The following is a 271579-nucleotide window of genomic DNA, read 5'->3' on the forward strand; positions in this document are numbered from 1 at the left end:
TCTAGACACAACATTACAGTATTTGCCATGTACGTACTTGCTCAGAGCACGTGTTTCCCCCGAATGGGCCGCAATTCGGAACAGGTGTAATCAACTGTCAGCAAGCAGACCAAACCATACCAGTTAATAGATTCGTTCGTCCTGTTTGTGTGTGTGTATGTGTGTATGTGTGTGTGTGTGTGTATGTGTGTGCAAGCTGTTGAATGGTGCAATCCCAGCACAAGCTGCTATGGCTTCTGCTGTAGCATCGCTATCATCCAGGGAGTCGTAAAATACCGGGAGGCGACACGCCATACATTTCACGATCCGAGGATTGCTGCACTCGACCCGCGAAATTTGATGCGTGATTGAAACGTCGTCGTCATCTTCTTTTTCTCAATTGTTTTTGCTATGCTTCGAGGCCTATACTGGATCTCCAGAGCGAAAGCTGGTTGTTTCTGATACGTACCACGCATTATCTTAGGTGGAGCCGTGGCTTTTAATTTTTTGGGGAAGTTCACTGCTTTGGAGACGACGGAATGTCAAGGTAAGTTATTCACGGAATGTACTCAAATTTGAATTGAAAAGTGCGAATGACGCCCTGTTTTCGGAATAGTTCTCCACTAAACACACCATGCCCATGGCCCCTTCATGGTGTCCAAGTTCCATTCTCGGTTTGTGTGAAGTTTCGAGATGAAGATCGATGATACACTCACCTTTCCATGGAAGAGAAAAAAATGTAGTATATCAAATAGAATCCATGCAGCATTTGATGCCACTATCCACATTCTTCTGCATTCAAAGTGTTTCGCATTATGGTCCATGAACTGCACACAATATTTGTCATTTCTTAACTGTTCATACATGTAGCTGTTCATACTTGAAGTAACTGTGTTCTGAACACATTGCCTTCAGGAAACGTAATGCCGAGTCGCCTGACCGACTGAGCAAAGTTCTCTGCGACGAAAGTCACACTATCGGCAAATGCACTCAAGGCGAATACCCGTGAATACCCTGTATACTGCTTGATCCACTTATCAAAGAAGCATACACACACACGTACGCACACACATACCATGCATACGCCCGTCGCAAGAGAAGAACGCAAGTCTGCAAATGCACTGGATGTGCACCCACAGATTTTCTCTTATAGCAACGATAGCGAACAAGATCTGAATGAAACAGATCAAGATTTGCACCAGATAACTGTATAATCCACACAACTGGCAAAGCCATGTGAATCGACCACCAATGCACAACACACATACACCTTTGGACCTTTGGATGCCCATTGCTCCGTGCAATGATAGCATCAGGAGTTGCAGTACTATTTCCTGTGGCGAGTTAGATCATTGGGCCAACGGAAGTCCCTGCCACAGCCGCAAATGAACACTCTAGGCTTTGGCACAGCCGCACACATATACACACACACACACACACACACACACACACATACACACACACGCATGCTCGTGCAACATTCACATGTCACTGCTTCAGTTGTTTTTAGCTGTGTCATATTGTGTCTTGTACAGAGCTTAGCTTTGGGAAAAGCTGTTGAGATGCTGGAGAGCACTTGTTGCCATGCTTGCGAAATGCCAGCACCATTGCATGCCTTCAGCTGGCACACTTCCTGGCGTAGCAGATTTCCAAAAACCTGATGCCTTGTGTAACTGTGTCCTGATAACATGCAGGAATGACTCCATCGCATCAGTAACACTCGCCTGTCTCATTGTCAGCAGTTCGCAAATTCCATGGATTATTTCACTTTCCATAGGCCTGTACACCATGGTGGCACTGCCACACTTACATGTATCTGCACATAGGCAAAGCAAGGATTGAGGGCGGAGGTTTACATATGATGTCAACAATTTACATACTAGGTACACACGTAATTTTCAGGACATGAATAAATAATCTCTTTTTTCCTAATATTTTCTTCCTTTTAAGAATTGCACCCTATTTTACACGCATTTTACACGTATATTTATTCTCGGAGACCCCCTTGATTTAGGCTTCGGCCTTTGGGGAATCCCTCAAATAAAAATAATAATAATAATAATGCTCTAACCACTGAGCTATGGGACCAGGCTGAACCAAGAAGGCGCTGACAAGTTCCTCACTCCAAAGGCAGCTCACAACACGTGCCACACATACTGATGGCACTTGGGTCTCTTTCCCTCCCCCAGGGGACCAACCACGGTCAGTTTCTGGAAACTACCAGAGGTGAAAGAAAGTGATTAAATTTGGAAAGGATTGGGAGAACTTCAAATTCAAAGGATCAGTCGGGGAAGTGAACTGCCTGAAAAGAGAAAAACAAACGCCAGACCCACCAGGATCCTTTGAATTTGAAGTTCTCCCAATCCTTTCCAAATTTAATCACTTTCTTTCACCTCTGGTAGTTTCCAGAAACTGACCGTGGTTGGTCCCCTGGGGGAGGGAAAGAGACCCAAGTGCCATCAGTATGTGTGGCACGTGTTGTGAGCTGCCTTTGGAGTGAGGAACTTGTCAGCGCCTTCTTGGTTCAGCCTGGTCCCATAGCTCAGTGGTTAGAGCATTGCTCATGGCAAGCAGGGTCCTGGTGGGTCTGGCGTTTTTTTCTCTTTTCAGGCAGTTCACTTCCCCGACTGATCCTTTGAATTTGAAGTTCTCCCAATCCTTTCCAAATAATAATAATAATAATAATAATAATAATAAAGGTTTGCTCCCCACACCGGAGCTCGCGCTATTCCACCGACTTTACTTGACACTTGACTCACGACTGCCATCCAGAGCACACGAGAAGTCCATCGAACCTTCGACTCGGCAAACCTGCAAGAAAGCACCACTCATTGCTCAATACACAGTGTTTCGGGGAATTCACCCCTCATCAGTCGAGCTTGAGTAGGCTGAGGAAGATTGTGCCTGAAGGGCACCACTTATATAGTGCTCTCCAGGCACACACATCACCAGGGATACAAACTTACAGAGACGCTCCGCTTCCAGCGCGACAAACACCTCATGAACACCAGATAGCAGCGTGAGTCAGTGTCGCTCCTGGACATAAGTGGTGCTCTTCAGGCACAATCTTCCTCAGCCTACTCAAGCTCAACTGATGAGGGGTGAATATCGTTGATTGATGTCATGTTTCTTTCAGCTCTCATTTTCTCGCGCTAGTTAGGGTCTAAATTATTACTTGCATTGTGCGTATATATATTGAGTTTAGAGCTAATTTTGATTTGCCAGTAATCCTCTGATGAGATGGCGACGAAAACGTTTAGGAACAAGCTTAGTTATTTACATGAAAACAAGTTTTGCTAATGGTGTTTGTACTGAGTGCGCAGCTTACTCTATTTATTGCGTTGAATAATAATAATAATAATAATAATAAACATTGCTCATGACAAGCAGGGTCCCAGGTTCGAGTCCTGGTGGGTCTGGCGTTTTTTTTTCTCTTTTCAGGCAGTTCACTTCCCCGACTGATCCTTTGAATTTGAAGTTCTCCCAATCCTTTCCAAATTTAATCACTTTCTTTCACCTCTGGTAGTTTCCAGAAACTGACCGTGGTTGGTCCCCTGGGGGAGGGAAAAAGACCCAAGTGCCATCAGTATGTGTGGCACGTGTTGTGAGCTGCCTTTGGAGTGAAAAACTTGTCAGCGCCTTCTAGGTTCAGCCTGGTCCCATAGCTCAGGGGTTAGAGCATTGCTCATGACAAGCAGGGTCCCAGGTTCGAGTCCTGGTGGGTCTGGCGTTTTTTTTTCTCTTTTCAGGCAGTTCACTTCCCCGACTGATCCTTTGAATTTGAAGTTCTCCCAATCCTTTCCAAATAATAATAATAATAATAATTATGAAGTCTGAAGAAAACGTTGAACGGTCTCTGCTTGGATGACGACTACACCATAGCTCAGTGGTTAGAGCATCGCTGGCTACAAGCGAGGGTCCCTGGTTCGAGTCCTGGTGGTGACAGTCGATTTTTTCTTCAGACTTTTCCCGTTTGTCTCTTTCCCTCAAAACCAGTTAATAATAATAATAATAATAATAATATCCTGTCACAGTTTCAACACTGTCACCTGTCATAGTGAACAGACAATGGACCGTGGGCAGACTCCCATTTTTCGGGTGAGTTTGGGGCGCTTAGTATGCTACAGATTATACATTCGTGTTGACAAGGACAAGACGAGACCAAAAGATGCAGACGAGAGAATCTCACCAGTAGTCCACAGCTGAACATCTCTACAACTCAGGTCACCAAGTGGATACGTGGAGTCATCTACAGCTTCCACGGTGGACTCATCACTTTGGCAGGCATCTCTGTCAAGCTCCATCATCCTTTACCCCGTCAAGGCACAACCTTAGAATCACCAAATCAACTGCTGACACTCGCATGGGAGCAGGATTATTTTTTGATTTTTGGGACCAAACAGCGAACGCGTCCTTTGTGCATGACCTGCGCCGCCTTGACCTCATGGGAATTCAATATTTTCCCTCAGCACTCTTGCCCGAGCTGAATCAATCATCCGACGTGGTTGTGCATCTCGTGTCGCCTCCCGGTATTTTACGACTCCGTGCTATCATCGCTATCCAATGGTGTGGTGGTGTTTGTATGTGTGTGTGTGTGTGTGTGTGTGTGTGTGTGTGTGTGTGTGTGTGTGTGTGTGTGTGTGCATGTGTGCTTCAAACAGCTGTGTGGTGGATACCAGGCTAAAAATAGTGGCGGTCAATTCATCAGCCTTGCAAGCTGTTGAACGGTGTAATCCCAGCACAAGTTGCTATGTCTAACATAGCTGTTCGCTATCATCGCTCCCGCGATGGGCATGTCTGAGGTCTGAGGTCTAAGGTGTGTGTGAGCGTGTATTTATGTGCGTGTGTGTATTTGTGCGAGTATGTGTGCGTGAGTGTGCGCGTCTATGTGTGTGTTTGCCACGGAGTAAGCGAGCGAGTATGTCGGAATGTTCATGTTCGATTACGCGTGTACGTGAGCGAGTTTGTGTGTGTATGTGCGTGTGTGTGTATTTAGTCCGGTAGTGGGTTGCAATTTCTAGTTTTACGCTCTCATACGTTAACGGATAGTTGTCATCAGCCAGCATGTTTCGAAATTCCTAGTGTCGATGTTAGAGAGCTCTAGCAAGTGGTATTGAGCATTTTTTGAACAGCCGGAGTGGAAATTGAGCACGAATGTATATGTCCACACCGTCATAATATGGTGGTAAACTTTGTTTTGTTGTTCCCCTGAGTTTCATGGCAGTAGAGCCAATCACCATAAGAAAGTGGACGCTGATTAGACCGTGCTCAGGAACATACATGTAAATGGAAAGGCGTGTTAGAAACTGCAATGGTAGAAATGCAAACACAGAAATGAAACATACCCATCACAAATACGCAACACGGAAAGAAGAATGATGTATGTACGTGTATGTTTATTGTTTGCACAATAAGCATCAAGAGAGGAAATTATTCTCGGCGATTGGATGGAGTTTGAAGTTATCGGTAGACAGTCGCAGGATCAGATTGGATGGGACATTTCCTGTGAAAGATTAGTGGGGAGCAAAAAGGTGATCACTGCTGCAAGAAGAAAACAATTCTCATTGCTTTCATATGAATACCCTCGGCCCAGATTCATGTAAAACAATCATTCATGAAAATACCATTACACAAGCGGTGAAGCCTTAAAGTCGCAATGCTATCGCAAGGGGTAAAGCCTGAAGGTCGAAATCTGTTAGGCTACCTTTCCATCGTCATCATTACTGTCATGAAACCACAAGTTCTCAAGTGTGAAAGGTCTTCTCGCTTGTGACATTATGTTCGTTTCGATGCAGTTCTATCTCGACTCCCCCGTACCGCTGATGTTTACGACGTGGCATACGCTACATGCGCTATGTGCGATTTGCTGCGCGCGCTGTAGTTGTATGTTGTACGTGTATGCTTTTCTTATAATATTATAGGCTGTCTTTTTCACGCTATAACTACCTGGTGGTTTTAGTGTTTATTTATTAGTTGATCAAAGTGAAATATACTGTGACGAGTAAATAGTTGTCCTCGTGCCGTGTGGTCGTTCGTTCCTGACATTTAAGAGAATCTCAGAGGGTTCACAGCTATAACAGTGGGCATTGTCGCCTGTTTGACTTGGGATGTAAAGCAAAAGCAAAATAGAAAGTTACTAAAAACAATGCTCTAATCATGATATTGAACGCCTCAGCTATACGAATTTTTCGAATTATGGTTTCAAATTGATGTGAATAGTGAATGGCACGAGAATTCGAACATTGTACATTGCGCAAGATTCCAAAATTGATTATGATAATGATCGTGGCAAAATAATCGTAGCAGCGATGGAGGCACACACAATACAAAAATTAAAATACCAAAAAGTTAAATTCTCCAATATAAAACTCGACATGTAAACTGGTGGTATGTGCTCGATAACAAAAAAATCGATAACAGTCATATTTTCACATTTGGATCAAAATTCTGCGAAAGTTCTGATTACCGGTATGCCAAATTTACAAATCCGTTGATGTGCGAAAAAGAAAATAAATATATCTACCGGTATTCGTTGCAGAGCCAATCTGCGGACTGACCTGTTTCGTCTTTTGTGGACTTATTACATTGCTCTAAGAGCACTCCTCAATCTCTGAAGCCGCTAATCTGCAACAGCTGCAGAACGATCTGGCCAGATGCCAAACGTGGGCAAAGTTTATGAAAGGCCAATTTGAGGCTACGAAAACGTGGGTCACCTCCAACTATGACCTGCAAGAAACCCCAGTCATCACAATGGACAGTACACCTGTAGTCTCTGCACCTTCTGCAGTTCACTTGGGCATTACGTTGACACCAGATTTCACATTTCGAACTCAATTTGAAAGGATTCTCAAGACTGACCAGTCTCTAGTGAACCTTCTGTGTCATATGGGCCGCAACTTGAGTCCTGCCTACATTTCCCTATTGTATAAACCCTACGTTCGACCAGCTGTTGAATATGCTACTCCTGTTTGTTGCTTTCGAATAACCTCAGCTAGTCTCAGGACACCGGACAAACTGCAGGCGAAGATATGTCGTGGTATCCTCAAGGCCGCTCACGTCTCTTTTGATTGATGTGAATGAAAAGAAAACCTGTATAAGCTATGTTCTATTGAATGCCTTTCCTATAGTCGTTAGTACATTCACGTTGTTGTTCTCTTCGGAATGATTCACGAACACTCGGATTACTTTGCCACGCTCAATATAACTATAATATAGTTATAACGCAGTGCTCGACGCCCCAATAAACTTGGTTTTTAATTTAGAAAATGTCAGCTTTTCTATTATTGTTGTCACAATGTGAGACGTAACGACATCGCTATTGACACATTGTCTACGTAAGATTCTATGTAAGATGCTCGGTACCTAACCAGGGATTCGGTTGAAGCCAGCAATGCCATGGTCACCCTGCCATCCAAGCAGAGACCGTGCAATATTTTCCGACTTGCAAAAGGAAGGACCAAAATTGGACAAGTTTTGGCTAACACATTACCGAATCGCAAGCCAACAACCTTCCAGCTTGGAAGGCTCAGATGCTGAAAGTTCCAATGGGAAGTGAAGCGTCAGGAAGATGTGCACGAGCTATGTCCCTTGGTGACCACGAATTTGTAATGTTACAGGATAATGAGGAGACAAGTAAGACCATTGGACAAACCGGTCTAGAAACTACAACTAACTGCACAACGCAAAGCAACACACCACGCAACGCGGGTCACCTCGAACGTACTAGTACGTAAAATACAAATATAGGGGAAGCTGAGCGAAGACAAGTTGTGACAAACCGAAATGTCAATATCCAACTAGTCTCCATGGTGATGTAAAGATGGTGCACACGTTAGATGTGTTGGAGCTAGGTGTTAGGTCGTTGAATTTCTCAGTACCCTTATTAGTGTTGTGCCTTATGGTCGCACTATCTGACTGACTGTATAATTATCATCTCGTTCCCTTGGTGGACTGTTGGTCAAAACTCACAAAATTGTGGTCCTGCCCCTTTTTTCCCCTAGTCTTTACGAAGAAAATTGTGGAAATCAAGCAACTTCGTTGGGATTTATGAAAAAGGGTGTGTGTCAACTGACGACCGCTCTATTCAGTTGCCATTGACAATCTGCGCATTCGCTGCATTACAGTCATCAGTGTATTTACAGTTGTGTCATCTCTTTTTGGCGACTCTCCCCTGGTCACTGCAGTTCTCTCATCTCCTGTTTGGCGCAAGTCACCATTGTGATTTTAAAGACATCACAATAACATATACATGTATCCAAGATGTGCTAGAGCTGTTAGCCATTTAGTTGTAGAACGTCAGTACCGTCGGTCAGTGTCGTGCAATGTTATCGCATAAGCTGATTGTGTACTTAGTAGTATTAGGTGGTGTTAGTGAACATTATAGCGTAATGTGTACAAGTATTTCCTTTGTCCTTTTTGTTCTTCGATAAAATAACATAATAATTATTCGCTGCCTTGTCTTTGAGCATTTGGGCTCGTTTGGATTTGCGAATTCAAACAAAGTGTACAAACAAAGTTTACAAACGAAGAAAACTAGCCATTCATGGTCCTACCAACGGCATGAGTCGCACGAGCCACCTAAGATGAAAACAGACCGTGCAGTGGATATTCAACACTCGTATCGCTTATCTCTTGTTGGTGGTTCATCTCAATAAAAAATTATAACGATATTTCCAGTCTATTCGAAGCAGAAAGAAACTGAGATATCAATAGTGTGCTGATGCAAACTGAATGAACCATAATAATGGCGCATTAGCCAGTGGCTAGCGCGTGTTAGCGCCGCATGAACACCTGCCAGCTGGCAGCTTGATTACACTAATCAACCACGCAGATTCACAGCGCTAATCTACAGCGCAGCTCCGGAACCGCGCCAAGAGAGGTTGCAGCTCACACCTCGTATTTCTTCTGCTCCAAACTTTTCCCACGTGCCTTGCTTTGAGTGTTGCCTTTGTGAAAGTAGAGTTCGCTGCTGTTGCCTGGCTTTCACCGTTTGCTCCTAGCTTTTTCTTCCCCACCAACACCCACCCTATAGCTGTTGCTCTATGTTAACATGTTGCTATATTCTCTGCAGCCTATGTGGTCTGCACTTGCATCCGCTGTAACTTGCCATACATGTATTCAATTCTAAAAAACAAAAAACATACAAGTAAAATAAAACATTGGGGAGTGCGAATTTCCACTCACAACTGGTTTGCCCTGTTTGCTTGCTTGCGACTCAGTTGCAGAGTCATTGCCTGTTCGCGACTCAGCAGAGTCTTTTCGCGTTGCGACTCATTTGCCGAGTCACGTGACATGCACCAGTTGTTCTAATCAAGCACTCCACCTATTCAATTTAACTCAACCAGACTATTCTGTGTGTGCTCGTTCATGCGTGTGGGTTCGCATGCACGCGCATGTACACGTCCGGCTGTGTGAAGCACGGGCTAATGTTTAAATATGTACACATAGTGAGCAAGGTAATGATGCCTTCTCATCAGGCAAAGGCTAGTTTTCAAAGAAAGGTGAAAGTTATAATTCATCATTGGAATGAGTGAGTAAGAAATGCAAGAAGTACTATAAAGCCTCTTTTTGGGGCGAATAGAACACAATAATACAACATAATTCAATGAAGCGAGAAATAATAAAAAGGATACTTGAAGCAGTATGTGGTGGTGTGGTGTATTGGAATAGAAGACAATGACGTGGTGGTGTGGTGTATTGGTATAGAAGACTACACACATGTTTAAACTAGTGGGATCGTAATCGTTTTAACAATAACTATTACGAAGGTATTCTAAAATTTCACATTATCACCCTCCGCTCATCAGTAGAGGTACAATACTGAATGCAGAAACCATTACGATGCTACGTGAATCAACATTTTTATCATTCAATCGTAAAAAGGACAATTTGAAACCGTATGACATTTGCCCAGTATTGGAGTTGAACTACTTGAGGAATAAGGTGCGGCAACGCTATTTAACTCGCGCGGTAATGGGACTTTGGAAATTATCTTGCTCACGTGTAGGAAGAATGCGGGCAAAAAGAGCACACTCAGTTTGGGTCACAGCCCTTCATGATCATGGTGTAAACGGAATCAATCTCCGTGGCCAATACACGAGACTTTCCTTCAGAGTTCAATGAGACCCTTGATGGCGATGTATCGATGGACAACAAATTATTCTGCCCTGTTGATGTGGCTATGGAATGTGATACACAAGGTGCTGCTGCATGAACTTGCAGTTCAGGAATCGGTGCGGTCGCCAGTACATATATTTCCTCATTGTTGTTTGCTCGAATGTTACTGTTGATCGCTCCCTCACTTTCTTCATTACTCTCAATAGCTTTTCGATCTTTTGTGACAGGGGAGTATAGCAGTCCTTGGCTAAAGCAGCACGCTGGTGGTATTTGTTTATACTCTCCGGCCCCAGGTTGATCTTCACTGCAAACATCGCTTGCTTGGAGTGGCATGGTGGGCAGTTGATTTTTCACGACAGGAGAATATCGCATTGCTTGGCTACTACAGAGCACTGGAGGTACTTGCTCATGCACTCCGGCCCCAGGTTGATCCTCACTGTAAACATGGCTTTCGTGGAGTGGCATAGTGAGTGGGTGATGTTTCGTGACGGGGGAGTACCGCAGTGCTTGGCTACTACCGAGCACTGGAGGTACTTGCTCATGCACTCCGGCCCCAGGTTGACCCTCACTGTAAACATGGCTTCCGTGGAGTAGCATAGTGAGTGGGTGATGTTTCGTGACAGGGGAGTACAGCAGTGCTGGGCTAGTACAGGAACCAACTGGTCCTTGTTCACTCTCTCCAGTGCCACGTTGATCCTCACTCTTAACGTCATTCCCCTGGCTTGGCGTAGTAGGTGGTTGATGATTTTGGTCCTCACGCATTCCCGTGCCTTCTGAGTCATTAACTGGCATACGAGGTATATCCTTGCTTCCTGTCTGTCGCTTTCTCACCACTACCGCCATAATCAGAGTGGCCAGCAACAGGCCGGAAACGAGCAGACCCACTGATAGGGTGAATTTTATTGAAATTTTGCTACTGGCCAGCTTCCGTCCTGTGGCAGGAGACAAAAACAAGTGGGATACGTGTGTAAGTCATTTTCTATACGGGAAACATCACACTTTATCATAACAAGGTAAGCTGCAAGGGATATGTGCTTACTACACCGGTGGCAGGGAGATCTCAATTTGCATGTAGATTGCAAACTCCACTGGGTAGTGCCATGGATAGTCAGTCTCAACCACTACTTCATGCACGGCCAATGTCTACGATATATAAAAAAAAGTATGATAATTAGACCCACATGTCTACTACGAAACCTACACATAAACAGTCTGTGCAGCTGTAAATTCAGGTTTCACGCATTTCAGCAGTCATCAGACAGAATGTCGTTTGCTTTCATTGTTTGCACTAGGAAACCTGCATCCTACACCGTTGCATGATAAATTCACCAGTCTCGTAATTTGAGACATACATATAATAATTTTTTCATCATTTGTTCCATATCAAATTTGCTTCTCCTTCCCTGTTCTTCACAACCTTCGTATCCATTAGTTTCGAACACTATAAAAAAGCCTTTGTGTGATGACTGTTCAGCTCGTTCTGTTTATCGCAATTCTGAAACATATAATTAAATAATACTTAAAAACTGTACATGTATGCATATCGTAAGTACCTGCACAGTGCTCATCGAGGCTTCTGTTTCCAGTAGATGCACACGGACACCGGTATGAACCGTTGGTGTTCTCACAAATACGATTCCCGCCATTCACTCTCGCGGTGCAGTTGTGCGCCCCGTCTTGACTGCATTCATCAATATCTAGCAACATAATGTAATTACTCGGATGTTGAGCGAATGTAATCATGGATAAATTTAAAAAGAACACGTTATGAGTTAGCACCAACTGTCCACCAAAGGAAAGAAAAAGGACCAAGGAACTACAAGTTACGCTATACTGTCCACTAGCACTACCAGTTACTTGACGGTCAGCTCATGCGATAACATTTCACGACACTGAACAACGGTACTGACGTTCTACAACTAACTGCCACAGGTAATACCTTTGTGCTTTTTCTTTCCTAAAATTTTCCTTGGCTATCCATCCCAATGTAGGAACCATGATTAAACACTATACATGATCTAGATCAGTAGGGTACATGTAATCCATTTTCCCTGACACGTTTCCATGACATAATTATGCTATGGTATTCTCCCCAGGTCAACGATGGAGTAAAAAGGGTTAAAAGACTACCCCCAGGGAGCGCAGGGAATGCCGATGTCGACCGTACCAGCACACATGAGCTCTGCACCCATAAAGGGCCCCATGCACTTTATGGTCGAGCGTATACCCGGACGCAAGCTGAAATGACCTCACCATCCTGCCGAACTCAGCGCTTTTCCCAGACAAGCACACTACATGCTGTTTTATGCGATAGCGGTGTGCGTGAAAAGATATAAATAAATATAAAGATGGGCAAGGTGAAAACAAGATGACAGGCACCAACCACTTACATCGCAGGAAATTTCACTACCTCGTCATCGCGTTTTAAGCAGACGCTTTAGTCTCTGGCATTGATCGTTGTGGAAAATAGAGGAGTAAAGGAGAGAGATATGAATGCCTCCGGCCAGAATATGGAAACCACCTTGGTCCAAAAGTATAGGAGATCCCTTGAAAGTGAAGGCGAATTGAGAGGAAAACTCAAAAGCTGAGATGACTACGAACAAATAATACTTTGGATGAATTTAGAAGCACAGGTTCCACCTTCGTGTGGTGTTGCACTTTTAAAATAACTTCATCTTCAGATCTTGAGTCTGCACTCATCTGATCTGTGTTGGAGTGTTGGTTGTTCATCTCATTTCAAACCATTATATTAATGTCTACACCATAGTTACCTTGTTCTATTCTGGTGAGAAGGGAAAGAAAACGTTTGGTAAACTGAAGGAAGTGCTTTCTGAGTTCCCAAATACCCGCAGCCCTGTTGAAAGATATGTCCGCTTCCAGGCAGGACTTACTTGATCCTGGAACTCTTTGTATCTGGTCTAAGACCACTCTAATATATCTGCCTGCCTGTCCACGAACTCAATTACATCTGGACATACATGCTAACTCGATGTCAATCGAATCCCCGTATTTGTGGCCGTTAAAATAACATATTCACTCTTCTTCAAAAGACGTGTCAGCACCGACGCAATCCACACAGTCAAGTAAAGCCAATTTAGTAACCGAATGTTTTCGTTCCCTTCTCATCATGGGTGAGTACAGAGAACGATGGAAAACGAAATCACAATACAGCAGTTTATAGAGCTAAAGCAAAAGCATAGATCGAGAACCCCACGCTATACGTGTGGTGTGGTCACGTTACCTTGGCAAAATTTCCCCGTGTATCCTTGCCTGCATATGCATTGGTACGATCCATTGGTGTTATTACAGTTGCTGTGTATGATGGCGTTACACACTCCCGGGCTTGCATCACATTCGTTGATATCTGAAAGGAAAATGTAAGACATGTACTGGGGTGAAGAATTCATGACAATCCTTATATCTGTATTTGTATTTATGGATTCTCCACAGGCCTTAGCCTAAATGGAGGGAGTCTCCGTCAATAACTTACCGTATGTCAGCGCCTTTAAAACCATGGCCTTATATTCAAAACACAGCTGCTTTCCTAGCTATTCCATATGTAAAATGACTCACCCACTACGGCATGCCATAAAAGTCCACAGGGAAATTTCAATCTAAATCCACTTGTTCACCATTTCCGTTTATTAGTATAGTACTTATTCCTTCATTTTCACAAAACGTACTTCAAATGTCATTTCGTTCATGAAGCTTGTGGCTTTAAAACTGAGACTGGCTTTATAATCGAGTATACTTCCATATCTCTAAACGTGCGGACATACGGTATGAAGAAGAAGCTGAGGAGGAAAATAAAAATAGAAGATAGAATGAAGCGGGGTGGTAGTACTTTAACACAGTGCTCTATGACATCGTTACTCTACGTGGAACGAATCATGAGGGCTCATATCGGGTGATAGCAGAGTGGGTGCGGGCAAGAGAGATATAACATTTTGGGCCGGATACAGTACGAATGGCAATCAAGATAATTATTATGTTTCATGGAGCATGGGGTGATCTGCCAAGTTTGAACCAGGGCCTTGTGGCTATCAGATGTCATATTCTATTACTTCAAGCTTAACCCTTTACCGTTTTAGGTATTTGTACAGCAAAAACCGACCGTCACTGTTCATGCCGTAACTTTTTTATTTTTCACTTTTATTATGTACAAAATGGGGTGATTCTGAAAGTAAAAACCCTCAGGAATGCGATGCAACAACTTTCAAGTCCAGAAAACGAACACAGATTTCACTATTTAGCACTAATAATTATTTGGATGTATTGCCGATCGGGCAAACTGTTGCAATATGCAATAAATCAGATCCTTGCACTGGAGTGGCTCTCTCAGGTAAGTGGATACCAGGTTCGTTCTCTGGGTGGAATGCAGGAGTGTTACCAGTCACAGCGGTGTCAGCATTGTCCCAAGTATTGCAAATATCGACTAGTGCAGATTGCACCGCTGGCTATACTGTATACATAGTACCTGTACACCACGACCTCTACCGTGACGACGGCCTATTCCAAGGCCGAATCCTCTCTCTCTGCCACGTCCCCTTCCACCATTAGTGGCACTCATCTCAGCGACACTGTCGTCGTCTGTGACATCCATGGCACTCTTACTGGCGCTGCTTTCACTCGCCATGTCATCGTCGCGGTCGTTGTCAGAATAAATATTTTCAACAGGATTGTCTGGCTCCACAAACTCATCTTCGCTGGATGAGGCAGCGACAGAGTCGTCAGGAAGGGTCTCCAGAAGCGAAAGAGCTTGCTCCGCGTCCATGGCTTGCACAGCAGGGCAGACAGTCGTGAGGCCAGCTCAAGCAAAGTCGAAATAATCTGCAGGCAGTACCAAAAGTCGCAGGGTACGCACTTTTCCCCAAGCGCATTTTTCAAGTCGCGATTTTCGCGATTTTTTATATTGCATCACACAAAAAAATTGTCGGCACCCTCTGCGCGTACATCTTGGCTACCAGTAGGGAAAATCCCAGCTCTCTGCGGTGAACCAGTCCAGCGCTGTGCGCATAGAAGTCATCGACCGCGAGCGGTCGAAATTTGTACGTACAAACGGTAAAGGGTTAAATGTTCATTCTTGTTCTTGCACTGACATAGGCATCAGACCCGTCCATATTCCATAGGTTAGATACTTTTAACTTTAGGTTAGTGCATGGCAGGGAGGGCCTTATGGCTTGTTAGTTCCCGACAGTTTAGCCTGAGGGCCGTAGGCACTCGGCCCTCGGTCGTGCACCGTAGCCCGCGGGCCTGCTGCCTTTGGGCTAGAGTGCACGACCTCAGGCTATGCACTAGGGCATAAATCAGCCATAATGCCCTCCGTACCATGTGTTATTATATACTTCATTATCTGCACTGTACTATAATGTGTACATGAAGTTGTATGCACCGGCTTAGAGTACATTCAGCGGGCTTTAAACTAACCTAAGGCCCTCGACGCGTCATCAAAAAGTAGAATAATTACGATTGAGCGGGCTTTAAACTCTGAAAAGGCCGTTGGCGGGAATGTCCCGGATTGGTGGTTTCCTGGACAGCGAGACAGACCTCGTTCTACTATACCTTATAATTCATCAGCCGAAGGGTACTAGCAGCCCCGTGCAAGACGTATCGTGAATGATGTTCAGAGCACGATCTTAAATCACAAAAACTGTGACACTAATAATGATTTATGTTGTTAACTAATTGGGAGAGCTACAAGCACATGCATCGGAGCTGGACTATACCTTCGCATTGTGCACCAGAGTAGCCGTCGAGGCAGACACATTGATATGATCCATTAGTGTTGTGACAGTGGCTGTTGTCCACACTCCTGCAGTAGTCCTTCTTACATTCATTGATATCTGAATGAAGAACAATCACACACACAGACACACTCGTACAATTTATATGGCCCAACGCAAACAGACACACACAGACACAGATGCACATACTGTACATGTACTGTACTTGCTCACTACCATGCCTGGTCACGCGAGTCTCCCCCAAAGAGGGTAGGGAGATTCAAAAGGAATCCTGAAAAGATGACTCAATTGGCTATTGAACTGCCCAACAGCTGACACCCCCTGAAATCTCCGAACAAACAAACGCACACACACGCAAGACGACAGAGCTATCTCGGGGTGTTTCGTTCTAACTTTACTTTCCTTACTGTTTTGGCCGGCTTCCAGCCTCTTTCCCCATCGGCCATGTTGTGTGGATGCAGCCATTACCAGTGATGTTAACGACAAAGGAAGGAGAGCATAGAAAGTCTTTAAAAAGATGTGGGGTTGTCGCCTTCTTGTTCAACTGGATTGTACCTGATCTTTCTTTCTTTCTCAACACAAAGTTCTACACTATGGCATCTCTCTCTCTCTCTCTCTAACTCTCTCTCTCTCTCCCTCTCTCTCTCTCTCTCTCTCTCTCTCTCTCTCTAACTCTCTCTCTCTCATTTTCTCTCTATCTCTCTCTGTCTCATTTTCTCTCTATCTCTCTGTGGCTCATTTTCTCTCTATCTCTCTCTCTCATTTTCTCTCTCTCTCTCATTTTCTCTCTCTCTCATTTTCTCTCTCTCTCTCTCTCTCTCTGCATTCCGTGCATGGTGTCTTGAATGGCGTAAGCTAGAGTGGCAATTCCGACACACTTATGGTAATGCACTTTAAAAAGAGAAGAAATCACATGAGTTAAATCACATGAGAACGGGTTATGCAGCAACTATCTACAACTGTAACAATATGATACACAGTCAGAACGTGCGATAATAGGGCACAAAACAGACAAGCTACTGAGACATTCAGCGACCTGAGAACTAGCTCTAACACACCTTCAGTGCGCAAACCAACAGCCTTCCAACTTGGAAGGTTCATGGTTACGTAGGACCGAAGAGGGGAAGGTGAGCGCAGCGTAAATGTGCCCAAGGTAAGTCCCACGGCAACAAATATTGCCGACTGTTACAGGACAATGACGAGACTAGTTCATAACATGACAATGCAGTCTACCCACCATTCAAAGCAGCAAAGCAACACACCACCCAACTTGGGTGGTGTGCAAAATCAGAGATAAAGGAAGGGGGAAGCTTTCCGAAAACGATCATTTTCGCTGCGCAACTCATTCTTTTTTACTCTCTTTCTCACTCCTGCGTGCGGCCACACCATACATGCTCCCACCCCTAACACACCTCACTCACATGCACACCCACATACACACGCACACAGCAAGAACAAACAGCCTCTGCAGCAGCAACAGCTACACTACATTTGTGAAGCAAGAAAAAGAATGCCGCAGCCAGACCGCATGCTCCTACTATCTCGCAAATGTTACGCAATGCAAAAAAAGAAAGACAAAAAATAATTATATTTTGAAACTCGGATGTTGAGCCATAAAGTTGTGTGTGTCAAGTTGGAAGGCTGTCGGTTAGCGCTACGGAGATGTGTTGAAGCTAGGTGTCAGGACGTCGAATGTCTCAGTACTCTTGCCAGTGTTGTGCCTAGTTATTGCACTTTCTGACTGTATATAGTATCCAGTTACAGTGATGGAGAGTTACTCTAACTCGTGTCCTTTTGTCCTTTTCCTTTCTACATATAATTACATTTCTTGTTTCTTTCTTACGCCAGCCAACGAGAAATGAGGCATTTCTCATGTAATTTCTTCTCTTTTTTACATTAAATTATTACTAGGTCAGTATCCGAGTTGAAATATAGGAGAATTCCAACGCATATTTCTGGAACCTCTCCTTCAGTATCAATATGATCAGCTCCAGCAAAATAGTCGAGGTGGGTGTATGTGTTTGTGTGTGCATGTGTCGGGGGTTGCGTGCGCGTGCATGCGTGATTGTGTTTGCACGTATGTGTTTGTGGACTGGCATGCATTATAGTTTGGAGAGGCCGGGTTTGCTGCGAATAGCGTGCTAGTGTCTTACCTGTGCAAGGTGTTCCTGAATATCCAGGCTTGCAAGAGCACTGATATGATCCAGGCATATTGTTGCATTGACCGTTGCTATTGGGATAATTGCTGCAAATACCCTGATCTTGTGCACACTCATTGACATCTAACATTTGAATTCAGAAACAGCAATAGTTCCTGTTAACACAAAGCATAGGATCTGAAATTGTACTTCGTTCCCAAAGTATCCAAGGTAGAGAGGAAAAGTCAACTCAACCTCACCATTACTATCATTATCATTAAGATATCTATGAACAAAACTAAACTGGTGCTCATGTCAAACAACAAAGCAGCAAAAGTTTAGTTCCAGAACGTTTTCTTGTCACATTCATCTATGGAATCTCGTGACTGACAGAAAAGACATAAACAGCAGTAGGATATATGCCGTATTTCCCCGAATATAATTAGCAAGTATTTACAGTAAAATTCCCTTAAAAAAAAAGGGAGTGTGACTTACAATCGAGTGTGACTTACTACTGAAGTCAATATAATTAAATCAGTGTTGCTCAAACCTGAAAATGGATGTGCAAGGTGACAACTAGGATGGCACTTGTAACATCCCTCGCACTCCCCTGATAACCTTTTACGAATGGTTGTCACGCATTTGTTATCACTATTTTTCACGTGTATGATATCCTAATGCTGTTTATGTCTTTTTTCTCAGTCACGAGATTCCATTGATGAGTGTGACAAACGTTCTGGAACTATACTGCTTTGTTGTTTGACATGAGCGCCAGCTTATCATATCTATTTTACGGTTATTATCTCCACATTGACTATTATGATATTTGTCTGGTATATCATGAAACTCCAGTGCACGTTCTTGTTGTGGCTTCTGTAGCATCCTTATTATAGCCGCCTTCTCCAAAATGTCTCTTTTCTCTAAGTTTAATAGCTATCTGTGTGCCTGTCTCCCTGTCTCCCTTTCCAGTTGCCCAATCTCACTCATTCTCGTTCTGGTCTCTGATCCACTACTCCGTGATTGCGAAGACTCGCTACTGTTTAAACCACTCATTGTGTCCCTGACTGTTTATCTCGCACCCAGCTTCTGCTTCCTGCCCACTAATTTCCTCTCCTCATATATCCAACGATTACATGCATGGTGGATACTCGACACAAAGTTTTTTATTACAATCAGCAAGATGTGAGAACAACAACGGACAAAGAACTCAACAGATTTAAATGTAATTAGAGCTTGTTGTTATGACCAGGCGCATGGCCTGGATGGGTTCCTGGGTGCCCGGAACCCCCTTTTTTTGCTCAAAATGCAGGATTTTGCTTCATTTTTTGAAAAATTTCCCGGGAGGCCCCCAACACCCCCCCCCCTTGAACGGCACCAGCGCACGCGCCTGATTACACTGACTACCACTGCCAACCATTGAAACGTATAGTGTATGATGAATAATAGTATTATGATTTTTGTCGTCCTCAAGTTCACCCGCGCTCTCCGTAGCAGCATCTTTCTTTTATTTCCTTTTCCTTTCCGTCCCTTTCTCATCTGCTCTCTTGTCTTCGTTTTTTCTGCTCCTGCGGGTACATATATCCAGCAGTGATGACGAGACCAGTGTGTTTTCCAGAGCTTGGTATGTGCTAACTCCACCGTCTCCCTTGGAGTTGGCAGCTGCTTGTTATGCTGAAAGGCCATCATTGATCTCTCTCGTGTGCTTTGCTGCAAGTGCTTTTCGTAGAAAGAATGTTGCCGTGTTGGTGGATGCGTGAGTTCGTGTGCATTTCCGTATTTGCGTGTGCTTACACTGGGTTATGTATGCCAGCGATGGTGCTTTGGATACACTGTGTTCATTGGATTTATACTTCATAGTTTAATTTGGTTTAAACATCTCTTTAAATCTTGCATTTATCCCACTAATCCCTTACATATCTTGACTTTTTATTTATACATCCACTCTCCTCTACTTTGTTACCGGCCCTCTTATGAGGTGTGTTCATCACTGTTGAGGCTTCTGGTGGAAAATAAAAGAATACTTCTACTTGACACAAAGTTTGTATTACCATCAGCAAAATGTGAGAACAACAATGGGCAAAGAATTCATTGCATTCGAATGTAATCAGGGCTAGTCTACTACTGCTGTACTTGCTGCAAAGACTGTGCTAGCATCTTACCTGCGCAAGGTGTCCCTGCAAAGCCAGGCTTGCAGACACATTGATATGATCCCGGGGTATTATTGCATTGGATGTTAACGCCATTCTTGCAGATACCTTTGTCCAGTGTACACTCATCGATATCTATGATGTGAACACAGAAACAGGAGAGACTTTATTTCACTTGATAGCAAGCGCGTGATTCGAAATTGCATCCAGTATCCCAGCAAAAAACGAAACCAATCCGGACCCGGAGTTCTACTAGAGACTGGGCTTCTACTAGAGACTGGGCTTATAGTTTTTCAACCACCTGGTACATGTACATAATACAATACATCGCATATTATTTTTCATTACATCAGTAGCACAAACTTTCCCACCAGGTACCGGGACTGCAGTTTTGTGCTTCCTGGTACACTGAGTCTGAAATTTAGATTTCGGGGATCACAGACGACTGCCACAGTATGTGTTTATGTGATACTGTGTGACGTCAAACGTGCATGGACATGATCCATACAGTTCTCTGCGCTTATATTGGAGACTGCGCTTGTATATCTTCGAAGCACTCTCGGAGTGCGCTTATAATAGAGACTGGGCTTTTACAAGAGACTGCACTTGTAGTAGAGATAACACGGTAATGACTTTCCTCAAACAGATAACCTCAAAACCAAAAGCCCAGGTTGTTTTTCTGTATACTTTTTACATGTATGCTGTCCTGTAAAGCGATAAACTTTTGCGGAGTGCAAATTTCGCCTTTTCAAGAATTGCCGTCGTTCAGGACGAGAACCTTTTCCGATTTTATCTCTTGATTTGGATCTTGCACTGTGTAGGCAACACTCAATCAAATTACTGTACTGGCAGAAAACTTCGTCGGTCAATATTTTCGTCCCGCTCCAAAGAAAGGGAGTTCGTCCGGTTGTAAATTTCATCCATGGATCATAAAAGTGTATTGAAAAGCTGGGCAAATCGACATCAGTCCGGCATTTAATTTAGTCCCAAAGCTCCTTAGACGAAAGAGACGAAATTAAATTCCAGACGAATATATCTGCGTATACAGTAACTAGTTTCTATAGTGGGAATGTCTGGAAATGAAGCCGGGACGGTCTGTTGGTTGAGCTTGGTTTGCCCCACTGTCATCGGTACATTGCCTGGCCCCTACCATTAATTGTCCCGGCTTGTCTGTTCTGTTTCATCTCGATTTCTTTTTCCTTCATAACTGATAGGCAGGGTTGGGTTTCACGTAAAACAATCCTCGGTGACAATTCCGTTGAATGCAAATCTACGCACGGAAGTCACACGCTAGCACATCTCTAACGCTGATCCTTCAGATGCTTAATTTTACATGGCCCTTGTACTGAAGTTAATTTACTAAGAAACCCCATTGCTATGCGGCACAAATGTCCATTCAAATTTAGCATTATATCACTATCCGTAGCAGGACCTGGTGTTATTCTCACATCTTTCACGGTTGCAACCCCGCGGAAATATAGTAGATAGTGTTTGTCACAGCATTGCCTCACTCCATATTCTCTCTCTCTCTCTCTCTCTCTCTCTCTCTCTCCATAAAGTAGGTCATTATACTACTTCAAGTACTATAGTGTCAGTAAACATCTGCTGCGCAACACGAGATATGAAAACATAAAGACCCAATGTCGGCACGATGCCAATACTGTGCATATACACCCACTGTTTAAGTTTGATTTCACCATGGTTATGCTCTACTCGCAAAATTAGCAAACATTAATACGTCGCAAACATTAGGATGGTCACAGTATCCTTCATCCTTTCACCTCAGCAGATATTTGAATTACTATTTCTGCTTGTTCTGCATTCAAATACTCCGGCTTTTCTTTTTCGTTGCGCCTGCACTCGAGTACTCCGCACTGCACGCGGACTTTGGCAGTCGCCACATACTGATTTATTTCCTTGGTAACCCTCGATGACTCATGCATGTCCTGTGCTGCACCACGTTTCGTTTTCGCTTTTGCCATGTGCAAACTGTAGTACATGTACATGCTGATTTGGTGCGCACAACGCAAGCCATATGCATGCATGCATGCTGCGGCCCTCTGGCCATGGTGTGGCCCTCTGCCCATGGTGTGGCCCTCTGCCCATGGTGTGGCCCTCTGGCCATGGTGGACAAAATTTCCTTCGATCCATTACTTGTTCTTACAAAGTGGAATAAAATGAATTTCGCAGAGATCTGAAAAACGAAGAGTTACATGTAGCTTCAAGGAGAAAAGCTCGCAATGCAAAAGGAAACATGCATCCAAAAAAAGATGCCTAGCTCTGGCATACATCGTAGAGGTCACTGCGCATCCAGTACACTGCACCCAAAAAAGTGCAGGCCTGGCGCTCCATGGAGTGACGACATCCATAAACTGCATCACGTCATGCAGATAGAGCGATAGCATACCGAACTAGTTCAAAGTACAAACTAAACAAAAATAACTGAGACAAGTCAAGATAAATAAATCGGAGAGAAGAAGAGAGCAGAGAACTAGGGTGGCGAATCTGGATTTAGTGTGAGCAGGTGGTGTGGTCCGAGCAACGCTAGCCCAATAGAACAAAGCAAGGGTGTAGTCCGCAAAAAAATGTACGCAAATCGTACAAAGATTCTGTTACAGCTGGCAAAAAAACGCTTAAGTCCATTTCCACCGCAGCCACTTCCGGTATGGGGGGCTGTGTGGTCGGATTCCACTCCAAGTGCACCTAATCCGGATTTGGCCAAACGATCAGGCTCACTCAGAGCTCACTTGCTCGGGATTCGCCCAATTGATCATGCCCCTAGAGCGGAATTTAATTCTATTTATTGCATGTCACTTGACTGTTTCCTTGGATCGGGCCAATCGCGGATCTGTGTGAGCGGGCAATAAATCAGTCCAGCGCCCGCCTCCAAAGCCCGTCGCCCGTGACAACCCTGACAGTGACACTGGATACGTGAAATCTGAACACGGTGACTGTGTACAGTGCAGTGTGCATGTTAACGCGTGTTCGAAAGTGGCGATCTCAGCTTTTCTTTTTCTTTCCTATCAAGTGTTGCTGCACACGGGGTCGACTTTCTCCTTTAGTTTTGATTCTTTCAGGTTAGTGTATTCAGTAATGGTTAAGCTGAAAGTTATGAATCCATTATGGCATGGTTGGTCGGGCAATAATGGATTTCCAAGTGAACCCTCGGGCTCACTTGTCGGGTACTGAAAATCCATTATTACCCTCCTAACCATGCCATAATATACATGTATTTAGAGATGGACAGATAGTGTCGAGGAGACATGCAGATATGCAATAGAAACGACTCGCCTGCATGTAGAGTAGCTGCCTCTAACTGCAGCAGAGTGGAGCATGCAGGTAAGTGATAAACTCGGAAAAGTGAAATGCGGGAGAAACAAAATACAAACAGATTCGAACAAGCAAATGCAATAACAATTATTGCGAATTCGTGTGCAAAGTGTTCGTAACACTGTAAGTCAGTTTTTGTCTTTGTTTTACTAGTGGAGAGATCCTTATTACCGCCAGAAGTGTACTTATTACCGCCAGAAGTGTACTTATTACCGCCAGGAGTGTACTTATTACCACCAGGAGTGTACTTATTACCTCCAGGAGTGTGCCAGAGTCAGTTGATTTGCTTGCCACTCGGCCACATACCACACTAGTAGTTCACTAGTCGACACCCGTATAAAGACCTCGGGATGAACCGCATTGTTCAGTTCAGCATTCTCTAGACAATGCATACCAAATCATAAGATCCCCTCCACATTATACTTGCATCCAGGTCAGACCACTAATGATTACTCGCGAATTGCGTGTACAGTCGGCTCATGAGATATAGCGAACACCACTGCGCAGGAGAATTAGTTCTTCATAGTCGAAGTTTGTTATAACAGAAATGCATTCACACTATACAAGCAGCAAATCATAACTAATATGGCATATGCCCCATGACAGTATGACTGACATGTGCCCCATGACAGTGAGACTGCACTTGGTTTTTATGCAGCCCTACACGATTTGGTTCGCTATAAAGGGTATTCTTGTATGGGTTTGATGTAAAATGATGAGTTGTTTTCCTGTGTGTTGACATTGATTTAAATATTATTTCCTCCGCGTCATCGAAATTGTCGCAGTTTGACTTTTGATATAAAACGGGGTATTTACTCACCAGCTCTCGTACCAGAGGCAAGGAATCGGACATAGGCGATAGTCATCAGTATGGGGTGACGGCAAAGTTCTATTTTCTGTTATTGGAAGCTGGAATTTTTGAACTAGACGCAATTTCTTCGCTGATGTCGCTGCGATGGTAATTTCGACTCGCTGAGATCAGTCAGGCGTTGCAGCCTGCACATTTCTCGTGCTTATGGCCATTCACTCAAGCCTCATCACTGTTTTACCTTAGCTGGGGTGAGAATGACTTCGTCGAACAAGTGGCAGCGCTTGGAGAAACATCGAGGGGTCAGCAAACTAAATGCCTGCAACAGCGATAAAATTTGTCGCTCTGGCTTAGACACTCAGTACATGATTGTACCTGCAAGAGCCGTGTAGACTCTACACGTAGTGCTAGCTAGTGATGCACGCGCAGGTGCCGTACCATGGTATACCAGTGATGCTGAAAAAGAGGGCGCGCTGGACGTGATAGTACACTTACCTGCATGAGCTGTGACCACACAGCTAAAATATATGGGCATGCCACGGCTAAAAAATGTTCATTTCAAGATCGAGGTGATTCCGCCGACGGTAATCAACCGACCTCGCAACGATCGTGTTTTCTTACTAGGCTTCGTTGGTGGTGAAGTAGAAATCATCCAGAGCTAGCAGACGACAAGCATAGCAGCTCTTGTCCTGTGGAGAAAGTCAAAGCGTTTGAGATGAGGCGCGACGAACTTTCAACCTTCCTTGAAGTATTTCGGAACGATATTTTTTGCGTCCAATGACATCAGCGACGACGAGGACTTCATCTCTGTATGAAAACTCTCAGTCTAACTATCCTGGAACGTTACTCTAGTCTTCAGACTATCATACTGTGTAATAGGTTTTGATTGGCTTAACTTATGGAGTTGTCAGTAACAAGTGACAAGTCACTAGTCAAACTGCGACAATTTCGATGACGCGGAGGAAGTATTATTATTATTTCCCCAAACTGTCTCGTCTAGTCGCGTATATGTGTGATATGAGCATGCGCGATTTTGTAGCCGAGGGTCCTTTTGCCCGTCTTCTTGTTCGTCTCTTTGAGTGCAGTCTGTGTTTCCGACATGTCAAGAATATAAATAATGTAACAAACCGGTCTTGTCCTTTCTGTGCTGCGTCCCGGGGAACGGAATGGTTGTGATTCCGTAACAGGTTCAAACAGGGACATGGACAGTGGTTTGCTATATCACGAAATTCACTATATGCGAGTTCGTTATAAGTGAAATTCATTATGCGAGTTCATTATAAGTGAAATTGACTATACTTCTATTTTCGGTACTTTCGGTGAATCTCTTTCATACCCAACATTTCGATGATCGCCAAACACTGACACACATCATCCAGCAGGGACAGCTAACTTGTACTTAAAATGTCTGTTAACATTATACTCTTTTCTCGCATACTTAAAAATTAATGTCTAAATTGAATTAAGAGCACATCGTAGCCATCATAATGTGTCGGATTGCTCACGGCGAGTGCTGAATGCACAACACTCCAAAGCTGTCCCACATTCAAGATTTAGTGGAAACATCTGCTCATCTCTACTCTACTGACTTTCAATACTGTAAAGTGACAAACTTTCGCGGTGGCAAAATTTAGAGTTTAGGCAAACTGACGGGACCAGTTAGCGGCGATCAAATTTAGCGATTTTACTTTCCACCGGAAAACCTTCAAGAATTTTATTTTACCAAGCCTGGGAGTGCTGGGACGCACAGTGCATGAATAATGAGAGAAGAAATCAAAGAGCGTAAGAAGGAATCAAGGACTCAAAGTGAACCATAAGGTAAGTACTAGTACTGGGAGAAAGGATGGCGTGTTCGAAGAGGGATCATCAGATGACTTTCTCTTCAAACTGCTAGCACACTGGGTGATACTCATGGCGATAAATTTCAGAAGACTTGCAGTACAACACTAAAATGTACGCAACAGCAAGCTGGCCAAACACTCCAACAATACTCTCCACAACACTGAGACATTCTCCAGTTGATCTTTTTATTCTCTTCCATTGATCAGCGCTATGAATGAAGCCAGTGCAGTGTATGTACAGTGGAGTGTATGTACAGTGGAGTGTATGAACAGTGGAGTGAGTGATACATGCACGCATACTGTTTGTACAAATCTGTGGCAAAGCGATCAACCATCGTGTCCTGGTACATGCATGAAGTTTCATGTTCGGCTGTCAAACTTTCGCGATTCGACCCTGCTCGCGAAAGTTTGTCGTTTTACAATAGGCATGGCACTGTTTGTGGAGGCGCACAGATTGTTTGTTTCCGTTGAACTTGGTTTGTGCACTGAGGCTGAGTTTACATGAGAATTTTCAACCCGGGTCGAGTTCAGCCCTGGTTGAAAGTCTGTAGGATAGACAAAATAGGCGAGTGTTTACATGAGGACAGTTGACAAGGGGCAAATGCTGATATGCCGCCAAAAGTTCACTTCTAGAATCCTGTAGGGTCACGTGAATAATTGCGCGTGAAATTTGCCTGTGCAGAGGTGTTCAAACCTGGTGCGAGATATGCACAGAAATACGATGGTATGAGTTTCTCGATTTCAAATCAACATCAATTTTTTTAATCAACCCAGGGCGGAATTTCAACCCGGGTCAAGCGCAATGCGTCATGTGAATGCGCCAGTCAATCTGTGTTCACAGGCCCGTAGCAGCCCCATTTTGGTTGGTCCAGCAAGATCCGACCTCGATGCCTCCCCCCCCCCCCCTCCCCCCCCCCCCCCCCCCCCCCCGAGCCCACACGCCTACATATGCCGGTACATGTACATTGTACAGGTACAAAATGTACATGATTGTACGTGTACCGGTATGTACATGACTGTATGTAATTGTGACCATGCAGAGTGACATAGGGCGAGAAACGGAAGAAGGATGTTCTGCATGAGTTAGGAAAAAAAGGGCATCAGCATGTTGTGTCCGTCCAAACTGAACTTGTTGAAGCCTATGAAGGCATAGCAACAGTATCTAAACGCATGTGATAAAAGAACCAAAAATGGACCTTTGGTCCCTTGGAGGAGGAGAAAGGACATTTCAATGAAGGAATGGCAGGAGGTCATAAAGTAGAGAACAACACCCACATAGATCTATGTGCATGGCATTCGCAACAACATGTACATGACATGTACTTGAGTACAACTAGAGTTCAAACTTCAAAGTAATCACTCGATGTTGTAGTGTCCTCTTGCTATTACCATGTAGAATCAACTACAGTCAACTTCGCTAATAACGACTGCGGATATAATGACAATTCGCGAATAACGACAGAATTTCCATGCCCAGAGCAAAGTTCCATCCAACTGTAATTATATAATGAGACTTCGGGTATAACGACGCTTTGTGAATAACGACACTTTTCTGATGCCCCGCCGAGTGTCGTTATAAGCGAAGTTGACTGAACCTCTACTTACTCGCTTTAATTAATATACCTCACTACCTCTATTTATTGCATACATCATGGGTGGACATCCTGAGCTGCTTACATTGTGAGCTGCTTTTTTTTTTTTTTTTTTTTTTTTTTGGCCGAATATTGGTCCGGCAGCTGCCGGACTTGCCGGACCGCCTGCTACGGCCCTGGTTCATGGCGGGCTGAAACTGGACCCGGGTCGAACTCAACCCGGGTTGAAACGACTCATGTAACCACACCCTGACTACAATAGTTTCCATTTCACCACAGAGATGGCACAAACCTGATAGTCATGAAACAAGTAGGAGACCTACCTGCACACGTTATTCCGTTATATCCCGGAAGACAAGAGCATTGGTGTTTTCCGAATGTATTCGTACAGTTACCTCTGTTACCAGGATCGCAGAATGCCTTTGCCTTACATTCATCAACATCTGCATGGAATTTTAACATCAGTCGAAACACACAAAAAGAATAATATTAAGTAGAACTGCACTGATGAAAAGCCCTGACTTTTCTGTTTGGAGATACTTGTACTTGTGTGCCACTGTGATAAAGGATACCCAGAGCCGCATACACTACAGGTCCGATGTAGGACAATCACCACTCTCCCTGCCATGGAGGAACTTCTTTCTTTTTCAAGCCAAATCGTACATAATCCTAGCCATGCTCGGCTATAAAAGCCCTGCAATCGCCACGCAAGGTGGTCATTGGCTACCCCAGCCATGTATTGCTCGGAATAAAATAGAATAGAAATAAATACGAAATGATGGTTGCGACTTCGGCGATGATTTGAAACAAGTGTCGGGAGCTAACCCTTTCTCAAAAACAAATCAACAAAAATAATAGCGTAAATCACGGTATAAACACTTGCTTGTAATCAGGTCGACTATTACACGTGATTAGTGTAACACCTTGCTTGCCCCCAACAATTTCTTGAACCAGAATTATTGATGCTGCGACGTATCACTAATACCTAAGTAGTTTTAACTACAAGAACTGAGATGGTGAGCCAAGGAAAAAAACACATCTGACTGATCAAAATTTGGTTTAGTTGGTGGACTCGATCGCATAACTTGGGCCCACAATTTCCATGTTACACAACCTAAGCTGTTGTTCGCATCGTTCTACCCTGCACTTTGGCTACTTCATACTCCTTTAGAATCACAGTCAGGAAAATAAGTCAATTTTCGTTTCCGTTCCCCTGGGCAAAATAGTATGGACACTACTAACACTGCACGTGACCTGGAATACCGCAGTGGTGGTAAACACGGCCTTTTAAGATAATGCAGTACATGTACTGTTAATGTGCAGGTTCACAAACCTTCATAAACCACGGATATATATGGTTCATTGTCTGCACAGAGCGGCACTTTGCAGGAGAAGCCACTAGTACGAAAGCGAAGGTTGAACTGGCTTTGCTGGATCGTGACCGCGATTGTAAACACATTTATCCTCACATTACTCTCAACTGGATGGGGTTGCTGCTGGTAAGAATAGGAGACTGGGCTCCATTGTATCCATTTCGATTCGGAACCATCCCATTCCCTAGTGTGCAGCTCGAAATTACAGGTACCCTCGGAATGGAGTTGGACCTCGTTGACTTGCAGATGACAATGCGCTGGGTAATCGAAAATCACCTCATAATCACCACCAGTAAGTAGATCTGTTCGCGAAATTGGCTCCATTCCAGTGAATGCCGTGTACTGCTCTGTTCCACTAGCAAAAGAGCTTTGATTGGTGTGGAGGCGATTTATTGCAGCGCATTGCAAAGTCGGTGTGAGGCCTTTCACGACATTCCAGGCACTCAACATCAGAATAATATGGACTGTTATTATTAACATCTCCGGATGCACTCGAGCCAAAATATTCTGTTAGAAAGGGGCCCCGCGTTCCACTAGCAATGCTTATTAAACAGCGGCTCAGTCTCGTTAGTCGTAGCCGAGTAGAGTATACGAAGATCAACCATAACGTTCCATGTATCGCCCTAGGCAAATTGACTCTCTACATTGACAAGACAAATTTCGGAAATGGACAACTATTTGAGATGCCTGTCGCGACAATCTGACAGAACAAACAAAGAGATTGCACTCAAAGTAGCTGACAAATATATTCCTTGCCGGTAGCTAAGGTATTAAAAGACTTCGTAAAGATATTCCTACTCATGTAGGCAGGCAATATCCAGTGTTTCACTTCGTGTACGGGAAAACCTTTGCAATGCTTATGCCAACGGTCACACGCGTACGAGGGATAAAGCTGAACATGATTTCCACAACTACTCGTCTTGCAGCTTGGCGCGAAACGATTCCAATTAATTATTTTATGTACAACGAAGCGCTGTAAGGAGTGGCGTGATGCATAAAAGGCAGAACACCGAAGAACTATGCTGGGGGCATGCAGCTGGGCATAAGGCCATACATGCAGTCAATACAGTCAACTCGGGTAATACCACGAGCCAGGCCAGCCGGCCATATCCTTAAATGGCAAGTCGGAAGGGAGTACCGTACAGCACCTCGCGGTCCCGATTTTGGGTACGGCGAAGATCTGATACAACCCAGGACGGTTACCGTATGTGTGCGAGTGTGTGTGTGTGTGTGTGTGTGTGTGTGTGTGGGAGTAAATGTGTGTGTGTGTGTGTGTGTATGTGTGTTTGTGTGCGTGTGTGTGTGTGAGTGAGTATGTGTGTGTGTGTGTGTTCTGTGTGTGTGTGTGTGTGTATGTGTGTGTGTGTGTGTGTGTGTGTGTGTGTGTGTGTGTGTGTGTGTGTGTGTGTGTGTGTGTGTGTGTGTGTGTGTGCACGTGTATGTGTGTGTGTGTGTGTGCGAGTGTGTGAGAGAGAGAGAGAGTTCTACGTATAGAGAGGCTCTGTCTGTATGCGCCAGCGCGTGTGGGTACATGTGTGTGTGTGTGTGTGTGTGTGTGTGTGTGTGTGTGTGTGTGTGTGTGTGTGTGTGTGTGTGTGTATGTGTGTGCGAAGAGCGAAGACCACAAGATGACATCAGGAGTAGTCTCCTAACCCCCGAGCATAACGAGGGTCAGAACCGGGTGCGATACCCATTATGGTTCAAATGGTCCGCAGGGACCAGGGCTCTGCCAACCGCGGAAGGTTGTAGTAAGGTCACTACTGTTTTCGAACACAGTGTCCTCCTCCTTGTTTCATGTTGTCAATCTAACAATTGCATGTACAGTCATGTACATGATTGTATTGAATACATCATGTTGAGTGTTGCCCTAGGCTCTGCGCTCAGGAAACGAGGTAAACTGTACAACGGATTAATGATATACATAATTATAGTGTCATGTACAAGACAATGATACTAGAATCTTCCAAATTTGGAACAGGAACATTACATTCCACCTACATGTACATGACAATTGAATTATGTAGCTAGGTAGGTGCAGTGCAATTTTCCTGTTCCAAATTTGGCAGTTTCTGACCCCTGCTTCCGCGGATCCGACGGATTGCATGCATGCAGTCAATGCAGTGGCAACAATGCCATGCCCAGGGAGGTCCGGAGCCGGTGTAACATACATGTACCGGTACGCGGTAGTACAGTTCCCCCCAGAATTTGTCCCCCGGGCAATCTGCTAGTCTAGTAATTAGTAATTGACCCCCTGGGGAAGAGTACTATAGCGAGGTATATTATGTATCAGATTGCAACGACCAGGAGGCTCTTAGTAGTGGCTGCAAATGACCGATATCCGTCACTTGCAGCTCTGCATCAGAGACCTGTAGCTGGCCTGAAGAGTTGTAAAATTACTCCTTCGTAGCCGGGGGAGTCAGAGCGAGGGCGATTCACGGCTTGGTCAAAAAACTGTCGGCCTGCCTGGAACGTAAACGTGGATCTGCCGACACAGTTCACCTGGTTCACACGCCTGACCTGGCATGCTGCCTTGCGTGAAAGGAACATTTTTCCGAAAGCAAGCTTCTTCTCCAAAATTCGAAATTTCTTTCCAAAAATGCCGTCGTCCTTGACCTCGAAGCTGAATGTTGTTAGGATAGAAAATTAGCGAAGATGTAGCCGACCCATTCTGGCAAGCCGTGTGCCCTCTGGATATGCAGTTGTTCGCAATGGTCAACAATCTTCTTCTCCTTCGTTCGTACTTTCACTTTCCTGACCACGAATACAAGCGGTACCCATGCTCAGGTTAGTGTTTATTTGTCTGTCTATGCACATACATGTAATACAATGTACTGTTCGTGCTGCAGGCGCTGGCCGATCATGGAAATAGAGGAAGCAGCCAGCTTTCTTTGAATTCTCGTGCTTTCAACAAAAATATGTACACACTTTCCTTGGCTCCTCTTTCCCACCGCCACCATGCATGCACAATCGAGCTTGCTTTAATGCCCTGCAGTGCAGAATGCTCCCACCACCGCAACTACCACCGCCGCCACCACTACCAGCAGCAGCAGCACCACCACCACCACCGCTGTCGCGAACCAGGGACATACCTTTTACATAAACCACTCGAAGCAGACCATTTTTTCCTTAGTGCCCAATTTTCTTGTGAATCAAGACTGAACTGAATATTTACAAGGGGAGAGCGATAATATAGGTGAGTCGGAGTGTATGCCTGTAGCAGTAGTGTGCCGTGAAAGTGTCTTGCGTACAGCGTCAGCAGAAATATACAAGCGATAAATATACAAACGCATCGAAATTAGCTCCCAAGGAGTAGCGAAGAATCAAAGAGAAGCAAGAAGAGCACCAAGTTGTGGAACTAAAACAGCTCCACGTGCATGTAGCTGAAAAGGTGACACATAAAGATACGCACGGTGCAACGAGTCCAACTGTGAGCATGAAAATGGATAGTGAAGGCCATCAAAGATGCCGATAGTCGTACACACAGTCCGTGTTGGATGTCGGTGCGTGTGCAAGCCAAGGTGCATGGGTTCAAACTGAATCAAAGGGTGCCCGGAACGGAAACATTAGAAATGCAACGAAGTGCAAGGTGAGAAAAAGGGTGCCCAGAATTGAACCTTAGATATACAAACGAGTGCAAGATGAGAAAAAGGGTGTCACAAAGGGATGCGAGTGATTGAACGTACAGATCATGCACTGAACAAGGATACATGTATACGTAGACCTACGTAGCTGTGAATTCTTGGATATACATGCATTGTGCTCGTGACTACGAATAAATCCGATCGCATTCGCGACACTCCCGCCCGCTGAAAGTGACTACCATAGTTATGAAATAGCATACACATGAGTGAACAATTACAACTGTGAAATGAAGTGTTGAAAGAGAAAAATTGAGTGGAAACAGTTATTTGTATTCAGACTGAATTCGTAATTATCATGGTTTGCATTTCATCGAGCCTTCGTTTGATTTAAAACTCAATAGGTCCAACGTAATCTATGCCTGTGAATTCATACAGTAGCAACTCCATTATTCTTTCCTTGGGCAAAAGCCGGAGGGGGTTTCGGAAGTTGAAACGGGCCACCATCGTGCTGTTTACATGACAAACAGTGTTGTGGTTGTGTAAATTCTATCCATTTCGATTCCGCTCGTTGGTATTCGTCACGTGAGATGGTATTACCAACCGATTTTTTTTTGATTTTATCAATAAATTTCTGTACGTACGCTGTGACTCTGACTAGTTTCCCGAAAGACGTGAATTGTTCCGGGTCCATGCCTGCTGGTGATCCGTCAGGACCCTCCCCCTGCACGAGAATAGCAGTGACAGGAGTATCCTCCATTGGATCGTGGCTTGTCGTTGGCAACGTAGTGAGTACATGTACTGCATCATCCGTAATTCCATGATACTCCGTACTTCCTGATGGTAAATACCCGAACGTTGATTTTACCATGCACATGCCATTCTGCAGTGCAATACTGCCGTCCATTATGAATCTGTGATAGTGATCTACACCAATCAGTATGTCCACGTCACACTTCTCTGGTTCCTGTACAGGTGGTTCCGCAAGAGGCATGCCATGCAACTTCATATCATTTGGAAGCGGGAATCGTTGAATTGGGTGACACAGGATTGATGTGACATTTGCGCAGACCTCCGTGCAAGATTTGTCTGGTTGTTCAATTCGTAGATTGACTCTTGGCATGGTTTCGATTTTCCGTTTTTCGTTACCAAAGCTTGACACTGAGATTGTGTCCTCTCCAATCTTGTTACAGTGCAGTTTGTGGCATAGGGATTCAGTGATGAAGGATCTAGTTGCCCCAGTGTCGAATAAAATCCGAGCATAGCATTCCTGGGTTCCGCTTTCATTTGACACCATTGTAACTGCTGTTTGCAAAACCGTGTTTTTGCAATCTGCGATTGCCACTCCCATTGTGGATTGAATTTGGGATGACACTTTTCCTGCGCCAAATTTCTCCGGACAGATACTACAATGGTGTGTTGTGCGTTTACAGTAGTAGCATGGTTTAGTGCGCTCACATGCCCTTGCACTGTGACCAGATTTCAGGCAAATGAAACACCGTCCATTCAATTGATCTTTTCTGGTTTCTGCATCTGTGTACCTGGTACACTCATCAGCGAAATGCGATTGTCCGCAGTAGATGCATTTACGCTCCATTTTTACCGTGTTTGCTGCCATTGAGTGAGCTACGTGTGTCGTTGGGTTGGATGGTCGGTCCCTTTGTCGTTCGTTTCCGCCGGTAGTTGCAGCTTCCGCTGCTTCCATTGCATCTACGTAGTGGTTCATTGCCTCACGTAGACTTCGCACTGTCCATTTTGTGGTAGTGCCTTTCTTTAATTCTAATTGAGACATAACCGATTTCGGTAATTTGGAGGTAATCAGTGGAATGAATAGTGCCTGTGACATGTCCTCATGTAGCGCACCTAGACTTCTGATGTTTGCCTCGACGTCATTCAAGAATTTCCGCAATGATTCAGGTCGGCTAGACGGTTTCTCCAAATCGACTAATGCCAAGTACCGAGCATTGATTACAACATGGTCTTTCCCAAATCGATCCATTAGCAAATCCCATGCAACCTTGTAATTTGAATTTGACAGGGCCAAACCAGAGATACATTCCAGCGCTTTTCCTTTCACGTGTGTTTTCAGGTAAGATAGCTTCTCCACATCAGACAAAGATTTATTTGTGTGAACAGTGGCAGTAAACATATCTTGAAATTCCTTAAATTTCATTACATCACCATCAAAAGTGAACAATTCCAGTTTAGGCAATTTGACCGTGTTACCAGTTTTATTGCTAGCATTACTCTGAGAATTCGTCAAATTTGTCATGATGCTCTGATTGCTTTGATTCATTGATACCATTTCCGACAGCAGTCTGTCGAGTTTGTCGTCATCCATTATAGTTGCTGTAGTTCCTGCCGCCATTGCCGTGGCTGCAGGTTGCGGATCCTTTTTTTGACATTCCATTTGTAAGAATTTTAGTGACACCAAATTAATGTTAGTTACACGTATAAATTCATCCATTTGTTCGATCCATTCCGTTTGATTTTCCTTGAATTCCTGGTCGTCAGACCCTTTTATTTCGTACCTGTTAATTAAATCAGTATACTTTTCCAGCGATATTTCGAGTGCCTCGAGATGCGAGTCCAATTGGAAATTGTGTTGACATAGCTCTCTGACTGCTGCTGGATCCGATTCAATGTCCGTTGAGATTGCCGAGAGGAAACTACCCGTTGTCGTTTCCATATCTTTGATTGTCTTGTGGTGACGAGCAGCCTTTTGGCGCTTGCCCCTCACCGCCGCTTGGTTTTCCATGGTTCGTCGGTCGTTCAAATTCCTGTACTAGGAGAGTCGCCGCTCGACTCTCCCGGGTTTCGGCACCAAAATGTCGCGAACCAGGGACATACCTTTTACATAAACCACTCGAAGCAGACCATTTTTTCCTTAGTGCCCAATTTTCTTGTGAATCAAGACTGAACTGAATATTTACAAGGGGAGAGCGATAATATAGGTGAGTCGGAGTGTATGCCTGTAGCAGTAGTGTGCCGTGAAAGTGTCTTGCGTACAGCGTCAGCAGAAATATACAAGCGATAAATATACAAACGCATCGAAATTAGCTCCCAAGGAGTAGCGAAGAATCAAAGAGAAGCAAGAAGAGCACCAAGTTGTGGAACTAAAACAGCTCCACGTGCATGTAGCTGAAAAGGTGACACATAAAGATACGCACGGTGCAACGAGTCCAACTGTGAGCATGAAAATGGATAGTGAAGGCCATCAAAGATGCCGATAGTCGTACACACAGTCCGTGTTGGATGTCGGTGCGTGTGCAAGCCAAGGTGCATGGGTTCAAACTGAATCAAAGGGTGCCCGGAACGGAAACATTAGAAATGCAACGAAGTGCAAGGTGAGAAAAAGGGTGCCCAGAATTGAACCTTAGATATACAAACGAGTGCAAGATGAGAAAAAGGGTGTCACAAAGGGATGCGAGTGATTGAACGTACAGATCATGCACTGAACAAGGATACATGTATACGTAGACCTACGTAGCTGTGAATTCTTGGATATACATGCATTGTGCTCGTGACTACGAATAAATCCGATCGCATTCGCGACAACCGCCACCACCACCGCCACCGCCACCACCACCACACCGCCACCACTACCATCACCGTGACCACCACTATAGAAGCATTGTCGTGCACGGCACAAGAGAAAATAATAGTCTGCAAGAGAAAATAATAGTATGCCAGTGCTGTAATGCCCTGCAGTGCAGTATGCTCCCGCCACCACCACCACCACTAACGTTATGGAAGCATTGTCACGCACTGTACATCGATCCACAAGAGAAAATAATGCCAGTGACTTACTAGCACCTCCATGCTGCATGCGGACCTGGACACAGCACTGTTCCCTCTGCAGGAAAGGGGCGGGGGGGGGGGGGGGAGGTGTATTTCATTGTCCCTGCCTGAAGTAATAATGACTACATGACATGATATCCAGCTAACTTTGCCAGTAACGGACGACCCTTGATCGGGCATGAGAAAAGTGTTGGTATTTGGGAGTTGTCGTCATTCACGGGGTTGAAAATATACGGCTATATTGTTACTAGGTCTGAAGATAGTCTCACTATCCGTGGGTTGTTATACCCGTGGTTGACTGCAGATACGTTTGGATTATTCTATGAGTATATGAAGGGTATACGTTAAATATTTTCCTGAGGACATAGCACGAGGAAATTATGGGGAATGCAGTACATGTATAGAGTGGTGCAATCCATTTCTCCCAGGGCACTTTCCCAAGACTCCTTCCAATATTCACTCTTGGCGCGACCCTTGTGAACTGAGCGGGGTGTATCGTTGAATATACCCCTCTCAGAACGTCTACTGATTGGCTGAAATCGCCCAATTCATACCGTTCCATGGATGTCAGGGAGTCGTAGCACCCAAGGAAACAACACGAGATCATGATACCCAAAATGATGTACTGTAAAAGCGGAAATTTTCAGTGGTGTTTTATTTTCGGTAACTTCGGTGCCGACAATTTTTACCGAAAAAATGCACCGAACTTTTTCGGTACTACTTAGTGGTACTAGCACCCTTACCTGGAAAGCGGGTATTACCGAAAATTTCCCTCCACCGAATCGCCGATTTTGGAGAATTCCGAAAATATTACACCACCGAAAATTTCTGCTTTTACAGTACACAGATTGGATCCATGGAGATTCTACATGATCTGTGGTTTATGCAACTCATGATTGCGGACTTGACTCACTGGCCCCAAGCATGGGTCAGTCAAGCGATGCTATATGCGAGCATGTATGTATCGCACTTGCCCCTAAGGCAGTTAGGGCAACTGTCACTGGCAGCCCAGGGTTGAACCCACATTATTAATTTTTGAAATTTTCTAGGGTGACACGAAAAGCTTCATGCACTGGGTAGTCACTCTCTATTCATGTATACCACTCTGCCAATAGTGCATAGAGCTCTCTTTTGAGCTGCCCAGCTGGCCCTCGTTATGATTTAGGCTGAAAGTCTACCGTGCCGTCTCCCTTATGCTATGACTCCATAATGCATATGTACAGAAGAAAAAATCCCGGGACTCCGTTGATGAAATTCTGTTTTGTCAAGTGGGCATTTTTGATTATTGTGAATGGCGTGTAGTGCCATAGTACAGTTCCTTTTGCTACATAACGTTTGCACAAGTCACCTTTCAGCAATTGAACTAGGAAGATCTATGTCTCTGATCTTGTCATTTGGCCCGCCTGGTGCTGTGCACTAACAACCATTGTCAGGCACCCTCGAAAGACCAACAGCGATGAGTTCATGACCCAAGCATTATTTGGGCCGTTAAGTTGACTAAACGGGAGTGTAGCAAGCTTTGATCGGCGTGCTTGTGAATTGTTGTCCGAGCTGAATAGAGTCTATCTCCTGCGGTTTAGTACAACAGTTTCACACCTAATACTGTAGATTCGACGTCTCCAAGAAAAACCTCCATGGAGACTGGAAACTATAGCAGATCATAAATGATGCAGCAGCTCAGCTGATTCCTCAGCTCGTGTCTAGGTTCATGTACTTTGGTAAACGTGTTGTGGCAGACTCCATGTGCAAAGCTGCATACTCTTGGGGTTATTGATTCTTGCTGATAATTCCATTAACGTTATTGCATAGATATGAACATCATAATAATTGAATGTTGGCAAGACCCAACAAGGTGTCCCTAATGACTTACATCAGATCTTCACAAAATGCACATACTGTAAGACATGATTTTATAATATACAATCATGTCTTACAGTATATATTATATAACGAGGAAGCAAATCTAACGTTTTAACGGATGACATTTCTTCGTTATAATAGATCCGTTGAGGCCGTACTGCTTCATATATGCTGTGTGTGGATATGGCAGAATACTGCAAGATTGTTAACATATCTTCTCGTTAACCTATGAATTTTGGACAATCGTTAAATTTGCGACTCGTTATAACAGCATGTCTTACAGTACATCTTGAAAAGCCATATTTTGGTTTCACATACACGTCTCATTTCTATCACAGAGGTCAGTAGCCATGGGCCATTGGTGGCAATACTGGTAGGAGTCGCCCGAGGCTTAGCCAATAATTTCCGTTCTATACCCAATGTACATACCCGAACTGGGCACAAATCTATCCCATTCCTTGGTGCTGACCCCTTTGATGCGCCCCCGAATCCCTTAGCATTATTAGTACCTCCAATTCATTTCATCATCAGCTCACCGCATGCTCAGTACTGTGTTGTAAAGTATGCAAATTTTCGACGCTTTTAAATTGCAGTTTCCCCAGGGCAAAAACACATCTCGGCCACATTGAAATTTCAGCCTGTACTGCTGATGCCTGTATACACTGTCACATTGAACCTTGCGAAACAAATTTTAGGCTACAAATGCCCAGTACATAAAAGGGGAGAAGGCACTGAACGAAGTGTCAACCTACGAATACAACCTACGAATACAACCTCAGTGCAACAACATGCTCTTTCTCTTTCTGCTTGTGTAAGCAGAAAGAGCACGTTGTTGCACTGAGGTTGTATTCGTAGGTTGACAGTTCGTTCAGTGCCTTCTCACCTTTGGTTACGTAATCTTGTTACATTTTGCGTTTCCTCTAGTAAATAAATGACAACCGCTCTATTCAGTTGCTATTCACTCCTGGCGCATGCGCTGGATGCAAAATTCTTTTATTAGTGATGTCGAAAAAGTATGCGGTTGTCAGTTGACAAACCTCCTTTTATTTACAATTCAGTTGCGTGATGTCCACCACTTTCCGAATTAAAAATGCACAGGCCGATATTAGCCGAAAATAAAATATGCGCCGAATATGCAGTACCTTGCGCACTCTGTTAGAAGACATTAGGGCTACTGGGAATGAATGCTCAAGTAAAATGATGAAGTACAGTAATACAATACTATAGGGAGTTCATTTGGCATGAATGCACCAAGCCAACTCTCCTATACAAACAGTATAGTGTTGCTGCCAAAAATATGATTAGCTAAAGTTGCCTTTTTGCATTATTATGGTTGAACTTTTTTCTTGTAGCTTCGTTCCCATGCTGTGGATTTAATCACGAAATTTGTTAGCAAGACGAAGAGGTTTTATGTGAGCTTACTATTATTCTACCTGCACTTGCTTTTATCTTTTTTGTGCAGGACTCTGAGAAGCTGGAGGGACCCCACAAACCTCAAGCATTGAGGATACAACTTTTAACCAAGAACCAGGCAACATGATGTGCATGTATCACGTTCGCTGTGATTGCATCGTTTCAGGGTACACTGACAACATACTAGTACTAGGAACTAGTCCTTGATTAGCAGCAGTGGTCTGAATTATTGCCTGGCCGCTATTCATATAATCCTTTGGTGCTTACTCATCGCCTTGTTCTGTCTCTAAAATGGCATATGGGTGTTCTGAGGCTTGTAATATTTGCTCAAGCCGCGCATTGGCATTGGTGCATGTCGGTAAATGCCAGCCACTGCTGCCTAGCTCAACATGTTTTGTATGATGTAGAATGCGCTCTGTGTATCTACAATCGAGTGACCTGCTTGTGTGGGCTAACTGTAACTACACCAACAGTTGCACTAGTATGTGCACTGTGCTGGCACAGTGTATCATACTCAGTCTTGTCACTTCTTCTCCCACGTTTACTGTATTGTTTAATTCACTGTACACATCTTGCACAGCTCCTCTAAGGCCACACAGAATTAGTTTGTTGTTTTGGGCCACTACACTCAGCTGGTGTAAGGTTGGTCTGCTTCTCTCTTCCTTCTCTTCGACGTGTCCAGCCAATCATTCATGTCAAGCTTTGCATAACTTAGATCACTGTATATACAGTCACCTGGCTGGAAACGTCCATGGCTGCAAAATCCCATCTTTCTTGAGGGACCCCATTTTATAGAGTGGACGACATTCACTTTCCTGATAGACTCACCTCAGATGTTGGTACACTGTATTGTACCCATCCCTGATTTGTACATGCACCACTTTTTTGGCAACTCCGAACAGTGAGAATGTCTGCTGTGGATAGTTCTCATGCTTTTAAACTCATTCGTAAACAAGTACGGTTTTATACCACCAAAATGTAGTTCATTACAAGTCGTCGATTATGATCCTTTGTTGAGACGAAAGCTTCGGGACCTGGGAGTACTTGTGACATACCTATATCATACTCTGTCAGGTTCTGAAGCTGTGTGCTGTGTGCCAGGGGTTATGGCGATCAAGTGCATGTATATTCGGATAAGGGCGTGGGAAAACACTCATCTAAAACATACTCATTTCCTCATGCATACTTTCATTTCTCATTCTTTTTGGCACACACTCCAGCTCCTCGAAATTATCATGGGATGCATGTTGATGACAGCCTGCTGCCATGCAGCCTGAGCAGTTCGGACAATCAATCATTCGGATAATCAGCACTCTATATTACTACAGTTGTAGCAGCTGTATTTCATGTACAGTACTACAGTAGAGTCAGGCGCCGAAGAACGTGTTGCCCAAGAATGTCCAGCCTGAAATGCTAAGAACACCACCGCCTTAAGTTTGAAAGAATGGCGGTGTTGGTTTTCCGGTAGCTTTCGGGATACATAATTATGATCCTAACATGATTGTTTCTAAGAACATGCTACAAGAGCGCAGCCGGATGGCTGAAAAATAAGAACACCCAAGGCTAACCTCTTGGACACAACGTTCTTGGACGCTCGACTCTACTGTAGTATGGAAGAACACTCTTCGGCAGGGATGTTACATGTTAGAAATCATGCGTACAAGATGCCTATTTAAGTCTGCTCTTCTTTTATGACAAGCTTTGGCATGCATGCAGCTCTTAATAAATCCCAAAGGTGGAGTGCAATGACATGTTTAATAAGTCCCAAAGGTGGAGTGCAATGACATGCATTTGGAACCGTGATCACTAAAATCCTGCGCTTACCGGTAATTCTAAGATTTAGAACTATAAGTGATGTTGCACACCAAAGAACGTCGTTCCGAGGGCCTAGGTCGGGGGCGTTCTTGGAAGAACATCATGCTGGATTGTAGTTAAACTATATAACCCGCATGTGTGTGATAACAAAAGCTGCGGTACAGTGCGGAGAAACTAGTATAACATACTAATATCACCAGTAGGTTTTCTAAACTTCTTGTTCTATACTGGAGAATATTCCAGCGAGTGAATCCAGAGCAAGTGCTATGGAAATGGACTAGCGAGAGCTCACAATAGCCAGACAGACCCACGAGTCCTTTCTTGAACCGAACAATAATCATCTATGGCATTCAACATGCAGTTTGGGAAGCCATGCAGTCCTGGGACAAATATCCAAATGCATTCTTGTCTCCAGACCAAACAACGATTGTTATCATACTTGACAATTTCCAACTCTACGACCACCATGCCAGCTCAAGCAAAAAGAAGCAAAGGAAGACGGAGATTTCTACTTGTGCAGCCATTCAGGGAGGAGCACGAAGGCTGTTTTAACATTACATGATTCGACTGTGCACGCACTTTCCAAAAGTGTACTTATCACACACCACGTGAACTCTTAGGCTGTTTGCAGTATATAACGATATACTTACATGTGCATGCCCTTGCCGCACATTCACACTCCAGTACAAAACATAATTATGCAAATATGTAATGCACATAATGTAACATTCTACGCTTGAAAGCAGATCAGCATTCGAACTTTTTCATTGCCTTCAGGCTGCAACAGCATATTGCAAGAGGGCACAATGGTCCAACCCAACATCTTCCAGTGAACACCATCGGCCATGGCAGTACAGACCATCTGACATTCACTCACACCACCCACATAGAAGATAAGCTATGTTGATACTTCATAGTTAACACGTTACAAATACTACTGAGGGTGCATATAGGCAGTACACCAGGTTCAGGATGCATTGATCCATTCTTCTGATTCAACTACCTCAGCTGCTCATTTGATCTATGGCTATGCATGCTGTCGTCAGCGAGCCACATCATTGCGAAAGACTGATGACGGAGAGATCATTGCGCGTGTGTAGTCACAATACTATCAGAGAAATACGTTTGGCAAATATAGGAATACTGTGGACAAAATTGTACACAATAACCTGCCTTGAAGCAAATCTCAGAAAGAAAGCGCTGTGCAGATGCATGTCAGCCGCTTCAGATTCAGTCACTTCGTGAGATCCAATATTCTTCCAACTGTACTGTTCAGCCTTCGGTGATCCACAGAGACAGACAAACAATCTGTTCCGTCCTTCCACATGAGAAACAGAGAGTGAACATGTTCCAGTTCATTCCAGTATGAAGGTGGCGGATACAGGCAATGAAAGTCATCGTTGGGCCAACATGACCAGCCTTCAGACATGAGTTCTCAGAGACCTTCGCTCATGATAATGGTATTCACCCTTGGCTACAATCCTGCAAAACACGTGAAAAGATTGCAGCAAAACAAACTGGATGTTATAAAGAAGCAATTTAGGAAAACTAAGCCTATCGTTTTTGTAGTACAGTGAAGCTAAGATACAACACCCAGCAGGCAGGCAAACTTGCTAATATCCGATGAACTAGCATGCCTGGTCATGGCACACCGGGTACAAAATATGCAACCAGCATAACGTTTCCACCAGTATTGATAATCTATCGTAACGTTATTATCAAACTACATAACTGCCAAGAATGTGCAACTACTAACATAATGTACGATCGGCTTCGAAATCCAATGATTATGAGCAAGCGTGCATATATTTCTACATGTGCCATGTAGATAGAGTGTTTCATCAGGTTCAGTAGGCATGGATCCACAGTTCATTGTTCTGCTTCAACTACCGTAGCTGTGATGTACAAGTTTTGATCTCTGGCTACGCATGATGGTATTAATGAGCCCAATGGCCCACAAAAACCGAAGTGATGAAACTTTCTGCCGTGGGCAGAGGGATCATCGAGTTGCCCACTCTTGGTTATGTACTCATGCCATTACCAACTATCAGTGCACAAGTACTGCTACGCCCTCACTATGATCCATTGCAACAATATCACCAGGCACATGCATGCTACTGCACCCATTAAACCAAGAGTCGCAAATAGGAAAATCTTTGCTGTGAACCACAGCTAGCTATAAGGTGCTTTGAGTCCAGTTTTGTGGGAAAGTTGCACTGCATGATGCACAATACCACATTGAGCGAAATTCTTTTTTTCACATAGCGTGAAGTGTCTCTCGAGAAATGCAATGCACAATGCATAGCACATCGCAGAAAAATCTTGTATTGCACCTGCAGTCTAAAACTGCTTGCCAGCCAGAGCTCTTGAGTCACATGCACCAGCATGCAGGAAGTGATGCCCATCACGTGTCACCCAACCTAGAAGTGGAGCTGGACTCAATTTCCCATGATACGACCTGTGATGGAGCTGCAACAACCAGCGATGCAAGTTTGCAGTCCAATTATTTGAAACTGGCCCGCTATGTTGCTGAGAACGTACTCAAGGCAACATTTGAGAAATTACCTTTCGAAAAAATGTTCGGTACAAACATGGCCGGATATTGTTTAAACTTTACGGTACTGTGTGAAGAAAACAACTATTTTATTGCATAGACTAAAGGAGCTATCCAGCATTATCCATAATTTTCACGAAATGAAAGAAGGACCCTCCTCCACCCCCCCCCCCCCCCCCGATTGATGTCTGTAAGATCAATATTTTTTCGAAACGAAACTCCCCTTGACCCACCCACAAACGAAACTTTTTCTCTTCGTGTAAAAGATCGACAATTATGGACCCGGCATTATCGATAATTTTCACGAAATGAAAAGTTTAGTTATGAGTAACTTGTGACCGTCCCCCACCCCCACCTACTCACCCCTCAACGAAAAATAGCTGGAATGGACTAGTGTGTCAGCTATCAATATTTTTCATTACGAAACCCTTCTTGACCCACCCGCCCATGAACGATTTTTTTTCTCGTTTCAAAGATACTCAATCTGTTAAAGATAGATAATTATGGACGGCCCCTAACGTGCCAGGTTAAACATGAATGGACCGTAGAAGATTGTTTGTGATATCACACGATCAGAACAGGTGACAACCAACACTACATGGCTGTATACTTGATGTGCTGCATTTACTGGGTGCAACGCAGGGAGTTGTAGCATCTAGGTAGACGGCACAGGCGACTGTAAAGCTAAATGACATGGGGTTCGACCCAGGGGTTCCTGTTTCAGCCACCCTTGGGGCACCATTGGGCAGATCTATACACGCTCGTACATGGTATTGCTAACCTGGGCCGTTCTCAGGGTCAGTAGGTCAAGGCCGTGATCGCGGGGTGCACAGATCACGGAGAACCTCCAAATCCTGACCCAAAATTCTATAAAGTATTGTGTAGTCTCCCTACAGTGTAGGTGCTATGACTCCCTGGTGCGATGTACCTGCTGGTAAATAGACAAATTGCAACCAGGCCATAATTCGGATAGAGCAGACGATCCTGTCCTGGACCCTGTTCCACATTCAAAGTATCTAGACTCATATAGTGAGGGAGGAATATTGTGGTACTGACTCCGATTTTCATGCGCTAAGAAATTATCAAGTATATGTAACTGTAAGTGATAATCACTCAAAGTACGAAGCTAACAGTAATATTCACTGGTTAGAGGGAAAGGCAAAAACGGGAAAGGTCTGAAGAAAAAATTGACTGTCACCACCAGGATTCGAACCAGGGACCTTCGCTTGAGGCCAGCGATGCTCTAATCACTGAGCTAAGGTGTAGCCGTCATCCCAGCCGAGATCATTCAACATTTTCTTCAGACTTCATAACGCACACTAACAACATCAGCTGATGGTATATGTACTCTTTTTCGATTGTACATGCAAGCTCTACCTTGTGATGTTGAGCTCTCTTCGTTTGGTGGGGGTACACCGATCGTCTAATGGGAACCACAGTCCACCTACAATTCTACATTTACAACTACCAAGCAAGGCTTCTGTATATACCAATTCTACATTTGCAACGTTGTCCAATGTGCATCGGCACTCATTGTACATAACTGTTACAGCAGAGTGTAGATTATCCGCACCCCTCGGGGGCACGCTTTCTCCAGGGGGTTCGGATGGGGAAAAATTCGGATAACGGAGCAGTCACACATCCATCTAAGACTTGCACATTCCTTCACGTTTCCATCAGTTCTCACATTCTCTTCACAGGAACTAGACACACTCCAGCTCCTCAATATGAAAACTGGCATTTCGAATAAGTGATTGTTCGGAATGTCGGCATTCTACTGTACCGTAAAGTCGCGGATAAAAGCCGGGCTTACATGTATAAGCACATAAGCCGCTTTCTCCATCAGGTTTTAATGCAAACCATGCTTATTATGCACCACTGATATTTTTGCCAGACTTGTATGCCAGGCTTCTACGTGCGACACGCGTAGATCTACCACTGACTACCGGTATGGCGGCAGTTTTACTATGCACCATACATAGCGCATGCACTCTTGACCCACCCGATGCGCGCTTGCATAGAGCAAGGCTTCTACGCGCGACGGGCTTATATGCATTCGACCCGTTTGATTTTCAGGCTTCTATCTGCGATGTGCTTGTATGCAAACCCGGCTTTTATCCGCGACTTTACGGTATTCATATTCACGCTCTGGAACAGGAGATCCTAGTTCGACTCAGACTGCCCTTTCCATAATACGTTTCCCATGTACTCGCAGTTCTTTTATCGGAACATCTTTTCTTCCCAACCTCAAATCCTGTGCAACACCGGTTGGCTTTCCTCAGTGTCCTGAGTGGTGTTACCTCTCAATAGACGCACGAGTGGCCATTCAATATACCGGTATAGTAAAACATGTCCATAATTATCAGAGAAAGGATCGGATGTGGCTAAATAATTTGAAAGTGTTCACCTCTCCTCACTGCGCTCTTGGCCCACATTTACCACACCATAGCGAGGAAGTTCGTTCTTGGATAGATGCTCTACATCCTTCAGACATCTATCCAAGAACAAACTTCCTCGCTATGGTGTGGTGAATGTGAGCCAAGAGTGCAGTGGTGGGCAGTTGCAAATAATTTTACTACAATGTGCTAAGCAGAACAGAGGTACTAGCACCTGGGCGGAAACTAGTCTGAATTTTGAATGCCAGGGAAGGCTGAAGGATACCCATGAAACCACTGCCAAAGCAAACACGAATTTGAAAAGCAGTGCATGCATGGTGGCGGTGGGAAAAAGCAGCCAAGGAAAGTGTGTACATATTTTTGTTGAAAGGATGAGAATTCAAAGAAAGCTGGCTGCTTCCTCTATTTCCATGATCGGCCAGTGCCTGCAGCACGAACAGTACATTGTATTACATGTATGTGCATAGACAGACAAATAAACACTAACCTGAGCATGGGTACCGCTTGTATTCGTGGTCAGGAAAGTGAAAGTACGAACGAAGGAGAAGAAGATTGTTGACCATGGCGAATAACTGCATATCCAGAGGGCACACGGCTTGCCAGAATGGGTCGGCTACATCTTCGCTAATTTTCTATCCTAACAACATTCAGCTTCGAGGTCAAGGACGACGGCATTTTTGGAAAGAAATTTCGAATTTTGGAGAAGAAGCTTGCTTTCGGAAAAATGTTCCTTTCACGCAAGGCAGCATGCCAGGTCAGGCGTGTGAACCAGGTGAACTGTGTCGGCAGATCCACGTTTACGTTCCAGGCAGGCCGACAGTTTTTTGACCAAGCCGTGAATCGCCCTCGCTCTGATTCCCCCGGCTACGAAGGAGTAATTTTACAACTCTTCAGGCCAGCTACAGGTCTCTGATGCAGAGCTGCAAGTGACGGATATCGGTCATTTGCAGCCACTACTAAGAGCCTCCTGGTCGTTGCAATCTGATACATAATATACCTCCTATAGCAGGTTGACTCCCCGGGAAGAGTACGTCGCACTTTTTCCCCGGGAAAATGGCTACAGTACCGTACATGTATGCACGTAGTGGATGTCCCCCTCGCCAGTCAACATGGTCATAGAGAAGACTCAGTGAGGGCTGAGCTATTTGTGGGAGGGTGTAGTAAACTACCGGCATTTTACTACTCATTCACACGTGCATTTGAATTTTTCAAGAAAAGTTCCTTCCAGATTTCCTTGTCCTTTGTGGCTTTCGTTTTCAGATCATTTTAGTTCGAGTGACGTTTACTTTCAGGCTCAGCTCGTTCCTTCCTTCTCTGCATTGTAGTTCTGCCATGGATCTAGAAACGTATGAGGCAATAAGCCATTCCAAAAATACTGGCGCCTACCCCAGATCCATTGCCGATATGGACGACAAGGTAGAACGTAGAAGCAAAAAACTTGAAGCAGAACTTCAGGAAGAAGTTTGACACTGTCTTAGTTCAGGATGGGGTGCTGTTTCACTCACCTACGAAGCGGCGTCCAAACTCAATGCGAGAGGTCCCAAAGGAACGAGACAAAGACCGTATTGTGCGTGCTGCTCGTGGTTATAATCTAGCAGGAGGCTGCCACTTTCAATAAGATCTTGGAGCGTTACTGGTGGAAAGAAATGTATGATGCTGTGCTGTGAGAAGGTTTCTACATGTACATGCGAAGCTTGGGGTATGGATCTTGCTGGCATACTGAAGTTGACACCAGATGGCCAACAGTACATCGTGGTATTCACCAAGTATTTGTGTTGGAGGACCGAAACCAAGAAAATCCCAGATAGTCGTACATCAACCGTGTCTGCAATGCGCTCATTCAGTGGGTTGTTTCGAGGTTTGGCTGTCATTCAGTGCGTTGTTTCGAGGTTTGGCTGTCGCGACACCACTACAGTATCAATGAGCAAGGCCGAGAGTTTGTGAGCAACGAGAACGAGCTGCTGTGCAAGGACATGGAGGTAGAACAAAAATCTGCAGTGCTTATTATCCACTGTCGAATGGTCTCACGGAGCGATTCACCCGAACCCTTCTTTGCCCACTTCGACAGATGGTGATAGAATCCCAGAATGAGTGGAATAGTATCACAGCAGCAACAAGCAATTGTCCACAAAGCTGTCTCCCTACTCTATTGTATACATTCAGCTGATGCGTTCACCTGTTGAGCTTCACTCTGCCGCTAGTGCCCAGTCAGATATCTATCATCCTGACAAAGAAGCCAAGAAGAGGTTTTTGAAACATGCTCCCAAGCACGAAAGCGCTTCAGCTAGCTTCCATTATCTGATTGACTGTGGGGATAATCCCAATACAGCAGCAGAGTGCCTTGTAGCAACAATGATGCACCACTCGGGAGTGTGGGGTACCACTGATGAGATTTCGGCCATGGCTGACTGGCTTAACCTTCCAGTAGTTGTAAGATGCCAGGTTGGTGCCAGACTCTAGTGGCACAGGTATTCACCCAAGAAAGTACTCCTACTGCTAAGGTTGTAGCAATTTTGCCACCTACTTAGTCAACTCGTCTGGTGTGCTTTGGAAGAGTCACAAATCAAGTGATGCTTACCAGTACTTCAGTAGCCAGATGCTGAACATCACTTGCTGTCATTATATGAACCTGTTTCTGCTTTTGGTTTTCCCAACTTGCACTTCTCCCAGCTCTGCACTTCCCTTTTTGACCCTGTTTACCCTGAAAGAACATAACCATGCACTGCTTGAACTTTACAATTTCTTGGTTTCCTCAGCTGATGCCTTTTCATGCTCTGGTCCCATCGTGTGTCTCAGTCTCTTTGTGTGTGTATGTGTGTGTGTGTGTGTGTGTGTGTGTGTGTGTGTGTGTGTGTGTGTGTGTGTGTGTGTGTGTGTGTGTGGTATGTGTGTCTCTCTCTCTCTGTCTCCCTGTGTCTCTGTCTCAGTCTCTCTGTCTCTGTCTGACTCTCTCTGTCTCTCTATGTCTCTGTGAGACTCTCTCTCTTTCTGTCTCTCTCTCTCACTCACTCACTCTCTCTCTCTCTCTTTCTCTCTCTCTCTCTCTCTATCTCTCTCTCTCTCTCTCTCTCTCTCTCTTTCTCTCTCTTCGTCACTGTCTGTCACTCTTTCCCTCTCTTCGTCACTGTCTGTCACAGCCCAAAACGGGTGCATGTGCTAATGGCCTGCTGAAGTGCATTACTAGCATGATTCCCTTGTAGCAAGCAAGCTGCTGTGCGCGCGTGTGTGTGTGTGCGTGTGTGCATGCTTGTATGTGTGTGTGTGCATGCGTGTGTGTCTGTGGTTGTACTAATGCTCTGCTCGCCAGGATAATGTTCATGTCCACAGCCAGTGTTTGCTGGCAACAAAGGCTTCCTTTATGTACAAATAAATGCATGCTCATACAATTTGGGATGCTTTACTGTGCCACGGAAAACAGTAAAGCATCCCAAATAGTATGAGCGTGACTTGTACATAAAGGAAGCAATTTCATGTCTTTCTGCTTGTCAATTTGTCACTCATCTCGATGGTGTTATAATTACGAGTACTGAGTATACATGATGTACTCATAAGTTGAGGGAATGGAAAGGGGCAAGTCTAAAGAAAAATTGACTGTCACCACCAAAATTATACATGTACATGTAGCATATTATCCTAAGAAAGTATGCTCATTGCGAAGTTGTCCTTCTTTTGACTCGAACCATTGCTCGTGTAGATGTACTTCAAAATATATCAGTGGGTTCAATTGGTGGCGAGAGCTAGAGGTCGGCGTAAATTGTTTGGGGTGGAATTCGGCACGAACTCTACGCTGAGTACTTTTTGGCGACGAATTGTGTTGTGTTGGTCTTGAGAACTCTGGCAAGAAAGCGAAGAAAAGGATTATCGCTTGGAGCTTTTCTCGAAACTGAGGGCAGTCAATGCCCACACACGCCGAAACATCGTCTCGGATCAAGACTATATCGCCAGGGAAGCCCTTGTGGGCGAGAAATAAAGCAGTTTTTGGCGAAACCGTATTGAGCTAAGTAATAGTTTCAAATTTCCCAGGTGTGTACTGTAGTACCAAGAGTACAAAACCGGGGGTTATGTACTCGTTGTACCACATGTCAATGTGGTCTAGAGTACAAACCTATTGTACGGGCAAGAACAAAGTAATATACCTAGCGTGTGTTGAAGAAGAAAATAAACGGAAACGTACTATGCTGTGAAACACGCATGAGGCACGATCAGGGCAAATGACAGCTGAAAAGGTTGAAAAGAAAAGGAAAGAAAACAAACACACACGCACACACACACACACAACAACAACAAGTTGTGCCATACCCATGGATGTTAACGGCCAACGCCAAGGCCGACACCATCGCAAATTGCCAGCCCGCCGAGACGACGACGTGAACCCCCAGCTCGAACAGCGTAAACGGCGGCTGCACAGCCGTTGGCGGAAGGATAGGACAAACGGCACACTGTATGCAGAGTTTAAACAAGCACGTAGCACTGCTCGGAACGCGTATCGGCGCAAGCGAAACGAGTACTTCTCCCGTCAGTGCGAAGAAAATGTGGCCAACCCTAGGAAGTCTTGGGCCATTCTAAATGCAGTCACTGGGCGTTCACGTCGCCGCCAAGATCCTAGTTGCAGCATCAGCGAGGTGGCCGACACGTTCCACTCCATTGTCACCGATCCCAACCGTCCTGAACAACTCTGTATCCCGCACGGTCCCGCTGGACCCGTCTCCTTGACCGAACTTGATCCTGTGACTCCTGCTGACGTCCGACGTCTCCTTGAGAAGTTGGATGCGCGGAAAGCCACAGGTAGTGACGGCATACCGGGCTCTCTGCTACAGCAGTGTGCTGACTTGCTTTCATATTCTCTTGCTGTGCTGTTCTGCACCTCGCTGAGGACTGGAACCATTCCATCCGCATTTAAATTGGCGTCTGTCGTGCCACTGTACAAGGCCGGTGACCCATCAGTCCCCACCAACTATAGACCTGTATCCCTTCTCCCAATAGTGTCCAAGTTGCTGGAGAGGGTAGTGCAACACCAGTTAGTTCGTCATTTGGACTTGACCCAGGCATTACCCGAAACACAATTTGCCTTCCGCAAGAAATGTTCCACGGAAGACGCCCTCTGTGTGCTGACTGATAATCTGCAGAAGGCGAGAGACAGTGGCAAGACCACAGGGCTGTGCCTATTAGACATGTCGAAGGCTTTTGATAAAGTGCACCACGACAAGTTAATTCAAGACCTCCTTGCGGTTGGAATTTCTGGAAAAGCCCTTAGTTGGTTCGTCGACTACTTGTCCGGCCGCAAGCAGCAGATCCTCATCTCGCCTTCAACCAGCCCTGCTCTGGCTTGCACCTGCGGAGTGCCCCAAGGCTCTGTTCTCGGCCCCGTCCTTTTCAGTATATACACACGCGATGTCCCTTTGGTTTCCTCGCCTGTGCCAAGTGTACAATTTGCAGATGACATAGCCCTGTACGACTCCCAGGCCTCAGCGGCGGAAGCGTCCAGAACCCTCACCACAGCGGCAACTGCTCTGGCCGGTTGGCTGAAGTCCCGAGGCCTAATCTTGAACGCCACCAAGAGCCAGGTTCTGACTATCTCTCCCCAGCAGCATGTACAGGAAGTAACAGTCAAAAGCGGCGACTGTCTCCTCCCTTCAGCGTCTTCTGCGCGCTACCTCGGCGTTCACCTTGACAATCGCCTAGATTGGGACACCCATGTAAACTATGTGGTCACCAAGGTTGCCAAGAAAATTGGCGCCTTGTGGCGGGCACGCCGAAGCCTATCAAGACGCTCTCGTCAGGTGTATGTGAAGGCGGTCATAATGCCCGACCTGCTTTATGGCTCCTGCTGTTTTTCAACCGCAATGCGAGAGGGTCAACTGAAACGACTGCAAACCACGCAAAACAGAGCCATCCGCTGTATCGATGGCAACCCGCCCCGGACAGCCATGCAGCCGCTGCTCACTGCTCACTCCCTGTACCGTGTCAGCGAGCTCTACAGGCAGAAAATATTGATCACCATCTGGCGGTGCATCAACGCCCGCACCAGCCCTGTGCTCGCCCAGCTTCTGACCCCGGCACAAGGCACCCCTACCCGCCATCAGCAGTCAAATGGCCTACTAAGCCAGGCAAACCGTAGCCGCCGCGGTCAGCGGAGATTTTCTGTTGCTGGTGCTCTGCTGTGGAACGCTCTCCCTGGTGAGGTCCGCACAATTACCCGGCTACCTGAGTTTAACCCTTTAAGAGCCGCCCCATACTTGAATGCGTCGTAAACGACGCATTCAAATGCAAACCTTCAAAAGATCGTAACTCGGTCCAATCTCGCTCAAATCCATCGATCGAAATATCCAGGGTGAAGAGAAAGCTCTCACCTGTCGGGAGAAACAATCCACAAAGCGCTGCGAGCAACGGTTCCTGAGATAAATCACTCGTAAGTTGAGCTGCGATCGCGGCAATTTCAAAAGCGCGCAGTGCAAATTTAGTATTGAGAATTTTGAGACTTTTCGTCACGCTGGTTTACTCGAATTTTCACGGGTTTCACTGTTGATATTGTCAAGAGTACACAGCAAAAAAAATGGAACTCCACGATCGAGTAAAATGAAATATCTGGAGCGGGACGCAATTGGACGCATTTGGGCCATTTTTCGTACTGTCGCTGCGATCTAGCGCTGGATAGACGGTGTGCTGGCTATCATGATCGACCTCATTCTCTTCCTCTCGCGGAGACCGTTCCAGGAAGCCCTAGATTGCGAGGATTGAGTGAGTAGAACTGAAGCTATGATCCGAGGAACACGAAAAAATGCAGAATTTTGAAAATTTCCTGTGGCTCTTAAAGGGTTAAGCATGCATGTGTATCATACGCCTGTAGGGAGTAGTTCGAGTTGCTGCTGATTGCTCTGCTCTCCCTCCCCGTGCAGTTCAGTAACCCGCACGTAGTATCACAGATACATCGTATTCTCTCTCTCCCCCCGTTTACCCGCAGTTATTAGTATCCTATTCTCTTACTATGTGCTTCCATAGCTTTTACTATGTTCTTCCATAGCCACTTCTAGGCTAAGCCTTCGCCGTCATTTTATTGGGTCGTCATCCCGTTTGAATGTGCGAAGTGAAATAAAAACCAACCAACCAACCAACCGGAGACGAAAATCGACAGCGCGGAAAGCAGCAAACTGATGGTGGATCCGCACCCAGGACATGACGTTGCTGTAGGACTTGTCCCACCTGGAGGCAAGGCGCATAGCAAGTCGCCGTTGATACGCACGGTACTCTGTGTGCAATGCACCATCAGTTGAGCAGACCAGCGGGGTGAAGGATGCTCGCAGCTCCTCTGCGGCCGCCTTGTACTTTCTCTTCTTGGAAGAGGCAGCACTGTTGGATACGGCGTTCCAAGAGAGGTTCGAGCGGACGTAGCTGGGTGCGTCGGCATCCACGATGCGCTCGTCAAAGTACGCCACCCTGTCTCCTTCCCAAACTCCCCGGACCAGCCAATCCGCCTGCAGTGTGGGACGGTTGTTGCCATCCTGCACAGGTACCATCACCGGCTCGACAGCCACACCTCCCCATGCAACGTCTGCCAGCCGGGCATCGAAGTCGCGGACATCGTTGTGCCCGCGCTTGATGAGCCCACCCTTCATGCAATCCAGACCATGCTGTAGGGAGAAAGCATGTGGTCTTGTTTTCTTCTCTACTACATGTACCGTAAAGTACCGCCAGACCGCCCCGTCTCGCGAGAGCGCCCCACCTTGATTTTACAGCCAGAGAAAGGAAAATCGAATGGCAGAGTTCAACGAAGTGTGTACGATGTGAGAATCTTAGTGTACTAAGGTCACACTTGGCAGGTTTTGGTGTGGAGCTTGTGTCCGTACCACTCGAAGGTACGGATTGACTGCAAACCGTGCAATATGTACACAAGGTTCATGTCGTATGACCTACAGACAGCAGACCACCTCCACGCTACGACCACGAAAGGATGAGATGGTGGGGCGCTCTGGCGGTACTTTACGGTACATGTACCTGGTTCAGTCATGTGTGTGTGTGTGGCCGGCCGTGAGGCCATGGGTGGGGGGGGGGCATTCTGCTGCATAGTAAAGTTCCGAGGGGTACAAACACTGCATAGTAAAGTTCCCCGGGGGTCCAATCACTATGATCCGGGGCATAGTACTAATTATTATTATTATTATAAAGACAACACCTCATGGCATGAAAAGAAAATCAGCCAGTACGGGAGATGTGGGTGTTAACCAACCATGGTGAATAAAAGAAGAAAAGAAGAAAAGTAATGGTCTAGACGGAAAAGCATGAGAGGGACTTTTTCCCCAAGGGCCAAGCGCTAGGGGGGGGGGGGGAGTAGTACCAAGAGTACATAACCCCGGTACTCTTGGTAGTACTATGTGACACCGGCCCTACAGGCCTACACTAGGCATTTTGCGCACTCGCAAGTGACCAAGAGTGCAACCAAATACATGAGTGTCCCCATAACAAGGTGTCCATGCATGCTAGATATCAACATGGCAAAGAGAAAACATTACTTCTTCTATTCATTAGTTGACTTCTTTTGTACTTGTAAAAAGATTTTTTCATTTGCCAAATTAGTTTGAGTTACATGTACCTTTGAAAATTATCATGTTCAACTGTCTTCCAAACGATGTCAACCTCACCCTGCGAATAATCAGCTCATCTCTCCCGCAGCTCCACTTCTCATTCCATCATGATCGAACATTAACTATACTCTATAGTATCTTTTTTTTTTAATTATTAGAGCAATATCCATAGCCGGCTCTAGCGCCTGCACAGTCACGGCTGCTAACATCCAGAGTCAGTTTGCGGCCTACCCATTACTATCTCGTCCACCCCGGGATACCTCATAAAGGCTGGATCACTCCCATCTTCTGCTACCTGTACTGTATCAGTGTGAGAAAGAACTTTGAAGAAGACGAGTTCGAGCATACGCTAATATATTGCCACGATTCCCTTCTTTCACTGAAAACACTATTTGCATTATAGCAATAAAAACTGCTTTATCGCAGTTTTCTAAAAAAGTTATTGTGTTCTAGTCCATGGACCTCGTCTAAAAAGTAAGAAATTAAAGAAATGTGAAAGACGTGTATTTCTCCACTTTGCGTACAATGTTTCATAAAAATCGCAGGGTCGGTTTCTCAACACGGGTTTTCACACACGTCTCCCTCGGTTCTTCCAACATCATGTCGATGCTCAATGAATCCCAGCGATATTTCGGTGACATGATCTACTGGGCAATGTGTAATGCTGAACGAGTAAGAATACTAAGAAACAAGGAAATTCAAGTACAGCATCAGGTATCGATTTTACTGAACATCTCGACATGATGCCCCTGTTTTGCCGGCAATTTCCGCTTTTTCAATTCTTCGATATTTTGGGAATTGTGTGTTGCTCCCTACATGGGAGCTCGCGCTCTTCCTGCCGATTAAAATTTTGCTTTATCACAACTCGTGAACACCAGATGGCATCGTGAGTCAGTGTCGCCCTTGGAGGTGCGGAACAATCGCTGAGGACCGTTGGCTATTCGCAACGTTGTTGCCTCCAAACCATCTAATTCGCAAGAACGCGCTGGGGACAGCAATGTGAAGAAGAGGTTGGTACGACTTCGGCTATACTTGGGGAATTGTGTTTTGCTCCCTACATGAGAGCGTCAGAAATGAAAGGTTAGAAAGAGGTCTGTCTCGTAGTCAAGGAGACAACCAATAAGCGGTTAACGTGTTTAAAGCACGGCGGAGCGTTATGTATGTTGAAGTCTCTAGCTCTTATCGATCCAGAAAACGCAAGGAGATCACTCAAAACAACTACTAGTATTATCAAGCTGGCAAACTTGGGCTCGCATTGGTGGTGCCAAGCACACCACCTTCAAGTGGTCTGCTCGCTGCCATATCTCAATCAAATTTTAAAATTTGTTGAGATAGCGAAGAGACCACTTGAAGATGGTGTGTTTAAGGTTTTCATATAATGAAGTGGATGCAGTGGAGCTTGTTAACAAGATAATAATTATTATAATAATGAAAAGTAATTCACGTTTCGAGTCAGACTCGGCTAGAGGCTGAGTTTTCCGCATCCGCAGGAACGCCGACACCCATCAATGATCAATGCGCACATGCAGCTGCTAAAGCAAGCAAGATAGCATGTACGTAATGTCACCTAATGTGTCCCACGACAGTGCACTGCAACTCAGGTTGCGGTATGTACGTGGAAATGCTGTTCAGCTTCTCTGGTGACATGTCCTTTTAAAAGGAGACTCAACAACTACCGGTAAAAATCACCAGTGTACTAATTGTTTTAAGCAGAGGGAAATCTAAGCAGACAACACTTTCTCACTCTTTAGAGCAGTATCAAACTGGTAAGAATGACAAGTACAAATTATAAACAGGCGATAAGGCTGTTTAAAACCTACACAGAGTTTTACACGTGGTACGCGGATATTGGTAGCACTAGATTTGGTGACGCCGAAGAAACCAATACAAATGTAAATGGAACGGAATGATGCCTATAATTATTGGAAAGCTGTAAATAAACGGTGATAATCGGAATGATGCAAATATTGGAAAGCTGTAAATAAACGGTGATAGTCGGCTTGAAAAAGCAGAAATATTGCTGTTTCATCAGATACATTGAAGAGATTCTAGTTGTTCACCGACAGGACATACTACTTATCCCCTGTATCCTTTGCTTATTTTTCTTTGCATTATACTATTCCCAGTCTGTACAAAGCAGAAAGCTACATAGTCAACTGCGTGTGCCGTACAAAGACAATGAGAAATACCTGTAACTGCTCGGTGCCCAGAACCGCTTGAACATGGGAAAGGGTTACATAACTACACTATGTGATAGAGGTTCGCCAAAGATTCAAAAATGGTGGCCACTAGGACATTACGAAAGACAATGTTTTGCTCCACTGGTAATGCGCTGGTGGTTTTCAGTGTGAATTATTCACGTATTGGCATTTGGCGTGGCAAAGGAGATCAACTGGTGATTGTGGAGATATGGTATTGCGCTTACAGTTCATGGCTGGAACGTGTGCAATCATGTTACTGTGTTTTCTTCTGATTCTTGGCGTTTTGATCATTTTTTTGTATTGAGATATTGCGTCATATGTAAGCACATTAAAAATTTGCTTTGTCCATACAAGAGGCTTTGCTGTGAGAGTGTTTGTGATGATTAATAGAAAGGCTGCCAGTAGTGACTATTGTGACTGGGACTGGATACAGGATGCACGTTGGCTCTGTTTGATCATGTCATACACAATCTCACTCTCCTTAAGCAATTCCAGGTCATCTTCAGTCTGCCTGCCACAGTGTGCTGAAGCCGTAACGGGTGATCCTGTGATGGACGATCCACTCTTCTGCTCTGTTGATGTAGCCATGGGAGGTGACGTTGAAGGTGATACTGTATCAACATGGAGGTCGTGAATCGGGGCGGTCGCCAGATGGTACAATCCAATCGGGGCGGTCGCCAGATGGTACAATCCACATGTTCCGTCGTTGTTGGTTGCCCGATTGTTTCTGATGATGCTGCCCTCCTCACTTTCTCCATTGCTCGTACCAGGTTTTTTCGGCTTCTTGGGCAGAGAGTAGACGTTTTCCTTAGTAGGGCTCTCATGCGTTGCTACCTGCTCACGCCTTTCAACCCCATCTTGAACGTTTATAACGTCCCTTTCATTGCGTGGCATGACAGAAAATTGATTATTCTCGTAAGCTCGCATTTCCCTGGTTTTCGTGTCCTGACCTACGACGTTCAGGGATGCTTTCCGTCGCCTGCGGACAATCACCCATATCAGTAGAGCAGTCAGCGCCAGCCCGAGCACAGGCACACCCACAGCTATAGGGAGTGTAGCTGAACCGGTGCTAGCGAGGTCCTGCTTTTCTGTGGCATAAAACAAAACAAGGACAGATGTGTGAGTACTAATAATGTATACCCACACACCTGAATAGAACACTTAATGTTTGCAAACGCTCCTGTAAAGTATGATCGTATACACCCCGGAATTCATTGCGGAACTCAAGTTTGATTTTAGATTTCTATATCGGGCGGCAGGATGAAGGCAGTAATAACATTACTTATCCATGGCCCAGTCATTCCACTCAAGTGAATACAAGTAATACTGAAAGTACGACCATAGTATGCTGCATTTGTCTAACCATGACATGTGTTGCATGGAACACGTGTAACTATAACTTTATGACCTGTACATACCAGAGGAGCTTGCTAACTTCGACTAATGGCTGTTTTGCATTACTGTGTCTGCCGGTGAGAGTGGTGGAATTTCCAACTGCCCTCCGAGAAATCGCTCTCTCAGATGCTGTTTCTCTTCCTATCTCACCAACGCATTCTGCCATCATCTCAACTTTTATACTGACTCTGAAGCTGCGCCGAACTAGGCTATTTGAAAATATCCACCTCTCCGCACTGCAAGTGGGCAGTGTGGAGAGCCGGAGAGTTTCAAATTATTTCAACTTTTTAATTTAATACTATTAGTTCTTGCTTGTTTCAAAGCTCGAACGTGAAATAGGTTTCCCCGGGAGTGATATGGCTTGCGTCTATAATGTATATGAAGTGCTCTTGATACGATCATTTTCTGATGAAAATACTTGTTCTATTGTGAGTAGCGCATCTGACTGGGCGAGTCTGAAATTTACAACTAAGTTTCATTTCGTAATGACACAATGAATTATCATAAGTACCTGCACAGTGCTCATCTAGGATTGTGTTTTCAGTAGATGCACACGGACACTGGTACGAACCGTCGGTGTTCTCACAAGTGCGATTCTCGCCATTCAGTCTCGCAGTGCAGTTGTGCGTTCCATGTTGACTGCATTCATCAATATCTTGGAAAACACGTGCATTGGTTAAATACAGGTAAGTACGAAGTTTAGTTCACTTATACCTGAATTCAACTTCCTTATTGATAAAGAGGCCAAAAGCTGCTGCTTACCTACATGTCGTTTATACGGTAGATTAATTATATTTTCAATTATCTATCAAGAAGGGCTGCAAAACTGATTTCATGGTTTGAGGGAAAGACGCAAACGAGAAAAGTCTGAAGAAAAATTGACTATCACCACCAGTACTCAAACCAGGGACCCTCGCTCGTAGCCAGCGACGCTCTAACCACTGAGCTATGTTCTAGTCGTCATCCCAGCAGAGACCGTTCAACGCTTTCTTCACATTTCGTAACTCACACGTCCTCTGAATCCATACAGGCGGGTGAGACGCAGCCCTCCCTGTAACATACACACTTCACGTGCAAACTAGTACACGGGGGAGGGCGGGGAGCTCCAAGTCATTAAATATTCACGGTTTGAGTGAAATACTGAGTTCATGCACACGAGCCCTGGCTACGTACACTCATTTTACAACCATGTTAAGACGCTCAATACGAGTTCATAGCGGAAGAGTAATTATGAAGATAATGTATACTTCAGAGTAGATAAATGCCGGAAACACATTATCAAGGTATGTTGTACATGTATCATTCCCATAGAATGTCATCAGTGTTTGGCCTATACCTTGACACGTTACTCCTGTGTAACCTGGACTGCACTGACAACGATGCGCACTCCAACAGACTTCCAACTTGGAAGGTTCTAAGTTATAGAAATAACATAAGGAGGGGAAGGTGAGCGCAACCAAGATAAGCACGAGCTGAAAGTCTCAGCTGTGAAGGACGTTGGCGGATGTTCATGCATATCGATGACGACACTGGCAAGATCATTGGACAATACGGTCAAACCACGATTCAAGAACGCAAAGCAACATTCCACAAAACTTGTGTGGCTCAAAAAATGCGAAGATCAATGACCTGATAGTTTAGTAACTGGTGGTGTTAGTGGCCAGTATAGCGTAACTTGTAGTTCCTTGGTCTTTCTCTTTTCTATAAAACAAATAATAGGGCTGTATTTTTAAAAGAGCGATGATATCCCTCCCTAAAAAAGAAAGGACTTTCGCTACACAAGATGACTTGACATGTTTGAGCCTGGACTAAACCCTGGTTTGTAGACTTTCATATTTCGAATTCTTTCCCGTGTCAGTTTGCATTCTCGGCGCTGCTATGGCGAGTGTACAGGCCATGAAACAGTACATTTCCGAACTCAGGTGCATGTATGTTGTGAATGTACTGATGTCTGCACACAGCACTCTTGTAGCAGGCGGATGGTCTTGACTCTTGAAGGAATTTCAAACTCCGAAGTAAACCTAAAACGCAAGAAGCCATGATTATGGCACTGCATACATTTAGCTTGAAGTTTAACATGTACATACACATTGCAAATCCGAGCAAGACTATACCTTGACATGATGATCCAGAGTATCCTTTCTTGCACACACATTCATACGATCCAATGGTGTTGTTACATTCACTGTTGATCGTACTCTTGCAGTTCTCTCGGTGGACCTTACATTCGTTGATATCTGTATAGAATGGTGCGAAGGTTAGACCCAAGCTAAATGAATGCACGAAACTTTCGACTTCTTTCGTCACCATTTCGCTCTGTGCATAATGTATTTCCACATTCCTGGTATTTGGGACCAGACAAGCACGTATTTTTTTCTTGTGCTCTTTTCGTTTTCTTACCGTGATTACAGGCCCTTGCCCAGTAATTGGCCATCGGAGATTGTTTTAGTACTACAGTATAACTGATTTCACCTCTTCAGCCTTGCCACCTGCTGAATGGCACAATTACATGACAGGTTTTATGGCGTCTGTTGGCGTTTGACTATCCTGTCCTTCGGCGTTATAGTTTTATCTCTAAGGTGTAAGGCGTGTGTGTATGTATGTATGTATGTGTGCGGGTATGTGTGTGTGTACGTGTATATGTGTGTATGTATGTATGCATGTATGTATGTATGTATGTATGTATGTATGTATGTGTGTTTGCGGGCGTGTGTGTGTGTGTGTGTGTGTGTGTGTGTGTGTGTGTGTGTGTGTGTGTGTGTGTGTGTGTGTGTGCGTGCGTGTGAGTTTACATGTACGGGTGCTTGCCTGGACATTTGTGCCCATGTGCCGATGCTTCTTAAAATGCTTTTGGGGTTCAAGGGTGCTTTGGCTAGATTGGACGTTTCCTATCAACCATATGAAAATGATATGCTAGCATCTTACCTTGGCAAGGTGTTCCTGTAAAGCCAGACTTGCAAACACATTGATATGATCCAGGTGTATTGTTGCATTGACTGTTAGCAATATTGTTGCAAACACCCGTATCATGTGTGCACTCATCGATATCTGTCATGTGAATACAGAAACAGCATTGATGTCATCTTCAATCTCACAAACACATGCGAACGTATGCCTTTTTGTACAGCAGCCTCGAGAGAGACTACATGCCCAAGCAAGCTACCAATATTAAAACCTCCCACAAATCGTCCTTAGTCGCGCTCGTAGGACACTTGGAAGTAGAGAATCGCCAAAGTTAGCCTACCCTGCTGCTTCAACTACAGTCAAACCTCTTTAGGACGAACACCAAGGGACCGGTGATATTTGCTTGCAATAACGGGAGTTCTTCTTATCCGTATTTTATACCCAGTGAATACACAGTGATTTATCCAACAGAGCTAAACTTCTATACCGAAAGTTTGTCCTATCAGTGTTCTTCTTAACGAGGTTTCACTGTAACACAGTTGCATACGGCCTGCCACGCCACCTGGTGATTTCTACATCAATTAAACTCAATCAGCTATCTCTGAGGAGAATGTTCTTTCCACCAACCACCAAGCAAAAGTAAACATTGAGACACCAGTACGCACATCGGTCCTCTGAAAATACCTATTCCTCTGAATGTGATTGGAAGAAATTCTCCCCTCGACTTCCGGCGCTCTCTGTGCCAATTCTAGGAGCGGAAAACGAAGAATGGATGCACAATGGGTGTTGAGAATGCTCACGAAGTCACCAAAGCAGCGTGTAGTACACAGTACAACAGGGAATTATAGCTAGTTCAGAGTATTATACATGTAGCAGACTCAGCCTCAGCTCAGGGATCAACGGATTTGCTGGTTCAGAGTATTGTAGATCTGAAAGTAACAGTGTCCTACGAGCATGTCAACAGATTGTTCCCGTTGCGATACACACAATCCCTCCCCCTCCCACCCCGTTGGCATGCAATCAAGATCAATACTATACAGATAGCCTGTACCTTGACATGTTGAACCTGTATATCCAGTCCTGCAAAGACATTGATATGAGCCAGGAATGTTGTTGCAGTGGCTGTTAGCTGTGCTCTTGCAGATACCCGTGTCTGGTACACACTCGTTTATATCTGGGGGTTGAGATTATCACATGAAACATAGTGGTGGAAATGGTTTTCAATACAGTACAGGCACATTGTATTTGTTGCGCAACGTGTTTGTTATACAGTAGTGACAGACTTTCCATGGCCTCTTTCTGTTGTGATTCTTCGGTTTCTTGTGTTCTGGCTGCACATGCAGTGTTCTGGGCAACATGCGCTGGTCGTGAACGGTTACGTCATTGTCACGTGTGTCACAATGCATTGAGAAAATGTGCGAGTGCATAAAAGTATTATTGAAAGGGCGAGTGGTACCACTCAGAAATTGTCAGCAGAAAAGTTCAGTATCAGTACCCTTTTAAAACAATTATTCGTCATTGGAATTGTTGGTTTCATGTAATGGCTACTGATGGTAGCAGCTAGTCAGCTGAAGAGCACATGGAGAGGAGGACTAGAGGGATCTGTTATTGATAAATAATCACACAAAGAAATGAACTCAGATGGTGAACCAAGGAAAAAATTGTAACATTGAAATTGCGGGCACGAGTTATGCGATCGAATCCACTAACTAAACCAGATTTTAACAGTCAGACGTGCACAATCTAGCACAAAATTGACAAGGAGTACTGAGATTTGCCTCGGCTCGACGGCGCTTGCCTTCCCCTCTTTGGAATTAGCACTAATGTCCAAGAACCTTCCAAGTTGGTAGGCCGTTGGTTAGCGCTATCGATCAGTGCTCAAGCTGCCTTTCCTGGCGTGGAATGTCTCAGTACTCCTTGTCAGTTTTGTGCTAGATTGTGCACGTCTGTCTGTTTAAAATCTGGTTTAGTTGGTGGACTCAATCACCTAACGTGTGCCCACAATTTTAATGTTACAAACAAAGAAATGACCCCATATAATCCTAAAAGATGATAACATTCTTTTTGTAGTACTATGCGGGGTCATTTTTTGAAATCTTTCTGTATACAAGTCATCATGTACGAAGGCTCTATTAAGAGTGAAATGTGTTTGTCATCCAGGAGAAGACCAGTCAGTGAGCCTTCATACCCATTCTACCATGCACTAACCTATAATTGTTATAAATCAGTGTTGCATTCACCAGTGAGGAGTGTTCGCTTTCGTGTGTGATTCTTCATCAGGCTTCATAGCAGAGAAAATTGGGAAAATAAATACCGAGAGCCTGATAAAACTACAATAATGCGATAATAACAAGTCAAATCTTAAACAAGCACTATCAATAAAGTATCCATACTTGACCTGTACCTTGACATGTTACTCCAGTGTACCCTGAATTGCACTGACAACGATAAGAACCGGGTGAATTCTTGCAGATACTATCTGTGATATGTTGACAGACGCCAGGGGTAATTGAGCATTCGTCAAGATCTAAAAAATAGAGGCAAGAGGGAAATGGCGAACCTGAGAACGAATGTATCCACTAACCACTCATCAGCGTGATGTTGATCAATATTCTCTAGGTTCATTTTTCACCTCTGGCCTTTTAGAACCGATTTTGGCCGCATTTTAAAAAGGCGCCAAACCCACTTAGAAAAGTAAATTATCGTGTCCGTTCCCGAAGGGAACTCACGACGGCCGCTAACACCCGGTAAATCCTAGCGGCAGATGCAGCGCCTAACGGTGGGGGTGAGTGGATAAATCTCAAAAACCACTGGCACAAGTGCCGAGAAACCCCATTAGCCACATCCATGTATCCCTTGTGCCTGGTCACAAGTTTCCAGGAAAGACTTGAACGAGGTATCTCTCGTGTCTCGATCATGATCTTTGACCAACCCACTGTGCCTGCCTGGTTATAAAACGTCGACGCGTTTGGGGCTTGTGCTTGCTTCTCCATATATTTTATCATTGTACTTTACACCTGTTTGCAAAGCTAGCCGAATTGCTGATCTCATACCCCTTCACTATGTTGCCCTCAAATATGCAAAGGAAGAATAGCACTCTGGTCACACAAGGTTCAGTGTACATATAAATGCTACTTCGAAGTACTTTTAATAATAATATGTGCATGACCCTAAATTGGGGTGGGGAGGTTGGATGAATGAAATGAAGTCAGCGTTCATATTGCAACACAATTACTTTAAGCAAACATTCGAAAAATACGGATAAGTCCTTGTAAAAGATATTGTGGAGTCTTTGCCACCACGATTCTGCGAGGGTTAGCCTTACAACAACAAAATGTTACTCTGCGTGTGTCCGATGCAAACTTGGTAACAAGAAGGCCAAGTTGACCATCCCATCTGTAGGCTGTCTATAATCAGACACCTTTGACAATGTGATTAGACTTTGATAATTCAATTTTGGATATGCTAGCTTAGTGCATGGCTACGTCGCCTGGTGATGGCTCAGTGTGAAGCTCTGTGTTTCAACTGACAATCCTGACTTTTATATGCACACTAGTGCAAGTCCATCCAGGTGTATTCTTGAAGAAAACATGAGTACTTCGAGTAGGTAAAACATTCAGCAGTTCCACATTCACAAGATTTCGCTAGATGGCAAATTTTTGAACTAGTTTTCAACTTCGCGAGTCAGAAGTCAGCGCGATTTTCAGTACCACACACTCCGACTAATGATAATATACTGCAAAGTACCGTCAGTCAGTGTCGTGCAATGTTATCGCATGAGCTGATTGTTTAGTAACTGGCGGTGTTTTATTTTTTTATTTTTTTTATTTATTGCAACATCTCAAGACTCGGCGGAAACACCGGCTAATATTACGAGAGTGGGTGATTGCCAACCACGGCGATAAATAGAAAGAAGGGGAGGGAAAAAGAAAGAGTAGCAAAACGAACAGCAACAACAACTCCGTAAAGAAAGATAATGTCAAATAAAAACAGTGAAAAACACAGAGACGCAAAGGACATGTGGATAATGAGCTATGCATGTCGTAGTAAATAAGGGGCGGCACGGATCTTAAACAGGCGGAGTGAGGTCACGTCCTTAACTTCTCTGGGTAGAGTGAGCCAAACAGAATAAGCAATAAAGAGAGGGGAGCGCAAAAGAGTGGATGAGTTACACTTAGGGAGTAAGAGTGAGTTTCTAGTTCTTAGAGAAGAGAACCAATTAAAACACATGAGATGAGGTGGGCACAACTCAAGCTTAATAGAATGGACAAGAGAAGCCAGGTGTGCACTGCGTCCATGTGATAACGGGGTTGTGTGAGCGATTTTATAAAGGGCGGATGATGAGAGCATGCGGGGTTGACGGAGGAGAATTTTAAGGATTTTCTTGTGATGTATTTCAAGCTTTGCAGCAGCGGAAGAGGATAACCCAACCCAAGACGTATCTGCATAATGAAATATTGGGCGAAGGTAGGCGAAATAAAAAAGAAGCTTGCAAGAAAGTGGGAGGTAGGAGCAGTGGGGGGAGAGAATTCCTAAGGATTTACTTGATTTTTTACAGATATATTCGATGTGAGGTACCCAAGAGAGTGCAGAGTCAATCACAATGCCAAGGTGTTTGTGAGAAGACACTATGTCAATTGGATTTGGAAAGTTGGCATGGATGAGGGTTGTGAACTCCGGCTGGGGCGGGAAGAGCATGATCTTTGTTTTTGATAGATTTGGGGACAACCTCCAGGACGACATCCAGGAAAGAACTTCCTGAATGCCAGCACGCAAGTTGTTTTTCAGGCCAGTGAGGGAAGCTGATGAGGTGAGAAGGGTCGTGTCGTCAGCAAACAGAGACGTTCCAGGGAAGACTGCAGGTAAGTCGTTTACGTAAATTATAAATAGTAGGGGACAAAGAATTGATCCTTGAGGAACGCCCGACAATACTGGCTCTGCAGCCGAGGATGTGCCAAGCACAGTTACGTACTGATAACGCCCAGAGAGATAAGATTTCAGCCAGGAGAGTGGCTGTTTGCGTACCCTGAATGCATGCTCGAGCTTTGCCAAAAGTCCTCGATGCCAGACGGTATCAAAAGCCTTGGCCAAGTCAAAGAAGCAAATGCCAGCAAGCGCTCTGTTATCCCTATGCTGGCACACCTGCTGCACGATGCGGGTCAGTTGAAGAGAGGTGGAGTCGCCTTTACGAAACCCAGATTGTGCGGGACTCAGAAACGGCGAAACATGTCTGTATAAGTGGTCATAAAAAAATGCGTTCACATACTTTGGACACGCAGGGAAGAAGAGAGATAGGGCGGTAGTTTGCAGGTTCGTGGCGGGAACCTTTCTTGAATACAGGTATGACTTTCGCTGTTTTCCATGCGGAAGGGAATATGCCCGTGGTAAATGACATGTTGAAAATATGGCACAAAGGGAATGCTATGGATGGTGCCAGGGCCTTGAGGACCCGGTTGGGGATGCCGTCAGGACCAGACGCCTTGCACGTCGGAAGCTTCTTCAGATGACGCCGGACAGTGGCAGTTGTGGTGATGACGGACGTGAAACAAGCTGAGGGCTCCGAGGGGGTGAGAATAGGGGGAATAGAGAGCAACGGGTCATCTGGCCGAGTCACAGAGGCAAACTGGGCGTTTAATGCCGTAGCTTTGGCCAAAGGGTCAGCCGCCTGCTGAGTCCCTGTTGTGAGTGACGGAATTTCCCGTGATACGTTTCGAATTCTTGCTTGTCTCACAAACCGGTGAAGCGATGGACGGTGTCTACCCTGCAAAGTAGTTTTCATTGAGCGGATATAAGCTCTGTACTTTGTCCGCGTCAGGGTTTTCACTATATTTCGCTGCTGTTGGTATGCTTGTTTGTTTTGTTGTGTTAGTGGACAGTATGGCGTAACTTGTAGTTTGTTGGTCCTTTTTTTCTTTTTTATAATGTATCCTTGGCTCCCCATCCGAGTCCATACTCCAAAGTGGTTAAAGAAAATGGTGCTGATCGTGGAATCAGGTTACTTGCCTTGACACGTTGATCCATTAGTGTATCCTGCATTACAAGAGCATTTGTAACTGCCGAATGTGTTAGTGCAGGTACCTCTGGGACTAGGACTGCAGGTTGTTATATTCTTGCATTCATCGATATCTGCATCAAGTAAAAAAAAACAGCACCACAAGTAGAAACGGTACCCTTTCCTACGGCCAAAGTTAGAAATCCTTTTTCTTTCTTGGTAACTTGAACATTTGGGCGAGATTTTGCAAAAATGTTTGCTTCAGCAAAATGCTGTGCATGAACGCATTAATTCATTGCATTCCCAACTCATCACAACCACGCGCACTTCAGCCGAACCATACAGACACCAGCAAGGACACTTCCGTTGAGAGATAATATTGCTCCACGCCTCTAGACAGCTGTTTCGCTCCCTGTCGGAGCTCAGCAGTAGAGGATGATAATGGTGATATTGGAGGAATGATTATTCTTATACACCAGAAATGGCGCAAGTGCGCGCTTTCCACATACATCAAGCTGCTAAAATGGTAAAGTGTAAGAACAGCGATAAACGAGAGAGCTTGGAAGCTCAGGGCCCTACGCTATGCTTTTTATGCTTTTTTGCCCAGCTCATCGTACATGTTATAAGAACTGATGGAATTGCCTTTTTCCGTTGATTGGCCACATCACTGTATTGCAAAAACGTTTCAATCGGTTTGAATATTATGAGTCAAGCGGGATTCACAGAAGCTTTTTTGCGATGCGACACGGGATGCGACAGGCGCGAAACCGGGAAAACCCCAAATCGCAGCCATGCCGCACCCCACGCAACTGACGCAACTGGGCCATCGCATGCCATCGCAGAAGTTGAGCTTGGCTCAACTTTTGCGATGCGATGCGATGCGACAAGCGATTTGGTGTACGATTTTGACCTTTTCTACAGCAAAGTTGTACAAAGGTGCAAGAGTTGCCTATACATTTTTACAAGTTGTGTCAAACCGCGCGAATATCATGGTGACGTACCCAAATCAGCAAAACTTTGTCGCATCGCTGACTTCTTCTGTGAATGGTATTTCGCGAGTTCGCATCGCACGCATCCATCGCAGATCGCGTCGCATCGCGTGTCGCATCGCAAAAAAGCTTCTGTGAATCCCGCTTAAAGCGGGATTCACAGAAGCTTTTTTGCGATGCGACACGCGATGCGACGCGATCTGCGATGGATGCGTGCGATGCGAACTCGCGAAATACCATTCACAGAAGAAGTCAACGATGCGACAAAGTTTTGCTGATTTGGGTACGTCACCATGATATTCGCGCGGTTTGACACAACTTGTAAAAAATTATAGGCAACTCTTGCACCTTTGTACAACTTTGCTGTAGAAAAGGTCAAAATCGTACACCAAATCGCTTGTCGCATCGCATCGCATCGCAAAAGTTGAGCCAAGCTCAACTTCTGCGATGGCCCAGTTGCGGCAGTTGCGTGGGCCGCGACATGGCTGCGATTTGGGGTTTTCCCGGTTTCGCGCCTGTCGCATCGCGTGTCGCATCACAAAAAAGCTTCTGTGAATCCCGCTTAAGGCAAAAGTATTTGCAGAATTTATTGCGGATTGTTATTTCTCTAATAATCATCTACTTTTGTTTTGCTCCTTCTTTAATTTTTATCTCCTTATATTGTAAATCAACAAATTTTGGCCCATGAGAAATAGAAACCTCTCGATTAGAGAGGTTAAGATGCACGTTATTTCCGACGTGACGCGCAGTTTCACGTCAAATTTGAAATCGATCGGTATTTTTGCTCTCACATGCATCCATTGCTCAATCATGCATCATTTGCCTATATGACAAACGTTGCCCTGTGATTTACTTTGGCCGGTTGGTACCAAGCTGCGAAATCAGCGAAATTAAATCGCCAGCGAACATTAGTTGATTTTAATACAGGAATCGGATTTTCTGGCCTTTTTGTAGTAATACATGTACATAATCATTGACCTGTTGAGCCAATGACGACGCCGAATGCATGGTTGCCTGTGGAGCACATTACATTACTTTACAGTCTCCTAAAATACGTATCCTGTCCGACGGCAAAAGAGGCTGCAGATTTAGTTTTTTCTGCGCGTCGACGGGATGTCTGCGATGCGAAAGTTCCGCTCGCGTTATTTGGCTCGCACGTCGAAAAAATCAACGCGAGTGACCTGCTGCTCACGTCGAAATTTGGACATTACATAACTTTACAGTCTCCTATATAAATACGTATCCTGTTCGACGGCAAAAGAGGCTGCAGATTTAGTTTTTCTGCGCGTCGAAGGGATGTCTGTCCTGACGTTCACTGGGATCGGCGCTGACTCTGCCGATCACGGGCGTTCTGGACTCGACAGGATGTCTGTCCTGACGTTTCCTGGGACCGGCTTAGACTCTGCCGATCACGGGCGTTCTGGACTCAACGGGATGTCTGTCCTGACGTTGCCTGGGACCGGCAGACTCTGCCGATTACGGGCGTTCTGGAGTCGACGGGATCTCTCTTCCGACGTTTCCTGTGACCGGCGCTGAATCCCTCGTTCACGCTTATTTTGGAGACGACGCGATCTCTCTTCCAAAGTACATGTATGGTTATGCTGACGCTGTTTATGCTGACGCATCCTATCACCTATTCGGCGTCTATTCTAATTTAATTTCCTCCTCGTCTCCCTATTTCATTCCAAATCTCCCTCTACATCAGGGAGTCGTATACATAATACGACGAATATTGGTACGGTACGGGACAGATACAGGAGCCCGCAAATATTGTGGACAGCTGTTATGTACAATCCTGTAGAGCCTTTGTAGTCACAGATACGGGACAGATACGGGACAGATACGGGATAGGGCCAGGCGTGACACAAACAAACAAACAAACACACAAACAAACAAATACCAAATTAAAGCTGTGTGGACCCTGGCTAGCGCCAGACGTTACTGAAGTAACGTCTTCTGGATAGCTACGGGAATAATCATAGTACGCGCTCATTGGTGGAGAAACACACCACACAGGCGACGAAAATCTTACGCGGAATACTGATGCCAATGGAAAGTACATGTATGTTGTTTATTATTATGATGTTGCAATATCCATGTATGCAGGCGAGTTGAGACTCACCGCCGAGATCCCCCAACGCCACAGGCTCGGTTGCCGTTCAGGATTCACACCGACCTGTCCGCCCGTCAACAGGATCGACAGCGAGAGGCCCCACTGATGCCGATGTCGATGCACACCAGGAAACTTGTAGTCGTGAGTGTGATACTAACAGGTCTAGTAGCAACCACTGACACACGAGATGCCAGCTGGGGCATTCACTCCAGTCAGGGATGCTTGTTCAACGCTTCGTATCAGTAGCTCAGCTCAGTTTGATCAAACAAAGATGTTGCAGATGTGTATTGCTTTTCTCCTTCCTTCTTCACTGACTCGTCTTGTCATCTCTCCTTCTTTCTTCACCGACTCTTCGTGTCCACTCTGCTCTGCCACTAACGGCGTATTAAAACTTCAGAACTAAATATTGCGACAGAGCTTTCAGCCATATTTTCAATTCATTGCATTCCCAACTTATCACAACCACGCGCTCTTCAGCCGAACCATACAGACACCAGCGGCCTCTCGTGTGTCAGTGGTTGCTACTAGACCTGTTAGTATCACACTCACGACTGCAAGTTTCCTGGTGTGCATCGACATCGGCATCAGTTGGGCCTCCCGCTGTCGATCCTGTTGACGGGCGGACAGGTCGGTGTGAATCCTGAACGGCAACCGAGCCTGTCGCCTTGGGGGATCTCGGCGGTGAGTCTCATCTCGCCTGCATACATGGATATTCCAACATCATAATAATAAACAACATACATGTACTTTCCATTGGCATCAGTATTCCGCGTAAGATTTTAGTCGCCTGTGTGGTGTGTTTCTCCACCAATGAGCGCGTACTATGATTATTTATCGCTGTTCTCACACTTTATCACTTTAGCAGCTTGATATAATATGTGGAAAGCGAGCACTTGCGCCATTTTTGGTGTATAAGAATGATCATTCCTCCATTATCATCATTATCATCCTCTACAGATGAGCTCCGACAGGGAGCGAAACAGCTGTCTAGAGGCGTGGAGCAATATTATCTCTCAACGGAAGTGTCCTTGCTGGTGTCTGTATGGTTCGGCTGAAGAGCGCGTGGTTGTGATGAGTTGGGAATGCAATGAATTGAAAATATGGCCGAAAGCTCCTTCGCAATATTTAGTTATGAACGCATTAAAACAATAAAAATCGTTTAACGTCGCAGTGTCCTTTCGCAGGCACAGTGTTTGTAGCCCAATTCCATACCCGCGACTTCTGGATGTGTTTTTATCGATTGAATGATCATTTACTGCCTTTCTCGTTGGTCGTGCAGCTGTGGAAGTTGCGACGTTTGATTTTTTAGTTAAATATGGGGGGGGGATACGTCGTGGGTGATTATATGAAGAAAGCTTCTGGGCTGAGAAATAGTGACAGAGGAATTAATCAACATGGACAGAATATAGGAATTGTACTGAAGCTGGATGGTGACCATGCGGTGGGTGTGTGACTGTTGTTTTACCGTTATGGGGCAGGGGTTCTGGTCTTCTAGCGTCACAAAGAGATTGGAAGCTGTGTCACAACTCTGAGTGTCACGTATTACTACGATCATCAGGCTTGCCTGCTAGGCTTGCAAGCCTGATGATCGTAGTAATGCGTGAAACTTAGAGTTGTAACACAGCTTCAAATCTCTCTTGTGTACAAGGCTCTGCCCTACATGGGTATTGAGCACTCTTCGGACAGTGAAGCATGCCACTTGATTACTTCAAAATACATGAATACTAGTAATTATAGGACTGCACCACAGAACAAACATGAACTGCATCTGCGCCTTCATTCTAGAGGGTGGTGGCCTTCCCACGGCGGATGCGGAAATTCGGCTTCCAGCCGAGTCTAACGCGAACCGTGAACTTTTCTTCTATTCAGACCAACAAGGGCAATCAAGGCTTGTTTGCTGCTACTTAAAGTTTCATGCTTCCGCATTATAAGACTGCATTAGAAAAGTTTGTTCACTTACCTTCTGATATCACAGTAATGTAGGGCTCACTACCATTGAGTGCCACTTTACAAGATACAGGTGGAATAGTAAAGCGAAGATTTAACTGGTGTTTGAGGATTTGGACAGAGATTATAAACTTAACTCGATCTACTACCATTCCACCAGACCTAGACGATTGCTTGCTCTTTGTAGTATGGGTAGGATTCCATCGTGTCCAAGGTGATTTTGAGTCAATCCGTTCCCTCGTGTCTATCAGGAAAGTACAGCTGCCTTCTGACTCGATTGTAATCTCCTTGGCTACCATGTAACATTGTGGTGGATAATCGAATATCACCTCGTACGGCCCTGGAATAACTAATACAGTTCTTGGCCTCTTTGAGGCACCAGTTACTGACGAATATTGTAATTTGCCATCACCGGTGGGCACTGGAAATGATGGACGACCTGTTGGAATGCAAGTTGAAGTTTCCGTAAAACCTCTAGTGACATTCCAGGCGCTCAAAAGCAGTAGTGTGGGAATAACGTGTGTGATGAACAACATGTCCAGGCCTAAATGAGACAACATATCAAACGCAATCCAAAAACACTTTATCACTTCAGGTTCAGAAATTGTGTAACTCGGTGTTTGCTAAAGTTGCTGCTTACCGACATGGCCGTGGAAATTTAACAAATGATGCAAAGCGCACATTCTACTTGTCTATTATTCAGTCTACCCTAGACTATGCCGGTAATGCTTACCTACATTGTTTAAGCACAACTCTGCACCTGTGACCGTTAGTCACATTGCAATGAAGAGAGTGTTTAGACTCGATCATACCACGCTCACTGAACTAGTTCTTCGCTTATACCGCCTCTATTCTTTGAATCAGCATACTAACATCAAGCTCTATGTTTTTGTGTACCGCTGCTTGGCCCAGAATCTTGCTAGGCCTCTTCTTCAGTCTTTGTACCAGCTTTGGGCAACTACACCTGGTCACCAGGCATGCACCTGGGGCAAGGCCACTTGTTTATACGCAGTGTGGCATGCGCTCTATTTCTTTTCTGGCGGCAGGTAGATGGAACTCTCTTCCAGCTCACTGTCGACAGGCCCGCTCTCTTGCTCAGTTCATTAACATGGTTAAACTTAACCTAGGGTTCCAAGTAAAAGGGCACTAGCCTGTTGGGACTCCCCTAGTAAAAATAATAAATCACCTGGACATTAAAAGGGAAGTTCACCCTAAAATGAAACTTCACAACCTGTAGCGAAAATGCACTGATTCCAATGGTGAAGGTCCCAGGCCAGGTGGATCGGAGCAGCCGTTCCCGAGTTACACCAGTTTGAAGTTTACATTGCATTTACAATTTGTTTCCACATTTTCTTGCCCATTCTGCCCGTGCGCGGGATCCAAACTTTAAAAAAAGTCCAGAAGCAGCCATGGGTGGTGGGATAGGGCTCCTCAACGTGGCCCTGGAATCTGTCACAAGGGCACGAGTGGGCGTTCTCTCACAGACTCCAACAGAGCCAAGTCAATTTTTGATGTTTCTTAGGTTTAGGGCGTGCTACGAGGTCGTACCTTTGATACAACATCCAGTGCTGGGTCCTCCACAGCAAGCCATTTCCACCGTGCTGCACACCAAATCCAGGATATCCACAAATATCGGAAAAGACTATCACTCACGTTCCACTACTGCCTAGTACTGAATCCTACCTGACTTCTTGACACGACTCAAACTTGCCAAAGTCACTACATCAACATCAACTACAACAATCAAGCCACATATCTGTAACGTTACGAGGGTGCTGGCAAAAGGCCTGCTGCTTCGCCCGCCGCCATGCAGCCCAATACATGGCTAAAACACGTGATTTTTTAGACTTTATGGCAACATTCTGCACACTTTTGCGTGTTTCCATGAAACGACATGTTGCACACGGTCTTTTCAGATTCAATTACAGTGCTGCCAAAAAATGACAGCGTGCAACAAAACAAACTTTCCTTGCAAGGGCACATTTTCGGCCATAACTCTTGAACAGCTGGTCAGATCGAGACAAAATGTTCAGAGATTTTGCAGCTGTTCATGCTCTTTCAACTGATGTAGCACTAGATATGAATTTACAAATTCGATTTTTCAGGGATTTTACGACAGGCTAACTCCATAAAAACATGAGCACATGAAATGTGTGAAGTCAATTTCCAAGATTCTTTCCAATGTAACGACTGCATTTGTGATCATCCGTAATCACGTCAGTCTCACTTACCAGGTAATCACATGATCTTAGCAATAAAGTTTCTATGCATTCCGTTAAAGAAAGGTGAACTCGGATGGTGAGTGACAAAAAGCCATTTTGTCGCACTCGCTGACTGTATAATGGTTACGTTGGTGTAGAGTTGGTCATAACTCGTAACAGTTTTGTCCTTCTCCTTCTTTTCATGTTTTAAAAGGCATCAACATTCCCGACTACATAATACAATCATGTAGTTGACAACATAGGTATCTCGTAAGCTAATCACGCGGTTTCTGCTGAATTACCTGATACTTGGTGCTGAGCACACCTCGCTCACTCAATCTCTATTGATTGCTGAATTCCCCGCAGCATATGTATGGAACAGGAAGAGGTACTTTATTGTTGTTGTTGTTGTTGTTGTTGTTGTTGTTGTTGTTGTTGTTGTTGTTGTTGTTGTTGTTGTTGTTGTTGTTGTTGTTGTTGTTGTTGTTGTTGTTGTTGTTGTTGTTGTTGTTGTTGTTGTTGTTGTTGTTGTTGTTGTTGTTGTTGTTGTTGTTGTTGTTGTTGTTGTTGTTGTTGTTGTTGTTGTTGTTGTTGTTGTTGTTGTTGTTGTTGTTGTTGTTGTTGTTGTTGTTGTTGTTGTTGTTGTTGTTGTTGTTGTTGTTGTTGTTGTTGTTGTTGTTGTTGTTGTTGTTGTTGTTGTTGTTGTTGTTGTTGTTGTTGTTGTTGTTGTTGTTGTTGTTGTTGTTGTTGTTGTTGTTGTTGTTGTTGTTGTTGTTGTTGTTGTTGTTGTTGTTGTTGTTGTTGTTGTTGTTGTTGTTGTTGTTGTTGTTGTTGTTGTTGTTGTTGTTGTTGTTGTTGTTGTTGTTGTTGTTGTTGTTGTTGTTGTTGTTGTTGTTGTTGTTGTTGTTGTTGTTGTTGTTGTTGTTGTTGTTGTTGTTGTTGTTGTTGTTGTTGTTGTTGTTGTTGTTGTTGTTGTTGTTGTTGTTGTTGTTGTTGTTGTTGTTGTTGTTGTTGTTGTTGTTGTTGTTGTTGTTGTTGTTGTTGTTGTTGTTGTTGTTGTTGTTGTTGTTGTTGTTGTTGTTGTTGTTGTTGTTGTTGTTGTTGTTGTTGTTGTTGTTGTTGTTGTTGTTGTTGTTGTTGTTGTTGTTGTTGTTGTTGTTGTTGTTGTATACTTTATTTATAGTGTAAATCGTTTAGTTTGAGGCACTTGACTTGTGTAACAATTTTTGTTGTAGTAATTGCCATGATTTAGCAACGAAACAAGATGTTCCACTCTAAATAGCTAAAAAATGAAGAAACACTAGCTTGGATGAATTAGGCGAATCGAATTCAAGTCATCGAACCCTTGCCACTGCATTCGTCTCACATCTGTCTGCAAGGCGCAATTTTTATACACCAAACGGTCTCTATAGGCATGATAAAATGAGGAAAAAATTCACGGTTCGCGTTTTCCGCATCCGTAGTAACGCCACCACCCTTCAAGGATCAAGGCGCAGATGCAGCTGCTAAAGCGGAAGGAGTTGAGTAGACCAGCAAGTGGTCAAAGACTGAAAATCCCATTCACGCTCTCCATGTTTTCCTCGTGCCAGGCCACGAATCCCCAATTAACTGTGGTTCGCAGCACGGCTGGAAAAATCCCTCCGCTTCCAAGCAGGACTTGAATCTGGTACCCTCCGTTTCTCAATCATGGTCTTAGACCATCCCACTAAGTCTGCCTGCATAAACTGTGCCCTACAACCAGTGACTCCATGCCCTTTCGGCGCCCTCAAGTGCAGCACTAGCCAGGTGAGCGCGACCGTTGTAGCGTCCTGAACGTAAGCGCCGAATTTTACAGCGCCAAATATTGCAATGCTGCATACTTCAGCGCCAGCAGATAAGCGCATAATATCTCAGCGCTACATAATAATGTATGTCAGCGCCAAAAACATCAGCCCGACCTTCCTCAACGTCACAGATGTCAGCACCACATATCTCAGCGCCATGTATCACAGCGCCATGTATCACAGCGCCATGTATCACAGCGCCATGTATCACAGCGACATGTATCACAGCGCCATGTATCACAGCGCCATGTATCACAGCGCCATGTATCACAGCGCCGTGTATCACAGCGCCAATTTATTGATAATTATATCAAACTAGTGTAGTCTACTAGTATACTTCAAGTAGATGTCATGTGTACGTATATCGACTAGCGCCTGAGCTGGAGGTGGACTTGATCGCGCTGAACTTCTTTGCGCTGTACTTGGATCAGGGTTTTTTTATCCATAATTATTATGTTGGTAAACACGCACCTGGCAATATGGCGGTAAATACACGCTGGATAGTAGTTCTACAACAGGAAGAAAGGAGATAAATGTCTGTGAATACAGTCTAATGTCGAGCCAGACGCACCTCAGCCTGGACGAGGTCGACAGGCGCGAGGTCGAAGTGACGACGGCGAACAGAGCGTGATCCGCGGATGGCAGACCTGGCAAGAGAAATAGCCAAGCAGCACCGCAGCCAAGCTACAACCCGGCTATAGGCAGTGTGGCGTTTGGTGGTACTCCAGAATACAACTGCGGCCTCTTGTGTGGTTCTAGGGACAAGGGGCAGCGCAAGAAAGCTCGCTGATTCGAAATTAATATTATTTCTCGGACTTCTCACCGTAGGCTAATTGCAGTGAACCCCCGTTCAACCTCACAGAAACTTGAGCGCACAACTCGAACTTGAAAGCCATCTCACGTACAAGCAAAAGTACATAACCCCCCAGAGTGCGCAACGCCTAATCCAGCTCTGCAGAAGGTCCTGGTCGGATCTGGACTGTATTATGACGCAAAGATCCTATTACGCTGGACGAATGCCCTATGCAGAGCTGGAGCTGGGGTTATGTAATCTTGATATAAGTGACTTTTGGATCTGAAAACAACAGTGCAGGTTAGTTCTTACCTCCTTGATTTGCGTTCACTCTATTTTCTTCGCTGTACAATTCCTTTCGGTCATTGATTCCCAACGAGTCTCTGACAGCCTCTGCTATTATTGATGATTAAAATTGAACACGTTCTGAGCTTACACTGGGAGTTAAATGTAAATAGTTTGCCGTTTATGATGTGGCATTATGCGGCAGATTGAAGCCTCTTCAAACAGCCACATGCCGTTGACTGTTTCAGGAAACGTTAGGACACAAGCCAAAGCAGACATGTACGTCCCACGTGACGTGACGTTGCTGGCAATTCATTCCAGACAGTGGTTATGTAGTTAGTTCAAACATTGCGGACACTGAGCAAGGGACAGACGGTAACACACACAACACCTTGGTGCCATGCTGGTGACCAATATCCAACTGGCTGAGCAACGGTTTGGCATCCTGACTATGATTCGTTGTGTGCAATATGATCACATTCTGCTGGCTCGCTTATAAAAAATTGTAAGTACGAGATGGCACGAAATCAGAGTGTCTCTTCCTTTTCTCACGCTGCTTCAGTGAATTCAGGACGGAATTTGACAGCTGGGATGGTGCTATTATTTCCTGTGTCGCCATTCCCAGTTGTATGGAAGGCGAGCTACACCAATCTTGGTCAAGCATGGTATCACAGCTGCGGAAATCAGTGACGGCAAAGGACCAGTCAGTGCTTGTTTCCGTGTGCAGTCTTTCCTGCTGCGTGCAACGTGTTTTGTGCATGCTCTTCGCAGTTATCAATAAACACGATGGAAGGTCATCAATAGACTGATGGAAGGTTATCAAGTTCAGCATTTTCGTCGGCTTTTTTCTACGAGTACTTCAACTCCCGAGCTCTTGTGTACATGGCCCTAGATAATATTGATCTTCCGATACGCATGATGGCATCGGTGGTGGAAGTCATATGGATGTCATGAACTACTCCTCAGTGGGATGAGAGTTGAACGAATTGGACCCACTTGACTTTGTACTTCTGGGGGCCAAGGGCTAGTTCTACCTACTCGTACATGATGTGGGTTTTTCCTTGACTTAGTTTTACCTGATTGAGTGAAAGACTCAAACGGAAAAAATCTGAAGAACACTGACTGCCACCAATTAATTGTCTGCATTGAGAGTACGTCACTGCGATTTGCCGCTGTACGGGAGCAAACCTATCCTGTGCATTTTTTTAATGCCAAACATGAGATGCAGCTAGAGGAAGCACGCACCACCTGGATCGTGGCAATGTAGCGTTTCTCAAGCATAATCCATCTCCTTCTTCTCGTCAAGAATGCCCATGTAGCCCAATGGAATTTTTTCTATATCACATTGTTATTTGATTATGCCATCAAGGGGAGGACTTGTGCCTCGCGTCTATTTACACAATTGTATTACTTACTGTTTTTTACTGACGCATCACATATCCAAATCGTAAAGAAGTAAAAAGACCAAGGAAAAAAAGATGAAGCGAACAAATCAGCAATTGAGTGTGGATGCACAACAAGCAGTGAGGATGGTCGGCATGTTATACTTAGTAAATCGAATTCAAACTGTGTGAAAGTGAGGATTCAATACTTTTGTGTCCGCTACACCGTAGTCGTGGTTGAAAAATCTAGAACAGGAAATGACGAAAATACGAGCATGCGTCTAGAACCCTTGCCCAGCAATAACAGGCACAATGTATGGCAACAGGCTGTCATGATAAGGGTGAAGCCACGACGAAGTCAGAATTGTCAAAGAAACTAAATATTTATTTCACGAAGAGCAATAATGTAAACAATCAGTGTTCCGTTTCTCAGCTGAAGGCACGTAATCAAAAGGGTGGTCATGCTTGTGTCATAAGATATGAACACGTGGAGGAATGTGGAGGGGTGCCGAAAAGATAATCGTTCTATCAAAAATCCTGTTAGGGAATTGACGGCCAAGTAAAGTAGATAAGGATCTACTCTTGCAAGTCTGCGATGTGAGTCAAGTCTTTGAGCAAATATCTACCTCCTCGTATCCATTGCCATTTGGATTGTGGTGTTGCTTAGCCTCAAGCCTCAAGATTGTGTTCGTGTCCGCGGCCAGTGGTCCACGTAGTGCATTGTCGTCATACACAGGATTCAAGGTCATGCCAACCTGGCTAGTACAGCTGGAAGACACTGTGCTGTTCGCGTTTGAGTTTCCGATCGTGCACGCACTGTTGTGCACTTCCGATGCGCATGCTGGTAAGGTATACAGTTCATTTGTCGTCAATGTGACAGCATCAATCTGGCTTAGACGTGATTCGGGTGTTGTAGAACATCTACACAGCGCTTGATCACCTCCTCTACTTTTCATTCTGGACAGTTTCCTGTTCTTTACACAGCAGACTAGGGCCGTAAGTCCCAGCGCTACTGCCAGGATAGAAGCTACTGCTGCCACGACGATATAGGTGGTGGTATGAGAGATCGTGCTATGAAAGGTGCTGATGCTTCCTGGTGATATCGTCATGAAAGTTGTTGACGGCTTGCCTGGAAGGAGAATCGGATAATATAGTCAACTCATGAGAAGTCAGAGTATGTGCATGACATAAAAAATGTCGACTATATACAGATTAGGCAGCACAAATTTCTCCCATTAACCCATATTGCCCTCCCTGCCATGCACTTACCCATATCAATCGTCTAGCAGTTGAATACAATTATAATTATATTCACTGGTTAAACATGTCTGTATTAGTCCGAACATTCCAATGTTATTGTCGGCCTTACTGTTGACGTTCGCATCAACAGATTTGGTTGCAGACTTGCGGTGCGTAATGAATGATATATTTCCCTAGGGAAACATGTCTCCAGGGAGTACAATCATGTTGTACAGAGCTTACTGGTCCTACGAACACGGCGAAACGTCAACAACTGTCAACAATGGGTTCGTTTGGTGGCATGCACTGCTGAATTTAAAATATTATGGAGTAGAGCATAAACTGTAGAGGATATTGAGGATGCATCGACAAAGAGTGAGTGGCTCTGAATCACACTGCTTCTAACTAGAGCTTCACTATAATGTTTGTTGCACTGGAAACGACGAGGCGCCAGTGTAATCTCTATCCATAGTACTGCATCTCTGCTTCAGTGCTCTAAAATGAGTGCTTCTGGAGCACACATTTCATCAGTCTCCTTCAGCTCAACCCTCAGTAAAAGACGTGCGTACAAAAGTGCTTCCCACGAGGTGAAGTGGCCATGCTACTGGACCATGTACCATTGTTTTCGTTGCGACTAAACCGTTTTAAAGAATTCATTGCAATTACTTTCGTGGTTATTAAATAGGGCAACGTTCGCGAGGTACGATGCGAATGCTTGAACAGCAGCTATCAATTGATGATGCAGTGGTGTCACCAACCAAATCACTTGGTAACATCTCTGGTACAGAAGAACAAGGACAAGCCTTGATTGTCCTTCTACATGTACTTGCCGTGCTGTTAAAACACGAGATAGTCATAAATCAGACTCGGATGGAGAGCCAAGGATGTATTGGAAGAAAAAAGGACTAACGAATTGCAACAAATTGAAAACTTCTCCAATTCTTCAATGTACAATAAAGAGTACAATGAGGAGAGGGGAAGGAAAATGTTCGGTTCTCAAATTTCCTAGTGTTCATTTGAACTAGTGTGGATCGCGCAGATTCACGTACTACTACTACGTTGAAGACATAAACTACAAGTTACGCTATAATGTCCATTAACACTGCTAGTTACATGGCAATCAGCTCATGCGATAACATTGCACGACACGCTAGAGCAGATTAGCAGTTACATGTAGTTGCAGAACGTCAGTACCTTTGGTCTGTGTTGTGCAATGTTATCGCATGAGCTGATTGCCAAGTAACTGGTGGTGTTAGTGAACATTATAACGTGACTTCTAGTTCATTGGTCTTTCTTTTTCTTCCTATAGTCATAAATCAATCTTTTTACCAGCAATTTTCCCTTCTTCAGTGTACATCTGGAGGACTGTTGAGGGTGGAATTCTACTTAATGCTGGTTTGTCGCGTCAGAAGGGGTGCTCTTCTCCAGGTTTGCCTAACGGCAGGTTCAATGCGCTTCTCATGTGCTCTGGATAAGAATCCTGGGTTTGTCAAGTGCCCGTCGTTGCGTCCAGGCAGGGAGCTTGGGGTCCAAATTCATGGCGTCCAACTTGCTTGGGAATTCCTTTTGATTTTCTTCTCCAGGTCTTTTTGTTCCAAATTATCATATTTTGTCTTTCAAGTTGGATCAGGATACTATTCTTTAATACCGCACGGTTTGTTTGTGATCGTGACGTTATCCTCGACCTCTGCTGACTATGGTCATTTGTAACCAAACGGAAAAGTGCAATACCAGTTCATATCAAGCACAACTTTATCAACACAATGTAAACTTTAGAGTAGGAAAACCCCCAGAATCACTACTATTGATAAGTGTCCTTGCTTAACATATACCTTGACAAGTTACTCCTGTGTAACCTGAACTACACTGGCCACGATACGAACTGGGTAGATTCTTGTAGTTACTGTGTGTGATGCGTTGACAAACGCTAGGGGAGTTTGAGCACTCGTCAAAATATAAAATAGGGGAAAAAGAGGAATGGCAGTGTTGGGAATGGACCTAAAAGCGATATTTGCTCATATGGAAAGAAATGAAAGAATGTCAGACTCCTAAGGAAGCCTGAAACTCAAGAAGCCATGGATATTGCGCACATAGATTGAAGTTCAACATGTACATTGCAAATCCGAGCGAATTGATACCTTGACATGGAAGTCCAGAGTATTCATCTTGGCAAACGCATTCATACGATCCGATGGTGTTGTTACATTCACTGTTGATTGTACTCTTGCAGATGTCTCTGTCGTCCTTACATTCGTTGATATCTGAAAGGAAGTAGGTGTTTGTTAGACCCGAGTTGCACGAACGTGTGAAGCGCAGGGATCATCTCACAATTTCGACTTCTTTCGTGAGCATTTCTCTTCGTAGTTCACAAGTACCTGTTGTTCCACATTGCTGGTCTGTGTGACGCTTGAAGCGTCACTTCCGTCTGGTTTTATTTTACTGATGTAACTGTGACGACAAACCTTTGCCCAGTCTCTCGTCTTAGCACTAACGCCGGGGTTTGTCCATCGGAGATGGCTAACAGGTATTAGTTTCTGATTTCACCTCTTCAGCATTGCTACCTGTTGAGCACCAAATTATTGGCGTCTTTTGGCGTTTTACAATCGTGTCCTTTGGCGTTATATTTATATTATTGAATTTTTAATTATTGAATTTTTATATTATATCTAAGGCCTAAGGTGTGCGTATGAGAGACAGTGTGTTTGTGCACTTGCGTGCGTGGGTTTGCATGGTTGTGCTTGCCTGGACATTTGCGCCCACTTGTGTGCTGATGCTTCTTTTAAAAGATGTTTTTCATGTTTAAGGGTGCTTTGGCCAGATTGGAAGGTTCCTATCAACCAAATGAAATTATATGCTAGCATCTTGCCTTGGCAAGGTGTTCCTGTAAAGCCTGACTTGCAAACACATTGATATGATCCAGGTGTATTGTTGCATTGACTGTTAGCAATATTGTTGCAAATACCCGTATAAAGTGTACATTCATTGATATCTGGCATGTGAATACAGAAACAGCATTGATGTCTCCTTCAATCTCACAAACATCATCCGAACGTATGCCTTTTTGTACAGCGGCCTCGAGAGATTATGCCCAAGCAAGCTACCATTATCCATACTGCCTACAAATCGTCCTTAGTCGCGCTCTTAAAAAAGGACACTTGGAAGTAGTGAATGGCCAAAGTTAGCCGACCCTACTGTTTCAACTACATACCGCCTAACCTGTCACCCCATGATTTCTATATCATGTTAACTCAATCAGCAATCTCTGCGGAGCATGGTCTTTCCACCAACCACCAAGCAAAAGGTAAACGTTGGGACTCCAGTACGCATAGCGGTGCTCTGATAATACCTGCTCCTCTGAAAGCTATTTAAAGAAATTCTCCCCTCGACTAAGGGGGTTCTCTGTGATAATTCTAAGAGCGTGAAACGAAGAAGGATTAACGAAATGTGTGGCCTCCAAAGCAGAGTGTAGTACACAGTACAACCGGGATTTATAGCTAGTTCAGAGTCTTGAAATTCTGAAAGTAACAGTGTTCCGCTAGCATGTCCACAGATAGTTCCCGCTGCAATACACAAATCCTCCCCTCCCACCTGGCATCCACTCAAGATCAATACTATTCTATTTTTTCTTCTTGCTGTTGCTGCTGTCCCCGCAGAGACTGTTTGTTGTTGCTGTGTGCGTGTGTATGTGGGTGTGCATGTGACTGAGGTGTGTTAGGGGTGGGGGCACGTATGGTATGGCTGCACACAGGAGTGAGAAAGAGAGTAAAAAAGAAACAAATCCTCCCCTCCGACCTCGTTGGCATCCACTCAAGATCAATACTATTCAGACAGCCTGTACCTTGACATGTTGAACCTGTGTATCCAGTCCTGCAAAGACATTGATATGAGCCGGGAGTGTTGTTGCAGTGACTGTTAGCTGTGCTCTTGCAGACACCCGTGTCTGGTATACACTCGTTTATATCTGGGTATGAGATTGTCACATAAAACATAGTGGTGGAAGTGGTTTTCAATCCCGTTCACGAACATTGTATTTGTTGCGCAACGGGCTTTGTTATAGTGACAGACTTTCCATGGCCTCTTTCTGTTGTGATTCTTTGGTTTCTTGTCGACTTTGATGCTCTGTTCTGGCTGCACGTGCAGTGTTCTGGGCAACATGCGCCGTGCATGGTTACGTCATTGTCACGTGTGTCACAATGCATTGAGAAAATGTGCGAGTGCATAAAAGTATTATTGAAAGGGCGAGTGGTACCACTCAGAAATTGTCAGGAGGAAAATTCAGTATCAGTACCCTTTTAAAACAATTATTCGTCATTGGGATTGTTGGTTTCGTGTAATGGCTACTGATGGTAGCAGCTAGTCAGCTGCAGAGCACATGGAGAGGAGGACTAGAGGGATCTGTTATTGATAAATAATCACACAAAGAAATGAACTCAGATGGTGTACCAAGGAACAAATTGTAACATTGAAATTACGGGCACGAGCTATGCGATCGAATCCACCAACTAAACCAGATTTTAACAGTCAGACGTGCACAATCTAGCACAAAACTGACAAGGAGTACTGAGATATACCTCGGCTCGACGGCGCTTGCCTTCCCCTCTTTGGAATTAGTATTAATGTCCAAGAACCTTCCAAGTTGGTAGGCCGTTGGTTAGCGCTATCGATCAGTGCTCAAGCTGCCTTTCCTGGTGTGGAATGTCTCAGTACTCCTTGTCAGTTTTGTGCTAGATTGTGCACGTCTGTCTGTTTAAAATCTGGTTTAGTTGGTGGATTCAAACACCTAACGTGTGCCCACAATTTCAATGTTACAAAAAAAGAAATGAGCCCATATAATCCTAAAAGATGATAACATTCTTTTTGTAGTACTATGCGGGGTCATTTTTTTGAAATCTTTCTGTATACCAGTTTGGTTGAGTTGGGTAACTCCGCTCTTCTTCCTCGCTCACCGGAGGAATTTCTCTAGTCTCCTCGCGCAACTGGGGAGCACTCCAATGGAGAGAGAAAGATTTTCATAGGGCGGCTTGGTGTGAGAGGTGGACTGAGACTTGACGGCGCTAACGGCGAATATCAAGACCTTACGGCCACGGAGCTGCGGGACTCTGCGCTGGTCGTCTATCCGTGTGGAGGCAAAGCAAACGCGGGCAACATTCTGCTGAAGCGAGCGTGGAGCTGAAGCTGGATTGGTGACTGACGTACCTGCTTACTCCACAACACCGGCGCATAATGATGTACATGTACAAGACTTCGTGAGTATTCAACTCAAATTCGTGTTCCGTCAGCGTCAGTATCAGCAAGTACATGTAGTACAGTTTGTTCCCAAAATAACTTCGGGACAGTCTGTTCATGGTTTTCATTTGACTCGTTCTCTACACTTGCGATAATTTAGCAGCAATTCTAACGTTGTAGCGTTGTTCTCTTGTAATTTAGTGGAACCTGTATTGAGTAACTGAGTTTTATGTTTCGTTACATTGTCGACAGATCTCCTGTGTACCGGTTTTGTGGCACAATGATTATAGCCATTATATTTTGTCGTCCCCATTCTTGTGCAATCATGCATATGTAGGTAATGGTTGGTTCTCTTCATGTTATTGTGGCCAATTTCATAGATGTTGGTTGCCTTGTTGCTTTCTCTCCCCTCTCCTCTCACCCAAGCCATTCTGCATAAGCGAAGCTGTGGACGCAGCATACTGCTGCTACACTTCAACGCGGGAATGCGTATAATAATAATAATAATAATACAAGTCATCATGTACGAAGGCTCTATTAAGAGTGAAATGTGTTTGTCATCCAGGAGAAGACCAGTCAGTGAGCCTTTATACCCATTCTGCCATGCACTAACCTATAATTGTTATAATTCAGTGTTGCATTCACCAGTGAGGAGTGTTCGCTTTCGTGTGTGATTCTTCATCAGGCTTCATAGCAGAGAAAATTGGGAGAAGAAATACCGAGAGCCTGATAAAACTACAATAATGCGATAATAACAAGTCAAATCTTAAACAAGCACTATTAATAAAGTATCCATGCTTGACCTGTACCTTGACATGTTAATCCAGTGTACCCTAAATTGCACTGACAACGATAAGAACCGGGTGAATTCTTGCAGATACTATCTGTGATATGTTCACAGACGCCAGGGGTAATTGAACATTCGTCAAGATCTAAAAATAGAGGCAAAAGGGAAATGGCGAACCTGAGAACGAATGTATCCACTTACCACTCATCAGCCTGATGTTGATCAATATTCTCTAGGTTCATTTTCCACCTCTGGCCTTTTAGAACCGATTTTGGCCGCATTTTAAAAAGGCGCCAAACCCACTTAGAAAAGTAAATTATCGTGTCCGTTCCCGAAGGGAACTCACGACGGCCGCTAACACCCGGTAAATCCTAGCGGCAGATGCAGCGCCTAACGGTGGGGGTGAGTGGATAAATCTCAAAAACCACTGGCACAAGTGCCGAGAAACCCCATTAGCCACATCCATGTAACCCTTGTGCCTGGTCACAAGTTTCCAGGAAAGACTTGAACGAGGTATCTCTCGTGTCTCAATCATGATCTTTGACCAACCCACTGTGCCTGCCTGGTTATAAAACGTCGACGCGTTTGGGGCTTGTGCTTGCTTCTCCAAACATTTTATCATTGTACTTTACACCTATTTGCAAAGCTAGCCGAATTGCTGATCTCATACCCCTTCACTGTGTTGCCCTCAAATATGCAAAGGAAGAATAGCTCTGGTCACACAAGGTTCAGTGTACATATAAATGCTACTTTTAATACTAATAGGTGCATGACCCTAAATTGGGGTGGGGAGGGGAGGGGGGTGGATGAATGAAATGAAGTCAGCGTTCATATTGCAACACAATTACTTTAAGCAAACATTCGAGAATACGGATAAGTCCTTGTAACAGATATTGTAGAGTCCTTGCCACCACGATTCTGCGAGGGTTAGCCTTACAACAACAAAATGTTACGCTGCTTGTGTCCGAAGCAAACTTGGTGGCGAAAAGGCCAAGTTGACCATCCGATCTGTAGGCTGTCTATAATCACACACCTTTGATAATGTGATTAGACTTTGATAATTCAATTCTTGATATGCTAGCTTAGTGCATGGCTACGTCGCCTGGTGATGGCTCAGTGTGAAGCTCTAAGTTTCAACTGACAATCCTGACTTTTATATGCACACTAGTGCGAGTCCATCCAGGTGTATTCCTGAAGCAAACATGAGTGATTCGAGTAGGTAAAACATTCAGCAGTTCCACATTCACAAGATTTCACTAGATGGCAATTTGAACTAGTTTTCAACTTCGCGAGTTAGAAATCAGCGTGATTTTCAGTACCACACTCTGCGACTAATGATAATATACTGCAAAGTACCGTCAGTCAGTGTCGCGCAATGATATCGCATGAGCCGATTGTTTAGTAACTGGTGGCGTTAGTGGACATGCTAGCGTAATTTGTAGTTCCTTGGTCCTTATCTCTTTTCTCTAAATGTATCCCTGGCTCCCCATCCGAGTCCGTACTCCAAAGTGATTAAAGAAAATAGTGCTGATCGTGAAATCAGGTAACTTGCCTTGACACGTTGATCCATTAGTGTATCCTGCATTACAAGAGCATTGGTAACTGCCGAATGTGTTAGTGCAGGTACCTCTGGGACTAGGACTGCAGGTTGTTATGTTCTTGCATTCATCCATATCTGCATCAAGTAAAAAAAACAGCACCACAAGTAGAAACGGTACCCTTTCCTACGGCCAAAGTTAGAAATCCTGTGTCTTTCTTGGTAACTTGAACATTTGGGCGAGATTTTGCAAAAATGTTTGCTTCAGCAAAATGCTGTGCATGAACGCATTAAAACAAACAATTCGTTTAACGTCGCAGTGTCCTTTTGCAGGCACAGTGTTTGTAGCCCAATTCCACACCCGCGACTTCTGGATGTGTTTTTATCGATTGAATGATCATTTACTGCCTTTCTCGTTGGTCGTGCAGCTGTGGCAGTTGCGACTTTTGATTTTTTAGTTAAATATGGGGGGGGGGATACGTCGTGGGTCATTATATGAAGAAAGCTTCTGGGCTGAGAAATAGTGAGAGGAGTTAATCAACGTGGACAGAATAAAGGAATTGTACTGAAGCTGGATGGTGACCATGCGGTGGGTGTGTGACTGTTGTTTTACCGTTCTGGGGCAGGGGTTCTGGTCTTCTAGCGTTACCGGGTATTTTAGCACTCATTGTAGCACTTTACAGTGTTTGGTGGGTTTTGCTGTGCAAATATCAGCATTATCATTGCGCTTGTATTCATTATAACATTTATACACTTATTGAAGATTGTGAAGAGGAAGATGGCTCGGATGGAGAGCATGCGAAGAATTTAATTAATTGAAGGAACGAAAAAGGACCAAGGAACTGCAAGTTACGCTATACTGTCATACGTTCACAATGCACGACACTGACCAACGGTACTGACTTTCCTAACTGCCAATCACCTCTACCAGTCCACGTCTTGGATGCGCACTCCAACTGCCTTCCAATTTGGAAGATTCTAAGTTACGAGTACTAACATAGGAGGGGGGGACGCGTAACGACGACAAGCACAAGCTGAAACCCTTAGGTGTGGAGAATGTTGGTAGATACCAATACATAAAGGCCATTGCTGAGCCACCGTGCTAACAGCAAAACCTCTATGTGTCCGTTTTTGTTGTAAAAGTGCACCAGAAAGACCTCTATAATCGTCATGTAATAGTTTTGTTGGATGCATGTCGTTGTAGCGACAAAACATTACAGCGACACTCCCTCCCCCCCCCCCCCCCACCACCACCACACACACCAACTCATAGCGGCCAGGGAAATTCTTGGTGACCATTTGCAAGATATATTCTGATCTTAACCGCAGGTACATTTTTTCCAAATCTTCTCTCTTCCCGGGATCCCTGTACTGTGACTGATTACGTTCTTATTTCTTTGAAATTGGTTCTATAACAAAAATATACTTTCTCGCGTTCACGTGGATAAAACCAAGTGGTCGCATATGCTAATAGAACAAGATGAATGATATCCGGGTGGATCAGCAGACCAAGCGGCCTGCCAGAAGCCTTCCATGTGTTGACAATTGATTATTATAACCCTGGTATACAAACTGGTATACAAACAATAGAATAACAATCCAACGAATATATAATTTCCAGTTTGTTTATTACTACTAAAAAGTACACAAAGAGATTTGAAGCTGTGTCACAATTCTGAGTGTCACGTATTACTACGATCATCAGGCTTGCCTGCTAGGCTTGCAAGCCTGATGATCGTAGTAATGCGTGAAACTTAGAGTTGTAACACAGCTTCAAATCTCTCTTGTGTACAAGGCTCTGCCCTACATGGGTATTGAGCACTCTTCGGACAGTGAAGCATGCCACTTGATTACTTCAAAATACATGAATACTTGTAATTATAAGACTGCACCACAGAACAAACATGAACTGCATCTGCGCCTTCATCCTAGAGGGTGGTGGCTAGGCACCGGCGGATAATGCTAGCAGAATAATTAGCATAATGACCCATGTGGGGAAGACCGGCACTGCCCTAGCATAAAGTGTCCAAATGTGACCTTGTAATTGTCTAGCACAATCGATGTGTGAAAGTAGCACTACGTCCAATCTGTTGGCACCACAGTGAAAAGTAGCGCTATTTTTAGAGCGCAGAGAGACACACTGGTGCTCACTGGGACGCTGGCAGCCCTCTGCACCAATGTAATGAAAACGTAAGCATTCTTTCACTGTGTTTGCCCTGCGATACTGCCATACTCCGAGTGACTGCAGAGGGAAGTCATTATTTCCCACCGCAAGTATTGCCATATTGTAGCACTATCAGCACTGCTAGCATCATAACTAGCTCAATCGCTCCAAATAACTAGCAGTGCTAGTAGCACAATTTCCATATTTAACTAGCATTATCCGCCGGTGCCTAGTGGTGGCGTTCCCACGGCGGATGCGGAAATTCGGCTTCCAGCCGAGTCTAACGCGAACCGTGAATTTTTCTTCTATTCAGACCAACAAGGGCAATCAAGGCTTGTTTGCTGCTACTTAAAGTTTCATGCTTCCGAATTATAAGACTGCATTATAAATGTTTGTTCACTTACCTTCTGATATCACAGTAATGTAGGGCTCACTACCATTGATTGCCACTTTACAATATAGAGGTGCAATAGTAAAGCGAAGATTTAACTGGTGTTTGAGGATTTGGACAGAGATTATAAACTTAACTCGATCTACTACCATTCCACCAGACCTAGACGATTGCTTGCTTTTTGTAGAATGGGTAGGATTCCATCGTGTCCAAGGTGATTTTGAGCCAATCCGTTCCCTCGTGTCTATCAGGAAAATACAGCTGCCTTCTGACTCGATTGTAATCTCCTTGGCTACCATGTAACATTGTGGTGGATAATCGAATATCACCTCGTACGGCCCTGGAGGAACTAATGCAGTTCTTGGCCTATTTGAGGCACCAGTTACTGACGAGTATTGTAATTTGCCATCACCGGTGGGCACTGGAAATGATGGACGACCTGTTGGAATGCAAGTTGAAGTTTCCGTAAAACCTCTAGTGACATTCCAGGCGCTCAAAAGCAGTAGTGTGGGAATAACGTGTGTGATGAACAACATGTCCAGGCCTAAATGAGACAATATATCAAACGTAATGCAAAAACACTTTATCACTTCAGGTTCAGAAATTGTGTAACTCGGTGTTTGCTAAAGTTGCTGCTTACCGACATGGCCGTGGAAATTTAACAAATGATGCAAAGCGCACATTCTACTTGTCTATTATTCAGTCTACCCTAGACTATGCCGGTAATGCTTACCTACATTGTTTAAGCACAACTCGGCACCTGTGACCGTTAGTCACATTGCAATGAAGAGAGGAGAAATGATTTCTCGCGAAATATTTTCAGTTGCAAATATGGCATCTGGTGTGTTCTTTGTTGTCGCTTCTTTTCCTGACTTCTTCAGTCAGTTTTGAGTCTCACCAGTGTCCCTGCCCTCCCACCCTTTATTTCTGTGCATATTATCAATGCTTTTTATCACTGTTTGCCGTGATGTGCTTGCCATGCCTACATGATGCCTAATCGCCATTGGGGATATACACCCGGTTTTTTCCCTCTCAAATGCGTCCGTCGGCGCGAGGGTTTTTTCCCGGCTGGCTCGGTCCAGGAAAATTAATCTGACGGTCCCAAGTGGTTCTGCATCATGGCCTATTTCTGCTGTCCACTGGCACGACTATTCTATCTGAGACACTCTGTTCTCAGTCCTTGCTTGCTTCCATACCTCACTCGTTATCCGGTTCACATCTGGCTGCGGCCAACTACTCTGGCTGCGGCCAACTACCCTTCACTTTGTGTGTTGTCGCTATTGCAGTCTATGTCTCTGTGTATGCCAGTATAATGTGGAGCGAGAATGTTTAGACTCGATCATACCACGCACTTCGAAATCCTGACAAACCTTCCCCAGTACGACTCGCAAATGATAGTGGTGAAAATGTCAAAAATGTAAATTGGAATTTGAAGGAATTCAGCAAGTATTTCGCATCAGTGTTTTACCGGAGCGACCAGCCAACGCTTTTCCCGGCACAACCTAACAGTAAGGCAGAAGACGAACCATTTACCTCTGAAGAGATTAGGAAGGCCATCATGCACCAGAAAATCGGAGGCGCTGTTGGATGTGATGGGATCAGTGCGGCACTGCTACGTACGGCTTCGACTGTCATTACTCCATGGCTGACTACCCTATTCAACTCCATTAAGGAACTCCACTATTGCCCACCTGACCTTAGATATGGCCTTCTGGTGCCAGTATACAAACGAGGAAAACCTACGGGTGCACCGAAAAGTTACAGACCGGTCATGCTGCTATCAGTTGTTCGCAAGGTGCTGACCCGCATCATCACCATGCGGTCACAACAATCTACCACCTCATATGTACGTGAAAGTCAGGCAGGCTTTACACCCGGACGCTCCACGGCTGATGGAGTTTTCTATACGCGTGTCATGTGCGAACGTGCACTACTCGGTGACTGGAAATACTCTGCCGCACTATTAGACTTCAGCGGAGCATTTGATACCATTGTCCGTGAGAAGGCGTTGGCGCGATTTTCAGACTCTGGAGCTGCCACTGATGTCGTTGCCACTCTGATCTCGGACACGACGGTGAGAGTGAAACTCAGTTCTCATTTAGGCAAAGCGTTTGCTACAAATATCGGAGTAGTGCAGGGGGATCCGCTCTCTCCCATCATGTACAATGTGTATGCGGAGGGAGCCATGCGCCACCTTGATCCTATCGCACTTATCTTTACCAGCACCAACCACCCAATATGCAGACGACACAACAATCCATGACACGGAGAGGCGAGAAGTCGAGGAGATAGTGGAGAAATCAAGTGAAAAATTCAAAGAAGATAACCTAATGTTAAATATTCAGAAAACACAATATATTACAGTAACTAAAGCCGACTCCTCTTGGCGATCTGTCAAGCTGCTTGGCTCTTTGTTAGGGTCCGCAGAGGATATTCAGGCAAGAATAGGTGCTGCGAATAGAGCGTTCGGCTCCATTTCATGGAAGCGTCATAAACTGAGCTCCAGACTTTGTATGTTCTCTGCCCTCATTTTGCCTATCCTGTTGAATAACTGCGGACTGTGGGCCCTGACACAGCAACTCAGTAATCGGCTGGACGCATGGCACCGCAGAAAATTGCGGTACCTGCTTGGTGTGGTGTACCCTCACCACATGTCGAATGCCAAGGTGTGCGCCTCAACGTGACAAGGCCCAGTCAGCACTACCTGTCGCAGACGTCGGCTGCTCTAACTGGGCCATGTTGTTCGCGAAGGACGTAACTCAGCGTCCTACCAAGCACTGGAGATGGCAATTAATACCCGGGACATCAAGCGCCCACGTGGCCGACCCCATCTCAGATGGATTGACAATATTAAAAATGATCAAAAGCACGCCAATATTGATATTTCTGACTGTTTTGAACTGGCTCTAGACAAGAAAGAATGGCTGATGCTTGTGGAAAAATGTGCTGCGCTTGCGTAGTTGTTCTTACTGCGATACGTTCTAACAATAATGAGATGCCTTTTGTCGGCTCTTCTGCCTGGATTTCGTTGACAGATGCGTTAAGCCCATGGATCCTTCCATGAGTGACATGCGAACTGTAACTATTATTATTATTATACCACGCTCACTGAACTAGTTCTTCGCTTATACCGCCTATATTCTCTGAAACTGCATACTAACATCAAGCTCTTTGTTTTTGTGTACCGCTGCTTGGCCCAGAATCTTGCTAGTCCTCTTCTTCAGTCTTTGTACCAGCTTTGGGCAACTGCACCTGGTCACCAGGCATGCACCTGGGGCAAGGCCACTTGTTTATACGCAGTACGGCATGCGCTCTATTTCTTTTCTGGCGGCAGGCAGATGGAACTCTCTTCCAGCTCACTGTCGACAGGCCCGCTCTCTTGCTCAGTTCATTAACATGGTTAAACTTCACCTAGGGTTCCAAGTAAAAAGGCACTAGCCTGTTGGGACTCCCCTAGTAAAAAATAATAAATCACCTGGACATTAAAGGGGAAGTTCACCCTAAAATGAAAACTTCACAACCTGTAGCGAAAAATGAACTGATTCCAATGATGAAGGTCCCAGGCCAGGTGGATCGGAGCAGCCGTTCCCGAGTTACACCAGTTTGAAGTTTACATTGCATTTACAATTATTTTGTTTTCACATTTTCTTGCCCATTCTGCCCGTGCGCGGGATCCAAACTTTAAAAAAAGTCCAGAAGCAGCCATGGGTGGTGGGATAGGGCTCCTCAACGTGGCCCTGGAATCTGTCACAAGGGCACGAGTGGGCGTTCTCTCACAGATGCCAACAGAGCCAAGTCAATTTTTGATGTTTCTTAGGTTTAGGGCGTGCTACGAGGTCGTACCTTTGATACAACATCCAGTGCTGGGTCCTCCACAGCAAGCCATTTCCACAGTGCTGCACACCAAATCCAGGATATCCACAAAAATCGGAAAAGACTTCCAATCACGTTCCACTTCTGCCTAGTACTGAATTCTACCTGACTTCTTGACACGACTCAAACTTGCCAAAGTCACTAAATCAACATCAACTACAACAATCAAGCCACATATCTGTAACGTCACGAGGGTGCTGGCAAAAGTCCTGCTGCTTCGCCCGCCACCATGCAGCCAATACATGGCTAAAACACGTGATTTTTTAGACTTTATGGCAACATTCTGCACACTTTTGCGTGTTTCCATGAAACGACATCTTGCACATGGTCTGCTCAGATTCAATTACAGTGCTGCCAAAAAATGACAGCGTGCAACAAAACAATCTTTCCTTGCAAGGGCACATTTTCGGCCATAACTCTTGAACAGCTGGTCAGATCGAAACATAATTTTCAGAGATTTTGCAGCTGTTTATGCTCTTTCAACTGAGGTTGCACTAGATATGAATTTACAAATTCGATTTTTCAGGGATTTTACGACAGGCTACCTCCATAAAAACATGAGCACATGAAATGTTTGAAGTCAATTTCCAAGATTCTTTCCAATGTAACGACTGCATTTGTGACCATCCGTAATCACGTCAGTCTCACTTACCAGGTACATGTAATCACATGATCTTAGCAATAAAGTTTCAATGCATACCGTTTATGAAAGCTGAACTCGGATGGTGAATGACAAAAGCCATTGTGTCGCACTCGCTGACTGTATAATGGTTACGGTGGTGGCCAGTTGGTCATAACTCGTAACAGTTTTGTCCTTCTCCTTCTTTTCATGTTTTAAAAGGCATCATCATTCCCGACTACATAATACAATCATGTAGTTGACAACATAGGTATCTCATAAGCTAATCACGCGGTTTCTGCTGAATTACCTGATACTTGGTGCTGAGCACACCTCGCTCACTCAATCTCTATTGATTGCTGAATTCCCCGCAGCATGTGTATGGAACAGGAAGAGGTACTTCTAGTTGTTGTTGTTATTGTTGTTGTTGTCGTTGTTGATGTTGTTGTTGTATACTTTATTTATAGTGTAAATCAAAACAGTTTCTTGCAAGTGTACTGAGTGTAAGACGTGCGCCAGACGCCAAGCTTAAATCAAACAAGTAGCATGACTGTCATTATGAAGGCAGTTGCAAGCATCAACGTTCGAAGCAGCCACCCTCTACTGTCATGGGCGGAATCGGAACATCTAAGTTCCCATCGTTTAGTTTGAGGCACTTGACTTGTATACCAATTTTTGCTGTAGTAATTGCCGTGATTCAGCAACGAAACAAAATATTCCACTGTGAATAGCTAAAAAAATGAAGAAACACTAGCTTGGATGAATTTGGCGAATCGAATTCAAGTCATCGAACCCTTGCCACTGCATTCTTCTCATACCAGTCTGCAACGCACAATTCTTAAACACAAAACGGTCTCTACAGGCATGATAAAATGAGGAAAAAATTCACGGTTCGCGTTTTCCGCATCCGTAGTAACGCCACCACCCTTCAAGGATCAAGGCGATGGAGCTGCTAAAGCGGAAAGAGGTGAGTAGACCAGCATGTGGTCAAAGACCGAAAAATCCCATTCACTAAATCCATGTTTTCCTCGTGCCAGGCCACGAGTCCCCAATTAACTGTGGTTCGCAGCACGGCTGGAAAAATCCCTCCGCTTCCAAGCAGGACTTGAATCTGGTACCCTCTGTTTCTCAATCATGGTCTTAGGCCGCCCCACTATGTGTGCCTGCATAAACTGTGCCCTAAAACCAGTGACTCTATGCCCTTTCGGCGCCCTGAAGTGCAGCACTAGCCAGGTGAGCGCGACCGTTGTAGTGTCCTGAACGTAAGCGCCGAATTTTACAGCGCCAAATATTGCAGTGCTGCATATTTCAGCGCCAGCAGATATTTAAAGCGCATTATATCTCAGCGCTACATGATAATGTATGTCAGCGCCAAAAACATCAGTCCGACCTTCCTCAACGTCACAGATGTCAGCACCACATATCTCAGCGCAATGTATCACAGCGCCATGTATCACAGCGCCATGTATCTCAGCGCCATGTATCTCAGCGCCATGTATCACAGCGCCATGTATCACAGCGCCATGTCTCACAGCGCCATGTATCTCAGCGCCATGTATCACAGCGCCATGTATCACAGCGCCATGTATCACAGCGCCATGTATCACAGCGCCATGTATCACAGCGCCATGTATCTCAGCGCCATGTATCTCAGCGCCATGTATCACAGCGCCATGTATCTCAGCGCCATGTATCTCAGCGCCATGTATCACAGCGCCATGTATCACAGCGCCATGTATCACAGCGCCATGTATCACAGCGCCAAATTATTGATCATTATGTCAAACTAGTGGAGTCTACTAGTATACTTCAAGTAGATGTCATGTGTACGTTTATCGACTAGCGTCTGAGCTGGAGGTGGGCTTGATCGCGCTGAACTTCTTTGCGCTGTACTTGGATCAGGGTTTTTCATCCATAATTATTATGTTGGTAAACACGCACCTGGCAATATGGCGGTAAATACACGCTGGATAGTAGTTCTACAACAGGAAGAAAGGAGATAAATGGCTGTGAATACAGACTAATGTCGAGCCAGAAGCGCCTCAGCCTGGACAAGGTCGACAGGCGCGAGGTCGAAGTGACGACGGCGAACAGAGCGTGATCCGCGGATGGCAGACCTGGCAAGAGAAAATGCCAAGCAGCACCGCAGCCAAGCTACAACCCGGCTATAGGCAGTGTGGCGTTTGGTGGTACTCCAGAATACAACTGCGGCCTCTTGTGTGGTTCTAGGGACAAGGGGCAGCGCAAGAAAGCTCGCTGATTCGATATTAATATTATTTCTCGGACTTCTCACCGTAGGCCAATTGCAGTGAACCCCCGTTCAACCTCAAAGAAACTTGAGCGCACAACTCGAACTTGAAAGCCATCTCACGTACAAGCAAGAGTACATATCCCCCCAGAGTGCGCAACGCCTAATCCAGCTCTGCAGACGGTCCTGGTCGAGCGTGGTCGGATCTGGACTGTATTATGACGCAAAGATCCAATTACGCTGGACGACTGCCCTATGCAGAGCTGGAGCTGAGGGTTATGTACTCTTGATATACTTTAGTAAGTGACTTTTTGGATCCGAAAACAACAGTGCAGGTTAGTTCTTACCTCCTGGAGTTTGCGTTTCTTCGCTGTACAATTCCTTTCGGTCATTGATTCCAAACGAGTCTCTCACAGCCTCTGCTATTAATGATAATTAAAAATGAACACGTTCTGCGCTTACTCTGATAGTTAAATGTAAAGAGTTCTCCGTCTATGATGTGCGGCAGATTAAGGCCTCTTCAACCAGCCATATGCCGTCGACTGTTTCATGAAACGTTAGGACAGAAGCCAAAACAGACATATATATTCCACGTGACGTGACGTTGGTGACACTTCATTCCAGACAGTGCTTACGAAGCTAGTCCAAACATTGCGGACCCTGAGCAAGGGACAGACCGTAGCACACGCGACACTTTGGTGCCATGTTGCATTGTATGTTCGAGATGGCACGAAATCAGAGTGTCTCTTCCGTTTCTCACGCTGCTTCAGTGAAATCAGGACGGAATCTGACAGCTGGGATAGTGCTATTATTTCCTGTGTCGCCATTCCCAATTGTATACATCGCGAGCTACACCGATCTTGGTCAAGCATGGTATCACAGCTGCGGAAAATCGCCAGAAAGACGCTAGGCTACGCCTGAAAGATTATCCATGGTTAGGTTAGGTTGTCAGTCCGGGACATGTATAATTATTACGAATGCCATGCTCTCGGTGACGGCAAAGGACAAGGTCGTGCCTATGTCCGTGTGCAATCTTTCCTGCTCAGTGCAACGTGTTTTGTGCATGCCCTTCGTACTTATCAATAGACACGATGGAAGGTCATCAATAGACTGATGGAAGGTCATCAAGTCGGCTTTTTTTCTACGAGTACTTCAACTCCCGATCTCTTGTGTACATGGCCCTATATAATATTGATCTTCCGATACGCATGATGGCATCGGTGGTGGAAGTCATAATAGATGTCATGAACTACTCCTCAGTGGGATTGGAGTTGAACGAATTGGACACACTTGACTTTGTACTTCTGGGGGCCAATAGCTGGTCCTACCTACGGGTGCATAATGTGGTTGCTAAAACTAATTGTTTGCAGGTAGAGTAATAGTATGTCACTGCGGTTTGTAGCTGCACGGGAGCAAAGCTATCATGTGTATTTTTTATTTTTACTAAGACCAATTAAATGCCAAACATGAGATGCAGCTAGTGGAAGCACGCACAACCTGGATCGTGGCAATGTAGTGTTTCTCAAGCATAATCCATCTCCTTCTCCTAGTCAAGAATGCCAATGTATTCCGATGAAATTCTTTCTCTATCACATTGTTGTTTGCTTATGCCATCAAGGGGAGGACGTGTGCCTCGTTTTCATGTACACAATTGTATTATTCACCGGTTTTTACTGAAGCATTACATACCCAAATCGCAAAGAAGGAAAAAGACAAGGGAGAAAAATATGAAGGGAACAGATCAGCAATTGAGTGTGAATGCACAACAAGCAGTGAGGATGGTCGGCACGTTATACTTGGTAAATCGAATTCAAACTGTGTGAAAGTGAGGATTTAATACTCTTGTGTCCGCTACACCGTAGTCGTGGTTGATAAATCGCATACAGGAAAAGACGAAAATACTTGCATGCCTCTAGAACGCTTGCCCAGCAATAGCATGCACAATGTATGGCAACAATCTGTCATGATAAGGGTCGATAAGACACGACGAAATCAGAAATGTCAAAGAAACTAAATATTTATTTCACGAAGAGCAATAATGTAAACAATCAGTGTTCCGTTTCTCAGCTGAAGGCACGTAATCAAAAGGGAGGTCCTGCTTGTGTGATAAGATAATGTACCCGTGGAAGAATGTGAAGGGGTACCGAAAAGATAATCGTTCTATCAAAAATCCTGTTAGGGAATTGAAGGCCAAGTAAAGTAGATAAGGATCTACTCTTGCAAGCCTGCGATGTGAGTCAAGTCTTTGAGCAAATATTTACCTCCTCGTATTCTTTGTCATTTGGATTGTGGTGTTGCTTAGCCTCAAGCCTCAAGGTGGTGTTCGTGTCCGCGGCCAGTGGTCCACGTAATGCATTGTCGTCATACACAGGATTCAAGGTCATGCCAACCTGCCTAGTACAGCTGGCAGGCACTGTGCCGATCGCGCTTGAGTTTCCGATCGTGCACGGACTGTTGTGCACTTCCGATGCGCATGCTGGTAAGGTATACAGTTCATTTTTTTCAGTGTGACAGCATGAATCTTGCCTAGACGTGACTGGGGTGTTGTAAAACATCTATACAGGGCTTGATCGCCTCCTCTACTTTTCACTCTGGACAGTTTCCTGTTCCTCAGACAGCAGACTAGGCCCGTAAGTCCTAGAGCTACTGCAAGGATAGAAGCTATTGAGTTTTACACGTGGTACGCGGATATTGGTAGCACTAGATTTGGTGACGCCAAAGAAACCAATACCTACACAATTAATGTAAATGGAACGGTATAATGCATATACAGTCGTCCTTCTCTAATCCGGCACCTCTTGCTACGGCGTTTTCTGCTGGATTAACGAGGGTGCTTGATTAAGAAATCCTGCCCTCTGACCCGGCCCTACCCAACTGCATGCATGTATCATATGTACGTCAAAACGCAGGGTTCTTCCGTGTCGACCCAAGTATTTGGTGCACGGCTTTATATTCTCAATTGTTCTCCGGGAATATACACAGTGATAAAGTGATAAAGTAAAACAGAGAACATGTTCACATGTACTCTTGCACACACACGCACACCTGAAAATTGGCAGGACACTACTCCTTGCTAAAATAAGAAAGTATGGTTGACTGCCGTTGTCTCCTGGACAAGCCTAGCCTGGCCTGGTAAGGAGTGCACCTGTACGGCACGCGATTTACGACTGCCGGATTATGAAATCAAACTACGTGCAGTTTGAGCGATTCGTTTAAAAAAGTCACTGCCGGAGGCGGAATTCAAGTGCCGGATAAAGATGTAGGAATTGAACGAAAAAAATCGGTTTCGTCAGAAAGTGCGCCGGTTGGCAAGGGTTCCGGATAAACAAGTGCCGGATTAGAGAGGGACGACTGTATCGGAAAGCTGTAAATAAACGGTGATATTCGGCTTGAAAAAGTGCCAGAGATATTGCTGTTTCATCAGATACATTGAAGAGATTCTAGGTGTTCACCGACAGGACATACTACTTATCCCCAATATCCTTTGTGTACTTTTCTTTGCATTATACCATTGCCAGTCAGTCCAAAGCAGAAAGCTACAATCATAATCAACTGCGTGTGCCGTACAAAGACAATGAGAAATACCTGTAACTGCTCGGTGCCCAGAACCGTTTGAACATGCGAAAGGGTTACATAACTACACTATGTAATAGAGGTTCGCCAAAGATTCAAAAATGGTGGCCACTAGGACATTACGAAAGACAAAGTTTTGCTCCACTGGTAATACGCTCATGGTTTTCAGTGTGAATTATTCACGTCTTGGCATTTGGCGTGGCAAAGGAGATCAACTGGTGATTGTGGAGATATGGTATTGCGCTTACAGTTCATGGCTGGAACGTGTGCAATCATGTAACTGTGTTTTCTTCAGATTCTTGGCGTTTTGATCAATTTTTTGTATTGATATATTGTGGCATAAGTAAGCACATAAAACATTTTGCTTTGCCCGTACAAGAGGCTTTGCTGTGAGAGTGTTTGTGATGATTAATAGAAAGGCTGCCAGTAGTGACTATTGTCACTGTGACTGGATACAGGATGCACGTTGGCTCTGTTTGATCATTTCATACACGATATCACTCTCCTTAAGCAATTCCAGGTCATCTTCAGTCTGCCTGCCACGGTGTGCTGAAGCCGTAGCGGGTGATCCTGTGATGGACGATCCACTCTTCTGCTCTGTTGATGTAGCCATGGGAGGTGACGTTGAAGGTGATACTGTATCAACATGGAGGTCGTGAATCGGGGCGGTCGCCAGATGGTACAATCCAATCGGGGCGGTCGCCAGATGGTACAATCCACATGTTCCGTCGTTGTTGTCTGCCCGATTGTTTCTGATGATGCTGCCCTCCTCACTTTCTCCATTACTCGTAGCAGGTTTTTTCGGCTTCTTGGGCAGAGAGTAGACGACTTCCTTGGTAGCGCTCTCATGCGTTGCTACCTGCTCACACCTTTCAACCCCATTTTGAACTTTTATAACGTCCTTTTCATTGCTTGGCATGATGGATAATTGATTATTCTCGTAAGCTCGCATTTCCCTGGTTTCCGTGTCCTGACCCACGACGTTCAGGGATGCCTTCCGTCGCCTGCGGACAATCACCCATATCAGTAGAGCAGTCAGCGCTAGCCCGAGCACAGGCACAACCACAGCTATAGGGAGCGTTGCTGAACCGGTGCTAGCGAGGTCTTGCTTTGCTGTCGCATAAAACAAACAAAGAGAGATTTGTGTGTACGTGTAATGTATACCCACATACCTAAATAGAACAATTCATGTTTGCAAACGCTCCTGTGAAGGATAAGCGTATACACCCTGGAATTCATTGCGGAACTCAAGTTTGATTTTAGATTTCTATGTCGGGCGGCAGGATGTAGGCAGTAATAGCATTACTTATCCACGGCACAGTCATTCCCCTCAAGTGAATAGAAGTAATACTGAAAGTACGACCATAATATGCTGCATTTGTCTAACCATGACATGTGTTGCATGGAACACGTGTAACTATAACGTTATGAGCTGTACATAGGCCTGGGCGGATAATGCTAGCATTATAAGTAGCATTATAGTGTGCGATTTGCAACGAGCATTATGCTAGCATTATAACACTACATTTCCACAAAAGTGGCATTACCGGTATACTCAAATGGCCCAACTTCTGCGAAAACCAGCTTAGGGTGAAAATCATTTTTTGGAGAAACAAATTATGTTTTCAAAAAAGGTTGTGTCGCGTGGACGCTCGAGTGCTGTGCAGTGAAGTGGAACCAAAGATTATCTCGCTTGTTTGAAGAAGAAGCAGTCATGGCAGGAAGGGTTTCAGCAGTCAGGGATGTCAATGGGCTTCCGGTAGAATATTCCTTGCTACTCCTCTAGTCACAACGAAGAGTTTTTGAGCTGATCGAACGGATTCCATCTTCTACACTCAGGGATGGCGAAAATTTCTGCTCTAGCTGTTGCTTGCGGAAAATGGTAAAGAAATCGTCTCCAGTTAGAGTCGTGATGGCGGAAGGGAGGAGAACCTGGACGACATCGATGCAGCCAATCGAAGTACGGAGATACTAGCTGTTCCTGGGCCTCCCACAAAGGGAACACGCGCAGCAGAGCTCATACGCACTGCAAGTGGACAGTGTGGAGAGGCGGAGAGTAAAAAATATTTCAACTTTATAATTTAATTCCAAGTTGGAAGGCTGTCGGTTAGCGCTACGGAGAGGTGTTGAAGCTAGGTGTCAGGACGTCGAGTGTTTCAGTACTCTGTCAGTTTTGTGCCTAGTTATTGCACTTTCTGACTGTATAATAGTATCATGTTACAGTGGTGGAGAGTTATTCTTAACTCGTATCTATAATTATGTCCTTTTCTCTTCTACATTTATTTATGGCTCAACATCCGAGTTTTATAATTTAATACTTCAAGAAGTACTAAATGCTCACTTGCATTGTTATGGCTTAGTGCTAGCTTAGAACGTGTTTCAGATTACATGTAGTAGTGTGAAGTATGTAGTGTGAATTATGTGTTCCTGTACTGTCTTATAAAAGCCAACTTTGTATCATTCTTCTCCTATAATCCCTGACGATGCCCTCCTGGGTGAAAATTTGGACAATTTCAACTGTACGTGGTGTAGCCAAGGACTGTTAGTGTGCTGCGAGTTGGGTATACTGAAAGTACTATTTTGTTTGTTTCAAAGCTCGAACGTGAAATAGGTTTACCCCCGGGAGTGATATGGCTCGCCTCTATAATGTATATGAAGTGCTTTTCATACAATCATTTTCTGACGGAAATACTTTTTCTATTGTGAGGAGGGCGTCTGACTGGGTGAATCTGAAACCTAAAAACTACGTTCCATTTCGTTCTGACACAATGAATTCTCATAAGTACCTGCACAGTTCTCATCCAGGATTGCGGTTCCAGAAGAAGCACATGGACACCAGTATGAACCGTTGGTGTTCTCACAAATGCGATTCTCGCCATTCAGTCTCGCCGTGCAGTTGTGCGTTCCATGTTGACTGCATTCATCAATATCTTAGAAGAACACACGTGCAGTGGTTAAATACAGGTAAGTACGAAGTTTAGTTCGTTTATACCGGAATTCCACCTCCTTATTGATAAAGGGGAAGAGTGTGTTGCTCCCTACACGGAAGCTCGTGGTTTTCCTGCCGACTTATTTATTTTATTTATTTATGTATTTCTGCATCTCGTGGCATGTCAAGACAGCCAATTGAATTGAGGAGAGGGTGAGACCAACCACGGAAGAAGAGAAAAAAAGAAAATGAAGACAACATACACAAAGTGGGAAGGGATTAGGAACTTACAAAGCAATGGGACTTGAATTCTCACTTGAGCGTTCCGGGGAATTCACCCCTCATCCGATGAGCTTGAGTAGGCTGTCCATCGAACCGTCCACTCGATGGACTTCTCGTGTGCTCTGGATGGCAGTCGTGAGTCAGTCAAGTGAGAATTCAAGTCGGCAGGAAAACCGCGAGCTCCCATGTAGGGAGCAACACACTCTTCCCCTACTATCGCCAAAGTCCCACCAACCTCTTCTTCACATTGTTGTCCCCAGCGCGGGCTTGCGAATTAGATGGTTTGGAGGCAACACCGTTGTGAATGGCCAATGGTTCCCAGCGCTTGTTAAGCACCTCCATGAGCGACACTGACTTACGATGCTATCTGGTGTTTACGAGGTGTTTGTCACGCTGGAAACGGAGCGTCTCCGTAAGTTTGAATCTCTGGTGATGTTTGTAAGTGGAGAGCAGTATATAAGTGGTGCTTTTCAGGCACAATCTTCCTCAGCCTACGCAAGCTCAAGTGATGAGCGGTGAATTCCCCGAAACACTGTGTATTGACCCAGGAGTGGTGCTTTCTTGCAGGTTTGCCGAGTGGACGGTTCGATGGACTTCTCGTGTGCTCTGGATGGTAGTCGTGAGTCGGTCAAGTGAGAATACAAGTCGGCAGGAAAACCGCGAGCTCCCATGTAGTGAGCAACACGCTCTTCCCCTACTATCGCCAAAGTCGCACCAACCTCTTCTTCACTTATTGATAAAGAGGCCAAAAGCTGCTGCTTGCCTACGTGTTGTTTATCCCGTAGATTGATGATATTTTCAATTATCTATCAAGAAGGGCTGCAATACTGATTTCAAGGTTTCAGGGGAAAACGCAAACGGGAAAAGTCTGAAGAAAAATTGAATGTCACCACCAGGACTCGAACCAGGGACCCGCGCTTGTAGCCAGCGATCCTCTAATCGCTGAGCTATGGTGTAGTCGTCATCCCAGCAGAGACCGTTCAACACTTTCTTCAGACTTCGTACCTCACATTTACTCTGAATCCATACAGGCGGGTGAGACGCAGCCCTCCCTGTAACTCACACACTTCACGTGCAAACTAGTACACGGGGAGCCCCAAGTCCTAAAATATTCACGGTTTGAGTGAAATACTGATTTCATGTACACGATCCCTGGCTACGTACACTCATTTTTATAACCATGTTAAGATGCTCAATGCCAGTTCATAGCGGAAGAGTAATTATGAAGATAATGTTTACTTCAGAGTAGATAAATGCCAGAAACACATCATCAAGGTATGTTGTTCATGTATCATTCCCATAGAATGTCATCAGTGTTTGGCCTATACCTTGACACGTTACTCCTGTGTAACCTGGATTGCACTGACAACGATAAGAACCGGGTGAATTCTTGCAGCTACTTTGTGGGATGTGTTGACAGACACCAGGGGAGGTTGAGCACTCGTCATGATCTAAAAATATAGACCAAACGGGATATGGCAGTGTTTTGAAATTTAATGCAAGTAAAAGTACACACACCTCACGCATCAGCTACTTGTTGAAATTGTTAGCAAGATGTTGTGCACGTGGACATGGCGATACGAAGATAACATTGAGTCTAATTCATCCATTACAATCTTACTTGTTCCAGGTCATTCGTCTAAACTGTTTTTCATGGCCTTTCAACGCCCGATTTTGCCAGAACAAAAAACTCAACAGTGACTCCACAACAGGTGTTATTGTTTCTTGAATCAATCATAATAACACAAAATCACATCACCTTGACATGTTGGTCCCGTCAAGCCGTCAATACAAACACACTGATAAGACCCATTGGTGTTACTACACGTTGTGTTCATCATGGCGCTGCAGACCGCCGGGTTTCCATCACATTCGTTGACATCTGAAATGGAACCATTAGAAACAAATCATAGGGCTGTATTTGTGACAGAGCGATGATTTCTCTCCATACGAACGAAAGAACTTTCGCTACACACGATGACTTGATACGCCTGAGCCTGGACTACACCCTGGTTTGTAGACTTTCATATTTCGAATTCTTTCCCGTTTCAGTGTGCATTCTCGGCTCTGCTTTGGCGAGTGTACAGACCATGAAACAGTACATTTCATAACTCAGGTATATTGTGAATGTACTGGTTGACTTGTTTTATTCAAAGCCCCACATTTAGGTGAATAATGGCAAGCAGGTATAAGAGAAGAGCTAGAGAGAAAAGGGAAACCAAGGAGGGTTTTTTGTGAATGTACTGATGTGTGCACATAGCACTCTTGTAGCAGGCTGATGGTCTTGAAAGAATTTCAGAAAGCCTAAAACGCAAGACGCCATGGTTATGGAACGGCATACATGTAGCTTGAAGTTCAACATGTACATACACATAATATGATTGCAAATCCTAGCAAGATGATACCTTGACATGGTGATCCAGAGTATCCTTTCTTGCAAACACATCCATACGATCCAATGGTGTTGGTACAGTCACTGTGTTTTGTACTCTGGCAGGTATTTTCCTCATTACATTCGTTGATATCTGAATTTGGAACCGTTCACAGAAACCCGAACAACATTACACTGGGAAAGAAAGGCATTATAATTATTATTATAGTGTATAGGTGGGACCTTAACATACTTATTTGAAGGAATTTATTTCATTAACCTGTAGGGAGTAACGTGGATCCTGGACTAAATTCTTGTTCTTAGACGTTCATGTTTTTATCCTCTCCCTCTTGGCGTTCATTCTCGACTCTGCACTGGTGAGTGTACGGGCAACAAAGCAGTATATTCCATGGCTTGGCTGTATCCTGGGGCTTACTTTAAATGGCACTCCTGAGGCAGCGGGATGGTCTTGAAAGAATATCAGACTCTGAAGTAAGTCTAGAACTCAAGACTTCATGATTGAATAGCATAACTTTAAAAGGTTCTACAAGTATATTATAAATCCAAGCACGACGATACATTGATATGCAGGTCCAGAATGGCTTTCCTTGCGAACACATTCATACGATCCGATGGTGTTGTTACATTCACTGTTGATTGTAGTCTTGCAGATGTCTCTGTCGTACTCGGTCAGGCTCATCGCAATTGTCACTTATCTATCGCCACTAAGAACAGGAGTTTTGTTGCCCTTCTGTGATTTTTCAATAGGCATAGTGAGGATGCATGATACAAGAATACTCTCCGCCACAAGAAAAAAATTCAGCCATGGAACCAGGTGAAGCGAGTCATAGAAGGGAAGCAAGGTGAGCAAAATGCACGAAATAAATCAGCGAAGGAGCGCGTTCTTGCACTCACACCCTTACAGGTCCAGAGTTCATTCAACTCTCCATCACTCGAGCTGCCGCCGTTACATGAGCTGACATTAAATAATTGCTAGTGTCTAGCTGCTGTCGTAGACTGGTAGAGTATCTCTTGCTTTTTCAGCCTGTCGTATGGCAGCAATAGGAAAGGAACAGTTGTGTCTGTCACTTCGGTGCTTGAAGGAACCGTGGGCAGTGTGACCTGTGTGTCACCACAGTGTCTTTCAACAGAGCCTTCGAATGAGGCATACAGGCCTCTCCAGACAGCTGTCATACGCTCCACTGGATGCGCTGACCACGACTCTTGTAATGCTGCTGCCAGGTCCACGAAGGAACAAAAGGAACAACCAAAATGTCCCTTGCATGCGCGCATCCATCAAAAGCTTTCTTCTTCAGCATGATGCTCATACTCCTCTGCCGTGCACGCGTGCCTGTCACGCTCTCCAGGATGTCAGTTGCCCCCTGCTACAGTTCCGGTCTTCGGGTCGCTTGCGATTGGCTTTTGGCAACACAGACAGTGAGTGAATGGCCAGATTTCCACTTCCCAAAAAAGTCGAACACATCGCGATTCAAAGCGCTAGTCGCGATCATTAATTCTTTGGTGCCTCATTTGATCTTGCCCTCACAACCTCCCAAGCAAAAGTAAGTTAGATATCGTGATTGGACTGCGTTTTACCTGTCAAAAAGTGCGTGTGAGATAAGCGACATTTGCGATGAGCCGGACCAAGTACTTACATTCCTTGATATCAGTATACGATGGTGCGAAGGTTAGACCCGAGCTAAATGAACGCACAAAACATTCGACTTCTTTCGTCACCATTAATTTTCGTTTTGTGGACAAAGTATTTCCACATTCCTGGTCTTTGGGACCCGTCAATCACGTAAATTTCTCTTGTGCTCTTTTCCTTTTCTAACTGTGATAACAGGCCTTTGTCCGGTCATGGCACTATCGCCAATAATTGGCCATCGGGGGTTGTTTAAAACTGATTTCACCTCTTCAGCCTTGCCACCTGCTGAATGGCACTATGACAGGACAGGTTTTATGGCGTCTGTTGGCGTTTGACTATCCTGTCCTTCGGCCTTATAGTATTATCTCTAAGGTGTAAGGTGTGTATGTGTGTGCGGGCGTGTGTGTATGTGTGCGGGCGCGTGTGCGTGTGTGTGTGTGTGTGTGTGTGTGTGTGTGCGTGTGAGTTTGCATGTACGGGTGCTTGCCTGGACATTTGCGCTCACTTGTGTGCTGATGCTTCTTTAAAAAATGTTTTTTTAATGTTCAAGGGTGCTTGGGCTAGATTGGAAGTTTCCTATCAACCATATGAAATGATATGCTAGCATCTTACCTTTACAAGGTGTTCCTGTAAAGCCAGACTTGCAAACACATTGATATGATCCAGGTGTATTGTTGCATTCACTGTTAGCAATATTGTTGCAAACACCCGTATCATGTGTGCACTCATCGATATCTGTCATGTGAATACAGAAACATCATTGATTTCACCTTCAATCTCACAAAAACATGTGAACGTATGCCTTTTTGTACAGCAGCCTCAAGAGAGGCTACATGCCCAAGCTAGCTACCAATATTAAAACTTCCCACAAATCGTCCTTAGTCGCGCTATTAGGACGCTTGGAAGTAGAGAATCGCCAAAGTCAGACCACCCTACTGTTTCAACTAACACAGTTGCACACGGCCTGCCACGCCAACTGGTGATTTCTACATCAATTAAACTCAATCAGCAAAAGGAGGAGAATGTTCTTTCCACCAACCACCAAGCAAAAGTAAACAATGAGACACCTGTACGCACATCGGTCCTCTGAAAATACCTATTCCTCTGAATGTACAAGTACATGTAATTTGAAGAAATTCTCCCCTCGACTTTCGGCGCTCTCTGTGCCAATTCTAGAAGCGGAAAACGAAGAATGGGTGCACAATGTGTGTTGAGAATGCTCACGAAGTCACCAAAGCAGAGTGTAGAACACAGTACAACAGGGAATTATGGCTAGTTCAGAGTATTATACATATAGCAGACTCAACCTCAGCTCAGGGATCAACGGATTTGCTAGTTCAGTGTATTGTAGATCTAAAAGTAGTAGTGTCCTACGAGCATGTCAACAGATTGTTCCCGTTGCGATACACTCAATCCCTCCCACTCCCACCCCGTTCGCATGCCATCAAGATCAATACTATTCAGACAGCCTGTACCTTGACATGTTGAACCTGTGTATCCAGTTCTGCAAAGACATTGATATGAGCCAGGAGTGTTGTTGCAGTGACTGTTAGCTGTGCTCTTGCAGATACCCGTGTCTGGTGTACACTCGTTTATATCTGTGTATGGGATTGTCACATGAAACATAGTGGTGGAAGTTGTTTTCACAGTACAGGAACATTGTATTTGTTGTGCAGAGGGTTTGTTATAGTGACAGACTTTCAATGGTCTCTTTCTGTTTTGATTCTTTGGTTTCTTGTCGACTTTGGTGCTCTGTTCTGGCTGCACGTGCAGTGTTCTGGGCAACATGCGCTGGTCGTGAACGGTTACGTCATTGTGATGTGTGTCACAATGGATGTCGTCAAGCTAAGCCCCTTTCTCCATTTGTCAGAAGCACCAAGTCATTCCTAGGGTTCCCAGTAAAAAGGCAACGCCTGTTGGGAGTAAAATAATAAATTATACTACTACTACTACTACTACTACAATGTATTGGGCATACCCATATGCTGCCACGATGTTTGCCTTTTTCTTTATTTCTCAGTTTTGCCTCGTCGTGTCCTATCCTCTTGTTTGTCCACCTCTGTTCTAGTCTCCGTGTTGTCACAGAATTCAATTATGTAGTCAATTGAGGTATTGTGTGTGGCGAGCCTGATCGGTGGGGAGGCTGGGCCTGACGCCTGGAGAGAATGTGCGATTGCACAAAAGTATTATTGAAAGGGCGAGTGGTACCACTCAGGAATTTTTAGGAGGAAAATTAAGTATTAGTACCCTTAACAATTATTCGTTATTGGAATTGCTTGTTATGTGTAATGGCTACTGAGGATAGCAACCAGTTAGCTGAAGAGCACGTGGAGAGGAGGACTAGAGGAACCGTTTTTATTGATAAATAATCACACAAAGAAAAAAACTCAGGTTTATTTTTTTCTGCACCTCGTAGCATGTCAGCCAATTGCATTGAGGAGAGGGTGAGACCAACCACGGAAGAAGAGAAAAAAGAAAAAATGGTGAATGGTCAAGATGGTGAACCAAGGAAAATAATTGTAACATTGAAATTGTGGGCACAAGCTATGCGATCGAGTCCACCAACTAAACCAGATTTTGAACAGTCAGACGTGCACAATCTAGCACAAACCTGACAAGGAGTACTGAGACATTCCTCGGCTCGATGGCACTCGCCTTCCCCTCTTTAGAATTAGCACTACTATCCACGAACCTTCCAAGTTGGAGGCCGTTGGTTAGCGCTATCGAGCAGTGCTCAAGCTGCCTTTCATGCCGTGGAATGTCTCAGTACTCATTGTCAGTTTTGTGCCCGTAGATTGTGCACGTCTGTCTGTTCAAATCTGATTTAGTTGGTAGACTCGATCGCATAACTTGTGCCCACAATTTCAATGTTACAAACAAAGAAATGACCCTACAATTATAATCCTAAAGGTGATAACAATCTTTTTGTAGTATTATGCGGGTCATTTTTTTTAATCTTTCTCTATACAAGTCATAATGTATGAAGGCTGTCTTTAGAGTGAAATGTGTTTGTCATCCAGGAGAAGACCAGTCAGTGAGCCTTTATGCCCGTCCTACCATGCACTAACCTATAATTTTTATAATTCAGTGTTGCATTCACCAGTGAGCAGTGTTCGCTTTCGTGTGTTATTCTTCATCAGGCTTCAGAGTAAAGAAAATAGGGAGAAGTAATACCGAGAGCCTGATAAAACTACAATAATGCGATAATACCAAGTGAAATATTTTAAAACTAGTACTATTAATAAAGTATCCATGCTGTACCTGTACCTTGACATGTTACTCCTGTGTAACCTGAATTGCACTGACAACGATAAGAACCGGGTGAATTCTTGCAGATACTATCTGTGATATGTTGACAGACGCCAGGGGTGTTTGAGCACTCGTCAAAATCTAAAAGATAGAAGCAATATGAAATGGCGAAGCTAAGAACGAATGTATCCGCTTACCATCCAGCCTGATGTTGATCACTATCTCTAGGTTCTGCCCCCCCCCCCCCCCTGGCCTTTTAGAACCGGTTTTGGCCGCACTATTAAAGGCCCCAAACCCACTTTACATTCCACAAATATGGGCTTAGTGCTTGCTTCTCCATACATTTTTTATCATTTACACATATTTGCAAAACTAGCCGAATTTCTGGTCCCATATCCCTTCACCGTGTTGCCCTCAAATGTGCAAAGGAAGAATAGCACTGGTCACACAAGGTTCAGTGTACATATATCTGCTACTTTAGGTGCCTGATCCTAAATTGGGGTGTAGAGGGGGGGGGGGTGGGGGTAGAGATTTGGATTGATGAAACCAAGTCAGCGTTCATATTGCACCACAATTACCTTTGAGCAAACATTGGAGAATATGGATCAGTCCTTGTAAAGGATATTGTAGTGTCCCTGCCAGCACGATTCTGCGAGGGTTAGCCTTACAACAAAAAAATGTTACGCTGCGTGTGTCCGATGCATACTTGGTAAGGAAAAGGCCATGGTTTCCAAAAGTCGATCCTCCCATCTTAAGGCTGTCTATAATCAGACATCTTTGATAATGTGATTAGACTTTGATAATTTATTTCTGGATCTGCTAGCTTAGTGCATGGCTACGTTGTCTGGTGATGGCTCAGTGTGAAGATCTAAGTTTCAACTGATTAGCTTGACTTCTATATGCACACTAGTGCAAGTCCACCCAGGTGTATTCCTGAAGCAAACATGAGTACTTCAGTGGGTAAGATATTCAACAGTTCAACATTCATAAGATTTTGCTATATTATTATTATACGCATTCCCGCGTTGAAGTGTAGCAGCAGTATGCTGCGTCCACAGCTTCGCTTATGCAGAATGGCTTGGGTGAGAGGAGAGGGGAGAGAAAGCAACAAGGCAACCAACATCTATGAAATTGGTCACAATAACATGAAGAGAACCAACCTACATATTCATGATTGCACAAGAATGGAGACGACCAAATAATGGCTATAATAATTGTGCCACAAAACCGGTACACAGGAGATCTGATGACAATGTAACGAAACATAAAACTCAGTTACTCAATACAGGTTCCACTAAATTACAAGAGAACAACGCTACAGCGTTAGAATTGCCGCTAAATTATCGCAAGTGTAGAGAACGAGTCCAATACAAATGAAAACCAGGAACAGACTGTCCCGAAGTTATTTTGGGAACAAATTGTACTACATGACTGTACTTGCTGATACTGACGCTGACGGAACACGAATTTGAGTTGAATACTCACGAAGTCTTGTACATGCACATCATTATGCGCCGGTGTTGTGGAGTAAGGAGGTACGTCAGTCACCAATCCAGCTTCAGCTCCACGCTCGCTTCAGCAGAATGTTGCCCGCGTTTGCTTTGCCTCCGCACGAATAGACGACCAGCGCAGAGTCCCGCAGCTCCGTGGCCGTAAGGTCTTGATATTCGCCGTTAGCGCCGTCAAGTCTCAGTCCACCTCTCACACCAAGCCGCCCTATAAAAATCTTTCGCTCTCCATTGGAGTGCTCCCCAGTTGCGCGAGGAGACTAGAGAAATTCCTCCGGTGAGCGAGGAAGAAAAGCGGAGTTACCCAACTCAACCTATATGGAAATTTGAACTGGTTTTCAACTTTGCGAGTCACAAATTTTCAGTAGCACACTCTGCGACTAATGATAATATACTCCAAACTGTCCAAAGTTATTAAAGAAATGGTGCTGATCGTGAAATCAGGTTACTTGCCTTGACACGTTGATCCATGAGTATATCCGGCATTACAAGAGCATTGGTAACTGCCGAATGTGTTATTACAGGTACCTCTGGGACTTGGACTGCAGGTTGTTGCATTCTTGCATTCATCGATATCTGCATCATGCAAAAAAGAAAAACAGCACCACAAATAGAAACAGTACCCTTTCCTACGGCCAAAGTTAGAAATCCTGTGTCTCTTTAAGTAACTTGAACATTTGGGCTCCTGAAAAATAACGGCGAGATTTTCAAGAAACGTTTGCTTCAGCAATATGCTGTGCTTGAACGCATTCGTTTAAGGTGGCAGACTACCCAAAAATTCGCTGAAAAATCGAATTTGTAAATTCATATTGAGTGCTGCGTCAGTTAAAAGAGCATGAATAGCTGCAAATTCTCTGAAAATTGTGTCCCGATCTGACCGGCCGTTCAAGAGATATGGCCGAAAATGTGCCCTTGCAAGGAAAGATTTTTTTGTTGCACGCTGTCATTTGTTGGCAGCACTGTATTTGAATGTGAGCAGACCGTGCGCAACTTGTCGTATCATGGAAACACGTGAAAGTGTGCAGAATTTTGCTCCAAGTCCATAAAATCAGGTTTTTGAGCCACGTGCAGCAGGACTTTTGCCAGCACCCTCGTGACGTTGCAGATATGTGGCTTGATTATTGTAGTTGACGTTGATTTAGTGACTTTGGCAAGTTTGAGTCGTGTCAAGAAGTCAGGTAGGATTCAGTACTAGGCAGTAGTGAAACGTGACTGGTAGTCTTTGCCGGTTTCTGAGGGTATCCTGGATTTGGTGTGCAGCGCTGTGGAAATGGCTTGCTGTGGAGGTCCCAGCACTGGATGTTGTATCAAAGGTACGACCTCGTAGCACGTGCTAAACCTAAAAAAATTCAAAAATTGACTTGGGTCTGTGGGAGTGTGTGAGAGAACGCCCACTCGTTCCGTTGTGACAGATTCCAGGGCCTCGTTGAGGGGCCCTACCCCATCACCCATGGCTGCTTCTGGACTTGTTCTAGGTTTGAGTCCCGCGCACGAACAGAATGAGCACGAAAATGTGAAAAATTGTAAATGCATTTGTTTGGCTCCTGGGTGGCTCGCACACCGTGGCACTATGCCGGAAATTTGAGTTTGTGCGGCCTGGAAAGCCTGTCAGTGAGGCGCAAGAACTTGTAAATCATGTCCTGAGGGCCAGCATAGTGGCAGGAGTGTGTGGTCAAAATTTCACTCAAATCCATTGAGAAACACCAAAGTTACGGTCAATTGAAATTTATGGGTAGGCTGCCCCCTTAACTTCGCAAGGGCTTTTCGCAGGCGCAGTGTTTGTAGCCCAATTCCACACCCTGACTTCTCGATGTGTGTTTTATCGATGCAGTGATCATTTACTGCCTTTCTCGTTAGTCGTGTAGCTGTGGCAGTTGCGACGTTTCATTTTTAGTTAAACATGGGCGGGGGGGGGGGGTACGTCGTGGGTCATTGTATGAAGAGAGCTTCAGGGCTGAGGACTAGTCACAGAGGAGTTAATCTGCAAAGGGATTGAACTGAAGCTGGATGATGACCGTGCGGTGAGTGTGTGACTGTTATTAAACCGTTCTGGGGCAGGGGTTCTTGTTCTCTAGCTTCACTGGGTGTTGTAGCAGTCATTGTAACATCTCACAGTGTTTGGTGTGCTGTGCTGTGCAAATATCAGCATTATCATTGCGCTTGTTTTCATTATAACCTTTATACACTTATTGAGGACAATAGAGAGGAATATGGCTCGGATGGACAGCATGGGAAGATGTTAAAGGAAAGAAATAGGACGAAGGAACTACAAGTTACGCTATACTGTCATGCGATAACATTGCACGACACTGACGGACGGTACTGACTTTTTAAACTGCTAATCACCTCTACCACATGGATGCGCACTCCAACTGCCTTCCAATTTGGAAGGTTTTGAGTTATTAGTACTAACATAGGAGGGGAAGGTACGCGTAAAGAAGACAAGCACAAGCTGAAAGCCTTAGATGTCGAGAACCTTGGTGGATATCAATACATCAAGGCCATTACTGAGCCACCATGGTAACTGCAAAACGTCTGTGTGCCCGTTATTGTTATTGTTGTTAAAGTGCACCACAAGGACCCTGTAATAGTTTTGTTGTATCTCGTTGTAGCGACAAAACATTACAGCGACACCCCTCACCACACACACACCAACTCATAGCGGGCAGGAAAATTCTTGGTGACCATATATCCTGATCTTAACCGCTGGTACATTTTTTTCTAATCTTCTCTCTTCCCCGTACTGTGACTGGGTTCGTTCTTATTTCTTTGAAATTGGTCCTATAACCAAAAATACTATTTCTCGCGTTCACATGGATAACTCGAAGTGGTCGCATATGCTAAGAGAACAAGATGCATGATATCCGGGTAAATAAACAGACCAAGCGGCCTGCAAGAAGCCTTGCCTGTGTTGACAATTAATTATTATAACCCTGGTGTACAAACAATAGAATAACAATCCAACGATTATATAATTTCCAGTTTGTTTATTACTAGTAGTACTAAAAAATACACAAGAGAGATTGGAAGCTGTGGCTCAACTCTAAGTTTCAAGTATTTCTACAATCATCAGGCTCGCCTGCTAGGCTTGCAAGCCTGATGATCTTTAGAAATACATCAAAACTCAGAGTTGTAACAAAGCTTCCAATCTCTCTCTTGTGTACAAGGCTCTGCCCTACATGGGTATTGAGCACTCTTCGGACAGTGAAGCACACCACTTGACTACGTAAAAATACATGAATAATTATAAGACTGCACCACAGAACAAACATGAACTGCATCTGCGCCTTGATCCTAGAGGGTAGGTGGCGTCCCAACGGATGCGGAAATTCGGCTTCTAGCCGAGTCTAACGCGAACTGTGAATGTTTTTCTTTTATTCAGACCAACAAGGGCAATCAAGGCTTGTTTGCTGCTACTTAATTAAAGTTTCGTGCTTCCGCATTAAAAGACTGCATAATAAATGTTTGTTCACTTACCTTCTGATATCACAGTAATGTAAGGCTCATTACCATTAAGTGCCACTTTACAAGATCCATATGCTATGTGAAAGCGAAGATTTAACTGGTGCTTGAGGACTTTGACAGAGACTACAAACTTAAAACGATCTACTTCCATCCCACCAGACTGCTTGGTTTCGATCTTTTGGTTAGGATTCCATTGTGTCCACGGTGATTTTGAGTCGATCCGTTCCCTCGTGTGTATCTGGAAAATACAGCTGCCTTCTGACTCGATTGTGATCTCCTTGGCTACCATGTAACATTGTGGTGGATAATCGAAAATCACCTCGTACGGCCCTGGAGGAGCTAATACAGTTCTTAGCATTGGTTGGGGGCCAGTTACTGACGAATATCGTAATGTGCCATCACCACTGGACAGTGGAAGTGATGGACGACCTGTTGCAAAGCAAGGTGACGTTTTTGTCAAACCTCTTGTGACATTCCAGCCGCTCACAAGCAGTAGCGTGGGAATAACGTGTTTGATGAACAACATGTTCAGGCCTAAATGAGACAATATATCAAACGTCATGCAAAAAACACTTCATCGCTGAAACTATACTTCAAATCACTTGGACATTAATCACGAAACAAATGAGCACACGAAATATGTGAAGTCAATTTCCAGCATTCTTTCCAATGTAACGACTGCATTTGTGACCATCCTTAATCACGTCAGTCTCACTTACCTGTTAAAAGCAGATAATCACAGGTTCATAGCAGTAAAGTCTCTATGCATACTGTTTATGAAAGGTGAACTCGGATGGTGAATGCCAAAAAGCCATTTTGTCGCACTCGCTGACTGTATAATTGTTACGGTGGTGGACAGTTAGTCATAACTCGTAACAGTTTTGTCCTTCTCCTTTTTTCATGTTCCAAAAGGCATCTAAATTCCCTGTAATACAATCATGTACATGTAGTTGACAACATACGTAACTCATAAGCAAAGCACACGGTTTCTGCTGAGTTACCCGGTACTTGGTGCTGAGCACACCTCGCTCACTCAATCTCTACTGATCGCTGTATTCCCCGCAGCATGTGTATGGAACAGGAAGAGGTACTTTATTGCAAGTTTACTGAGTGTCCGACGTGCTCCAAATGCCATGCTTAAATCAAACAAGTAGCAAAACTGTCATTATGAAGGAAGTTGCAAGTAACAACGTTCGAAGCAGCCACCCTCTACTATCATCGGCGTTATCGGAACATCTACATCTAAGCTCCCTTCGTTTAGTTTGAGGCACTTGACTTGTAGAAAATTTTTTGTTGTAGTAATTGCCATGATTGAGCAACGAAACAAAATATTCCACTCTAAATAGCTAAAAAATGAAGAAACACTAGCTTGGATGAATTAGGCGAATCGAAATCAAGTCATCGAACCCTTGCCACTGCATTCGTCTCACATCTGTCTGCAACGCGCAATTCTTATACACAAAACGGTCTCTATAGGCATGATAAAATGAGGAAAAAAAATTCACGGTTCGCGTTTTCCGCATCCGTAGTAACGCCACCACCCTTCAAAAATCAAGGCGCAGATGCAGCTGCTAAAGCGGAAGGATGTAAGTAGACAAGCAAGTGGTCAAAGACTGAAAATCCCATTCACGCTATCCATGTTTTCCTCGTGCCAGGCCACGAGTTCCCAATTAACTGTGGGTCGCAGCACGGCTGGAAAAATCCCTCCGCTTCCAAGCAGGACTTGAACCTGGTACCCTCTGTTTCTCAATCATGGTCTTAGGCCACCCCACTATGTCTGCCTGCATAAACTGTGCCCTAAAACCAGTGACTCCATGTCCTTTCAGCGCCCTCAAGTTCAGCACCAGCCAGGTGAGCGCGACCGTTGTAGTGTCCTGAACGTAAGCGCCGAAATTTACAGCGCCAAATATTTCAAGTGCTGCATACTTCAGCGCCAGCAGATATTTAAAGCGCATAATATCTCAGCGCTACATGATATGTCAGCGCCAAAAACATCAACCCGACCTTCCTCAACGTCACAGATTTCAGCACCACATATCTCAGCGCAATGTATCACATGTATCACAGCGCCATGTATCACAGCGCCATGTATCACAGCGCAATGTATCACATGTATCACAGCGCCATGTATCACAGCGCAATGTATCACAGCGTCATGTATCACAGCGTCATGTATCACAGCGCCATGTATCACAGCGCCATGTATCACAGCGCCAATTTATTGATAATTATATCAAACTAGTGGAGTCTACTAGTCTCCTTCAAGTAGATGTCATGTGTACGTTTATCGACTAGCGCCTGAGCTGGAGGTGGACTTGATCGCGCTGAACTTCTTTGCGCTGTACTCGGATCAGGGTTTTTATCCATAATTATTATGTTGGTAAACACGCACCTGGCAATATGGCGGTAAATACACGCCGGATAGTAGTTCTACACCAGGAAGAAAAGGAGATAAATGGCTGTGAATACAATCTAATGTCGAGCCAGACGCGCCTCAGCCTGGACGAGGTCGACAGGCGCGAGGTCGAAGTGACGACGGCGAACAGAGCGTGATCCGCGGATGGCAGACCTGGCAAGCGAAAATGCCAAGCAGTACCGCAGCCAAGCTACAACCCGGCTATAGGCAGTGTGGCATTTGGTGGTACTCCAGAATACAAGCCTCTTGTTTGGTTCTAGGCACAAGGGACAACGCAAGAAGGCTCGCTGATTCGATATTAATATTATTATTTCTCGGACTGTTCACCGTAGGCCAATTGCAGTGAACCCCCATTCAACCTCACAGAAACTTGAGCTCACAACTTCAACTTGAAAGCCATCTCACGTACAAGCAAGAGTACACAACCCCCCAGAGTGCGCAACGTCTAATCCAGCTCTGCAGAAGGTCTTGGTCGAGCGTAGTCGGATCTGTACTGTATTATGATGCAAAGATCCAATTACGCTGGACGACTGCCCTATGCAGAGCTGGAGCTGGGGGTTATGTACTCTTGATACACTTTAATAAGTGGCTTTTTGGATCCGAAAACAACAGTGCATGTTAGTTCTTACCTCCTGGAGTTTACGTTCGCTCTATTTTCTTCGCTGTACAATTCCTTTCGGTCATTGATTCCAAACGAGTCTCTGACAGCCTCTGCTATTAATGATGATTAAAATTGAACACGTTCTGCGCTTACTCTGCTAGTTAAATGTAAATAGTTCTCCATCTATGATATGCGGCAGATTGAAGCCTCTTCAGCCAGACGTATGCCGCTGACTGTTTCAGGAAACGTTAGGACACAAGCCAAAACAGACATTTACGTCCCACGTGACGTGACGTTGCTGGCACTTCATTCTTATGAAGCTAGTCCAAACATTGCGGACACTGAGCAAGGGACAGACGGTAGCATACACGAAACCGTGGCGCCATGGTGGTGGGGACCAGCAACTGGTTGAGCAACATTCTGGCATCCTGACCATGATTCGTGGTGTGCAATACAATCACTCTCTGCTGGCTCGCTTACAAAAATGGTACAGTGTAAGTACGAGATGGCACGAAATCAGAGTGTCTCTTCCTTTTCTCACGCTGCTTCAGTGAATTCAGGACGGAATCTGACAGCTGGGGTAGTGCTATTATTTCCTGTGTCGCCATTCACAGTTGTATGGGAGGCGAGCTACACCGATCTTGGTCGAGCATGGTATCACAGCTGCGGAAAATCCCCGTAAAGACGCTAGGCTATGCCTTAAATATTATCCGTGGTTATGTTAAGTTGTCAGTCTGGGACATGCATATCACGAATGCCTTGCTCTCAGTTACAACAAAGGACCAGTCAGTGCCTATTTCCGTGTGCAGGCTTTCCTGTTGAGTGCAACGTGTTTTGTGCATGCCCTTCGTACTTATCAATAGACCATGGACAGTCATCAATAGTCACGATGGGAGTTCATCAACTTCAGCATTTTCATCCCTTTTGTTCTACGTGTACATGTACTTCCACTCCCAAGCTCTTCTGTACATGGTCCTAATATTATCGATCTTCCGTTACGCATGATGGCATCCATGGGGGATGTCATAATGGTTCGATATGGATGTCATGAACTACTCCTAAGTGGGATGAGAGTTGAACGCATTGGACACAATTGACTTTGTACTTCTGGGGGCCAAGGGCTAGTTCTACCTACTCGTGCATGATGTTCCTTAAATTAGTTTTCACTGATTGAGAGAAAGACGCAAACGTGAAACGTCTGAAGAAAACGGACTGCCACCAATTAATTGTCTGCATGGAGAGTACGTCACTGCGGTTTGCCGCTGCACGGAAGCAAACCTATCCTGTACATGGTTTTTTTTAATGCCAAACATGAAATGCAGCTAGGGGAAGCACGCACAACCTGGATCTTGGCAATGTAGTGTTTCTCAAGCATAATCCATCTCCTTCTCCTCGTCAAGAATGCCCATGTAGTCCAATGAAATTCTTTCTCTATCACATTGTAGTTTGTTTATGCCATCAAGGGGAGGACGTGTGCCTCGTGTTCCTGTACACACTTGTATTATTCACTGGTTTTTACTGAAGCATCACATATCCAAATCGCAAAGAAGAAAAAGACAAAGGAGAAAAAGATGAAGCGAACAGATCAGTAATTGAGTGTGGATGCACAACAAGCAGTGACAAAGGTCGGCATGTTATGCTTAGTAAATCGAATTCAAATTGTGTGAACGTGAGAATTCAATACTCTTGTGTCCGCTACACCGTAGTCGTGGTTGATTAATCGAGTACAGGAATGACGAAAATACTTGCATGCCTCTAGAACGGTTGCCCAGCAATAGCAGGCACAATGTATGGCAACAATATGTCATGAAAAGGGTGAAGACACAACGAAATCAGAAATATCAAAGAACATAAATATTTATTTCACGAAGAGCAATAATGTAAACAATCAGTGTTCCGTTTCTCAGCTAAAGGCACGTAATCAAAAGGATGGTCCTGCTTGTGTGATAAGATTTGTATCCGCGGAGGAATGTGGAGAGGTGCCGAAAAGATAATCGTTCTATGACAAATCCTGTTGGGGAATTGAAGGCCAAGTAAGGTGGATAAGGATTTTCTCTTGCCAGCCTGCGATGTGTGTCAAGTCTTTGAGCAAATATCTACCTCCTCGTATCCATTGTCACTGGGATTTGTGGTGTTGCTTAGCCTCACGGCCAGTGGTACATGTAGTGCACTGTCGTCATACACAGGATTCAAGGTCATGCCAACCTGCCTAGTACAGCTGGCAGGCACTGTGCTGATCGCGTTTGAGTTTCCGATCGTGCACGCACTGTTGTGCACTTCCGATGCGCATGCTGGTAAGGTATACAGTTCATTTGTCGTCAGTGTGACAGCATCAATCTGGCTTAGACGTGATTCGGGTGCTGTAGAACATCTATACAGCGCTTGATCGCCTCCTTTACTTTTCATTCTGGACAGTTTCCTGTTCTTCACGCAGCAGACTAGGGCGGTAAGTCCCAGAGCTACTGCCAGGATAGAAGCTACTGCTGCCACGACGATATAGGTCGTGGTATGAGAGGTCGTGCTCTGAAAGGTGCTGATGCTTCCTGTTGATATCGTCATGAAAATGGTCGACGGCATGACTGGAAGGAGTATCGGAAAACATAATCAACTCATGAGAGGTCAGAGTATGTGCATGACATAAACAAATGTCGACCAAATAATTAGGCAATCGACGAGGAGACAATAGTCGTAAAATGGCAATAAATAAGATAAATTATGCACTCATAACAACAGCAAAAATGAAGAAAGTCAAGTTCCATAACGCTACATGTATATAAGTGTGTGTTTTAGTTATTACATTTTGATGTGACGGCGTTCCACTGATGACAGTCACAAGAAAACGTTATGGAACTTGACTTTCTTCATTTTTTGCTGTTGTTATGAGTGCACAATTTATCTTATTTATTGCCAAATAATTAGGCAGTACAACTTTATCTCTTTAAGCCATAATGCCCTCCCTTCTATGCACTAACCCATATTTATCGTCCAGCGGTTGAATACAATCAAATACATATGTATTCACGGGTAAAATATTCTGTATAATTATGTCCGAACATTCCAATGTTATTGTCGGCCTTCCTGTTGACGCTCGTATCAACAGATTTGGTGGCGCGGCGCAATGAACGATATGTTTACCCAGGGAAACATATCTCCAGGGACTCGGAGAACAATCATGTTGTGCAGAGCTTACAGGTCCTACTAACACGGCGAATAGTCAAAAATGGGTTCGTTTGGTGGCATGCACTATTGTATTTAAAATATTATGGAGTGGAGCATTATACTGTAGAGGATATTGAGGATGCATAGACAAAGAGTGAGTGACTCTGAATCACGCTGCTTCTAACTAGGGCTTCACTATAGTGTTTCTTGCGCTGGAAACGACGAGGCGTCAGTGTCATCTCTATGCATAGAACTGCGTTTCTTTCTGCTTCAGTGCTCTAAAATGAGTGGTTCTGGAGCACACATTTCATAAGTCTCCTTCAGCTCAACCATCAGTGAAAGACGCGCGTACGAAAGTGCTTCCCACGAGGTGATGTGGCGATGCTACTTTTTTATTTATTTTTTATTTATTTTTTTACTGGACCATGTACGTTTGCGTTGCAATTACTACCTCCGACAAGCGAAACTTGGCGCGTTTTTTTTTATTTTTCGTGTTGATACCAAAACTACTTCACAAGGCTGTGTGGTACGACCTACTTAGTGGTTGTAGCTCCATGCGACCGGGTGCAGAAAGCCAAGCGACGAGCTGGTGAGTGGCACATGGCTAAGACTTAGTCAGAGGCAAGCGTGTCTCTCGTGTACCAGGAAAACTGTGCGCGCGTCCATTGTGCGAAGGAGAATTGTCGTGCTTTCGCATGGCAATGCAAAACCAAGGAGTTCTCTCCCTCTCTCCTCTTGGTCACTCCGCCAGCACAGAGTCCATGCGTCCATAGCAAATAATCCTAGCGTTTTTCAACAGCCACTGAAGCGATGCGTCTCTGGTGGCTAAGGAAAATCGCCAGGAATTGCTGCAGTCAATTTTGGACAGTTGGCGAGAATACCCTGCAAAAGAGTTGGAGTCCAGGCGCTTGTGGAGGTGTTGCACAGTTCTTACCACGTCAATCCGGATAGTGGCGGCGGAAACGACTACCCTCGACACCGTGGCTCGAGCACAGCACACAGGAGCGACTTCGAGATTTTCAGAGAGATTACAACAGAGGTACTTGCTGCAACTGAATCCGCTCTAGTCGCACTCTCGTCTCAAAACAGGGACAATTCCTCTCCAGAAGAAACTGCGATCTCTGAATCAGAAGACAGTTGTTCAGCCTAACAGATGTCTCTAATGTCTTTGTTGAGCAATACAAAGTTGAATTTGTGTTGAGTCAATCATTAGTTTTGATTGTAAGGCCACACTTTGTTTTTTCTATGTTTCTCGTCATCGCCCGCGTAGGTTTTCAGAATTTTCGGAAGAAAAAAAAGTTCATACAGTGGACTACGTACATGCACATGACTAGTATGTTGTACTCTGCACATGCTGCAGCAGCTAGATGTAGGCGTCAATCAAAATCGTAAACGTTTGCACCACAGCAGGAAAGGAGCGCTCCCCGTCCTATCCATTCTCTGCGATAAGGCTGCCATGACGAAGCTTTCAGTCGTTCACTGCCTGAGCCTCGTGGGTCCCAGGAATACCGTAAGTCGGACGAGTTCCGTGGCAACTGGCGACTGTGGAACGATGTCGTGGCCAGAAAATCCAAGCAATAGACGCATGGCGAGGGAAAGATGAGCAGCGTGGAGACAAGAGTTTGATAAGCGGACACAAGAACGTTGAAGTAACAAACCAAAAATGACCAGTGGGAAAGCGTTTGTTGATGCGATAGCAGATAAATGTATGTTCTCTTCGCCATCTCGTAATCATCAAATGTATACTCTCATTGTTGCAGTGTGCCTGATATTCGTGGGCTGGTGTGATAATGTAGTGCAATCATGTACATGTATGGGACTACATGTACATGATTGTACAATGTAGTCCCATACTAGTACAATCATGGTATACACAGTGTCTTGTATCAGTCACGTATATACATGTAAAATGTATCCAGTTTTCAGTAGAAATTGTTCTTGTTTTTTCCTTGGCTTTTGTTTTTTTTCCGCCCGCCCGCATACCTTTTGTTAAAATTTGCCGACGAGAAACATAGAAAAAACAAAGTGTGGCCTAAAGTGTGATTTATTTCGAGTAATTTGAAGTAAAAGAACGCGCCAAGTTTCGCTTGTCGGAGGTAGTATACCATTTGAGAGTTCACGGCAATTACTTTCATGGTTGTTAAATCTCTATGCATTGTATTATTATGTATTCAGTACTGCGTCTCTGCTTCAGTGCTCTAAAAGGAATGCTTCTGGAGCGCACATTTCATCAGCCTCCTTCAGCTCAACCCTCAATGAAAGACGTGCGTACAAAAGTGCTTCCCACGAGCTACGTGAAGTGGCGATGCTACTGGACCATGTATCATTGTTTTCGTTGCGACTAAACCGTTAAGAATTCATTGCAAATACTTTCATGGTTATTAAATAGGGCAACGTTCGCGAGGTACGATGCGAATGCTTGAACAGCAGCTATCAATTGATGATGCAGTGGTGTCGCCAACCAAATCACTTGGTAACATCTCTGGTACAGAAGAACAAGGACAAGCCTTGATTTTCCTTCTACATGTACTTGCTGCGCTGTTAAAACGCGAGATAGTCATAAACCAGACTCGGACGGAGAGCCAAGGATGTATTGGAAGAAAAAAGGACCAACGAACTGCAACAAATTGAAAACTTCTCCAATTCTTCAATGTACAATGAAGAGTACAATGGGGAGAGGGGAAGGAAAATGTTCGGTTCTCAAATTTCCTAGTGTTCATTTGAACTAGTGTGGATCGCGCAGATGCACGTACTACTACTACGTTGAAGAAATAAACTACAAGTTACGCTATAATGTCCACTAACACTACTAGCTACATGGCAATCAGGTCATGCGATAACATTGCACGACACGCTAGAGCAGATTGGCAGTTACATGTAGTTGCAGAACGTCAGTACCTTTGGTCAGTGTTGTGCAATGTTATCGCATGAGCTGATTGTTTAGTAACTGGTGGTGTTAGTTAACATTATAGCGTAACTTGTAGTTCATTGGTCCTTTCTCTTCCTATATTCATAAATCAATCTTGCTACCTGCAGTTTTTGTTTCTTCAGTGTACAGCTGGAGGACAGGTGTGGGTGGAATTCTACTAAAGGCTGGTTTGTCAAGTCGGAAGTGGTGGTCTTTTGCAGGTTCGCCTTACGGCAGGTTTAATGCGCTCCTAGTGTGCTTTGGATAAGAACCCTGAGTTTGTCAAGTTCCCGTCGCTGGGGTCCAAATTGAGGGCGTCCAACTTGCTTGGACTTCTCTTTGATTTTCTTCTCCAGGTCTTTTGGTTCCACATGATCTTTTTTTTGTTTCAAGTTGGATCTGGGTACTACTATTCTTTAACACGGTTTGTTTGTGATCGTGACGTCATACTCGACCTCTGGTGACGATGCTCATTTATAACCAATCGGAAAAGTGCAAAACCAGTTCATACCGCATGAGTATCAATTTTATCAAGACAATGTAAACTTTAGAGTAGGGAAAACCCCAGAATCACTACTATTGATAAGTGTCCGTGCTTGACCTGTACCTTGACACGTTACTCCTGTGTAAGCTGAACTACACTGGCTACGATACGAACTGGGTACATTTTTGTAGGTAAATGTACTGTGTGTGATGCGTTGACAGACGCCAGGGTAGTTTGAGTATTCGTCAAAATATAAAAATAGAGGAATGGCAGTTTTGGGAATGGACAAGCGATATTTGCTCACATGGATTGGGCGCCTTGAAAGAATTTCAGACTCCTAAGTAAGCCTAAAACTCAAGAATCCATGGATATTGCACACATAGATTGAAGTTTAACATGTGACATCGCAAATCCGAGCGAATCGATACCTTGAAATGGAGGTGCAGAGTATCCATCTTGGCAAACACATTCATACGATCCGATGGTGTTGTTACATTCACTGTTGATTGTACTCTTGCAGATGTCTCTGTCGTCCTTACATTCGTTGATATCTGAAAGGAAGGGGGTGTTTGTTAGACCCGCGTTACACGAACGTGTGAAGCGCAGGGACCACCTCACAATTTCGACTTCTTTCGTAACCATTTCTCTTCGTAGTTCACAAGTACCTGTGGTTCCACATTGCTGGTCTGTGTGACGCTTGAAGCGTCACTTCCGTCTGGTTTTATTTTACTGATGTAACTGTGACGACAGACCGTTGCCCAGTCTCTCGTCTCAGCACTAACGCCGGGGTTTGTCCATCGGAGATGGCTAACATGTATTAGTTTCTGATTTCACCTCTTCAGCATTGCTACCAGTTGAGCACCAAATTAATGGCGTCTTTTGGCGTTTTATAATCATGTCCTTCGGCGTTATATCTATAATTTAGCGCTAAATTTGTTTATGCTTGTGGCCCTATGTGTTTATAAGCATACTGTTGGGTAGACCCGAGTATCAGTTGTCTGATGATTGCCTAGCGGCATGAAACTCAGAGTTACAACCAACCTCCGCTGAGTCTGCTATATAATATTAATTTACTCAATCTGCGGACAGCGTGCTGTTCCGTTCTTTTTGAACTCATCAGCGCAGCACAGAGGAAATGAGGCCGAACCTGATAGCAATGGAAGTAAAAATTTCCAATCAGGCCCGAACGTACCTTGCCAGAGTGCTCAAACTGACAAGTCAGTGAGCTCTGCATAACGCAAACAGCAAAGGCGCTACCCCACGCAAGAGTGCTCAACTGCTACAAGAGTAGGAGCGAAATACTCAATCTGCGGACAGCATGCTGTTTCGTTCTTTTTGAACTCATCAGCGCAGCACAGAGGAAATGAGGCCGAACCTGATAGCAATGGAAGTAAAAATTTCCAATCAGGCCCGAACGTACCTTGCCAGAGTGCTCAAACTGACAAGTCAGTGAGCTCTGCATAACGCAAACAGCAAAGGCGCTACCCCACGCAAGAGTGCTCAACCGCTACAAGAGTAGGAGCGAAATACTCAATCTGTGGACAGCATGCTGTTTCGTTCTTTTTGAACTCATCAGCGCAGCACAGAGGAAATGAGGCCGAACCTGATAGCAATGGAAATAAAATTAATTTATATAATTTTATCTAAGGCCTAAGATGTGCATATGAGAGACAGTGTGTGTGTGCACTTCCGTACGTGGGTTTGCATGGTTGTGCTTCCCTGGACATTGGCGCCCACTTGTGTGCTGATACTTCTTAAAATGCTTTTCATGTTCAAGGGTGCTTTGGCTAGATTGGACGTTTCCTATCAACCATATGAAATTATATACTAGCATCTTACCTTTACAAGGTGTTCCTGTAAAGCCTGACTTGCAAACACATTGATAAGATCCAGGTGCATTGTTGCATTCACTGTTAGCAATATTGTTGCAAATACCCGTATAAGGTGTACATTCATTGATATCTGGCATGTGAATACAGAAACAGCATTGATATCACCTTCAATCTCACAAACATCATCGAGCGTATGCCTTTTTTTCCAGCGGACTCGAGAGATTATGCTCAAGCAAGCTACCAATATCAAAACTTCCCACGAATCGTCCTTATTCGCGCTCTTAAAAGGACACTTGGAAGTAGTGAAGCACCAAAGTTAGCCGACCCTACTGTTTCAACTACATACCGTCTCATACGTCACCTGGTGATTTCTACACCAAGTAAACTCAATCAGAAATCTCTGAAGAGAATGGTTTGTCCACCAACCACCAAGCAAAAATTAACATTGAGACACGAGCACGCACGTCGGTCCTCTGAAAATACCTATTCCTCTGAATGTGATTTGAAGAAATTCTCCCCTCGACTTTGGGAGTTCTCTGTGCTAGTTATAAGAGTTGAAAACCAAGAATGGATGCACAATGTGTGTTGAAAGTGCTCACGAAGTCACCAAAGCAGCGTGTAGTATACAGTACAACAGGGAATTATGGCTAGTTCAGAGTATATAGCAGACTCAGCCTCAGCTCTGGGATCAACGAATTTGCTAGTTCAGAGTATTGTAGATCTGAAAGTATCGCCTACAATCCTTCAAATCGAACGTCCACCACCATCTTCGCCGAAGCCAGTGGCATTGGGCCACAGACTCCCTCTAACAGTTCAGAACTATTTCCATCCTGAAGCTCCCCCCCCCCAAGCATTGCATGATGTTCACTGCATCTGAACTGTCTTTGAATCTATTTTTCTCTATTCTTGTTCTCTCTCCACCCCCGCCCCCCCCCCCCCCACCCCTCTCTCTCTCTCTGTACTTAGTAAAAATAAAAAAACAGTGTCCCACTAGCATGTCAACAGATTATTTCCACTTCAATACGCACAATCTCTCCCGCTCCCATCACGTTCGCATGCCATCAAGATCATTACTATTCAGACAGCCTGTACCTTGACATGTTGAGCCTGTGTATCCAGTCCTGCAAAGACATTGATATGAGCCAGGAATGTTGTTGCAGTGACTGTTAGCTGTGCTGTTGCAGACACCCGTTTCTGGTGTACACTCGTTTATATCTGGGTATGAGATTGTCATATAAAACATAGTGGTCAGGTGCGTAGCCAGGATAGTGATGAAGGGGGGTGCCACGACATTTCTCACACAAAAGTACATACACTCAAGGTTTTCCAAGTTGGAGGGCTGTTGGAGTGCGCATCCAAGATGTGCAAGAGCTGTTAGCCAGTTAGTTGTAGAACATCAGTACCGTCGGTCAGTGTCGTGCAGTGTTATGGCATGAGCTGATTGTTTAGTAACTGGTGGTGTTAGTGGACATTATAGTGTAACTTGTAGTGCCTTGCTTTTACTAGCCTTTTAGTGATTGGTGCAGCCCAGAGACCGTTTGAAGACTGAGGATGTATGGATGTAGTTCCTTGGTTCTTTTTATTTTTTATAAATGCGATAATAACAAGTGAAATATTTAACCTGTACAATTGATAAAGTATCCATACTTGACCTGTACCTTGACATGTTACTCCTGTGTACCCTGAATTGCACTGACAACGATAAGAACCGGGTGAATTCTTGCAGATACTATCTGTGATATGTTGACAGACGCCAGGGGTGTTTGAGCACTCGTCAAAATCTAAAAGATAGAAGCAATATGAAATGGCGAAGCTAAGAACGAATGTATCCGCTTACCACCCAGCCTGATGTTGATCACTATGTCTAGGTTCTGCCCCCCCCCCCCTGGCATTTTAGAACCGGTTTTGGCCGCACTATTAAAGGCCCCAAACCCACTTTACATTCCACAAATATGGGCTTTGTGCTTGCTTCTCCATACATTTTTTATCATTTACACATATTTGCAAAACTAGCCGAATTTCTTGTCCCATATCCCTTCACCGTGTTGCCCTCAAATGTGCAAAGGAAGAATAGCACTGGTCACACAAGGTTCAGTGTACATAATATCTGCTACTTTAGGTGCCTGATCCTAAATTGGGGTGTAGAGGGGGGGGGGGGGGTAGAGATTTGGATTGATGAAACCAAGCCAGCGTTCATATTGCACCACAATTACCTTTGAGCAAACATTGGAGAATATGGATCAGTCCTTGTAAAGGATTATTGTAGTGTCCCTGCCACCACGATTCTGCGAGGGTTAGCCTTACAACAAAAAAATGTTACGCTGCGTGTGTCCGATGCATACTTGGTAAGGAAAAGGCCATGGTTTCCAAAAGTCGATCCTCCCATCTTTAGGCTGTCTATAATCAGACATCTTTGATAATGTGATTAGACTTTGATAATTTATTTCTGGATCTGCTAGCTTAGTGCATGGCTACGTTGTCTGGTGATGGCTCAGTGTGAAGATCTAAGTTTCAACTGATTAGCCTGACTTCTATATGCACACTAGTGCAAGTCCACCCAGGTGTATTCCTAAAGCAAACATGAGTACTTCAGTGGGTAAGATATTCAACAGTTCAACATTCATAAGATTTTGCTATATGGAAATTTGACCTGGTTTTCAACTTTGCGAGTCACAAATTTTCAGTAGCACACTCTGCGACTAATGATAATATACTCCAAACTGTCCAAAGTTATTAAAGAAATGGTGCTGATCGTGAAATCAGGTTACTTGCCTTGACACGTTGATCCATGAGTATATCCGGCATTACAAGAGCATTGGTAACTACCGAATGTGTTAGTACAGGTACCTCTGGGACTTGGACTGCAGGTTGTTGCATTCTTGCATTCATCGATATCTGCATCATGCAAAAAAGAAAAACAGCACCACAAATAGAAACAGTACCCTTTCCTACGGACAAAGTTAGAAATCCTGTGTCTCTTTAAGTAACTTGAACATTTGGGCTCCTGAAAAATAACGGCGAGATTTTCAAGAAACGTTTGCTTCAGCAATATGCTGTGCTTGAACGCATTCGTTTAAGGTGGCAGACTACCCAAAAATTCGCTGAAAAATCGAATTTGTAAATTCATATTGAGTGCTACGTCAGTTGAAAGAGCATGAATAGCTGCAAATTCTCTGAAAATTGTGTCCCGATCTGACCGGCCGTTCAAGAGGTATGGCCGAAAATGTGCCCTTGCAAGGAAAGATTTTTTTGTTGCAGGCTGTCATTTGTTGGCAGCACTGTATTTGAATGTGAGCAGACCGTGCGCAACTTGTATCATGGAAACACGTGAAAGTGTGCAGAATTTTGCTCCAAGTCCATAAAATCAGGTTTTTGAGCCACGTGCAGCAGGACTTTTGCCAGCACCCTCGTGACGTTGCAGATATGTGGCTTGATTATTGTAGTTGACGTTGATTTAGTGACTTTGGCAAGTTTGAGTCGTGTCAAGAAGTCAGGTAGGATTCAGTACTAGGCAGTTGTGAAACGTGAGTGGTAGTCTTTGCCGGTTTCTGATGGTATCCTGGATTTGGTGTGCAGCGCTGTGGAAATGGCTTGCTGTGGAGGTCCCAGCACTGGATGTTGTATCAAAGGTACGACCTCGTAGCACGTGCTAAACCTAAAAAAATTCAAAAATTGACTTGGGTCTGTGGGAGTGTGTGAGAGAACGCCCACTCGTTCCGTTGTGACAGATTCCAGGGCCTCGTTGAGGGGCCCTACCCCATCACCCATGGCTGCTTCTGGACTTGTTCTAGGTTTGAGTCCCGCGCACGAACAGAATGCGCACGAAAATGTGAAAAAATGTAAATGCATTTGTTTGGCTCCTGGGTGGCTCGCACACCGTAGCACTCTGCCGGAAATTTGAGTTTTTGCGGCCTGGAAAGCCTGTCAGTGAGGCGCAAGAACTTGTAAATCATGTCCTGAGGGCCAGCATAGTGGCAGGAGTGTGTGGTCAAAATTTCACTCAAATCCATTGAGAAACACCAAAGTTACGGTCAATTGAAATTTATGGGTAGGCTGCCCCCTTAACTTCGCAATGGCTTTTCGCAGGCGCAGTGTTTGTAGCCCAATTCCACACCCTGACTTCTCGATGTGTGTTTTATCGATGCAGTGATCATTTACTGCCTTTCTCGTTAGTCGTGTAGCTGTGGTAGTTGCGACGTTTCATTTTTAGTTAAACATGGGCGGGGGGGGGGGGGGGTACGTCGTGGGTCATTGTATGAAGAGAGCTTCAGGGCTGAGGACTAGTCACAGAGGTTCACTGAGTGTTGTAGCAGTCATTGTAACATCTCACAGTGTTTGGTGTGCTGTGCTGTGCAAATATCAGCATTATCATTGCACTTGTTTTATTATAACCTTTATACACTTATTGAGGACAATAGAGAGGAATATGGCTCGGCTGGACAGCATGGGAAGATTTTAAAGGAAAGAAATAGGACGAAGGAACTACAAGCTACGCTATACTGTCATGCGATAACATTGCACGACACTGACGGACGGTACTGACTTTTTAAACTGCTAATCACCTCTACCACATGGATGCGCACTCCAACTGCCTTCCAATTTGGAAGGTTTTGAGTTATTAGTACTAACATAGGAGGGGAAGGTACGCGTAAAGAAGACAAGCACAAGCTGAAAGCCTTAGATGTCGAGAACCTTGGTGAATATCAATACATCAAGGCCATTACTGAGCCACCGTGGTAACTGCAAAACGTCTATGTGCCCGTTATTGTTGTGAACGTGCACCACAAGGACCCTGTAATAGTTTTGTTGTATCTCGTTGTAGCGACAAAACATTACAGCGACACCCCTCACCACACACACACCAACTCATAGCGGGCAGGAAAATTCTTGGTGACCATATATCCTGATCTTAACCGCTGGTACATTTTTTTCTAATCTTCTCTCTTCCCCGTACTGTGACTGGGTTCGTTCTTATTTCTTTGAAATTGGTCCTATAACCAAAAATACTATTTCTCGCGTTCACATGGATAACTCGAAGTGGGCGCATATGCTAAGAGAACAAGATGAATGATATCCGGGTAAATAAACAGACCAAGCGGCCTGCAAGAAGCCTTGCCTGTGTTGACAATTGATTATTATAACCCTGGTGTACAAACAATAGAATAACAATCCAACGATTATATAATTTCCAGTTTGTTTATTACTAGTAGTACTAAAAAATACACAAGAGAGATTGGAAGCTGTGGCTCAACTCTAAGTTTCAAGTATTTCTACAATCATCAGGCTCGCCTGCTAGGCTTGCAAGCCTGATGATCTTTAGAAATATATGTTAGGTTCACGATTTCACATATGCACGCACTCGCACACTCGTACGCACTCGCACCCTCGAACTCACCTTTTCGGGCGCGCACTCACTTTCACTCTCGTACTCACCTTTTCGGGCGCGCACTCACTTTCACTCTCGTACTCACCTTTACAGGCGCGCACTCACTTTCACTCTCGTACTCACCTTTACAGGCGCGAACTCACCTTTATGGGCGCGCACTCACTTCCACTCTCGTACTCACCTTTTCAGGCGCGGACTTACCTTTGCTCTCGTACTCACCTTTACAGGCGCGAACTCACCTTTTAGGGCGCGCACTCACATTCACTCGACGTACTCACCTTCACAGCCTCGTACTCACCCTGGTTGCTTTTCCTAATCTTTTCTTTCTTTGGCCTGGGTAGCTGGACTCGCGCTTTGGCACATTTATCTCCATAGCTACCCAGGCCCTAGATAAGCTCTTGCTGGAGCATTTGCTCTCCCCCTTCTAGCCTGTCTAGCCTTGTCGTGCTCGCCTTGCTTGGTCTTTCTTACCTTATCCTATCCCGAACCATTGAGATTCCTTGTCGTGTCGACTTGCTCCGATCGTTGAAGTGTGACTGTATCAGTCCTAACATTGGCGCCCGATCTTTCGCTCGACCTCACGACCCTGAGAACCGTAAGTACCCCTGCTCTACCGACTGTATTGCATTTTACTTGTGTCTCGTTTCGTTTCGACTCGACTTCGTTCTCGTACCACCTTGCTCGTCGTGTTAGCTTTCAATATTTGTATCGTTCCAAACTTTCGGTAGGCGCCCTTCTTGCATTTTACTTGTGTCTCGTTTCGGTTCAACTCTACTTAGTTCTTGTAGTACCTTGCTCGAAATTCTAGCTTACAAATCTTTGTGTCGTACCGAACTTTTGTTAGGTGCCATCTTTCTTTTCTCTATCATTCCAAACTTCTGTACCGTTCCAAAATTTATAAACGAAAATGACTGTTGATCCGTGTCGCATACCTGCTGGTAGTTTCCCTGTGTTTTCTGGCGCGCCTGGCGAAGATATCGAGGTATTCTTTCTAGAGTTTGATTCAGCTTGCGAGGCGTATGGGTTTCCACCTGTCGAGCGCTGCGAAAATTTGTTAGATACCGATTTTGATCAAAGTTGTAGTTCACCTGTGGCCTCGTCCTCGAGACTTATGATTAATGATCGCGATGCACTGCGGTACCGATTCTTGCGCAAATCTTTGAGGAAAGAAGCATCGAGATTTTTGTTGGCCTGCGATAAATCGGTAGTCGAAGATTATGTACAATTGAGAACTGTGTTGGTTGATCACTTTTTGCCAAAAGAGAATTCGTCTTTGTTTCGAGTCAAACTGCGCCATCGTAGACGATCCCCAAACGAATGTTTGGTAAAACTCGCCACCGATATAAGACTAATGACTGCGCGTGCATATCCTTCTGCGACGTCGGAAGTAATCGACGACATCGCAAAAGAAGCGTTTATCGATGCTTTAGATCCACCAATTAAAGATAAAGTAATCGATTTCGATCCACAGACACTTGACGCCGCACAGCGTAGAGCTTTGGTAGTGGAAACAAACTTACAGAAGTCGAGTACGGTCCTTGCAGCTGCGGCCGCCGAATTTGCATCTGTTTCTCAAGTACGCGCACCATCGAAAATTTTTGACGAAGACGAACTTGTTGAGCGTGTAGCTGAGCGTGTTAGCAAAATTTTGTTGGAACACCAGAAACCGGCGAGTAGTCGACCACGCTCACCTTCGCCTGAGCGCCGAGATTTCAAACGTCCGCACAGCTCGGAATCGCGTAGCCAAATGGGGGATCGTAGGTCGGATCGTAGAATCAGTTTCCGCGAACCGCCTGTTTGTTTCTTTTGTCAGCGTCGAGGACACATTGAACGTGACTGTTTCACCAAAAAGCGTTCCCAAAACTCGCAACATTTTGGCGACCGCTCGGACTCACGTAATTCTTTAAACCGCTTTTAGTGGCTGACGAGAGGCTGCCAACCACTTCGACTCCGATATCGAAAATCACCACCGATACGAACACTTTTGCCTCGACATATAAACCTTTTACTTTGTTACTGCCGTACTCTATCCTGTTATTTACGATGTTCCTCCATGCCGTTCATTCTGTTAAGTCGACTGTCACTCTGTTATTACCGTACTCGATCCTGTTCTTTACGATGCTTGTTCACGCCCTTAAATTTGTTACGTCGATTATTGTGAGATTTCCGTTCTTGTGCATTGCCTTAGTGTTACGCTTACTGGGGTTCGTGGTTTCTATTGTGAGGGGGGTTGTTTCCCCTGTGTTCACCCGAACTGCCCACTGCGTTCGTCGATATTGGACGAAAGGCTGCCATTTGCAAATAAAAATTTCCAGACGACAAAAAGGCAAAGACGCAGTGGTAGCAGCTCTGGTGGACACGGGGGCAGCATTCACGGTAATTCGAAAAGATGTATTTGAAACATTTGCACCGATGACTACACTCGCGCCTCAGTCCACAGTTGGTATCGATGCACTCCAAAGCGCGACGGGGTCTTCGATTAAAGTACATGGGGTCGCGCCGGTTTGTATCGCAAAACTCAGAGTTGTAACAAAGCTTCCAATCTCTCTCTTCTGTACAAGGCTCTGCCCTACATGGGTATTGAGCACTCTTCGGACAGTGAAGCACACCACTTGACTACGTAAAAATACATGAATAATTATAAGACTGCACCACAGAACAAACATGAACTGCATCTGCGCCTTGATCCTAGAGGGTTGGTGGCGTCCCTACGGATGCGGAAATTCGGCTTCTAGCCGAGTCTAACGCGAACTGTGAATGTTTTTCTTTTATTCAGACCAACAAGGGCAATCAAGGCTTGTTTGCTGCTACTTAATTAAAGTTTCGTGCTTCCGCATTAAAAGACTGCATAATAAATGTTTGTTCACTTACCTTCTGATATCACAGTAATGTAAGGCTCATTACCATTAAGTGCCACTTTACAAGATCCATATGCCATGTGAAAGCGAAGATTTAACTGGTGCTTGAGGATTTTGACAGAGACTACAAACTTAAAACGATCTACTACCATCCCACCAGACTGCTTGGTTTCGGTAATTTGGTTAGGATTCCATTGTGTCCACGGTGATTTTGAGTCGATCCGTTCCCTCGTGTGTATCTGGACAATACAGCTGCCTTCTGACTCGATTGTGATCTCCTTGGCTACCATGTAACATTGTGGTGGATAATCGAAAATCACCTCGTACGGCCCTGGAGGAACTAATAAAGTTCTTAGCATTGGTTGGGGGCCAGTTACTGACGAATATCGTAATATGCCATCACCACTGGACAGTGGAAGTGATGGACGACCTGTTGCAAAGCAAGGTGACGTTTTTGTCAAACCTCTTGTGACATTCCAGCCGCTCACAAGCAGTAGCGTGGGAATAACGTGTTTGATGAACAACATGTTCAGGCCTAAATGAGACAACATATCAAACGTCATGCAAAAAACACTTCATCGCTGAAACTATACTTCAAATCACTTGGACGATAATCACGAAAAAAATGAGCACACGAAATATGTGAAGTCAATTTCCAGCATTCTTTCCAATGTAACGACTGCATTTGTGACCATCCTTAATCACGTCAGTCTCACTTACCTGTTAAAAGCAGATAATCACAGGTTCATAGCAGTAAAGTCTCTATGCATACTGTTTATGAAAGGTGAACTCGGATGGTGAATGCCAAAAAGCCATTTTGTCGCACTCACTGACTGTATAATTGTTACGTTGGTGGACAGTTAGTCATAACTCGTAACAGTTTTGTCCTTCTCCTTTTTTCATGTTCCAAAAGGCATCTAAATTCCCTGTAATACAATCATGTACATGTAGTTGACAACATACGTAACTCATAAGCAAAGCACACGGTTTCTGCTGAGTTACCCGGTACTTTGTGCTGAGCACACCCCGCTCACTCAATCTCTACTGATCGCTGTATTCCCCGCAGCATGTGTATGGAACGGGAAGAGGTACTTTATTGCAAGTTTACTGAGTGTCCGACGTGCTCCAAACGCCATGCTTAAATCAAACAAGTAGCATGACTGTCATTATGAAGGAAGTTGCAAGTAACAACGTTCGAAGCAGCCACCCTCTACTATCATCGGCAAGTGCTCATCCAGTGAACAATGTCGTTGATACAGGTCTGAACTTTGGGGTACAGGGTGGCATGAGATGGGGAGGAAGCAAGGACAGTGGTATCATCTGCAAACAAAGAAATATTGAGAATTGAATAGGGGAGGTCATTAACGTATGTGAGGAAGAGCAGGGGACCTAAAATGGAGCCCTGGGGCACTCCGGATGTCACAGACTCGGGGTCAGATAAGGTTCCATTTACTGTGACGCACTGATTTCGGTCCAAGAGGTAGCTAGTTATCCAGGCGAGTAGGGAGCCGGAGACACCATGGGCACGAAGTTTGGCGATCAGGCCCTTGTGCCACACGGTGTCGAAGGCCTTGGGGAAGGTCGAAGAAACAGATGCAGGAGACCTGCCGCTGGTCTTTTAAGGAGCAGAGGTCTTGGATTATGCGGGACAATTGCAGGGATGTGTTGTCCTTACGGCGGAAGCCAGATTGTGCGGGGTGAAGAAGAGGGGAGATATGGTCGTACAAGCGGTCGTACACTATTCTCTCTAGCAGTTTGGAGACGCAGGACAGGAGGGAGATTGGTCGGTAATTAGACGGGTTGTTCTTGTCGCCTTTATTTTTGTACACTGGAATGACAGTGGCTGACTTCCATCGTGACGGGAATGTGCCGGAGGAGAGGGAAAGGTTAAAAAGAATGGAAAGTGGGCGGGCAATTGAGTAGCTCAGTTTCCTGAGGATCTCATTGGTGATCCTATCAGCTCCGGGGATTTGTTCAGAGGCAGTCTTGCAATATACTTGTGAACAGTCAATGAGGTGATGATCAGGGAGTGCAATGTAGTTGCTGGTGGAGGTAGGGAGGAAATAGTGGGAATAGGAGCATCGGGGTCAACCTGTAAGCCAGCACTGACGAAGTGGCGGTTCAATAAGTTACCAATGGATGCCGGAGAGGTGCTTGTTCGACCATTGGGGCCCACCATCTTCGAAGGTATGACCCGGGCGCTGGTAGGATTTCGCAGTTGACGAATGAGCACAGGGAGGGATGGGAGGCGAGGGTTTGTGGGAGATATCGTGGCACGGAGGTTGCGGATGTAGCAGCTATGGCAGGATCTGGAAAGGCATTTTACATAGTTACGTTAGTGTTTGTATTTGTTGAAATTTGTAGGGGATGGGTATTTCCGGTAGATGCTGTAGAGATCGCTCTTGACTTTAATAGCTGCTTTCAGTGATGGAGTCATCCAGGGGCAGGGTTTGTGGCGTGATTTCCGACGAGGAGGTGAGGATCTTCCTATATATAGGTCCAAGGCACCTTCAAGGATGTCAGTGAATGCGGAGACAGCCGTGTCGATCCAGTGGGAGGCAAGGACCTGAGACCAGGGTACATCTGCGAGAAAAACATTCATGGCATTCCACATGTTATCCGTGGCACTCAGGACGAATGAATACAGTCTAATGTCGAGCCAGACGCGCCTCAACCTGGACAAGCTCGACAGGCGCGAGGTCGAAGTGACGACGGCGAACAGAGCGTGATCCGCGGATGGCAGACCTGGCAAGAGAAGATGCCAAGCAGCACCGCAGCCAAGCTAAAACCCGGCTATAGGCAGTGTGGCGTTTGGTGGTACTCCAGAATACAAGCCTCTTGTGTGGTTCTAGGGACAAGGGACAGCGCAAGAAAGCTCGCTGATTCGATATTAATATTATTTCTCGGACTTCTCACCGTAGGCCAATTGCAGTGAACCCCCGTTCAACCTCACAGAAACTTGAGCGCACAACTCGAACTTGAAAGCCATCTCACGTACAAGCAAGAGTACATAACCCCCCCAGAGTGCGCAACGCCTATTCCAGCTCTGCAGAAGGTCTTGGTCGAGCGTGGTCGGATCTGGACTGTATTATGACGCAAAGATCCAATTACGCTGGACGACGGCCCTATGCAGAGCTGGAGCTGAGGGTTATGTACTCTTGATATACTTTAGTAAGTGACTTTTTGGATCCGAAAACAACAGTGCAGGTTAGTTCTTACCTCTTGGAGTTTGCGTTCGCTCTATTTTCTTCGCTGTACAATTCCTTTGGGTCATTGATTCCAAACGAGTCTCTGACAGCCTCTGCTATTAATGATGATGAAAGTTGAACACGTTCTGCGCTTACACTAGTAGTTAAATGTAAATAGTTCTCCGTCTATGACGTGGCATTATGCGGCAGATTGAAGCCTCTTCAAACAGCCATGATGCCGTTGACTGTTTCAGGAAACGTTAGCGCACAAGCAAAAGCAGACGTGTACGTCCCACGTGACGTGACGTTGCTGGCAATTCATTCCAGACAGTGCTTATGTAGTTAGTTCAAACATTGCGGACACTGAGCAAGGGACAGACGGTAACACACACAACACCTTGGTGCCATGCTGGTGATCAATATCCATCTGGCCGAGCAACGGTTTGGCATCCTGACCATGATTCGTTGTGTGCAATACGATCACTTTCTGCTGGCTCGCTTATAAAAGAAATGTAAGTACGAGATGGCACGAAATCAGAGTGTCTCTTCCTTTTCTCACGCTGCTTCAGTGAATTCAGGACGGAATTTGACAGCTGGGGTGGTGCAATTATTTCCTGTGTCGACATTCCCAGTTGCATGGTAGGCGAGCTACACCAATCTTGGTCAAGCATGGTATCACAGCTGCGGAATTCAGTGACGGCAAAGGACCAGTCAGTGCTTATTTCCGTGTGCAGTCTTTCCTGCTGCGTGCAACGTGTTTTGTGCATGCCCTTCGCACTTATCAATAGACACGATGGAAGGTCATCAATAGGCTGATGGACGGTCATCAAGCTCAGCATTTTCGGCGGCTTTTTTCTACGAGTACTTCAACTCCCGAGCTCTTGTGTACATGGCCCTAGATAATATTGATCTTCCGATACGCATGATGGCATCGGTGGGGAATGTCATATGGATGTCATGAACTACTCCTCAGTGGGATGAGAGTTGAACGAATTGGACCCACTTGACTTTGTACTTCTGGGGGCCAAGGGCTAGTTCAACCTACTAGTGCATGATGTGATTCCTCAAATTCGTTTTCACTGATTGAGAGAAAGACGCAAACGGGAAAATCTGAAGAAAACTGACTGCAATTAATGTTCTGCATTGAGAGTACGTCATTGCGGTCTGCCAAACATGAGATGCAGCTAGGGGAAGCACGCATAACCTGGATCGTGGCAATGTAGTGTTTCTCAAGCATAATCCATCCCCTTCTCCTCGTCAATAACGCCCATGTAGCCCAATGAAATTCTTTCTCCATCAAATTGTAGTTTGCTTATGCCATCAAGGGGAGGACGTGTGCCTCGTGTTCATGTACACACTTGTATTATTCACTGGTTTTTACTGAAGTATCATGACATATCCAAATCGCAAAGAAGAAAAAGACAAAGGAGAAAAAGATGAAGCGAACAGATCAACAATTGAGTGTGGATGCACAACAAGCAGTGACAAAGGTCGGCATGTTATGCTTAGTAAATCGAATTCAAATTGTGTGAACGTGAGAATTCAATACTCTTGTGTCCGCTACACCGTAGTCGTGGTTGATTAATCGAGTACAGGAAATGACGAAAATACGTGCACTCTAGACCGCTTGGCCAGCAATAGCAGGCACAATGTATGGCAACAATCTGTCATGATAAGGGTCAAGACATGACGAAATCAGAAATATCAAAGAACATAAATATATATTTCACGAAGAGCAATAATGTAAACAATCAGTGTCCCGTTTCTCAGCTGAAGGCACGTAATCAAAAGAGTGGTCCTGCTTGTGTGATAAGATTTGTGTCCGTGGTGGAATGTGGAGAGGTGCCGAAAAGATAATTTTTCTATCACAAGTCCTGTTGGGGAATTGAAGGCCAAGTAAGGTGGATAAGGATTTTCTCTTGCAAGCCTGCGATGTGTGTCAAGTCTTTGAGCAAATATCTACCTCCTCGTATCCATTGTCACTTGGATTTGTGGTGTTGCTTAGCCTCACGGCCAGTGGTACATGTAGTGCACTGTCGTCATACACAGGATTCAAGGTCATGCCCACCTGGCTAGTAGAGCTGGTAGACACTGTGCTGGTCGCGTTTGAGTTTCCGATCGTGCACGCACTGTTGTGCACTTCCGATGAGCATGCTGGTAAGGTATACAGTTCATTTGTCGTTAGTGTGACAGCATCAATCTGGCCTAGACGTGATTCAGGTGTTGTAGAACATCTACACAGCGCTTGATCACCTCCTCTACCTTTCATTCTGGACAGTTTCCTGTTCTTCACACAGCAGACTAGGGCCGTAAGTCCCAGAGCTACTGCCAGGATAGAAACTACTGCTGGCACGACAACATATGTAGTGATATTAAAGGTCGTGCTCTGAAAGGTGCTGATGCTTCCTGGTGAAATCGTCATGAAAGTAGTTGACGGCTTGCCGGGAAGGAGAATAGAAAAACATAGTCAACTCATGAGAGGTCAGATAATGTGCATGACATAAACAAATGTCGACCAAATAATTAGACAGCACAACTTTCTCTCTTTAACCCTAGAAGTACCCGAGGCATCATTATGATCCATTGCGAATTTCAAAATGGGATTGCTGTTATATGGGGGCTTTGAATCTCCCAAAATTTTGTGACTTTTATTTATTTTGTATTTTGTTAATGGCAGTGGGTTGTGTTTTCAAAAATTTAGTACAGTTCTGAAATGCCAGGGGGTGCTACCTAGAACTACCGTGCGGCATCATATGACTCCACATACCATAGGCATCAATAAATGGGCGAATTTGGCTTAGAACCACACGTGAATAACGTGAAGAGGAATACATTTGGGAGCAAGGAGATTGGGGACCATGAAGGTGGTGATTTGTACATATGGACATGCTAATATGCACATTTGACGTCTCGTTATGGTCAATATCGTAATCTCGAATCCTGCCGAAACAGACAAATTTGTTTGTCCTAAGTTTGGAAAGTGATTCACTATGTCATCTGCAGCATAGAACGATATGAAATGCCAGGGCACATATAATAGTCTAGTAGCGTCCTTTGAGTTTACGTTGGTCTGGCGGAAGCCATGTTCAGTAGGCGCAGTGTCGCTGCCGATAAATAATTTCATTTGATTTTGAAATTTTTGGGCAGGAGTTTGGGGATAAATGAGAGGAGAGTGCCTGGAGCATTGTGCGCGAGCAATTAGAAGTGACCGAACACAGAGACACATAATTATATGCTCCAGATGAAGATGAGTGAATACTAATTGCTCCGGCTTCTCGATCAATCTGATAAGGAACCGGAGTCAAGGGAGCAAGAGGATAATGGTGGTGATAAAGCTATGGAGCCATACACATAAACGAACATCAATCTCCAAAACCCGTGCAGGATTTCCTTCATGAAGCTGGGTTCTCTGGAAAAATTGGTAGATAGTGGAAAATGTGTTGCACTAAGCAAGCGCGAATGCGCGCAACCGGTTGTTGCTACCGAAGTTTGCGGGCTTTTCCGAGATATTCACAATTTTGAAGATGGGGCAGATGCAGTATTTGCATTTATTGACCGGAATATGATCCATGTCATGATCAAGTGCACAAGGTAGGAGGGAAAACAGAAAATTGGAGAGGACTCTACTTTGAGTGAAGGCAATATCATGGCATTGGTTTCGCAAATTTACTCAAGAGGCGTCCTCTGTACCCGCAATAATCTGCCGACGGCCCTTCGGCTGGATAGGAATGGACGCCATATAATCAAGTAAAATCCCTAAAAAATAGTTTCCAGGAACTACTCTGCTACTTGAGGTTTGATCACGAAGATGGTCTCCGGATACGATGTCGAGCTGAAATTATTCGTTTGCTATGAGTCGCGACACCACGTTCTCCTTGCGCTCGTAAATGTATTTATCACAGTAGTCAAAGAATGGCCAACCTGGTTGAGAAAAAATCCAGCAGGTTGGCCCAGCAGCAGCCATTTCCGGGGTAATGGACTGAAATGTAGAGTTTGCAGGATGAGCATGGCAAGCAAATGCTCTTTTATTTTTCCGTAAACTGACGAGAGGTCGCCCTTTCGCTGCGCGCAATGCCAGCTGCTGGTCTCCAAGATAGTGCACCTGCCATTGGTTCATCCTTTTAAAAGGTACCTTTTGCCCCAAGGACTTCTGTTTCTGCACATATTGCCGAAAATATTTCCAAGCAGGTATGTATAAGTCCAGTGGAGTCATATCATGCCTCCGGTACTTCTAGGGTAGTTGAAAGTTTGGTAGTTCTAGGGTTAAGCCACAATGCCCTCCCTGCCATGCACTTACCCATATTTATCGTCCAGCGGTTGAATACAATCAAATATTCACTGGTTAAATATTTCTGTATAATTAAATTATGTCCGAACATTCCTATTTTATTGTCGGCCTTACTGTTGACGTTCGCATCAACAGATTTGGTTGCGGACTTGCGGTGCGTAATGAATGATATATTTCCCTAGGGAAACATGTCTCCAGGGAGTACAATCATGTTGTACAGATCTTACTGGTCCTACGAACACGGCGAACCGTCAACAACTGTCAACAATGGGTTTGTTTGGTGGCATGCACTGTTGTATTTAAAATATTATGGAATGGAGCATAATACTGTAGAGGATGTTGAGGATGCATAGACAAAGAGTGAGTGGCTCTGAATCACGCTGCTTCTAACTAGAGCTTCACTATAATGTTTGTTGCGCTGGAAACGACGAGGTGTCAGTGTAATCTCTATGCATAGTACTGCATTTCTGCTTCAGTGTTCTAAAATGAGGGGTTCTGGAGCACACATTTCATCAGTCTCCTTCAGCTCAAACCCTCAGTGATAGACGCGCGTACAAAAGTGCTTCCCACGAGGTGAAGTGGCCACGCTACAGGACCAAGTACCATTGTTTTCGTTGCGACTAAACCGTTTTAAAGAATTCATTGCAATTACTTTCGTGGTTATTAAATAGGGCAACGTTCGCGAGGTACGATGCGAATGCTTGAACAGCAGCTATCAATTGATGATGCAGTGGTGTCACCAACCAAATCACTTGGTAACATCTCTGGTACAGAAGAACAAGGACAAGCCTTGATTGTCCTTCTACATGTACTTGCTGCACTGTTAAAACGCGAGATATTCGTAAATCAGACTCGGATGGGAAGCCAAAGAGGTATTGGAAGAAAAAAGGACCAACGAACTACAACAAATTGAAAACGTCTCCAATTCTTCAATGAACAATGAAGTGTACAATGAGGAGAGGGGAAGGAAAATGTTCGGTTGTAAAATTTCCTAGTGTTCATTTGAACTGGTGTGGATCGCGCAGATGCACGTACTACTACTACTACATTGAAGAAATGTACAACAAATTACGCTAGAATGTCCACTAACACTACTAGTTATATGTACTTGACAATCAGATCATGAGATAACATTGCACGACACACTACAGCTCATTGGCAGTTACATGTAGCTGTAGAACGTCAGTACCTTTGGTCAGCGTTGTGCAATGTTATTGCATGAGCTGATTGTTTAGTAACTGGTGGTGTTAGTGAACATTATAGCGTAACTTGTAGTTCATTGGTCCTTTTTCTTCCTGTAGTCATAAATCAATCTTGCTACCTGCAGTTTTTGCTTCTTCAGTGTACATCTGGAGGACTGGTGAGGGTGAAATAATACTAAATGCTGGTTTGTCGAGTCAGAAGTGGTGGTCTTTTGCAGGTTCGCCTAACGGCAGGTTCAATACGCTCCTAGTGTGCTCTAGATAAGAATCCTGAGTTTGTCAAGTGCCCGTCGTTGGGGTCCAAATTGAGGGCGTCCAACTTGCTTGGACCTCTTTTTGATTTTCTTCTCCAGGTCTTTTGGTTCTAAATTATAATTTTTTTCTTTCAACTTGGATCAGAATACTACTTTTCTCTATTACGGTTTGTTTGTGATAGTGACGTCATCCTGGACCTCTGGGGACTATGCTCGTTTAAAAACAATCGGACAAGTGCAATGCCAGTTCATACCGCATGAGTATCAATTTTATCAAGACAATGTAACCTTTAGAGTAGGGAAAACCCCAGAATTACAACTATCGATAAGTGTCCGTGCTAGACCTGTACCTTAACACGTTACTCCTGTGTAAGCTGCATTGCATTGGAAACGACACGAACTGGGTAATACATGTACATTCGTGTAACTCAGTGACTGTGTATGATGCGTGGACAGACGCCAGGGGAGTTTGAGCACTCGTCAAATATAAAAATAGGGGAAAAAGGGAATGGCAGTGTTGGGAATGGACCTACACGCAGTATTGGCTCACGTGGATTGTGCGCCTTGAAAGAATTTCAGACTCCTAAGTAAGCCTAAAACTCAAAAAGCCATGAATATTACACTACATAGGTTGACGTTCAACATGTACGAAGTAAATTGCAAATCCGAGCGAATCGATACCTTGACATGGAGGTCCAGAGTATCCTTCTTGGCAAACACATTCATACGATCCGATAGTGTTGTTACATTCACTGTTGATTGTACTCTTGCAGATGTCTCTGTCGTCCTTACATTCGTTGATATCTGAAAGGAAGGGGGTGTTTGTTAGACCCGCGTAACACGAACGTGTGAAGCGCAGGGACCATCTCACAATTTCGACTTCTTCCGTGACTATTTCTCTTCGTAGTTCACAAGTACCTGTGGTTCCACATTGCTGGTCTGTGTGACGCTTGAAGCGTCAATTCCGTCTGGTTTTATTTTACTGATGTAACTGTGACGACAGACCTTTGCCCAGTCTCTCGTCTTAGCACTAACGCCGGGGTTTGTCCATCGGAAATGGCTACCATGTATTAGTTTCTGATTTCACCTCTTCAGCATTGCTACCTGTTGAGCACCAAATTAATGACGTCTTTTGGCGTTTTACAATCGTGTCCTTTGGCGTTATATCTATATTATTGAAGTTTTATATTATATCTAAGGCCTAAGGTGTGCGGATGAGAGACAGCGTGTTTGTGCACTTGCGTGCGTGGGTTTGCATGGTTGCGCTTGCCTGGATATTTGCGCCCACTTGTGTGCTGATGCTTCTTAAGATGTTTTTCATGTTCAAGGGTGCTTTGGCCAGATTAGAAGGTTCCTATCAACCATATGAAATTATATGCTAGCATCTTACCTTCACAAGGTGTTCCTGTAAAGCCTGACTTGCAAACACATTGATATGATCCAGGTGTATTGTTGCATTGATTGTTAGCAATATTGTTGCAAATACCCGTATAAAGTGTACATTCATTGATATCTGGCATGTGAATACAGAAACAGCATTGATATCACCTTCAATCTCACAAATATCATCCAGCGTATGCCTTCTTTTACAGCGGCCTCGAGAGATTATGCTCAAGCAAGCTACCAATATCAAAACTTCCCACAAATCGTCCTTATTCGCGCTCTTAAAAGGACACTTGGAAGTAGTGAAGCACCAAAGTTAGCCGACCCTACTGTTTCAACTAAATACCGCCTGATACGTCACCTGGTGATTTCTACACCAAGTAAACTCAATCAGAAATCTCTGAAGAGAATGGTTTGTCCACCAACCACCAAGCAAAAGTTACCATTGAGACACGAGCACGCACGTCGGTCCTCTGAAAATACCTATTCCGCTGAATGTGATTTGAAGAAATTCTCCCCTCGAGTTTGGGAGTTCTCTGTGCTAGTTATAAGAGTTGAAAACCAAGAATGGATGCACAATGTGTGTTGAGAGTGCTCACGAAGTCACCAAAGCAGCGTGTAGTATACAGTACAAAAGGGAATTATGGCTAGTTCAGAGTAAATACGAATACGTTGATCCCCGAGCTGCAGAGAGTGCTCAATGTCAGAGACAGAGCTTAGTACATAGCAGACTCAGCGGAGGACGTTCAGGTTGGTTGTAACTCTGAGTTTCATGCCGCTAGGCAATCATCAGACAACTGAAAGCTAGTTCAGAGTATATAGCAGACTCAGCCTCAGCTCGGGGATCAACGGATTTGCTAGTTCAGAGTATTGTAGATCTGAAAGTATCGCGTACAATCTTTCAAATCGAACGTCCACTACCATCTTCGCCGAAGCCAGTGGCATTGGGCCACAGACTCCCTCTAACAGTTCAGAACTATTTCCATCCTGAAGCTCCCCCCCCCAAGCATTGCATGATGTTCACTGCATCTGAACTGCCTTTGAATCTATTTTTCTCTCTTCTTGTTCTCTCTCCACCCCACCCCTCCCCCACCCCTCTCTCTCTCTCTCTGTACTTAGTAAAAATAAAAAAAACAGTGTCCCACTAGCATGTCAACAGATTATTTCCACTTCAATACGCACAATCTCTCCCGCTCCCACCCCGTTCGCATGCCATCAAGATCATTACTATTCAGACAGCCTGTACCTTGACATGTTGAGCCTGTGTATCCAGTCCTGCAAAGACATTGATATGAGCCAGGAATGTTGTTGCAGTGACTGTTAGCTGTGCTGTTGCAGACACCCGTTTCTGGTGTACACTCGTTTATATCTGGGTATGAGATTGTCATATAAAACATAGTGGTCAGGTGCGTAGCCAGGATAGTGATGAAGGGGGGTGCCACGACATTTCTCACACAAAAGTACATACACTCAAGGTTTTCCAAGTTGGAGGGCTGTTGGAGTGCGCATCCAAGATGTGCAAGAGCTGTTAGCCAGTTAGTTGTAGAACATCAGTACCGTCGGTCAGTGTCGTGCAGTGTTATGGCATGAGCTGATTGTTTAGTAACTGGTGGTGTTAGTGGACATTATAGTGTCACTTGTAGTGCCTTGCTTTTACTAGCCTTTTAGTGATTGGTGCAGCCCAGAGACCGTTTGAAGAGTGAGGATGTATGGATGTAGTTCCTTGGTTCTTTTTATTTTTTATAAATGCGATAATAACAAGTGAAATATTTAACCTGTACAATTGATAAAGTATCCATACTTGACCTGTACCTTGACATGTTACTCCTGTGTACCCTGAATTACACAGACAACGATAAGAACCGGGTGAATTCTTGCAGATACTATCTGTGATATGTTGACAGACGCCAGGGGTGTTTGAGCACTCGTCAAAATCTAAAAGATAGAAGCAATATGAAATGGCGAAGCTAAGAACGAATGTATCCGCTTACCACCCAGCCTGATGTTGATCACTATCTCTAGGTTCTGCACCCCCCCCCCCCCCCTGGCCTTTTAGAACCGGTTTTGGCCGCACTACTAAAGGCCCCAAACCCACTTTACATTCCACAAATATGGGCTTTGTGCTTGCTTCTCCATACATTTTTTATCATTTACACATATTTGCAAAACTAGCCGAATTTCTGGTCCCATATCCCTTCACCGTGTTGCCCTCAAATGTGCAAAGGAAGAATAGCACTGGTCACACAAGGTTCAGTGTACATATATCTGCTACTTTAGGTGCCTGATCCTAAATTGAGGTGTAGAGGGGGGGGGGGGGGGTAGAGATTTGGATTGATGAAACCAAGTCAGCGTTCATATTGCACCACAATTACCTTTGAGCAAACATTGGAGAATATGGATCAGTCCTTGTAAAGGATATTGTAGTGTCCCTGCCACCACGATTCTGCGAGGGTTAGCCTTACAACAAAAAATGTTACGCTGCGTGTGTCCGATGCATACTTGGTAAGGAAAAGGCCATGGTTTCCAAAAGTCGATCCTCCCATCTTTAGGCTGTCTATAATCAGACATCTTTGATAATGTGATTAGACTTTGATAATTTATTTCTGGATCTGCTAGCTTAGTGCATGGCTACGTTGTCTGGTGATGGCTCAGTGTGAAGATCTAAGTTTCAACTGATTAGCCTGACTTCTATATGCACACTAGTGCAAGTCCACCCAGGTGTATTCCTGAAGCAAACATGAGTACTTCATTGGGTAAGATATTCAACAGCTCAACATTCATAAGATTTGCTATATGGAAATTTGAACTGGTTTTCAACTTTGCGAGTCACAAATTTTCAGTAGCACACTCTGCGACTAATGATAATATACTCCAAACTGTCCAAAGTTATTAAAGAAATGGTGCTGATCGTGAAATCAGGTTACTTGCCTTGACACGTTGATCCATTAGTGTATCCTGCATTACAAGAGCATTGGTAACTACCGAATGTGTTAGTACAGGTACCTCTGGGACTTGGACTGCAGGTTGTTGCATTCTTGCATTCATCGATATCTGCATCATGCAAAAAAGAAAAACAGCACCACAAATAGAAACAGTACCCTTTCCTACGGCCAAAGTTAGAAATCCTGTGTCTTTTTTAGTAACTTGAACATTTGGGCTCCTGAAAAATAACGGCGAGATTTTCAAGAAACGTTTGCTTCAGCAATATGCTGTGCTTGAACGCATTCGTTTAAGGTGGCAGACTACCCAAAAATTCGCTGAAAAATCGAATTTGTAAATTCATATTGAGTGCTACGTCAGTTGAAAGAGCATGAATAGCTGCAAATTCTCTGAAAATTGTGTCCCGATCTGACCGGCCGTTCAAGAGGTATGGCCGAAAATGTGCCCTTGCAAGGAAAGATTTTTTTGTTGCACGCTGTCATTTGTTGGCAGCACTGTATTTGAATGTGAGCAGACCGTGCGCAACTTGTCGTATCATGGAAACACGTGAAAGTGTGCAGAATTTTGCTCCAAGTCCAAAAAATCAGGTTTTTGAGCCACGTGCAGCAGGACTTTTGCCAGCACCCTCGTGACGTTGCAGATATGTGGCTTGATTATTGTAGTTGACGTTGATTTAGTGACTTTGGCAAGTTTGAGTCGTGTCAAGAAGTCAGGTAGGATTCAGTACTAGGCAGTAGTGAAACGTGAGTGGTAGTCTTTGCCGGTTTCTGAGGGTATCCTGGATTTGGTGTGCAGCGCTGTGGAAATGGCTTGCTCTGGAGGCCCCAGCACTGGATGTTGTATCAAAGGTACGACCTCGTAGCACGTGCTAAACCTAAAAAAATTCAAAAATTGACTTGGGTCTGTGGGAGTGTGTGAGAGAACGCCCACTCGTTCCGTTGTGACAGATTCCAGGGCCTCGTTGAGGGGCCCTACCCCATCACCCATGGCTGCTTCTGGACTTGTTCTAGGTTTGAGTCCCGCGCACGAACAGAATGCGCACGAAAATGTGAAAAAATGTAAATGCATTTGTTTGGCTCCTGGGTGGCTCGCACACCGTAGCACTATGCCGGAAATTTGAGTTTTTGCGGCCTGGAAAGCCTGTCAGTGAGGCGCAAGAACTTGTAAATCATGTCCTGAGGGCCAGCATAGTGGCAGGAGTGTGTGGTCAAAATTTCACTCAAATCCATTGAGAAACACCAAAGTTACGGTCAATTGAAATTTATGGGTAGGCTGCCCCCTTAACTTCGCAATGGCTTTTCGCAGGCGCAGTGTTTTGATTGATTTTTATTTCACGGATCCTCCAGAGGCAAATAGATGCCTATCGAAGGGAGTCTCCTAAGTAAGTATGGAAAAATTAATGAGAAAGTATGTTCGTAAGGGAGAAGAGGTAGAAGATACATTAGAATATAGAGTACAGAAGAAGTAAATTCAGTACTTCGGGTAGTACATTGCATGCTAATCATAATGAGAATTAGAAAAGCAGCATTGCGGACTACTATAACTGACATATACACAAACTATTGAAACTATCATAGATGTGGTTAGCCTAGACACAAAAGTCAGGAATACCTTTCAAAGAAAACATTGATTGCGAATGATACCGACGAACAGCAATACTAAATTTCGCTGTCGTAGAGAGTGAACGAATATCTTCAGGAAGTTTATTCCAGGCAACACTCAAAGAAAAAAGGGTTGATTTACGAAAGAAGGTGCCAGCTTTAGGAAGAATTATGGATGAAGGGTGACGACTGCTTTGGGAAGAGGGTAGCTGGAAGTGAGACAACAAGGAGGGGTATTGGGAGAATACATGGTGGAAATAGACAAGGCCAAGAATCTGCCGTCGCCATGCTAAAGATTCCCAAGAGGACAGAACATTGAGGTCTTCTTTGGAAGTCGTCCAGTCAGGCCGACGCTTGAGTTTACTATTTAAGTATGCTCTAGCAGCAGTAGCCTGCAGTTTATCAAGGGTTGTGGACATGGTGGCTGAAACGGAAAACATCCAAACGGGAACAGCATATTCAAGGAGGGGACGAACATAACATTTATACAAAAGATTCACAGCAGGAAAAGGAAGGAAGTTGGACATGTGGTTTAAAAGAAAAACCCGACCTCGAAATTTGCTGGTAATGTGTTGAATATGGGGGGACAGATTGAGTGAAGGAGTGAGGGTGATGCCCAGATGGCGGTGGGAAGAGGGCTGGGTCAGTAACGTACCGGCCATGGTGACGGTCCTGGGATCAGGTGGGTTTGATTTAGGTCTGCGGAAGGGAACATGGACACATTTAGTAGCATTGAAAACTGCTTCAGCTTTATGAGACCAGTTCACACATCTATCAAGGTCTAGTTGCAGGGAGGCAGTGTGCGCGGCGGGTACGACAGTAGGCGGAGAAACGCAGATCATGTTGGAATCATCCGCAAACAGAGTCAGATCGCTGGATTGGGGAATGCTGGGAAGGGAGTTGATAGAAAGGTTGAATAATAGAGGGCCTAGGTGGGAGCCTTGTGGCACACCAGCGGTGAGCGATATATGGGTTGATAAGGAGGTTCCGACCCGCACAGACATCGATCGGCCTTCCAGGAAGTCCATCAGCCACGCGAATGAGTCAGGTGCACACCAACCGGACAGACATGAGGCTAGGAGGCGATGGCTGGTACGATCAAATGCCTTCGAGAAATCGAGAAAGACGGCATCACACTGGGCCCGGTTATCAAATGCAGAGCTGACAGGTGATGTGATATACACAAGTTGGTCAACCGTGCTTCGGTGGTGGCGAAACCCGAACTGTTTCGGCGACAGTAGTTTGTGTTTCGCTACAAACGCATACACCTGGCGGCTGATTAACGCTTCGTAGCATTTTGCCACACCATTCAGCAGAGATATCGGCCGGTAGTTAGCAGGGTCATTGCGACTTCCCTTACCCTTGTAAATTGGGGTAACGATTGCAACTTTCCACTCAAGGGGTTGGGATCGGTAAGTGGTGCAGCGGTTAAAGAGAGCAGTGAGGGATTGGGCGAGCACTTCTGCTGTCTCTCGTAGGATCCTGTTAGGAAGACTGCCAGCTGTAGACTTTCGCACACTTAGGGTCGACAGTGCCTTGAATGCTTCTACGATAGACAGAGGACGGATGGCAAATGTTTCCGAAGAAGAAGGCATGGCGAGATCACGATGATCTGCATCCGACGACGGTGTAGCTTGACTATTCTTGGCGAACTGTTGACAGAAGATGTTCGCTTTCTCAGGGTCGGTAACCGCTAAGGTATCGACTCCTTGTATATCAGGTATAGCGGTGTGAGGACAATTGATTTGGCACATTTTCTTGACTCTCTTCCACCAGTCATAAGATCCTCGATCTGCATGAAGGCCTTCTGACATCTGGTCGTAGAAGTGACGTTTAGCTTTACGGATGGCAGCGACGAGGCAGTTCCTTGAAATGCGATAAGCAGCCCAGCACTCAGGGGTATTGACACGTTTTGCTGCAGCAAATAGTCGATCTCGACGTTGACGGAGGCGATGGTGCACAGAGGTGAACCAAGGCTTTCCATAACGATTTGTTCGTTTTCGAACCTTCGGAACAAAAGATAATATTGCTGTGTCAACTAGTGTTCGCCAGGAGACCCATGCTTCATCTGTACTACTGGCTTCTTGTACAGCAGCGAGAAGAGGGAGGCTCCAAAGGTGGTTATTAAGTGCAGGCTAGTCTGTGGCTGCATAGTTGTTCACGAGCAAATCAGAGTGCACTGGTTGCTGGGAACGAGTCTGTATTGCGAGATCAAATACCACAGGACAGTGATCAGAAACAGGGGGAAGTGTGGTGAGGTTGTGGATGAGGAATGGTTGGTTACAGAGAACAAGGTCCAGGAGAGAAGAGCTCTGACCTGCGGCGGAGAAACGTGTTGGGCGGTCGCGTACAAGTTGTGTGAAACCAGTATCATCCAGCAGTTCGACAAGGCATCTTCCAGCAGCAGTGTTCGGGTCCTGCCTATACCATTCATTGTGCCGAGCATTAAAGTCACCGAGGATGATAATGGAAGCCGTAGTGTCCGTAATGGAAGAGATGGACTCACGCAAGCCAGAGAGGAAGGTTGAATGATCCTGCCTTGGTGGCCGATAACAGCAGAAAATATAGACATCGTTGTGGCCATTTTTAAGTTGAATGCATAGGATTTCAAGGTTGGTGTTGGCAGGCTCGAGGTCTGCTCGTCTGACGTAGGCGAGTCCTGGTCGGAGTAAGAAAGCAACACCACCGCCACGCAGAGCGACATGAGATGGGCGGTCTCTTCGCACTATGTCAAAAGCGGCAGTTGGCAATAATACAGAGTTAGGAATTTTCTGAGTTAGCCAGGTTTCGGTGATGCCTAATATGTCCATGTCTGAAGTACCAAATATGTTATTAATTTCATCGGCCTTTGGGTACCAGCTGCAAGCATTGGTTGTGGCTAGCCGCATATGATGGGGATGTTTGTTTGGTATGAAGGCTGAGGTATCGTATGGTGATGGGAGAGTGAAGGTAGGTGCATCTGGGTTCAGTTGCCCTGACACACTGTTAGATGATGGTGTCGATGTGGTCCTAGTGTGAAAAAAGATGGGTGCGTGTGGATTCAACATCACAGTTTATGATTTCTTGGGGAGGGGTGGGTTCTTGAACTTCCATTCTCGTGCTGTTACATGCTCGGGCCAGAAATCGTTTTCCAGAACATTTCTTTCGTCATGCTCAGCAACTGTCAGATGTGCGTACAACGTGCCATACACTGTTCTGGAGGGGATCAGTTTACAGCCAGTAACTTCCACATTCTTCTTTCTACAGTACGCAACAAGATCATCAGCACTGCAGTTGATATTGATGCCCCCAACGAATACAACTCTGCGTGTTATTTTCTTACCTCCACGCAGATCTGCGGGCTTCCTGTGGCGGTTGGCGGCTTCACGTACGATCGACCAGTCGTACTTGGTGCCGACAGGCTTGTCAGTAGTACGACTGGCGTTGCTTGTTCGGGGTGTAGAGAGGGTACGACTAGCGTACGTCTCGCCCAGAGCTGCGGATTCAAGCCCTGTTGGTGCAGATGTGGGTACTGGTACACCCGTTGCGGGAATGTTTGTAGCGGCACGGTACGAGTACTCATCCTGGTGGCTGTCGAGGGCGCGATTAGAGACATCGATGGGCTGGTGGTGTTGTGTCAGGGCGCGAAGCTCCTTCCTGAGCTCTGCAATGGCGGCATCTTTTCCTTTCTCCTTTTCGAGGGAGATTTTTCGTAGGTCGGAAACTTCTGCTACCAGGTTTCGGACCGTCTCCATCAGGTCAACCATCATCTTCGTTAGCGCAGTAGCATCAGTACTGGTACATTCACATCCGCCTGCCTGCTTGGTGACCCTGTGTGTGTCGATCTGATCGTCCAGTGGTTGCAACTTTCCCCTCAGGGCGCCTACCAGTTGCACTCGGCTCAGGCCGGCCCATTTGACGTTATTGGCCTTTGCCAGTGACTCCAAGCCTTCACTATCCAAAATTCCGAAGTCAATGGACGCCATGCTCCCGGTTGGGGGAGCAAGACGTCAGACGTAAAAAACTCGCAACCACACTCGTCAACTACAAGTTCATCTTTGTAGCCCAATTCCACACCCTGACTTCTCGATGTATGTTTTATCGATGCAGTGATCATTTACTGCCTTTCTCGTTAGTCGTGTAGCTGTGGCAGTTGCGACGTTTCATTTTTAGTTAAACATGGGCGGGGGGGGGGTACGTCGTGGGTCATTGTATGAAGAGAGCTTTAGGGCTGAGGACTAGTCACGGAGGAGTTAATCTGCAAAGGGATTGAACTGAAGCTGGATGATGACCGTGCGGTGAGTGTGTGACTGTTATTAAACCGTTCTGGGGCAGGGGTTCTTGTTCTCTAGCTTCACTGGGTGTTGTAGCAGTCATTGTAACATCTCACAGTGTTTGGTATGCTGTGCTGTGCAAATATCAGCATTATCATTGCACTTGTTTTCATTATAACATTTATACACTTATTGAGGACAATAGAGAGGAATATGGCTCGGATGGAGAGCATGGGAAGATTTTAAAGGAAAGAAATAGGACGAAGGAACTACAAGTTACGCTATACTGTCATGCGATAACAGTGCACGACACTGACGGACGGTACTGACTTTTTAAACTGCTAATCACCTCTACCACATGGATGCGCACTCCAACTGCCTTCCAATTTGGAAGGTTTTGAGTTATTAGTACTAACATAGGAGGGGAAGGTACGCGTAAAGAAGACAAGCACAAGCTGAAAGCCTTAGATGTCGAGAACCTTGGTGGATATCAATACATCAAGGCCATTACTGAGCCACCATGGTAACTGCAAAACGTCTGTGTGCCCGTTATTGTTGTGAAAGTGCACCACAAGGGCCCTGTAATAGTTTTGTTGTATCTCGTTGTAGCCACAAAACATTACAGCGACACCCCTCACCACACACACACCAACTCATAGCGGGCAGGAAAATTCTTGGTGACCATATATCCTGATCTTAACCGCTGGTACATTTTTTTATAATCTTCTCTCTTCCCCGTACTGTGACTGGGTTCGTTCTTATTTCTTTAAAATTGGTCCTATAACCAAATATACTATTTCTCGCGTTCACATGGATAACTCGAAGTGGTCGCATATGCTAAGAGAACAAGATGAATGATATCCGGGTAAATAAACAGACCAAGCGGCCTGCAAGAAGCCTTGCCTGTGTTGACAATTGATTATTATAACCCTGGTGTACAAACAATAGAATAACAATCCGACGATTATATAATTTCCAGTTTGTTTATTACTAGTAGTACTAAAAAATACACAAGAGAGATTGGAAGCTGTGGCTCAACTCTAAGTTTCAAGTATTTCTACAATCATCAGGCTCGCCTGCTAGGATTGCAAGCCTGATGATCTTTAGAAATATATCAAAACTCAGAGTTGTAACAAAGCTTCCAATCTCTCTCTTGTGTACAAGGCTCTGCCCTACATGGGTATTGAGCACTCTTCGGACAGTGAAGCACACCACTTGACTACGTAAAAATACATGAATAATTATAAGACTGCACCACAGAACAAACATGAACTGCATCTGCGCCTTGATCCTAGAGGGTAGGTGGCGTCCCTACGGATGCGGAAATTCGGCTTCTAGCCGAGTCTAACGCGAACTGTGAATGTTTTTCTTTTATTCAGACCAACAAGGGCAATCAAGGCTTGTTTGCTGCTACTTAATTAAAGTTTCGTGCTTCCGCATTAAAAGACTGCATAATAAATGTTTGTTCACTTACCTTCTGATATCACAGTAATGTAAGGCTCATTACCATTAAGTGCCACTTTACAAGATCCATATGCCATGTGAAAGCGAAGATTTAACTGGTGCTTGAGGATTTTGACAGAGACTACAAACTTAAAACGATCTACTACCATCCCACCAGACTGCTTGGTTTCATTATTTTGGATAGGATTCCATTGTGTCCACGGTGATTTTGAGTCGATCCGTTCCCTCGTGTGCATCTGGACAATACAGCTGCCTTCTGACTCGATTGTGATCTCCTTGGCTACCATGTAACATTGTGGTGGATAATCGAAAATCACCTCGTACGGCCCTGGAGGAGCTAATATAGTTCTTAGCATTGGTTGGGGGCCAGTTACTGACGAATATCGTAATGTGCCATCACCACTGGACAGTGGAAGTGATGGACGACCTATTGCAAAGCAAGGTGACGTTTTTGTCAAACCTCTTGTGACATTCCAGCCGCTCACAAGCAGTAGCGTGGGAATAACGTGTTTGATGAACAACATGTTCAGGCATAAATGAGACAACATATCAAACGTCATGCAAAAAACACTTCATCGCTGAAACTGTACTTCAAATCACTTGGACATTAATCACGAAAAAATGAGCACACGAAATATGTGAAGTCAATTTCCAGCATTCTTTCCAATGTAACGACTGCATTTGTGACCATCCTTAATCACGTCAGTCTCACTTTCCTGTTAACAGCAGATAATCACAGGTTCATAGCAGTAAAGTCTCTATGCATACTGTTTATGAAAGGTGAACTCGGATGGTGAATGCCAAAAAGCCATTTTGTCGCACTAGCTGACTGTATAATTGTTACGTTGGTGGACAGTTAGTCATAACTCGTAACAGCTTTGTCCTTCTCCTTTTTTCATGTTCCAAAAGGCATCTAAATTCCCTGTAATACAATCATGTACATGTAGTTGACAACATACGTAACTCATAAGCAAAGCACACGGTTTCTGCTGAGTTACCCGGTACTTGGTGCTGAGCACACCTCGCTCACTCAATTTCTACTGATCGCTGTATTCCCCGCAGCATGTGTATGGAACAGGAAGAGGTACTTTATTGCAAGTTTACTGAGTGTCCGACGTGCTCCAAACGCCATGCTTAAATCAAGCAAGTAGCATGACTGTCATTATGAAGGAAGTTGCAAGTAACAACGTTCGAAGCAGCCACCCTCTACTATCATTGGCGTTATCGGAACATCTACATCTAAGCTCTCTTCGTTTAGTTTGAGGCACTTGACTTGTAGAACATTTTTTGTTGTAGTAATTGCCATGATTCAGCAACGAAACAAAATATTCCACTCTAAATAGCTAAAAAATGAAGAAACACTAGCTTGGATGAATTAGGCGAATAGAAATCAAGTCATCGAACCCTTGCCACTGCATTCGTCTCACATCTGTCTGCAACGCGCAATTCGTATACACAAAACGGTCTCTATAGGCATGATAAAATGAGGAAAAAAATTCACGGTTCGCGTTTTCCGCATCCATAGTAACGCCACCACCCTTCAAGGATCAAGGCGCAGATGCAGCTGCTAAAGCGGAAGGAGGTGAGTAGACCAGCTAGTGGTCAAAGACCGAAAATCCCATTCACTGCATCCATGTTTTCCTCGTGCCAGGCCACGAGTTCCCAATTAACTGTGGGTCGCAGCACGGCTGGAAAAAATCCCTCCGCTTCCAAGCAGGACTTGAACCTGGTACCCTCTATTTCTCAATCATGGTCTTAGACCATCCTACTGTGTCTGCCTGCATAAACTGCGCCCTAAAACCAGTGACTCCATTCCCTTTCGGCGCCCTCAAGTTCTGCACTAGCCAGGGGAGCGCGACCGTTTCAGTGTCCTGAACGTAAGCGCCGAATTTTACAGTGCCAAATGTTTCAGCGCTGCATACTTCAGCGCCAGCAGATAAGCCCAAAATATCTCAGCGCTACATACCAGTACGTGAATGTCAGCGCCAAATATCGCAGCGCCAAATACATCAGCCCGACCTTCCTCAACGTCACAGATCTCAGCACCACAATGTGGTATGGCGCTTAGATATGTCATATCTCAGCGCCATGTATCACACCGCCAATTTATTGATAATTATATCAAACTATGAAGCCATCCAGTATCATGGTCAGCTCTGCTGATGGCCACATTTTGGCTTCAGATAAGCAGAAGGCAGAGCGCGTCACGGAGCACTTCAAGGATCTATTCTGTAGAGATCAATCAGCTGCTATCCAGAAGCCAGTCCCTCACCGGCTAAGTGTGGCAGTGTCTCCAGCGGAGGTGGAAACAGCGATGAAACGACTCAAAAACGGAAAGGCTTGTGGGCCGGACAAAGTCCCTGGAGAATTACTGAAGTATGGAACATCACAGCTATCCATCGTAGCGGCAGACATCATCAACCAAAGCGTAGCAGAGGGTGCCGACATGTCATCGTTCATCGGACTTGGCACACTGATTCCTTTACAAAAACCAAAAAAACCTAGAGGACCCGTGACTAGCCTGCGTCCCATTGTCCTCCTGAACACCATCCGAAAAGGTTTCTCCCTTGTAGTGCTCTGCCGAATCGCAAAAGACGTTGCTCGTTATGTTGGTCCAACTCAATCTGGCTTCAGACAAGGCCGAAGTACAACAGATGTGGTATGGACACAGCGATGGATTGCGGCCAAGGCGACTCGATACAACTGGGAATGCCACATGCTGGGGATTGACATGTCCCGTGCGTTCGACACGATCGATCGCACCAAACTGTTAGACGTCATGACATTAGTGACTGGCCCCGATGAAGTGCGCATGATCCAGCACCTACTGTTCCACACACAAATATCAGTGAAAGTAGGAAAGGCAACTGCCAATCCGTTTCTCAGCACCATCGGCACCCCCCAGTGAGATGGCTTGAGCCCTCTTCTTTTTATTTGTTACCTGGAGGCAGCACTGCGCCAAGTGAGAGCATACCTTCCCGAACGCCCTTTCGCCGACCGTCACATACCCGGAGAAACAGGTTACGCCGATGATGTGACATTGTACTCAACCAGTGAGGAGTGGCTGAAGCGAAGCCTCCCCATCATTAGCGCAGAACTCGGGGATTGGTCCCTTACAGTAAACGAGACCAAGACCGAATTCTTGCATCTGACATCAACTTCAGACTCCTGGCGGTCCAGCAGGCAGCTAGGGTCCCTCATTGGCGACAGTGAGGACCTGGAGCGGAGTAAAGACCTCGCTTCGAGTGCATACGGCAGGATGTATAGCCTCTGGCTGAGGCGTGGGAAGGTCAGTGAGCAGAGGCGCATCCGCCTGTATAATGCCCTGGTTCTGCCCGTTCTTTTGTATAACTGCGGCGCATGGGGGCTCACGGCAGCACAAGCAGAATCGCTTAACGTTTTCCACCGGAAGCAGCTCCGACGGCTCATTGGCATAGTCTACCCAGCCAGGATATCAAATACTGAGCTGTATGAGAGGTGCGACACGGAACCACTATCTGACATCGTGGACAGGAGAAGATGGCAGCTAACCGGCCATATTCTCCGTATGGACAGGGATGCGCCGCCATGGATCGCGCTGACGGGCTATTTTGCGGGAGATGGCAAGGCTGGGCGTGGACGTCCAAGGACATCCATTGCGACGCGCATCACAAGCGACTTACAGAGGAGGAACATCGACTTGAAGCGCAGCAGTCAGCTGGGGAATGTGAGGGCCATCGCTCTGGACAAGCCTACATGGAGAAATCTGGCCGACAATCCATGATCTGGCGTCACAGGTCATCAGTGCGCCGTGTTAATAATTACCTTGATAATGGCATTTGATCATAGGAGATAGGACAGAATCGGAACGTAAAATTATACCCACATAATTATATTATTACGCGTGCTGTGGTATTATTATTATTATTATTATTATGAAGTTGATTGTTCCAACTAGGAACACACGCTTCTTGCCGAACTTGACACTTCACTGACTCACGACTGCCTTCCGGACCGGAGCACACGAGGGGCACGCCGCACCTTCCACTCGGCAAACCGGCAAGAAAGCACCACTGCACTCCCTGCTCAAGTGTCGAGTTCGGCAAGAAGCGTGTGTTCCTGTTATGTTATGACGTAATGCCGTACAACTTTAGCTCTACTGTGTATGCACGCACGCATATCTTTGAAGGTCTTCTCTGTCGTTTACAGATTGAATCTTGTCAGTTTTTCTACTTCGTATATTCTAACCAATAAACTACTTGTCTCTTGTCTACCGAACCTAACATGGCGCAGTGAACTACTACTAAACCTGAGTACGGAATATTTGACAGCCTGTAGTTGTCCGTGAATTCTGTAGCCTTTTATTTTCAACGATCGATCGTGTAGCAGAAGTGTCTTGTAGTTGTAGAATTTGTAGAATTGTCGTGATGGCGGAACCTGGAATTTCCCCAATCAGTGCTGAAATCGTATCCCTGCTCGCCTTGATGCAGCAGCAGATGAAAGCGGCTGAGGCACGCGAGACTCGCCTCACCACACTGGTCGAAAACGCAACGCGCGACAACCAGACACCACCCAGCACTTCGACATCCTGCAGTCAGAAGCCGATTTCTGTCGAGCGACCGGTGTTGCTCAGCACTGCAACCATGGCCGATTTCACGGCATGGGAGGAGGCTTGGAGAGATTATGCTGTGTGCCAGCACCTCGCCAGCCAAAGTCGTGAGACTCGGGTGTCCGCTCTTCGCCAGGCGTTCGATGCCGACATTCGTCGTTTCATGCGCGAAGATGTGATTGTCATCTCCCACAGTGCCGATGCTCCGGAGATCATCATAGCAGTAAAAGCGTACATCCGGCGCCAACGGAACCCCCTCCTAGATCGAATTGCGTTTTACGATAGAAAGCAGCAGCGCAATGAGTCATTTGACTCCTTCTTTACTGCAATGAGGGAGCTGTTTGCACAGTGCGATTTCCCTGACATGGAGCTGTGCAGCACATGTACACCTCAGCTATGCAGTACTTGTCCCCAGAGTCTCCGCAAGGTGACGGACGACATGATGCGAGACCGCATCGTTGTTGGCATAGCCAACGACGACACGCGCCATAAGCTCCTGGCAGCTCCGTCCCTCACCCTGGAAACCGCGGCCAAGATCTGCAGGGCTGAAGAAGCCGCACAGCAGACCGGTGACGGCATGGTACCGGCATCCGTGAATGCCGCAACAAGGTCATCGTATCAACGCAGCAAATCCGCTTTGGTTAGTAAGCCGAAATCTGCTGCAGCTGACAAGCCGGCGAAGTGCTCGCAGTGCGGACGATCCCAGCACACGAAGTCAATGTGTCCTGCCAAGGGCAAAGAGTGCCGTAAGTGTAAGGGCAGGGATCACTTCGCGGCAATGTGCCGCAAGACCATCGCATGCCTCACCATTCACGCAGTGCAGGCTGGTGACAAAGTGATGCTGTCAACACGTCTTGACGACAACGACCGGTCGTGCACGTTAGAGTGGTTGCCAGATACTGGCTCGGATGTGGATGCTATTGGTGCTAGTCATCTCCGCAGACTTGGTGGCAGTGTAGCTGATCTGGAACCTGACCCCGACCATGTTGTCGCCGTGAACGGTCAGCCATTGACCAGCTTGGGAACTGTTCCCGCCAGGGTTGTCGCTCGTGATGTCACGCACACCACTCGTCTACATGTGTATGACGAACTCAGTAGCGCATTGCTGTCGCGCTCCTCGCTCAAGGCGTTAGGTTTCTTGCCGCCTAACTGGCTACAGATCGCTTCAGTGACACAAGGGACATCCCGTTCTGCAGAGCACAGCAACCCTACACCAGACCAGCGTGTACGTATCCGCCAGGACCTCCTCGACGAGTTCGCTGACGTATTTGCAGAGGACACGCTCCGACCCATGGACGGTCAGCCGATGCACATCCAACTCGCGCCTGACGCCCAGCCGTTCAAGTTGAACAATGCCCGTTGGTTACCTTACGCCTATCGTGACCAGGTGAAACTCCAGCTGGACAAGATGGTCGCAGATGGCATCATCGCACCGGTCTCAGAGCCAACGGAGTGGTGTCACCCCATCGTCATAGCCGAAAAGAAAGGCACTGCAGAAGTCCGGATGACGGTGGATTTCACTAAGCTTAACAAGCAAGTCGCCCGGCCCGCGCATCCCATGCGCGCACCTCGCGATGTTGTTTCTAACCTTGGTAATGCCCAGTATTTTACCAAGCTGGATGCTCGCCACGGCTACTGGCAGGTCCCCTTGGACGAGGAGTCCAGAAGCTTGACCACATTTATCACACAGTGGGGCAGATATCAGTACCTGCGGAACCCACAAGGTCTGATTTCTGCTGGCGACGAATTCAACCAGCGGACCGATGCAGCATTCGCTGGTATTGAGCAATTCTCCAAGGTCGTGGATGACTGCCTGGTCTTCACTGATTCCTTTGAGCAGCACCTGGAACGAACTCGTGAAGTTCTTCAACGCGCTCGTCGGTATGGTATCACCCTGTCAGCCAAGAAGTTTGCTTTCGCCGAGACCGAGATCAATTTCTGCGGCTACGTGATAAACAAGTCCGGCTGGAAGACAGACCAGGAAAAGACCCGCGCTATCACCGACTTCGAGATCCCTGCCAATCGCACTGACTTGCGATCATTCATGGGTCTCGTCAACCAGTGCAGTGATTTCAGCTCAACCATCGCCGAACACGCAGCGCCTCTCCGCGGTCTGCTGAAATCCAAGAATGAGTTTCTCTGGCTACCCGAGCACACAGTCGCTATGGACGCTGTGAAGCAAGCACTTGTTGACCCACCGTTATTGGCCTTCTTTGACCCGTCAGCACAGACACGTCTCGAGTGTGACGCCGCTAGGACCAAGGGTCTCGGATTTGGATTTGGATTTGGCCTCTGGCAGTACCAGAATAATTCGTGGCGCCTCATTCAGTGCGGCAGCAGATTCATCACCGACACCGAATCCCGGTACGCAATGATCGAACTGGAGATGTTGGGTGTCGCCTGGGCCATCCGAAAATGCCACACCTATCTTGCTGGCATGTCGTTTCATGTAGTTGTTGACCATCAGCCCCTTGTTCCAATATTGAACACCTACACACTGGACCAGGTTGAGAATCCTCGGCTCCAACGTCTGATGACCAAGGTACAACTCTATCAATTCGACGTCTCGTGGCGCAAGGGCTCTGAGCATGCCTTTGCCGACGCCTTGTCGCGTGCTCCAGTGCAGAACCCGGTTGCCGATGATCTCCTGGGAGAAGCCGACTCGCTATCTGGACAAGCCATCCGTGCATGCCTTCAGCAGGATGCCTCCGGATCAGCACTATTTGGTCTTCCGTTCCACGAGCTCCGCGATGCCGCTCAGTCTGACGTTGATTACGTGCAGTTAGTCTCCTATATTCGTGACGGCTTCCCTTCTGCCAGACGTCACATGCCACCTGCTCTCGCTCCGTATTGGAATGGCCGTGAGCACCTCACCCTGGATAACGGCATTGTCCTCCGTGGCTCTCGTCTTGTTGTGCCCCAGTCTCTACAACGCCGTGTACTGACTGACCTGCATTCGTCTCACCAGGGCCTGGAACGTACCAAGCGTCGTGCGCGTCAAGTGGTTTACTGGCCGAGGATGAGTGATGACATCACAGCCCTGATCCGTGCCTACCCTGTCTGTCGTGAGCTCCAACGTTCGCAGCAGAAGGAGCCATTGATGCGCGAGCCACAGCCGACATTTCCATTCGAGTATGCCAGCGCAGATCTCTTCTCCTGTCAAGGCTGGCAGTTCCTGGTATATTCTGACCGTCTGTCCGGCTGGCCGTGTGTAGCTCGAATTGGCCGTACCGCTACCTCCCATGACATCATTTGTCACTTCCGCCGTTGGTTCGCAGATGTTGGCGTACCGCGCAAGATATTCACTGATGGAGGCCCGCAGTTTGCCGCTTCCCGTGTACGTGAGTTCTGTGAGCGTTGGGGTGTGGAACAGTGCTTTTCCACCCCACACTACCCTCAATCCAATGGCCACGCGGACTCAGCAGTGAAAGCAGTGAAACTGCTCATTGAGAAGACGACCCGGAATGGAGATCTGAATGTAGACTCCTTCCAACGCGGCCTGTTGGAGTGGCGCAATACTCCCCGCCCTAATGGCAGCAGCCCCGCCCAAGTGTTGTTCGGTCAGTCCCTCCAGTCGTTTGTGTTCGCCCACCGTGCCAGCTTTGATCGACACTGGATTGCGTCTGCTGAAGCTGTGGACTCTGTAGATCCGAAAACACATTATGACAAATCGGCACGCCCTCTCCATTCTCTACGGATTGGCACCCATGTTGATGTTCAGCACCACCAGACCAAGCTGTGGTCCATGCGTGGCGTCATTGTAGCAATTGGCAGTCGGCGCGACTACTTCGTCAAGATGTCCAGTGGCCGTGTCCTCTGGCGTAATCGCCGCTTTCTCCGTCCGTATGTTCCCCCGTGTGTTGACTCCGCTAGTCATACCCCTTCCCCAACTTCATCAGTACGTGTACCTACTGACGCCGCTACCCAGCCTGTTCGTCGTAGCACTCGTATTCGCAAGACGCCTGACCGTCTCACCATTACATCTACGTCTGGACAGTCATATGTGTGACAATGTTTGTCTGTAATATTTGGTCTCATCTTGACATCATGCCTATGTCATTTCATCTCGTCTGTTATGACTTTATTTATTTATTTTTGTTGAGACAAAACCAGGTTTTATCTCAGAAGGGGCGTGAGAGTATAATAATTATGTTACTGTGTTTGTTATTTTGTGTCCGGTTGACACCCATGGAATTTTATCTTCGAAGGGGCGTGTTATGTTATGACGTAATGCCGTACAACTTTAGCTCTACTGTGTATGCACGCACGCATATCTTTGAAGGTCTTCTCTGTCGTTTACAGATTGAATCTTGTCAGTTTTTCTACTTCGTATATTCTAACCAATAAACTACTTGTCTCTTGTCTACCGAACCTAACAGTTCCTAGTTGGAACAATCAACTAACCGTTACTTCATGACTATTACCGCCGAAGTCGCATCTTCTAAGTTTATATCAAACTAGCTAGTATACTACAAGTAGATATCATGTGTACGTATATCGACTAGCGCCTAAGGTGTTCTTTATCGCGCTGAACTTCTTTGCGCTGTACTTGGATCAGGGTTTTTCATCCATAATTATTATGTTGGTAAACACGCACCTGGCAATATGGCGGTAAATACACGCCGGATACAGTCGTCCCTCTCTAATCCGGCACTTTATAATCCAGCACCCTCGATAAACCAGCACAATTTCAGTAGCCAAAATGTCCTCTTCATGCACATTGCAGCAGTAAATCAGATTTGTTAATCCAGCACCCTCCGTAATCCAGCAGATTTTCGTGGCACAAATGGTGCCGGATTATAGAGGGACCACTGTAGTAGTTATACAACAGGAAGAAAGGAGATAAACGGCTGTGAATACAGTCTAATGTCGAGCCAGACGCGCCTCAGCCTGGACAAGGTCGACAGGCGCTAGGCGCGAGGTCGAAGTGACGACGGCGAACAGAGCGTGATCCGCGGGTGGCAGACCTGGCAAGAGAAGATGCCAAGCAGCACCGCAGCCAAGCTAAAACCCGGCTATGGGCAGTGTGGCGTTTGGTGGTACTCCAGAATACCGTGAAGCCTCTTGTGTGGTTCTAGGGACAAGGGACAGCGCAAGAAAGCTCGCTGATTCGATATTAATATTATTTCTCGGACTTCTCACCGTAGGCCAATTCGAGTGAACCCCCGTTCAACCTTACAGAAACTTGAGCGCACAAATCGAACTTGAAAGCCATCTCACGTACAAGCAAAAGTACATAACCGCCCCAGAGTGCGCAACGCCTATTCCAGCTCTGCAGAAGGTCTTGGTCGAGCGTGGTCGGATCTGGACTGTATTATGACGCAAAGATCCAATTACGCTGGACGACGGCCCTATGCAGAGCTGGAGCTGGGGGTTATGTCCTCTTGATATACTTTAGTAAGTGACTTTTTGGATCCGAAAACAACAGTGCAGGTTAGTTCTTACCTCCTGGAGTTTGCGTTCGCTCTATTTTCTTCGCTGTACAATTCCTTTCGGTCATTGATTCCCAACGAGTCTCTGACAGCCTCTGCTATTAATGATGATTAAAATTGAACACGTAAGTCGCTCTGCGCTAACACTGGTAGTTAAATGTATATAGTTCTCCGTCTATGATGTGGCATTATGCGGCAGATTGAAGCCTCTTCAAACAGCCATATGCCGTTGACTGTTTCAGGAAAACGTCAGCGTACAAGCAAAAGCAGACATGTACGTCCCACGTGACGTGACGTTGCTGGCAATTCATTCCAGACCGTGCTTATATAGTTAGTTCAAACATTGCGGACACTGAGCAAGGGACAGACGGTAACACACACAACACCTTGGTGCCATGCTGGTGATCAATATCCATCTGGCCGAGCAACGGTTTGGCATCCTGACCATGATTTGTTGTGTGCAATACGATCACTTTCTGCTGGCTCGCTTATAAAAGAAATGTAAGTACGAGATGGCACGAAATCAGAGTGTCTCTTCCTTTTCTCACGCTGCTTCAGTGAATTCAGGACGGAATTTGACAGCTGGGGTGGTGCAATTATTTCCTGTGTCGACATTCCCAGTTGTATGGTAGGCGAGCTACACCAATCTTGGTCAAGCATGGTATCACAGCTGCGGAATTCAGTGACGGCAAAGGACCAGTCAGTGCTTATTTCCGTGTGCAGTCTTTCCTGCTGCGTGCAACGTGTTTTGTGCATGCCCTTCGCACTTATCAATAGACACGATGGAAGGTCATCAATAGGCTGATGGACGGTCATCAAGCTCAGCATTTTCGGCGGCTTTTTTCTACGAGTACTTCAACTCCCGAGCTCTCGTGTACATGGCCCTAGATAATATTGATCTTCCGATACGCATGATGGCATCGGTGGGGGATGTCATGTGGATGTCATGAACTGCTCCTCAGTGGGATGAGAGTTGAACGAATTGGGCCCACTTGACTTTGTACTTCTGGGGGCCATGGGCTGGTTCAACCTACTAGTGCATGATGTGACTCCTCAAATTCGTTTTCACTGATTTAGAGAAAGACGCAAACGGGAAAAATCTGAAGAAAACTGACTGCAACCAATTAATTTTCTGCATTGAGAGTACGTCATTGCGGTCTGCCAAACATGAGATGCAGCTAGGGGAAGCACGCACAACCTGGATCGTAGAAATGTAGTGTTTCTCAAGCATAATCCATCTCCTTCTCCTCGTCAAGAATGCCCATGTAGCCCAATGAAATTCTTTCTCCATCACATTGTAGTTCGCTTATGCCATCAAGGGGAGGACGTGTGCCTCGTGTTCATGTACACACTTGTATTATTCACTGGTTTTTACTGAAGCATCACATATCCAAATCGCAAAGAAGAAAAAGACAAAGGAGAAAAAGATGAAGCGAACAGATCAGCAATTGAATGTGGATGCACAACAAGCAGTGACGGCATGTTATGCTTAGTAAATCGAATTCAAATTGTGTGATCGTGAGGATTCAATACTCTTGTGTCCGCTATACCGTAGTCGTGGTTGACAAATCGAGTACAGGAAATGACGAAAATACGTACATGCCTCTAGGACGCTTGCCCAGAAATAACATGCACAATATATGGCAACAATCTGTCATGATAAGGGTGAAGACACGGCGAAATCAGAAATGTCAAAGAACATAAAATTAATATCTATTTAACGAAGGACAATAATGTAAACAATCAGTGTTCCGTTTCTCAGCTGAAGGCACGTAATCAAAAGAGCGGTCCTGCTTGTGTGATAAGATTTGTATCCGTGGAGGAATGTGGAGAGGTGCCGAAAAGATAATCGTTCTATCACAAATCCTGTTGGGGAATTGAACGCCAAGTAAGGTGGATAAGGATTTTCTCTTGCAAACCTGCGATGTGTGTCAAGTCTTTGAGCAAATATCTACCTCCTCGTATCCATTGTCACTTGGATTTGTGGTGTTGCTTAGCCTCACGGCCAGTGGTACATGTAGTGCACTGTCGTCATACACAGGATTCAAGGTCATGCCAACCTGGCTAGTACAGCTGGAAGACACTGTGCTGTTCGCGTTTGAGTTTCCGATCGTGCACGCACTGTTGTGCACTTCCGATGCGCATGCTGGTAAGGTATACAGTTCATTTGTCGTCAGTGTGACAGCATCAATCTGGCTTAGACGTGATTTGGGTGTTGTAGAACATCTATACAGCGCTTGATCACCTCCTCTACTTTTCATTCTGGACAGTTTCCTGTTCTTCACACAGCAGACTAGGGCCGTAAGTCCCAGAGCTACTGCCAGGATAGAAGCTACTGCTGCCACGACAATATAGGTGGTGGTATGAGACGTCGTGCTCTGAAAGGTGCTGATGGTTCCTGGTGATATCGTCATGAAAGTTGTTGACGGCTTGCCTGGAAGGAAAATCGGAAAATATAGTCAACTCATGAGAAGTCAGAGTATGTGCATGACGTAAAAAATGTCGACTACATTTGTATATACAGATTAGGCCGCACAAATTTCTCTCATTAAGCCATAATTCCCTCCCTGCCATGCCCTAACCTATATTAATCGTCCAGCGGTTGAATACAATTATAATTATATTCACTTGTTAAACTTGTCTGTATTAGTCCGAACATTCCAATGATATTGTCGGCCTTCGTCTCGACGCTCGCATCAACAGATTTGATTGCGCTGGGCAATGAATGATACGTTTCCCCAGGGAAACATGTCTCCAGGGACTCGGAGAACAATCATGTTGTACAGAGCTTACAGGTCCTACTAACACGGCGAATAGGCAACAATGGGTTCGTTTGGTGGCATGCACTATTGTATTTAGAACATTATGGAGTAGATCATTATACTGTAGAGGATATTGAGGATGCATAGACAAAGAGTGAGTGGCTCTGAATCACGCTGCTTCTAACTAGGGCTTCTCTATAATATTTGTTGCACTGGAAGCGACGAGGCGTCAGTTTAATCTCTATCCATAGTACTGCATCTCTGCTGCAGTGTTCTAAAATGGGTGCTTCTGGAGCACACATTTCATCAGCCTCCTTCAGCTCAACCCTCAGTGACAGACGAGCGTACAAAAGTGCTTCCCACGAGGTGAAGTGTCCATTCTCCTGGACCATGTATCATTTTTTTCGTTGCGACTAAAACCGTTTTAAAGAATTCATTGCAATTACTTTCATGATTATTAAATAGGGCAGCGTTCGCGAGGTACGATGCGAATGCTTGAACAGCAGCTATCATTATTGATGATGCAGTGGTGTCGCCAACCAAATCACTTGGTAACATCACTGCTGCAGAAGAACAAGGACAAGCCTTTATTATTATTATTATTATTTGAGGGATTCCCCAAAGGCCGAAGCCTAAATCAAGGGGGTCTCCGAGAATAAATATACGTGTACAATGCGTGTGCAACAGGGTGCAATTCTTAAAAGAAAGAAAATATTACGATAAAAAAAGATTAATGTGAAGAGGTTAAAATAAGAAGTCTGAGTAGAAGCAAGCGAAAAGGGTACTGGTAAAGAAGGGGGGTAATCAGGAAGTGAGAAAACCTCGAGGATGGAATCTATACCTGTGGAAATGGGACTTAACGTGCCGGCTAAATACACAACGGGTTTCAGATATCCTAATCTCGGTAGGCAGGGAGTTCCACGTGGTGATCATGGAATGTAGTAGAGTGGATCGGAAACAGGGACCAGTGTGAGTGGGCAGGAGGTAAAAGTGGGGACGTCGTGCACTCTTGGATAGAACTATGTTGAGATTATTAAGGGTTTCCGGGTATTGGCGGGTGAAATGGTAAAACAGTTTGAGGCAATGTATATGCCGCCGCCACGCAAGACTTTCCCATTCAGCAGCTTCAAACACGTTCTCCATGCCATGAGGAATGGGCACTTTCCGACGGTGTAAATACTGCCTGGCCACGCGTGCTTGCAATCGTTCCAAAGTGTCAATATTTCCTGCGGTCAGTTTGTTATTCCACAGAGGTGAAGCATACTCAATGGAGGGACGGACGTATCCTTTGTAGAGGCGGGCAATGAGAGCAGGGGTCAGATTGGGTGACATGTAGGATAGCAGAACAACGCGACGACGAAAGTTGGAGGTGACACTATTGATGTGGGTCTGGAAAGACAGGCGGGGATCCAGGGTGATTCCTAGATGGCGGTGGGTAGTCGAGGGACATAGGTCTGCAGCATCCACACGCAGTGCTGGGGCAGGAGTCTGGGCGGGGTCAAGTTTGCCGAATACAACACGCACGGATTTAGCGGCATTAAACCTGCCACCAAATGTAGCAGCCCAGTCCATCACCATGTTCACTGCTGACTGGAGCTGTTGAGGTGCTGCTGCTGGCGGTCGGGATAACCCCAGCGCAGTATCATCAGCATAGAGGTATGTTTCCGTCCTGTTGCCATCAGGGATTGATCTCGGGAGGGTATTAATGTACAGGAGAAATAGGATGGGGCCAAGGTGGGAACCTTGAGGAACTCCCGCCGAGATAGGGGCGAGGGGGGAAAGGTCTTCGCCAACTTTGACCTGTAACTTGCGAGCTGCAAGGTAACCTGCAAACCAAGTAGTAGCCGTTGGGTTGCATAGTGGTTGTAGAAGGGCCAGAAGGGTAGAATGCGGGACGCGATCAAATGCCTTGGCAAAATCCAAGAAGACCACATCATACTCCTGGCTGCTGTCCATGCTCTTGGCGGCGCTAGCCGTTAAATGTATCAGTTGGTCAACTGTGCTCCGACCGTGTACAAACCCGAACTGATCCGAAACTATTACATCTTCATTCCTAAGGAACCTGCTAAGACGGCGCGCGACAATCGAATCAAGCACTTTGGCGACCGAGTTCAAGAGAGAAATAGGGCGGTAGTTCTGGGGTTCAGCTGTGGAACCTCTCTGCTTATATATTGGTACAACTTGCGCCGTTTTCCACAATGGTGGCAGGCGGCCTTGTGTTATACTTAAATTAAAGACTTTGCAGAGGGAGTGGGCAATGACACCAGCGGTCTCCTTCAGAATGCGGTTCGGGATGTCACCACCGGCAGCTTTATGGACAGGCAATCTCTTGAGAGTATCAAAGACGTCGTAGGCAGATATAACTGAGATATCGAAGGGCGATGTTGGCGTAGGTGGGGGGTGCGGAATAGCTAGTTGTTGGGTGTGGGTGTTGGAGCATTGGTTGGAGAACACGTCAGCCAGCAAGTGCGCCTTGGAGGCGTCTGTGGTTACAACCTCGCCTCCAGACTCAAGGGATGGAATTGGTGCACGCGTTTTAGATATATTGGTGAGCTGTTTGGCTTGGCGCCACCACTGGTACGGACTTCGTTCTCTGTCAACCCGTGCGCTCATGTTCTCCAGGTAGATCGCTTTAGAACGTCGGACGGAGGCTTGATAGGCATTGCGGGCAACTTTAAAGACAACCCAGTGGGTTGTTAAGTTTGTACGCTTGGCTAAACGGAAAAGGCGGTCTTTTTTCTTGCAAAGAGTGGCATGGCGGCCAGTGTACCAGGGTGTATCTGTTCTTCGCTTTGTGGAAATAGTTCTCATAGGCACGTGTGACGAGATTGCCGTAGTAATGCAGGAATGCCAACTATCCCACGCTTGCTCAACTGAGGACATACTACTGATGTCAGACGAAAGTGGAAGATTCCATATGTGGTCTCTGAGTGCATCAAAATCGGTGTTTACGTAATCAGGAACGGCACGTGACTGACTGGGAGATGACTGGGCCAGGGAAGGCAAAGCAACTTTGAAGACAACGGGACAGTGATCGGAAATGGAGGACAGCACTTGAATGTCACATACATGCTGTGGTGTGTTTGTGATGACAAGATCAAGGAGCGATGGACCCTGGCGGCCAGTGGCAGAATATCTAGTCGGGGTGTTGTGGACGAGTTGGATGAATCCAAACTGGTCTAATGCTTTGAGTAGAAGCTTGCCTTCTGCTGTAGACGGGTCTGTAGAGTTCCATGTACGTAGTTTAGCGTTGAAGTCACCCACTAAGATTGTGGGCAAGTGTGGCTGGTTCTGTTCAAAGGTACGGCTGAAGGAAGTGAAAAATTGGTCGCGCTCGTCTACGGTACGATGTGGCGGGCGGTAGAAGACATGAAAGGCCATTGGAAGCTGTTGAGTGATGCTTACTTGAAGACAGAGATGTTCTATGTCCGGGCCCTCCATTTGTGGCAGCCTAGTAATCCTGTGGGAAAGACTGGATTTGACATACACTGCTATACCTCCTCCTGTGCTGCCTAGTATGGCTGTCTTTCGGTCACGTCTGAATACTACATAGTTAGGGATATTTACACTGTGGTCGGGGAGGGATAGAAAAAACCAAGTCTCAGTGAGAAAAAGAATATCTATATCGTGATATTTAATGAATGCTTCTAAAATAGAGAGTTTTCTAATTGCACTTTGGCAATTGAGGTGTGCAACTCGGAGCCCCGGAGGTTCCTATTGTTGCCGGTTTGAGCTCCCAAGTGCGCCAGCTCTTGGGTGTAGTTGTGCTGCGTTGCTTCGTGTTGTTGCCAGCGGGTCGATGTTGTGTGCTCGCATATACTCTTCTGCAAGGACCTGCGAATGAAGGATTACTCTGGGCAAGTCCTTCGTCGCAACAACTTCGATGTGAGTGGTGCGCAGATAGCAGATCTTTCCGGCCTTTCTCATTGCCTGGAAAGCTGGTCGCAGCTTCTGTTGAAATTGGCGTTCCTCCCTGGTCAGATTTTCAGAAAAGTACACCTTTTCCCTGGTCTCGTTGGTTGTACGGAGTCTGCTCCGTAGCTGGAGCATGCGCTTGCAGGCATCTGGCGTTGCAGTGCGGACCAGGATGGGACGCGGTTTGAGTGGCGGTTGTTGTACTGACGTACGCGTGACACCAAGTCGCTGTGCAGCAACAATGTCAGTTTGTTGCAGTGGGAAGCCTAGTGTGTCCCGTACAAGGGTCACAACTGCGTCTATGGTTGCCGTACCCGTATCGTTTGAACTGGAGGCCAGCTCTTGTTCCCCTTCCCCAAGGCCCTGGATGATGAAGGAGGTTGCCGTTTCTCGCTTGGCCTTGTCTACCGTGTCAAGGAGGCTTTCTACCATGGGGTCAACGGCTTGCAATTTGGTGTCAATGTGATCGACTCTACTTAACAGGGTAGCTGTTCTGACTTCAAACTCATCTCTGATTTGATTTTCGAATTGGCTCACTCTTGCCTCCAAATCCTTGCATGCTTGTTTTATTTCTGTCGTCTGGGCAATGATTGTAGCCATTCGCTCATCTAGAAGCTCCGACATTGTGGAACGGAATTCACTCACTAGCACTTCTATCGACACAATGCCATCCAGTGACTCACCCTCATCATTGTTGGCTGCAGGAGGGTTCATACCGTCTGATAGTCGGGATGCTGACTGTCGGCTCTCTCCAGGCGAACTACAGGGTTTAGATTTCGTGCTTGGCTTGGTAGAGGAACCCTTGGCTCTGCTCGATAAGCTAGTTCTATTAACTTGAGACATGGTTTCATTAATGCAGGTAGAACTGATCTTTAACACGGGTACTGAAGCTAAAATCCTTTCTACAGGCAGAGCCCAAAAATTGCCAACCGCACTTCAAAACGTACTACACTAATGCCTTGATTGTCCTTCTACATGTACTTGCCGCGCTGTTAAAACGCGAGATAGTCATAAATCAGACTCGGATGGAGAGCCAAGGATGTATTGGAAGAAAAAAGGACCAACGAATTGCAACAAATTGAAAACTTCTCCAATTCTTCAATGTACAATGAAGAGTACAATGAGGAGAGGGGAAGGAAAATGTTCGGTTCTCAAATTTCCTAGTGTTCATTTGAACTGGTGTGGATCACGCAGATGCACGTACTACTACTACGTTGAAGAAATGTACTACAAGTTACGCTATAATGTCCACTAACACTACTAGTTACACGGCAATCAGCTCTTGCGATAACATTGCACGACAGGCTAGAGCAGATTGGCAGTTACTACATAGTTGCAGAACGTCAGTACCTTTGGTCAGTGTTGTGGAATGTTATCGCATGAGCTGATTGCCAGGTAACTGGTGGTGTTAGTGGACAGTATAGCGTAACTTCTAGTTCATTAGTCTTTCTTTTTCTTCCTATAGTCATACATCAATCTTTTTACCAGCAGTTTTTCCTTCTTCAGTGTACATCTGGAGGACTGTTGAGGGTGGAATTCTACTAAATGCTGGTTTGTCGCGTCAGAAGTGGTGCTCTTTTCCAGGTTTGCCTAACGGCAGGTTCAATGCGCTTCTCATGTGCTCTGGATAAGAATCCTGGGTTTGTCAAGTGCCCGTCGTTGCGTCCAGGCAGGGAGGTTGGGGTCAAAATTCATCGCGTCCAACTTGCTTGGGAATTCCTTTTGATTTTCTTCTCCAGGTCTTTTTGTTCCAAATTATCATATTTTGTCTTTCAAGTTGGATCAGGATTCTACTATTCTTTAATACCGCACGGTTTGTTTGTGATCGTGACGTTATCCTCGACCTCTGCTGACTATGATCATTTATAACCTAACGGAAAAGTGCAATACTAGTTCATATCAACTTTATCAAGACAATGTAAAATTTAGAGTAGTAAAACCCCCAGAATCACTACTATTGATAAGTGTCCTTGCTTAACATATACCTTGACACGTTACTCCTGTGTCACCTGAACTACACTGGCAACGATACCAACTGGGTACATTCTTGTAGTTACTGTGTGTGATGCATTGACAAGCGCCAGGGGAGTTAGAGCGCTCGTCAAAATATAAAATAGGGGAAAAAGAGGAATGGCAGTGTTGGGAATGGACCTACAAGCGATATTTGCTCATGTGGATTGTGCGCCTTGAAAGAATGTCAGACTCCTAAGGAAGCCAAAAACTCAAGAAGCCATGGATATTGCACACATAGATTGAAGTTCAACATGGACATTGCAAATCCGAGCGAATCGATACCTTGACATGGAGGTCCAGAGTATCCTTCTTGGCAAACACATTCATACGATCCGATAGTGTTGTTACATTCACTGTTGATTGTACTCTTGCAGATGTCTCTGTCGTCCTTACATTCATTGATATCTGAAAGGAAGGGGGTGTTTGTTAGACCCGCGTTACACGAACGTGTGGAGCGCAGGGACCATCTCACAATTTCGACTTCTTTCGAGACCATTTCTCCTTGTGGTTTGCAAGTACCTGTGGTCTGTGTGACGCGTGAAGCGTCATTCTCGTCTGGTTTTATTTTCCTGGTGTTACTGTGACGCTAGACCTTTGCCCAGTCTCTCGTCTTAGCACTATCGCCAGTGTTGTCCATCGGAGATCGCTAACATGTATTAGTTTTCAGCGTTGCTACCTGTTGAATGGCGCTATTGCAGCACCAAATTAATGGCGTCTTTTGGCGTTTTACAATCATTTCCTTCGGCGTTATATATATATATATTATTAATTTTTGTCGTTAGGTTGAGCACTCTTACCTTAGCGCGAACCCTTGCCGCTCGCCTTGTGGGTTTTCATGTGCAGGTGCTTGCCCGGACATTTGCGCCCACTTGTGTGCTGATGCTTCTTAAAATGCTTTTCGGGTTCAAGGGTGCCTTGGCTAGATCAGACGTTTCCTATCAACTATATGAAATGATATACTAGCATCTTACCTTTACAAGGTGTTCCTGTAAAGCCAGACTTGCAAACACATTTCCTATCAACTATATGAAATGATATACTAGCATCTTACCTTTACAAGGTGTTCCTGTAAAGCCAGACTTGCAAACACATTGATATGATCCAGGTGTATTGTTGCATTGACTGTTAGCAATATCGTTGCAAACACCCTTATCATGTGTGCACTCATCGATATCTGGCATGTGAATACAGAAAAAGCATTGATATCACCTTCAATCTCACAAACATCCTCGAGCGTATGCCTTTTTTCCAGCGGCCTCGAGAGATTATGCTCAATAAGCTACCATTATCAAAACTTCCCACAAATCGTCATTAGTCGCGCTCTTAAAAGGACACTTGGAAGTAGTGAAGCACCAAAGTTAGCCGACCCTACTGTTTCAACTACATACCGCCTGACCCGCCACCCCATGATTTCTACATCATGTAAACTCAATCATCAATCTCTGGGGAGCATGGTCTTTCCGCCAACCACCAAGCAAAAGTAAACATTGAGACTCCAGTACGCATATCGGTGCTCTGATAATACCTGCTTCTCTGAAAGCTATTTGAGAAATTCTCCCCTCGACTTAGGGGGTTCTCTGTGATAATTCTAAGAGCGTGAAACGAAGAAGGATTCACGAAATGTGTTGCCTCCAAAGCAGAGTGTATTACACAGTACAACCGGGAATTATAGCTAGTTCAGAATCTTGTAGTTCTGAAAGTAACAGTGTTCCACTAGCATGTCCACAGATTGTTCCCGCTGCGATATACACAATCCCTCCCCCTCCCACCTCGTTTGCATGCTATCAGGATCAATACTATTCAGACAGCCTGTACCTTGACATGGTGAACCTGTGTATCCAGTCCTGCAAAGACATTGATATGAGCCAGGAGTGTTGTTGCAGTGACTGTTAGCTGTGCTCTTGCAGACACCCGTGTCTGGTATACACTCGTTTATATCTGGGTATGAGATTGTCACATAAAACATAGTGGTGGAAGTGGTTTTCAATACCGTTCACGAACATTGTATTTGCTGCGCAACGGGTTTGTTATAGTGACAGACTTTCCATGGCCTCTTTCTGTTGTGTTCTTTGGTTTCCTTTTGTATTGTCTGCGTTTTACTTGTCGACTTTGGTGCTCTGTTCTGGCTGCACGTGTAGTGTTCTGGGCAACATGCGCTGGTCATGAACGGTTACGTCATTGCCACGTGTGTCACAATGTATTGCGTATGCCCGTATGATGCCACGATGTTTGCCTTTTTCTTTAGTTCTCATTTTTGCCTCGTCGTGTCCTGTCTTCATGTTTGCCCGTCTGCGTCTTATCACAGAATAATAGAATTGTGTAGTCAATTGAGTTGTTGTGTGTGGCGAGCCTGATCGGTGGAGAGGCTGGGCCCCTGACACCTGGAGAATATGTGCGGATGCACAAAAGTATTATTGAGTGGGCGAGTGGTACCACTCAGGAATTTTCAGGAGGAAACTTCAGTATCAGTGCATACCTGCCAAGTACTGAGAGTGCTTTTTCTGGATCGCCATGGCAAAATCGCGGGATTTGCCTTGGTTATTCGGGATATGTCATATTTTGCCCAAATAATTCTTTTTCAACGTTTGATGGCACCAACATTTCGAACTGATGATTTATTGGTGATCATCGGATCACACTTACACATGTTAAAGACTCAAAAACGGAGGTTATTCAGAGACTGCATGCTCGTGGAAGGAGCACTAGTAGATCCACTAGACTCGAGCGGTGACATGTGGAGGGTGGAACATGTATTTACCAAGGCTGCCGGCAGCTTGGAGCACATTCAGCTGGAGAGTCTTTTCGACATGAGCGAACAGCAGGAGATGCAGTTCTCTATCGCTGGTCGAACATACCGTATACTAGAAGTCGCCAGTGCTGGTTGCGGCAAGACATTCGTATTCACAAGAGCTGCTCCATTGAAGTGGGCCCGGAAGGATCTATGGACTGAGTTCTACTTGCTGGTGACTAGAAAGCTACGTAGCAAGGAGGTGAGGGAAGCCACCAGTGTGTGCTCTTTGCTTGGCATTTGCGAGTGTGAGATGTTTGACAGTGATGAATGCAAGAGCATAGACAGCTTTGTACGGCAACATGCATCGCGAGTGTGTCTCGTACTCGATGGCCTTGACGAGATACAGCTGAGCGAGTGCAGTGAGTTTGTGCGCAACGTGATCAACGGCAAGTGCCTGCCAGGACTACGGCTTGTGGTGACGCCGCGACCATGTGTACAAGTACTCAGCATGTGCGGACGAAAACCGTTCGACAAACGTGTGGATCATGGAGATTGTCGGTTTCCGACAGCAAGACGTGGAAACGTACATTGGTAAGGTACTCAGATCGCCAGAAGAGGCCTCCGCACTGGTAACGGCAGTGCGAGGTGACCAGGGCCTTGCCAGCATGATGGCCACGCCATTCCTGGCCATGCAGACGTGCAAACTCTTCCACTGTCGGCGTGGCATGCTACCTCGCTGTCTGTCGGATATCCTCGACCTGATGATTGTACAGGTTGCCGAGCGCCGCACAGAGGAACAGTATGATAACTGGCATGATATTCCCGTCGACATTCAAAAGCTGATCCTGGAGTTGGGAGCATTTTCGTTCGCCATGCTTACCAAGCAGCAACTGATCTTTACCGACACAGAGCTGAACAAGCACTCCTTATCGCGAGAAGCTAAAGGGCTCGGCTTGCTTCTGCTAGCGGACAGCACAGTGAAGGACGACAGTAAGCTGTGGATGTTCAGCCACCTCACCATGCAGGAAGCGCTGGCTGCTCGCTACATTGCCATGCGCAAGTAAACCAGCACTACTAATAAAGTATCCATACTTGACCTGTACCTTGACATGTTACTCCTGTGTAACCTGAATTGCACTGACAATGATAAGAACCAGGTGAATTCTTGCAGATACTATATGTGATATGTTGACAGACGCCAGGGGTAATTGAGCACTCGTCAATATCTAAAAGATAGAGGCAAAAAGGGAAATGGCGAAGCTGAGAACGAATGTATCCGCTTACCACTCTGCCCGATGTTGATCAATAATAATTCTTTAGGTTCTCCCCCCCCCCCCCCAGCCTTTTAGAACCGGTTTTGGCCGCACTATTAAAGGCCCCAACCTCACTTTGTATTCCCCAAATATGGGGTTTGTGCTTCCTTCTCCATACATTTTATCATGGTACTTTACACCCATTTCCAAAACTAGCCGAATTTCTGATCCCATATCCCTTCACCATGTTGCCGTCAAATGTGCAAAGGAAGAATAGCACAGGTCACACAAGCTTCAGTGTATATGTATCTGCTACTTTAGGTGCATGATCCTAAACTGGGTTGGGTTGGATGAATGAAGTCAGCGTTCATATTGCAACACAATTACCTTTTAGCAAACATTCGACAATATGGACCAGTCCTTGTAAAAGATAATTGATGTGTCCTTGCCACCACGATTCTGCAAGGGTTAGCCTTATAACAACACAATGCTACGCTGAACGTGTTCGATGCATACTTGGTAATGAAAAGGCCATGGTTTCCAAAAGTCGATCATCCCATCTTTAGGCTGTCAATAATCAGACATTTTTGATAATGTGATTAGACTAATTTAATTCTGGATATGCTAGTTTAGTGCATGGCTACGTTGTCTTGTGATGGCTCAGTGTGAAGCTCTAAGTTTCAACTGATTAGCCTGACTTCTATATGCACACTAGTGCAAGTCCACCCAGGTATATTCCTGAAGCAAACATGATTACTTCAGAGGGTAAGATATTCAACAGTTCAACATTCATAAGATTTTGCTAGATGGCAATTTGAACTGGTTTTCAACTTTACGAGTCACAAATTGTCAGTAGCACACTCTGCGACTAATGATAATATACTCCAAACCGTCCAAAGTGATTTAAGAAATAGTGCTGATCGTGAAATCAGGTTACTTGCCTTGACAGGTTGATCCATTAGTGTATCCTGCATTACAAGAGCATTGGTAACTGCCGAATGTGTTAGTACAGGTACCTCTGGGACTAGGACTGCAGTTTGTTGCATTCTTGCATTCATCGATATCTGCATCAAGCAAAAAGAAAAACAGCACCACAAATAGAAACAGTACCCTTTCCTACGGCCAAAGTTAGAAATCCTGTGTCTTTTTTAGTAACTTGAACATTTGGGCTCCTGAAAAATAAAGGCGAGATTTTCAAGAAACATTTGCTGCAGCAAAATGCTGTGCTTGAACGCATTCGTTTAACTTCGCAATGGCCTTTCGCAGGCGCAGTGTTTGTAGCCCAATTCCACACCCCTGACTTCTCGATGTGTTTTTATCGATGCGGTGATCATTTACTGCCTTTCTCGTTAGTCGTGTAGCTATTGCAGTTTCGACGTTTAGTTTTTAGTTAAACATGGGCGATGAGGGGGGGGGGGGGTACGTCGTGGGTCATTGTATGAAGAGAGTTTCAGGGCTGAGGACTAGTCACAGAGGAGTTAATCTACAAAGGGATTGAACTGAAGCTGGATGATAACCGTGCGGTGAGTGTGTGACTGTTATTATACCTTTCTGGGGCATGGGTTCTGATTCTCTAGCTTCCCTGGGTGTTGTAGCAGTCATTGTAACATCTCACAGTGTTTGGTGTGCTGTGCTGGGCAAATATCAGCATTATCATTGCACTTGTTTTCATTATAACCCTTATACACTTATTGAGGCCGATAAAGAGGAACATGGCTCGGATGGACAGCATGGGAAGATGTTAAAGGAGAGAAATAGGACGAAGGAACTACAAGTTACTCTATACTGTCATGCGATAACATTACACGACACTGACCGACGGTACTGACTTTTAAAACTGCCAATCACCTCTACCACATCATAGATGCGCACTCCAACTGCCTTCCAATTTGGAAGGTTTTGAGTTATTAGTACTAACATAGGAGAAGAAGGTACGCGTAACGAAGACAAGCACAAGCCGAAAGCCTTAGTTGTCGAGAACCTTGGTGGATATCAATACATCAAGGCCATTGCTGAGCCACCGTGCTAACAGCAAAACTTCTGTGTGTCCGTTATTGTTGTGAAAGTGCACCACAAAGACCCTCTACATGAAATAGTTTTGTTGCATGCATCTCGTTGTAGCGACAAAACAGTACAGCGACCCCCCCCCCCCCCCTTCCCCCACCACACACACCAACTCATAGTGGGCAGGGAAGTTCTTGGTGACTATTTGCAAGATATTATCTGATCCTAACCGATAGTACATTTTTTCCTCTTCTCTCGCCCCTGTACTGTGACTAGGTTCGTTGGTTTTTCTTTGAAATTGGTCCTATCTCTGAATTTGCTGGCCAAAAGTCCTATACATGTATATAGGATTTGAAAATGTGTGCCTTTTATGCCGTTGTTATTGGTCATCATGACCGATAATAACGGCATAATGGTTTTCATGGAAGTTGTAAATATGTTTGAGGCATGATGTTTTTACATTTCAGATTCATAGGGCGATAATATTTCTGATGAATACCCATTTTCAGCAATAATTGGAAATTTGAACATAATTGTTCAGCTGCTGTCATGGAAAGGACTGAAGCAGTGTAATTTTGTAATTTTTATTGTTTAAAAGGATTCCCCAAAGGCTTTCGCATATCGAGGGGTTTCCAAACTTTCCATAATACCAAATCTGTAAAAGAAGTAATGAGCAATAGGTGAGCAAAGAAAGAGAAAAAGACATAGTCTAGGGCAGAGCTCTGCGCTTGAGCATTATGATTGTAAGCTTGCAGAACTGGGATAATACATGTAAATGATGAAAAATGTGCCAGAGGTAAGCTTCTAAAGAATATGATGTGACGCTACATATGTGAATGTGCAGAAGAACATTGCAGGTGTGGCACGGGGTGGTTTCATGACGACATATCGCACATGCCGTCATGAAACTACCAGTTTTAAGGATAAAACAAGGTCCAATAAAATCAAAAATCCTATTATAGGATTCGAAAAATAGGGCACAGGCCTGAGTAATATTGGGCAAGGAGATGAGCCTGAGATGTTAGTGTTTGAAAAAATTATCTTATTCAACTCTCGATATCTACTAAGACCTAGCAAGGAAGAATTGGTCACAAACTTGTTGCTATTCTCATGCCACACCCATTTTGAGTTGAAAAATATGACCAATATGATGGCAATATCCTATATATAGGATTGTGCAAATTAAGAGATAACAAAAATACGATTTCTCGCGTTCACATGGACACATCCAAGTGGTCGCATGTGCTAAGAGAACAACATGTATGATATCCGGGTGGATCAGCAAACCAAGCGCCCTGCCAGAAGCCCTACCTGTTGTGACAATTGATTATTAATATTATTATATTAATAATTCAAAGGATCAGTCGGGGAAGTGAACTGCCTGAAAAGAGAAAAAAACGCCAGACCCACCAGGACTCGAACCTGGGACCCTGCTTGTCATGAGCAATGCTCTAACCACTGAGCTATGGGACCAGGCTGAACCCAGAAGGCGCTGACAAGTTTTTCACTCCAAAGGCAGCCCACAACACGTGCCACACATACTGATGGCACTTGGGTCTTTTTTCCTCCCCCAGGCCAGGGGACCAACCACGGTCAGTTTCTGGAAACTACCAGAGGTGAAAGAAAGTGATTAAATTTGGAAAGGATTGGGAGAACTTCAAATTCAAAGGATCAGTCGGGGAAGTGAACTGCCTGAAAAGAGAAAAAAACGCCAGACCCACCAGGACTCGAACCTGGGACCCTGCTTGTCATGAGCAATGCTCTAACCACTGAGCTATGGGACCAGGCTGAACCCAGAAGGCGCTGACAAGTGTTTCACTCCAAAGGCAGCCCACAACACGTGCCACACATACTGATGGCACTTGGGTCTTTTTCCCTCCCCCAGGGGACCAACCACGGTCAGTTTCTGGAAACTACCAGAGGTGAAAGAAAGTGATTAAATTTGGGAAGGATTGGGAGAACTTCAAATTCAAAGAATCAGTCGGGGAAGTGAACTGCCTGAAAAGAGAAAAAAACGCCAGACCCACCAGGACTCGAACCTGGGACCCTGCTTGTCATGAGCAATGCTCTAACCACTGAGCTATGGGACCAGGCTGAACCCAGAAGGCGCTGACAAGTTTTTCACTCCAAAGGCAGCCCACAACACGTGCCACACATACTGATGGCACTTGGGTCTTTTTTCCTCCCCCAGGGGACCAACCACGGTCAGTTTCTGGAAACTACCAGAGGTGAAAGAAAGTGATTACTTGTAAATTTGGAAAGGATTGGGAGAACTTCAAATTCAAAGGATCAGTCGGGGAAGTGAACTGCCTGAAAAGAGAAAAAAACGCCAGACCCACCAGGACTCGAACCCTGCTTGTCATGAGCAATGCTCTAACCACTGAGCTATGGGACCAGTCCTGGTGGGTCTGGCGTTTTTTTCTCTTTTCAGGCAGTTCACTTCCCCGACTGATCCTTTGAATTTGAAGTTCTCCCAATCCTTTCCAAATATTAATAATTATACAAATTTTTACAAGAGGTCGGAGGTGGATAATACTTTAATAACGAAGGTACGTGTTGGGTCGTACGTATCCACGCAAACATACATCCAGTCAAAATAAGGCACTTGTCAAAGTATCCGAACGTTTTCGGTTCCTTCTCATCACCACCCAACGGAGCTAAGAATCGCACTTCGTCAATCAAGCAACATCTGTCAGCCCGTACCAATTGTCTTGAGTTGTACAGTGATAATGTGTTCTCAAGTCACGTGGTAGATGTGCGTTGCATCTGGCTGTGTTAGAAGCTTTGTATATCCGTAAGTTAGATCCTGAACTTTGCGAACAGAAAGAAAATGTGTTGTCGCTACAATTGTTTGGTGTTACTTCTCGTCGAGGTATTAACAATATAACTTAATTTGCTCACTATGTTGTTGTCACTATTATTATTTCCTTCGAGTTTTGTGTCGTGCTAAACTTGATAATTTTCCACCTTGTCACGAGTGTTGTTATCTCATATCTTTACGCTATATAAGTTTTAGTCTTTCCAACTTGACCCATTCCCTGTAAAATCATTGATGAGAAGGGACCGAAAACGTTCGGATACTTTGACAAGTGTCTTATTTTGACTGGATGTGTCTTTGCGTGGATACTTACGACCCAACACGTACCTTAATTATACAAATTAATGTTGAGTATTACCTCTACCACTACACTGCGCTCACAGCCGACTAGACCCTCCTGCACACAACCATCACCACTGCGAGTACACTTCCTTAGACGATATTACTTTATTCCTCCAGACTGCTGTTTCGCTAATACAGCTCATCAGTGTAGATGTTGAAGGGTTAGAATGAGACAAAACTGCTAATTAGATTGTTTTTTACTTCTAAAACTGGCCCAGGGGCTGCTGTGGCTGTCGACGTCGGGGTGGGGGGGGGGGGGCGTGAGGTGAGCTTTCAGGCCTTCATGGCGCTAGGACAAGGGCAATATGCAATATACAGACTCTCACTAGCTACACAGTACACTGATTCTGGCACATAATGTTTGCCTTGGTAGTCACAGCGATTGATTTTCGCGCCGATTTTATGACGTTGCATGGATGTCCCATGCGCGTCAACAGTACTTCACACTTACCTTTTCCCGCGTTATCACCTCAGTTATGCCAGTTTTGTATGTAACAAAAACTTAAATAATAGCAGTTTTGTCTTATTCGAACCCTTCATTATCTACCTTCACTGATGAGCTATGTACATGTATTAGCGGTCTGGAGGAATGAAGTAATATCGTCTACGGAAGTGTCCTCGCAGTGGTGATGGTTGTGTGCAGGAGGGTCTGAGTCGGCTGAGAGCGCAGTGTAGTGGTGGAGGTGATAATCAATAAATTCTTAAATGGCCGAGAGCTCTGTCACACGCTGTAATACTAATTTACAAACAACAGAATAACAATCCAATAATTATAGCAATATAATTTCAAGTTTGTTTATAAGAACTTCAAAGTACGTAATATGTTATCGCATGGTTGCGAGGGCCTTATGGCATATTATTGCCCCGAGAGGTTAGGCCGAGGGCCGAGGGTTAACCTCCAGGGGCAATAATATGCCATAAGGCCCGGAGCTACCATTCGATAACAAATTTATCACATAGCCCACAGAGCAGACCATTGGGCTGCTGTTGAAACTAGCCTAAATGCCAACACATTATCACCACAATGTACATGTACATGTATATTTATGTGGTATCATGATCAAATTTGAAAAATGAAGATATTTCTCCTACACCCTAATAAAAAGTCTTCTACAGGCCATCAGAGAGTATACAGTACTGAAAGACGGAGACAGAAAAAAGTGCCGGCACAGCATCGTCATAGCAATAGACATGACAACCACTATAAAACACAGCAGAATCATAACGTCAGTCGAAAAATTAAGAGTGCTACCACAAAGAGTTTCTACATGTTTACATGTGTATCAGGAAGTCGTCAAATACAACAATGCAAGTATTTGACGACTACCTGGTGTGTAATTCTGAGCACAATTTTTCTTCCTTTTTCAGCTAAAAATAGCTGTATTTTTCATTGCAAAACAGTCCTGAATTGTTGTGTTTGTTGTTCAAGCAAAGGTGAAGGCAGAGGCCGCTCGAGGACAGCTGATCCGGGTAAGAGTTTCGCGTGGCATAGGAAGACCACACGCAGTGACTTTGCGAGGATCTGAAAACGCACGATTCTGAGTTGAATTTGTGTTATTTCAAATAATTGTTTGTGATCACAATATCACATCGAGCAGAACTGAATCCTATCCACAAGCTTACCGACAGCCAGGCTGCCAACATGACTGGACAAATGATCCCTGCAAGCACCACACGGCAGAAGTCGGAGGCCATGTCCATTGCCGGGACGTCCATCTCCAAAAAGAATTCCATCTTCGTCTCGATGCTAACGTTACACACTGCGACTTGTGGTAGAGAGTCGTAGATCTACAGTCTACAGAGTTCTATTCACGCAATCGCTGAAATGGACTAATTTTTCGGGCAAATAAACTATTTTTTGTGGGCAATATTATTGCCGCGTGGGAAAGGTGCTGATTCGCTGGAGTACAGGCAACAATCATGTGCCATGTGATAAAATGTATATAAGACTGCACTACAGAACAACCAGGAACTGCATCGGCGCCTTGATACTAGAGGGTGGTGGCGTTCCTATGGATGCGGAAAACTCGGCTTCTAGCCGAGTGTCACGGGAACCGTGATTTTTTTCTTTTTTTACAGAACAACAAGGGCAATCAAGGCTTGTTTGCTGCTACTTAAAGTTTCCTGCGTCAGCATTATGAGACTGCATTCTGAATGTTTGTTCACTTACCTTCTGATATCACAGTAATGTAGGGCTCATTACCATTAAGTGCCACTTTACAAGATACAGATCCAATGTGAAAGCGAAGATTTAACTGGTGCTTGAGGATTTGGACAGAGATTATAAACTTAACTCGATCTACTACCATTCCACCAGACCTATACGATTCATTGCGTTTGGTAGGATGGGTAGGATTCCATTTCGTCCAAGGTGATTTTGAGTCAATCCGTTCGCTCTTGTCTATCAGGAAAATACAGCTGCCTTGTGACTCGATTTTAATCTCCTTGACTACCATGTAACATTGTGGTGGATAATCGAAAGTAACATTGTATAACTCTGAAGTAACTAATGCAGTTCTTGGCATTAGTGAGGTACTAGTTACTGATGAATATCGTAATGTGCCATCACCACTGGACAGTGGATATGATCGACGACCTGTTGCAGTGCAAGGTGAGGTTTGCGTAAAACCTCTTGTGACATTCCAGCCGCTCACAAGCAGTAGTGTGGGAATAATGTGTTTGATCAACGACATGTTCAGGCCTAAATGAAACAACATATCAAACGTAATGCAAAACACACTTGATCACTGAAACTATACTTCAAACCACTTGGACATTAATAATTATTACAAAAACTTGAGCACATAAAATGTGTGAAGTCAATTTCCAAGCTTCTTTCCGATGTAACGACTGCATTTGTGACCATCCGTAATCACGTCAGTCTCACTTACCAGGTAATCACATGATCACAGCAGTAAAGTTTCTATGCATACCGTTCATGACAGGTGAACTCGGATGGTGAGTGACAAAAGGCCATGTTGTCGCACTCGCTGACTGTATAATGGTTACGTTGGTGTAGAGTTGGTCATAACTCATAACAGTGTTGTCCTTCTCCTTTTTAATTAAAAGGAAAAGCGACGAGGAGACAATAACTTTATTAATGCGATTAATAGTATAAGTGAAGCGGACATTACAAAATGATGAATGAGAATACATGTATCTAAAATGGTTGTTCCTAATCGATTTTCTTGAGACTATCATCAGGGAAAATCGTCTCACAATAGAGGCTATACGGAGAAACAAACTACTTATAGGTTATCGGATAGTGGGAAGCATACAAGGTGAGGTGTGAAAAAAATAAGTGGGAGAGAAGACGAAAGAAATTAGACGAAAAGATGTCACCTTTTGTAGTAGCTCACACCGTCAGAACACTCTCACATCTTTTCGTCTAATTTCTTTCGTCTTCTCTCCCACTTAGTTTTTTTTTCACACCTCACCTTGTATGCTTCCCACTATCCAATAACCTATAAGTAGTTTGTTTCTCCGTATAGCCTCTATTATGAGACGATTTCCCCTGATGATAGTCTCAAGAAAATCGATTAGGAACAACCATTTTAGATACATGTATTCTCATTCATCATTTTGTAATGTCCGCTTCACTTATACTATTAATCGCATTAATTAAAAGGCAACAACATTCCCGACTCCATAATACAATCATGTAGTTGATAACATAGGGTAGGTAACTTATAAGCTAAGCACACGGTTTCTGCTGAATTACCTGATACTTGGTGCTGAGCACACCTCGCTCACTCAATCTCTACTAGGCCTCGACCAAATATACTTGCGCATATTTCCGCATATTTTGTGAGACAGTTTATTATGGCATATTGAGCGACAAAGAGAATATTGGAATGAAGCCAGCATATAATTCAAATATTCTGAAGAATATGAGGATGAGGACAAAATGCGTTCAGAAATGCCTTTTATGGATGAATTTGGAATGGTTGAGGCGTTTGCTACATTTCCCCATGGATGAACACTATCGCTACGGTTGCTGGGGACGCACCCCAGCCATACTATTCAGCATGTGTTTTGATTTGCACCGTAAGTATGATAGCCGTGAAGCCAATGAATATTCTAACGTTGCAATGTTACAGAAATGATCTACACTTTCTGCTTATATCGAGCATATTTTGGTATATATTTTGCATATCTTGCTAATCCTTTGGCATATTATGGAGGTTTTCCCTGATATGCGACGAGCATAATATGCTACTGTTTTAGCATATTTGGTAGAGGCCTAATCTCTACTGATTGCTGAATTCCCCACAGCAGGTGCATGGAACAGGAAGAGGTACTTTTTGTTGTTGTATACTTTATTTATAGAGGAAATCAAAACAGTTCCTTGCAAGTTTACTGAGTGTCCAATGTGCTCCAGACGCCAGTCTCAAATCAAACAAGTAGCATGACTGTCATTATGAAGGCAGTTACAAGCATCAACGTTCGAAGCAGCCACACTCTACTCTCATCGGCGGAATCAAAACATCTAAGTTCCCATCGTTTAGTTTGACGCACTTGACTTGTGTAACATTTTTTCTTGTAGCAATTGCCTGATTCAGGAACGAAACAAAATATTCCACTCTAAATAGCTAAAAAAAATGAAGAAACACTACAAATTGTAGCTTGGATGAATTAGGGGAATCGAATTCAAGTCATCGAACACTTGCCACTACATTCATCCCACATCTGTCTGCAACGCGCATTTTTTATACACAAAATGGTCCCTATAGGCATGATAAAATGAGGAAAAAATTCACGGTTCGCGTTTTCCGCATCCGTAGTAACGCCACCACCCTTCAAGGATCAAGGCGCAGATGGAGCTGCTAAAGCGGAAGGAGGTGAGTAGACCAGCAAGTGGTCAGAGACCGAAAATTCCAATCACTGCATCCATGTTTTCCTTGTGCCGGGTAGGCCTCGGCGGGTAATGCTCGTTATTTCAGCTCAAAATACTTTTAGCATTGCTAGTTATTCGGTCATGTAATCCTCGTTAGAATGCTCATTTGGACTTGTAATGCTAGTTGAAAAGGCAATGTGAACCACTCATATGGCATTGTGTCATAATGTAAGTCACACTGCACGGAATACGGCTATTGGAAGTACCTAGTACTTTGAAAGTAGATTATAATTACGGTGATGCTATTTCAAAATGATGTGGAACTGAAGTTGCTATCATGAACTAGCAGTGAATAGTAAATCAGAACCCTACGTCGACAGTCTTCAAAGTACTTTGAGGGTGCATACGGAATGCTATTTTGGAAATTTAGTATATTGTGTGGTATGAAAAAGTACAATATAAGTGATCTAACCCTCGATATGCTTGCTCCTTTGGCTTCGGGCAGTCGTGCGCATGCCTCACCGGGCTCATCCTCCACCTCTGCCTCGTTCTCGTCTTCGTTATTATCCTCCTCTGTCTCGTACTCATCTTCCTCACTCTCTTCCTCCGAAGAATCAGAGACTTCCAACAAATTTCCATTTGATATACTCATGGTGCAAGCAAGCCAGCACTGCATGACTCTGTGAATAGGAAAGACAAGGTTTCTTTCCGTTTCCCATGATGTCATCAACGTGGTACCTAGCAGCTGCCACTAAGATTCGCAACAAGAGACGCATGTTGCGAAGTCGCAGGCTAACGTTTAAGCAAAACTGCCAAAAGCCGCTGGTACAAAGTACAGTGTGTACGTGACATTGTAGGCCTCCTGTTTTATTCAGTAATGCACACTCATGAAGTGAGAAAATGACACTTTTGGGCGCTAATGCTTGTTTTGGCTCCAAATCCGGGTACAATGCTGGAGCATTGCTACTTCTCAAAACGATGCTCGTAATGCCAGTTACAATGCTAGCATTACCCGTCGAGGCCTAGTGCCAGGCCATGAGTTCCCCATTTAACTATGGGTCGCAGCACGGCTGGAAAAAATCCCTGCGCTTCCAACCCACTGTTTCTCAATCATGGTCTTAGACCATCCCACTATGTCTGTCTGCATAAACTGTGCCCTAAAACCAGTAACTCCATGCCCTCTCGGCGCCCTCAAGTTCAGCACCAGTCAGGTGAGCGCGACCGTTTCAGCGTCCTGAAAATAAGCGCCGAATTTTACAGCGCCAAATATTGCAGCGCTACCTACTTCAGCGCCAGCAGGTAAGCGCAAAATATCTCAGCGCTACATATAATTATGTATGTCAGCGCCAAATATCTCAGCGCCAAATACATCAGCCTGACCCTTCTCAACGTCACAGATCTCAGCACCATAATCTCAGTACATGTACAACATATCTCAGCGCCAAATATCTCAGCGCCATGTATCACAGCGCCAAATTATTGATAATTAAATCAAACTAGTACTACTAGTATACTTCAAGTAGATGTCATGTGTACGTAATAAATCCATCTGCCTTTATCCGCTGTCATCTCAGTTTCTGAAAATATGTCACTAAGGGTGATTTTCGCGTGTCATCATCATCATCATCTGCGTTGCCGAAAAAATAATAAAAGTAAAATTTTAAAAATAATAATAAACGGCATTATGCAGCTGTGTAAGCAGTAGATGCACAGTGCGACTGCCAGGCATCTCTGTCAGATGCCAACTGGCAATTCTCATGCAGAGACATACCAGTCCACGAAACGATGTTGTCAGCAAAGGAAATCTTCGGACGACCACGCTTTCTCTTACCATCCACGACACCAAACATCACGTCACGTACAAGCTCGCAGCCAGATGGGCGGCATGTGTGCCCGAAATAGGTCAGTTTGCGTATCCTGACCCTGGCTAGCAGCTGTCTCTGTACTCCCAACTCCACCAGGATACTGTCATTTGTGCGCTTCTCCATCCAGGATACTCTGAGCAGACGTCGGTAGCACCACATTTCTGCTGCCTGTATTCGTCGTTCATCTGTCTTCCGCAGAGTCCAACTCTCAGCTCCATACAGCAGGACAGACCACACTAAGGCATGCATTATCCGGATTTTCAGCTGTCTGGAGATGTTGTGGTCTTTCCAGATGTCAATTAACTGCAGCATACGCTCTTTCGCCATGGCAATTCTTGACCGAATATCGAGGCTGCAATCACCGTTTGTTGTCTTCCAGGATCCCAGATACTTGAAACTGCTCACCTCTGCAATTCGTTCTCTGTCGACCACAAGGGGTGTTGGAGCAGTATCGTTTGCACCAGCAGTACAGGTTCCGATATACATGATCTTGGTTTTGGACAGATTCAGTGACAGGCCCTTCTCTCTTCCAGCGTCATTAACAGCATTGGTGAGGGTAGACACTTCTGATGGATGTGCACACAATCCCGTGTCATCTGAATATCGTAGGTTCGACAGCCGGCGTCCTCCGATTCTCACACCGATACTGTCCACATCAGCAACACGCATAACACTCTCAGTGTACAGGCTAAATAGATGTGGGGACAAAATACAGCCCTGCCGAACACCCTTCTTGATGACGAACTCCGGCGAATACGAGCCATTCCATCTGATAACTCCGCTCATCCCTGTGTAAAGATTCTGAAGCAAACAAACTATGTGGCGAGGGAAACCAAAATCCAAAAGGCAACCGAAAAGATGTGAGTGGTTAACTGTGTCAAAGGCTTTACGATAATCGATAAAAACAATGGATACAGGATTCTGCCATTCAAGAGATTTTTCGATAATGATTTGCAGAACACAGAGCATATCTACAGTACTTCGACCAGCTCGAAAACCTGCCTGCTCATCGCGTGTGCTGGCTCGTATATCGACTAGCGCCTCAGCTGAAGGTGTACTTTATCGCGCTGAACTTCTTTGCGCGGTACTTCTTCGCGCTGTAAATTACCGCACCTTACTTTTTTCGCGCTGAGTTTCTGGCGCTGTACTTTACCGCGCTGACAGTTTGTTTGTTTGTTTGTTTGTATTTACTTTGATTCGCAAATTCAAACGGGCATAGAACCCACTAACATGAAAGCGAATATGAAAATTATAATGAGAATGAGAATTTAAATGCTTAGATCTTGCATAGAGTCAGCGGTACATCAGAGGGAGATCGGGTACAACAGAAAGAAAACAGAAAAAAACAGATTTCGCTTGTCTTCAGCATCTACAGGGCACAGGTATAGGGGATTACCTGCGTGCGAAAATGCCGAGCGTGATGGATGGCACGGATGTCGCTGGGGAGGGCATTCCATAATACAGCACCGTTGCAAGCAAAGCGCCCCCGCCCCGCAACTGAATGGGAAACTGGCACGCACAGGCCCATGGCAGATTGGAGCCGAGTAGGGCCGGGTGCAGCGGGGGTTAGCAGGGCTTGCAACTCTGGACTTGCCAGTGCATAACGACAGCGCCACACCAGGTATGCTAGCTTCTGATCGAAGACTTCTGCCACACGGAACACTGCCATGCGCTCCAGCAGGTCGCGGGCAGACGACCACGGAGGGCGGCCAAAAACAGCACGAGCCCCACTGTTCTGCAGGACCTGTAGACGGTCGAGGTACCTTCTTTGCAATGAGCTAGAGTACGCGTTGGAAGCATATAGCAGGTCAGACATGATCAGCGATCTAAAGTAGGTCATGCGTGACAGTCATGGCACTGAAGAATCTGGCGCTGTAAAATCAGGCGCTGATGTGCTGGCTCTGGAGTAGCAAGTCTGTTAGGCAAGAATAATATTAATTGTTGTCCTTCCTATCCAAGCTACCGCAGAATTTACTCCAGAATGTTTTTGGAGAGTTGGATCAGGGTTTTTTTTATCCATAATTATGTTGGTAAACACGCATCTGGCAATATGGTGGTAAATACACGCCGGATAGTAGTTCTACAACAGGAAGAAAGGAGATAGATGGCTGTGAATACAGTCTAATGTCGAGCCAGACGCGCCTCAGCCTGGACAAGGTCGACAGGCGCGAGGTCGAAGTGACCACGGCGAACAGAGTGTGATCCGCGGATGGCAGACCTGGCAAGAGAAAATGCCAAACAGCACCTCAGCCAAGCTACAACCCCGCTATAGGCAGTGTGGCGTTTGGTGGTACTCCAGAATACAAGCCACTTGTGTGGTTCTAGAGACAAAGGACAGCGCAAGAAAGCTCCCTGATTCGATATTAATAATTATTAATTCTCGGACTGCTCACGGTAGGCCAATTGCAGCGAACCCCCATTCAACCTCACAGAAACTTGAGCGCACCACTCGAACTTGAAAGCCATCTCACGTATAAGCAAGAGTACAAATACTGCAATAATTACCTCCCAGAGTGTGCAACGCCTGATCCAGCTCTGCAGAAGGTCTTGGTTGAGCGTAGTCGGATCTGTACGGTATTATGAACCAAAGATCCATTTTTTTTGCAATTACGCTAGACCAAGTCCCTACGCAAGGCTGGAGCTGAGGGTTATGTACTCTTGATATAAGTGACTTTTGGATCCGAAAACAACAGTGCAGGTTAGTTCTTACCTCCTGGAGTTTGCGTTCGTTCTATTTTCTTCGCTGTACAATTCCTTTCGGTCATTGATTCCCAACGAGTCTCTGACAGCCTCTGCTATTAATGATGATTATAATTGAACACGTTCTGCGCTTACTCTGATAGTTAAATGTAAATAGTTCTCCGTCTATGATGTGGCAGTATGCGGCAGATTGAAGCCTCTTCAAACAGCCGTATGCCGTTGACTGTTTCAGGAAACGTTAGCGCACAAACAAAAGCAGACATGTACGTCCCACGTGACGTGACGTTGCTGGCAATTCATTCCAGACAGCGCTTATGTAATTTGTTCAAACATTGCGGACACTGAGCAAGGGACAGACGATAACACACACAACACCTTGGTGCCATGCTGGTGACCAATATCTATGTGGCCGAGCCTGTTTGGCATCCTGACCATGATTCGTTGTGTGCAATACGATCACTTTCTTCTGGCTTGCTTATAAAAAAATGTAAGTACGAGATGGCACGAAATCAGAGTGTCTCTTCCTTTTCTCACGCTGATTCAGTGAATTCAGGACGGAATTTGACAGCTGGGGTGGTGCTGTTATTTCCTGTGTCGCCATTCCCAGTTGTATGGAAGGTGAGCTACACCAATCTTGGTCAAGCATGGTATCACAGCTGCGGAAATTAGTGACGGCAAAGGACCAGTCAGTGCTTATTTCCGTGTGCAGTCTTTCCTGCTGCGTGCAACGTGTTTTGTGCATGCCCTTCGCATTTATCAATAAACACGATCGAAGGTCATCAATAGACTGATGGAAGGTCATCAAGTTCAGCATTTTCGTCGGCTTTTTTCTACGAGTACTTCAACTCCCGAGCTCTTGTGTACATGGCCCAAGATAATAATTATTGATCTTCCGATACGCATGATGGCATCGGTGGGGGATGTCATATGGATGTCATGAACTACTCCTCAGTGGGATGAGAGTTGAACGAATTGGACCCACTTGACTTTGCACTTCTTCCAAGTTCTGGGGGCCAAGGGCTAGTTCAACCTACTACTAGTGCATGATGTGATTCCTCAAATTTGTTTTCACTGATTGAGAGAAAGAAGCAAACGGAAAAAATCTGTAGAAAACTGACTGCAACCAATTAATTTTCTGCATTGAAAGTACGTCATTGTGGTCTGCCAAGCATGAGATGCAGCTAGGGGAAGCACGCACAACCTGGATCGTGGCAATGTAGTGTTTCTCAAGCATAATCCATCTCCTTCTCCTCGTCAATAATGCCCATGTAGCCCAATGAAATTCTTTCTCCATCACATTGTTATTTGCTTATGCCATCAAGGGGAGGACGTGTGCCTCGTGTTCATGTACACACTTGTATTATTCACTGGTTTTTACTGACGCATCACATATCCAAATCGCAAAGAAGAAAAAGACAAAGGAGAAAAAGATGAAGCGAACAGATCAGCAATTGAATGTGGATGCACAACAAGCAGTGACGGCATGTTATGCTTAGTAAATCGAATTCAAATTGTCTGAACGTGAGGATTCAACACTCTTGTGTCCGCTATACCGTAGTCGTGGTTGACAAATCGAGTACAGGAAATGACGAAAATACGTACATGCCTCTAGAACGCTTGCCCAGAAATAACATGCACAATATATGGCAACAATCTGTCATGATAAGGGTGAAGACACGGCGAAATCAGAAATGTCAAACTTTTGAAAGAACATAAAATTAATATCTATTTAACGAAGGACAATAATGTAAACAATCAGTGTTCCGTTTCTCAGCTGAAGGTACGTGATCAAAAGAGTGGTCCTGCTTGTGTGATAAGATTTGTATCCGTGGAAGAATGTGGAGAGGTGCTGAAAAGATAATCGTTCTATCAAAAATCCTGTTGGGGAATTGAACGCCAAGTAAGGTGGATAAGGATTTTCTCTTGCAAGCCTGCGATGTGTGTCAAGTCTTTGAGCAAATATCTACCTCCTCGTATCCATTGTCACTTGGATTTGTGGTGTTGCTTAGCCTCACGGCCAGTGGTACATGTAGTGCACTGTCGTCATACACAGGATTCAAGGTCATGCCAACCTGGCTAGTACAGCTGGAAGACACTGTGCTGTTCGCGTTTGAGTTTCCGATCGTGCACGCACTGTTGTGCACTTCCGATGCGCATGCTGGTAAGGTATACAGTTCATTTGTCGTCAATGTGACAGCATCAATCTGGCTTAGACGTGATTCGGGTGTTGTAGAACATCTATACAGCGCTTGATCACGTCCTCTACCTTTCATTCTGGACAGTTTCCTGTTCTTCACACAGCAGACTAGGGCCGTAAGTCCCAGAGCTACTGCCAGGATAGAAGCTACTGCTGCCACGACAATATAGGTGGTGGTATGATACGTCGTGCTCTGAAAGGTGCTGATGCTTCCTGGTGATATCGTCATGAAAGTTGTTGACGGCTTGCCTGGAAGGAAAATCGGAAAATATAGTCAACTCATGAGAAGTCAGAGTATGTGCATGACATAAAAAATGTCGACTACATTTGTATATACAGATTAGGCAGCACAAGTTTCTCTCATTAAGCCATAATTCCCTCCCTGCCATGCCCTAACCTATATTAATCGTCCAGCGGTTGAATACAATTATAATTATATTCACTGGTTAAACTTGTCTGCATTAGTCCGAACATTCCAATGTTATTGTCGGCCTTCGTCTCGACGCTCGCATCAACAGATTTGGTTGCGCTGGGCAATGAATGATACGTTTCCCCAGGGAAACATGTCTCCAGGGACTCGGAGAACAATCATGTTGTACAGAGCTTACAGGTCCTACTAACACGGCGAATAGGCAACAATGGGTTCGTTTGGTGGCATGCACTATTGTATTTAGAACATTATGGAGTAGATCATTATACTGTAGAGGATATTGGATGCATAGACAAAGAGTGAGTGGCTCTGAATCACGCTGCTTCTAACTAGGGCTTCTCTATAATATTTGTTGCACTGGAAGCGACGAGGCGTCAGTTTAATCTCTATCCATAGTACTGCATCTCTGCTGCAGTGTTCTAAAATGGGTGCTTCTGGAGCACACATTTAATCAGCCTCCTTCAGCTCAACCCTCAGTGAAAGACGTGCGTACAAAAGTGCTTCCCACGGTGAGGTGAAGTGGCCATGCTACTGGACCATGTATCATTGTTTTCGTTGCGACTAAACCGTTTTGAAGAATTCATTGCAAATACTTTCATGGTTATTAGATATCCTTAGCTAAAAAAACGCTAACGTAAACGCAAACCTTTCCGTACTTCGGATCGTTCAAGCTGATTTTTCCCTTAGCACAAAGTACGTTATCGTTGAGACGAAGTAGTCGTGACAACCATGGCGATATGAATTTTCGTGGAAACAGATGCGGGAAATTCAAAATTTTGAACCAGGGATTAGTTTGTTGTCGTTCCGAAAGAATACCTTGGCGAGGTCTTTTACTCTGGAATAGCAAAAGCAGGGCGAACATGAGTTTTCGCTGTTCCCAGGTCCTTGGAAACCCTTTCCTAAACGCAGCACCGAAGACTGTAAGGGTTCTCCAGCTCCAGCACGTCTGGGAGAGGCCGATGAATTTCTTCCTCAGGAGTGCCGTGGAACTGGTCCTTTGTTTCCCAGATGGGATAGAGGGAGAAAGGCACGAAGCAGAGGACGCAGAAATTGTCAACTGAAAGGCAAAACTCGCCAAAAAGCTAAATGTCACAAGAGGAAGCAATCTCGACTCTCGATCTCATCTCGATCTGCACGACGTGCTTTTTATCTCCCGCCAGTTACAAAACAATGCGAGTTTTTGCATTTTTTGCAGAATTTCCATAACGAACGTCGGCCCGTTATTTTGAGCTCTGTAACGTTTTTCCGTTATCCGATAACGTCTTTTGTCACGGCTGGGAGTGAGTACCGTAAAAGTTAGCGTTATCGTACTTTTGCTAAGGATGTCTAATAAATAGGGCAACGTTCGCGAGGTACGATGCGAATGCTTGAACAGCAGCTATGAATTGATGATGCAGTGGTGTCGCCAACCAAATCACTTGGTAACATCTCTGGTACAGAAGAACAAGGACAAGCCTTGATTGTCCTTCTACATGTACTTGCTGCGCTGTTAAAACGCGAGATAGTCATAAATCAGACTCGGATGGAGAGCCAAGGATGTATTGGAAGAAAAAAGGACCAACGAATTGCAACAAATTGAAAACTTCTCCAATTCTTCAATGTACAATGAAGAGTACAATGAGGAGAGGGAAAGGAAAATGTTCGGTTCTCAAATTTCCTAGTGTTCATTTGAACTGGTGTGGATCACGCAGATGCACGTACTACTACTACTACTACGTTGAAGAAATGTACTACAAGTTACGCTATAATGTCCACTAACACTGCTAGTTACATGGCAATCAGCTCATGCGATAACATTGCACGACACGCTAGAGCAGATTGGCAGTTACTACATAGTTGCAGAACGTCAGTACCTTTGGTCAGTGTTGTGGAATGTTATCGCATGAGCTGATTGCCAGGTAACTGGTGGTGTTAGTGAACATCATAGCGTAACTTTCAGTTCCTTGGTCTTTCTTTTTCTTCCTATAGTCATACATCAATCTTTTTACCAGCAGTTTTTCCTTCTTCAGTGTACATCTGGAGGACTGTTGAGGGTGGAATTCTACTAAATGCTGGTTTGTCGCGTCAGAAGTGGTGCTCTTTTCCAGGTTTGCCTAACGGCAGGTTCAATGCGCTTCTCATGTGCTCTGGATAAGAATCCTGGGTTTGTCAAGTGCCCGTCGTTGCGTCCAGGCAGGGAGTTTGGGGTCCAAATTCATGGTGTCCAACTTGCTTGGGAATTCGTTTTGCTTTTCTTCTCCAGGTCTTTTTGTTCCAAATTATCATATTTTTTCTTTCAAGTTGGATCAGGATACTACTATTATTTTTTTTACGACACGGTTTGTTTGTGATCGTGACGTTATGCTCGACCTCTGCTGACTATGATCATTTGGAACCAAACGGAAAAGTGCAATACCAGTTCATATCAACTTTATCAAGACAATGTAAACTTTAGAGTAGGAAAACCCCCAGAATCACTACTATTGATAAGTGTCCTTGCTTAACATATACCTTGACAAGTTACTCCTGTGTAACCTGAACTACACTGGCAAAGATACGAACTGGGTACATTCTTGTAGTTACTGTGTGTGATGCGTTGACAAACGCCAGGGGAGTTTGAGCACTCGTCAAAATATAAAATAGGGGAAAAAGAGGAATGTCAGTGTTGGGAATGGACCTACAAGCGATATTTGCTCATGTGGATTGTGCGCCTTGAAAGAATGTCAGACTCCTAAGGAAGCCTAAAACTCAAGAAGCCATGGATATTGCACACATAGATTGAAGTTCAACATGGACATTGCAAATCCGAGCGAATTATCACCTTCACAAGGAGGTCCAGAGTATCCTTCTTGGCAAACACATTCATACGATCCGATAGTGTTGTTACATTCACTGTTGATTGTATTCTTGCAGATGTCTCTGTCGTCCTTACATTCGTTGATATCTGAAAGGAAGGGGGTATTTGTTAGACCCGAGTAACACGAACGTGAGAAGCGCAGGGACCATCTCACAATTTCGACTTCTTTCGTGACCATTTCTCCTTGTGGTTTACAAGTACCTGTGGTTCCACATTGCTGGTCTGTGTGATGCGTGAAGCGTCATTTCTTCTGGTTTTATTTTCCTGATGTTACTGTGACGAGAGACCTTTGCCCAGTCTCTCATCTTAGCACTATCGCCAGTGTTTGTCCATCTGATTTCACCTCTTCAGCATTGTTACCTTATGAATGGAGATATTGCAGAACCAAATTAATGGCGTCTTTTGGCGTTTTGCAATCGTGTCCTTTGGCGTTATATTTATATTATTTAATTTTTATATTATATCTAAGGCCTAAGGTGTGCGTATGAGGGACAGTGTGTGTGTGCACTGGCGTGCGTGGGTTTACATGGTTGTGCTTCCCTGGACATTTGCGCCCACTTGTGTGCTGATACTTCTTCAAATGCTTTTGGGGTTCAAGGGTGCTTTGGCTAGATTGGACGTTTCCTATCAACCATATGAAATGTATGCTAGCATCTTACCTTGGCAAGGTGTTCCTGTAAAGCCAGACTTGCAAACACATTGATATGATCCAGGTGTATTGTTGCATTGACTGTTAGCAATATTGTTGCAAATACCCGTATAAAGTGTACATTCATTGATATCTGGCATGTGAATACAGAAACAGCATTGATATCACCTTCAATCTCACAAATATCATCCAGCGTATGCCTTCTTTTACAGCGGCCTCGAGAGATTATGCTCAAGCAAGCTACCAATATCAAAACTTCCCACAAATCGTCCATATTCGCGCTCTTAAAAGGACACTTGGAAGTAGTGAAGCACCAAAGTTAGCCGACCCTACTGTTTCAACTAAATACCGCCTGATACGTCACCTGGTGATTTCTACACCAAGTAAACTGAATCAGAAATCTCTGAAGAGAATGGTGTGTCCACCAACCACCAAGCAAAAGTTACCATTGAGACACGAGCACGCACGTCGGTCCTCTGAAAATACCTATTCCGCTGAATGTGATTTGAAGAAATTCTCCCCTCGAGTTTGGGAGTTCTCTGTGCTAGTTATAAGAGTTGAAAACCCAGAATGGATGCACAATGTGTGTTGAAAGTGCTCACGAAGTCACCAAAGCAGCGTGTAGTATACATTACAACAGGGAATTATGGCTGGTTCAGAGTATATAGCAGACTCAGCCTCAGCTCGGGGATCAACGGATTTGCTAGTTCAGAGTATTGTAGATCTGAAAGTAACAGTGTCCCACTAGCATGTCAACAGATTATTTCCACTTCAATACGCACAATCTCTCCCGATCCCATCACGTTCGCATGCCATCAAGATCAATACTATTCAGATAGCCTGTACCTTGACATGTTGAACCTGTGTATCCAGTCCTGCAAAGGCATTGATATGAGCCAGGAATGTTGTTGCAGTGACTGTTAGATGTGCTGTTGCAGACACCCGTGTCTGGTGTACACTCGTTTATATCTGGGTATGATATTGTCATATAGAACATAGTGGTCAGGTGCGTAGCCAGGATAGTGATGAAGGGGGGTGCCACGACATTTCTCACACAAAAGTACATACACTCAAGGTTTTCCAAGTTGAAAGACTGTTGGAGTGCGCATCCAAGATGTGCAAGAGCTGTTAGCCAGTTAGTTGTAGAACATCAGTACCGTCGGTCAGTGTCGTGCAGTGTTATGGCATGAGCTGATTGTTTAGTAACTGGTGGTGTTAGTGGACATTATAGTGTAACTTGTAGTGCCTTGCTTTTACTAGCCTTTTAGTGATTGGTGCAGCCCAGAGACCGTTTGAAGAGTGAGGATGTATGGATGCAGTTCCTTGGTTCTTTTTATTTTTTATAAATGCGATAATAACAAGTGAAATCTTTAACCAGTACCGTTGATAAAGTATCCATACTTGACCTGTACCTTGACATGTTACTCCTGTGTAACCTGAATTGCACTGACAACGATAAGAACCGGGTGAATTCTTGCAGATACTATCTGTGATATGTTGACAGACGCCAGGGGTGATTGAGCACTCGTCAATATCTAAAAGATAGAGGCAAAAAGGGAAATGGCGAAGCTGAGAACGAATGTATCCGCTTACCACTCTGCCCGATGTTGATCAATAATAATTCTTTAGGTTCTCCCCCCCCCCGGCCTTTTAGAACCGGTTTTGGCCGCACTATTAAAGGCCCCAAACTCACTTTATATTCCCCAAATATGGGGTTTGTGCTTTCTTCTCCATCCATTTTATCATGGTACTTTACACCCATTTCCAAAACTAGCCGAATTTCTGATCCCATATCCCTTCACCATGTTGCCGTCAAATATGCAAAGGAAGAATATCACAGGTCACACAAGCTTCAGTGTATATGTATCTGCTACTTTAGGTGCATGATCCTAAACTGGGGTGGGTTGGATGAATGAAGTCAGCGATTATATTGCAACACAATTACCTTTTAGCAAACATTCGACAACATGGACCAGTCCTTGTAAAAGATAATTGGTGTGTCCTTGCCACCACGATTCTGCAAGGGTTAGCCTTATAACAACACAATGTTACGCTGAACGTGTTCGATGCATACTTGGTAATGAAAAGGCCATGGTTTCCAAAAGTCGATCATCCCATCTTTAGGCTGTCTATAATCAGATATCTTTGATAATGTGATTAGACTTTGATAATTTAATTCTGGATATGCTAGTTTAGTGCATGGCTACGTTGTCTTGTGATGGCTCAGTGTGGAGCTCTAAGTTTCAACTGATTAGCCTGACTTCTATATGCACACTAGTGCAAGTCCACCCAGGTATATTCCTGAAGCAAACATGATTACTTCAGTGGGTAAGATATTCAACAGTTCAACATTCAGAAGATTTTGCTAGATGGCAATTTGAACTGGTTTTCAACTTTGCGAGTCACAAATTGTCAGTAGCACACTCTGCGACTAATGATAATATACTCCAAACCGTCCAAAGTGATTTAAGAAATGGTGCTGATCGTGAAATCAGGTTACTTGCCTTGACACGTTGATCCATTAGTGTATCCTGCATTACAAGAGCATTGGTAACTACCGAATGTGTTAGTACAGGTACCTCTGGGACTAGGACTGCAGGTTGTTGCATTCTTGCATTCATCGATATCTGCATCAAGTAAAAAAGAAAAACAGCACCACAAATAGAAACAGTACCCTTTCCTACGGCCAAAGTTAGAAATCCTGTGTCTTTTTTAGTGACTTGAACATTAGGGCTCCTGAAAAATAAAGGCGAGATTTTCAAGAAACATTTGCTGCAGCAAAATGCTGTGCTTGAACGCATTCGTTTAACTTCGCAATGGCCTTTCGCAGGCGCAGTGTTTGTATCCCAATTCCACACCCCTGACTTCTCGATGTGTTTTTATCAATGCGGTGATCATTTACTGCCTTTCTCGTTAGTCGTGTAGCTATTGCAGTTTCGACGTTTAGTTTTTGTTAAACATGGGCGATGGGGGGGGGGGGGGGGTACGTCGTGGGTCATTGTATGAAGAGAGCTTCAGGGCTGGGGACTAGTCACAGAGGAGTTAATCTGCAAAGGTATTGAACTGAAGCTGGATGATGACCGTGCGGTGAGTGTGTGACTGTTATTATACCTTTCTAGGGCAGGGGTTCTGATTCTCTAGCTTCCCTGGGTGTTGTAGCAGTCATTGTAACATCTCACAGTGTTTGGTGTGCTGTGCTGGGCAAATATCAGCATTATCATTGCACTTGTTTTCATTATAACCGTTATACACTTATTGAGGACGATAAAGAGGAACATGGCTCGGATGGACAGCATGGGAAGATGTTAAAGGAAAGAAATAGGACGAAGGAACTACAAGTTACGCTATACTGTCATGCGATAACATTACACGACACTGACTGACGGTACTGACTTTTAAAACTGCCAATCACCTCTAACACATCATAGAGGCGCACTCCAACTGCCTTCCAATTTGGAAGGTTTTCAGTTATTAGTACTAACATAGGAGGAGAAGGTACGCGTAACGAAGACAAGCACAAGCCGAAAGCCTTAGTTGTCGAGAACCTTGGTGGATATCAATACATCAAGGCCATTGCTGAGCCATCGTGCTAACAGCAAAACTTCTGTGTGTCCGTTATTGTTGTGAAAGTCCACCACAAAGACCCTCTAAATGTAATAGTTTTGTTGTACGCATCTCGTTGTAGCGACAAAACAGTACAGCGACTCCCCCCCCCCCCCCTTTCCCCACCACACACACCAACTCATAGTGGGCAGGGAAGTTCTTGGTGACTATTTGCAAGATATTATCTGATCCTAACCGATAGTACATTTTTTCCTCTTCTCTCGCCCCTGTACTGTGACTGGGTTCGTTGGTTTTGCTTTGAAATTCGTCCTATCTCTGAATTTGCTGGCCAAAAATCCTATACATGTATATAGGATTTGAAAATGTGCGCCTTTTATGCCGTTGTTATTGGTCATCATGACCGATAATAACGGCATAATGGTTTTCATGGAAGTTGTAAATATGTTTGAGGCATGATGTTTTTACATTTCAGATTCATAGGGCGATAATATTTCTGATGAATACCCATTTTCAGCAATAATTGGAAATTTGAACATAATTGTTCAGCTGCTGTCATGGAAAGGACTGAAGCAGTGAATTAAATTTTATTTGCAGAAGAACATTGCAGGTGTGGCACGGGGTGGTTTCATGACGACATATCGCACATGCCGTCATGAAACTGCCAGTTTTAAGGATAAAACAAGGTCCAATAAAATCTCAAATCCTATATATAGGATTCGAAAAATAGAGCACAGGCCTGAGTAATATTGGGCAAGGAGATGAGCCTGAGATGTTAGTGTTTGAAAAAATTATCTTATTCAACTCTCGATATCTACTCAGACCTAGTAAGGAAGAATTGGTCACATACTTTTTGCTATTCTCATGCCACACCCATTTTGAGTTGAAAAATATGACCAAAATCCTATATATAGGATTTAGCAAATTTTAAAGAGATAACAAAAATACTATTTCTCGCGTTCACATGGACACATCCAAGTGGTCGCATGTGCTAAGAGAACAACATGTATGATATCCGGGTGGATCAGCAGACCAAGCGCCCTGCTCGAAGCCCTACCTGTTGTGACAATTGATTATTAATATATAATACTAATAATTATACAATTTTTTACAAGAGGTCGGAGGCGGATAATACTTTAATAACGAAGGTACGTGTTGGGTCTTAAGTATCCACGCAAACATACATCCAGTCTAAATAAGGCACTTGTCAAAGTATCCGAACGTTTTCGGTCCCTTCTCATCAACACCCAACGGAGCTAAGAATCGCACTTCGTCAATCAAGCAACATCTGTCAGCCCGTACCAATTGTCGTGAGTTGTACAGTGATAATGTGTTCACAAGTCACGTGGTAGATGTGCGTTGCATCTGGCTGTGTTAGAAGCTTTGTATATCCGTAAGTTAGATCCTGAACTTTGTGTACAGAAAGAAAATGTGTTGTCCCTACAATTGTTTGGTGTTACTCCTCGTCGAGGTGTTAACAATGTAACTCAATTTGCTCACTATGTTTTTGTCACTATTATTATTTCCTTCGAGTTTTGTGTCGTGCTGAACTTGATAATTTTCCACCTTGTCACGAGTGTTGTTATCTCGTATCTTTACGCTATATACGTTTTAGTCTTTCCAACTTGAGCCATTCCCGGTAAAAACATTGATGAGAAGGGACCGAAAACGTTCGGATACTGACAAGTGCCTTATTTTGACTAGATGTGTGTTTGCGTGGATACTTACGACCTAACACGTACCTTAATTATACAAATTAATGTTGAGTATTACCTCTACCACTACACTGCGCTCACAGCCGACTAGACCCTCCTGCACACAACCATCACCACTGCGAGGACACTTCCGTAGACGATATTACTTTATTCCTCCAGACTGCTGTTCCGCTAATACAGCTCATCAGTGAAGGTAGATGTTGAAGGGTTAGAATAAGACAAAACTGCTAATTAGATTGTTTTTTACTTCTGCTGTGGCTGTCGACGTCGTGGTGGGGGGGGGGGGGGCGTGAGGTGAGTCTGCAGGCCTTCATGGCGCTAGGACAAGGGCAATATGCAATATACAGACTCTCACTGGTACACTGATTCTGGCACATAATTTCTGCCTTGATAGTCACAGCGATTGATTTTCGCGCCGATTTTATGACGTTGCATGCATGTCCCATGCGCGTCAACAGTACTTCACACTTACCTTTTCCCGCGTTATCACCTCAGTTATGCGATTTTTGTGTGTAAGGGGTGTAGTAGGTTGCGTGTATTGAGGCTCCCGTTTTTCCGTAGTTTTTAGGTAGCTTTTGGGGACTAGCCCCAACAGCCTGGGTGGGATGGCTAGCCCAGATCACACTGAGCAGCTGGTGAGCGCCGAACAGGTCCATACACAGCTTCGCTCATTGCCTGGCATCGAACACAATGTTGTAGAAGTGCTGAGAACTCTAGCTCGTCTTGAAAGCCAACTTCAGGACCAGGAGAAACGATATCAACGAAGGATTAGTGAATTGAGCTCCGAACTATCCCAGCTGAGAGAGGACCTGGCCGACACTCGCCTTTGCCAAAATTTGGACATCGGCAATGTTACGTGTGCGTCTTGTAAATCAAACTCCTCCGCCATTGCAGACCAAGAGAGAGAGCAAGAAACAACCAGCCAGAGGCAGCGCCGAAATCGAAAGAAACGTAGTACAGGCACAGAAAGTCGTTCACAGTCCGCCGTACCCGTAGAGAGTTCACGACCCATTGATCCCGAGATGGACCTGACTGGCAGTGTCAGATCCGACGTTGACAGCTCAAACAACAAGCCGTCCAACTCCCGTACACATGGTACACCCGGACCCAGCTCGGAGTTGACCCCGCCACGTGTGGATCGCTTGCCGAAATTTGAAGAGATGAGTGAGGATTCGGACGCCACATGGCGACTCATCACCTCCACCAAACCCACAGCGAAGAAGAGAGTCCTGTTTGTCGGAAATCTGATGCATGCAATTACTGCAGACCAGCTGAAGGAGTTCATCGCAGCAAGAGCAGCTGAGGCTGACCACAATGTCCAAGTGTTTGACGTAAAAATATTTCAAAAAGAAAAATCCTCCACTGCGCGTATTGTTGCCAGTGCAGCGGACGAACCGTTTCTCAGCAACAAGCGCTTCTGGCCAAGGCCTGTGTACACAAGAGAGTGGAACTTCGATAAGTACACCCAGTCTGATGCCAGTGGAGATCAACAAACAGCGCAGAGCAGCACCACGACCACCAACAGCAGCAGCAGCCGAACGGACGACAGTAAGAGCGGACACGGCGTGGATTGCGATATCCTAGATGACACCTGTGGAGCACCGGCCCGGACTCCAGGCCAGAAATCACGGGGCTATCAGCGTGACTCGCCGCCCGAGACGCAAGCTGCGAAGTTTAGTGTCACTGTTGGCAACGCATTTGCATCTCTAAGTCAGGATGTGGATAATATATCTGTGCAATGACTGGAAGAAGATTAGGCAACGACCCTGCTGCTCATGAACTGAATATGCAAACGCAAACTCCAACAATTCGAATTTTACTGCTGAACATTAGGAGCCTGAGGAACAAAGTTGGAGAGCTGGCATGGCTTGCCGACCTTCACAGTCCTGACATCATCTGTGTCAACGAGACCTGGCTAGACGACACCGTGTCTGATGGAGAGATAGCTTTGGATGGCTTCAACATACTGCGCTCAGACAGAAAAGATCAGGCCGGTGGAGGAGTCTGCCTGTACTCCAAGGCATCCCTCCTGGTCAAGCCAAGAATGGACCTCACAGAATCGGCAATTGAGAGCTGCTGGGGAGAAATCCATTGCCAATCTGGAACTTGTTTGATAGGAACCATTTATCGACCTCCATCTGAGCCAGTTCGATACTGGGACTGCCTGGACGACCATCTCCATTCAGCTATAATGCCCGGGAAGAACGTGATTATTTGTGGCGACATCAACATAAACACCAATCCAACAGCACCTCCAGATCCACAGCTTCATTATCTATCTGACCTCGTGGCCAGCTACAGTTTATATCCCGGAGTTCACCAGCCGACTCGGTTCTCAGCAAACTCTGCACCAACCACACTGGATCAATTTTACAATACATTCGACCCTCTAAATATGGCTACTGTTATCCCCATCGCGTTCAGTGACCATGCAGCAGTTCTCAGTGAATTTCAACTCAGCCCAGTAAGAAGTACTGTAACTTCTGGGCTACGGCGACACTACCGAAACATAAATCATGACCAGTTCAAGGCAGATTTGGTCCAACAGGATTTTTGTGAAATTGACGGAAGCCCAACTGTCATGTGGACTGAGTGGGCCAGCCGCTTTCTACAAGTGTTAGACAGACATGCTCCTCTTGCACCAAGCCCTCGACGCAAGAAAAAATCAGTACCATGGATGAACCGCCAGTTATTACACCTCTTGACCAAGCGCAACCGGCTCCATAGGAGGTGGCTTAGTGATGGAACAGAACATTCCCACTCAGCTTTCAAGGCTGCCAGGCGGGAAGCTACCAGCTATAATAGGCAACAGAAAGAGACCTACTACCAATCCAAGTTTCGAGCTGCGTCTGGCAATACCAAACAGACATGGCACACGATCAAAGAATTGAGTGGTAAACATCGACAATCTCAGCCACCTCAATGTTCTGTTGATGCCGTCCGAAACACCTTTGCAGAGATAGTAGAGGACGCCAGCCGCCCAGTGCATCTCTCATTTCCCTACGGGCCCGCCTCAAGCACTGATCTGACAGCCTTTGCGCCAGTGTCTATTGCCAGAGTGAGGAAGCTCCTCGAACGTTTAAATCCGGCCAAGTCCAGCGGTGATGATGATATTTCTGCAGCCCTTCTCCGCGCACATGCAGACATACTGGCGCCATCCCTGACTTTGATCTTTAACAAGTCCCTGAGAGAGGGCATATTTCCTGCCCAGATGAAAAGTGCTAGGATATCGCCACTCTTCAAAGGCGGAGATCCGAGCATGCCAAAGAATCATCGACCAGTGTCCTTGTTATCGATTGCATCCAAAGTGTTGGAAAGGATAGTCCACGAGCAACTCACACGATATCTAGTTCAGAGCAATTTATTCCCGCCAACTCAATTCGGCTACAGATCCCACCACTCTACATCCGACGCACTAGTGCTAGCTGTGGAAGGTATCTGTGAGGCCCGTATGAACAGACTCAACACAGGTGTAGCCTTTGTTGATATGTCAAAGGCATTCGATAAAGTGAAACATCAAACTCTTGTGCAAGATCTGTTCGAACTTGGCATCTGCGACACGGCACTCTGTTGGCTGGTGGATTACCTCTCTGATAGAGAACAGTACGTTCAGGTTGGCCAGACTAGAAGTCTCCCGTACACCAGTTACTCAGGTGTCCCCCAGGGGTCGGTACTGGGCCCACTGCTATTTATTGTCTATGCCCGCGGCATAGCAGAAGAACTATCACCGTTTAATGTGGGAGCAATCCAGTTTGCTGATGACATCTCTATACGATGTAGCAGGGAGTCTGCGGAAGCTGTTTCTGCACACCTTTCAGCTGCTGTTCAGCACCTGGCCACCTGGCTGAAGGGCCGTGGTTTAATTCTTAATGAAAGAAAGACACAGATATTGCCTATTCCCCCATCCCCATCTCAAGCACTTGAGCTGCATGTCATTTGTAATGGGCAGACGCTGCCTGTTGTGAAAACGGCCAAGTATCTTGGCCTACATTTCGACTCAGACATGAGCTGGAACACCATGACAAGCCATGTTGCACGCCGCGTTGCCGCTAAGATTGGGCTACTAAATCGAAGTGCAGCATGTTTGCCTTTTTCTTGCCGTGTTCAGTTTTTCAGGTCCTTTATACTATCAGAATTTGACTATGCATCTGCTGCCTATGCCCCTTTCTTATCGTCTTATCAGGATAAGCGCCTAAATAGTTTGTTCAAACGTGCGGCTCGCTCGGTGTGCAGGGCAGCCCCTCGCACTCACACGGCTCCCTTACTTGAACGCATGAATGCCCATACCCTCAGCATATACACCCACATGCACATCCTTGTATTCATTTGGCGCTGCCTGAACAAATCTTCAAGTACTCTGTTTGCAAGCTTTTTCACCCGTAGTCCCTCTCTCCGAACACGAGGAGGGAACAGCAAGTTACTCATCATTCCTGTCTCCCCCACTGCATCCTCAGCTAAGCGCATTAGCCATGCTGGAGCTATCCTGTGGAACCAGCTCCCAGACACAGCACGCCTCGAAAGAAAGCGCTCCACTTTCAAATCGCTAAGCCTGGCCTTTCTGTTAGGCAGTACCGTCAACTAGGATGAACTCATCTGCTTCACTACCTCTCTCTCTCTCTCTCTCTCTCTCTCTCTCTCTCTCTCTCACTCACTCACTCACTCCTTTCTTCCCGGTTGCCGTGCTTGTGACTTTTTTTCCCCTGCTGCCGTGCTCATATTAGTTATCTAACTACAGCTGTATCTTCTTCTTGGTTCTGTTTGTCCGCTTATGATTATATTTTCTTTTCTCTTATTATCAGTGGGACCATTGTCATTAGGTTTAGGCCTGTTTTGGAACTCCACTTTAAATAAAGCCAAACAACAACAACAACATGCCAGTTTTGTATGTAAAAAAAACCTAAAATAATAGCAGTTTTGTCTTATTCGAACCCTTCAATATCTACCTTCACTGATGAGCTATGTACATGTATTAGCGGTCTGGAGGAATAAAGTAATATCGTCTACGGAAGTGTCCTCGCAGTGGTGATGGTTGTGTGCAGGCGGGTCTGAGTTGGCTGAGAGCGCAGTGTAGTTGTGGAGGTGATAATCAATAAATTCTTCAATGGCCGAGAGCTCTGTCACACCCTGTAATACTAATTTACAAACAACAGAATAACAATCCAATCATTATAAAAATATAATTTCAAGTTTGTTTATTAGAACTTCAAAGTACGTAATATGTTATCGCATGTGTTTAGGTACCTCCTCCCGTACCTTTTCTAGCTGGCCTGCATGCACTTACACACTCACCTTTTGTCTCCTTTTGTTCCGTCGGCCTGGGTAGCTACTTGCGCGCCCATATTTGCCATAGCTACCCAGACCCTTTATCTTGCCGTTCAGACTTGATCTCTTCCTCTCTTTTCTCACTCTTCAATGTAGTCGTTTCGTTCGTCTTGGTCTCTTGTCTCGTCGTCTATAATAAATGTCGTTCCCCCAACCTACCTGTTCCCGTTGTAATGTCTGGATAATGTGTCGTCAGTCGTCCTGTTTCGAATTCAACATTGGCGCCCGATTATTGAGCGACCCACGACCCTGAGATCATCCCATGCCCAGCCGTCCTCAACCGCCATTCGTCTCGTCTATGTCAAATTGTCAACCTCGTCTCGTCCATGTCAGTCTCGTCTCTCCTGCGCCAACCTCGTTTCGTCTCTATCAACCTCGTCTCTCCTACGCCAACCTCGTCTCGTCGTGTCGTTCAAGCCATGCAGCTCAGGTCAGCTACCTTTCTCTCTTTATTTTATTTGTATGCGTTCCTTCTTCGTCAAATTTATTTTCGTGAATTTTTTTGTGGTGTGTGCGCGCGCGTGTGTTCGTTAAACATTACCAAGTTAGGGGTCCGATCATGGTGAGCCACGCTCTAATTTTTGGATGTTTAGCAAAAGTGTAACTAGGCTGTATTAGCCGTGCAAAATACTAGTAATTCACGTTCCTCGTCAAACTCCAATAGTTATTACACACTATAAGTAGTACAGGAATGATCTGTAGTGCATTTTTAGTAAACACTTTCGTGAGATCCGTGCGTGCGTGCAATATGTGTGTGTGTTTTTTCTCCTCCAGTCATTTTTTAAAATCTTTTTCTCTCTTTTTTTTCTCTCCGCGAGGACGCGGGATTTTTTTCATGGAGGGGTGGTATGTTAGGTACCTCCTCCCGTACCTTTTCTAGCTGGCCTGCATGCACTTACACACTCACCTTTTGTCTCCTTTTGTTCCGTTGGCCTGGGTAGCTACTTGCGCGCCCATATTTGCCATAGCCACCCAGACCCGTTATCTTGCCGTTCAGACTTGATCTCTTCCTCTCTTTTCTCACTCTTCAATGTAGTCGTTTCGTTCGTCTTGGTCTCTTGTCTCGTCGTCTATAATAAATGTCGTTCCCCCAACCTACCTGTTCCCGTTGTAATGTCTGGATAATATGTCGTCAGTCGTCCTGTTTCGAATTCAACACATGGTTGCGAGGGCCTTATGGCATATTATTGCCCGAGAGGTTAGGCCGAGGGCCGAGGGTTAACCTCCAGGGGCAATAATATGCCATAAGGCCCGCAGCTACCATTCGATAACAAATTTATCACATGGCCCACAGAGCAGACCATTGGGCTGCTGTTGAAACTAGCCTAAATGCCAGCACATTATCACCACAATGTACATGTACATGTATATTGATGTGGTATCATGATCAAATTTGAAAAATGAAGATATTTCTCCTACACCCTAATAAAAAGTCTTCTACAGGCCATCAGAGAGTATACAGTACTGAAAGACGGAGACAGAAAAAAGTGCCGGCACGGCATCGTCATAGCAATAGACATGACAACCACTATAAAACACAGCAGAATCATAACGTCAGTCGAAAAATTAAGAGTGCTACCACAAAGAGTTTCTACATGTTTACATGTGTATCAGTAAGTCGTCAAATACAGCAATGCAAGTATTTGACGACTACCTGGTGTGTAATTCGGAGCACAATTTTTCTTCTTTTTTCAGCTAAAAATAGCTGTATTTTTCATTGCAAAACACTCCTGAATTGTTGTGTTTGTTGTTCAAGCAAAGGTGAAGGCAGAGGCCGCTCGAGGACAGCTGATCCGGGTAAGAGTTTCGCGTGGTATAGGAAGACCACACGCAGTGACTTTGCAAGGATCTGAAAACGCACGATTCTGAGTTGAATTTGTGTTATTTCAAATAATTGTTTGTGATCACAATATCACATCGAGCAGAACTGAATCCTATCCACAAGCTTACCGACGGCCAGGCTGCCAACATGACTGGACAAATGATCCCTGCAAGCACCACACGGCAGAAGTCGGAGGCCATGTCCATTGCCGGGACGTCCATCTCCAAAAAGAATTCCATCTTCGTCTCGATGCTACACACTGCGACTTGTGGTAGAGAGTCGTAGATCTACAGTCTACAGAGTTGTATTCGCGCAATCGCTGAAATGAACTAATTTTTTCGGGCAAGTAAACTATTTTTTGCGGGCAATATTATTGCCGCGCGGGAAAGGTGCTGATTCGCTGGAGTACAGGCAACAATCATGTGCCATGTGATAAAATGTATATAAGACTGCACTACAGAACAACCAGGAGCTGCATCAGCGCCTTGATACTAGAGGGTGGTGGCGTTCCTATGGATGCGGAAAACTCGGCTTGTAGCCGAGTGTCACGGGAAAAGTGATTTTTTCTTCTTTTTTTACTGAACAAAAAGGGCAATCAAGGCTTGTTTGCTGCTACTTAAAGTTTCCTGCGTCAGCATTATGAGACTGCATTATGAATGTTTGTTCACTTACCTTCTGATATCACAGTAATGTAGGGCTCATTACCATTAAGTGCCACTTTACAAGATACAGATCCAATGTGAAAGCGAAGATTTAACTGGTGCTTGAGGATTTGGACAGAGATTATCAACTTAACTCGATCTACTACCAATCCACCAGACCTATATGATTCCTTGCTTGCGGTATGATGGGTAGGATTCCATTGCGTCCAAGGTGATTTTGAGTCAGTCCGTTCACTCGACTCTATCAGGAAAATACAGGTGCCTTGTGACTCGATTTTAATCTCCTTGATTACCATGTAACATTGTGGTGGATAATCGAAAGTCACATTGTATGCCACTGAAGGAACTAATGCAGTTCTTGGCATTAGTGAGGTACTAGTTACTGACGAATATCGTAATGTGCCATCATCACTGGACAGTGGAAATGATCGACGACCTGTTGCAGTGCAAGGTGAGGTTTGCGTAAAACCTCTTGTGACATTCCAGCCGCTCACAAGCAGTAGTGTGGGAATAACGTGTTTGATCAACAACATGTTCAGACCTAAGTGAGACAACATATCAAACGCAATGCCAAAGCCACTTGGTCACTGAAAGTGGCTCTGGGGATCAAGTAGGAAGAAACCTCCCGAAATTGATAGTATGGGTTTCCTTAGACTCAACGCCTTGGAACCAGTAAATTCCGCTGAACCTCGCTGAATTGATAGCATGGGTTTCCTTAGACTCGATACTTTGGAACCAGTCAATTCCGTTGAACCTCGCTGAATCGATAGTATGGTCTTACTTAGCTGCGCACCGTGGGCTATTTCGGCATGCTATCTCTTTCGCTTTCACAGGAATGCGTTAGCCCAATACTCGTACATGTACTTGAAAGTCATCATGCATGTGAGTGTGAGTGACCTTCTAGATCGTAAACAGCACTCCAGGTGTATTCTTACCTCACCGTGTTTGCGTTCGTCCTCTTCTCAGCTTTTCTTGATCTCCACACAGTTGTGAAGCCTGAAAGATGTAAAACTTAGCTTTACTAAAGTTGAAAAGATAGACTTCGTTCGTCATCAACAACATGCAAATGTGCAACAAAATGAAGCGTCCTACAGGACTCATATCATTCATTATTTCGGTAAATAACGGTGCACAAGCCAAAGCAGGAAGTTTATTTTTACCACGTCGCGTGCAATTCACCTAGGTACTATGTGGTTGACCAATATTCAATCGGCAAGCAACGCGACCATGATTCGCGGCATGCACGACATGTTCACACACTCACATTTTGGAAGTACGAGCTGGCACAAAGTCAGAGTGTACCTTCCTCTTTTCACACAGCTAAAGTGATTTCAGGACGGAATCCGACAGCTGCTTGACCTGTACTTCTGTCTTCGGTCGTCTTCCACAGATGGAGAAGTCAGGTGTTACAAAGATTTTGTCCAAATATGGAATCATATCGCCTTGAATTCTACCGCAGCTAGTGCCATCGAAAGCAGCTTCGTCACATGCTTGGCATCCTTTATCCGAAAATCATCACAAACAACGATCTGTATAAGCTCACCAACACCGAGCCAATATCTGGAATTGCGAAGCGAGCTAGATGGCGGTTACTCGAGCACATTCCACGCCAACCAATCGGCACACCAGGGAACCAAGCAATGATGGCATACCTAACTGCAGAGGAAACAACTAAACACAGGAAGGGAGCACCTAGGTCCTGCCTGGTAACCACCCTTCAGCGAGACTGCAAGCTAACTGCAGTTGAACTGGAGATGAATCGACACCTAGACGCGCTCCGGGACTTTGCGGCCGATCGAACGAGATGGGGCAACATCTGCTCGGCCATCATATGAACATAATTATGGACTGTCTTACGTGTGTGGACGGTGCTTGTGCTCACTACTATATCAGGGTCTACAGGCATCCGAAGCACTGATTGTATCTGTATTATTTTGTACTCAATGGATGCAACACTATAATCTCCACATCACCATGTTTTTATTTTTGTTTATGTTTTTCACTCCATTGTTGTGAGTTCCCCTTGGGAACGGATACGAGAATAATAATAATAGTGCGTGCTTCAAACATGATTTACTGAGTCTGTGAGGTACATGTACCCAGTCTTGGATGTGCTACGAATTCAGAGCTGTCGTTGACGCCAAGCTGTTTTGTGTAGAGGACACGTTGTAGAGAGATAATATATAATTTGTACATGTAGTTGCTTCCAGATAGCACAGTGCCACTGTCGAATTCAGGGCCATCTGCTCCACCACTGGACCGTGCCAACTCTCTCAAACATGCTATGACCCGTTGCACGTTATGGTGGTAGCTAACTGGCATCAAGAGAATAATGAATATGCATGTGCTTGTTATACAAGAGTGTGCAACAGATATCTTGGGGTGCAATTTTATTCTACCTACGGTCTGAGATGGCACGTCTTGTTGTAATACATTCGAACACGTGTAAATGTAACAAGTGGACCTGCACACATGTAGTTACATGTAGCTCTGTGTTCACTGTACACTGATAGGCCAGTGGTATTAACCCGTGCAGTGGGATATCTGCATGATGTCCACCGAGACTTTCCTGCACCTTAGTCTGTGTGACCGATTTTAGCCTACACCCCGATGCCACGGCCTGGTCATGCACCACATGTCTGAGTTCTAGTGTATAGGACAAGGCTACATCCCTACTGGTACGGCACAGCCAACTTAAACACTGTATAACGTGTTAATAATAAGCAATCATTTCGTACCATTTCTCAGTGGTAGAGCATCGCTGGCCTACGGCGGAATCCCCGTACTCCAGTGCTGGTTTTGACCGTAAATACTCTTTAAATATTTTATTTTTTCTTTGCCCCCAACTGATGACCAGTACTTCAGGAGTAGGAGTTGCCTATTTCGAAGTAACTACTTGTTTTCTGACACATATTGACGGAATGACTACCATGATTCGCCTCCATTGCGGCATTGGTGTTTGCAGTGTACATTGTCAGTCGAAGGTGAATGAATCGGATGAATAATTCATGCAGTTCTTCGCTAACTACAGTGCGTTCATCTACTTTTAAGATGAACTGGAAGAAGAAAAAATGATGTATCATTCCATGGAAGGCCATGACGTCATCAACACCATTCGTTTCCCTTCCTTCCGTGAACGTTCTAATCTAGGAGGAGTTCGTAATGACGGATTGCAATGTTTATTGGAGGAGCAGGAAAATATCTACTTCGAAAGAATATTCTCCCGGAAATCTACACTGGGCAAGACTCCTGGCCTCAGAATCTCAATCTATTAATGAACAACGGCATGAAACAACTGTTCACAGCAAAGAGCCAACATACATGCACAAAGTGCAAACACTGTGCGGTGAACAGTAACCAGGGAACTGCGATGTCCACCTGCCATGTCCACACAGCATGAAAGCCTAGATATCACAAAGTGTCCTGAATGTGTCCTGTGATATTTTGACCTGAATGTAACGAACGTTACGTAGTATCGAAAATAGTTGTATGGTATATGCACAATATTGGAACCTGAATGTAACGTAGTGACAGAGGCAATCTCGTGATATATACACAACATTAGCACCTGAATATAACGTAGTGTCAGAGATTGTCGTGTGATATCTACACAACATTAGGACCTGAATAAAACGTAGTGTCGGAGATTGTCGTGTGATATCTACACAACATTAGCACCTGAATGTAACGCAGTGTCGGAGATAGTCGCGCAATATCTACACATCATTGGGACCTGGACATAGCGAAGAGTCAGAGATAGTCTTGGGAACTGAATAGGTGTTTCCCGGCAGTGTGCTTCCTGGAGATTCCAGCTGCTGGGAAGCTTTGGGAACATCGTAATGACTGACACGGCTGTATCTGGCCTGAACATCCACAATAGAATCGGAGCAATGCGCAACAGCACAGGCAGCCTTGGGCACGTCGTAGTGTGATGGCAACGATACAGCTAAGCACTCTTCATAGTACCGAGGCGATGGGCTTCGGTTCAAATGCGACAGCTCCATTTCGGTCTCAGTGTAGACATTACTCTGGCGTGCTGTTGAGGCGCTCATACTTATGAAGGACAGGTGGGCTGCTGTGTTTGCTCCGTGTGCTGATGGCACTGTAATGCCGCGGCCATCTGTTCTCACTGCTGATCTGTTTCGAAGAGGCGAGGAGTTGGAATATGGCTTTCGCATTCGCATGATCTGGAGGATAAGAAGGCCAATCAACGCCAAGGCTATCACAGTGCCAATCGCAATTCCAGCCACAGCGGTATCTCCCAAAGTGGATGATGGTATGTATGGCTCCTGAGACCCTACACTGGTGCTGGAGGCAGCTTTCAAGACGGCGGTTGTCACGACCGAAGTCTGGCCTTCATCCTCCAGGCTTGTATTGGGATGTGGTGGTCTTGGTGTTGCGTCGGTGCGAATTTTAGCATGGCCATCTCCGATTCTATTAGAGGAAGCTGTGATCATAGTATTACTTGGCTTGCGAATCTCAGTCGTTTGACGTAATGTGCGCGTGATGCTGGGATTACCCTGGGACCCTACACCGGAGGTAGATTTGGAGATGGCAGTTGTCAAGACTGAACTCTGGCCTTCATCCTCCAGGCTTGTACCGCCATGTGATGGTATTGGCGTTGCTTCAGTGCGCATGTGATCATGGCCATCTCCAGTTCTGTGGGAGGAAGTACTTGGCGTGCTATCCTCAGGTGTTTGGTGCAGTGTACGCGTATTGCTGAGCTCTGGTGTCCGGCTGCTGCTGCTCTCTGCGTGGCTCTCATGTTGTGGGGTAGAGGATGTTACTGCAGTTACCCTGGAAGATGTACCTACTCTGCCTACTCGGGTCTCAGATGTTGGCATTGGGTTTCTGCTGATAGCTGGCTCTACAGCAAACACAATGTTGCAACAGTTAAATACAAAGTTATTGTGCAAAGATCGCCTATTATTATGATCGTTTTCCAATACAATTTATATCATTAGGACCATTCAGCTCACGGGAAGCACATGCACCTACATCGTATAATTATACAGCCAGGCATTAGCTTCAGAGTTCTGTCACTTCCCACTACATTTCGAAGAAACGGGCCCACCAGTATTTTAAAAGAAATGTACAGAGAAGTTTCATTGGTTTGAAGGAAAGATGCAAACGGGAAACGTTTGAAGAAACAATAATTGACTGCCACCACCAAGGCACAGAGACTTACCTCAACTCTTACAGCGCTCTTGTAGTATTATGAGGGCTTGGTGTGAAGCTTTTGGAGACTTAGTCCCTATTAAAACAAGGAAAGTGAGTAAGCCGCTTACCTGTGACAGTTTGGCCCTTGCTATGACGCATTATGTGGGTTACAAATGGCGTTACAATTGTATCACTTGTGCGACTGCCTTCAGCCGGTTCTAGAGTGCAGGACAGTACAGATTCACAACACATAATCATATTGCGCCTGACGGGAAGTAAAGGATTGCGATGAAATGGGAAAGAAGTGCACCATCGACAAGTAGTCAAATACCACGGCATTTTCAATTAAATTAAAATCTTGAACGTTTCAGAGCCTTCTTGTGGGACTGATCCCTGAGAAGGTATTGAAGATAACGAATAAAAATAAATGCGAGTGAAATGGGAGCAACGGAAGTATGGAACAGATGTTTTTGCCACTGTGATTCTGTCTAAACATGAGCAGTGATGAATGGTACACCCAATGCAGGTAGAATACCAGGTCAAGGGATAACCATTACATACCCCATGTCACGGTATGGGACAGACCAAGTCTGCAGTTCCTGGACCTGGTGGCTCAGGATTAAGTTGGTACAATAATACAGAACGGTATTGAGTGGTTTTCACATCTATCACATAACGCTACGGGCCAGCCATATTGGTTGTACCTATTGGTCACGTGATGTCGGCTACATTGGTTCCTCTATCCACAATGCCATGATCATTTTCCACACGAATTTAGTGGCCAGACAAATATGTGAAACAAGTCTATACCGACGCCATGGCAAGCAAAGGTTCATCTTGGATCTAGACATTGCATAACGTAGCTGAGCAGTACTCACCTCCTATGCAGGTCTTTCCACCGCTTGCGTATCCATTGGAACAGTTGCACGTGAACGACCCGTAAGTATTTCTACACTGCTCAATATGGTCTACAGACGCTGTGCTTGGTGATGAACAAGGATTGCGGGCCATACTGCATTCGTCGATGTCTGCAGAACGAGAGCAGGAGAAATTGTAGATTCATTGTAGTGTGTTTCCTGAAATGATGTTCGCGTTAGTTTCGGTTGCGATCGCAGGGATCACAGAAGCAATGCGCTTTAACCTGCTAGAGTGCTCAATGCCTATGAATCCGCTATGATGAGCAGTACGGCAGTACATACATGTAAGAGGCACACCAAGGAACGCTGGGCTTTTACTCTGGTGTGGTAAGTACATAGACAGGTGCACGTACATGCAGTTGTATTGTTAGATTGGCGCTAATCCGGCCTCCAGCTCACCTTGTGAAAGCACGGAGATGTACGGCTCTCCCCTGTAAGTGACGGGGATATCGCAGGAGTAGTTGGAAGTGCTGCTCACAGCTACGTTTAGCTGAAACGCCAGCAACGATGACAGTGAAAAGCGGAGTAGATCAAATGTGTGCACGTCTGCAACACCGCTGACATCATTCGCACTGACCGTAACTCTTTCTCGCGTGTGAACAACAGGATACACGCGATCAAACCCATTCTCGTTATCCTCCAGTGCGTAGAGACTATAGTTGCAGGATCCAGGGGACGAAACGGTTATTTCCGTCACGGTGATATTGCACTCGGCCGGGAAGTCAAACCGTGCGTACAGGCTCCTTCCAGCTTCCAGTCGGATTCGAGAAGTCGCGTTGAACCCCGTCCATGAGGCGTAACGCAGCACTCCGTCGCCCCGATCAGCGACAAAAGTCGCCTTGATGCGACCAATGGCTGCACAGCGAGGTCTATCTTGGACCAAATTCAGTGTGGAATGAAATGAGGTGAACAATGTCAGCATCATCAACATGCATTCCGCCGCAGCTACATAAATGAGATTGGAAGAGTACAATAGCACACAAGAATATTGTTAGTAATTTGTTACCGAAAGTTCAAACGAAAGACCAGCTGACAGGTTTATACCTTCCACAACGACTTTCGTCCATAGTCAACCAAGCTAAGCTTTATGGTGCTGTATTCACATGGCCTAAATGTATCACCACCCTGGAACATCACAGGTATTGAGGAAACTCTAGTCCGACCGAAGTATGCTTATAGAAAGCTATGCTTCGATTTTCGGCCCACTTCAGAGAAACGTACCTAGTTTCTTGGGCGACATGGTGGTCCAGTGCTGCTGTGCTAACGCTTTCCCGCAGTTCGTCTCTGCCTGAATCCAGACCTCTCAGAGATATCAGTATTCTAGTAATGCCAGTCGCTCTCCATTGGCTCAAGCCTGATCATGGGAGTAAGTATAATGAGCAAGACTGTGGTTAACTCTCCTCACCATGCTCTCTGGCGCCGTTGGTTGGAATAGCGTAGCAGCAACCCTTTACAGCGCTGGAGACTTCGTCCACATGTATCAAAGGAGGCGAAATCGCCTGTTTGTGGTGCGACGTTAAATAAACTTCTACAACAACTTTGTTCCAGTCTGGGGTACTAGCATGAAGAAATAATTCGCAGAGCACCGAAGATATCATCGAATGTGCAGCATACTATGTTTTTAAGCGGGTATGCCATTGAATGGTATCTCGAGATGTGCCTGATTGACTGGCGACCTTCACCATGCACTTCGTGCTGTTGTGTTGGATGCCATTTCAAATGTGCAGCCGGCTCATGTGCTACCAGTGTGACTTACGGTGGTTGAAAAAGCAGACTGAGCCATTCAGAAACCTGCTTCTTAGAATGCTTCGAGCAGATGTTCCACCGTCTGTCCCGCAGTAATGGGTGTCCATGGACCAGCAACAGTGAATGGACAGCGCCAGGCCGATAGACCACAGTCATTATGGACCGTCCTTGCCACAACAGGAATGCGTACTGGTAGGCTGCTTATCTCTACAATGCAATAAAGGTGCAGTGGCCATAGAGTGCGGTATACGTCCCACCATTCTGTGTGGATCCGCAGGAAGCCACTTTCAAACGTGAGTTTGGCAGTCTGACGCAAATGTAGCATCGCTGGCCATAAGCGAGTATTCCTGGTTCGAATCTTGCCGACTTCTGTAACATATTTTGCAGCCAGACAGCGATGCGAACACCAGCTGCACACCTTGCAGTTGCTACAGATAACATTACATCCACCAGCTTTATTATTATTATTCTTTATTTCCAGGATGGCCCATGGCCAATAAGGAAGATAATATGATTCAAATCAGTCCAGAATCATATAAAATCAGTCTAGCAAGTAAGGAAACCTACACATTGCAGGGGGATGGGGTCACGATGAGCTTTGATGCAGCAGTCAAACGCTGGAAATACAATGTACATGTATTTGCATTGGGTAGGGCAAATAGCCAGACACGGAACCATTTTTTTCATAAAGGAATGAGAGCATGTGGTGACGAGGCCCTGGAGTAGGCTCCGACGGATTATGTTCGCGAAATCATGGAATTATGCTTTCATGGATTCTCGCATTATGCCCGCAAAATCCTATTATGCTTTGGCACGCGGGGATACATATTCACTTTGTTGTACTTATGGAGCCTCAAAGTTTGGAAAATTGTGCCTTTTTCGTACTTGCAAGTAGCCATAAGTACAACAAAATACATGAGTATCCCCATACCAAGGTGTGAATGCATGCTAGAGATCAACATGGAAAAGAGAAAACATTACTTCTTCTATTCACTAGTTGACTTCTTTTCTAAAAATATTTCATCGCCAAATTAGTTTGAGCTACCTTTGAAAATTATCATGTTCAACTGCCTTCGTAATTACAGTAAATATCGGATATAACGTGCCCCTTTGATTTTCGAAAATGTATCACTATATCCGGTGCATCACTATAGCCGATTTGCATGTTTGACCGACACATATGTACATGGCACATGACTTGACATGAAATGATGCGTACACGCTGGAAAAAGCATGCTGAAAGTGCATGCATGGTGGTGAGATAGGTGAGGTGAGAAGGTGAAGGTGGGAAATACATGTATGTATCTAAGTTAATGGTGAAGGTTAGGTGCGGGTCGATACAGGTGGGAAGGGGTACACCCTTCGGGTAGAAGTGTAGGTTGGTAGAAGGTGTTGGTATGCGTAGAAGGTGTTGGTGTGAGTATCCCCATACCAAGGTGTCAATGCATGCTAGAGATCAACATGGAAAAGAGAAAACATTACTTCTTCTATTCACTAGTTGACTTCTTTTCTAAAAAAATTTCATTGCCAAATTAGTTTGAGCTACCTTTGAAAATTATCATGTTCAACTGCCTTCGTAATTGTCATACTCGTCCAACCGATGTCACTCTCAACCTGTGAGTAATCAGCTCATCTCTCCTGTAGCTCCACCTCTGCTTCCATCATGACCGAACATCAACTGGACTTCAATTTTTTCAATATCCATAGCATGACAGTACATTGTAGTAGTAATTGTTTTCTCGCACCGCGGGGTAGACTACACGTCACTGCTCTTCCGTCCTCGCTGTGACGAGCCATCAACCAATCAGCGCTTGGTGCGGGGTGTCTGTGCCCTCAGTGCGCATGCTTCAAACAGTCCGCACTGCGCTAGCTGCGGCGTCGCCTTTCTTCGTCTTTTCCTGGTGGAAGAAGAAGGAAGAAGTGTTGTTTTGTATCTCCTCTTCACGTTTAGGCTAGCGTCCCCCCCCCCCCCCCAGTAGTTGCTCGAAGCCATTCCTTTGCGTCAATTCCAAAACGCTAAAATTCTTTGGAGATAGCAAAGCCGGGGGTGGTCTTCTCCCCGCTTTCTATCATCGGCCGTTCAGGGCCGTTCACTTTGGATTTTGATTATCGCGAGGAAAAGGTAAGAGACTTACCTTGTGGTGCGGTATTTATTGGCAAACTACAAACTGCGGTACTCTGATTTTTGAAGGGAAGTGTACTGACTGTGAGCTAAGACCTCTGAAAACTGTTTTCTCCCATTACCGGCTAGCGTTCGCAAAGCCGACATCTATACAATAATTATACATTGGGAACGTGTGGTTTTCCGTCGTGTAGCACTGTAGCCAGTGTCTTATTGGAAATGCGTTAGCTATGGTCGTCACCTTTTCAATCACTCTGCCCTTTCTCTCCGTGCTGGTTTGCTTCAGGAAGAAGGCGCGTGGTCCAGAACGCACACGTGTTGGTGTTCTCATGTACATCACGGTGAATAATATGCACGCATGCACGCGGCTGCCTAGCCACGTGTTGAACCAGCTGCATACATGTACCAAGATCAAGTAACGAAGTTCTTCCGCACCAACACATCGTCGTCGGTGGAGCTGAAAAAATCCGTGCAGGTGCCATTGAACCCCACGGATTTTACTCGACCAAGATACCGACCACGAAGTGAGTTTTCCTGGCCTCTGTTTTCTATCAAATCTGACAGCAAAAAGGATGCTGACTTTGCGAGGCCCGCCAACTATGATTTGCTGGTCGCAACATTCCAGTCTACTGATAATCACAGTGTCCCTGATGCTGTCGTGGACATGGAAATCCGGTCGATTGACCGTGGCCGCCGCCCTCAGCGCGTACTGAACGCTACGTGCGTGCAGTGCACAATCACGTGATAATGTTAATCAGATGCGACCAGCGCGCTGCAGCGCATACATGCTTGTGTGTACCGCTTATCCACGGCTGTATGGCCAGCGCCCTGGGGCCGCTAGACGTGCGACCGGATTTCCATGACCATAACAGTACATTATGTCTTGTGGCCCTACTGTCTAATATGCCAGGGCAACTATTCCTTCATTTTGTATTGGCAATGTGTTGCTGACCTACTTAAGGGTTTGGGGCCGTGCAATATCCATAATAATTATAATGTGAGACAGGTCAACTTCTGGGCATTTCTTATGGAAGCAGCTGAAGGCAGTGAGCTGTTGTTTACATTGAAATTCGGTTAGAAGTCCAGCGATCACAGGGCGTTTGCCTTGCAGGTGTGAGTGCGCAAACGGTGAACATACACTATGCTTTCAGGACACTGCTGGTCCAATTTTGAAGTGCGTACGTGAACTACAGATTGTCGGTGTGTGTATGCACTAAGGGTGCGAGCACCGGTCAATCCACCGGATTTCAATGTCCAGAACGGTACATGTACTGTGATGGACACAAAAAATCTACCAGAATACTACGAGTGAAGATGCTCGACAAACAGAGAGCAAAGACAGTGCAAGGCGAGACTATATAAAGTTGACTACGTTCTCTGTGCAGAGGAGTGATATCCGGATTCAAGGAGTTGCCAGTATGGCCACATGTAGTTTATGAGAAAGGTCCACGAAACCGGGCTCTTCATCACAGCACAGCCCCTGCTTTAAAGAGGTTATGCCGTGCATCCTATATCTGTACTGTATAAGGGGCTATATGGAGTTTTTTTTACTGGGAAATAGTCGGCTGACTTGCGACCTTTCACACAACAGAAATGATCCGCGCCACAATAAAAGGGTGCTTATGGCACACGACATCAAACTGAGAAAAACTCGTTCGAAAGTTGAGTATGCAATATTGAGAGTACATATTTTCTTTTTGAATTCGATTAGTTTTCGTTGCGATTTATCAAGCTTTTTGTATGCGTTTTTTTGTGTGCAGCAGAAGCAGTGAGAATTCAGCCATTGCGCTGTATCCATAGCTCAGTTTGTGAAATGTTTGCCATAAGCACCCTTTTGTCATTGTGCGGCTCAAAAGTGAAGGGGAGGGGAGGGGAGTGGTGGGGGCAACCGATTGTGACTACAACAGCCAAACAATGTTCCCTATCCTACTGTGAAACTGAAATGTTGAGTTACGCCTTAAAACTTACCCTAGTCGTTCTTGGTTGTAGTGATGCCAATGTTCACTTTCACTCACAACCCCTGTTAAAAAACAAACATATTGTTGATTTGGTGTGGAATATTTGTCATAGGCTTGTCTTCAAGAGAGTGTTTTCTAACTTATTTTACAGTATAATTTTATGAGTTTGTACCTTTTCATGATTTACTCATCATTTTTGTGCGTGTGTGAAGATATTCCTATGACTCTATTCCTCATCTTACTACCCTTCATGACCCAGTGCAGTGACTGAGAACAAGCTCAGTGCTCTCTGATCCTTTTTTGTACACGCTTGGTGCCACCACTGCCAATAGATAGCCAAGGAACACAGTACTAGGTGCTTCTTGTTGCTGTTACAGCACCAAGCAGGCGCGGGCAGGCAAGGCGGATTGTATCCGACCACACAGGACCAGTGCTCGTACACTGCATGATTACAGGGCAAGGATATGTTCAAATAGCTATGGGTTCCGTAATACCCATGCGTTGTCTGTGGGCCAGGAAACATGTCAACCCTCCCCCCCCCCCTCCCCCAGCCTTACTGTTTACCTTACCCCATAGATTCACTTCTTTTTGTACTACAATGCGGATACAACCAAGAGCCTATAACTGAGATCACCTTTCCTTGGGCAAGCTGCACGGTGCGCTGTGCATTGACTTCAGTTAAATTAATCATGCAGCCTCGTGTACTCGGCAAAACCAGGCATGCTACTTCTCCTGTGGTCTGGGACCAACTTTCGTGCTGAGACGTTCACACCAAAACAAGCAAAAGAGTACGTCTGTGCACGTACTCACGCATACACAAAATGTGCGATGTTAGGGAATATTGTGGGTTTCAGAGAGAGTGAAACAGCTCGAGTAAGGAAAGAAAACTATCACAGACCACACCCCACCCCACCACCACAATCAAAGTGGGACCTAATTTTAGAGGTGAGAAGAACTGGAGAAAAGTGCACCTTGTGCTCCCCCCCCCCCCCCCCCCCCCCCCCGCACACACACAAGCACATAATTATGCAATGCTACTTTTGGATTGCTGACATGTGCCCACGAATGTTTGCACACAGAGTGCTGGCAATTCCATGCACCAACGATCACATGCCGCTCCTTGTGCTACATGAACGGTCCGGATTCTCATAGGCAGGGCTTGATAGAGTGTACCTGGTCCACAATATGTATTATTATCTGGAAACTGATGTGCACCCCACACACACTTTCCAGCATAGAGCCTACTATAAAAGCAGAAATTGTCGGTGGTCTAATATTTTCGGTATTTGCCAAAATCGGCGGTTTGGTGGAGGAAAAATATAGGTAAACCCGTTTTCCAGGTACATGTAAGTGTACTAGTACCAGCACCGCAATTTTCGGTGCGATTTATTTTCGGTAAAATTGTCGGCACCGAAGTTACCGAAAATTTCTGCTTTTACAGTAGTCCATGCTGAGGATGTTGAGTCTACAAAACATGGATCCAAAGTGTGCACTGTCCTCAGGTGAATTGTTCAGTACAGCTCACTGGAATCCGATGCATCGAGGCAAGTCAGCGCTAAGTGCTGTGCAGCCTTAGACCTGTGAGCACTGGGAGTTTCACTGGAACAGGGTTGCCATGGTGATTTACAAGATCGGATTTCGTTGAGCAGCACTGTAGTTGGGGTATGACTAACATGGGTGCATGGTATTACATGTACCCCCCCCCCCCCCGCCCATCCACAGACGGACACACAAACACACGCGCACACAAACACAAACGAACACAATCAGGGAATAATTGACAGCCCCGTTTGCATAGCATATCCTGGTTAGCATGAGCGGATGATCAGTATATCGAGTTAACTCTTGCAGAATGCCATGTGCGAACACGGTAGATCAGAGAACATGGTTGTGTGATATACCGGCCTGCCTGTGGTTGCGGGAGCATGTGCGTGTCGTACCTTTGCCATAGCGCGTTCTTGGCCCTGAGCATGATGAAATGCTCCAGGAAACTGACCACCGTAAACTGGACATCTGCTAGACCTTGCCATGCCCGATTTCAGTGAATTGGACAGCTCTAGGCGTTAACACCAGAAGGTGTTTGTTATTCGTCTTGTCGGTCGGCAGAGCGGTAACAGCATGAATTTGTTGGCACAAGTTGTGTCAATTTTGTCACTTCTCCTTGGCCAGTATTGGTTTGGGGAAAGGGTATTCTTCTACTGTATAAACGAAACTTTGTACTTCTACAGTATGTTGGGAATAGGCTGTTGGATAGTTCATCCTACACATCTCAACAACTACAGTGCATTTAGCAAGTGCATGCATCACATCAGTGACCTGAATGAAACTCACATGGACATTTTTTTTACTATTGACACAGCCCTACTGGAAAACGACTTGGAAATAGCGATGGCTTACTGCATAAACCCTTTACAGGGTGCTTACATCATACAGGGAACGAAATGCCTGCAAGTCCAACCTATACAGGTACAATACACGTCCGTCCCACCAACTTTGGCGGTAAGGTGGCCATGGAAGGGGGTGCGCCGGTCCTCCCCTTGGAAAAATATCAAAAATTGAAGGCGGCTGCAAGCATTTTGGAGCTATTTCAGTGTAACTACAATGAAATACCTTTTGATTCTGTGACACACCAAGAAGACACTACGATCGGGGACAAGGATTCTTCATTATTCACCAAGTTTGCGCTGACCTGTGTTTATCGTGCTTTGTTGCAGTATGCTCCAAAAAAAGCGACGGCAAACGTGGGGCGGCCTTAGCTGCCCCAGCCGCCCCGCGGCCCGGCTGTGACAGCCTTGCAGTAAAATCCCCCAATCCGGGCACGTCTGTCCACCGGACACCTTTCTGACCCATCTAGAGTCACAAGATTGGCTTTCCAGTTTCCAATGAAAACCGGCCCCAAAACAATTGATCGGCGTAAAACGGTTTACTTGCATGCAAAAAGTATGTATGTTCTAAGTTACGGGCAATCCCTATTTATGCGTAGTGGCAGGTTCCAACCTGCCCGTATTGGGGGAGTTTTTACTGTATGTCCTGATCGATATTTTTCACTGCTGCATGGCATTGTGTAAGTAGTTCGGTACTCGGGTGCTCGAGCCATATTATTACTCTTGTTGTGCAAGCCATTCACTTTCAGATAACGAGTACAGATGTTTTGGCCAGTAGCGGCAAGTTACAGTACAATGGATGTGTGTGTTTGTGTGTATTTTGTTCGGTTCAGTGACTGAGTACCAAGCTCTGTGCTTTCATGTGCATGCGATGGCCATGTGGTTGTCCTCGTACTATGTATGTGTGCACATGCACATGTCTGCCTTTGGTCATGCATGTACATGCGTGGTACGTGTTTCTCTTCTTCTTTCTGTCTCCCAATGCAGGTTCTCGGGTCCTCTTCATTATGATTTGCCACAATTTAGCCCACTCCAAACAGGGTTGGCATTGGACATTTGCGATGAGTCGTCCAAGTCATACCTCCTCTCCTCCTGGGTTTGGGGAAATCCTTCAAAACCGGGTTGCCATAAAAAAAAGACAGGTGTTCTGTTCAGCCCACGGGGATTTGGTATGGGTATGGTGGGGGGGGGGGGGTATGGAGTGCTGGTGATGACATGCTTGGTTGTTTCCTTGACTTGGCAAAAACGTATCATACCATAGAATGGTGTGATACTCTGAGAAACATGTTTGTGTTCTTTACATTGTGCATTTCATTGTCACCTGACTCCTGTCAATTTTCAGCGGATTATGCAAAATATCACCAAGTAAGTAGTGTGTCTTGTCGTGTTACTTTATCTGTGGACGTCAGGCACCCCTGAGATCCGGCAGGGGAGGCTGTTGAGGGAAAAATCTGCGCAAAAGTCTCCAAGTTCATCCTTCACTGTGAGTACCGCTGCCTGGCCGTAGGGTACAGTACACAGTTTGTTTGGCTCTGGGCGTGATTTGCTGCTTAGATTGATTTTAGCACTACACTGACCAGATGTCTTGCATAGCATTGCTAGCGGTGTGTTACGCGACACTGTCAGTTTCCTCTTTCTATTGTCTTCCCCTGTTTGCTCCAGATCCAGGCTGGTGATGTCCTGGACTGGATGATTGCTGTGGAATTGTTGTGAGGCTGCCAGGACCAGGTAGGGACATGCAGTTAGTGTTGTCAGTGGTGATGTCTAGTGATAGTTAGTGTTGTCAGTGGTGATATCTAGTGAGTGGAATGTTGTCAACGATAAGCGTTTCCCTGATGACTTTAGTGAATTGTGTTACATTGTTGCGCCCCCCCCCCCCCCCCGACACTCGTCGTTTCCTGTTTGCCTTCTTACAAGTTGTGACCGGTGGATGTTTTTTCCTCTTGTATGTTTCTGCAGCGACGTGATGGCGGCTGCAGCGCAGGGCAGTGGAGATGAAGGCTGCTACAAACCCGAAGTATCCCTGTGCTGTGTTTTTTTCTATAGGGCAACTTCCTCTCCCCATTCAGTAGTCAATTCGTTCCTCTGAAGTTCCTTTTCAAATGCAACACTACTTACTTGCATATTTTTGCCCTCCACTATCCATTTTATTCAGTCGATCGAGCCACTTGCTGCCAATATTTTTACCCTTTGTATTCGGATACAGGGCAACTGTGTTTCTTCGCTTCGCCAATTGTAGATATAGTTCATTGACGAATCCGCCACTCGCAATCGTAACTTACCGAGTTCTAGGGATGACACGTTCTTTGACCGCCCTTTCTTTTCTGGTTGGGAGTGGGGAGGGGAAGTTGCTGTCATGTATGCTTCTACATAGTTCACACACCCACATCGGCTGTGTTGTTTGTTCTTGTGCTTGATCATTGTTTTGTGCTGTGTGTTTCCATTTATTACAGGACGCCGTCCCCGGAGCCAACACCAAGTCGAGATGGATTGGTGACCTTTGGCACTGCTACACTAACTCACCTAAGTATCCCTTTGCCGTGCATGATTTTTGGACGTTCCAACACTGTCACTGTGTTTCTTTCCCGCAGGCCCTACACATTCTCTCCGGGTCCATTTACTGGAAATCTCCACCCTAAGTAGTTCGTGTCTCCCATGTATATGTTGGTTGTAGATATCTTCAGAACTACAGTACTCCCTGCAGTGTGTTACTCGTGAAATTATACCACTCAGGCCAGAAAATTCCAAGAAGACTGAATTAGACTTTCAGCCAAGATTTATGGAATTAGGATCGGTATGCCATGGCAAAAAGTATGGAGAAACAGGTCCGAAAACCCAGATTTCTCAAGTATGAAGTGAGACTATGAGTCAATTCGGCCAACTTCAGGCTTTCCAAAGCTAGCGGAGCTATTTTGGGTGAATGGACTGCAGTGTACTCCATTCTGCCGTTACTGATACTTCCACAATCAGTGCACTGGTCTGTTGTGAATGCTGGTGTGCATGTCTGCACGCATTATGGGATAATGTCCTGACCCTGACCCTGTGCGAGGTCCCCTGTGGCTGTAGTCTGGTAGTGCAATACAGTGTTAGATTTGGAATACATGCTTCACTTAGTCCACCCTGGGTGTAGCAAAGCATCATGTGCAGCCATGATGCTGTTGACCCTGCGTGAAGCTGTGCATTGCTTGGCACCTGTTTTATGGTGGCATGCTTGTGCCATTCCCCGTGTGCATTCACTGGGTGTGTAGGTAGGTAGCTAAGAGACAGTGTTGTTCTGGACCAGGTTCATCTCTGTCTTCTCCTTTGCTGTGTGTTTCTCCTCCCAGCTCAGGACAAGCGACGGGGCGGGACAGGAGGACACGCTCGCGACACCCAGGGATGCACAAGGTAATTGATTTGTGTTGTAACCAGACCTGCTTTGTGTGGCGATTGTTGATGAAGCTGGGCATACCAATGACTGTCCGATAGTTGTAGGAGAGTTGATAATTTGCCAGGCAAGCCCACGGGAGGGCTGCTGAATAAGTACAAATTTTTGTTTGGAATTAACTTTCGCTATATTCGTTAGGGGGCGCGAAATAACGAAATTTTTTTCTGAATGTTCGAGGTGACAGACCTCGACCAAAAACGAAATTTACTCTGGTGTGCTGTACTTATGGACAGGGCCCCTCCCGTGTTGCATTCACGTCCACTTTGTGATGGGCATAATTATAAAACAGACTTGGTGAATTGCCCCAGTGCATTTTCCGGCCCTCCATAGAAAAAAAAATTTCACGGTTCGCGTGAGACTCGGCCAAAGGCCCAGTTTTCCGCATCCGCAGGAACGCCACCACCCTCTTGGATCAAGGCGCAGATGCAGCTCCTAAACGGTGGGAGGTGAGTAGATCAGACCCACCACAACCCCCCCCCCCCCCCATAGAACTCTGTGCTTATTGTGATGTGAAAAATGCACGTTATCATCCTGAACTTTGGCTTTTATGGCGTAGAGGATAGATTACTTGGGCCATTATTTAGCTTTCATTCTTTGCTTGCTATTCTTTGCTGGGTTTCACTTGCTCCGTTTTAATGTAGTTTGTTCCGTCTCAGATGACAGCATCAGATTCTGTCCATCAAAATGCCGATGACACTCATCGCACTGCTCAGTGTGATGGTGTGCATCGTCACCGCCAAGTCAAGGAGCAACCAAGCATGTCATCACCAGCACCTCCCCCCCCCCCCCCCCCCCACCCACCCTCTGCTCTACCGGCTGAGCTTTTGGGATTTTTTGGGTGGTGGGCTTGAACAGAACACCTGTCACCCCGGGAGGGGAAGGGCTTTTTCTTTCTTTAGTTGGGTATTGTTGCTCTGAATAATGGAATTCGTCATGCCTCCTTTTGTGGTCGCTTTGCTGATGGTGTGCTGGTGGCTCTGTTTCAGGAATGGGATCCTTTGGGATAGCCACACTTGTGGGCCCACTGCCTCCAGCTTCCAGAGATACTGCTTTACTGGGACTGAACAGCCACAACATGACGCTGCCCCCCCCCCCCCCACACACCACACACATACATACATGATGACTGCCTGTAGCAGCAGTCAGTACAAAGTACAACAATCAACAGTGGAATTATTCCATGCTCTGTGCCATCATCAGCATGGCCAGAGAAAGTACCTGATAACGGTCAAAATATTCTAAAATATTTTCCCAAGCTGGATTTAAACCAGGCCCGTGTTTTCGTATTTAGCCAGAGTGCTCAAACTGACAAGTCGGCGAGCGCTGCATAACGCAGATAGCAAAGGCGCTAACCCAAAGAGCGGAAAAAAGAGCGTTGTATGTATATAAAAAAAGAAAAAGGAAAAAAAGAGTAAATTATCGTGTCCGTTCCCGAAGGGAACTCACGACGGCCGCTAACACCCGGTAAACCCTAGCTAGACTGTTGTATGTACATCTATGTAAATGTACAGTGGGGTAAGCTGCAGCATTCGGCCTTGTCCAGATTTCTATCAACCACCACACCACACCGTTGCGCTCTCCGTATGTATAATTATATTGATAAAATAATTCAAGGCGATACCCTCCATCACTCCTGGAAAGAGACGTATTACGTAAAATAAAAAGGAACAGTTCTGCCAGCGATCAAGACGCACTAAAAAAGTGTCAAGAAAATGAAACACGATACATGATTGTACCGTAAACGTCAATTGTAGATAGACAACATGCCGTCACACAATGAATGCTAAACTAGGGAAATAAAGAATAGACAACATGCTGGGAAAGTAACTTATAATTTGGTGGAATGAGTAGTATAAAACCTATGAAAAAACTGACGAGCTCAAGACATGATATACAGTCTCAAGCAAAACAACGTCAACTACTGGAACTCAAGTGGAGGAGGTACTACTGCACGGCCAGCATGCACTGACACTTGCTGAACCAGCAGCTACGCCAGCCACCTTGCTAGAACTCACAGCGGCTATGTCAACCCACCCTGCTAGGACACATAGCAGCTACGTCAACCCACCCTGCTAGAACTCACAGCAGGTGAGAGACCACCTGCAGGCAGTCCGGCAGGAGATGCTTCAAACGCTCAGCCTCATCACATGCACGTTTGCGGTTCGCTCACCAGCAGGCAGTCCGGCAGCAGATGCTTCAAACGCTCAGCCTGGCTATGATAGCCCATGCCGTGGATGGTCCGGATGAAGGGGAGGAATTTGTGCACGCCGCCTGGTGAGACATGCTGCATGAAGCAAGTGTTGTGCGCTTCCCAGTTGCTGTTGAGACCTTCTAACTCTCTCACCATCAGGCTGCTTAGCATGCATGCCTTGGCGGCCGAACGCCTCAGGGTATTGGCGGGCAAGGAGAGCACCCATGAGTAGAACTCGTCAATGAAGCGCTGGCTCTGCCAAGGATTGTCTAAGACAGTGATTGAAAAGCACAAGCAGGTATCATGAACAGGTACGCGTGCTTACTAACAGATATGCAGTAGAGTCCAAGAGGTCTAGAACAAATCGGAAGCGCCTCCAATTCTTCAATGTTTATACATGCATGAGCGCAATCCACACCAGTCCCAATGAACACTAGAAAATTGTAGAACCGAAGAGAAGGGAACAAAAACGTTCGGTTCTGAAACCTCCTAGCGTTCCTTCGGACTGGTGTGGATTGCGCAGATGCATGTACTGCATTGAAGAGTCCAAGAGGTGGACATTCTTTATATCATCTCAGGTACATGCCTAGAGAAAGTGGGAATACTTGTCATGAAAAACACCTTTCCCCAGACCCTGCACTTGTCAGGAAACATGACAGGTGGCAAATTGATGGTTTAGAGGCAGACACACAATGCACCTCTTGAAGTGAACTACGAGTTACTGTCGGAGCCTGTATCATCGCATGAGTGCTGGTAACCCAGTGTCAAGCAACATACCAACTCAAGGTGAGAAACCACTCATAAAAGCACATACAAGCACACATACACACACACACACGTACACCATGTACTAGAACCATGCATACGTCCGTCGCAAGAGGAGCACGCAAATCTGCAAATGCACAGGATGTGCACCCACAGATTTTCTATTATAGCAACGATAGCGGATCTGATTCTGAATGAAACAGACCAAGACTAGAGCTAGATAACTGCTAATCCACGTAACTGGCAAAGCCATGTGAATCGACCCCCAATGCACACCTGGTCTACACCACACAGAGCACATCGGAAAAGGACGACCAAGTCCTATGCACACCCTGCACTTGCTGGGGTGTCCAGTATAGACAGCAGGCTGCTTTGATGGAAGCAGACACTAGATGCACTGGTATATTATTGAAGTGAAACTGGAGTTACTTTACCAACCAGCCTCGGCTACTGAGTACTGGGAACCCAGGTTCAACAGGCATGCCAACAACCTCAGCCATGAAAGCTATTCTAGTAACGACACACTATCATGTAACGACACACTAGATTGTGGAGCTGAAACTAATCCAACTTCCAAATGCTTTGGCAAGAAGGTAGCCTTCCGACAGATTGGCACACACACGCGCGCACGCGCACACACGCACGTGCGCGTGTGCCTATTGCCTCAACTACTCTTTAAGCAGTTGAACCACTGTGTGAAAACGCAATATACATACCGGGCATAGGGGTGCCAAGCCGCTCATGGTGTTGGAGGCGTCCTTCAAGCACAGCTCTGCAAAGGAAAGGGAGAAGGAAGTTACATACAGAACAGACCACTGGATTACATCACTACCTGCATCGACACCATTAACACGAATAGACAATAATTATCCTATAGCTGTCTCCAGAATCAGGCACACGTAATGTTCCTCATCCGCAGGTCCAACAGCATAATAACTTTGTGCAAGATATGGTATGTACCGCAGCGCTCTTCAGAGACAGCCAGACTGGCACCTAAGCATCCATAGGTGTGGTACCACCCCGAACCGCTCCAAGGGCGACATGAAAAGCGCCTGAAGTTATCTTTGCAAGCAGCGTGTACATTTCTAGCACAGGATACACAGAGGGTTGTGGAAACTGCCGGATTAATGCTGCTCAGTGCCTGGAGCATGGACCGTACAATGTTACACCCAATATTGGGAAGAGCCAATTGGAACTTTCTGGACAACTATTCAAGTAGCAATAAAGTTAAAAATCGGGTTGCTTCTCTGCTATGTGCAGAAGGTAATGCAATCATCATGAGCGCAGGCGGAGCAATACGATGCACGCATGCCGTATTCCGAGTCAGTTCTGCCTCATGAAAGTCAGGGCTCTCCCAAAGATCATATCAAAACAGAAGCTAATTCTCTCGGTTGCTACTCAAGAAAAAGGAAGACCGCATGTTGGCATTCGGCCGCAGATGACCTGATATTCCCTGTGCTGCGTGTGCAGTACTGTCAGGCGCCGAAGACCGGAGCGCAGCAGGACAAACAGGCTAGAAATTTACCAAGCACAGAATACCAATGTATGCACGGTGACTCAACTGTGTACAGACTGCAGTACAAGAAAAAGAGGAGTGGTCTAGGCGAGGAGGCTGAGGGAGGCATCATGAGTCATGCTCTCTTGATATGCCAACGGGCTTTCTGCTCCTACCACCCCCTCCCCCCGCAATACACCCATACACACACACACACACACACACACACACACACACACATCACTAGCACGTAGGTGTGTGTGCTCGTGCGAGCCAAAACACAGCTACCAAACACATACAGTGCTGTTCAATGAAATCCAGTCGCATCTCTCAAGAGCGCGCCGGGCGTTGCGCAGCCCTAGACCTGCGAACACTTGGCTGCGAAACGGTGCAACGTGCAAACTTGATTGACTCGACTGGATTTCATTGAACAGCACTGTACATAGACACGTCCAGTTAGTGTTTCTATGTAAAGAAAAAGAAAGTTCCCTACTCACATGCTTGGAAGTGGTGTAATGTTGTTGCCAGAACCACCAGCCACAGATCCTGAAATCAATGGGTAAAAATCAAAGAGAGAGAGAGAGCGAGACAGTGTGAGTGAGAGAGAGAGACACACAGACAGACAGAGACAGAGCGACAGAGACAGAGACAGAGAAAGACAGAGAGAGACCGAGACAGGGAAAACAAAGAGAGAATTTTCATGTACATTATACACAATCTAGCTCCAAACAGCTACCTGTTTCAAACACCCATAGTGTATCGTAGAATGGCCAGGCCGGGGGGGGGGGGGGGTATTCCTGTAGACGCTGGTGTTAGGATGAACATATTCGTTTGGCTTTTATTGAAACTGGTACACCAACGTAAAATCATGTGATAAAATACCACGTCTTGCGTGACAAGGGTCAATGTTAAATACCAGGCTTGTTTTAAAAATAAGCCGTGTAAGGAACACAGTAAGAAACCAACATTACCACAGGGAGTGCCCTGAAGTTCACAATACCGTACCAAGCATGCCGCAGTACAGCACTGTGCAGCAGGGTACAGCAAAGCATGGCATGGCATAGTACAGCATGGCACAGCATGGCATAGCACAGCACAGCATGGCATAGTACAGCACAGCGCAGCATGGCATAGCACAGCATGGCATAGTACAGCACAGGAAAGCATGGCATAGTACAGCAAAGCATGGCATAGCATAGCACAGGACAGCATGGCATAGTACAGCACAGCACAGGAAAGCATGGCACAGCACAGCACTGGGCCGCATTGGACAGCACTACACAGCACCGTACCCCACCGGGCAGTACTGCACTGCACTGCGCAGTAGGACACCGCATCACAATGGAAAGCACAGCACCGCTCTGACCAGTACGGCACCGCATTGCACAGCACCGCACTGACCAGTACGGCACCGCATTGCACAGCACCGCACTGACCAGTACGGCACCGCATTGCACAGCACCGCACTGACCAGTACGGCACCGCATTGCACAGCACCGCTCTGACCAGTACGGCACCGCATTGCACAGCACCGCTCTGACCAGTACGGCACCGCATTGCACAGCACCGCACTGTAAAGCACAGCACCGCTCTGACCAGCACGGCACCGCATTGCACAGCACCGCACTGTAAAGCACAGCACTGGATAGCACAGCACAGCACTGGACAGCACAGCACTGCTCTGGACTCTACGGCACCGTGTTGCACTGGACAGCACTGGGCAGCACAGCACAGCACAGCACAGCACAGCACTGGACAGCACAGCACAGCACTGCTCTGCACTAGACAGAAGAACATCGCATCGCACTGGAAAGCACAGCACTGGATAGCACAGCACAGCACAGCACTGGATAGCACAGCACAGCACAGCACTGGATAGAACAGTACTGCTCTGGACTCTACGGCACCGTGTTGCACTCGACAGCACAGCACAGCACAGCACAGCACTGGACAGCACAGCACTGCTCTGCACTAGACAGTAGGACATCGCATCGCACTGGAAAGCACAGCACCGCACTGTATTGCATAGCATAGCACAGCACAGCACCTTCGCCAAACATGGAACTCTTCTTTCTGGCTGACTGGGAACAAAAACACATGGAGCCCAGTGTATTGTGCGGCCAAGTCGCTTACCTGAGAACTTCTCCGCCAAGACGAACTTGGAATCGCGTGTGCCCTGAGATATTGAAACACAACACAACACGCACGCACACGCACACACACACACACACACACACACACACAGACGCACACACACACACACACACACACACACACACAGACGCACACACAAACACACACAAGCACACCAAAGAATTAAACCTCAGGAAAACAGTACGTATTCATTGCAACTGAATTCCTGTTTTGAGGGCAGTATGATGGCATTTGCGAGTGTAAGAAAACCACAGTGGTGAATCAAAACTCGTATCAGGTGCAAAAACAGCACGTGAGGAAACAGGAGTAGTGGATCCAGCTGAAAGCAACAAGGTGATGTTGCAAGACAGGACATTTACCTACATAAGCATTTCCTCTGCCGGTGACGCGTCGTCAAGTTCGGAGCATGTATCTGTTTTCATTGCGCTCTGGACTGAGTACTTAGGGTTCCCTGTAAGAAGACGGCGACCGCTGCAGGGACTTCCCCATTAAAATAAAATAAATCGACTACTACCAGCGGAGAGATCGATAAGGCCAGAAAGGCACGCATCGTGTGTACAAACAATAACACATGAAAGACGTCGAAACTACATTGCTAGAAATAAGCACTGATATTTTCAAGGGCTTCCGTGATCTTCAAATACGCCATGGACGAAATCACACGCCATGGGAACCATCAAAAACACATTGATAACAAGCATCCCTTTAAAAAAAGGAGAAAAAAGGTTCGGGGATAGGAACATACCCAGTGACTCCCTGTGGCAATGGCAAATAGTTCTAAGTGGGAACAATACAATACCCATGTGGTACTAGTCACTGGGGTCTCAACCATCAAGGTCACTTTGTTAGGGACACGGTCAGCAGCATCTGTACAATGACCTGTACGAGATAGTAGCATCTCACCTGCTTCAAGTTAAGCCAGAAGCCAATCGCTTCCAGGGCTTCCCCGTCCAGTTCCTTCTTTTTGCGTGGAAACGTGGCTGGGCAACGCGGTGATTCCCCAGCCTGGACTTGATCAACGAGATGAAAGCAGCCAGCTCTCTGACGACAGCTGACGTCACCATGGGCTGCACAAACTGTTGAGCTGCCAGGGATGCTACTGTCGCAGCAGCACTTGACGGATGTGTGCAGCTCCATTGTGGCGTGGACCAGCTTGGAGTTGTCAAACCACTCCATGATTTGACTCAGCACCGCCGTTCCCAGGTCCGGATCAAGCTGAGCGACGGAGCGACACTCCACCTCCATGGAGAGACTGATGCCGCAGCGTGAATAGTACAAATGCAGCCACTGCTCTTTGCTGGAATTCCACGGCAATTTCATATGCTGCGACGAGAGCACGGTCTCCGACCAGACGGTGGATTGCGGTCGTAGCTGATTGTGCCGCTGGATAACCTTGGTCCCAATAAACAACCATAGCGGCCGTGGGAAATGATGACCAGCTGCAGATGTGATGTAGACTTTGCTGAACAGCTTCGTATCTTCATCTTTGTCGTCATCGTCGCTCCAACAGGCATAATCATTGGTCGCAGAACAGGCAACGGATGGCATCAGGAAGATTCTTTTTTCCTTGCCTGACTTCAGTCGAATTGCACCTGCATCAGCTAGCAAGCACATCTCATCCATTAACTTGACAAAGTATTCACGCTCCACAGGATTTCCTACGAGCTTCCTGAACCGGCAAGCTTGCTTGGGTGAACTCCGTTTTTCCCAGAGGGTTTTAGCCATGCTGTCGGTGACAAAGCCACAGTAATACAGGTGGTAGTCATCGCGATCACTTAGCGGGTAGTCATTGAGCTCCAGCTTCGGCACGATAAGAGCACCTGCCGCTTGCAGCAGGCCGGGAACATTGATGACTACCTTGTGACGCAGCTCCTCGCAATGCTCAAAGCCAAGAATATTGCCCATTCCTTGATGAAACTGCAGCATAGCCTTGAAGTCGTCTTCATTACTCTCGGTGACATTACCCAAGCTTATGGCCAACTCGCGCAAGTCGTCCAACCTGACCCAGGGCAGAGCGATATCTCCAGTGTCTGCTGTCTCCAGCAATACCAGAGTCTCGAGGAGGCGCGCTAGAGGAATTCCCGTGTGACACATGCTTTCTTCCATCAGTTGCTCTCGCAGGTAGACTACGCCAACATCGTGCATTCCGTTGTGCTTGTTATCGACAAATACAATGTCTTTTTCCTTCTTCAGCAACGAGGCGAATCCCTTGCCCTTCAGACTTTTAAGGATGCGAGATGTCTGCCCTTCCCAATACCCGGGTGTGTTGTCGTCTGAGTTGCAGTCCTTCCGACAACCGACAATGAACACACGACATGCCTGGCTCTCAGGCAAGTGACTGACAGACTGCATTGCTTCATGAATGTAGTAGAGGCTGTCCTGACGTGAGCCCGGTGTGGGTACTTCCCTTGCTGTGCCAACTTCTTTCACCTGTAGACAAGTAAAGATTGGTGTTGAATGGTAACCCAGCACGTACGCACACACACACACACACACACACACACACACACACACACACACACACACACACACACACACACACACACACACACACGCGCGCACATGCTCACGCACACATGATGAGACAAACACAATAATCAATACAATGAGTTCTGACTCTGAGCTTTTGCTTATCGCTCGTTTTTCGGCCGACCGATTTGGGGATTTTACTAGTAATGATCTTCCTAATGGCAAATGTTTGTTTGAGAAGAGGCCAAGGACACGAGTCACACGACCTCAATGCACTAGTACTACAAGTACTGAAGTAGATAGTTCGAGCGGTCATGCTTGCAGCAACATCATTCGTAAACACACTTTGCAACAACATTTGGTAGACCTTCGGCTATTCTCAAAGGAACCCTCCAAAATCTGCGAAAAGATAAGCGATTTTTCGAAAAGTCTCGTTTTCGGCGAATTTTTCGGCCGGCCGATTAGGAGAAAGCCTAACCTGCATGCATGCACACATGCTTGTGCATAAGGATAAACACTAAATGCAAACAGCACCATTTCAGAAGCACTGCACCCTTTGCAGTCAACATTGAGTATATCCAAGATTCCAGTATTCATTAGCCATATCAACAACAAAAAAACAAACAAAAAAACATCCACACAAGTGAGATTTCGCTCTAAATTTCTGATATGTAATAATTGCTACATTATTCCCGTAGCTATGCAGAAGACGTTACTTCAGTAACGTCTGGCGCTAGCCAGGGTCCACACAGCTTTAATTTGGTGTTTGTTTGTTTGTTTGTGTCACGCCTGGCGCTATCCCGTATCTGTCCCGTACCGTATCGCACAGCTGGTATCTGTCCCGTACCGTACCGTACCATCAAACACAGCTGGCTACAAACAGCTGGCCACAATATTATGTACATGTATACGACTCCCTGTGTGTTGCATATGTGCTTGAAGGGGACGGTTGCACTTTTTGTAGCTCCGTTTTATCTGAATTTTCAGTCGTTCCTCTTACTAGTCTTGCCAAGGGGGTGGCTCTGGGTCCACCAGAGTTACCCCTGGAGTATTTCTGAATTTGCTGGGGCGAGGGTTCCGCGACACGGTCGCCAAGGCAGTGGCTTTTCAGTCAAGACCGTTGTCGTCCTCGTCTCTCCATTCGCGGTGGTGTAGCTGACCCCCGAATGGTTTCAAACTGCGAAGCTCGGAGGAGTACAGTGGTGGCAGAGGCATGAGCTGTGAGTGGAGACGGTTGCTGGAGATGGATGGTGATGCAGGGAGAAGAGTTACGCTGCCTGACGCCGTGTGGGAAATTGTTTGAACCTGCAATTTCAGTTCGAGCGCGGTGGACTTCTAGACGATGTGTCCTCATGGCTGTTTTTCAACGCTTGGCCTATCGCTGATATCCCTGCGTGGGATGTTCTTCCAGTGGAGTCCAGGTGGGACTTCGGGTGCCCACACTCCATCACCTGGTTGATTGTTTCGGAACTGCAAAAATAATTATTGTTTCCTATTTTGTGCGCATCTCTTGTCATCTCTCTTTTCTATACGTCGCACACCAGATGTACTACTATCGCCGTCTTTCTCTTGCTTTCTCTCCCTGCTTGCTGTTTTTCTGTTTCTGTTGCCACTGTCCCTCATCATACCCATGCTTGGGTGGTGGGCGGCGGACCCGTTAGGGTTGCTGCCAATACAGTACGACTCCCTGATGTATAGAGAGACTTTCTGGAAAGAAATAGGGAGACGAGGAGGAAATGAAATTAGAATGGATGTTAGTTGCCGAATAGGTGATAGGATGCGTCAGCAAAAACATACTTTGGAAGAGAGATCCCGTCGTGTCCAAAATAGGCGTGAACGGGCGAGTCAGCGCCGGTCACAGGAAACGTCGGCAGAGTGATCCCGTCGACTCCAGAACGCGCGTGCTCGGCAGAGTCAGCGCCTTCCCAGGAAACATATCCATCAGTTCCCACAACATGCACGATGAGCTAAGTAACAAAGCATAGCGTAGGGCCCTGAGCTTCCAAGCTCTCTCGTTTAAAAAAATATTAAAAATTATGCAGTACCGTAGCACAGAAAGAATCCCCTAATCCGGGCAGGTGGGAACTGAGCACCGGTTGGCTGTAATCAGGAATCGCCCGCTACTCAGAACAATGAGAACGTACATACTTACTGCATGCAAGTACACTCTCCCAACTGACAGGTGTCAAATAGATATGACCTTTGCGAAATAGTTCAAGTCACACACAAACATGCTAGCTGTCCTATTGTTTCCGGCCTTCAGGACAAACACATAATATTGGGCACAGATAATTATAACAAAATCCTGTACCTTCTCCACTGGAGCTATGGCATCCACAGCATGCCCAGCATTGTACACGATCAGGTAGGATGTACGGTACGAGCTGTAGAAAGAACGCTGCATCAGCTGGTAAGCGTGCTGACCAGCGGTGTCCCACAGTCGAAACACGTGTATGGACGTGTCAATGGATAGATGACCGTCTTGCAGCTTGCAGTAACCCTTCTCTGTCACTCGCCTCAGAGCGGAGCGGAACACATGACTCGAGCGACCCTCCGCCTCCAGCTCAGAATCTTGTGCGCCGAGGGCAATGGAAGCTTGCCTGTGGAGCAGAGATCTAGAGGCTGATTCGCTTCCACGTCCTGCAATAATCTTGACAAGTTCAGTGCTAAGAGACTGTGTTTGCCATGCAGCCTTGGAATCACCTCTTCGGCTGATGGCAGTTGTCGCTTCTATTCCAATAGTGCTATTGTCCGCATCGGTTGGTATCGCCTCTCCACATAGCGAGGAGGTGAGACTTGATTTCCCGGACTGTGATTCACCAATGACCACAGCGCGGGCAAATGGGATCGTGATGTCCACGTTGGGACGGCCCACGCCATTTTCATATGCAGCCCTGCTGTCAGCTACACCTGAGATTTAGGCCAAAAAAGAAAGATGAGGGGCAAACCAGATATTTCAAAGTACATAGTTTTAGGACACATTGTGATATGTATGGCACACGTCAAGTTGGTTTGTAAGCATGTATTCATGATGGAAGTTGGCTAGTTCCCTCAACTTTTTTTCATATTAATGATAGCTTGCATGCCGTCCTACCGGTAGGACCCAAGAAATCGCGCTGCAAAAGTGCTTTTGGTTGAGAAATTTCTTGAAACAATTGTTGAGATGAGGTCTTTGTCAGGCAAAGTAATGGCGCAAAATGCAAGGCTATGTCCAGTGCATTGCATACGCGCAATTTTATCAATAATTGTCAAAATGGCCGCACATACTCCTGTCGGAGCGATAGCAACTCTGTCCAAAGTGAATTTTGACCATGGCACATCAATCGTGGTGAGGTACTAATGTTTTTATTCGTCTGCCAAGGCAGTGGAATGCAAAATTCCATGCACGTTTCCATGGTTACCATGGGCTGTTACCATGGAATTTCGTAGTATGCCTTGTGTGATCACGTCTAAAATTTGTGGACTCCTTCATTAGCCCCTGAGCAACAGTTTAGAATCAAGTTTTTGGTCAATGTTAGAACAGAGGCCATGCAGCATGTCTGTGTATGATGGTCCTACCGGTAGATCCTACCGGTAGGACCGAGGTCTATGCAAGCTATCATTAAGAAAGGTTCTTACGGATTCATTACAGAGGTTTTGCAGAGCGAACATTCGTGTGAATTTTCGTTTGACGCCACGAAAAGCGAAACTGCGTGCGAACGTTCGCAGTTTTATTGCGAAAGTTAAAGGAAATGTGAAACAAACTTTCGCAGTAATTTTCGCTGATCGCGGACAAGGGGTGAACCACCCTCATGCAATGTGTTGTGCTTCATCTGTCACAATCCGGTATATCTTCTCTTGGCTTGGTCCGCTGGTGCTAGTTTTCCCATGTGGCAGCCAGGCGTGTTGCTTCATCTCCGGAACCATCTGTGATCGCCTGCCTGCTCACCTCATAGTCAGCTACAGCAGTGATGCAGTTTTTTTCATTTGCAGGTGATGATGCGCCGAATTACGGCATAGGCCAACCCGTTTGTCTGTGGGTCTCTGACCATGGACAACGTAGTCAAAGAGCTCTCGTCTCAGGGTGCCGCCACTTGCAACAAAAAGATTCTTAGCTCGAAATCCCATGCGAAGTTTCGCTTTGCAAAACGCCTCTAGTATCAGTTGTTTCTCTCTTTCCACTCTCTATCTGTCTTTTCTTTGTCTGTCTGCCTGCCGCTTTCTTTCTCTCTTCCCAATGGTCTCTTTACTGTAAACACATTGAAATGTTTGTTTTCGCTCTGATAATGGACCATGCTTGAAATGTCAAGCGAAAAGTCAAAGAATCACAGTAAAGAGACCCAAACATTTCAGAGAGAGAAAGAAAGAGCTGTGAGAAACTAAGTAAGCGGGAGGGGGTGGGGATGGAGCTTTTGAGAGATGGATGATGTATACGTATGCGGCTTTCTTGAAGTGTCCTAAATAGTAATATTTCAAAATGAATCCATCCTTCCAACACATAACATAGGGAGGGGTTAAGACATTTGTTCAAAGGATGAGGAGAGTGGAGGACTGCAGGTGTCATTCCACCCCTGATCACTGGTGACTTCCCAGGTTCAACCATGAGTCATGGGTATTTGACCCTTGTATATAGTGCTTCCCTTCTACTCAAAAACATGCTTTTAGCATCACCATAATAGATTCAACATATTCATAGCCAATTCGGACTCGTCGTGTAACTACAAAGTAATTGAGCACTTCATTGTCATTTGTCTATAGTACGGAAATGCCCAAGCTAAAACTAGTAGCTCTAGAGTCTGTACCTGGTGATGATTCATCTTGGTTGTCAGTGGGGCGTACTGCAGGTCTAGACGGAGAAGCATTGCGAACGTGTTCATGCAACAATGCAACTAGTTCATCATCGTGTCCACTGTCTGTCAGCAGTTGGACGAATACACGAAACGACTCTTCAGAGCCCTTCAAGAGAATATCAAGAAGACGTGCATTACTTTCATGTGTATTTCGCGACCTCCGTATTTCGTTAACATGGGAACGTGAGAGAAGTCCATAGGAATAGGCATGGACCACAAACTCGTTAGTTTGAATCTCTTCCCTGAAACGAGTATAATTCCTCCGCACTGCAAACCACGGATCTGAAAGAAAGAAATATATTTTGCAGAACAGATAGATACACCACCATGACAATGCATAGACAGAATAGGAAAAGTAGACGGTGAGGCCAAGGAGTCTTACCCTGGCAATGGCACAAAAGCATCCCCCCCCCCCCCCCCCAAACACACACACAAAATTCACATGAGTGATGCCGTCTTTGAACGTGGAACAATAACAGTACTATAATCTGCTCTTCAATGTGGGGTCCCAGAGAAATGGGCACTTTTGGCCAAAAACAAGGACAAGAACAGCAACAGCAGCAGCAAAACTATTACAAGTTCTGCGCACCTGTCCACCAACTTCCATCAGATAATTTTTTTCATTGCCAAACCATGCAATCATCTGTCGTTAGCACATTTTTCCGGCACCTGACAAGTTTCACGAATAGTTACTCCTTTGGATTCTCGGATTATGGCTGAATTGTACGTGCACTGGTCTGACGGACCAGGCACTGCCCGCAATTAGGAATTGCCCGGAACTCAGAACATACCGGTGCATTCATACTGGTTGCATGCAAGCAAACAGTTTTGTGCCAATCAATAGTTTTAGGGGCTTTTCACGATTTTTGTGACTCTACAGGGATCAGGAAGGTGCCTGGTAGATGAAAGTATCCAGATCCGGGGAATCCGGTTTAACTGAGTTTCACTGTCCGAAAAAGCTGCAATGCAGTGTTCGGCCCTCATTGATAGCTTGCATAGACCATCATACACAGACATGCTGCATGGCCTCTGTTCTAACATTGACCTACAACTTGGCTCTAAACTGTTGCTAAGGGGCTAGTGAAGGAGTTCACAAGTTTTAGACGTGATCGCACAAGGCATACTACGAAATCCCGTGGTAACAGCCCATGGTAACCATGGAAATGGAGTATAGAATTATGTATTCCATTGCCTTGGTAGGGTAATAAAAACATTAGGACCTCACCATGATTGATGTGCCATGGTCAAAATTCACTTTGGACAGAGTTGCTAGCGCTCCGACAGGAATATGTGCGGCCATTTCGACAATTGATAAAATTACACATATGCAATGCACAGCAGGCATAGTGGGATGGTCTAAGACCATGATTGAGAAACAGAGGGCACCAGGTTCAAGTCCTGCTTGGAAGCGGAAGGATTTTTTCCAGCCGTGCTGCGACCCACAGTTATTTGGGAACTTGTGGCCTGGCACGAGGGTAACATGGATGCAGCTAATGGGAGTTCGGTCTTTGACCACTTGGTGGTGGGTCTGATCTACTCACCTCCCACCGTTTAGGCGCTGCATCTGCGCCTTTGATCCTAGAGGGTGGTGGCGTTCCCACGACGGATGCGGAAAACTGGGCTTCCAGCCGAGTCTCACGCGAAGCCACATTACTTTGCCTGACAAAGATTTCTGAGCCAAAAGCACTTTCGGAGCGCGATTTCTTGCGTTCTACCGGTAGAACCCGTGGTCCTACCTGTAGGACGGCATGTAACCTATCATGACACCCAATCGAACACGGTTGAGTGAGTGGTCAAGTGATCATGCGCACACCAGTCTCCTGGTCACCTTGCACACAGGCTACACTATTTACAGCCTGTTTGGGCGCGTTCCTGTCACTCGTGTTGAACCTTTGAACCTGCGAGTTGAACTTTGGTGTGAAAGTTGGACCATGCAGGCATGGTGACCAGGCGACTGGTGTACGCATGAGCACGTGACCGCTTACTCAACTGTGTTAGATTGGGAATAAGGGCTGAACGCTGCATCGCGGCTTTTCGGACCAAAACCAGTCGACTCAGCGTCCAAAAGACAACAACATAAGCCTAGTTCACATTCGACGGGGCGCGACGGGACGCGACGTAAGGATCGACGGGACGGTCTGACGGTGTCCAATGGGAACACCAGGAATGGGAACGCAACCGTACTACTGTACAGATCGGGAAGCGACGGGAAGAGTTGGATCGATTCAACTTTTCATACCGTAGACGGCGTACAAAACGGCTGCAATTCGAGTGTGAACAGGAGATAGCTTCGTGCGCCGACTAATCCCGATTCGTACTTGGAAATTTTAATTATTTTGAACACTGCGCTTCCCATGAGAACTCACAGAGTGGCTAGCACGACTTGAGTTGAATTTGAGCAAGATAAGATCTCCTGCGCCTTTGATCCTAGAGGGTGGTGGCGTTCCCACGGCGGATGCGGAAAACTCGGCTTCCAGCCGAGTCTCACGCGAACCGTGAAATTTATTTATTTAAGTAATAATAATATGAACAGGTCGCATATTGCCCGCACAAACAAATCATACGAGGGTCATGCATCTGTCAATGATCGTTAACCAGAGTTGCTTGTTGGTGGCAAGGCTGAGGCATTCCTGAATCGGCACATTCAGAGGCTTGAGGTCTTCTTTGATTTTGTCGACCCATCTCTTATGGGGTTGTCCACGGGGGCGCTTGATGTCCGAAGTATTGAGGGCTAGTTGCATTGCCTCGTAAGAGGGCGCGTCTGGTCCTTCCCGGTATACTTCCCCTTTGAATAAATATTTTAGATATTTTTCTTAGTACTAGTACGAGAGTAACAGTTACTTACCACTAGGGCGAGACATCAAGTCGGAGTCCAGACTTTCTTTGAAGACGAGCAGGGAGAGACGGCGACTACCGGTACTATTCTACAACAGTGCCCGTTGTAACTCATCCACCGTCGGCCACGGTGACTTCATGTGCACCAACTAACGACATGGCGTCCTTTCATGCGGTTTACCGCACGGATTTATGAAGTCGGACATATTCCGATTTATTTGCATCAATCGCACAAAATTAGGTACATTTCTCTTGTAAACCCTGTCAGTTTGAGAATTTAGACAAACACCGAACAAATTTTAGCCGCGACGAGGATCGGGAGAAATCCATCATAAGGCCAAACTAAAGAAGGTGTGTGGTTCGACTCACCCGACCGACCGTACAATTTCAGCCCGACCGTAACTTTTTTTCGGCGGGCTGTCGTGTGACTGACGTACGTGGACTGAACACGTCCACGTCTACGTGCTGTGCGGCGTGAGTCTGCGGACGCAGGCGGCTCCTTTTGGACTTGACTTGTAGTTGTACTGCAGTGCAGTGCAGTGAGTGGTACGACTGCTGCCTTGTGCTGGTAGTAGAGTCTACTCGATACGCGTACACAGTGTATTTACATGTACTAAAAAATATATATTAAAAAAAAAAATCCGCCCGCCCGCCCGTAAAAAAAATGTCCATGTTAGTCGAACCACACACCTTCTTTAGTTTGGCCTAATTATTATTTTACATAGCTACTACCATCACGTCGACCGAGTGAAGATCGAAATGATAATGGAGTGGAGAGAAGAAGACCTGAACTAGAGTGCTTGAGAGACTATGTAGTGTCACATGAGAATTGCTTCGTTAGGAAGGCTCTCCTTTTGAATGGAGAAGCCCAACGTCGCTGATCTGCATCGCCGTTTTCAAGCGCTGATCTGCAGTAGGAATGTTTTTGTAAATTATTCGTAGTTGTGGACGTGGATGGATTCAGCGCTCTGTTCTCTCAGCAAGCCTACTCAGTCCAACACGAAGGACTTCCATGAGCGAAACAACGTGCTCCTCGAGCAAGTGCAGCTCGGGGTAATATGGCCAATGCCACGGGAGACCACCTCGTGCCTGCATAAGGCCAAGAATTGATGGCAAGAAATCTTTGATGAGCGCCTTCGACTTCAAGGACGCAATATTATATCTCCTCAGCAGTAACTGCAGCGCTCTTGCTGAAAATATCACTGCCAGCAGGCACTAGGCATGATTTAGCGAAGAGCTACTTGTACTAGCGATTGGAGATTTGGTGTTGGCATATCTGCTCCATCCTGGTAACTGGTGCGTTTGTCAAGGCAGTGCAGTTTCTGCTGCTGTTTCACAAGCCATATGCGCATATGCGCAGTGAGTAGGAATTTGTTGTATGATAGCTGAGGATCACCAGCCTTCATGGACAAACCTATGTTGGGACTGGTTGCTGAACAGTGCACACCTAAATCTCTCAGCAAGCTCTCTTGCTCAGCTGGTGACGAACACTATATACCCGCTGCTTTGGGCTTGCAGCCCCGTCTCCCGACCGTAGACCGATCGAAAGGCTGTCACGGTCCTGTGACCATCGGCGTACAGTTGACACTGATGGGGCATCGGATAAAGTGCTGGCGTCAGTAATTCTCTTGTATACCTGGAATCTACATCTACAGCTGGTTTCGACTTCCAGCCATCCTCCGTTAGTTATGCTTGTGACTATCATGCCAGCAAGTCGATCAGCAGCATCACCTCGCATCTTTGATGGTGAGGCCTGCAAAACGTCACCGACCAGTGACGATGCTCAAATAGGGCACCCTACCAGAGCTGGCGCAGTGTATGGTGCAGTCTTTCATGAATCCATAAACTATGCTGTTCGGCTGCTGTAGCTCTGACGCTTGCGTGTGTGCCTTACATTAAGGGCAGCGGGCCGTCTGCTCTAGCCATTTGCCAATGCATGCACGGCTGAACGTCTACCAGCAAGCTGCAAACACTTCTCTCTCTACCTGTGACATAGTGGACATTGTGCGTGTGTTATTGCATTCCTATATGAACTGTCCTGGATGCAGAGATTTACCCACTAAGCCCTAGAGAAATATGAATAAATACTATACTACTATTACTAAACTTGGTATGCGGGTGTGACGTGCTGCTGCTCATCAGATTCGGTCCATGCGACGCTCGTGTTTTTAGTTTTGTTATTTTGTCTTCCTTTTTTGAATTCGTAAACCAAACAGACTAAACTATCCAGTGATCAGGTACTGGTGTGGTGGGGCAAGGTTTTGTTGGTGATGCTGCTGTCAGTGGTGGCGGCGTGCATGTGCTCGTGCTTGCGGGCGATGGCCCGCGTTTTCTCCCATGCCGCAAGTTTGTCTTGCGTTTGTGTTTTGCATTTGGACTTCCTGCCAGGCTTGGAAGACTTGCATTTCAAACAGTTTGTCCCACTGTGTGGCTCCCAGTCTTTGAACGGTGTACATCCACCTCTGGAGCTCCAGAGAATGTTGGGCCCCTGGCAGTAGCAGTGCATTCCATGGCCAATTTGCAAGTGTGGCAAAAAAGTTCAGGGTGTATTTGGTTTCATCCACATCAAGCTGAGATGAAACACTGCCAAAATGGATTGAGTATGATCTGCCACACGATACTTCGTCCGTCCACTCCTTGACGCGAATTTCTCCCCTCCAATACGACAACACGACGACAGGAAGCTAACATGAGCCTCCATTTCTGAACAAAATAACGTCTCTAACATGGCCACGAAAAGCTACAGTTATGCACGTCAAGCTTAGGAATACACGAAATCGAAAGGCTAGGACATCGAGGTATACTAGAAAATTGTCTGCGAGGCGGAGAAAATTCGCTGACGAGGTTGGTGAGCCCTTGAAATCGAGCGACGATCCAAAAATAATTGCACCCACGTCGAGAAAGAAACCATGCGTAGCGCGTGGGTAACCCAAAAAGATCGCTCGAGCGGCGGCACATGTGCAGTCGAAGGCAAGGCCAGTCCAAGCTCTAAACTCTATCGAATGACCTGGCAAACACCCGTGGTTTCGGTTGACCTTGCCCGTTTGAGATGGAAGTCGAGCGAAATTGCAAACATACAACTAGGCCAGGTCGCGTAAAAAATGAAAAATATTAAAATTTGGCCGCCATATTTAATGAACGCCCGTCGCATGCATGGGACAGCCGTGCGGCCGCGTTGCGCCCCTTCGTTCACTCACCATGATTCATGAACGCTAACGTATAACTCTGAACGTTACTTTCCTTTTTTTTCTCCTCAGGCAAACTATAGCGGTGTTTACATGAGGCGTTTCAACCCGGGTTGAGTTCGACCTGGGTCAGATTTCAACCCGCCATGTGCATAAAATGAATAGGGCTTGAAAGTGCTACGTCACTCCATAGCAATGGCATAGCAACAATTTGAAAAATTCGAAAACTGGATCCACCTGGATCCAGTTTTTGTATGGATCCAAGCACATTTCAAGCGGTCTCACTCACAGCAAGGTGATGTTGCCAGTGAAACTGACTGATTTGGCTAGTGGGGGCGGGGTGACAACTGGTGGCGAAGTAAAAGTTGCACCTGCATACGACATGAGTGGGTTGCTATGCACCCACATACTGAGGCAATAGCAAAGTCACACCTTAGTGGATCCAAAATAGAAATCTGATGTCAATTTACTACTCCCAGGCCGTTTTTGACGTCATCACTTTCAAGCCCTATTGCGCGTTTACATGACGCATTGCGCTTGACCCGGGTTGAAATTTCGCCCCGGGTTGATTTCAACCCTCCCCCCAAGGGGAGGGTTGAAATCAGGGAGTCGTAAAAGCCCGGGAGAGGACACGGGATGCGCGCACGCGGACGATGTTTGCCTCGGCCAGAAAGTGAAGCACGCTAGGCCGGCGCGGCCGGATCTGCTCGATCCACGGCGCTGTGCTTGTCTTCAGGGCAGGGAGTCCTAAAATACCAATATTTTATAACTCGTTGTTGACACCATTATCCGAAACTGGTGGCGAAGGAAGGATAAACATGATTGTATGTCTGTCAGACTCAGTACAGGGGTGGGGAGTTGAGTGTGTGTGTGTGTGGGGGGGGGGGGGGGGGGGAGGCGTGTGTATGTGCACATGTGCTTGTACTTTTGTGTGTGTTTGTACAGTGTTTGTGTGTGTGCTTGTGTGTGTGCGCGCGAACGTGTGTGTGCATTTTTGTGCACAATTCCGTTATGAAGTACAAATGATAGGTTTACCTATTTGTACACTCGCCAAGACTTCCGTTTCCTAAACGGCTCAAGTCACCGCGTACTCAGTATACGAGTAGAAAAGTGTTGAAATTATCAAGATTTATAAATAACGACCTGCAACCATGTACAATGTAGATAGATAGGGAACACACATTGATTGTTTTTAAAAGAATCCAGGCATTATCATGAATCATGGAACGAGTGCGTAATAATGCTCTATGTTGCGTTTTGACGATGCTGAAGGAAGGGAGCCGTCGCGATTTACTCACAACACACGCACAGAAGTCCACTCGACTGCAATTTCTGACACAAATTCATAAATCCACGAGTACGCCGAGGAAGCTCAGCGGATCTCCACAAGAACTTTCGCCCATCACCTGCAATGGAATATGGGCTGTATGATACGACCAGTGGTTAACACGGGAAGTGGCGTCATTTTCCACAAATCTCGTTTCATTCACAACCATTTGACTGCAATTCAGTGCAATTTCTGCCGCAAATTCAACTCCACGAGTACGAGGAAGCTCAGCGAATCTCAACACGAACGTTCGCCCATCACCTGCAATGGAATATGGGCTGTATGCTACGACCAGCGGCTAACACGGGAAGTGGCGTCATTTTCCACAAATCTCGTTTCATTCACAACCATTTGACTGCAATTCAGTGCAATTTCTGCCACAAATTCAACTCCACGAGTACGAGGAAACTCAGCGGATCTCAACACGAACGTTGGCCCATCACCTGCAATGGAATATGGGCTGTATGCTACGACCAGCGGCTAACACGGGAAGTGGCGTCATTTTCCACAAATCTCGTTTCATTCACAACCATTTGACTGCAATTCAGTGCAATTTCTGCCACAAATTCAACTCCACGAGTACGAGGAAACTCAGCGGATCTCAACACGAACGTTGGCCCATCACCTGCAATGGAATATGGGCTGTATGCTACGACCAGCGGCTAACACGGGAAGTGGCGTCATTTTCCACAAATCTCGTTTCATTCACAACCATTTGACTGCAATTCAGTGCAATTTCTGCCACAAATTCAACTCCACGAGTACGAGGAAACTCAGCGGATCTCAACACGAACGTTGGCCCATCACCTGCAATGGAATATGGGCTGTATGATACGACCAGCGGCTAACACGGGAAGTGGCGTCATTTTCCACAAATCTCATTTCGTTCACCCCAACTCAAATAAAAGTGAAGTACAATTAGGGATTTGTCTTGCATTTCCATCGCCTCAGAATAAATTAACTTCGATAAACTGAGAGAGAATGAGTGAGGCAGCTGGAAGATGAGGATGAAAATAGAGATCAGAAGACTCGACGGAGCAATCGTCTCCGTGCTCTAAGAGAAATCGGAGAATGTCCCAATTAGTATTTCAAGAAGACATCACAATTTTCGAAAATAATAATTTCCTTGCCTCGCAACACCGTTCCCTGGCAGCGTTCCCCGGCAGCGCGAGGCAAAGGATGTTTTCTGGGAATGTGTGCCGTGTCCTCTCCCGGGCTTTTACGACTCCCTGGTTGAAATCAACCCGGGTCAAGAAAATCGTACAAACGTACTTCTGTGCGTATCTCGCGCCAGGTTTGAACAGCACTCTGCAGATGCAAATTTCGCGCGAACGGATTCACGTGATCATACAGGACTGTAGAAGTGGACTTTTGGCGGCATATCAGTATTTGACCCGGGTCAACTGTCTTCATGTAAACGCTCACCTCTTTTGTCTATCGTACAGACTTTCAACCCGGGCTGAACTCGACCCGGGTTTTTAATTTTTTTTTACTAGTAGTAGTAGTAGTACATATTGTACCCTTTAATATTATCTTCCTATCATACGTTTCTCATCATTGTGTTGCTTTTGCCTCGTACTATACATATTGTACTACTGACTGTACATGTACGATGATGTAATACCGCGTACCGGTACAGTCATTATCAGTGCAGACAAGAGTACATAACCCAGTTATGTACTCTTGTCAGTCTTGTTGCAGATCTACGACTCGCACCTACATGTACTACCTACATGCATCATAACCTGTGCATGTGACCTGTTGCTGTCAAGCCTGACAGCTAAAAGAATAGTATAGTCCGTGAGCCAAATCTCAGAATCGGCTGTTTTAGCATCGACCGTTGCACCCAGAGAGGGACAAATCGTCCTTCGGCACACCGCTTCACGATGGTATCCTGAAGCGATTTCCACTTGTTGGACAGTTCGAAACTGATCCAGGGAGGTCACAGAAGACGCCAAACATCCAACTTTGCTCACTGACAGCAGCGGCCATTTTCGCCTTCTTCGCTTGATATTTTTGCGCTTGTTCACGGATTCTCATTTTTTGAAGCCATGAGCAGATACCACGAGTGCACATAACCAACTGTAACGAGGAAACCAGTGCACAAAACTAGATTCGAATTTTTTTGCCGCTGAGAATTATGAATCGGGATGCAAACTGCATGCATGCAGCAAAGTCACTACTGAGTACTGTTTGTAGTTACAATGCAATCGTTCAGAACTGACTTCCAAGAATGTCCTAAATATCTCTCGACATATTTGTTCACGACTTCCTAGGCCAATAGGCGTAGACTGTAGTGAGTAACCTTCTGGAGCAAATGACGACTGCCCCGAGCATGAACTTCTTTTCATCCTGTTCAAGGTCAAATATTACTCAGTTTGCGTTGAAGAATAACAATTACATTCGTGAATGGCCGAACTGAGAAAACCCTCATGATTTCTCTTGCATTTCGTATCCCAAGTTCCTCTACTTGGCTGGATAAATCGCCTCTTTACTTCATCATACTGGACTGGAACTTGTAGATAATAGCGAGCAATGAATTGGTGAGTGAAGTATATTTCAAAAGTAATAACCACTCGATTACTGAATAGTAGTGAATACGTAGAATACTCCAGTATTATTATTATATGAACACTGAAGCTAATGTGACATTACAGTAGTACAATAGGAAGTACGTCACCACACTGTTGTAAATGCACGCGCTGATCCTATCCAACCTGACGGCCAATGCAAGAGGTTGGAATTGGCTATTGATTTCCTAACACACTCATACAGCACCAAAAGCTATCTGTCATTGCTCATTTTCAACTCAACATAACACAGTTGCAAATCACCAGGTGCACATCTTGGCACATAATGTGTGCTGTCGCAGTCCACCGCAGAACATAGTAATCCACAGATAACTACCGATATAACATGATGTCACATACATACATGCATGCATGCCGCGGCGCACCCACACGCGTGCGCACACACACACACACACACACACACACACTTGAAGCAGCTGAATAATCCGACTATGCAGTCTCCCAGGCACGCGCACACACACGAACCAGCTGCCGAATCCAACTATACAGTCTCCCAGGCATGCACGCTCGCACACACACACATGAACCAGCTGCCGAATCCACACAAACACGCGCGCGCGTGCGCACACACACACACACACATGAACCAGCTGCCGAATCCGACTATGCAGTCTCCCAGGCACGTGCGCACAAACACGCTTATGCGCACGCGTGTGTGCCCGCACACACACATGAACCAGCTGCCGAATGCGACTATGCAGTCTCCCAGGCACGCGCGTGCGTGCGCACACACACACATGAACCAGCTGCCGAATCCGACTATGTCAGTCTGCCATGACTGCGAAACCAGCGAAGACATACAGTGCATTGGCTGCTGCCAGACTGGTCTGCTACAGGTTTGCGACGCTCTTGAGTACACTTGTGGCATGGCAGGCCGCTCTTCGAAAAGGAAATGTTACAAATACTACAATGAATCCGATCACGGGAGGCCGGCTGTGGTGGTGAAGCAATTCTGAATGCTGTGCGCCACTCTCCTCGCTGCTGTGCAGTGTCGAACCAATATCCTTCAAGATGTAAGTGATGGATGTCCCTTCGGACAACATCACACCAATGCTGTCGGGTTTCACACACACACACACACACACACACACACACACACACACACACACACACACACACACGGCGCACACCTTGTCGACAATTGCGGAATCTAAAACCCACCAACGACCTGAAACACGGATCGCACTGGCCGCAGTGGCTGTGGCAACACCGTGCCCCAACACCAGTAGTAGCCTGGGGTGGTGTCACCAACAAAGGAAAACGCCTAGCACGCACATGCACGTGCGCGCGCACACATGCACGCTCGCACACACATGCACACTCGCACACACATATGCACGCGCGCGCACACACACACATGCACGCGCATGCACACGCACGCGCACACACACACATGCACACGCCCACACACACAAACACGCGCACACATGCACGCGCGCGCACACACACATACACAGCTAATGGTATACAGTAGTATGTTGCCCGCAAAGCAGCCAGGTGCTCTGGCTTGGACCTCCAGCGGCGCTGGTTTCGCCCTCGCTACTTGTCGTCTTGCCCTCTCCAGTGCTGCCTGCAACAAAACATTCCCTTCCGGAAACTCTGGGTGGACCAGTTCTCCGTGTTGTGTTTACACCGTGCTCTGCTTTCACCGGTATGGCATTCGTTGTTCGTATCAACCACTAAGCTCCTGGTAGGTGGCCCCTTACTGGCCTTAGGATGTGGCTCTGGGTTCACTACTACATGCACATCACTGTCAGCAAGTATAGACAAAGCAAAATCAGAGGCACTGGTCTTCTCCAGGTTTGCAATTGCTATCACATGGGTGCAATTGGTGTAGCACTTTTCATGATACCAGCCACACCATTTACTCCTCCCTGAGCTCTTGTGCTGGCAGAGAAAAGCCCAGATATGGTCGTCCTTCTCTCGAGCAGCACTGACGATGCGACACCAACTTGTAGTCTCGATATTACTCACTGCAGGCTTCTCGTTTTTACTAAATTGGGCGCTGTGACACAGACACAAAATTCCAGCAATATTACTCCGCTGGGCTGTCATTTGCCACTTCGTTGCCGTCAGCTGCCTCATCCAGCACCTCGCTGCCACTAGAAACGTCTTCCTCTTCTTCCATTGTTGTCAAAACAACATCAATGTACACGAAAGGAATAAACTTCAATAAAGTGATCACAATATCCCAAGTCGATATTGTCGTCAACGTCGTCATCTTCTAAAAATAAATTATTTTTCCTCACTCTACGCGAACTCGTGTTTTGCGCTTGCTCATACGACGCACACCTCACCACTCGCGTAAAAATATTCGTTCTCACGGTGGAATTTGGTCGAGAAAAGAAGCCCTCGCGAAGGTCTCTGGATCGGTTCTGGAACGTCCAACAAGCGAAAACGTATCCTTTGTGATGTCCTTGACCAACACTGTAAGCGGCGATTTGTCCATCCGAGAGTGCAACGGCACTTGTGATTTTGAGTTTTGGCTCACGGACTAGTAAGATGGCACGTCGTTTGGTTAGTTTTCGTCACTGTGTCAGCATGCAGTGTGCATGTGTGCAGGTCCAATAATGGAACTAGGACATGTTTAACTTTAAGAAATGGTTTGCTCCCCACACCGGAGCTCGCGCTATTCCGCCGACTTTACTTGACACTTGACTACTCACAGTACGAAGTAGTGGTTGCGACTTCGGCGATGATTTGTAAGAAACTAGCAGCACCACCGGCCAGCGTTGCCTGGCCGAATGTGGCATGCGGGTGAAGCAAGTATAGTACGTGAACAGCACACGTGCTCAGCACGTGGTGGTGGCCAGACCGCTGAAGTCCTGGTGAGGGAGGTTCTTCATGGTTGGAAGGAGAAGGAGGGACGTCTCGTCTGTTACGCCTTCGGGAGGCTGGTCAGGGTTGTCCATCACCTGGTGGCGGATGAAGCGGCTCAAAAAATTCATAAACTTACGAACAAAAGTGCGATGCGCTCTTCACTGCAGATCAGATGCAGAGTGCAGTCAGTGCAGATCTCTTGTATCCTTTTGTTGCAGATGTTTATATTTGCAGAGAACGGTTCACGTGGTCCGCAGCGCTTGTGCGGCTGCTAGTGCTACCTATGGCCTAGGCTAGGTGGCTACATGATTCGCACGCTTCGCGTGCTCAGTGCTTCTGCGCCCGGCTGCTACTGCTACTCGTACTGATCGTGTCTGCTACCACCTACACTGTTCGCACGCTTCGCGTGCTCAGCACGTGGTGGTGGCTACACGATATGTACGATTCGCACGCTTCGCGTGCTCAGTGCTTCTGTGGCTGCTTCCGCTCTACACGATTCGCACGCTTCGCGTGCTCAGTGCTTCTGCAGCCGCTAGCTACACTGTGCTACACTGTTCGCACGCTTCGCGTGCTCAGGGCAGCGTGACACAAACACACACGTCACAGGTGCCTCTTCTTTATAAGGAGCGTGACACACACACACACACACACACAGACACACGTCACAGGTGCCTCTTCTTTATAAGTAAAGACTACTCGTACTGATCGTGTCTGCTACCACCTACACTGTTCGCACGCTTCGCGTGCTCAGCACGTGGTGGTGGCTACACGATATGTACGATTCGCACGCTTCGCGTGCTCAGTGCTTCTGTGGCTGCTTCCGCTCTACACGATTCGCACGCTTCGCGTGCTCAGTGCTTCTGCAGCCGCTAGCTACACTGTGCTACACTGTTCGCACGCTTCGCGTGCTCAGGGCAGCGCTGCTCCGCAGCGCTTCAGCGTGACACAAACACACACGTCACAGGTGCCTCTTCTTTATAAGGAGCGTGACACACACACACACACACACACACAGACACACGTCACAGGTGCCTCTTCTTTATAAGTAAAGATGGTTTGTGCACTGCCCAGCGCGGGCTTGCGACTAGTTGGTTTGGAGGTGACAGCGTTGCGAATGACCGAGGGTCCTCGACGTCTGTCTCACCGTCCAGGAGCGACACTGACTCACGCTGCTATCTGGTGTTCACGAGGTGTTTGTCGCGCTTGAAACGGAGCGTCTCTGTAAGTTTGTATCCCTGGTGATGTTTGTGCCTGGAGAGCACTATATAAGTGGTGCTCTTCAGGCACAATCTTCCTCAGCCTACTCAAGCTCAACTGATGAGGGGTGAATTCCCCGAAACACTGTGTATTGAGCAGGGAGTGGTGCTTTCTTGCAGGTTTGCCGAGTCGAAGGTTCGATGGACTTCTCGTGTGCTCTGGATGGCAGTCGTGAGTCAGTCAAGTGTCAAGTAAAGTCGGCGGAATAGCGCGAGCTCCGGTGTGGGGAGCAAACCATTTCTTACAAATCATCGCCGAAGTCGCAACCACTACTTAGGACATGTATTAGTAATACTATTACTTGGGAGAATGAAGTTGAAGACACCACTGCAGCTGTACTTATGGTTGATAAATATGGTGGTAAAGACACACCTGGCAATATGGCGGTAAACACACGCGTGCCCACACACGCTCTCTAAGCTGCAAAGTTCTAGCACAGAGCTCTCCTTCTCACCACCACCACCATCAGTTCGCGCCTGGCGCCTAGTCGATGCATGGTTGGCGGTATCCGACATAGCAGGCTGGTACATCAAGTAGCGCATGGCACATAGAAGATGACACAGCAACGACATAGCTCGATTGCGACGTACGTTTCGTCCCCGCTGGACTCATCAGGCAATCTTCTTCTTGGATGTCTTCATACGGAGCTTGGCTCGGGAGAATGAAGTTGAAGACACCACTGCAGCTGTACTTATGGTTGATAAATATGGTGGTAAAGACACACCTGGCAATATGGCGGTAAACACACGCCTGCCCACACACGCTCTCCTTCTCACCACCACCACCATCAGTTCGCGCCTAGCGCCTGGCGCCTAGTCGATGCATGGTTGGCGGTATCCGAGAGTATTAGAGAGCGTGTGTGGGCAGGCGTGTGTTTACCGCCATATTGCCAGGTGTGTCTTTACCACCATATTTATCAATATTATTACTTGGTACACTAAAAGACTAAGTCGGTCGCTGGTCGCACAAGGCAGGTGGTCACTGTATCCAGTGCAGTTTTTTTGTACATCTACTAGTACCGGTACTAGTAATCATGAATGTAATTCTGTTGCCATGACTTGTTGTAACTGTGGCTAGACAATGTACACGTATCACTCTGTCTTCACATAATTATGTCCACTGAGATTCTATTGAAGCCCCGGCCCCCAACACAAACACACCTTACCACTGAGACATACATGTACTCCACCTACACCTATCTCCTTGCTATTCTTCACCTACATATTCACACCAGCATGTTTACGTTCTCAGTGTCATTAGTTGTTCAATAAGGGGCCGTCCACAAAATATCGATATATTTTTAGAGAAGATATTCGTTCGTTTTGGGGGGGGGGGAGGGGGGTTGGGCCCTGTTCGTCTCGTCTTCCGAGAAAAAATATCGAACTCTATGGACGGGCACTGTTCGAACATGTAGTTTATGACCTACGCAAAGTGAAAGTCAACCTCGTGAACATAGCCATGGCAAGGTTGTGCGACCGTGGCAACGTAAACCTAGGTGTATGGTGAAATTAGAGTTGCAGCTGGTCACGTTTTATGAGGAAATTGCACTTCATTAAAAAATATCGATCCTTTGCATAAACATGCGTATGTTCGTTTTGAGGGGGGAGGGAGGGGGTCTGGGGAGAAATGAACAAAAATTAATATCGTCTTGAAAAAAAGATCGATATTTAAGGACGACCCCTAATTAAAGGGGAAGTTAAGGCAAAAATTAAAATTTCACCAATTGTAGTCTTCGGGGTGCTGAGTCGAATGGTCGTGGTCCGAGGAAGCTGAGACGCTCCCTTCCTACTTGAATCCCAATCGAACTCGCGCACTTCCACCGAAACTGGGTGACTGCGCCCTACTAGATGGGGATTTGTATGCAAAATGTCACTAAAAGCGCCATTTCGTTCTTATAAAAGCATGGATGACGGCGATTGGCCCATATGTTGTAGTCTTTTGGACGCTGAGTCGATTGGTTTTGGTCCGAAAAGGCTGCGATGCAGCGTTCCTCCTTTATTCCCAATCGAACATGGTTGAACAAGCGGTCACGTGCTCCTGCGTACGCCAGTCACCTGGTCACCGTGCCTGCAGGGTACAACTTACTAGCTTGTTTGACCTTTTTTGGGTGCAGTCCTGTCACTCCAGTTGAACCTTGGTGTGAAAGTTGTCGCCTGCTGGCGTGGTGACCAGGTGATTTGGGCACCCAGGAGCACGTGACCACTTGTTCAACCATGTTCGATTGGGAATAAAGGAGGAACGCTGCATCGCAGCCTTTTCGGACCAAAACCAGTCGACTCGGCGTCCAAAAGACTACAACATATGGGCCAATCGCGGTCATCCGTGCTTTTATAAGAACGAAATGGCGCTTTTAGTGACATTTTGCATACAAATCCCCATCTACTAGGGCGCAGTCACCCAGTTTCAGTGGAAGTGCGCGAGTTCGATTGGGATTCAAGTAGGAAGGGAGCGTCTCAGCTTCCTCGGACCAAGACCATTCGACTCAGCACCCCGAAGACTACAACTGGTGAAATTTTAATTTTTGCCTTAACTTCCCCTTTAAGTACCTACGCAATGGATAATATATCATTCATTACCCTGATGATGGGCCAGGCCTGAAAATTTGGTGTATTGTTAATCTTTAAAAAAAAAAATTTAAAATTTGAATCGCAGTGAAGAGACCGTATTTTGGAATTGAGAAGTGACGTCTCCTAGATTGTGTAACTATTACTTACACTGTGAGTGGCTGTGTTGGAGTTTGCGGACCATGAGAAAATAAGACGGGCACCTAAATTAGGGTCCAGCGGATTCTGCCGGCAGAAACATTGGCAAAATTCGGTACTTTTCTGGTAAGTTTCATGCTTGTTTGGTATGTGGATAAAGAAATGGAGCAGAATCCGAGGAATTGCCCGCCATAAGGTTTGTATGGTTCTGCCAATTTTACTGCTTTTCGAGCAGAATCTGCCACCTTTTCGAGCAGAATCCGCCGGTCCCTAACCTAAATAATAGACTTGGATGGAGAGCCAAGGATAAATTTATAAGAAAGAAAAAGGACCAAAGAGTTACGCTACAATGTCCACTAACACCACCAGTCACTAAACAATCAGCTCATGCGATAACATTGCACGACACTGACCAACGATAATGACGTTCTACAACTAACTGGCTATCAGCTCTAGCACATCTTGGATGCGCACTCCAACAGCCTTCCAACTAACTTTTGATTACTTGGAAGGTTCTACGTTATAGAAATGTTCAGCAAAATTTCAAAACACACGACATTATTTCGTTCGCTAATCTCCGCTACTCGTCGTCTCACCTGGCTTCAGAAGATGGTACGAGAGATAGCGGGAGAGTCTCCAGCAGGCAGCGCATCCATCTTCAGGAAGTGGAAAGAGCAAACGGCATGGTCCTTGGTTGAGGTAAATGCTGAACGTTTGATTTGTCCCAACCAAGATTTCAGCACTTGGTTCGTCACGATTTTCGCTTGCCAGCTAACGTCTCCGCACTCCAGCTTTCCCCTGTCGGTGTCACGTCCCAGTACACAACGGAGAGGACTACTAATAAACAGTTCACGGCACTAACAGCCTTGAACACAGTACTTCTTTCACTTCGTGAATACAAAAAGACAACTGAAAATGACACAATTCTTCAGTGATCGACCTTCTCTCTCACGGAGCTAAGCAGAATGTACGTCATCACCTGTAGTCGCCATGGAAACGGGATCAGGAAATCGGCGATATGGCAAGTAGTAATAGGTTTTTCATTTTGACCCGACGAGACCATACGACGCTTGCAGATCACAGCACGAACAGTCCCCCCAGCCACACTCCACGAAAGCAAGTAGAAGTACTCCTGACAAGTCTTGTTTCGTTCCATAGAGATAATAACGGGGAACTCATCAGAGGAGAAGCAGATGTTGAATGAAGGGGTTTAGCTGAATAATGCTATTTTATAGAAAAGATATTGGCGCACTGAGGTGTAAACACTCAACTAACTCACATATGTGACAAATCAACACAAAAGGAATAGTGCAGAATGGATATGGCAAGTAATAAGTTAGTTTCCCTTGCCGTACGCAAGCGAGAGATATACCATCGGAACCGATATCCTCTGAGCCATACTTGAAAAAAATCGATGCACTTCCCCTTTAAAGGGGAAGTTAAGGCAAAAATTAAAATTTCACCAGTTGTAGTATTCGGGGTGCTGAGTCGAATGGTCGTGGTCCGAGGAAGCTGAGACGCTCCCTTCCTACTTGAATCCCAATCGAACTCGCGCACTTCCACCGAAACTGGGTGGCTGCGCCCTACTAGATGGGGATTTGTATGCAAAATGTCACTAAAAGCGCCATTTCGTTCTTATAAAAGCACGGATGACCGCGATTGGCCCATATGATGTAGTCTTTTGGACGCTGAGTCGACTGGTTTTGGTCCGAAAAGGCTGCGATGCAGCGTTCCTCCTTTATTCCCAATCGAACATGGTTGAACAAGCGGTCACGTGCTCCTGCGTACGCCAGTCACCTGGTCACCGTGCCTGGGTACAACTTACTAGCCTGTTTGACCTTTTTTGGGTGCAGTCCTGTCACTCGAGTTGAACCTTGGTGTGAAAGTTGTCGCCTGCTGGCGTGGTGACCAGGTGATTTGGGCACCCAGGAGCACGTGACCGCTTGTCCAACCATGTTCGATTGGGAATAAAGGAGGAACGCTGCATCGCAGCCTTTTCGGACCAAAACCAGTCGACTTAGCGTCCAAAAGACTACAACATATGGGCCAATCGCGGTCATCCGTGCTTTTATAAGAACGAAATGGTGCTTTTAGTGACATTTTGCATACAAATCCCCATCTAGTAGGGCGCAGTCACCCAGTTTCGGTGGAAGTGCGCGAGTTCGATTGGGATTCAAGTAGGAAGGGAGCGTCTCAGCTTTCTCGGACCAAGACCATTCGACTCAGCACCCCGAAGACTACAACTAGTGAAATTTTAATTTTTGCCTTAACTTCCCCTTTAAGGCTAAAATCAAAATTTCACTAGTTGTAGTCTTCGGGGTGCTGAGTCGAATGGTCGTGGTCCGAGGAAGCTGAGACGCTCCCTTCCTACTTTAATCCCAATCGAACTCGCGCACTTCCACCGAAACTGGGTGACTGCGCCCTACTAGATGGGGACTTGTATGCAAAATGTCACTAAAATCGCCATTTCGTTCTTATAAAAGCACGGATGACTGTGATTAGCCCATATGTTGAAGTCTTTTGGACACTGAGTCGACTGGTTTTGGTCCGAAAAGGCTCCTCCTTTATTCCCAATCGAACATGGCTGAACAAGCGGTCACGTGCGCCTGCGTACACCAGTCACCTGGTCACCATGCCTGCAGGGTACACTACTAGCCTGTTTGACCTTGTTTGGATGCAGTCCTAGATCCTGTCACTCGAGTTGAACTCGAGTTGAACCTTCGTGTGAAAGTTGTTGCCTGCTGGCGTGGTGACCAGGTGATTTGGGCACCCAGGAGCCCGTGACCGCTTGTTCAACCATGTTTGATTGGGAATAAAGGAGGAACGCTGCATTGCAGCTTTTTCGGACCAAAACCAATCGACTCAGTGTCCAAAAGACTACAACACATGGGCCAATCGCGGTCATCCGTGCTTTTATAAGAACGAAATGGCGCTTTTAGTGACATTTTGCATACAAATCCCCATCTAGTAGGGCGCAGTCACCCAGTTTCGGTGGAAGTGCGCGAGCTCGATTGGGATTCAAGTAGGAAGGGAGCGTCTCAGCTTTCTCGGAGCAAGACCATTCGACTCAGCACCCCGAAGACTACAACTGGTGAAATTTTGATTTTAGCCTTAACTTCCCCAAGGAGGGGAAGGTGAGCGCAACCAAGATAAGCACGAGCTGAAAGTCTCAGCTGTGAAGGACGTTGGCGGATGTTCATGCATGTCGATGATAATAGAACGCCATGTAGACTATAGTCATACGCATACATCATGTCTTGGCTTACATGGTCTATTAGTAGAGCATGCAGTCCGGCTGCAAATCGTCGAAGCACACAGTCTGAAAGTCCACCCTCTGTTACACAACCAATTTGAAGAGAAGACCCTTTTTCTGATTTCGAAAGAAAGCCCAAAGGTTGTATTCTGTACGTGTGCACGTGTAACATTATTGCTGTTTGAGTGAAGGACATAATTATAAATAAAGAGCAGTTACATGTGCGAACATGCATTACTGTAAAACCGGAAAGTCTAACGAGCCACGAAGTCTAACGCTTTAACGACCAATTTTTTTCGTTATTTGAAGAAACGTTATCGCGAACCCGGTTTGAGATGTATGTGTAAAGATGTGCATACAGATGGGTGGCCAGGTAGCCATCCTTAAACTTTCTGCACGTTATCATGCCAAAATTACAAAAACGGTTAACCTTTTGGTCGTGACACTTTCCGGTTTTACAGTATCAGTTGGCCCTAAATGCAAGGTGAAAGCTGAAACGGCCAGCCGGTAGTGAGGCCCACAGTCATTATCTCACATTCGGCTTGTCAGGTCGTTTCCGTACTTGTAACGACAACTTGGCATGCACACTGTACACAGATCAGCTTGTGAAGCTCCTCTTTGCTCCTCTTGTCTGTATTAACACACTGTGTTGCTCCGCACACAGTAGCGGAATGACACAATGACACGCCACACCGACCGAAAGGATCAGCAGAGTTGACCTCTGAGATGAGGCCTGATCGTAAAGCACTATGTGTTTCGTAACGCAATGCCGGGGTACGAGTGACGCGCCAGGACTCGGTTTGTCCAGTCTGTTCGAAAAGATCAAACTAATCTTCGGCCAACAAGCAACAGTCACGAGTGTCTGATAAAAAATTACCCCAACGATGTTTCAACATAAATAATGGAACGCAGGCAGGCCTGGCATTGCAACAGGTACAGTGCTGTCACTGCACGATCACATGTATCACTAGAACATAATACAGGACTACAAAAATACTCTAAAAAAGGTGACAGCATTGGAATGACAGAATGACCGAGAAAAACAACTGATTCAGAGCAGGTGGTGAGTGGCTCGAGTAGCATGTCCAGTGTTTCCCTGAGCGTGTCCCTAACACACATAGTATGCGGTGCAGGTGTGAGTGGTATAGTCTATTGGCAACACGTTGTGCACTTTTCTGAGTGGGGCAGCACTGCCACGGTCTCTTACAAGCGGGTGCTGTGTCTCCAGGTTGCGCCCCGGTGACACGCCACATAAGTTCTTGTCCAGGACTGAGTGTGTGCTAAGTCGAGAGTAGACAGTGAAGCAGAAGGCCACCAGGATTAGCCCAGGGCTACATCCAGTGTCATCATCACGATAAAGCCAACAATGGTACCCCAGGATGCCAGGCGACTATTGCCTCTGTCGAAGGTGAAGAGCCAAAAGGCACATGCAGACGCACAGGACAATACAAAGAAACACACATGCGCATGCATACACGCATACACACACGTGCATGCACACACACACATGCACACACACACACACACACACACACACACACACACACACACACACACACACACACACACACACACACACACACACACACATACACACACACACACACACACACACAAAACAAGCAGGTAATTTTGCAGGTAATTTTGTGCCTGCTCCCGGAATATGATTGAGTTGGCCATATGGCATGAGTGGCGGAATGGACTGGCCAGTTATGAATGGGACGGATCTACTTTCCTAACCTGCCAATATCGGATAAAGACAATACCTGTAGTATTTTTCGTGCATTACTTTTTTTCACTGTCTTGGGCAATGTGAGAACTTTCTTGTTGTTTTCGAAGTGGCTTGATGTAAACACTGTTGGCTGGTTTGCACGCCTGTGTGGCCATGATGCAGTTGCCTGAATGCCGTGCATACACACAGACACAGACAGACAGACATACAGACACACATACAGGCAGACAGACAGACACATACACACATGCGCACACGCACTCAGTGCACAAGGAGGCTTACCCAGTCTGCGCCTCTGGCAGGATGTCGTCAGCCACCACAAACACCATTGCACCGGCGGCGAATGCAAGCGCGTACGGAAGGAGAGGTGCAGCAAACTGTTAGCATGACGCAGAAACAATATGGTCACAATGATCAAGTTGTACGCACATCGGTACAATTTACCAAAAGCAATACATCTGTAGGAACTACATGTATAGCTGTGGGTTGACCGAGTAGCCACTGCAAATCAAATCTAACAATAAAGAAGGAGCCTGATCCTTGGACCATGCCAGGTACGTTGGTGGGACATTGAACAGAACAATGTTACAGTGAGTTAGTCAGTGAGTAAACTACTACACACCTATTGCAATCAATCAGTGATAATGTGATGATTTGAGTGAATTATCATCTTTCAATGGTGCCTACACTGGAGTTGGAGAGAGTGAGCAAAGAGAGAGAGAGAGAGAGAGAGAGAGAGAGAGAGAGAGAGAGAGAGAGAGAGAGAGAGAGAGAGAGAGAGAGAGAGAGAGAGAGAGAGAGAGAGAGAGAGAGAGAGAGAGAGAGAGAGAGAGAGAGAGAGAGAGAGAGAGAGAGAGAGAGAGAGAGAGAAAAAGAGAGAGAGAGAGAGAGAGAGAGAGAGAGAGAGAGAAAAAGAGAGAGAGAGAGAGAGAGAGAGAGAGAGAGAGAGAGAGAGAGAGAGAGAGAGAGAGAGGGAGAGACAGGGAGACAGAAAGAGGGGGGGTCAGGAAAAGGGGAGATGCCACCTCGGGCTCCACTTACCGTCACAGCAACAGCCCCCAGGACGCCAGCAACTGGCTCCACCATACCACTCAGCTGCCCATACCTATAAGGTACATAACAACACACAATAGTACAATACTGCTATACAGTTCACAACGGTAGGTAGCCAAGCCACACAATAATGTAACAAACAAAGGTACCGTAGTGTCGCGTACCAAAGCCGGGCGTATGCCTGTACAAGCCGATGTCAGGGCTAGGCTTCAATTCAACAAAGGTTTCTATTCAAACCAGGTGTTTCTATGTGTGTCAACACTAAGACCTGGCTTATGTGCTGCCAGTGCATCTTGAGAATTAGGCTTGTATTCAAAACAGGCTTCTATACGAGACCGGCTTTAATACAAGAGACTACGGTATGTTTGCCAGGCGTTGTAACATGCATCAACACCACCCACCATAGCGACAGCAAGTACAAGAACGGATCATGACATTATTTACAACAAGTAGACCAAACTATCCATTTCATTATGAACGTTCAAGCTGAGATTCACTCTCTTCTTCTCTCTGTTCCCTCTCATTTTAAATGTCGTTTTTAGTTAGCCGTGGTTGGCTGCCACCCTTCATCTCATTCTCACTATTGGCAGTTTTACGGCGAGCCAGGAGATGTATAAGTAAAATAAATGAAATGAAATACAAGCTCAGGAACAACTAAGATCTTTGCTGATGAAGCTAACCAGGGGCATTGGACACGGTACGGTCACTACGGTATTGACTGTACCACTTTTTGCCGCAGGTACCCCGTGAATAAAAAAAATAAAAAAATAAAATACACTGATCTGGGATCTAAATTTCCAAAATGTTCGGCTCAGCGATCCCTCCCCAAAAGTAAACTGCAGTTCAGATGGTTGACCGAACCACACTAAAATACCTTCCGGCGCCCCTGTAACTGAATAATGTTCTTGCCAGGCTGGCTGCTCATTAAGTACACCATTGTACTTCCACAGTAGAGTATGATTCGCAACCACACCCAACCACTCAAGTCAGGCTTTGGTCACACTGCTTCTTTGTCACGCCGACACACCTTCACATGCATGTTCAGCAACATTCTGCCCCATCACACTGCAGTTTTAACTGCAGCTGAATGACAGAGACATGTTCACATGTTTCCGAGTTCAGCTATTGCTGTTGGAACCAGAAATGGTTCCATGTTTTGAGAATTCAGCCAAGAGGAAATGCTCCTTTCTCCGAAAAGAAAAAAAAGAAAAGAACCACCAAGCACCATGCATGGTTTTGCTACTCATAGTACTCAACAATGTATTGTTTTACTGTCTTGCACGGACAACAATCAAACGCATTCCGCAAGAGCGCCCCCGGTAGCCGGTGTCGCGAGAGTACCCGGTCTCGCGAGAGTAGTCGGTCTCGCGAGAGTACCCGGTCTTGCGAGAGTACCCGGTCTCGCGAGAGCGCTCCACCTCGAGATCACAGCCAGGGAAAGGAAAATTGAATAGCAGAGAGCAACTAAGTTTGTACGGTGTGAGAACCTTAGTGCACTGAGGTCACACTTAGCAAGTTCTTGCGTGGAGACGCAGCGTAAACCTGAGTACGGATTGCCTGCACAGAGTGCAACCTCTAAACACTACCAAAAAAGGGAGTAACCGACGGGGCACTCTCATGCAACTTTACAGTACTAGCGCGCTGTACATGTAGTCCCCGGTTTCCAGTCCGGAGAGAACATTTTTTTTAGCTTCATGACGGTTTTTCGGGCCGAAATGGCACGGGGCTAATTTAATTTAATTAGGGGTGAAAAGATTATAGCAATTCCTCGTGTACTTGCTCGAAATATGCTTGCGAGCGAGTACTAGCACTCAACACTGTAGTTTTAAAAGCATGCGTATGCAGCTGCTAACTATGCCTGCCCCGTATGTTAGGAGCAGGAAATGATGCTCCTCCACTGCCTGTTCATGCACTGGCAGCATAGCTCTGGTGCCGTGCAGCTCAGGGCTACGGAATGCAAGCAACACACACATGTGCACACAAATCAAGTACAAGTGCTGCTACAGTGTGCAGAACAGTGAATTGCCACAACTGTACATAACTCAACGGAAATTGTTATACTTCGAAGTACGAAAATGGAAAACTTTCAGATCGCTCGAGTACTCGCTCGATTTCTTCCCGCGTACTCGAACAAGGAAACACCAGCACTCATCTCCACCGTTTTCTGCACATCTTTGGCCAAATGGCTGAAAAGTTGTGGAGTGATACTATGGTCATCCACTGGACCATGCACATTGTCGCATCCGCAATATGGTGTGCTTACCCATGATTTCTAAAGCCAACAATACTCACAGTGCGTTCAAAGTGAGTACATTCGTCCAGAATAATGGCTGGAGTTTGCTGGAGTTTCAGTAGTTAGTTATTAGCAAGGTGACGAACAACAGAATCTTCGCACTGAACATTCAATGCTATTTTCACGCATGGAGGGCATAGCATTTAGATTCGCCGCTGCCGAGATCTTACCAGAATGACTTCCAGGTGGAGAACCCAGCGGCTTTCAATGGCAGACTAACGGCAAGACCTTCCGGGAAGTTCTGGATGCCAATACCTAAAGCTAGAGAGCTGAACACACAGTGAAACCAACGGTGGAGTCAGTGAATAGAAGAGTAGCAATGGTGACAGCAGTACAACAAGACATACTTCATAGTAAGAGCAAAGCTATGCAAATATGTAGGACTATGACAGGAAGAGAGAGAGAGAGAGAGAGAGAGAGAGAGAGAGAGAGAGAGAGAGAGAGAGAGAGAGAGAGAGAGAGAGAGAGAGAGACAGACAGACAGAGAGACAGAGAGACAGAGAGAGAGAGAGAGAGCGAGAGAGAGACAGAGAGAGAGAGAGAGAGAGAGAGAGAGAGAGAGAGAGAGAGAGAGAGAGAGAGAGAGAGAGAGAGAGAGAGAGAGAGAGAGAGAGAGACAGAGAGAGACAGAGAGACAGAGAGAGACAGAGAGAGAGAGAGAGAGAGAGAGAGAGAGAGAAGAGAGAGAGAGAGAGAGAGAGAGAGAGACAGAGAGAGAGAGAGAGAGAGAGAGAGAGAGAGAGAGAGAGAGAGAGAGAGAGAGAGAGAGAGAGAGAGAGAGAGAGAAGAGAGAGGGAGGGAGGGAGGGAGGGAGGGAGAGAGAGAGAGAGAGAGAGAGGAGAGAGAGAGAGAGAGAGAGAGAGAGAGAGAGAGAGAGAGAGAGAGAGAGACAGAGACAGAGAGAGACAGAGAGAGACAGAGAGAGAGAGAGAGAGAGAGAGAGAGAGAGAGAGAGAGAGAGAGAGAGAGAGAGAGAGAGAGAGAGAGAGAGAGAGAGAGAGAGAGAGAGAGGGAGAGAGAGAGAGAGAGAGAGAGAGAGAGAGAGAGAGAGAGAGAGAGAGAGAGAGAGAGAGAGAGAGAGAGAGAGAGAGAGAGAGAGAGAGAGAGAGAGAGAGGGGCCCACACATACCATGCATGCACGTCGCAAGAGAGGCATGCAAGTCTGATCAGAGCACATCAAGACTTCAGCCAGGTAAAGTCCTCGAAATTAACCCCAAGTAACACATTCCATGTACACACACCATGTACCATGTACCATATATACGCCCGTCGCAAGAGAAGCACGCAAATCTGCAAAAGCACTGGATGTGCACCCACAGATTTTCTCTTATAGCAACGATAGCGAACAAGATCTGAATGAGACAGATCAAGACTTGCGCCAGATAACTGTCTAATCCACACAACTGGCGAAGCCATGTGAATCGACCACCAATGCACACCTGGTCTACACCACACGGAGTACATCGGCATAAAACGGCCAAGACAGTTACCTATGCACACCCTACACTTGCTGGGGTAACAAGTATGGACAGCACGCTGCTTTGATAGAAGCAGACACTAGATGCACTGGTACCTTGAAGTGAAATTGGAGTTACTTTACCAACCAGCCTCGGTTACTGAGTACTGGGAACCCAGAGCCAACAGACATACCAACAACCTCAGCCATGAAAGCTATTATAGTAACGACACACTGGATTGTGGAGCCGAAAGTAGTCCGACTTCCAAATACTTTGGCAAGAAGGTAGCCTTCCAACAGGCACACACACACACGCGCGCGCACACACACACACACACACATATACACACACATACACCTTGGACCTTGGACGCGCTGCCATATTCTGGCTATGTGGACCCCATGGGGGGTTGAGCAGGTTCGGAACAGTAGGGGCGATGACGGGATAGGTCCTGTGGTCTACTGAAACGCCGACCGCAATTGCAAACGATACAGAAGGAGCTACGGTCTGTGTTGGTTGCTCTGGCCGAGCCACGGCTGCACTTGTGACGTTTCATGCCTTGGCGCGATAGCACACAGCGGTTGCAGC

At 45.6% G+C, this 271579-nt stretch overlaps 11 protein-coding genes and 3 long non-coding RNA genes across 16 annotated transcripts in view; 1 reads left to right on the forward strand and 13 right to left on the reverse strand.

The window, feature by feature from the left end:
• Nucleotides 1-9478: 9478 nt before the first annotated feature.
• LOC135811604 (protein eyes shut-like) lies at nucleotides 9479-29817 on the reverse strand. Its single transcript, XM_065324838.1, has 8 exons — nucleotides 29029-29817; nucleotides 28019-28138; nucleotides 20137-20259; nucleotides 17993-18121; nucleotides 15822-15938; nucleotides 13337-13459; nucleotides 11649-11792; nucleotides 9479-11027 (listed from the first exon to the last, which is right to left on the reverse strand). Exons 1-8 carry the CDS (start codon nucleotides 29546-29548, stop codon nucleotides 10012-10014), a joined length of 2292 nt encoding a protein of 763 aa, XP_065180910.1. The 5' UTR covers nucleotides 29549-29817; the 3' UTR covers nucleotides 9479-10011.
• A 1713-nt stretch (nucleotides 29818-31530) lies between these two features.
• LOC135811624 (uncharacterized) lies at nucleotides 31531-40726 on the forward strand. Its single transcript, XR_010552673.1, has 2 exons — nucleotides 31531-31852; nucleotides 39770-40726. It is a non-coding gene; the product is annotated as an uncharacterized LOC135811624 (long non-coding RNA).
• Nucleotides 40727-56714: 15988 nt separating this feature from the next.
• Nucleotides 56715-77850, reverse strand: LOC135811607 (latent-transforming growth factor beta-binding protein 2-like). Its single transcript, XM_065324842.1, has 9 exons — nucleotides 77735-77850; nucleotides 72619-73149; nucleotides 67568-67690; nucleotides 63969-64091; nucleotides 62616-62738; nucleotides 61586-61708; nucleotides 60775-60897; nucleotides 59172-59315; nucleotides 56715-58353 (listed from the first exon to the last, which is right to left on the reverse strand). Exons 2-9 carry the CDS (start codon nucleotides 73139-73141, stop codon nucleotides 57674-57676), a joined length of 1962 nt encoding a protein of 653 aa, XP_065180914.1. The 5' UTR covers nucleotides 73142-73149; nucleotides 77735-77850; the 3' UTR covers nucleotides 56715-57673.
• Nucleotides 77851-79060: 1210 nt separating this feature from the next.
• LOC135812889 (fibrillin-3-like) lies at nucleotides 79061-86549 on the reverse strand. The gene is made up of 5 exons (XM_065326109.1): nucleotides 86543-86549; nucleotides 86364-86486; nucleotides 84167-84289; nucleotides 82467-82589; nucleotides 79061-80218 (listed from the first exon to the last, which is right to left on the reverse strand). Exons 1-5 carry the CDS (start codon nucleotides 86547-86549, stop codon nucleotides 79692-79694), a joined length of 903 nt encoding a protein of 300 aa, XP_065182181.1. The 3' UTR covers nucleotides 79061-79691.
• Nucleotides 86550-87807: 1258 nt separating this feature from the next.
• Nucleotides 87808-193783, reverse strand: LOC135812890 (latent-transforming growth factor beta-binding protein 2-like). Its single transcript, XM_065326110.1, has 4 exons — nucleotides 193686-193783; nucleotides 193481-193542; nucleotides 90447-90977; nucleotides 87808-88016 (listed from the first exon to the last, which is right to left on the reverse strand). Exons 3-4 carry the CDS (start codon nucleotides 90967-90969, stop codon nucleotides 87808-87810), a joined length of 732 nt encoding a protein of 243 aa, XP_065182182.1. The 5' UTR covers nucleotides 90970-90977; nucleotides 193481-193542; nucleotides 193686-193783.
• LOC135812350 (adhesion G protein-coupled receptor E2-like) lies at nucleotides 100541-111569 on the reverse strand. The gene is made up of 9 exons (XM_065325728.1): nucleotides 111530-111569; nucleotides 111244-111366; nucleotides 109452-109574; nucleotides 108589-108711; nucleotides 106363-106482; nucleotides 105717-105839; nucleotides 105286-105408; nucleotides 103533-103676; nucleotides 100541-101859 (listed from the first exon to the last, which is right to left on the reverse strand). Exons 1-9 carry the CDS (start codon nucleotides 111567-111569, stop codon nucleotides 101186-101188), a joined length of 1593 nt encoding a protein of 530 aa, XP_065181800.1. The 3' UTR covers nucleotides 100541-101185.
• On the reverse strand, nucleotides 113193-119362 carry LOC135811623 (uncharacterized). Its single transcript, XR_010552672.1, has 3 exons — nucleotides 119244-119362; nucleotides 116211-116732; nucleotides 113193-113309 (listed from the first exon to the last, which is right to left on the reverse strand). It is a non-coding gene; the product is annotated as an uncharacterized LOC135811623 (long non-coding RNA).
• On the reverse strand, nucleotides 120710-139426 carry LOC135812351 (uncharacterized). The gene is made up of 8 exons (XM_065325729.1): nucleotides 139062-139426; nucleotides 135856-136377; nucleotides 130371-130493; nucleotides 129257-129379; nucleotides 128691-128813; nucleotides 127606-127728; nucleotides 126195-126317; nucleotides 120710-121794 (listed from the first exon to the last, which is right to left on the reverse strand). Exons 1-8 carry the CDS (start codon nucleotides 139114-139116, stop codon nucleotides 121292-121294), a joined length of 1695 nt encoding a protein of 564 aa, XP_065181801.1. The 5' UTR covers nucleotides 139117-139426; the 3' UTR covers nucleotides 120710-121291.
• Nucleotides 145461-148088, reverse strand: LOC135811621 (uncharacterized). The gene is made up of 4 exons (XR_010552670.1): nucleotides 147970-148088; nucleotides 147404-147526; nucleotides 146165-146287; nucleotides 145461-145578 (listed from the first exon to the last, which is right to left on the reverse strand). It is a non-coding gene; the product is annotated as an uncharacterized LOC135811621 (long non-coding RNA).
• On the reverse strand, nucleotides 167781-179644 carry LOC135812352 (fibrillin-1-like). Its single transcript, XM_065325730.1, has 5 exons — nucleotides 179626-179644; nucleotides 178960-179082; nucleotides 176941-177063; nucleotides 176177-176299; nucleotides 167781-168869 (listed from the first exon to the last, which is right to left on the reverse strand). Exons 1-5 carry the CDS (start codon nucleotides 179642-179644, stop codon nucleotides 168367-168369), a joined length of 891 nt encoding a protein of 296 aa, XP_065181802.1. The 3' UTR covers nucleotides 167781-168366.
• A 1272-nt stretch (nucleotides 193784-195055) lies between the features above and the next one.
• LOC135812891 (fibrillin-3-like) lies at nucleotides 195056-201880 on the reverse strand. The gene is made up of 5 exons (XM_065326111.1): nucleotides 201862-201880; nucleotides 201200-201322; nucleotides 200634-200756; nucleotides 199798-199920; nucleotides 195056-196121 (listed from the first exon to the last, which is right to left on the reverse strand). Exons 1-5 carry the CDS (start codon nucleotides 201878-201880, stop codon nucleotides 195619-195621), a joined length of 891 nt encoding a protein of 296 aa, XP_065182183.1. The 3' UTR covers nucleotides 195056-195618.
• Nucleotides 201881-216031: 14151 nt separating this feature from the next.
• LOC135811625 (mucin-5B-like) lies at nucleotides 216032-220433 on the reverse strand. 2 transcript variants are annotated; one of them, XM_065324854.1, is made up of 5 exons: nucleotides 220168-220433; nucleotides 219346-219891; nucleotides 218908-219057; nucleotides 218158-218247; nucleotides 216032-217736 (listed from the first exon to the last, which is right to left on the reverse strand). In XM_065324854.1, the coding sequence occupies exons 1-5, from the start codon at nucleotides 220184-220186 to the stop codon at nucleotides 216586-216588; spliced, it is 1956 nt and encodes a 651-aa protein (XP_065180926.1). In that variant the 5' UTR covers nucleotides 220187-220433; the 3' UTR covers nucleotides 216032-216585. The 2 variants fall into 2 exon arrangements, with proteins under 2 accessions (XP_065180926.1, XP_065180927.1); XM_065324855.1 differs by lacking the exon at nucleotides 218158-218247.
• An 11726-nt stretch (nucleotides 220434-232159) lies between these two features.
• On the reverse strand, nucleotides 232160-247648 carry LOC135811626 (uncharacterized). Of its 2 annotated transcripts, XR_010552674.1 has the most exons (9): nucleotides 247332-247648; nucleotides 244439-244768; nucleotides 241969-242567; nucleotides 238092-239618; nucleotides 237168-237210; nucleotides 235532-235580; nucleotides 234256-234311; nucleotides 232618-233043; nucleotides 232160-232583 (listed from the first exon to the last, which is right to left on the reverse strand). XR_010552674.1 is itself a non-coding variant. In XM_065324856.1 (8 exons), the coding sequence occupies exons 1-8, from the start codon at nucleotides 247345-247347 to the stop codon at nucleotides 232727-232729; spliced, it is 2937 nt and encodes a 978-aa protein (XP_065180928.1). In that variant the 5' UTR covers nucleotides 247348-247648; the 3' UTR covers nucleotides 232160-232726. The 2 variants fall into 2 exon arrangements, 1 of the variants encoding a protein (XP_065180928.1); XM_065324856.1 differs by having other exon boundaries at nucleotides 232160-233043.
• Nucleotides 247649-265311: 17663 nt separating this feature from the next.
• Nucleotides 265312-271579, reverse strand: part of LOC135811627 (zinc transporter ZIP11-like) — a 14818-nt gene continuing 8550 nt past the window's right edge. The window contains exons 7-10 of the mRNA XM_065324857.1: nucleotides 269705-269803; nucleotides 267230-267293; nucleotides 266471-266565; nucleotides 265312-265855 (exon numbers count right to left, since the gene is read on the reverse strand). Of these exons, the coding sequence (XP_065180929.1) occupies nucleotides 265777-265855; nucleotides 266471-266565; nucleotides 267230-267293; nucleotides 269705-269803 (337 nt within the window). The 3' untranslated portion in view covers nucleotides 265312-265776. The remainder of the gene's footprint in view (nucleotides 265856-266470; nucleotides 266566-267229; nucleotides 267294-269704; nucleotides 269804-271579) is intronic.

This window comes from Sycon ciliatum, chromosome 3 (genome assembly GCF_964019385.1).
Source record: "Sycon ciliatum chromosome 3, ocSycCili1.1, whole genome shotgun sequence".
Lineage (NCBI taxonomy): Eukaryota > Metazoa > Porifera > Calcarea > Leucosolenida > Sycettidae > Sycon > Sycon ciliatum.

What these genes read in the sequence shown, in the direction of transcription:
- LOC135811604 (XM_065324838.1), bottom strand. Translation starts at nt 29,548, where the DNA reads ATGTTAATAATAACAGTCCATATTATTCTGATGTTGAGTGCCTGGAAT. An exon ending in TAACGGAATAACGTGTGCAG is followed by an intron (nt 20,260 to 28,018) that starts GTAGGTCTCCTA and finishes TTCACATCATAG; the next exon opens with ATATCGATGAGTGTACACTG. An exon ending in CTCTGGTGCACAATGCGAAG is followed by an intron (nt 13,460 to 15,821) that starts GTATAGTCCAGC and finishes TTTTCCTTTCAG; the next exon opens with ATATCAACGAATGTGATGCA.
- LOC135811607 (XM_065324842.1), bottom strand. Translation starts at nt 73,141, where the DNA reads ATGTTGTTCATCACACACGTTATTCCCACACTACTGCTTTTGAGCGCC. An exon ending in TACAGGTTCAACATGTCAAG is followed by an intron (nt 61,709 to 62,615) that starts GTACAGGCTATC and finishes TTCACATGACAG; the next exon opens with ATATCGATGAGTGCACACAT. An exon ending in CCTAGATGAGCACTGTGCAG is followed by an intron (nt 58,354 to 59,171) that starts GTACTTATGATA and finishes TTTATGCCACAG; the next exon opens with AAAAGCAGGACCTCGCTAGC.
- LOC135812889 (XM_065326109.1), bottom strand. An exon ending in CACTGGATTAACATGTCAAG is followed by an intron (nt 84,290 to 86,363) that starts GTACAGGTCAAG and finishes TCTCATACCCAG; the next exon opens with ATATAAACGAGTGTATACCA. An exon ending in CACAGGTTCAACATGTCAAG is followed by an intron (nt 82,590 to 84,166) that starts GTACAGGCTGTC and finishes ACTTCCTTTCAG; the next exon opens with ATATCAACGAATGTAAGGAC.
- LOC135812890 (XM_065326110.1), bottom strand. Translation starts at nt 90,969, where the DNA reads ATGTTGTTCATCACACACGTTATTCCCACACTACTGCTTTTGAGCGCC. An exon ending in CATTACTGTGATATCAGAAG is followed by an intron (nt 88,017 to 90,446) that starts GTAAGTGAACAA and finishes TACTTGATGCAG; the next exon opens with ATATGGATGAATGCAAGAAC.
- LOC135812350 (XM_065325728.1), bottom strand. Translation starts at nt 111,569, where the DNA reads ATGTATGGAGAAGCAAGCACTAAGCCCATATTTGTGGAAT. An exon ending in CACAGGTTCAACATGTCAAG is followed by an intron (nt 108,712 to 109,451) that starts GTACAGGCTGTC and finishes TTCACATGACAG; the next exon opens with ATATCGATGAGTGCACACAT. An exon ending in TACAGGAACACCTTGTAAAG is followed by an intron (nt 106,483 to 108,588) that starts GTAAGATGCTAG and finishes TTCCAAATTCAG; the next exon opens with ATATCAACGAATGTAATGAG.
- LOC135812351 (XM_065325729.1), bottom strand. Translation starts at nt 139,116, where the DNA reads ATGACCCAAAGGAATTGTACAGCGAAGAAAATAGAGCGAACGCAAACT. An exon ending in CACAGGCTCAACATGTCAAG is followed by an intron (nt 127,729 to 128,690) that starts GTACAGGCTGTC and finishes TTCACATGCCAG; the next exon opens with ATATCAATGAATGTACACCT. An exon ending in TACAGGAACACCTTGTAAAG is followed by an intron (nt 126,318 to 127,605) that starts GTAAGATGCTAG and finishes CCTTCCTTTCAG; the next exon opens with ATATCAACGAATGTAAGGAC.
- LOC135812352 (XM_065325730.1), bottom strand. An exon ending in CACAGGTTCACCATGTCAAG is followed by an intron (nt 176,300 to 176,940) that starts GTACAGGCTGTC and finishes TTCACATGCCAG; the next exon opens with ATATCGATGAGTGCACACAT. An exon ending in TACAGGAACACCTTGTAAAG is followed by an intron (nt 168,870 to 176,176) that starts GTAAGATGCTAG and finishes TTTTCCTTCCAG; the next exon opens with GCAAGCCGTCAACAACTTTC.
- LOC135812891 (XM_065326111.1), bottom strand. An exon ending in CACAGGTTCAACATGTCAAG is followed by an intron (nt 199,921 to 200,633) that starts GTACAGGCTATC and finishes TTCACATGCCAG; the next exon opens with ATATCAATGAATGTACACTT. An exon ending in TACAGGAACACCTTGCCAAG is followed by an intron (nt 196,122 to 199,797) that starts GTAAGATGCTAG and finishes TTTTCCTTCCAG; the next exon opens with GCAAGCCGTCAACAACTTTC.
- LOC135811625 (XM_065324854.1), bottom strand. An exon ending in TGGAAAGACCTGCATAGGAG is followed by an intron (nt 218,248 to 218,907) that starts GTGAGTACTGCT and finishes CCTGCACTCTAG; the next exon opens with AACCGGCTGAAGGCAGTCGC. An exon ending in CAAGGGCCAAACTGTCACAG is followed by an intron (nt 217,737 to 218,157) that starts GTAAGCGGCTTA and finishes TGTTTGCTGTAG; the next exon opens with AGCCAGCTATCAGCAGAAAC.
- LOC135811626 (XM_065324856.1), bottom strand. An exon ending in CCATAGCTCCAGTGGAGAAG is followed by an intron (nt 239,619 to 241,968) that starts GTACAGGATTTT and finishes ACTTGTCTACAG; the next exon opens with GTGAAAGAAGTTGGCACAGC. An exon ending in ATTACACCACTTCCAAGCAT is followed by an intron (nt 234,312 to 235,531) that starts GTGAGTAGGGAA and finishes TTTCCTTTGCAG; the next exon opens with AGCTGTGCTTGAAGGACGCC.